This window comes from Salmo trutta, chromosome 6, assembly GCF_901001165.1.
Source record: "Salmo trutta chromosome 6, fSalTru1.1, whole genome shotgun sequence".
Lineage (NCBI taxonomy): Eukaryota > Metazoa > Chordata > Actinopteri > Salmoniformes > Salmonidae > Salmo > Salmo trutta.
Window position 1 is genome coordinate 45,128,192 of NC_042962.1, and position 288,358 is coordinate 45,416,549.

At 43.1% G+C, this 288,358-nt stretch overlaps 8 protein-coding genes, 3 long non-coding RNA genes and 1 pseudogene across 17 annotated transcripts in view; 5 read left to right on the forward strand and 7 right to left on the reverse strand.

Annotated features, from left to right (window-relative positions):
- Positions 1 to 47,258: 47,258 nt before the first annotated feature.
- Positions 47,259 to 50,893, forward strand: pnpla4 (patatin-like phospholipase domain containing 4). Its single transcript, XM_029756434.1, has 7 exons — positions 47,259 to 47,392; positions 47,726 to 47,913; positions 48,033 to 48,127; positions 48,853 to 48,988; positions 49,250 to 49,315; positions 49,437 to 49,589; positions 49,772 to 50,893. Exons 2-7 carry the CDS (start codon positions 47,728 to 47,730, stop codon positions 49,901 to 49,903), a joined length of 768 nt encoding a protein of 255 aa, XP_029612294.1. The 5' UTR covers positions 47,259 to 47,392; positions 47,726 to 47,727; the 3' UTR covers positions 49,904 to 50,893.
- On the reverse strand, positions 50,472 to 52,055 carry LOC115196005 (uncharacterized). The gene is made up of 2 exons (XR_003878791.1): positions 51,004 to 52,055; positions 50,472 to 50,547 (listed from the first exon to the last, which is right to left on the reverse strand). It is a non-coding gene; the product is annotated as an uncharacterized LOC115196005 (long non-coding RNA).
- Positions 52,056 to 52,586: 531 nt separating this feature from the next.
- LOC115195129 (steryl-sulfatase-like) lies at positions 52,587 to 56,989 on the reverse strand (annotated as a pseudogene).
- Positions 56,990 to 57,285: 296 nt separating this feature from the next.
- On the reverse strand, positions 57,286 to 60,983 carry LOC115196004 (uncharacterized). The gene is made up of 3 exons (XR_003878790.1): positions 60,924 to 60,983; positions 57,658 to 57,817; positions 57,286 to 57,383 (listed from the first exon to the last, which is right to left on the reverse strand). It is a non-coding gene; the product is annotated as an uncharacterized LOC115196004 (long non-coding RNA).
- A 21,492-nt stretch (positions 60,984 to 82,475) lies between these two features.
- LOC115196006 (anosmin-1) lies at positions 82,476 to 111,499 on the reverse strand. Of its 3 annotated transcripts, none has more exons than XM_029756437.1 (15): positions 111,229 to 111,499; positions 108,780 to 108,827; positions 103,671 to 103,730; positions 103,120 to 103,342; positions 102,633 to 102,817; positions 102,312 to 102,441; positions 101,543 to 101,754; positions 100,707 to 100,839; positions 96,708 to 96,839; positions 95,907 to 95,995; positions 95,605 to 95,773; positions 95,125 to 95,348; positions 94,557 to 94,698; positions 93,632 to 93,671; positions 82,476 to 83,070 (listed from the first exon to the last, which is right to left on the reverse strand). In XM_029756437.1, the coding sequence occupies exons 1-15, from the start codon at positions 111,424 to 111,426 to the stop codon at positions 83,064 to 83,066; spliced, it is 1,992 nt and encodes a 663-aa protein (XP_029612297.1). In that variant the 5' UTR covers positions 111,427 to 111,499; the 3' UTR covers positions 82,476 to 83,063. The 3 variants fall into 3 exon arrangements, 2 of the variants coding, with proteins under 2 accessions (XP_029612297.1, XP_029612295.1); XR_003878792.1 differs by having other exon boundaries at positions 82,477 to 83,116; positions 92,691 to 93,671; positions 111,229 to 111,498; XM_029756435.1 differs by lacking the exon at positions 82,476 to 83,070 and having other exon boundaries at positions 92,425 to 93,671; positions 111,229 to 111,498.
- Positions 111,500 to 118,675: 7,176 nt separating this feature from the next.
- On the reverse strand, positions 118,676 to 120,176 carry LOC115196007 (phospholipase A2 inhibitor 31 kDa subunit). The gene is made up of 4 exons (XM_029756438.1): positions 120,068 to 120,176; positions 119,767 to 119,851; positions 119,448 to 119,558; positions 118,676 to 119,204 (listed from the first exon to the last, which is right to left on the reverse strand). Exons 2-4 carry the CDS (start codon positions 119,816 to 119,818, stop codon positions 119,101 to 119,103), a joined length of 267 nt encoding a protein of 88 aa, XP_029612298.1. The 5' UTR covers positions 119,819 to 119,851; positions 120,068 to 120,176; the 3' UTR covers positions 118,676 to 119,100.
- A 10,845-nt stretch (positions 120,177 to 131,021) lies between these two features.
- LOC115196008 (tyrosine-protein phosphatase non-receptor type 4-like) lies at positions 131,022 to 173,743 on the forward strand. 4 transcript variants are annotated; one of them, XM_029756440.1, is made up of 26 exons: positions 131,022 to 131,110; positions 142,694 to 142,848; positions 153,298 to 153,405; positions 154,067 to 154,109; positions 154,206 to 154,284; positions 154,424 to 154,468; positions 154,580 to 154,632; positions 155,947 to 156,067; positions 156,378 to 156,465; positions 156,610 to 156,698; positions 157,589 to 157,652; positions 158,533 to 158,705; positions 159,840 to 159,908; positions 160,146 to 160,292; positions 160,528 to 160,689; positions 162,290 to 162,446; positions 162,544 to 162,684; positions 162,811 to 162,970; positions 164,420 to 164,622; positions 166,129 to 166,219; positions 166,363 to 166,427; positions 166,723 to 166,869; positions 167,057 to 167,185; positions 167,591 to 167,739; positions 168,094 to 168,229; positions 170,260 to 173,743. In XM_029756440.1, exons 2-26 carry the CDS (start codon positions 142,711 to 142,713, stop codon positions 170,872 to 170,874), a joined length of 3,372 nt encoding a protein of 1,123 aa, XP_029612300.1. In that variant the 5' UTR covers positions 131,022 to 131,110; positions 142,694 to 142,710; the 3' UTR covers positions 170,875 to 173,743. The 4 variants fall into 4 exon arrangements, with proteins under 4 accessions (XP_029612300.1, XP_029612299.1, XP_029612301.1 ...); XM_029756439.1 differs by lacking the exon at positions 131,022 to 131,110 and adding an exon at positions 138,295 to 138,421; XM_029756441.1 differs by lacking the exon at positions 131,022 to 131,110 and adding an exon at positions 138,295 to 138,421 and having other exon boundaries at positions 160,531 to 160,689.
- LOC115196009 (ras-related protein M-Ras) lies at positions 132,695 to 138,204 on the reverse strand. 2 transcript variants are annotated; one of them, XM_029756445.1, is made up of 6 exons: positions 138,157 to 138,204; positions 135,193 to 135,404; positions 134,743 to 134,896; positions 134,499 to 134,598; positions 134,333 to 134,412; positions 132,695 to 134,226 (listed from the first exon to the last, which is right to left on the reverse strand). In XM_029756445.1, exons 2-6 carry the CDS (start codon positions 135,383 to 135,385, stop codon positions 134,127 to 134,129), a joined length of 627 nt encoding a protein of 208 aa, XP_029612305.1. In that variant the 5' UTR covers positions 135,386 to 135,404; positions 138,157 to 138,204; the 3' UTR covers positions 132,695 to 134,126. The 2 variants fall into 2 exon arrangements, with proteins under 2 accessions (XP_029612305.1, XP_029612303.1); XM_029756443.1 differs by lacking the exon at positions 138,157 to 138,204 and adding an exon at positions 137,015 to 137,216.
- Positions 173,744 to 177,201: 3,458 nt separating the features above from the next.
- LOC115196011 (ras-related protein ralB-B) lies at positions 177,202 to 181,315 on the reverse strand. The gene is made up of 5 exons (XM_029756446.1): positions 181,185 to 181,315; positions 179,655 to 179,836; positions 179,258 to 179,466; positions 177,740 to 177,917; positions 177,202 to 177,488 (listed from the first exon to the last, which is right to left on the reverse strand). Exons 2-5 carry the CDS (start codon positions 179,766 to 179,768, stop codon positions 177,378 to 177,380), a joined length of 612 nt encoding a protein of 203 aa, XP_029612306.1. The 5' UTR covers positions 179,769 to 179,836; positions 181,185 to 181,315; the 3' UTR covers positions 177,202 to 177,377.
- An 8,754-nt stretch (positions 181,316 to 190,069) lies between these two features.
- Positions 190,070 to 201,166, forward strand: LOC115196012 (inhibin beta B chain). The gene is made up of 2 exons (XM_029756447.1): positions 190,070 to 191,321; positions 198,766 to 201,166. Exons 1-2 carry the CDS (start codon positions 190,907 to 190,909, stop codon positions 199,539 to 199,541), a joined length of 1,191 nt encoding a protein of 396 aa, XP_029612307.1. The 5' UTR covers positions 190,070 to 190,906; the 3' UTR covers positions 199,542 to 201,166.
- Positions 201,167 to 272,780: 71,614 nt separating this feature from the next.
- On the forward strand, positions 272,781 to 276,449 carry LOC115196013 (uncharacterized). Its single transcript, XR_003878793.1, has 2 exons — positions 272,781 to 272,936; positions 275,108 to 276,449. It is a non-coding gene; the product is annotated as an uncharacterized LOC115196013 (long non-coding RNA).
- Positions 276,450 to 281,722: 5,273 nt separating this feature from the next.
- Positions 281,723 to 288,358, forward strand: part of LOC115196014 (zinc finger protein GLI2) — an 86,005-nt gene continuing 79,369 nt past the window's right edge. Inside the window, exon 1 of the mRNA XM_029756449.1 lies at positions 281,723 to 282,355. The gene's annotated coding sequence lies outside the window, so the exon portion shown is untranslated. The remainder of the gene's footprint in view (positions 282,356 to 288,358) is intronic.

Consider the following 288,358-nt stretch of genomic DNA (forward strand, 5'->3'; position numbering starts at 1 on the left):
TTCAGGTGCGCTTAATAGTCCGGAAATTACGGTATTTACAAATCCCCCCTTCCACCACCAATGTATACCCACCTGGGTATTACGGATGTAGGATCTTCATTTGACCAGTTTCTTACAGCAGAAAAATAATCCTGCAACAAGAGTAAATGTGAATAATTATGTGAATTATAATTAATGGACATTTTTGTGGGGGTTGGTATATTTAGTATGGGCAAATCAAGTCTGAAATGTTAAAGTGGAAATTGCAAACTTTAGAAGCCTTTTAAAACCTTGAATACACCAAAAGTTTGCATTTCATGCTGTGCAGGAAATTTCCTTTAACAACAGGGTGAACAAATTAAGATCCTACTAGCCATTTTGTGCTGGAACACTCACTATATTTTATGGTCATGAAGAAAATAAAAAGAGAAAAAGAGAGAACTGCAAAAGCTACGTGGGTATTATCTCTACATTGTGCAACTGGGTGATACATGGTAGCCATTGTGTGCCAGAACACTGCTGCATCCGTCAGTGAGAGGTAAGTACTGAGATATAGCAACCTAACAACCTCTGGTGTGTGTGTGTGTGTGTGTGTGTGTGTGTGTGTGTGTGTGTGTGTCTCTAGGGTCTGGAGTGTACAGCTAGTTGCACTCTAATGAGCCGTGGTGAGCGTGTGATGGGCTTGTAATGTTCTGTGACGCTCTCTCCACCACACAGCACCACCAGCACACACTTCACAATATACATAATGGGAATTATGGAGCGAGCCAAAGCACAGACAACACAGCATGAAGGCTACCACCATGGATTGAGTACCTATAAAGCATAGAAGATACTGTTAGGTTTTCTCTCTCTCTCACTCACTTTCAAGTAAACAGCAGTTCATTCACCTGGGTGTGCTTTTTTTGTTGTCCAAATGTTACCATATATAATGTGGACATATTGTTTGAACAGATGATAGCAGGTGTGATCTGAAACATCGGTGTGAATCCCAACTATTTGATGCTGTTCCATACACTTTCCTGTTAACTGTAACATTGTGACACACGAGTTAACCACCATCGCCATCTACAGTAAGCATAGACATGCTAATTATACAACATTGCCAAAGGGGCTTTTTTGCTCTTTCTATGGATATCTCAAAGAGAAGGTATTACGTAGCACTAATACGACAACCGGTTAATCTATGGGTAACATATACCAGCCATCTCGGTGTCCCTTGGCGTGTTTTGTTTAATCCGGTAACACACATGTACTGTTATTTGATTGTATATTAATACATGATGGATGATTTCTCTTTCTGTACACACACACACACACACACACACACACACACACACACACACACACACACACACACACACACACACACACACACACACACACACACACACCACATACACAAAAAATGCCGTAGTTCCAGTACAGTAGTGTCAGGCCCCTGTCTTTAGCCTTTGAGAGGAGCACATGACAGTGTCTCTTGATGTGGCGCGAGCTACAGTAGCACCCTGGTGTGATGCCATCACACAGGAGGTAGACACAGTTAGACCCATGGCACACTGCCGCCTCAGAGATTACAGGAAGACGTCACGGGGTGGAAAGCGGTGATTTCTGAGGGTGCCTTGAACTAGATGTTATTTAGTTTACATTCTGATGGGGTCAACAATGTAGGGAGGGAGTTGGATTGTAGGATATGCTGTACCACACATATATAGTAGGTGGGTGAGTGAGGGGAAAAATACATACAATTTATACACATGCAGTAATAAATGACATTTTGAGTATATATATATATTTTTTTTTTATTTTACGTTTATTTAACTAGGCAAGTCGGTTAAGAACATATTCTTATTTACAATGACGGCCTAGGAACAGTGGGGTAACTGCCTTATTCAGGGGCAGAACAACAGATTTTTACCTTGTCAGCTCAGGGAATTGATCTAGCAACCTTTTAGTTACTGGCCCAATGCTCTAACCACTAGATCTGCCTAGAAAGCCAGTAACCAATAAACAAACCACCACTTATGATTTGCCACAAAATGATTATTCCTTTAGCCAGCTACCCAATCAGAATCCCCCAACCCACCCCCCCAAAAAAATGTAAGTTCCGTGAAAAGAGAGGGGGGGGGTGTAACTCTTTACCAGGACCTCCATGTTTTCCAGCTATGCCTCACCACTTCCTAATGATAAACAGCCATGTATGCACTGCTTGAATCCCTTCAATCTATGCGTTCCAGAATGTTACAACTTTCTCTCAGAATATTATAGTTCTATATATATACAAATATAAATATATATATATATATACTCTCTCTCTCTGAGAAGTCAGAGGCGATTGAATAAACCCCCACTTCATTCAATTCTGCTAGCAAACATGCAATCTTTGGACAATAAAATGGATGAGCTACTGGGAAGATTAAACTACCAACGGGACATTAAAAAATGTAACATCTTATGCTTCACGAAGTCGTGGCTGAATGACGACATACAGCTGGCTGGTTATACGATGTATACGATTTTTGTAAACAACAGCTGGTGCACGATATCTAAGAAAGTCTCGAGCTATTGCTCGCCTGAGTTAGAGTTTCTCATGATAAGCTGCAGACCACACTACCTACTGAGAGAGTTTTCATCTACATTCTTTGTAGCTGTTTACGTTCCACCACAGTCAGAGGCTGGCACTAAGATAGCATTGAATGAGCTGTATTCTGCAATAAGCAAACAAGAAAACGCTTGCCCAGAGGTGGGACTTTAATGCAGGGAAACTTAAATCAGTTTGACCAAATTTCTATCAGCATGTTAAATGTGCAACCAGAGGGAAAATAACTCTGGATCACATATTCTCCGCACACAGAGATGCATACAAAGCTCTCCCTCGCCCTCCATTTGGCATAATTCCATCCTCCTGATTCCTGCTTACAAGCAAAAACGAAATCAGGAAACAGCAGTGACTAGATCAATTAGAAAGTGGTCAGATGATGCAGATGCTAAGCTACAGGACTGTTTTGCTAGCACAGACTGGAATATGTTCTGGGATTCCTCCAATGGCATTGAGGAGTACACCACATGTCATTGGCTTCATCAATAAGTGCATTGATGACGTCGTCCCCACAGACCGTACGTACATACTCCCACCAGAAGCCATGGATTACAGGCAGCATCTGCACTGAGCTAAAGGCTAGAGCTGCTACTTTCAAGAAGCGGGACTCTAACCCGGAAACTTATAAGATATCCCGCTATGCCCTCCGACGAACCATCAAACAGGCAAAGCATCAATACAGGACAAAGATCGAGTCGTATTACACCGGCTCTGACGCTCGTCGGATGTGGCAGGGCCTGCAAACCCTTACAGACTACAAAGGGAAGCATAGCCAAGAGCTGCCCAGTGACAAGAGCATACCGGACAAGCTAAACTACTTCTATGCTCACTTCAAGGCAAATAACACTGAAAAATGCATGAGAGCACCAGCTGTACCAGAAGACTGTGTGATCACGCTCTCCGCAGCCAATGTGAGTAAGACCTTTAGACAGGTCAACATTCACAAGGCCCAGACAGATTACCAGGACGTGTACTGCGAGCATGCGCTGACCAACTAGCAAATATCTTCACTGACATTTTCAACCTCTCCCTGTCCGAGTCTGTAATACCAACATGTTTTAAGCAGACCACCATAGTGCCTGTGCCCAAGAACACTAAGGTAACCTGCCTAAATGACTACTGACCCGTAGCACTCACGTCTGTAGCCATTAAATGCTTTGAAAGGCTGGTTATGGCTCACATTAACACCATCCCAGAAACCCTAGACCCACTCCAATTTGCATACCGCCCCAACAGATCCACAGATGATGCAGTCTCTGTTGCACTCCACACTTCCCTTTCCCACCTGGACAAAAGGAACACCTATGTGAGAATGCTATTCATTGAGTACAGCTCAGCGTTCAACACCATAGTGCCCTCAAAGCTCATCAATAACCTAAAGACCCTGAGACTAAACACCTCCCTCTGTAACTGGATCCTGGACTTCCTGACGGGCCGCCCCCAGGTGGTAAGAGTAGGTAACAACACATCCGCCACGCTGATCCTCAACATAGGGGTACCTCAGGGGTGGGTGCTCAGTCCCCTCCTGTACTCCCTGTGCACTCATGACTGCATGGCCAGGCACGACTCCAACACCATCCTTAAATTTGCAGATGACACAACAGTGGTAGGCCTGATCACCGACAACAACGAGACAGCCTATAGGGAGGAGGTCAGAGACCTGGCCATGTGGTGCCAGGACAACAACCTCTCCCTCAACGTGATCAAGACAAAGGAGATGATTGTGGACTACAGGAAAAAGAGGACCGAGCACGCCCCCATTCTCATCGACGGGGCTGCAGTGGAGCAGGTTGAGAGCTTCAAGTTCCTTGGTGTCCACATCACCAACAAACTAATATGTTTCAAGCACACCAAGACAGTCGTGAAGCGGGCATGACAAAACCTATTCCCCTCAGGAGACTGAAAAGATTTGGCATGGGTCCTCAGAAGGTTCTACAGCTGCACCATCAAGAGCATCCTGACGGGTTGCATCACCGCCTGGAATGGCAACTGCACGGCCTCCGACTGCAAGGCACTACAGAGGGTAGTGTGAACGGCCCATTACATTACTGGAGCCAAGCTTCCTGCCATTGACTCTGTACTGGCCAAGCTTCCTGCACATTGACTCTGTACTGGCACCCCCCTGTATATATTGTTATTTTTTACTGCTGCTCTTTAATTACTTGTTACTTTTATATCTTAATCTTATCCATATCTTTTGAACTGCACTGTTGGTTAGGGGCTCGTAAGTAAGCATTTTATTATAAGGTCTACGCCTGTTGTATTTTGCGCATGTGACTAATACAATTTGATTTGATTTGTAATATTGTGACTCAACCATTTACTGACTGGGCCCTGCTGTTTTTAACCTGTTAGAAATCTCAAATGAAAGCTCTGGTGAGTTTTGCACCCCAAATTAAGCCTTCCACAATCTTCTTTGTTTTTTACATTTAGCAGACGCTCTTATCCAGAGTGACTTACAGGAGCAATAAGGGTTAAGTGCCTGTCTCAAGAGCACATCAACAAATGTTTTACGTAGTCGGCACGGGGATTCAAACCACAGACTTTTCGGTTACTGGCTCAACGCTCATGACCGCTAGGTTTCTCTTCATTTTGATCAAAATGTAATGAATTGAAGGTTATTTGTTGATGTAAGGTTGTGTCATTACATTTGGGGTGGGGTCGTGAGACATTTTTGCATCAAAACAGTTTGAATACCACTGCTCTACAGCCTGGTCCTAGATCTTTTTGTGCATTTGCCTGATCTATTGTTGTCATTGTCAAGCCAAACATGAGTGATGAGTGAAAATTAGTTTGCATTATAGCACAAACAGACTGTCACTAGATCCTCTAATCTTTGGTTGCTATGGAAAAAAGTGACAGTGAAATGTGTAGCATTTCAAATTTACAGTAGTATTCATGGAACAAAGTGCTGTGTCACATAAATAGGCTAAACTGTGAACATCCGACAACAGTGGAGTTAACATTACAAATCTGACACCATCACAATGGGGTTCAAAATGACACCATCACAATAGGGTTCAAATCGACACTGTCGGCCCCTCCACTGAACGGCATTATTCTAGACCTGTATGTTTCTCTGCACCTGTTACAACTACCATTAATCCATAACACTACACCCCCCACCCCTCTCTACTCATCTATAATTCAACCCAGAGTGTATGTACCATTCCTTGACACAGCTCAATGAATTAGTCTTTTTGTTCATTAAAGGCCTTGCTTTTAAAAGACCATCATGTTTTATTTTTGCTTGAATTACTTTTTTGGCGTTTTGGCAGCTTTTTCTATTCTGCAGAATGTATTGAAGGGATTGAAGGTGAGGCAGCTCCTGCTTAGCTTCCAATTAGACTGAGATATGTTCATTAATTCAAATAGAGGAGAGAAATATAAACAACCATGTTTTTGAAAAGCAAGGAAGTTTGTCTCAGTAAACGACTAAGATATTTATACTTTCTTTCGTCTTTTTTGTATTTTTTTCATTTTAATGAGCTTGACATCAATATCATCAATATCTTAATTGGCAGATCCTGTAACTAATTTAGCATTCTGTGCTTTCACGGTTGTGAGCGAAAACACAATGCATCATAGAGTTTGATAGCACCAAGTGTTTAAACAATATACTGTGCATGGGGAGCATTGTAGAACAATATGGATTCCGATGTCACCTTCATAAACCTGGCCAAAATATATATATATATATATACATTACCAGTCAAAAGTTTGGACACACCTACTGCACTCATTCAAGGGTATTTCTTTATTTTTACTTTTTTCTACATTGTAGAATAATAGTGAAGACATCAAAACGATGAAATAACACATATAGAATCATGTAGTAACCAAAAAAGTGTTAAATCAATATATATTTTAAATTGTAGATTCTTCAAAGTAGCCACCCTTTGCCTTGATGACAGCTTTGCACACTCTTGGCATTCTCTCAACCAGCTCCGTGAGGTAGTCACCTGGAATGCTTTTCCAGGTAGGTTAGGGTGTGACAGGGGGTGTTTTGTGTTTTTCTATGTTTTGTATTTCTGTTTAAGTTCTAGTTTTTCTATTTCTATGTTGTTGTTTTTTTGGGTTGATCTCCAATTGGAGGCAGCTGGTCCTCGTTGTCTCTAATTGGAGATCATATTTAAGTAGGGGGTTTTCTTCCTGGGTTTTGTGCGTTATTATATTTTGAGTAGTGTTTGTTTCTCTCTGCGTCACGGTTTGTTGTTTTTTTCATATTCAGTTATTTGTGTATTGCAAAGTTTCACGGATTAAATAAAAATGTGGAACTACAACCACGCTGCACTTTGGTCCGCTCCTTTCGACAGCCATGACAACATCATCAATAGCCAAGGTTAAGTGGGAGAGAACACGAACGGTTATGTAAAGTAGTGTATTGAAAGAAATCACTAGAATGTGGATATTTGATGGCAAACTTGAGGCCCTGTTCATCATTAATAGCCAAGGTTAACACAAATAGTTATAAGCAAGAGACTTGTATTGAAAGAAAAAATCTTTGTGAATTTGATGGCCCTGGTTGATCATCATGCAAATAACAAGATCTAGCTTTTGCTTTTTCATCCCTAAACAGACAGGGGAGCCAAGTCGAAGCCTCCTCGCTCCAGCGAGGCGAGGTGAGGGAGACAGAGAGGTAGATCAAAGCATCAACCACCAATAGCTTGCCGTTTGAAGCGCAAAGACGAAACGGATGCAATTAAAACGTAGCTCAAGTTTTGGCTTTTATCGTTGTTTACGCACTAATTTCTGCAAAGCATGTGTTCTTTCTGTTTTTTACTCTCTTTCTCACTCTCTCTCTTTCCTTTTCGATGAGGGAAATGTGCCTCAGATTGGGTAGTCATGGGTTGAGAGATGTGGCATCGCTCACTGAGGAGGATGTAAAGAAAGATGAAAGAAGCAGACACATCTGGTCAACTGCAAAGTTTCATCTCCCGACGGAGTAGGCCGGTCTACGAAGTGTCCATACAGTACATTCTGGGTTTTAATTAGATAGATAGTGAGAGGTTCATTTGCCACCCGACAACCAAATAGTTGAAAAATTGTTTGATCCCTGATTGGCTTTCAGGTACAAATACAACTCCCAATGCCAATCAGATACCAAATTAAAAGAAGTGCCTGTCTGTAAAGTTTGACTGCATGGGGTTTTAAAACAATCCTTCTGGAGGAGTGAGGATTCTCATTTAAAAGCATGAGTCATCATTGTAGCATTTGTGGAATATAAATCATGGACTGTCTCACCTGATGTGTATTCAAAAAAAAATCACCTGATGCTATAACTTTCCGACCTACAAGGGTCAGGTTAAAGTTCATCAAGTTGTGCATTTTCTCATGGTGTCTTGTACAAGGTCAACCATGATATGACTCATATGATTCCATCATCTTACCTTCGAATTCACTTCCTGCTGAGAAGTGCCATTTCACAGGGTGACATTGGACTGTTCATTCAATGTAACGACCTTGTCTTGCAGTGACACAGTCACACCTGAGGTCACTCTATCAGAGACAAACCGTTTGATCATTTAGCCAGACAAGCCTTCAGGGGACAGGTTAGGATGGTGGTAACCATCGTTTTCTCCTTTCCATGAGACATAGACAGATAGATGCTGCACACTCTGACGCATGGTGTGTCAGTGCCCGGCTGTCATGTATGTGTGTTGAAAATGTCAAGCCAGTAACTTAGAAACAGAAGCAAATAGCTAATTAACTTGCCTACACATTGTCTCCGTGTACCTGACTGCGTCCAATCAATCAATGTTGTCTGACAAAGACTTAAGATCTTTGTCCTCCTGCTACAGCAGTTTATCACTAATCTGCTGGAACTGGGTCTGGGGGCTATTGCATTAGGATGAAACTGGTGCAAATTGAATGTAGCGGCAGAACAATGTCCTCCACTCTGAGGCGAGATTGCTTCTCAACTGTCCCTCATTAGTGGACAGGCAGGCAATAGGATTCTGTTAAGACTTCTGGACTCAATGGAAACGAGTGGGGAGACATTGATCGACTGCACCAACACATTATGGGTCGACAGTTAAAGGTTACTACAAGCTTCACTCCGTTGATCTACAGTGAGGGAAAAAAAGTATTTGATCCCCTGCTGATTTTGTACGTTTGCCCACTGACAAAGAAATGATCAGTCTATAACTTTAATGGTAGGTTTATTTGAACAGTGAGAGACAGAATAACAACAACAAAAATCCAGAAAAACGCATGTCAAAAATGTTATAAATTGATTTCCATTTTAATGAGGGAAATAAGTATTTGACCCCCTCTCAATCAGAAAGATTTCTGGCTCCCAGGTGTCTTTTATACAGGTAACGAGCTGAGATTAGTAGCACACTCTTAAAGGGAGTGCTCCTAATCTCAGTTTGTTACTTGTATAAAAGACACCTGTCCACAGAAGCAATCAATCAGATTCCAAACTCTCCACCATGGCCAAGACCAAAGAGCTCTCCAAGGATGTCAGGGACAAGATTGTAGACCTACACAAGGCTGGAATGGGCTACAAGACCATCGCCAAGCAGCTTGGTGAGAAGGTGACAACAGTTGGTGCGATTATTCGCAAATGGAAGAAACACAAAACAACTGTCAATCTCCCTCGGCCTGGGGCTCCATGCAAGATCTCACCTCGTGGAGTTGCAATGATCATGAGAACGGTGAGGAATCATCCCAGAACTACACGGGAGGATCTTGTCAATGATCTCAAGGCAGCTGGGACCATAGTCACCAAGAAAACAATTGGTAACACACTACGCCGTGAAGGACTGAAATCCTGCAGCGCCCGCAAGGTCCCCCTGCTCAAGAAAGCACATATACATGCCCGTCTGAAGTTTGCCAATGAACATCTGAATGATTCAGAGGACAACTGGTGAAAGTGTTGTGGTCAGATGAGACCAAAGTGGAGCTCTTTGACATCAACTCAACTCGCCGTGTTTGGAGGAGGAGGAATGCTGCCTATGACCCCAAGAACACCATCCCCACCGTCAAACATGGACATGGAAACATTATGCTTTGGGGGTGTTTTTCTGCTAAGGGGACAGGACAACTTCACCGCATCAAAGGGACAATGGACGGGGCATGTACCGTCAAATCTTGGGTGAGAACCTCCTTCCCTCAGCCAGGGCATTGAAAATGGGTCGTAGATGGGTATTCCAGCATGACAATGACCCAAAACACACAGCCAAGGCAACAAAGGAGTGGCTCAAGAAGAAGCACATTAAGGTCCTGGAGTGGCCTAGCCAGTCTCCAGACCTTAATCCCATAGAAAATCTGTGGAGGGAGCTGAAGGTTTGAGTTGCCAAACGTCAGCCTCGAAACCTTAATGACTTGGAGAAGATCTGCAAAGAGGAGTGGGAAAAAATCCCTCCTGAGATGTATGCAAACCTGGTGGCCAACTACAAGAAACGTCTGACCTCTGTGATTGCCAACAAGGGTTTTGCCACTAAGTACTAAGTCATGTTTTGCAGAGGGGTCAAATACTTATTGCCCTCATTAAAATGCAAATCATTTTATAATATTTTTGGCATGTGTTTTTCTGGATTTTTTTGTTGTTATTCTGTCTCTCACTGTTCAAATAAACCTACCATTAAAATTATAGACTGATCATTTCTTTGTCAGTGTGCAAACGTACAAAATCAGCAGGGGATCAAATACTTTTTTCCCTCACTGTACGTGAATACGTGATCGTGGGTGGAGTTGGATTTTTGGAACAGCGGACACCTTTTGGTTACATGGTATCCTCACTGGCCCCATGCCTGCTTACAAGCTGGCAGCCTGGCTAGCTGGCTTTAGCCTGGCTAAAAACATAGCAAGCTAGCTAGCCTTTTTAGCTTTCCACATCTCCATGTGAAATAATCAGATTATTATAAAAAAATGTAATCTATAAAATTCTATAAAAAATAAATGATAAGTCACTTCTCAATATTCAGGTAGTACACAAGTACATTGAATGGCGGAGCGTTTTAGCCGCCCCTTTTGTAACGAAAAACGACATTACAACACAGCGCTACGCTCCGTCTCTTCGGTCTCGGTAGTGTGTGAATTTAACTTAAGACAGTTATCAATGGGCAGTCATCAAGTTGTCCAGCTTGGTACTATAGTTAGCTAACAACTGAGAGAAACTAGTGTAGAAACTAGAAACTACACCAACACACATTATGGCTTGACACTTATCACTGACTTGAATGGGTCTGCAAGTTGCGCTGCTTGCTAGGTAGGTAACTAGAGTAGAAATGAGAAGCTACACACAGAAATCAACTCATTACTGATCGTCAGTTTTCACTGGGTCTGCAAGTTGGAGTTGGTAGTTAACAAAATCAAAAACTAGTGTAGACTCTACTGGTGTGTACTGATAAGTGTGTTTACACATCTGTATATTCAAGAGGAACCATAGGGAGGGTCATCAACAAGTTATTGCTTTGAGGAACATTTCTGTTCCAAAATATCAAATGTCAAGTTGTTTAAGAATCATATTTTTTCAGTTTGATCTGATGATCCGAAGATTAAAAAGGCATTTTACATCAAAGCAAAGTGTTTCTAGATCTTGGAATAAGTAATTTATAACATTGGTATTTGATGTAGGGATTCATAAACCTCTGTAAATGATTTAAGAGCTACTCTCAAGACTCATTTAAGGTCCATGACATGGTCATTTAGATTGCATGCATTGTTCCGGTTTCAATGTTGGTAGGTAGTAGGCCTATATCAAGTCAGCACTTGGAATACAAATGAAAGGAAATAGGGGAAGGCACAGCAGGAACCTTCTTTGAATGACGATGATGTTTGGCAAGGACTGAGGATTTTGGAAAGGCTTTGTTCACCTTTCACACCTCTTCTCTCGAGGCATGATTTTAGGACAAAGTTGAGGAAGTTCTTGGGGAAGGAAAGTGGGGCAGGTAGACTTACAAAGGCCCTGTCACTTTCTTTATATAGTACAGAAGCTTTCCAGAATATAGCTCAGGTTGCCAACTGGGTGGTGCCAGCTGTGCTGCTCTCTCTGTCCTTGGGAGAGTAAGATGGAGAGAGAGAGAGATGCAGGGTATCCTTTCCATAGACGCAGGCAGACTTTTGGGATACTTGGTCCAGACTGCAGTATTAGTAGGCTATCTATAGGTGCTTCTGAAATCACAAGCCAGGAAGAATGAAACTGAATAGTACTAAGTGAATAGATACAGTACTCAAAATATAACCAAGGTCTTTGGAATTTTATCTGGTTACTGAGTAAGGGTCACCTCTTTTTCTTGTTCTCTCCCTAGTATCGCTGAATGACACCAATGTGTTTGTGATGTTCAGCTCTCAAGGTTTGCCTATTTAATTGAAATCGAATGATTTGTCAGTAATAAAAACAAATAGTAGTTGACTGATGTCTTGAGAGACTTGTGAGATACACATCAGATACACATCAGATACACAGGCGACGGACCAACTCCCTTTTTCACAAAAAGGTGATTCCATATCGAATAATGCCCAGGGTGAATGGGACTCAAGCATGCGCTTAAACAGTGAACTATTACCCACCAAAACATCTTTCAAATTCACCTCTGCATATGAATCAAGTTGACTAACAGTCACCTAACTCTGAGGTGTTCCTATTCTACTACTGCTTCCTCGCAGAGGGACAGGCTCGCTCAGTTTAGTTCAATGCTGATTGGCTATTATTGTATATTTATTTTATCAAGGGAGGCCAAACGCTCGCTTGCTTCCCTTGCATTCAATGCTACGGCCGGCAACAATGTCATATTCCTTCTGACCAGACAGCCTCAGATAGATACGCTACACATACTGAGACAGAGCGGCGCTGTTTCGTTTGCTCTGATGCTTTAACCGGTGAGATACATTTGGCCTCTTGCGAAAAAAAGTACAATTATTTTGTAGGTGTTTTCTTTTTTTCTTGGTCAATTTCTTGGGGATGCCTGGCTTCCCATAGCATCCATGAATACACGCACATACTGCTACTACTTTCTCAAAGAGGAACAAGTTCACTATAACTCAGGGCAGCGATAATGAGAGAGGAGATCCCATACTACCCCACTGAAGTCTCAGAGGTCATGTGATAAAGATGCACCTGTATTATCTCCATGTTAAAATCCCTTGCCTAGTTAACATGTTAAATGATGGATCGTCTTCCTAGAGCAGAGGAGCATCCATTTCCCCATTGATACCTGGAAATCCCAGTGCCCAGGAGTCTGATGATAGATTCTTCTGGCCTTATCTCACACCACTAATTATTCCTGTATCATAAAGTCTGGGCTCGGCTGGGCTGGTCTGCGGGTACTAGGCTCCTACTTGTAATGTTGAGTAAAATAGCTTGATTATGCATGTTATTGGTCGTTCGTTATCAGTCTGGATTCTTATCACTTTGTTTTATGCAAGCCGCCTTGTTGTGATGCACAAATAAGGGTGTTAGAAAGGGAGGGACAAAGTTTACATCAGAGGGGGGAGAATTAGTTAGCTCAATTAAGCTTAAGCCTCAGCCTGGAACCCCTAATAAGTCTCTGCTGGCAGATATAATCATATTAAACTGTTACATATATGTGGAATATATTTAAGGGATTACATTGAATAAAGGAACAAAAGAGATGGCTCTATTTTAACAAACCAAACTCAACGGTAAATCCTAGCACTGTTGGTAGCGCCATAGGTCAAGGGATGTGTCATAAATATTGTTGCTATTTTCACAATGGGAATTATGGGTGCACCAGCTGGCGTTAGCATAAAGAGGCAGGCTTTCTATGAATTAATTAGTTGGAGGTGTGATGAGGGCTTGACCACTCACTGGCCAATAAAAACCTGCGCCGAAGCTAGTTATGCAGTTGCTTAAATTTGTGTATTTATTGTGTCTGATGTTTAGTTGTCATAAACTCCAATTCTGCAGGAGGGCATGGATATTTATCCTTAAATAATAGCCTACTGTCACGCCCTGACCTGAGAGATCCTTTTTATGTCTCTATTTAGGTTTGGTCAGGGTGTGATTTGGGTGGGCGTTCTATGTCTGTTTTTCTATGTTTGGGATTGCTTTGTTTCGGCCGGGTATGGCTCCCAATCAGGAACAGCTGTACATCGTTGTTGCTGATTGGGAGTCATACTTAGGCAGCCTGTTTTTCCTTTGGGTTTTGTGGGTGCATGTTTTCTGTTTAGTTTTGTAACCTGACAGAACTGTTGCTGGTCGTTTTTTGGTTTATTTTGTAAGTGTTCATTCGGTCCATTAAAATCTTTCAAGATGAACACATCCTCCGCTGCACCTTGGTCTCATTTTGACGACGGCCGTTACACCTACACAGTCCCCCTGTAATATTCCTAGTTATAACAAACATGTAGCCTATCCTGTTGTTTACATGAAAAAAGTAATTGGCTTCAACATGGAATTAGCCCATTGCATTCGCATTTCGAAATGGCATTGCATGTCCGAGCCATGTATATTTTCTATCAAACGTTATAAAAGGATTAGCCTACCTCGCCGTTGATAAGACCATGTAGTGACTTTGCCACGTGAGGAATTGTTGAAGTAAACAAACAAACAGCGGATTCCGCACTGGATAATGGGGAAAATGGGCGACACCGGAAGGGGGGTGGAGACAAGCACAAAGACAGGTGAAACAGATCAGGGTGTGACAGTAAAGTAACAAAATGTGGAAAAGTCAAGGGATCTGAATACCTTCCTTAGGTACAATATAATGTATATACAGGAAGTTTACAGATGGAGATGGAGATGGAGATGGAGGGAGAGAGGGAGAGGGAGAGAGAGGGAGAGAGAGGGAGAGAGAGAGAGGGAGAGAGAGGGAGAGAGAGGGAGAGAGAGAGGGAGAGAGAGAGAGAGGAGAGAGAGGGAGAGAGAGAGAGGAGAGGAGGGAGAGAGGGAGAGAGAGAGAGGGAGAGAGGGAAGAGAGAGAGAGAGAGAGAGAGGAGAGAGAGAGAGAGAGAGAGAGAGAGAGAGAGAGAGAGAGAGAGAGAGGAGAGAGAGAGAGAGAGAGAGAGAGAGAGAGAGAGAGGAGAGAGAGAGAGAGAGAGAGAGAGAGAGAGAGAGAGAGAGAGAGAGAGAGAGAGAGAGAGAGAGAGAGAGAGAGAGAGGAGAGAGAGAGAGAGGAGAGAGAGAGGAGAGAGAGAGAGGAGAGAGAGAGAGAGAGAGAGAGAGAGATAGATTAAATACAGTGACCCCCTCTCATATCATTACCAAGCCCTGCAATGCCAAGAGCTGAACAAAGAAAAGAGTCCCCTCATCCAGCTGGTCCTGGGGCTGAGTTCACAAACCTGTTCTACTAACACACTGAAGCCTCAGGACCAGAACATCCAATCAATCAGAATAAACCAAATTACAACACAGTCAAAACAAAACTACATTGCTTATTGGGAAACACAAGCACAAACACAAAGAAAAATGCAGTGCTATCGGGCCCTAAATCGACAGTACACCGTGGCTAAATATTTGACCATGGTTACTGATCAAACCTTAGAAAAACCTCAGTGAGCACAGCCTTGCCATTGAGAAGGGTAGACACAGGAAAACCTGGCTCCCTGTAGAGGAAAGGCTGTGCAACCACTGCACAACAGCAGAACCTGAGACGGAGCTGCATTTCCTGACAAAATGTAAAAAATATAAAACAATTAGAGAGTGTCATTTTCCCAAATTTGAAACCCTTATTCAAGGTTTCAAAGACCTCTCTGATGAGGATAGGCTACCCGTCCTGTTGGGGGAGGACGCAGAGAGCTGTTGGTTGGCAGCGCACTACATTGCTGCCTGCCATAAGTTGAGGGACAGTGTCTGACAGACCAATCAACCTGCACATGTACTCTACTGTATGCTTATTGTTATTGTTGAATGTATGGTTATTTTGACCCTTGGTTATTGTTGTTACTGTTGACTGTCCCATTGACAATTTTGATTCTCATTTTATTTCTTTTTTATATTGTAAATATCCAAAATAAGCTTTGGCAATATGTATACATCGTTACGTCATGCCAATAAAGCGAATTGAGAGAGAGAGAGATGGACAGAGAGAGAGAGAGATGGAGAGAGAGAGAGAGAGAGAGAGAGAGAGATGGAGAGAGAGAGAGAGAGAGAGAGAGATGGAGGGAGAGAGAGAGAGAGGGAGAGAGAGAGAGAGAGAGAGAGAGAGATGGAGAGAGAGAGAGAGGTATATATATATATGGAGGGAGAATGGTGATATATTCAAGGCAACATAACAGAGTAAAAAAAATCCACCCAATTATTCATGGTGTTTTTTTGGTCTCCAGATCCACAAATACAATTCTATGTGGACTCCAAAATAGTTACTAAACGAACACAGACCCATGACACATTGGTGAGATGAGAAATGCAACTTCAGGAATCAATATTCCCAACTGTGCATGCCATGTAGCCGAGATTGATATCCTGCTGATGTACTGTACATGAAATATGCATGCCTTTTCTAAATCTAATATTTCTGTGAAACCCATGCATCGTTCATTCCCAGCGCTACCTAATTTCTAGATTTGATTTTAGTAGCTAGGAATATACATGCCTTCAGCTAGGCTAAAATCTCAATTTCTAGCAGAGATCAGTATCCTCGGCTAGAAACAAGCAAATATGAAAAGTGTAATGCATATCATTTCATCAAATCACCCTATGTCTTTCAGAAGCTTTCAAAGAGGAACACATCCCTTCCCAACTTTTCATGCAACATTTGTTGAGGAATATATGTTGTGATTAAATGTTCAGTATATTCCTGGATTTAAAGGGCTGGTTTTAAAAGTATAATCAAAAGATACATTTAAATAGAAGCCTGTTCATGTTTTTCCCAGGGGAGCCTATCCAAATATAGATGAAAAGATTGTGCATAACCCTCGTGCTATCTGTTTGTGTAACGGAGATAATGATGAGTGCTGTATGGAGTACAAACCCAGTCAGTCCAATTAACAGCATTGACACAGATGCACTACAAAACATTACATAACAGGACTATCCATTCACTGTATACACTCAAGACATTCACTACGTGTATATTATGTGTCTCTCTCTCTCTCTACACACACATAAACACGCACACACACACGCGCACACACGCACGCACGCACACACACACACACACACACACACACACACACACACACACACACACACACACACACTACACGACCAGAAGTATGTGGACACCTGATCGTCGAACATCTCATTCCAAAATCATGGGCATTAACATGGAGTTGGTCCCCCGCTTTGCTGCTTTAATAGCCTCCACTCTTCTGGGAAAGCTTTCCACTAGATGTTGGAACATTTCTGAGGGGACCTGCTTCTATTTAGCCATGAGCATTAGTGAGGTTGGGCACTGATGTTGGGCGGTCAGGCCTGGCTCGCAGTTGGCGTTCCAATTCATCATAAAGGTGTTCGATGGGGATGAGGTAAGATCTCTGTGCAGGCCAGTCAAGTTCTTCTACACCAATCTCGACAAACCATTTCTGTATGGACCTCGCTTTGTACACGGGGGCATTATCATGCTGAAACAGAAAAGGGCCTTCCCCAAACTGTTGCCACAAATTTGGAAGCTATGCACTGGGGCAGGTAGCGTTCTTATGGCATCCGCCAAACCCAGATTCGTCCGTCGGACTGCCAGATGGTGAAGCGTGATTCATCACTCCAGAGAACGCATTTCCATTGCTCCAGAGTCCAATGGCGTCGAGCTTTACACCACTCCAGACGATGCTTGACATTGCACATGGTGATCTTAGGCTTGTGTGCGGCTCCTCCACCATGGAAACCCATTTCATGAACCTTCTGATGAACAGTTATTGTGCTGACGTTGCTTCAGAGGCAGTTTGGAACTTGGTAGTGAGTGTTGCGACCTGAGGACAGACGATTTTTACGCATTATGCGCTTCAGCACTCAGCGGTCCCATTCTGTGAGCATTTTGCGTCTGAGCCGTTGTTGCTCCTAAACATTTCCTCTTCACAATAACAGCACTTACAGTTGACCGGGGCAGCTCTAGCAGGGCAGAAATTTGACAATCTGACTTGTTGGAAAGGTGGCATCCTATGACAGTGCCACGTTGAAAGTCACTGACCTCTTCAGTAAGGCCATTCTACTGTCAATGTTTGTCTATGGAGATTGCATGGCTGTGTGCTCGATTTTATACACCTGTCAGCAACGGGTGTGGCTGAAATAGCCGAATCCACTCATTTGAAGGGGTGTCCACATACTTTGGTATATATTGCATAGTGTATCACTTTACCTGCAGGCTGCATTACAGGCTGCACTTTCCTTGCAGCCTGTTAGGCTTCCACTGTTGTCAAGTTGTTCTCTTCTAATGAAGATGAATAAACCCTAAAGTACAGCGATAAAAAGTGAGTGAGATTGAGGGAGAGAGAGTGTGACAGAAAGAGAGAGAGAGAGAGAGAGAGAGAGAGAGAGAGAGAGAGTGAGAGATACAGAGAGAGCTTATTGAGACTGCAGCTCCTGCTACAAGATATCACGACACTATCACAGCCATGTGTAAATATGTCTTCCCTACAGTCTCTCACTTTTGCTTTACAAAGAATGTTATGCAGTCCTAACAACAACCATCTAAATAATTGAAATAATTACAACTGATTCACTCTCAAGTTGAACTCAACTGTTGGTAGAGTCAGCAGATGTACATACACTCTTTAAATAAAAGGGGCAAGTTGGAACCGAATAGGTCCTTGAGAGCGATGCCACATGGGAAACTATTTTAGGGCCTCTGAAGAACCATATATGTGATGGTTCTTTGAAAAACCAGACAAACATTGTAAACCAGAAATGTTTTGGCCATCCAGGAACGGAATTGTATATACCTGCTGTAGGGTTTTAAACCTTATTTGCGTATTTCCCAGGATGCCTTTGAAATGAATTTTAGAGTTGGGTTGGCGCCCCTGAGTCTGGGTTGGCGCCCCCCCCTTGGGTTGTGCCGTGGCGGAGATCTTTGTGGGCTATACTCGGCCTTGTCTTCGGACGGTAAGTTGGTGGTTGTAGATATCCCTCTAGTGGTGTGGGGGCTGTGCTTTGGCAGAGTGGGTGGGGTTATATCCTGCCTGTTTGGCCCTGTCCGGGGGTATCATCGGATGGGGCCACAGTGTCTTCTGATCCCTCCTGTCTCAGCCTCCAGTATTTATGCTGCAGTAGTTTATGTGTCAGGGGGCTAGGGTCAGTCTGTTACATCCGGAGTATTCTCTTGTCTTATCCGGTGTCCTGTGTGAATGTAAATATGCTCTCTCTAATTCTCTCTTTCTCTCTTTCTTTCTTTCTCTCGGAGGACCTGAGCCCTATGACCATGCCTCAGGACTACCTGGCATGATGACTCCTTGCTGTCCCCAGTCCACCTGGCCATGCTGCTGCTCCAGTTTCAACTGTTCTGCCTGCGGCTACGGAACCCTGACCTGTTCACCGGACGTGCTTGTTGCACCCTCGACAATTACTATGAATATTATTATTTGACCATGCTGGTCATTTACGAACATTTTAACATCTTGACCATGTTCTGTTATAATATCCACCCGGCACAGCCAGAAGAGGACTGGCCACCCCTCATAGCCTGGTTCCTCTCTAGGTTTCTTCCTAGGTTTTTGGCCTTTCTCAGGAGTTTTTCCTAGGGAGTTTTTCCCAGCCACCGTGCTTCTTTCACATGCATTGCTTGCTGTTTGGGGTTTTAGGCTGGGTTTCTGTACAGCACTTTGAGATTTCAGCTGATGTACGAAGGGCTATATAAATAAATTTGATTTGATTTTGATTTGAGTTACCAGTACCACCCATGATTGTGTTTGATAATGACAGAGACCTGGTTGCAGCATTCATTTATTTTCCATCCTGTGGCTTTCAGCAAGTGAGATTCCAAGTGAGTGTGTTGTCATTCAATTCTTTAAAACAATGCATATTTCATAAGGCCTTTTCTTGAGGGCCTAATTTTACCCTACGCGCATAGTTTACATGCCGCATCAGGCCTGCAGGAAGAAGGTCTGTTGAGACAAAGCACGTTCCTTTGGTGAATTTGGAGAGGGAGGCCTGCATCTTCTCCCTTGATTTATGACAAGATGTGAGTTGTTAATCCCCACTAGTTCTTTCCTTCCCCTGATTGAAGTTATCCATTTCATATCTGATCTAACCTATTTGGATTCTCGTGGACAGTCATGACAATGGCTACCACAGAATTCTGCAGCCATACGCCATCCAATCTGGTTTGCACTCAGCGGGACTATAATTTGTTTTTCAACAGGACAATGACACAACACACCTCCAGGCAGTGTAAGGGCTATATGACCAAGAAGGAGAGTGATGGAGTGCTGCATCAGATGACCTCACCCGACCTCAACCAAATTGAGATGGTTTAGCATAAGTTGGACCGCTGAGTGAAGGAAAAGCAGCCAACAAGTGCTCAGCATATGTGGGAACTCCTTCAAGACTGTTGAGAGAATGCAAAGAGTGTGCAAAGCTGTCATTAAGGCAAAAGGTGGCTACTTTAAAGAATCTAACATATAAAATATATATATTTGTTTAACACTTTTTTGGTTACCACATGATTTCATATGTGTTATTTCATAGTATTGATGTCTTCACTATTATTCTAAAATGTAGAAAATAGTATAAATAAATAATACCCTTGAAAGAGTAGGTGTGTCCAAACGTTTGACTGGTATTGTATATATATATATATATATATATATATATATATATATATATATATATATACACAGTTGAAGTCGGAAGTTTACATACACCTTAGCCAAATACATTTAAACTCAGTTTTTCACAATTGCTGACATTTAATCCTAGTAAAAAGTCCCTGTCTTAGGTCAGTTAGGATCACCACTTTATTTAAAAAATGTGAAATCTCAGAATAAAAGTAAAGAGAATGATTTATTTCAGCTTTTATTTCTTTCATCACATTCCCAGTGGGTCAGAAGTTTACATACACTCAATTAGTATTTGGTAGCATTGCTTTTAAACTGTTTAACTTGGGTCAAACGTTTCTGGTAGCTTTCCACAAGCTTCCCACAACAAGTTGGGTGAATTATGGCCCATTCCTCCTGACAGAGCTGGTGTAACTGAGTCAGGTTTGCAGGCCTCCTTGCTCGCACATGCTTTTTCAGTTCTGCCCACAAATTTTCTATAGGATTGAGGTCAGGGCATCGTGATGGCCACTCCACTACCATGACTTTGTTGTCCTTAAGCCATTTTGCCACAACTTTGGAAGTATGATTGAGGTCATTGTCCATTTGGAAGACCCATTTGCAACCAAGCTTTAACTTCCAGACTGATGTCTTGAGATGTTGCTTCAATATATCCACGTAATTTTCCATTCTCATGATGCCATCTATTTTGTGAAGTGCACCAGTCCCTCCTGCAGCAAAGCACCCCCATAACACAATGCTGCAACCCCCATGCTTCACAGTTGGGATGGCGTTCTTTGGCTTGCAATTCTCCCCCTTTTTCCTCCAAACATAACGATTGTCATTTTGGCCAAACAGTTCAATTTTTGTTTCAGCAGACCAGAGGACATTTCTCCAAAAAGTACAATCTTTGTCCCCATGTGCAGTTGCAAACTGTAGTCTGGCTTTTTTATGGCGGTTTTGGAGCAGTGGCTTCTTCCTTGCTGCGCGGCCTTTCAGGTTATGTCAATATAGGACTCGTTTTACTGTGGATATAGATACTTTCATACCTGTTTCCTCCAGCATCTTCACAAGGTCATTTGCTGTTGTTCTGGGATTGATTTTCACTTTTCACACCAAAGTACGTTCATCTCTAGGAGACAGAACGTGTCTCCTTCCTGAGTGGTATGACGGCTGCGTGGTCCCATGGTGTTTATACTTGCATATTATTGTTTGCAGAGATGAACATGGTACCTTCAGGCGTTTGAAAATTGCTCCCAAGGATGAACCAGATTTGTGGAGGTCTACAGTTTTTTTCTGAGGTCTTAGCTGATTTCTTTTGATTTTCCCATGATGTCTAGCAAAGAGACACTAAGTTTGAAGGTAGGCCTTGAAATACAACCACAGGTACACGTCCAATTGACTCAAATTATGTCAATTAGCCTATCAGAAGCTTCTAAAGCCATGACATCATTTTCTGGAATTTTCCAAGCTGTTTAAAAGCACAGTCAACTTAGTGAACGTAAACTTCTGACCCACTGGAATTGTGATACAGTGAATTATAAGTGAAATAATCTGTCTGTAAACAATTGTTGGAAAATGACTTGTGTCATGCACAAAGTAGATGTCCTAACCGACTTGCCAAAACTATAGTTTGTTAACAAGACATTTTTGGAGTGGTTGAAAAACAAGTTTGAATGACTCCAAGTGTATGTAAACTTCCGACTTCAACAGTAGATGTGATAGGTAAAGTTTACGTCGGGAGATGGTAACACTTTAAAGAACCGCTCTCGTTGTGCCCCAGATCCTAATGAGTTTATTGTTACATGATTAATTTAATCAGGTAACAATTAAACATACTTAGTTAATTCAGATTAACGTTAAAGCCCAGTCAAGACACCATGCCGGTTAAGTGTGCCTTGATTTCTAAATAAATCACTGATAGTGTGACCAGCAAAGCACCTCCACACCATCACACCTCTTCCTCCATGCTTCACGGTGGGAACCACACATGCGGAGATCATCCGTTCACCTACTCTGCATCTCACAAAGACACGGCGGTTGGAACCAAAAAGCGCAAATTTGGAGTCATCAGACCAAAGGACATATTTCTACCGATCTAACCTCCATTGCTCGTGTTTCTTGGCCTAAGTAAGTCTCTTCTTCTTATTGATGTCCTTTAGTAGTGGTTTCTTTGCAGCAATTCAACCATGAGGGCATGATTCACGTAGTCTCCTCTGAACAGCTGATGTTGAGATGTGTCTGGTACTTGAACTCTGTGAAGCATTTATTTGGGCTGCAGTCTGAGTCTAGTAACTCTAATGAACTTGTCCTCTGCAGCAGATGTAACTATGGGTCTTCCTTTCCTGTTTGCAGTCCTCATGAGAACCAGTTTCATCATAGCATTTGAGGGTTTTTGCGACTGCACTTTCAAAGTTCTTGAAATTTTTCGGATTGACTGACCTTCATGTCTTAAAGTAATGATGGACTGTCGTTTCTCTTTGCTTATATGAGATGTTCTTGCCATAATATGTGACTCACCACCTGGATTCGGTCTTATGTAGCAACATTTTAAATTCTGTTTTTTACATTGGATAAAAGTAGAGATTCAGATCTACAAAATGGTATATCATACACTGCATTTGAGGAGACAATGGGAAAGTAATTCTGCTTTGAAAGTTGATCAACTTGCAAACTCACTTTTGAGAAAACCGTCTTTAAATGTGTTGGTACTACTATTGGAGAGCTTTTCTTTGTCTACACCCATTCAGCATTGTTCACACCCTCTTAAGCCTTAGCCCCACCCATCTCTTTAAGGGTTGATCCAACAGTTCTGTACTAACTTGCCAGATACTTCCAGACATCTAAGAGAGAGAGAACATCTCACTGAACATTACTTGCACTAGCAGAGCTTGTTAGCTAGCTAACAGTACACTTGAAATGAAACCACTTTCTGTCAAAATTATAAACGTGTGATATCTGAAAATGTAGCTAGCTAGACTATCTTACCAGTATACATCATGGTTGGACGCGTCTCCTGTCTGATTCCAGACTTGTGTTTTCTCCATCTCCTTAGCTATCATACTCGAATTCCATTGATTTGAAAACTCAGTCCTTCAGAAAGTGGACAGCAAACACATAACGTTAGCTAGCGAGCCAGCCAGCTAACATTAGCTAGCTAACAGTACACTTTAACTTGACATTAGGTTTATGCAGTTTTACTACACAATACATTTTTTAAAAAGCTGCATTTGACACAATTACCTAGACATACTGACTCATACATCCAATAGACAGATGCATCCTATATGGCAGACCAATCCAAACTCATCTCTTGGCATGTCTCATTATCTCAGCCAATCATGGCTAGCAGGAAGGTTGCTCACTTTTTCTGTGGCTAAACAAACTAGGCTCATAATTGAACAATTTTATTCATATTTATAGATGGCATACAAGTTTGATATTAAGGCACATGAAAGTTCACATGTTCGAGAAGGCATTTTGATAAAAAAAAATATTTTCGTGACTTGCGACATACGCCTAGTTTCCTGAATCGGGTCACATATGGACTTGGTCTTTTACCAAATAGGGCTATCTTCTGTATACCACCCCTACCTTGTCACAACACATCTGATTTCCAGAAAGGTACTTTTAACAAGGCACATCTGTTAATTGAAATGCATTCCAGGTGACTACCTCATGAAGCTGGTTGAGAGAATGCCAAGATTGTGCAAAGCTGTCATCAGGGCAAAGGGTGGCTACTTTGAAGAATCTCAAATATAAAATACATTTGTTTAACACTTTTTTGGTTACTACACGATTCCATATGTGTTATTTCATATTTTTGATGTCTTCACTATTATTCTACAATGTAGAACATTTTTTAAATAAAGAAAAACCCTGGAATGAGTAGGTGTGTCCAAACTTTTGACTGGTACTGTATATACAGTGTGTCCTTGAAATCGAGTGCCCTGAGTATATCATTCTCAAGAGCCATTAGAGTCAAATGGTTCAGTCTTTCCTGTCCCATTGTTGATCTCAGTCTGTGTTTGACAAGAGCCAGCTTTGAAAAGGACCATTTCCCTGATGCATTGGTAACAGTTAAGTCAAGAATATTTACAAGGCAATATCAACATTAGGAAACACTGCTTGTAGATTCCTGTCTCAACATGTGAATCAATGCCCTGGCAGATGTGTTTTTCACACTTCTTTAAACTGGACGATTTGTATGACTCATACCTTCTTTTCAACTTGGCAAAAAGCCAATCACAACAGTGAACATACCGATGGCAGATTTCTGCTGACCTTCCAATGATATACGACAGTCAGGCTCTGCCTCTGACGACTCAACGCTTGGTGACATGCCCTTTGCTTTTGTCTCATAGCTATCAAACTGAACCCGGAGCCCAGCCATAAAATCTTTCAAGGAGGCCACCAAACAAACAGCGTTAGACAGGTCCAGTTGGACTGCCTGAAGTGCTTCCATTCTGAAAAAGTATTGTGTTCCAGAAGTTACAGAGAAAAGCAATCTCAAGTTTATCCATTTGGGTATAGAGTGTTGGAGCCTCATTACGATTGGCCAGAGTTTGATTTTCATCCTCAGATATGTCCTTGAGCGTGAAAATAGAAGAGACTGACTAACATTGGCATAACTGAGGCATAATGCTCAGAGATTTGAGGGTTTCAATTCATTTGTTTTAATTTGGTTGTAAACCCGATGATCTGCCATCACCAAGTGTATTTGGAGCAAAAGTTAAATGCTGACTGCACAAACGTGAAAAACGAATTTGTCCTGAGGCGACAGTTCACAGTTTTTACCCCAACCAAATTCAGAATATACGCAGCACAAGGCATCCACTCTACCAATGGGTTGATCTCTCGTATGCGCGATAGCAGGCCTTTAGTTGTCCTTGTACTTTGTATCTTTGTGTTGCGCATAAAAATAACCAGTCAGTTTGGGTAAATAACCTGTCAGTTATTTTTCGTTTAAATTCTTGCTCCTGCTGTTATTTTATTTGAAGTAATTTTATTTTCTGGGCCCCACTCAGGACACTTTCACTGTTTCCCACCGTTTTCAGTAGGCAGGCTGGCCAGCAATATTTCTGTAACCATGTTACACCCCGTACATGTTATATGCCATATTTGGTGACAGCTTTCTGATTGGATTATAAATGACACATGACTCACACAATTGACCAGTCGCATTTATTTATTGTGCAGTTTATTTAAATTGTTGTATTAATCGGTTATCCAATCAAGGCAGGGGCCCCAAGTTACCAACGTGGTCCCCCTATCTCCTCTCCTCCCCCCATCTGATGATTAGCAGAGTGGCAACAGCAGGCTGTCTACGCTCATTGAGTTCGAGCTCCTGAGCCTTCCAGTGGTTGTCTCCTAGGCCCCCTTTTGCCCTCAGAACAGCCTCAATTTGTCGGGGCATGGACTCTACAAGGTGTCAAAAGTGTTCCACAGGGATGCTTGCCCATGTTGACTCCAGTGCTTCCCACAGATCTGTCAAGTTGTCTTGATGTCCTTTGGTTGGCGGACCATTCTTTATACACACGGGAAACTGTTGAGCGTGAAAAACCCAGCAGCATTGCCGTTCTTGACACACTAACCAGTGCACCCGGCACCTACTACTACTATACCCTGTTCAAAGGCACTTAAATATTTTTTCTTGCCCATTCACCCTCTGAATGGCACACATACACAATCCATGTCTCAATTGTCTGAAGGTTTAAACCTGTCTCCTCCCCTTCTACACTGATTTACGTGGATTTAAGTGTAATCAATAAGGGATCATGGCATTCACCTGGATTCAACTGGTCAATCTATGTAATGGAAATAGCAGGTAATTCTAATGTTTTGTTTTGTATACTGTATATATTTCCTTTTTCTTTTTTTGCTGTCTCTTAGGCCCCCCACGGGCCTGGGCCCAGGGGCTTCAGCCCCGGTAAGCCCCTGCATTAATCAGGCCCTGCCTGCAAGTCACATTATGCTGGCTTGCAAAGTGATATGTAATTCGTTTTGGAATCCAGCCAGAGTGGGGATATCCAACATTTGGAGAGAAAGAATCACCCGCAACCTGCGTTTCGAATGACTGCCAGGGTTGGGAAGACAAATATATGAGAGTACCTGAAACATCTAAACATCAACCTGCTATAGAGTATGCTGGGAAATATGATAATGATGGGAGTGGTTTTGGTTCAACACTGGTTATTAACACCAACACTGGGGTTCTTTAACACCACTGATTGTTAATTTATTTCTTTACAGAGTTAATTTAACTCCTGAATCAATACTAGAAATGTTACACTGGAAAATCAACACTGGCCAATTTGCTGTGTGCTATGAAAGGTACACATCACATCACAAGCATCCATATATTACAAGAACCTTTTAGAATTCTTAAGAACCGTAGATGCCACATCAAGAATCATACACTTAACTCAAAGGTTCTTTATCGGGCATGAGTTCTCCAAGGAACCTTAAGGAACCCACAGGACCATGTAAGAACCTTTATTTATGTAAGATGCTTCCCAAATGGCACCATATTCCCTAAGGAGCCATACGAGCCGTGGTCAAAGGTAGTGCACTATATAGGGAATAGGGCACCATTTGGGACATTGAAAATAATTGGTTTGCATGAATCAGGTTCATTAATACAGGGCTTACACTCACAGCCAGTGAATAAAACATCCAACTTTACATTACCATTGTGATTAGTAGCCTATACATGATCTATGAAGCATAGAGTTCTTTTTTTTACTGTGCAGAACAGTGATATGGGGTAGTGAGGTGGTGTGTTGGTGGGGGGAAGGCGCAAATATAATGTGAAAGGCCATTGGATGTTATTGCCACATCATGCTGTCATCATGGGAAGCAGTGGGGGCATAAGCAGGGTGGTCTGAATACAGCTGCCTGGAATGAAGGACTACATGCATCCAAAGCCTCTCATGACATTTTGATTTATTTTGCCGCCAAGGGAAACTGATATCTTGAACATTATTCCATGTTTTGTTGGGCTGTGTCAAAAAAAAAACCCTGCCCTGAAAGCCAGCAGAGTTTAAAGAAGACTAAAGTATGAGAGCAATTCTGATATTCTCTAAACATATAAAGCAGTTTTTTTTTGTTTAGGCTCAAAATGTCCAAAAACACCACTGTATGCATGAGGGATATTACAACCTATGAAAGAAAGATGGACACATTACCAGCACACTGTTGAATGCTCCCGCAGTTTTATTGAAGGCAATGCTTTGACCCGAAGGTAAAACCTACCAATACACCTACCCGGTTTTGTCCTTCAGTAGGAGTTCAACATTCATCACTCATCTGTGTCCCAAATAGCACCCTATTCCCTACATAGTGCACTACTTATGACCAGGGCCCTGGTCAAAAGTAGTGCTCTATATAGTGAATATGGTGTTATTTGAGACTCATCCCAAAGTGTTGCCATGTTTAGCAGCTGCGTTCACTACAAACCAAACCCACTTCCTCTTTTCAGCAACACGGACAGTTCAGCTCAGTGCCTCTGTTCATTTACATTCTGACAGTCAATTCGGGCCACAGGCAAATAGAGAGGAGTGATAACAAAACGAGAAATTAACTCCAAATAAATTGGTTGTTTATATCTTGAATGAAATAGAGCTAATAAACCATCCGAAAGGAACTCAAATCAGTCAGTCAAGGTTAGTCTGGGTACCTGTTCGCTGCTCTGGCACCCCAATGGTGGAACAAGCTCCCTCACGACGCCAGGACAGCGGAGTCAATCACCACCTTCCGGAGACACCTGAAACCCCACCTCTTTAAGGAATACCTGGGATAGGATAAAGTAATCCTTCTACCTCCCCCCCAAAAAAGATTTAGATGCACTATTGTAAAGTGGTTTTTCCACTGGATATCTTAAGGTGAATGCACCAATTTGTAAGTCGCTCTGGATAAGAGCGTCTGCTAAATGACTTAAATGTTAAATGTTAAATGTTACCTCTAAAGTCCATGCTATCATTCATTTGTCTGTCTGTGGACGAAAGGTGTAGCAGACTCTTTGTACGTCCCAAATGGCACCCTTTTCACTATAAAGTGAAATACTTTTGACCAGAGCTCTATGAGCCTTGGTCAAAAGTAATGCACTGCACTATGGAGGAAATATGCTGCCATTTGAATTCCATGTGAACGCTTCTTTTTTCCACCTGAAGGCTTCCCTGCAGAAGAGGTGGAACAGCATAACAGCCCCAACCACAGGCTGATGACTGATCAAATATTTACCTGAGAGAGAGCGAGAGAGAGAGTGAGAGAGAGGTGATAAGGTGTTCTCCAGTTCTGAGAGACACCTAGATAAGGTGTTCTCCAGTTCTGCCAATCGGATACAGAAGAATCAATGGGATGAAGTTCATCTATTGTTACTTCTTTCATGGTCTGACTTGGAGTTCTCCAGTTCTCAACCCAAGGCCATGCCATCTCTTAGTGCAAAACTCCAAAGTCCATTTTTCTCTCCTTCTTCTTCCTTCACTCTGTTAACACATAGCTGTAGGCAGCTGTCGGATGCAATCGCCCTCCGTGACGGGAAGTATGTGTCCATGGTTTAACAGAGGAATCCCTCCCTGCCTACCTTCCCACCTACCTCCCATCCAAACATACACACTGTTATGAGAGAACTTTAACCCACACACGTATGCAAGTACATGCAAACACATATTCACACACACATACATTATGCAGGTACACACAAACGCACACATGCACACATACACACACACATATATGGAGGTACACTTAAACAAACCCACACACACACACACATATTCAGGTTTGCACAAACACACACACAAACATTGCCCTGGGGTGGCTGATGGAGCGTGCGTGTAGCTTTGGTTGGTGGGCAGCGGGCAGTGCCACTGTGTTCACTTCATCGGTCAGGGGAGAGGAGCTCTAGTCCTTAGGGACGCTGCGTGAGTTAATGTCTCACATCCAGCAGATTAAGCTCCACACTACACTACACTACACTACACTACACTACACTACACTACACTACACTGGCAGGCCCAGGCAGAGTCCCAAATGTAGGTAGTGCACTGTGAAGGAGATAGGGCTCCATGTGTGGGATGTAGCCCCAGACATCAAGACTACCAGTCCACAAAGACATAAGGGAGAGGAAGGGGTAATGACTCAGAGAAATTACTTTTGGTTGGAAAGAGGAGGTGGAAAGACAATCAACCGAACCGCCAGCCATCTCAAAGACAGAGCCTTTTAACTGTCCATTCCTTCATTAGAGCTGCAGAGCTGTTTTATATCATGGTGGTTCACACTTCCTCCCTATAGGCCAGACCAATCTAAAGGAAATGAAAATCAGCATGGGGAGAGGAGGTGAGAGAGAAAGAGATAGAGGGGGAGAGAGAGAGAGAGAGAGAGAGAGAGAGGGGGGGGGAGAGAGGGGGAGAGAGAGAGAGAGGAGAGAGAGAGAAGAGAGGGGGAGAGAGAGGGGGAGAGAGAGAGAGAGAGAGAGAGAGAGAGAGAGGGAGGACGAGAGAGAGGGGGGGGGGGGGGGGAGAGCGTGTGTGACAATACTGGAGATTTGATATACAGGAGCCTGATGCGGCATTGGCAAAGCTGTTGATACAAAATCATTGATTAAGCTCCAGAGTCCAATAGAATCCCATGATGTTTGTTATTAAATTCCTGTAGTTACAGTAACTCAGGAAAAAAAGATTGTTGTAATGGGCTGTTGGTAGAAAGAGTATCAGTAGGGTTGGCCTACGACTCACTTATTAAGGATATGGAGAAGGATAAGGATATTGTATGTTTAATGACTATCTTCTATTTTGTTCCAACACAGACAGTTCTTCCTCCAAGATAGTATCACAAGGTGCTATTTTTGTTATTCTGTTAGGTATTTGATGTCTCTGAAACGAATCAATCTGCAACAGGAAATATATATCTTATTTATGTGTAGTTAGAAGTGTAGCGTACAGGCTTACAGTGACAAGATTGGAAGTGGTCTTTCACCATCCCCATCCACTCATGGTAAATAATCATTAAGAAAAAAACATGAATTCCCTTTGTCATGGCAAGAGCCCTTTGGTCGCTGGTCAAAAGTAGTGCACTATATAGCGAATAAGGGGCCGTTTGGCACGCTGCCTGAGACACATCACTGCAGCTTTTCCTTTTCATGATCAAGATGTGATCAATGATTAAAAAATGTGAGAGAGCATGAGGGCTGCCTGGGGCTAAACACTCCAAGGATTTGACCTTTTCTTCTCACACACACCAGTGTGTGTGAGTGGGCACACACACCCACTCACACACACTGGTGGGACCCATTCGCCATGACACACACACACACACATTGGCGGGTCTCACTCGCCACATACAACCATGTACACACACACTGGTGGGGTTCTCTAGACAGACAGGGAGACAGACAGAAAGTGCATTTTAAGAGTTCAGGCAGATGAAAAGGGAGATAGGGCAAAGCAGCATACAGGGACGGGAGATGCATTGTGAAAGCGCTAACAATGTTTTCTAACTATGACCGTCAGCCGATACACACCAATCAACTCTGTAGACATTGGTTGCCTCTCAAATGGTGTCCTATTCCCTTGATAGTGCACTGCTTTTGACCAGGGCCCATATGAGGATCTGGCCAAAAGTAGTGCACTTCATTGGGAAAAGGCTGCCATTTGGGACGCATACATGGATCAGGCCTATGAGGATAAAATGTGACCGTAGAATTGGAAGATAAATTATTTTGAGGAAAGATCATTTTCAACCATAGAACTTAGACACGTTTAAAACCCTGGGTTGAGTTACCATTGTTGGTGTTATGTTAGATTGTAGAGAGCTGTCTATTTGTCAAATGTATCCAGTCTCTAATTACTGTAGGTTTTGTAAATCAAGTGATGTTTTAATCACCATACACAGATGTAATTATATTCTAAAGGAAGCGGGATAGATTGAGATCAAAACTTCTTGGTCAAATATTAATCTGATGCAAATGCACCAGATCTTTCCACAAGAACATTAAACATTCAAATGATTGTTTATTTTCCATTCTATTTATCAGGATTAGAAATGTTTATTTCTAAAACAAATTCCTCATGCAGCCCTCACAAGTGTGTGTGTGTGTGTGTTTGTTTGTTTGTGCATGGGTGCGTGTGAGAGAGAGAGAGAGAGAGAGAGAGAGAGCGAGAGAGACAGACAGACAGAGAGAGACACAGAGAGAGACACAGAGGGAGACACAGAGAGAAAAAGGTAGCATGAAATCATTAGATAAGGTGTTCTCCAAAACTGAGGAAACTAATGAAGTACACTGTACCACTGTACAGCATAATACTATAAGATGCCTGAAGGTCCTGTGGTACTATAGTCTGTTCCCCAGTCCCCCATTTGCAGCCATGCACGTAGAGAGGACGAGGCCACTGCAGAGGTAGAGAGGCTGAATATTTATAGCTGCCTGCCTCATTTAAACGACCCTATCCTGCTACTGAGAAGCTGACACTTATGAGAACAAACGTTCAATCAAGATGCATCTAACAGGGGCGTGATCACAACGAGGAAGTGAAGGTAGGAGAGCACATAGACTCCTCTTCACTAAACACAGGTTTTAGCATTAAGACCACAACAAAAGATAAAGATAGTACAGTATGGGGTAGAATGACAAGCTAGATATACACTAACCTTTCTCTGCTCGCCATAGACTCTTCTTCTTCTCCATCTAAACAAGGGATATACAGTAACCTTACTTTGCTTGCGATAGACTCCTCTTCTTCTCTATCTAAACAAGGGATTTACAGTGACCTTTCTCTGCTTGCCAAAGATGGTTCAACAGAGAGGGCTGCCTCGCTTCTAGTTCTTTGGAAACTTTGCAGTATTTTGTTTTTTTTATGTATTATTTCTTACATTGTTAGCCCAGAAAATGATATGTGTAATTACGTACAGCCGGGAAGAACTGTTGGATATCAGAGCGACGGTAACTCACCAGCATAACCAGCATTACGACCAGGAAGATGTTGTACCCTAACCAGATACCGTGGATAGATGGCAGCATTTGTGCAAAACTGAAAGCGCGAACCACCACATTTAACCATGGCAAAGGTGACTGGGAATATGTCAGAATACAAACAGAGTAGTCATTCTCTCCGCAAGGCAATCAAACAGGCAAAACGTCAGTATAAAGACAAAGTGGAGTCGCAATTCAACGGCTCAGACACAAGACAGTATGTGGCAGGGTCTACAGACAATCAAGGACAACAAAAGGAAAACCAGCCACGTCGCGGACACCGACGTCTTTCTTCCGGACAAGTTAAACACATTTTTTGGCCCGCTTTGAGGATAACATAGTGCCACAGACGCGGCCAACTTCCAAGGACTGCCTTGCGACTTGAGTCGCAAGGCTGCTGGCCCAGACGGCATCCCTAGCCGCGTCCTCAGAGCATGCGCAGACCAGCTGGCTGGTGTGTTTACAGACATATTCAATCTCTCCCTATCCCAGTCTGCTGTCTCCACATGCTTCAAGATGGCCACCATTGTTCCTATACACAAGAATAGAAAAGTAACTGAACTAAATGACTATCGCCCCATAGCAATCCATTCTCTCATCATGAAGTGCTTTGAGAGGCTAGTCAAGGATCATATCGACTCCACCTTACCTGTCACCCTAGACCCAATTCAATTTGCTTACCGCCCCAATAGGTCCACAGACGATGCAATCACCATCATACTGCACACTGCCCTATCCCAACTGGACAAGAGGAATACCTCTGTAAGAATGCTGTTCATTGACTATAGCTCAGCATTCAACACCATAGTACCCTCCAAGCTCATCATTAAGCTCGAGGCCCTGGGTCTGAACACTGCCCTGTGCAATTGGGTCCTGGACTTCCTGACGGGCCGCCCCAAGGTGGTGAAAGTAGGAAACAACATCTCCACTTCGCTGATCCTCATAACTGGGGCCCCACAAGGGTGCGTGCTCAGCCCCCTCCAGTACTCCCTGTTCACCCATGACAACATGGCCATGCACGCCAACTCAATCATCAAGTTTGCAGACGACACAACAGTAGTAGGCTTGATTACCAACAATGACGAGACAGCCTACAGGGAGGAGGTGAGGGCTCTGGAAGTGTGGTGTCAGGAAAATAACCTCTCACTCAATGTCAACAAAACAAAGGAGATGATTGTGGACTTCAGGAAACAGCAGATGGAGCACCCCCCTATCCACATCGATGGGACAGCAGTGGAGAAGGTGGAACGTTTTAAGTTCCCCGGTGTATATATCACTGACAAACTGAAATGGTCCACCCACACAGACAGTGTAGTGAAGAAGGCGCAACAGCGCCTCTTCAACCTCAGGAGACTGGAGAAATTTGACTTGTCACCTAAAACACTCACAAACTTTTACAGATGCACAATTGAGAGCATCCTGACAACGCACCACCGGGGCAAACTACCTGCCCTCCAGGACACCTACAGCACCCAATGTCACACGATGGCCAAAAAGATCATCAAGGACAACAACCACCCGAGCCACTGTCTGTTCACCCCGCTATCATCCAGAAGGCAAGGTCAGTACAGGTGCATCAAAGCTGGGACAGAGAGACTGAAAAACAGCTTCTATCTCAAAGCCATCAGACTGTTAAACAGCCATCACTAACATAGAGAGGCTGCTGCCTACATACAGACTTGAAATTATTGGCCACTAATAAATGGAACACTAGTCACTTTAATAATGTCAGATTAATAATATTTACATATCTTGCATTACTCATTTCATATATATATACTGTATTCTATACTATCTACTGTATCTTTGTTTATGCCGCTCTGACATTGCTCATCCATATATTTATATATTCTTAATTCCATTCCTTTACTTAGATTTGTGAAATTGTTAGATATTACTTGTTAGATATTGCTGCACTGTCGGAACTAGAAGCACAAGCATTTCACTACACCCGAAATAACATCTGCTATACACGTGTATGTGACCAATAAAATAACATTTGATTTGATTTAGACTCTTCTTCTCCATCTAAACAAGGGATACACATTAGAGTGTATCATAGACCACAACAGGAGAAAGATACAGTGTGTAGGATATTGTAGAACCAAATTCTGATACAGTAAACCTCTCTCTCTCTCCCTCCCAAACACACACATCCACCCTTGTAGCATGCAGTTTGCCTTTCGCTAAACCACTTAACTCCAATTGACCAGTGGCATATTACAATCGCTCTCTGTCCGGTGGAGAACGGGACAACTCCTCTGCGCTGTGCATTAGCATAGATAAAATCCCATGACACTTTGTCTGTGTCCCAAATGACACACTATCCTCTATATAGTGCACTTATGTATGGCCCTGGTCAAAAGTAGTGCATTATATAGGGAATAAGGTGCCATTTGGGACGTAAACTTTGTCACTGGCAATTCGCTGGGAAAAACAAATTACGCTGAAACTTTAACACTAAAATGATCGGTCACAGAGATGGCTTCCTCATAACTGACAATATTAGATAGTATCAGTCAAGGTCTAAAACCTGGTGACTTTACGAACCATTTCCCCTTTTATAAAACACTAGCAAGATATTATGTCATGGAGAGATAGATCAATAACTGAGATTTGCGAATGTTTTACGCTTACTGCAAAATCACCCTAAGAGCTGAGATGGATATCTGTAGCATCTCTCACGTAAGTGATTATATTACACCAGTTGAAGGGAGCAAAGCACATCTATTTCAGAGCAGTCCAAGGTTCTTTGGGTTATATATTGTAGGGGCGCTGCATATTAAAAAATGCACCAATGCCAAAGCACACACACAGTATTGCGGACAGAGCTACTGCTCCCCCACTTGTTAGAGATGGGTACTGACTCTGTCCACACTTCCATCTCAGCAGCCTCTTTGGAATCAACTGGAGGATATATCACAGGAAACACACACACACACAGATGTGAGAACACACACACACACGTACACACATTGCACACACAGAAGCCAAACACACACTCACACGCATACAAACACTTCTTTGCAGAGAGGAGGTAAGAGCTCCATTTGACAAAATGCCTCTTTTTAGAATTTCTGCTGTAGTAGACTCATGGTCAGAGAAAATCTTGAAAAGCCAAATGGTATTCCTTAAAAAAGACTGTTACACAGACCAATTAAACATGGCCATGACTTAATAACACATTTGACCAATAGTCAAGTTGCTGACTGTTGTGCTTTTATGTTAGAATGGGTTGGCAGAGAGGCAGCATCCCAAATGGCACCCTATTCCCTATATAGTGCACTACTTTTGACCAGGACCCATAGGGTTACCAGCTCAATTGCCATTTGGGACACATACAGTGATTTCCCTCTGCTCTGTTGACGAGTCTCGGATAAAAGCCTTATTAACATGCTGCTTAAAAATGACCTTGAGTTGAAGACAAGTGTAAATGCTGCTGCCCCAACCTTTCTACGCCATTAATGCCTCACTGCCAGAAATCTTTCAATAAAATATGCTCTCTGCCTAAGCTGTTTTATACTAATAACAGAGTTCAATCCCATTGGCAGAGCCATAAATTTTTTTAACAAATAATCTAATTAAGAACGCTTTGCCTTTGTCATAAGATTGTCAACACAGTCAAAATGCAAAACTCCTGAGCCTCAATCAGTTTCCATTATTTCAGACAATGCAAAGCAGGAAAAGTTCTAAACTGGATATGAACTTTAAATGATAATGCTATTTCAGATGAGGCATCGCCAGAGGATGTAGCCAGAGGGATGTAGCCGGAGGGATGTAGCTACAGCACAATGGGATATCTGATTAGTGCCGCTCTTCTGTTTATGACTTGATACTAAAATACTGTTCTCTGAACACAACCTAAACTGAAGGACAAAGATGTTTAGCGGTGAAATACTTATATACGTTTCACCAAAGGTGCTTCTTGTTCACCTTCGTGTCGTGTTCTTGCCTTCTTTTAAACAGATGAAATGGATGAATATGGTCACTTGATCAGATTCCGATCTAAGGAAGTCATCTTAAACCTATTTTGGGAGCATGTCCCCATACAGAGACTTATCCTGTATTGCAGAAATAGGAAAAGTGAGCAGAAGCTAAGACACACACATACCAATTGGATTACAAGCTATTCTACAGCGAGGACCCAAGGAGGATAAGCCTGTCTCTAATGTGCCGGTGCATAAAGGTATAAATAGAAAGACATCAAAAGACAAAAAAATGAGGCAGCTGTGTAATTGACAGAATAATAAAGCAGTTGTTTATTTTAAAATGGTAAATATGCCTAAGCACTTTAAATCAAACCTCTTAGTGTGTCCTTTGTTGAACCACCCTGTATGCAGTCAGTGTAAGTTAGGTTCAAAGTGCTAGAAGTCTAAACCGGTGTCGTCCTCTTGTGTACTAGGATATAACTAGGGTTCCGATTGTATTTCCTAGTGAGGTCACATGGTCAGGGAAAACACATGGTCCTATGTCATATCAGAATGAGGAATGAATGTAGCTACTGACTTCACTTAAGATGGAGCACAATATTTCAATTATGCGTATCCGTGTAATGTTGTTGAGCCTAAGCTACTAAGATATTTAGACAACAAACTGTTCCAACATATTTTTGTCCCAGGACTTGAGATGCCAAACTTTATATCTTCTGAATTTTGTAATGGATCCTGTTTTATTTTTGGAACAAAATATTAATATTTGATTAGGCCAAATACCACAGTGAGGACAGATACTTGCAAAAAGACTTGCGGTTTAAGTTATGCATAATTTAGTGGCATTTCTATTTGATGTTCATGAGTTCATCTTCAAAAGGCTAAGCCTGAAAAACACATTCTGAAAAACCTGTTAAATCAATCATAGGCTAAATTATGTATTTAAAGTATTGCTTTTCATTTTGTTTATAATATGAGTAAAGGGGTTTATAGACAGACCAGAATTGGCATCTAATGATTGAAGTAAAAATCTGAGTTACTGAACTGCCTACTGAAAATTTTAGCTGGTTGTAAGAACTCCTCAATATCACGTCAGATACTGAAAGCCTTTCATTGAGCAATGTGTTTTGTATAGAAACGGTCGACCTACAAAGATAAGGTCAAAATGTGGGTGAATTGCACATGATTCGACTGTGAACGGCAGTATACTTTAACAGCCAGTGTGTGACAGAAAAGCAAAATAAAAAATCAATCACAAAACACTAAGTTGACCACAGGTTAACGCCAACATGGTGCAGCTACAGCATTAGGAACAAAATAAAGTGTGTGTCTGTCTGTGTGTGTGTGGGCGTGTGTGTGAGCGTGTATGTGTGCATGAAAAACTGAACCTTATGATAGTGTTCAGTACTGTATGTTTATGAACATGTTTATCAATTTCAATCTACTGAATGTATCTGTGTTTTTGATGGAATGTCAAAGCAAAACACTAATTAGAGCACAAGAAATGAAAAGTATTTATCTTTTTTACAATGTCACATATTTCATATTTGTTCACAGGTCTGCACAAAAATGACGACAGTACACTTGATTCAGCACACAAACTTTTTATCCCCTTTTCTCCTTCCTTTCTTTCTTTGAAACTTATCCCGTTCCAGAGAGTGATTGAGTTTCAACTTGGCCCCGGCTTAAATGTGATATGGAACACTTTCTCCCAGACCGAGCTTCCGTTCTCGGAATCACAACTACTGTTAATTCCCCCTCTCCTTTCTGAGGGATATCCAATTTTTTTCACCTTTAAATAGTTTGTCATAATTTTATCTTGGTAAGGAACACAGTGAGTAGTCAGAAATTGTCTGAGATTTGTAACTGTTAGGCCTCTGTATCTGTCTTATTGTTGTCAATAGGGCTGTACTGTTGAAGTCTGAAGTTTACATACACTTAGGTTGGAGTCATTAAAACTCGTTTTTCAATCACTCCATACATTTCTTGTTAACAAACTATAGTTTTGGCAAGTCGGGTAAGACATCCACTTTGTGCATGACACAAGTAATTTCCAACAGTTGTTTACAGACAGATTATTTCACTTATAATTCACTGTATCACAATTCCAGTGGGTCAGAAGTTTACATACACTAAGTTGACTGTGCCTAAAATCATGTCATGGCTTTAGAAGCTTCTGATAGGCTAATTGACATCATTTGAGTCAATTAGAGTTGTACCTGTGGATGTATTTCAAGGCCGACCTTCAAACTCAGTGCCTCTTTGCTTGACATCATGGGAAAATCAAAAGAAATCAGCCAAGACCTCAGGAAAAAAACTGTAGACCTCCACAAGTCTGGTTCATCCTTGGGAGCAATTTCCAAACACCTGAAGGTACCACGTTCATCTGTACAAACAATAGTACGCAAGTATAAACACCATGGGAGCACGCAGCTGTCATACCACTCAGGAAGGAGACGTGTTCTGTCTCCTAGAGATGAACGTACTTTGGTGCGAAAAGTGCAAATCAATCCCAGAACAACAGCAAAGGACCTTGTGAAGATGCTGGAGGAAACAGGAACAAATGTATCTATATCCACAGTAAACCAAGTCCAATATCGACATAACCTGAAAGGCTGCACATGGGGACAAATATTGTACTTTTTGTCCTCTGGTCTGATGAAACAAAAATAGAACTGTTTGGCCATAATGACCATCATTATGTTTGGAGGAAAAAGGGGGAGGCTTGCAAGCCAAAGAACACCATCCCAACCGTGAAACACCGGGGTGGCAGCATCATGTTGTGGGGGTGCTTTGCTGCAGGGGGGACTGGTGCACTTCACAAAATACATGGCATCATGAGGATGGAAAATTACGTGGATATATTGAAGCAACATCTCAAGACATCAGTCAGGAAGTTAAAGCTTGGTCGCAAATGGGTCTTCCAAATGGACAATGACCCCAAGCATACTTCCAAAGTTGTGGAAAAATGGCTTAAGGACAACAAAGTCAAGGTATTGGAGTGGCCATCACAAAGCCCTGACCTCAATCCTATAGAAAATTTGTGGGCAGAACTGAAAAAGCGTGTCCGAGCAAGGAGGCCTACAAACCTGATCTAGTTACACCAGCTCTGTCAGGAGGAATGGGCCAAAATTCACCTAATTTATTGTGGGAAGCTTGTGGAAGGCTACTCGAAATGTTTGACCTAAGTTGAACAATTCAAAGGCAATGCTACCAAATACTAATTGAGTATATGTAAACTTCTGACTCACTGGGAATGTGATGAAAGAAATAAAAGCTGAAATAAATCTTTCTCTCTACTATTATTCTGACACTTCACATTCTTAAAATAAAGTGGTGATCCTAACTGACCTAAGACAGGACATTTTTACTAGGATTAAATGTCAGGAATTGAGAAAAACTGATTTTAAATGTATTTTGCTAAGGTGTATGTAAACTTCTGACTTCAACTGTATATAATGGCATATCTAAACACAACAAGCTCTCACAGTCTCACGTCAGAATTAGACATTCATCCATGTTTCTCAAATGTCAAATTTCGAAGTTGTTCCAAATGTCAAATTTCAAAGTGTTTGAGGTTAAGTTCAGGTAATAACTCAGACTTTTGAAGGTTAGGGTTAAGTTTAGCCATTAACTCTGAAATCTTAGGCTTGGGCATTAAGTCTGAATGGTTAAGGTAAGGGTTAAGGTTTGGGATAGGCTTCAAACAAAAATCTTAAAAACAACTTTATATTTCTGGATTTGGATATGCAACCTTTTGCATTAGAAGCAGATGCTTACACACATTTACCACTGCCAAAGCCCTAGCAAAATTCAAACCTTCCTGAAGGTAACAGCACTCACTGCTGCCCCTAGTGGCTAATACTGACTTGTATCACAGGTGACCTGTCTGTCTAAACAATATTGAGACAGGCCCTCTCTGTGCTATGTCTAATATAAGCCTAGCTTTCTGACGTCATGATGCCCTTCACAGTTCCACCCATAGCTTTGTTCTTACCTTCAGTCTTGGTTGATTTAAAGGCTATATTTGTCAGCTATTTTTACCTACACGCAGCTCTAATTGGGTCTGATGACGTTTACATTTGTGCTGTGGGTTGTGAGCAAAGGCAAATGCCCGTTCTCTGCAAGTTAATGAAAATATTAAGTATTCTTATTGTTCTTCTACAGTGTACAGTATTGTCGTTCATCTGATATATCGTTCAGTTCTACATGCTGAACAATCAAATCACTTCCATGTAAAATGAAATACATAAATAAGTGATGCAGCAGTCTTATTATGACAAAGCGATTTTAGCAAGTTGAATACCCACTCGTGTCCTCTCTTCCTCCATGTGCAGACAGAGTTCTATTGATAGTGATATCATTAAAATATTCATATACTTTTTATACAGTGCAGATAGCTAATAACGGCCTGTCTGAAAGGCACATCACCTTTACCCCTTCATCTGTCTCATCTAATGGTCTTTTCTATAGGTCTGCCTGTTGTCCTTCCATCCCTCTATCCATCCCTGCACCCTGCCCTCCACTCCTCGTCCAATCCCCCTCTTTGATTTCTCTTTCCATCCCCCCAGCTCATGAATTGCATTTCCCCTTCAATCTACAGGAAGTATTTGATCTTTTAGCAGATTTATTTTATCAACATGACCTTGCTCTGTCTTTGCAGTGGCAGTTACACTCATGAGCAGCGGCCGGACGGGGAGAGAGAAATAATGCCTCCTCCCTTTCTCCCTCCATCTATCCCTCCCTACTGCCTCCCTCTCTCCCTCGTTCTTTCCCTCCATCTATCCCTCCCTACTGCCTCCCTCTCTCCCTCCCTCTTTCCCTCCATCTATCTCTCCCTACTGCCTCCCTCTCTCCCTCCCTCCTTCTATCCCTCTCTACTGCTTCCCTCTCTCCCTCCCTCTTTCCCTCCATCTATCCCTCCCTACTGCCTCCCTCCCTCTCTCCCTCCCTCCCTCCATCTATCCCTCTCTACTGCTTCTCTCTCTCCCTCCCTCTTTCCCTCCATCTATCCCTCCCTACTGCCTCCCTCACACCAAACAAAAAGCTCCTGGCTTTATCGGTAAGCACTAGCCCTGAGAACTCAAATTACCTCTGGATTGCGTCCTAATGGCAACCTATCCCCTATGTAGTACACAACTTTTGAACAGAGCCCTATTGGGCTTGGTCAAAAGCAGGGCGCCATCTAGACAATAGGGTGCCATTTGGGACAAAGTCCTGGTTTCAGTCTCAGCACCATTCAGCCATCATTCCATTTCACAGGACAGAGGAAGAGGATGCTCTTACAGCTTTTCTTTCCTCCACATAATTCTTTTGTCGAGTAGTTTCTTGTCTTAATTATAATTATGTCCTCGTTCCATAAGCTTTATATCTGAAATTGGACTACTTAATTTCGCTCGTTTTGTCCTTGAGAAAGATATTGCAATAATTTTACTGTAGGGGGTGATGAGACATGGGAGGAAAAATGAATACCACAATTGCACCATCTCAAATCAAATCACATTTTATTGGTCACATACACATATTTAGTAGATGTTATTGCGGGTGTAGCGAAATGCTTGTGTTCCTAGCTCCAACAGTGCAGCAATATCTAACAATTCACAACAATACACACAAATCTAAAAGTAAAAGAATGTAATTAAGAAATATATAAATATTAGGACGAGCAATGTCGGAGTGGCATTGACTAAAATACTGTGATGGCCTTGAGATAGAAGCTGTTTTTCAGTCTCTCAGTCGCAGCTTTGATGCACCTGTACCGACCTTGTGCTCTGGATGAAAGCGGGATGAACAGGCCGTGGCTCGGGCGGTTGATGTCCTTGATGATCTTTTTGGCCTTCTTGTGACATCGGGTGCAGTAGGTGTACTGGAGGGCAGGCAGTGTGCCCCCGGTGATGCGTTGGGCAGACCGCACAACCCTCTGGAGAGCCATGCGGTTGCGGGGCGGTGCAGTTGCCGTACCAGGCGGTGATACAGCAAGCCAGGATGCCCTCAATTTTGTGAGGGTCTTAGGGGCCAAGTCAAATTTCTTCAGTCTCCTGAGGTTAAAGAGGCGCTAATGCGCCTTCTTCACCACACTGTCTGTGTGGGTGGACCACTTCAGATTATCAGTGATGGGTACATCGAGGAACTTGAGGTTTTTTCACTTTCTTACTCTTACATTAGAACTTCTTGTGATGTGTTGTAAGTGGGTACACAGAGGCTATAATGCTTGAGGGGTTCATATGATTCAGATGTGATGCAATTTACACTCATAGCTATATTGGTCTCATTGAATCTCCATGTAATCAAGAGTTATCATATTGTACATTGTCATGGGCAGTTATTGGTACCAGGATGCTAACATCTACCTTAAGATCATACAGTGGGCCGTATGGAATAAGGGTATTTTTTTTTAAGTTGCATGTAGTCTCATAAGGAGAGTGTGTCTTGGAGCATTGATTTAATGAGACACAACAACATTGGTTGGGCTTTCAAAGACATGGTGGTGCTATTGAGTCAGTCAGACCTGATTCTGTCTCTTCTGTGTTTAAGCCATGAAGAGAAATGTTTACCCGCCTCACTCGTGTTATTACCGACATCTCCACATTTCACCCACCGCTAATACATTATCTCCACTTCGTGATTTAAACAGTCCATCACACACACACACACACACACACACACACACACACACACACACACACACACACACACACACACACACACACACACACACACACACACACACACACACACACACACACACACACACACACACACACACACACACCTACTTCTGAACGACACGATAGAGCCAATGTTTTTCTCTAGAGAGCGTAACCCGCCTAATGCACATTATATATAACCATAAGCAAGACTAAAGGAGCAGGGAATTTGTGCTGACAAGCCAGTAAGGAGGAGTATGTGTGAGACTAGGGAGAATTCCTATTGTTCTGGTATTCTGGGGCCTTGGGAAATAAGTGCTGACTGTTTGAAGTGAAAGGAAGAATTGAACTCTGGGGACCGTGCTTAAAGCGTAGAGAGATATAGACAGAGGCTATCTAGCTCTAGCTAATAATATAAGCGTATATACACAACAAGTTTATTATTAAAGTCACAACATGATAAGGTTATGTGCGTGGATGGACCCTTAGGGGGGATAAACTGGGCTCTCTATTAGAATTCATTAACTGGTTGAAAATACTGCTGTAAATTAGGATGTAGACATTATTAAAATAACTAATTGAAATAATTTTCTGCTTCAGACAAGAAAATATGCAATTAATCTGAAATAATTAAAACATACATTTTTGTAATTTCAGAGGACAATAGTCTTCATGTGGTCCCCTGTGCTGTTTTAACTCAGTCCCAACAGAGTCCTCCATCCTACTACCTTACCTTGCAGGAGGCTCCACACATGGGAATCATTGGCAGGGCAGCAGACAAGACAGACGATTAATCGGTCCAATGTGTTCTCCTTCTCCAGGATCCTGTCTGGCACGTTTAGGATGTTGAGCCATCAAACTGCAATCTAGTCAGGCCACAACAATTAAACCACACATGCCCCATTCATCTAAATGGGGGACACTGGCTTCATTCTTTATAAATCAAAATGACTTGTCACAGCAGAGAGAAGAGCCATGGCTGAAGAAGAATAATAACACAGGTGTTCATCTCTAAGGGTTTGGAGGCTTATCATTACAATTAGTGAGAGTGTGTATAATATACAGTATACTGAACAAAAATATAAATGCAACATGTAAAGTGTTGGTTACACTTTATTATTTCTCTCAAATGTTGTGCACAACTTTGTTTACATCCCTGTTTACATCCCCACCCATGGCTGCCCACCCAGGCCCACTCCTGCCCACTCCTGCCCACCCAGGCCCACTCCTGCCCAGTCATGTGAAATCCATAGATTAGGGCCTACTGAATTTATTTCAATTAACTGATTTCTATATATGAACTGTAACTCAGTAAAATCTTAGAAATTGTTGCATGTTGCGTTTATATTTGTTTTCGGTATAGTTGGGTCAGTCAGTCCAATAATACAAAGGGGACTAGGTCTCCCTCAGCCTGTCGGCCCCCCCACTCTCAGCGACTGACACACATGACCCGAACCCACATCCAGCAAAGAGAGTTCCTCCAGTCAGTGGCGGACTTACCATTAGACAAATATATATTATTAATACTTTTTTTAAATGTGGGAACTCAGTTGGGGTCTCAACTTACTGTTGCGATTTAGAATAGTAGAATACACAATGTTGCAATTTCGGGGAAAAAATGTATACTGCATCAGAAGTTTTCCTCTTATTATGTCAGTCACTGACAGTCACTCAATTGGCCAATTTCAGCTACCATTTTATAGATTGCTAGGTAAATTCGTTTGGTAGGTAAACCAGCTTTCTAAACCTTGTCGTGATCATTGCTGAATTACTGACCGGGCACGAAGGGCACCTCCAGGGGACCCCCCTAAACATTTTGGGGGGGCCCTGACCTCCAGGAGGCCACCATTGATTTTGTTAGTCAACCAGATACCATATGAACATACTGTACATTAAAAACGCAGTATCATATGATGCAAAATGCATCCTACAGGAATGATTTATGTATTTTGAAAGTTACATATCTTGAAAATGTGACTGCTGACAAGCAAAACATTTTGGGACTATGTCAACAATGGGCTAATGAAACAATTACTAAAATATAAACTCAGCAAAAAAAGAAACGTCCTCTCACTGTCAACTGCGTTTATTTTCATCAAACTTAACATGTGTAAACATTTGTATGAACATGACAAGATTCAACAACTGAGACATGAACTGAACAAGTTCCACAGACATGTGACTAACAGAAAGGGAATAATGTGTCTCTGAACAAAGGGGGGGTCAAAATCAAAAGTAACAGTCAGTATCTGGTGTGGCCACCAGCTGCATTAAGTACTGCAGTGCATCTCCTCCACATGGACTGCACCAGATTTGCCAGTTCTTGCTGTGAGGTTATCTCACTCTTCCACCAAGGCATCTGCAAGTTCCCGGACATTTCTGGGGGGGATTCACCCTCCGACAGGTCCCAGGTCCTCCGACAGGTCCCAGACGTGCTCAATGGGATTGAGATCCGGGCTCTTCGCTGGCCATGGCAGAACACTGACATTCCTGTCTTGCAGAAAATCATGCACAGAACGAGGAGTATGGCTGGTGGCATTGTCATGCTGGAGGGTCATGTCAGGATGAGCCTGCAGGAAGGGTACCACATGAGGGAGGAGGATGACTTACCTGTAACGCACAGCGTTGAGATTGACTGTAATGACAACAAGCTTGGTCCGATGATGCTGTGACACACCGCCCCAGACATGATGGACCCTCCACCTCCAAATCGATCCCGCTCCAGAGTACAGGCCTCGGTGTAACGCTCATTCCTTCGACGATAAACGTGAATCCGACCATCACCCCTGGTGAGACAAAACCGCAACTCGTCAGTGAAGAGCACTTTTTGCCAGTCCTGTCTGGTCCAGCGACGGTGGGTTTGTGCCCATAGGTGACGTTGTCGCCGGTGATGTCTGGTGAGGACCTGCCTTACAACAGGCCTACAAGCCCTCAGTCCAGCCTCTCTCAGCCTATTGGGAACAGTCTGAGCACTGATGGAGTGATTGTGCGTTCCTGGTGCAACTCGGGCAGTTGTTGTTGCCATCCTGTACCTGTTCCCCAGTTGTGATGTTCGGATGTACCGATCCTGTGCAGGTGTTGTTACACGTGGTCTGCCACTGCGAGGACGATCAGCTGTCCGTCCTGTCTCCCTGTAGCGCTGTCTTAAGCATCTCACAGTACGGAAATTGAAATTTATTGCCCTGGCCACATCTGCAGTCCTCTTGCTTCCTTGCCTAAGGCACGTTCATGCAGATGACCAGGGACCCTGGGCATCTTTCTTTTGGTGTTTTTCAGAGTCAGTAGAAAGACTTCTTTAGTGTCCTAAGTTTTCATAACTGTGACCTTAATTGCCTACCGTCTGTAAGCTGTTAGTGTCTTAACAACCATTCCACAGGTGCATGTTCATTAATTGTTCATGGTTCATTGAACAAGCATGGGAAATAGTGTTTAAATCCTTTACAATGAAGATCTGTGAAGTTATTTGGATTTTTATGAATTATCTTTGAAAGACAGGGTCCTGAAAAAAGGGCCGTTTCTTTTTTTGCTGAGTTTAGTTTTTGGGTGGAGTTAATCCTTTAAGTTTTATTGTGTATGGCTCAACCTGTGGAAATGCTGTGATTCACAGACACACGATGACCGCAATTTGAATGCTGCAACTGAGACAGAATGATGTCGAACGATTCGCTGAGATCCCGAGTATGACTGGACAGGTAGGAAAAAAATTGCCTAGTTTTCATGGCACATTGTAAATATCAGACTGCTACTAGGATAGTATTCTGTACAAGACACATGACCAAATGTGTCACATGAGGTTGGTGCAACTTTAATTTGGGAGGAAGGGCTCGTGGTAATGGCTGGAGCATAATTAGTGGAATGGTATCAAATACATCAAACACATGGTCTGTCACTGCCCATTCCATTTGCTCATTCCGGCCATTATTATGAGCCGTCCTCCCCTCAGCAGCCTCCACTGAAATGCATGTGCCGGATGTGCAGGAGCTTGGAGGGATTTGTAGTCTTGCATGTCTACTTTGATGCTAATAGCATTTTCGAGTCTGAGAGTAAATTGAGCCGAATATATTGATAAAAGTCACCTTATCAGAGAGAGTTTTACAGAGTTATCAAAACGTCACGTCAGGGAAAGCCTACATGAACACATACCTTGTTTGAAGTGTTTCTAAAATCCCCTATGGGAAAAATCCGTTTTTTCTAGGTTTTATGGGTATTATGACTTGTCCACTGTAGGGCTAGAGTTTTAAGAGTGTTTCACTTTTTAAAGCCATAAAATGTAAATGCGTGGCTCGCAACGGGCCCAAGACCGCAGCGTGTTTGACTGAAGCCGGAACACATGCGCTGGAAGATACTGGGACATCTCCGAAAAATATGCATTATTATAGCTCAGCTGCTGCTATAGATGTCAAAGTATAATTTGTTCAGTAGACATTTCACGTATTATTTCACTAACACAAACCAGACCATGTATCCCAATGTTTTCTTACAGGTTTAGTCAATATCACCGTATTTCAACGGATAGTTTTGTAAATCGTTGTAGTCTTTTATTTTGAAACACCGCGGAAACCCCGGAAGTAAAGCACTTATTTACATTGTCATCAATATTTGCAAAGCAGTGCAGAACAAGCAGTTTTAGTTTACTACAATTGTTTCTAAAACCGCAATGCCACCATATACGGTAAGGAAGCTTTTTTTGTATGTGTGTGTAGATCAACCTTGAACGCTACATTTGTTATTAACGAGCAGGGACTTGTTGTAGTTTACAGTATTAGTTCGACTGCCTCTGTAATGAGTGAATAAGCCTACTAGGTATGTTGTTTAGCCTAGCCTACATCAGATTTACTAGTGCTGACTGCCACATGCAGTTATCAAGCTACAAAATTCCACTGTGCTAATATGGATTTGATTAGGTTTTTACACGATATTTCACTGGTGAAGTTACAGTAACTATGTTGGTCAATTAACCTCATAGTTTATTCAACGAATAATGCTATCTATGTTCTCTTTATAGAGATGACAGTACCAGTGGTGAACCTTTCTTTTGCTGCGTGTGGATTCCTGGGTATCTACCAACTGGGCGCGTGTGGAGCCATCCTGAGACATGGAGGCAAGCTGGTGAGCTCTCTCAGGGCATGTGCCGGGGCATCCGCTGGAGCTCTGGTGGCTGCAGTGATGGTCACTGCTCCAGACAAACTAGAGGTAAGATAGTAAGGTCTTCATCATCACCAGCATGCTATTCTTCTTTCTTCTATTCCTTGTACATTTTTGTTGTGTTTAGGCCTACTGCTGGTTTGATACATTTGGTCTTTTTCCAATAGAGTGTCAAAGAATTTACCTTCAGATTTGCGAAAGATGTCAGAAGCCAGAGGCTTGGAGCTGTGACTCCTGGATATAACTTCATGCTTACACTCAGGTAGTCACTTACTAACTCTGAGAGAGCTATACACTGAATATACCAAGATTAGGAACACCATAATATTGAGTTGCACCCCCCCTCTACAAGTTGTCGAAAGCATAGCCCATGTTGACTGCGTAGTGCTTCTCACAGTTGTGTCAAGTTGGCTTGATGTCCTTTAGGTGAAACAAATCCATCTTTATCCGGTCTCCTCCCCTTCATCTACACTGATTGAAGTGGATTTAATAAGTGACATCAATAAGGGATCATAGCTTTCACCTGGATTCACCTGGTCAGTCTTATGTCATGGAAAGAGCAGGTGTTCTTAATGTGTTGTATACTCAGTGTATAGAACAGTCATATTCAGATGCATATGCGCACATAGTTAGACAGGCAGAAACACAGAGAGCCAGTTGGTTGGGTTGAATGGGAATAAGTGCTCTTTATGTTTTGTACACTGTGTATTTCTATGCGTTAAAGCCACGTCTAGATAACTGGGTATGTCAATCTTTTTTCATTTGTAACACCTTTATAATAAATGGAGCTATTCATGTGTGAGGAGTAAATTCAATCTAAGGCTATAGAACTGAACAATGGTTGCATTTGTATCTTCATTAAGTGCACGCATTACACAGCCAACAGATCGTGTAATAAGTGCATGTTTTATTATAGAGCCGTACAGTGTTGTTAAATTCATTATTAAAAACATGACAAAAAAGCATCTGTCCCTTTGTTCTCCCCAGGGAGGGCATCGAAGAGTTTCTGCCTGGCGATGCCCACAGTAAAGCAGGCAATCGCCTTCACATCTCTATAACACATTCAAAAAGTGGCAAGAACACCATCGTGTCCAGCTTTGCCTCCAGGGAGGACCTCATAAAGGTAGCCTGCCACAAGCATGAGCAGATTATATTACTGTACCTTGGCTTTAACACAAAATGTTGTCGTAAATGTTTGAGGAGCATGGCCATTGTTTTCCCCTGATACACTGCATTGTTGGGTCAGTTCTGTGTTTTAGCCAGTCAAGTGACAGAGCAATGCATATCTAACAATATGTGTGGGTCAAGGAACATTTACAAATTTCTTTCACTACATACTTTAGGATTAGGTCTGAGCTAATTCCTTTGCCTCTTTTAATTTAAGGCACTCTTGGCCAGTAGTTTTGTGCCTTTCTATGCTGGAATCAAACCGGTGGAATGGCAAGGACAGGTAATAACTTTAACTGCATCTCAAACTCAACCAATGGATGTTATCCATTAAGAGCTTATTGTTACTTTTTGTTTGTTTATAACTGAAAATCTATAAACTAACTGTAACACATATCCTTCAGAAATGGATTGACGGGGGATTCACGGATAGTCTCCCCATCCTGCCAGAGGGACGTACTATCACAGTTTCCCCCTTCGCAGGTCCCCAAGACATCTGCCCAAAACACAGAGGGCTCATGAACCTCCACCTCAAACTGGCCAACATGGACGTAATGGTGAGGATGATCCCTGTTTGATTACATGTTCACAGGGATACAGCCAGTACACATCTTCAACAAGTGTGTATTGCATTCATTGTATGGTTTTGCACATCATTTTGCCTGGACAGTTCTTTTGCAGTATTTAAATTGGTTCGATTTTGTAGATGTTGATGTTTTGTGCTGTTTTTATCCCTCAGTTTTCCAAGGAGAACATCATCAGGTTAAACCAGTCCTTATTCCCTCCATTAGAGGAAAGGATGAACCAGTATTGTAAAGAGGGTCATGACGATGCAGTGAGGTTTCTGAAGAACGAAAACTGGATCCAGTAGTGTTGTATTTCAATTGAGTATTTTTATTTTTATTATAGTGTTTTTACTTTTAAATATGGTGGAATCACATGATTTATTTTAGATTTTAAAGTGTGTAAAATAAAGAAAATACAATCATAAGTAAAATGTATAATTTGCTCTTTGCAAATCCACTGTAGCCCATAAAATCAACAGTAATAGCTACTCTATAATCTGAGGAGACGTTGGAATATCAGCCAACTGCATGTAACTATATCTCTCATGTGAGGTAACTAGGTGAAAATCAGTCTTTGAACACGCCTCGCCATCAATTTCCAGCAGCGATCCATTACCCCTGAGCCAGTAGTGGCAGGCGGTGGGGAAATCAGTAGGGCACTTCACGGAAGTACATAATATAACGGGCAGTGGCGTCACGCTAACCTAGCGGAGGTCCTTCAGCTCCTCCAGGACAAGAATGGAGTACCCCTTTGATGTTACCATAGAAATGGTTGTTTGAACTCAGCACGTTCTTCTCTCCACCTGAGGAACCATTTAACTTCCTCCGGTCCTCGGGTATCGACGTGCACTGTGTTCAAGAGATCATTTTTTCCCCCGGTGGTTGAACTCACACACACTCACTACACACACCTCCCTCCGGATCTTCTGAGGACACTTCTTCTTCATGCCTGGATAGAAACCAAGGCAAAATGTGCTCTGTTTAAATGACTCACGGTCTTCAAATCCAGTAGCAATTGCTGAAATAGTCTAACCCCAAAACATCAAAGTACCATATCTGCATCTATTAACACGACAAGGCTGAATTATCATAACTACTTAGCAAATGTGACTGATAAAAGCATAATTGTCCAAAAAGACTTGGATGAATTGAAATAAATAACGTTTAGCACTGTACACTCATCAGCATGAGGGCAAAGAGCTGATCTGTACACTAAAGCTGAGATTTAGCTTGATCAGAAACCACATAATGACTGTAAACATTTTTGTGCAATCATAAAAATATCTGTTATGTCACAATCAGTGTTTCAATGAATTGTACATCACCAACTAGGCCATACAGTCCTGTAAGTAAACAGGATTTACCATCCACACACTAAAGTGAAGTAACCATGGTGTTTTCTTACCGCTATCCAGCCTCCCTGCTGTTGCTAATAATGAGCCGAATTTTTGTCCACGGTTGTAATTAACACCTGGGGACATAGATTCCCTGGCATATGGTTTAATATTGCTTAGGTTTTCTCCTCTCTCTGAGGAAAACTCTGCTGCGCTCCACTTCTCTGGCGTCCGGGTGCAGAGAGGCTGGGCTGGATGTGACGGACCAGTGGCCAAGCCGACACACGGGGCTGCGTCCCAAATGGCACTCTAAATAGTGCACCACTTTTGACCAGAGCCCTGGCCACTGGTCAAAAGTGGTGCACAATGTAGGGAATAGGGTGCCATTTGGGACGCAGACCCGAGTCAAAGACGAGATAAACAGCTGGCTTCTATCACTGCCAAACTCTGTTGTGGATGGATCCAATAATGATCAGCCACTGTGATTACAGGGCCATGGATGGAGGAAAATAATTAGATTTATACACAATGTCAGAATATCAGTCAAGTAGAATATCAATCACAGTTCTAGTGATAGTGGCAGTCGTTCTGTAATTGGTGCTGGTAGTTATTGGTAGCGTCAGTAGTGCTGTTGTAGCTGGTACCCCACCCAAATCAGACCATTAATCATTTACATTTAGAAAAATGTGTTGAAACAAATGAACACATGGTAATAACATGTATGGGTGTGTGGGAATGCGCAAAAATAAATCAGAATTCAGCATCCATCATATAAATGACTAAACAGGGGAGAGAGCACTCCTTAATATGCTGAGATTTGCTAATGGTAGTTGGTGACAAATAGAATGCTGGATATAGAGTTAAACGGAGACTGAGACACATGAACTAAACGTCACTGAAATCTGAGATCAAATGAAGAGCTAAGCTTAAAGCCAGTCTGGGTGATGAAGATTTGCTGCTGGTTGTGACCACAGGGGGATGAGCCATGTGTGACTCAGGGACTCTGGCTGACTCTGTACTGACTGCTGGCATTAGACAGGGCAGCTCTACTGAACATCTTAATACAGCTCTATTTGTTAATACAGCCATGTCTTTCCCAGTGGCGGTTCTAGACCATTTCAACGGGGGGGGGGGGGGGGGCAAGCTGGGGCCAGTTGTAGTGTTAGAGGGGCCAGTTACATTAGACGTTATTGTTGTCATATCGTTTTCTTCACTGCATTGCAGGCATTAGCAGGCAAAAGACCATGTTCATAATCATTAGTGTTCCGCGTTGCCACTGTCTAATAACGGATGTAAAAAAAGAACGATAGCAAAAATTAGTTATGTAAAAATGATTTCATACTCCACATTTAGGGGGGTCCAAAATTGTTGTCACGGGGCACTGCCCCCCCCCCCCCCCAGAACCGCCCCTGGTCTTTTCATGTCGGTTGTCCACTCAGTTTGATTGCTTCTTGGATGTGCAGATGCCTTTTACAGAGACCCTGTAGTGTCTAAATGATGAACAGTGATTAAATGATCATCGGTAACCTACAAGGGTAACACAGGGTTATTGTAGCACCCCGGAGAATAAAACTAGAAATTCTCCAACTTGAGTTGGACCTTGCGCTAATCAGTGCACTGAGTTGCTGGCCTCAACAATCACATTTGATTCATATTGCGCTTTTTTCTTTCTTTTTTTTTTTTTTTACAAATACATTTATCACAAAGTGCTTTAAAATGGCATTTTAGTCCAAATAGCAGCATCTGCATAAACCCCTCAGGGAGCAAGCGTAGGTGACACAATTTACGGTATATTTTACTGGAGGTGTTCCTGAGAGGACAAATACTAAAAAGTCTGTTATTACGGATTACCCAGTGAGGTCACACACACGTAAAGTAGATCCAGGTTAGTTCTACCAACAAGTCCAGTTAAAATGGGGGTATTTCCCCTGCCATTTGTCTCTCTCAGATTTTGTTTACATACATACTAAAAGATGGGTTCCTACGTTACCCTCCCCGCAGTGTTAAGCAATGTGCCGGTCCTGTGGAGAGTCTGCCGCTGCAGTGCTCCGGTGGCCGTCTCTCCCACCATCTCTCTCATACCTGCAGAGCTGGGAAAGGGAGGAGCAGCAGGGCTGCAGCCAGGGCTTCCGTAGGAGGTGTCCCGGGGCGAGCTGGTCCTGAACGGGGGTGATGGACTCCTTATGGAGGGCCACTGCAGCCCGGATCACCTCCACGACCGAGTGGAAGGCGGGTTCCGTGTCTGGGGTAAGGAGCGTGGTCTCCAAGGGGGCCGCGGGAGAGGTCAAAGCACAAAGGGGGGTCATGGGAGGTCACGTAGGATGCGATGCAGAAACAGGCATGGGTATGCATGCAGGCTGTCCCGTTCTCGGGGTAGAAGTCCGGAGTGAAAAAGAACACCTTCCATTTTGAATAACCTTAAAGATTTACAATGAATTACAACCACCATAGTAGTTTACGTTTCACGTTAACTTGCTTACAAAAAACATTGGAATTCTTAATCATAATTAGCAGCACTATTACAGTAATTCAATTGCATTCTTAAAACTATTACATTGGAAATGTGGACTTACTGTTGGGAGGCTGCCACCTGACAGCGTTGAGGTAGGCATTACAGTAATGGAAGAGAAACTCGTGCTTTGATCTCTCAACTTTCCCCTGCAGCAGGGGCATGAGGCCATGACCGTCTATCACTCTAGGAAGAGAAGACACAAACACACACACAGACACACACAATAAATTATCGCTGAGACACAGAAGTGGAGCACGCTGTAGGAATGATCCTTTGCGTAGGCAGAGAGACCTCAAAGGCCCTTGAAAACCTTTGATCAAAGGTTTAGATCAGCCTGATCCGTTTTTTCATTAGCTGAGATTTTTTTCTAGTAGGTCCCTTTTGACACCTATTGTGAATATAATGTCTCTAGTTAGGGGGTGATTCAGAGCACTGAGAGTGCATATCATTTCTATGGTGACCTAGATTCCAAACGCTGTAGTTTTGACTGATAGACGAGGCTACTAGAAAACCCTTCTAGTGCTTTGGACTTAACCATAGGAACAGAAGTACTTGAACAAACAATGCCCCTCAGACCTCAGCAATTTCACAGCACTCACCTGTCCCCCGGTGCCGTCCCTCCGGCTAACTTCACCACAGTAGGGAAGATGTCCATGTTACTGGTGGGTTCATCAATGTCTTTCCATGCAGGTAACATCCCAGTCCAACGGAGCAGTCCTGGAACTCGGATCACCCCTCCTAGTTGGTGGATTTCCCTACTGCTCAGAGACAGATCGAAGCACTTTCTGAGGACTGAGAATATGGGAAGTCCTTTATCACTCGACTGAAATATAAGGCTTACCAGAACCTTTCACGGAAACGTCTCGTCTCTTATGCATGAGGACATTTAGATAATCTGAGCAATTTATCTAGTAATCTATTATTCTATTCTATACATTGACTGGTTCTGACTTCCCATAAACATTCCTATTAATATACTCTACTAAACCACTGCAGATGCAAACTAAAGCCTCTCTGCACCTGCACTTCTAGGTTGAGTATTTTTACTCCTATTAACAAAAAAAATTGTTTTAAAAATTAGACATCTGGCTGTTCGGCCTCTGTTGACCTGTTCTTCTGAAGCTGTTACAGACTGTACCTTTCTATATGCCATTCCATCCTCTGTGCACGTCCCCCCGGACTGAGATCTCCTCAAGGTGCGCCCCCTGGTCTGAGGTCAGGTAAACCAGTGTGTTCTCCCTCAGGTTCAACCGGTTCAGAGTCTGCATGAGGTGACCTACGAACAGATGTTATGAAACAGGACATAATAGGTAAAATCCAATCAAATCTTTCAACCTTTCAAATATAATTAGTGTGGACATTTCAAATCTTCCAACCTTATAACTTATTGGACATAAAAAAAGAAAGCCATACAGCAATATAGAGTAAATATCAAGTCTAACCTACACTCCAGTCTATTTCCTGGACGGCGTTTCCATAGATACCGTGCTGACTGGTCCCCTGGAAGGCTGGCGATGCAAACATGGCCGTGTGCACTTGGATGAAGGAGAAGAACAACAGGAAGGGTAGTGCAGAATTCCTGTCAAAATAGTCAACACACACACAGTGTAAATGGAAGAAAATAATTGTATGACAACAACGGAAACTACCGTGTACAGTATGCTTTCATTTTACAGACACAGTCACCTAGGTCACCAACCCTTTACACACACTTTCCTTACATGCCCGTTAGAGTTTCTTCCCACACACAAGACACAAATAAACAATAATCAAACACACTCACACGCGCACACACAAACACTTGATTTGGCTTCTATTCTGTCTCAATCTATCATGTAGTAGGGGAAATATAAATAAAAAAAACTCAACACACACCTTTCTCAAAAGTCCACTGCTTCATCTGTCATTCTCTGGGTCAGGTTCTCTTGAGACATACGGCTGCTCCACCACCTCCCGGCTCCTCATCAGAAAGCAGCTGAAGTCGGGGGACGTGGCAACAAACGTACCAAAGATGGCCGCCGCGGCGCCCACCAACGCCACCACACTCAGCACCAGCTTCCTCCGCCCTGTGACCACGCCCCGCGCATGCAGGAGGGTCACGGTAGCCACACCCACTCCCAGGGTCTTGTAGGGTAGAGTTGAGAATCTTTACTATCCTATATCCCTGAGGGACAATTTTCTTTATTAGCTAAAAGGTCAAACAAACTACATACAACAAACAACATTAAAACTAGTCTGATTACCAGTCTGTTTATGCCATCATGCAAACTCCTTATCACTTTGTTTGGCTTGACAATGACAGCAATGGAGTTGGCAAGAGCATAAACCGATCCGGAACCACATGTTACACCAGGACACATAAATAAAAGTAAAAATACTCAATGCAACACTGTAGTAAAAAGCATGAGCTGAAGCACACCCCAAAATGGCTGTAGAGGTGCTGACTAATGGAGAGTAAACTGTAGACAAATCTAATGTATTTAGAAAGCCCTTTTAACATCAGCAGATGTCACAAAGTGCTATTACAGAAACCCGGCTTATAACCCCAAACAGCAAGCAATGCAGATGGAGAAGACACTCTATACACGCTCCCAACAATTTAAAAGGTTAAACCAAAATAGTGTGCATCATCAACATGTATTGTATAGTGTACATCACCTTGAAGGGTATGTGTGCTTGGACATTGGCAAAGATGGCGCCGTGGCCGGGCTGACAGTCACGTAAGTTGGTCAGGGTTATACCGCAGAAGTGGTCGAAGCCGTGAGCACTGGGGTGGTGACAGTAGTCGTAGTTCCTCTCACAGTTAAGACCAAGGTGCCATTTTCCTACAGTGGAGAGAAGGGGCAGGTGATGGACCCTTAAACTGGCAACTTAAGGCATCTTCAAAGAACAACGACCTTGAAAGACAACACACAAAGTGTTTTCAACAGTGGAGAAAGAAGGCAGATGATGAAAATTATTACAATTAATAATATGTCAACATGGGTTACTGAAAAGCCTGTGAGGCATGTTGCATATCAAAGAACAAGACCTTGAATGTCAACTCACATGTAAATGTACTTTGTCTGTTCAACCATAGAGAAGCCAATAATGAGTATGAAAAGCTATTATACAGTTTAAATCAATCAATCATCATATACAGTCAGAATTGGAAAAACCCTTCAAACAACAAAACGGACACATCGCTGCAGCCAATCACATTAACTGTCACTGCTTCTGCGTGTTCCCTATTCCCAAAGTGTATTGATACCCACGACGATAATAAATGGGTTATACGTAGAGTTTTTCATGGACCTAAAGACGCTTTACATAGTAACAAAGGAGAGAACTTTGGCTCACCTATGAGAGCAGTCTCGTAGCCCTGTCGTTTGGTGACCTTGGCAAAGGTGACTTCTTCTTTGGGAAGACTGCCAGATGCAGCAGAGATGATATACACCCCCTAACTGTCCAAGACAAAAATAGGATCAAAAACTGATATGAAATCACAAAGTGGGGAGAGTAACAAAGTATAAAATTATACAGTGGAATGATGATGTACTATTCATCCTGCTGCATTGTGGTCATCACACTATTTATTCTGTTTTATGAACTATTCTCTCCACATAGCCTAACTAATGCATCCCTAACACCACATAATACTAGCTAGTGATCTGTTCAGTGATCAAATTATAGTACTAGGCAAAGCTTTGTGTCAAACCCCAGGAGGATAGGCTACACACTGAGCTCTTGTTGTTGTTGTGTTGTATATTGTATTGCTATTGTGTTACTATTTTTAACTATTTCACAGTAAAGTCTACGCCCGTTCGGCGCATGTGACTTATAACATTTGATTTTATGTTTATGACTCGCCTCACCAGATCGTATCGGATATCGGCCCATCAGGAAGGCTGCCCTGCTGGGCGTACAGAGGGGGGGGGGGGCGGCAGCGATGTGGGGGTCCTGCAGACACAACACAACACATTACCACCCAGCTGGGCTCATCATCTGGAAGGATACGTTTTAGCCGTGTTTTAAAAGGTGAGCACAGAGCACAGCAAGAATTAGAAGTCACAATAAAAAGAAAAGAATAGAATGTTGTCTTGCGAAGGATGTACATTTTTGTTAGGAATCACAACTACAAATGAGAAGTATATGTCATGCAGGAAAGCCATGCTTAGAAACATGGGAAAGAACATAAAAAAAGCCTGTTGCAGTTTATATCACTGTAACTTACCGCAAGGTTGTGTTCCCGTTGTCTCCGATCGCCAAGTCATCGACCATTATCAGGACAAAATGCGGCCTTTTGTCATCATTCAAGGCATAGCGCACGTCAAACAACAACAGTAGACCTAGACAGCATGGGATCCATGGGGACTTCATTTTTCAAGGTAACACTGGAGAAGCAAAGACAGAGGCAATACGAGATGATTGGATAGGGTCAAATGCTTCAAGTTCCTCGACATGTACATCACTAAGGACCTGAAATGGTCTCGGCACACCGACATCGTGGTGGCATGGCCCCTAAGACCCTGACAAACTTCTACAGATGCACCATTGAGAGCATTCTGTTGGGCTGCATCACCACCTGGTAGGGTAACTGCTCTGCCCTCAACTGCATTATGGCTCTCAAGAAGGTAGTGCGGGCAGTCCAATGCATTACCAGGGACACACTGCTTGCCCTCCAGGACATCTAAGGCACCCGGTGTCAAAGTAAAGGCCATTAAGATCATTAAGGACCGTAGCCACCCGAGCCACGGACCGTTCACTCGGCTACCGTCCAACAGACATGACAGACAGGGGCATCAAAGCTAAGACAGAGACTCTAAAAAACTGCTTCTATTACCAGCCATCACTAGCCGTCTACCAGGTGATGCGCACACACACGCACACACGCACACACGCGCACACACACACACACACACACACACACACACACACACACACACACACACACACAGAACACTGGTCACTTCCCATTTCACACTGTCTATTTAAATACTTTATCACCGACGTAGCACATCATAATATTCATTTCTCCTACTGTACATTGTATTTCAGTTGCACTGTTTATACACAGCGCATATTTATTTATACACTGGATTCTTGACAGAGCTTATACATTGCATTCAGAAAGTATTCAGACCCCTTATTCTAAAATTGGTAAAATATTTTTTTTCCTGATCAATCTACACACAATACCCCATAATGCACATACGTTTTTTTTTTTTTTTTTTTTGTTTTACAAATGTATAAAAAATTAAATACAAAAAATATCACATAATTATTCAGACCCTTTACTCAGTACTTTGTTGAAGCACCTTTGTCAGCGATTACAGCCCCGAGTCTTCTTGGGTATGATGCTACAAGCTTGGCACACCTGTATTTACGGAGTTTCTCCCATTCTTCTCTGCAGATCCTCTCAACCTCTGTCAAGTTGGATGGGGAGCGTCCCTGCTCAGCTATTTTCAGGTCTCTCCAGAGATGTTCGATCAGGTTCAAGTCCGGGCTCTGGCTGGGCCACTCAAGGACATTCAAGACTTGTCCTGAAGCCACTCCTGCATTGTCTTGGCTACGTGCTTAGGGTCGCTGTCCTTTCGGAAGGTGAGTAGGTTTTCATCAAGGATCTCTCTGTACTTTGCTCCGTTAAGCTTTCCCTCAATCCTGACTAGACTCTCAGTCCCTGCTGCTGAAAAACATCCCCACAGCATGATGCTGTCACCACCATGCTTCACCATAGGGATGGTGCCAGGTTTCCTTGTTTCTCATGTTCTGATAGTCTTTAGGTGCCTTTTGGAAAACTCCAAGCTGGCTGTCATGTGCCTTTTACTGAGGAGTGGCTTCCATCTGGCCAATCTACCATAAAGGCCTGATTGGTGGAGTGCTGCAGAAATGGTTGTCCTTCTGGGAGATTCTTCCATCTCCACAGAGGAACTCCGGAGCTCTGTTAGTGACAATCGGGTTCTTGGTCACCTCCCTGAACAAGGCCCTTCTCCCCCGATTGCTCAGTTTGGTCGGGCGGCCAGCTTTAGGAAGAGTCTTGGTGGTTCCAAACTTCTTCCATTTAAGAATGATGGAGGCCACTGTGTTCTTGGGGACCTTCAATACTGCAGACATTTTTTGGTACCTTTCCCCAGAATTGTGCCTCGACACAATCCTGTCTTGGAGCTCTATGGCCTATTACTTCGACCTCATGGCTTGTTTTTTTCTCTGACATGCATTGTCAACTGTGGGACCTTACAGTTGTGTGCCTTTCCAAATCATGTCCAATCAATTGAATTTTCCAAAGATGGATTCCAATCAAGTTGTAGAAACATCTCAAGGAAGATCAATGGAAACAGGATGCACCTGAGCTACATTTCGAGTCTCATAGCAAAGGGTCTGAATACTTATGTAAATAAGGTATCTGTTTTTTTATTTTTAACAAATTTGCTAAAATTTCTAAAAACCTGTTTTCCCTTTGTCATTATGGGGTATTGTGTGTAGATTGACAAGGAAAACAATTAATTTAATCAATTTTAGAAGATGGCTGTAATGTAACAAAATGTTCAAAAAGTCAAGGGGTCTGAATACTTTCGAATGCACTTTATAAGTTAAGTGGTATACCTAGTCAGTGGTACAACTGAATGCCTTCAACTGAAATGTGTCTTCCGCATTTAACCCCACCCCTCTGAATCAGAGGTGCGGGGGGCTGCAAATACTGCTATAGATATCAGCTGACCTGTAAATCAGGTGTACATAGGTATAGATATCATTTGATTACTGCTACAAGACTATTTGGCTTGCTAATCAGATTCGTTCTTGTCTTTTTTTTGTCTCCTTACATTTTAATTGTTTGAACATTTTAATGCATTTTTAAGAGCTAGCAACATAAGCATTTCGCTGCACCCGCTAATCTGTGTACGCGACTAATAAAACGTGCTTTGAAGAGAGCTAGAGCAAATGTTACTAAGGTTTCAGACCCAAATGGCACCCTATACCCTATATAGTGTACTACTTTTGAACAGGACAAACAGCCATTTTAGAGCCCTACTGGAGTGTGTAGAGCGTCTGCGAAACCATAGATCGCTAACGTTACAGTTTAGGCCAGGGTTCTCCAACTGGCGGAACGCGGGTGATGTTATTTGGACATAAAATACTTTTTTTTTTTTTACATTTTAATTTAGGAAATCTTCTCCGAAGTACAGTATTCCCACCCATAACAGAGATATTTATGTGATTGTATACAATTGTAAGCCAGGTTTGAAAGTATTATGTTTTAGACAAATGTTATATCTGTTTGGGCTTCTTGCTGTCAATGTACAGTATACAAATGATCAACTAGCAAGCAAGTCGCAGCAATGAAGAACGCGAAGGGGGAGGGAATTCTGACAGGGGGGAGATTTTCGGCACAACACCGGCAACCTGACCATCCACTCAAGAAAAAAAAAATCGTCCCGCGGCTGAATCTAGTTTATTATCCCTGGTGAAGGCTATATTGTTGCCAAGTCGTTCAAATCCTACCTGTGTGGATATGCATGTCTCGAAATGTTTTCGCTCCAAACAAGAAGTACGTTTTTTTGTCAACTGTCATGTGACTAAGAATGACGCAGTCTCATTGGATTATGGTTTATCCAAATATTTTAGGTGACCTGTGTGCTGCCTAAATGTAGTGCAATCAAGACTAAAATACTGTAGATTTCAACTCTCTATAGTGCAATCCTACAATCCATTGTGCAGCCTTAATCCCTGCCAATATTTATTTAACATGTTTAGATACCCCTTGTGTCAGGAACATAAGGAACCCCACACTAGTGGATCATATTAATAAGGTAAGACAATATTCTTCAAAAAATCTATAATTCTATTTCACTAGTTAAAATTACAAATTCACAGGCTGGCTAAACACCTTTACAATTTTTTGGAAATGTAATTTACTCTGGCATAGGCCTACAGTAGAACCCTGCCAACAAGAGGTTCCATCATATCTCTATTAGTAGGCCTACAATTTGTGTATTTAACTAGGCAAGTCAGTTAAGATCAAATTCTTATTTACAATGATATCCTACCCCAGCTGACGCTGGGCTAATTGTGCACCACCCTATGGGACTCAAAATCACAGCCAGATGTGATACAGCCTGGATTTGAACCAGGGATTGTGACACCACTTGCACAGAGATGCAGTGCCTTAGACCACTGCACCACCCAGGAGACCTACAATCGCAATATTCACTTTTCACTTTCTGACCAATGCTATTGTCTCTGCCTTGAACGCAAAGTTCCCGGCCATACGTTCTTGATGCTCTTGACTTGACCCTCTCTACCCCTCTAAGCAGAATAGGACATGACTGTTTCATACATCAATCGGAGGCACAGAGTAGGAATGCCCTAGATGTGCTGTAGAACCAGATGATGTTATCCTTGTCTGTGGTTGGATGAACTGAACTGGTCTACAGGCATTGACCAGTTATCTTTTAGATACTGTCGGAAAAAGGAAACGGTGACGGTACAGCAGGTCAAGTCTGGTTCACACACTGGTCAGAGGATTGACCATAGAATAAGAATTTGTAAATTCTATTACATCTAGAATGACTTCCCATTCTAGTTTTACGTGGTCGACTCTCAGAACAGACTCTTTGATCACACTGTGATATGAGTCATGATGAATATTCACACTTGTGCTGTTTTTTGTCTGTCAAATATGAATTTTTCACACTGTAAATCCCTCAGCAGAGTGGTTAACTAGTATGTATGGTTGCAGATGAGTGTCCCTGAAGTTGAAATACTCATGACAAAATGTAGAGCTTTCGGGTGAGATTTTTGTGTTGATGCTGGCAAGCTGATTAGTCTTTTGATGTCGAGCTGCGTTCCACAGGAGAAGCACACGACTGACTGAAAAGAGAGAGGGGTGAAATCCTACAAAACACATCAATTGCTTTTCATGGAAATATTCCAACCATGTGAAATTGGCAATTGAGGAAATGGTAATACAATATTTCCATTGAATACATACCGTTATAAAAAGCTAGCTGAGATTTAGATGATGGGGACGGTGGGGGGGGGGGGGGGTTTGTTACATGGCTTTCCATTTCTTACAGCCGTTTGTAATACAAATCTGTTAAGGGATTTTCCATTTATCCCTTCATTTTCTCTGTATTTCTGCAACCTATTCCTAGGAGAGATCTGTCTCTGTTTCGCCTCTCTCCCAGGTCTGGTCTCATATGGATAAACACTGTCATCTGTTGTCTAAGCCATATATTGCAGAACAGGGGGCCGTGTTGGGTTTATATGCGTGATGGGCACTTTTACACTAGGTGAAGTTTGAAACTATTACCTGATCATTTAATAGGCCTGTCCTACCCACTGCCCAGTAAAACCCTACATTTTCCTGCCCACTTAGCTATTGAACAGCAACAGACCTGTTCTTTAGTCCATGAGGTCAAACTTCTGTGTGAAGGTTGTTGGATTCTCATCTTTCAACTACTTTTTTCAACTCATCTTTCTCATCTTTCAACTACTTTTCCTATAAATATTCAAGTGCAACGCATTTCCACCAATGTTAGATGTATAAATTACAAGGCGTGTGTGGCGTGTCATTAATCACTCTGTATGCCATGCATACGTGAACTAGGCCCTGACAGGTTTGAGAGAGAGAGAGAGAGAGAGAGAGAGAGAGAGAGAGAGAGTAAGTCTCTTCTGAATGTGCGTCCATTGTACGTTGTTCACAGAATGTGCATCCCATAGAGATGAAACCAGTTCTATCTATGGTGTATCCATTGTACTGTAATTGACAGAATCACAGGCCTGATGGTGACAGGACAGCACCACGAGTTCCAGCCCAGAAAAAAGTGGCTGTAATTAGGCTGATTATACATTAGCTGTCTGACAACACGGTAAATCAGGAGAGTGATGAACCTGAACAGTCATTCCACGTTCACTACAACATCACTTTGATGCTGCGCTAATTAGTGATTGGAGCATTTGTATTGTTTCTTATTGTGTTTGTGTAAACAACAGTAATATTGATGATATTATTTTTTTTTTTAAATGGTGGTTATTAAAAAATGCACATTGTGCGTTTTGCACTGACGTCTTTTATTTTGATATTCAGCGTGGTATGGATATGTCTCCAGCAGGGAGCAGCATTGCACAGCAGATCTTCCAGTTCAAGACATCTTACAATGAGAGCTGTGTAAAAACAACTTCCCCACAGTATGCAGTGATTTATTTAGTGTTTGCCGTTGAGTCAGCTTATGTCTTCTAATGGAGCTCTGTCGGCTTCACCAGCCTCTTTCAAAGACAAACTCTCCTCTACATGCTTCTACACCTGCATTGCTTGCTGTTTGGGGTTTTAGGCTGCGTTTCTGTATAGCACTTTGTTACATCTGCTGAAAAGTGACATCTGGTGAAAAAGGGCTTTATAAATAAATGTGATTGATTGATACTCAAAGACAAACTCTTCATAATGTGGCTTGTAGACATTCCCCTCCCCCCCAAGATCCCCCCCAATATGCAGCTCAATTTCTTTGGGTCTGGGACACATTCCCTCATCACCCTGTGAGGTCCAGGGCTTCCCCAGGCCTCCCCCTATCAGCCTGGACCAGCTTTCGTTTGATATGTGATATGTGAATGGTTCATGACTGGTTCTCAGTGACAACAGATGACCTGTAAGAGTGTCCATAGCCCCTGAGGGCCTCTCCTCCTGGCTCTGGGGTCCTTCCTGCCCACCCAGAGGGATAACGGACTAAGGGTATGGTTAGGGTCATGCATCTCTCTCTTGTTCTCGTTTTTTTCTCTCACTCTCTCTCTCTCTCTGTGTGTGTCTCTCTCTCTATGTAGTCTCTCTCTATGTAGTCTCTGTGTGTGTGTCTCTCTCTCTATGTAGTCTCTCTCTCTCTCTCTCTCTCTCTCTCTGTGTGTCTCTCTCTCTCTCTCTCTCTCTCTCTCTCTCTCTCTCTCTCTCTCTCTCTCTCTCTCTACCCCCATCGAGATCTTATCATACTGGTCATTGACAGCACACCTGGATAGGGACAGCGCAGGCATCCCTCACTCATGGTGGTGACAGACCGAGAGGTGAGGTAGAGTGTTTGTGGTCATCTCTTACGGTACACCTCCATTACGGTACACATTTGCAGGAATCCTCGTTGTTGGCATCCTCACATGTTGCCATATTGAAAACATACGATCTTGTCATGCGTGCTCTCTCTTTGATCACAAATAGAGAAAGCAGGAGCAATATGCAGAGATCTCTTTCAAATTGTCCCTCGCGTCAGGAGAGGAAAAATAACTAATAGGGTGGAGTAATTTATAAAAACTAAATTCAATGATTTATATCTGATTCTATTTCTATAATGATCCTTCATTTATGTCGCCTGCAATTCCACTGACTATACTGTTCCACTGACAGTAATTTCCATACTTCTGTGGCATACTGGGGCATTCATACTGGAGCTATCAAAATAAATTGGGTATCCGATGCTCTTAAGTTTCTCTGCCTTTGGTTGACCCTGAAGCAATAACAAGACTATAATGTTTTTGAGGGTTTATCATACATTTTCCAAAATGGATTGCAACTGAAAACAATTGTCTTTCTGTTTACATGTACATGACTATAAGAATAAAAGTCAGAGACAAACTGTTCAAGTGGTTTAACAGTGCAGTCAAAAGGGTCTGTTTCACTTGATGTTCAAGCCAGCGAAAAGCTTTTGACTTGATGCATTCATTTGTCTGCAGCCCTCCGGTCATGCCGCAACCACAACAGATGGTTAGAGTGTTTGATTTTGTTCACAGTTATGCCGTATTTGAACTGGAATCAGACAGCCTCAATAAAATCTAATTGGAATTATGAGTACTTACATCACTATAAAGAACAAAAGCATAAAATAATAAAAAAGAATGATTGGGTGCGGGCAGATAAAAAATGCCAGATATGTGGACAGCAAACAACTATCGATGTGCCATTTGAAGCCATTTATTTTGGAGAGTTGTTTTTTGTGCTGTCCAGTCAAATATCTGAGGGTGTTTTGTGGTTTTCCCAGTGGGGTGGCTAAACCTCATCGCTCACAAGCAGGGTTTAGGTCGAAGCCGGGAAAGACACACAAGGCCTTAAGCTGTTTGTCAGAGCTGTGTGTGTGTTTGTGTGTGATAGACTGTCAACAAAATTAGCACTGAAGCACAGACCAGGCTTGTGCATGAGGATCACAGCAGTACTACACACACACACACACACACACACACACACACACACACACACACACACACACACACACACACACACACACACGCAATGCATGCACAACTGTTAAATATTGAACATTGTAACAGTTTGGTGGTTTAACATTAAGTACCTCAACAACAAAGTTAACAAAATACTCCCTTGATTGGCAGCAGTTAGAACGTTGGACCGTTGGACCAGTAAACAAAAGGTTTCGATTTTTAATCTCCGAAATGACAAGTTGTAAAAAATCAGTCGATCGCGGTCAATAATGGCTGATCCCTGGCAATGACCCCACTCTCCGAGGGTGTCTCAGGGGAAGTTGGGATATGCAAAAATACACATTTCCATTTCACACCTCACACTCGTACAGGTTACCCGCTTGCATATGCAGTGAAGCAGGACAAAGATAAGCACACCCTATTTGACCTTTGGCACACAGAGCCTGAACTAACTACTGAACCCGAGGACTGATTTTCCAGTCTTACTTCCATTTGAAAACAAGTAGTTTGATTTCCATCTCCAATACCTCAACAGCCTGCACACTGTAAAAATGTTTTTTTAATTCCCACAAATCTAATTGTTTCAACTAAGTATTATTAAGTAACTGGTTCCACAGCCTTTTTTTTGGTTTACTCAAATTCTTCAGTCCAAGTGTTACCTGAAGAAAAAAAAGGTCGGCCCAAACTTATAGTGCCTTCAGAAAGTATTCACACCCCTTTTTCCACATTTTGTTGTGTTACAAAGTGGGATTAAAATGGATTTAATTGTCATTTTTTGGTCAACGATCTACATAAAATACTCTGTAATGTCAAAGTGGAAGAAAAAATCTCATGTCTGTTGGAAAGCAGAATGAACCAGGTTTTCTTCTAGGACTTTGCCTGTGCTTAGCTCTATTTCATGTATTTTATTAAAAAAAACTCCCTAGTCATTTCCGATGACAAGCATACCCATAACATGATGCAGACACCACCACGCTTGAAAACATGAAGAGTATGATACTCAGTGATGTGTTGTCTTGGATTTTCTCCAAACATAATGCTTTGTATTGAGGATTTCTTTGCCAAATGTTTTGCACTTTCACTTTAGTGCCTTGTTGCAATCAGGATGCATGTTTTGGAGTATTTTAGTTATTTTGTACAGGTTTCCTTCTTGTCATTTAGGTTAGTATTGTGGAGTAACTACAAAGTTGTTGATCCATCCTCAGTTTTCTCCTATCACAGCCATTTAACTCTGTAACTGGTTTAAAATCACCATTGGCCTCATGCTGTAATCCCTGAGCGGTTTCCTTCCTCTCTGTCAACTGAGTTAGGAAGGACGCCTGTATATTTGTAGTGACTGGGTGTATTGATACCCCATCCAAAGTGTAATTAATTAATAACTTCACCATGCTCTAAGGGATATTCAATGTATGCTTTAAAAATGTTTTAACTGTCTACCAATAGGTGCCCTTATTTGCGAGGCGTTGGAAAACCTCCCTGGTCTTTGTTGTTGAACCTATACTTGAAATTCACTGCTTGACTGAGGAACCTTACAGATAATTGCATGTGTGGTGTACAGAGATGGAGTAGTCATTTAAAAATCATGTTAAACACCATTATTGCACACAGAGTGAGTCCATGCAACTTATTATCTGACTTGTTAAGCAAATCTTTACTCCCGAAGTTATTTAGGCTTGCCATAACAACAGGGTTGAATACTTATTGACTAAAGACATTAAGAAGGCAACTTCATCAGCACCCAGTTGTTGTTGAAGGTTAACAACCTTGCTCAAGGACATGATAGCAGGTTTTTACAACTTAGCAGCTCAGGGATTTGAACCAGCAATCTTTTGGTTACTGGCTCCAATGTTCCTAACCTGCTGCCCATAAATGGGCTATTGTGTGCAGATCACTGACACAAAATCTAAATGTTGTAACACAACAAAACATGGAAATAGCCAAGAGGTGTGAATACTTTTTGAAAGCACTGTAGCTCTCCTTAATCACTATGATGAATAAAATAGTTTTTCTTGAGTGTACTTTTAACAAAACTGATATTTACTTAGCCTTCCCTGTAGCTCAGTTGGTAGAGCATGGTGTTTGCAACACCAGGGTTGTGGGTTCAATTCCCACGGGGGGCCAGCACAGAAAAAAATGTACGAAATTGTATGAAATGTATGCATTCACTACTGTAAGTCGCTCTGGATAAGAGTGTCTGCTAAATGACTAAAATGTAAAAATGTACTTTGAAGTGCAAAGTGTAGCAATACAGGGGAAATCAGTTATTGACACAGACATGGTGGCATTGCAGGAAGCTTGATGTGCTGTGAAACAAGAGGGTGTGAGTTCAAATCCCAGCTGAGGACATGTTGAATATAAATTACTCTAAATGAATGTGCCCCAGGTAATCATGAGTGTCAAATATTTAAGTTGGAAAAATTGTTATTACCACTGTTGTGTGTAACTAATTCCACAGCCTTTTTTTCTGGTAAGATGCCCAAATAATAATTTCTAGTTGAATTAACATATGAGACAATTTGAGCAAACACATAATTTTAAGTTTTTGCCTATAGTTTTCTCATGTTGGAGCTAAGTTTGCGCCAACTAAAAATGTTACGTTCGGGTAACACTTTGACTGAAAAGTTGCGTAAACAAAAAAAGGCTGTGGAACCAAGTTACTTAATAATATTTCGTTGAAACAACTAGATTATTTTTACAGTGTGGTCTGCAGTCCCAGTACTTAAATCTCACACAAATGCAGGACTTTACTAAAACAGCAGGCAGACACATTTCTGACTTTCCTCTCCATCTAGAACAATCTGTTTGACACATCTAGTCACACTGTGGAATCCTGAAACAGTGTTCTCATGTTATAGTATATTCTCAAAATGCACCACCTTTGTCTGAAAGATCCTGTGGGCTGCCCACTTTCCTAGATTAACCAATATAAATGTTTATTAGACCACTGCATACTGAACTAAAACTAACAGCAGCACTCTACTGTTAGTAGGTTAATAATTAATTATAACTGTGACTAACTATGACTTTGTGATCCATTCGTCATTTACTGAGCTGGCCAGGCTTCAGATGCCTGACAGCACATCATGTAGAAATCAATGAACACACACGCCTCCGGTGCTGACGTATAGCCAGTGGTGCTTGACATATCTATCAATAACTCATAATTAACTGTATTTAGGGCCGTCTAACAACAGTGACATTATTACTGTAAAACAAAGCTTTTGAGCAGTGACAAAGTGAACAATTAGAAAAATAGACAAAAAATAAATACAGCTGTCAAATCTAGCTAACATGTAGTTCTCGGCAGGTATGTAGTTCTCGGCATATATGTACTGTAGGATACATTTTATTTTTGGCAGTGAAACGAGGCTACTCAGGCGAGGGAAAAAAACTCACCCGAATGTATAGCCCAGTTGGAAAATATAAATTGACTGTTTGGAAAAAAAAAAAAATAATGTAAAACACATTTTTTAAATGTGAATCACATTTTTATTTGGCGTACCCCCGACGGCATTGGTATGCGTACCCCAGTTTGGGAATACCTGATCTAGAGTAAAGTACAGTGGCTTGCGAAAGTATTCACCCCCCTTGGCATTTTTCCTATTTTATTGCCTTACAACCTGGAATTAAAATATATTTTTGGGGGTTTGTATCATTTGATTTATAGAACATGCCTACCATTTTGAAGATCCAAAATATTTTTTATTGTGAAATAAGACCACAAAACTGATAACTTCAGCGTGCGCAACTATTCATCCCCCCCTTCCCAAAGTAAATACTTTGTAGAGCCACCTTTTGCAGCAATTACAGCTGCAAGTCTCTTGTGGTATGTCTCTATAAGCTTGGTACATCTAGCCACTGGGATTTTTGCCCATTCTTCAAGGCAAAACTTCTCCAGCTCCTTCAAGTTTTATGGGTTCCACTGGTGTACAGCAATCTTTAAGTCATACCACAGATTCTCAATTGGATTGAGGTCTGGGCTTTGACTAGGCCATTCCAAGACATTTAAATGTTCCCCTTAAACCACTCAAGTGTTGCTTTAGCAGTATGCTTAGGGTCATTGTCCTGCTGGAAGGTGAACCTCTGTCCCAGTCTCAAATCTCTGTAAGACTGAAACAAGTTTCCCTCAAGAATTTCCCTGTATTTAGCGCCATCCATCATACCTTCAATTCTGACCATTTTCCCAGTCCCTACCGATGAAAAACAACCCCACAGCATGATGCTGCCACCACCATGCTTCTCAGGGTGATGAGAGGTGTTGGGTTTGTGCCAGACATAGCGTTTTCCTTGATGGCCAAAAAGCTCAATTTTAGTCTCATCTGACCAGAGTACTTTTTCCATATGTTTGGGGAGTCTCCCACATGCCTTTTGGCAAACACCAAACGTGTTTTCTTATTTTTTTCTTTAAGCAATGGCTCTTTCTGGCCACTCTTCAGTAAAGCCCAGCTCTGTGGAGTGAACGGCTTAAAGTGGTCCTATGGACAGATGCTCCAATCTCCACTGTGGAGCTTTGCAGCTCCTTCAGGGTTATCTTTGGTCTCTTTGTTGCCTCTCTGATTAATGCCCTCTTTGCCTGGTCCGTGAGTTTTGGTGGGCGGCCCTCTCTTGGCAGGTTTGTTGTGGTGCCATATTCTTTCCATTTTTTTATAATGGATTTAATGGTGCTCCATGGGATGTTCAAAGTTTCAGATATTTTTTTATAACTCAACCCTGATCTGTACTTCTCCACAACTTTGTCCCTGACCTGTTTGGAGAGCTCCTTGGTCTTCATGATGCCGCTTACTTAGTGGTGCCCCTTGCTTCATGGTGTTGCAGACTCTGGGGCCATTCAGAACAGGTGTGTATATACTGAGATCATGTGACAGATCATGTGACACTTAGGTTTCACACAGGTGGACTTTATTTAACTAATTATGTGACTTCTGAAGGTAATTGGTTGCACCAGATCTTATTTAGGGGCGTCATAGCAAAGCGGGTGAATACATATGCACACACCACTTTTCCGTTTGTTTTGTTTTTTAAATTTTTTGAAACATAATATTTTTTTAATTTCACTTCACCAATTTGGACTATTTTGTATATGTCCATTACATGAAATCCAAATAAAAATCCATTTAAATGACAGGTTGTAATGCAACAAAATAGGAAAAATGCCAACGGGGATGAATACTTTTGCAAGGCACTGTAGCCAAGTGTTTAATGAGGTAACTGGCAGTGGATCACAAGCCTTGTACAAATCTGATGTGTATGACCACATCATTAGCATTATAGGAAGGAGAGGGGAGAGAAACAAGGCACCCAGCTCTTTCATCATTCATCTCTACTGAGGACAGCTCTGACTCTATTCTACTACGCTTGCAAAGAACTCCATTTGTTTCCTTATTGATGTGAATGCTGGTTGTGGCACGTAAACAACGACCATTGAGGCCATGGCAGAGACTCAAGTTTGTCATTATATTGTCAATACCGTAACAGGTCCTGGTTTGTTTGTATGAACTAATGAATGATTCTCTGAAGATGCCATCAGATAGGAGGCAGAGGGAGTTGGATTCATAATTCATAACAATCAGCAACTAATTCAGTGATTATTACACATGTAAAGTGTCTCTGCCAATTTTGTTTCAATACCTACCGTATTATAAGTACCTAAACATTGATAGGTGTAATGGAAATGCAGAGGAGAGGCCAGAGATCATGCAATACTATGCGATATTAAAGTCTATCAATATCTGTGGGTCAGGCTGCACTTTCTTCGGGAAACCTACTCTTCTGAGGCTCCATCCCAAATGGCACCATATTCCCTATTAGAGTGCAGTACTCTTAACCAGGAGTGCATTTTGGGAGCCATCTTGAATCTATCAGCGTTAGAAGCAGCTCTTCCAATGGGAATATCCTCTGCTAGGCCTCTTCCTTACTGTTGGAAGCGTCCAAGTTATAGATCCCTGAAGATCACATGCAGTCGATCTGCCATGAAGCACAAATCAGAATTATGAAACCGCCAAATTCTCTTTTCAAAGAGACTGTGGTTATTCTGAGGGGAATTGTCGCACGCAATCGTGTATGTGTGTGAGGGGGTGAGGGTTAAAGTGTGTGTGTGTGTGTGTGTGTGTGTGTGTGACGGGGTGAGAGCCTGTATGCGTGCAAGTGTGTCTGAACTTTGATATCACTTCAACACTCAAGCTGATGTTTTCTCAGTCCTACTGCTATAGCACTTTTAATAGTTCACTAATGAGGAAGGTGGAAAATACGGTATAGAATGTCATGCTCTTTGATTCATCTCCTCCTTGGTTAGGGTACAGTAACAGGGTCTGTGTTGATGGAAACCCTAAGTCAGGTCATACTTTCATTCTCAAGTATTAATTTTCCACATCAAATACTCTGTCATCTCCTCAGAAATGCAGTCACAGGCTCACAGCCACAGAATTATTCAAATTTCTATGGTCTATTCTCTAATTCTACAGTCACAGTGAGTACGCTTTAAACATACTGTGCTGACACTTTACTCAAAGACACGTTCATCTCCATAAACGTGACAATTGGAGCTCAGATACCCCTTACGTGCAACAGACCCTATCAATCAATATCCATGTTTATTTAATGAGTTGGGGAGTTAGAACATTGATGTGCAGCGTTGTTGGCTTGTTGCTAAGTGAATAGAAATGCGGATCAATGCGGCCAAGGTTGTGTGGTTGGACCCCAGCACTGTAGACTTCTGTTGTGGTGACCTAACTCTAACTATCACCGTCACAAGGACATTCATGACTGGCTTAATACACATAGCAGACCAAAGAGAATGAGGAAATTTGGTTTAAGCTAGTCTCACAATGCCATCCTTCCAAGTCTCATTGTTGATGAAGCCTGGGAATCAAGGCTAGGTTGAATCGTGCAGAGGATACATACTTCTACATACATATTGTATTTTTTAGTTGTTTGGCATCTTGCATTGTAAGATGAACCATCCCTATGTGATATTGATTTATTGTTCCAATTTACTTTTCTCTATTTTTGCATGCATTTTTCCCTCTCTTACACACCTGTGTTAAACCCTGCTTTTGGCATAACAGCTTGGAAGAACGTCCATTTGTAATGTATTACCTTGATTCCTCAGCACTTCTAACTGCTGCTGCCAGCCCCTCTGGTTTCGATTAAGTGTCAATGCGTGCTTTATCAACCTATCAGAGCTGCCATCACCCCCCCTCTTGCTCTCTCTCTCTCTCTCTCTCTCTCTCTCTCTCTCTGTCTCTTTCTCTCTCGCTTTCTATCTCTCTCTCTCTCAAGCCATCTTTCTCTATTCCTCTCTCTTTCTCTCTCTCTTTCTCTCTCTCTTTCCCTCTCTCTATCACTATCTCTCTACATCTTCTCTCTCTCTCTCTATCTCTCTTTCTGAGGTAATTCATCTCTCTAATTCTCTCTCTTTTGGCTGATCGCAGTGCCCATTGTTCGAAAAGAAGAAAACCCTGTCAGGATGGAAGATACAGCACAAGTGAGTTGAGTGAGTTGATGACCTTCAACACAGCGTTTCAAAACAATGGGAGACAGAGAATGCCTCGAGGTGAAGTCTGCTGTTTCATTGTCTTGTAGGTCCAATGAAGAATGAAGGTGAATTATTTTACTCCCAGCCCACTTAATCAACCCAACCAGGGCTTACAGAAAGCACAGCATCTCCAACACCAACAACTGTTATACAGGGTGTTGCCATTGCCCTGTAGTTCCTAACCGCATACATATTCCATAACAACACGGTACATAAACTTCTTCAAGCTACTATTCATTCTACAGGTAATAAATGCAGTTACCATGCTGAGCTTGTAAAAATGTGATCATAGAAAATGGTTTAAACCCTATACGCTATGCATGAGTGCACACCAGTACTTTAAAAGTGTTTCTCCTACATGTACACTAAATCTTTGTTGCCCTATTGCTGAGTTTAAAAACAATTAGCTATAAACCATGCCATAAATTACACACAATGCATTTCTCATCCTTAACCACCTCCCTGACATAGCCCACAGTATCATCTCTGCTTTTATTAGAGGGATATTCTGTCTGGACCTTGGACTGTCCCCCTTACTGACAGGCTGTGTCTCTAGATTAGAATTTCCAGCATCTCAATATTGTGCACACATCACAACAGATCATGCATGTCCCCTAAGAGAGAGGGAGAGAGCAAGAAAGAGGAGAGCGAGAGAGAAGGGGGGTGAAGAGAGAGGGGGGAGAGAAACAGAGAGAGAAAGGGAGAGACAGAGAGAGAGGTCCCCCTTTACAATCCAGAGCACATCATATTAGGTTACATTGGAAATCACACTTCCATTTCAAGGACTTTTTATTCATTAGAATAAACAGGACATTCCTAATTAAATCTGCTAGTCCTGCTTGACCTTGTACATTTTGCTGCTCACTACTCAACAAGCAAGGCAATCACTCACTCACTCACTCACTCACTCACTCACAAACCACTTGGATAGCATACTTGCTGTCTATATGTATTGTGCGATCAATATTGCACACTATATGATTTGTAGTTACATGAAAGGTTCTAGTGTATAGTGTATTGGATAAAATATAACCAATATACACACTACAGCAAGTATACAAACAAAAACAGGAAGTACCAGTGACTCGCTCAATACAGAAGTGGTCAGATGACGCAGATGTTAAGGTACAGGACTGTTTTTCTATCACAGACTGGAATATGTTCCGCGATTCTTCCGATGGCATTGAGGCGTACACCACATCAGTCACTGGCTTCAATCAATAAGTGCATCGATGACGTCGTCCCCACAGTGACCGTACGTACATACCCCAACCAGAAGCCGCTTTCATTTCAAAGAGCAGGACTCTTTATGAATCTTTATTTAACTAGGCAAGTCAGTTAAGAACAAATTCTTATTTACAATGACAGCCTACCCCGGCCAGCCCTAACCAGGACAACGCTGGACCAATTGTGCACCACCCTATGGGACTCACAATCATGGCCGTTTGTGATACAGCCTGGAATTGACCCAGGGTCTGTAGTGACACCTCTAGCACTGAGATGCAGTGCCTTAAATCGCTGCACCACTCACTCTAATCCGGATGCTTATAAGAAATCCCGCTGTGCCCTCCGACGAACCATCAAACAGGCAAAGCGTCAATACAGGACTAAGATTGAACCCTTCTGCACCAGCTCCGATGCTCGTCGGATGTGGCAGGGCTTGTAAACTATTACGGACTATAAAGGGAAGCACAGTTGCAAGCTGTCCAGTGGCACAAGCATACCAGACGAGCTAAATAACTTCTATGCACGCCTTGAAGCAAGCAACACTGAAGCATGCATGAGAGCATCAGCTGTTCCCGGATGACCGTGTGATCACGAGTAAGATCTAAGGTGAACATTCACAAGGCCGCAGGGCCAGACGGATTACCAGGACGTGTACTCCGAGCATACGCTGACCAATTGGCAAGTGCCTTCACTGACATTTTCAACCTGTCCCTGACCAAGTCTGTAATACCAACATGTTTCAAGCAGACCACCATAGTCCCTGTGTACAAAAACACCAAGGTAACCTGCCTAAATGACTACCGACCCATCTGTAGCCATGAAGTGCTTTGAAATGCTGGTCATGGCTCACATCAACACCATTATCCCAGAAACCCTAGACCCACTCCAATTTGCATACCGCCTCAACAGATCCACAGATGGCGCGATCTCTATTGCGCTCCACACTGCCCTTACCACCTGGACAAAAGGAACACCTACGTGAGAATGTTATTCATTGACTACAGCTCAGCGTTCAACACCATAAGCTAAGCTACGGACCCTGGGACTAAACACCTCCCACCTCCCAATTTAGCTGTTTAAACAAGTTTTGTTTAGCTAAAAAAATGGAAACATTCATTCTAACTATTTTTTGGTACCTTGTTAACATTACAACACAAAATCCATGTGTAAACGTGTAATCTGCTTGACACATTAAAGTTACTTAAATTACAGATCACGAAGTCAGCTAATTTCCACTCCATTCATGTGCAAATCCGTTTGAGTCATACACTGGCTTGTCTGGCTGTCATGTTTTCATTGTATCCCTTATCTACACTGAAATAATATCATTTCAGTTGTCCTCTATTATGATTATTTTTTTCTATCTCGCATAGCTCATTGTGGTTGAATATATATGTATCTATTGTAGGTCCTAGGATACAACAATGAATAATGTGGAACAAATACATACCATCAAAGGAAACCTTACAACTTACAGTAATGAACACCTTATGAAACAGTTGTGAAAACCATCTTGAAAAAATGTAAGATTTTAATACATAAACTTTGATCGTTTTTTGGTACAGTTGTGTCATTTAATTTATTTTCACAGGTCATTTTTTTGTACACTCACATTGCAATCAGACTGAAATACTTAATTCAGGTGTGTGGAATAAAGAGGTGGGTGCTGTGTGGTTGGGAGGTTCTGCCTGTCACTTGTTCTCAACTGGCAGTCATGGAACGGGGACTTGATGAGGGAGACTGCGAAGTCCAAGCACTGCTGCTCTCTTTGTTCTGAGTGTTTGCAGTGCTGGTGGTTTTCCGTCCATCTGTGTATCTAACATATTATATGCCTAGTGTGATACGGCTAGCAAACTTTATTAGCAGATAATGACAACATGACAATAACAGTAGCTTTAGACGATATAATGAGATGGAGGAGGGGATGGGATGAGTGGGCAGATTGTTGGGCAATCAGACGTCACTAGATACAGAATTTCGTCTGGAGGGAGAGGAGAGAAAGAGTTAAAGGATGAGGAGAGAGGAAAGAGGCAGAATCAAGAGATGCTCGATCAGGTGCTGTGGCCAGTTCTTCCTGTCACTTGTTCTCAACAGGCAGCCAGTCTCAGGGGTTCAGGGGTTCAATAACATGGGCCTGGTTTAGTTGGAAGCCCTCTCACCACATCAAGGTACAGGCCAAGAGAAGGATTTTGTTTTTAATTAAGACATTTAACCCCCTACTCTATCATTGTAGTGTTTGACCTGATGGGGCTTGGATAGGTGTAGCAATATGGTGATGACTCAACCCTGCTGTGTAATGGACTCCGGGAGACTTCTGCCATATTACATACACAAATTTAGAACCTCCGGATATGCAAACACTAACTAGAAACCAATGTCCAATTCCATGCAAACCCTGGCCTAAAACTTGATTTGGAATTGGACACAAAAGATGAATAGTTAGGGAGAAGGGGTTAAGGACCAGTAAGGAACTAGGCAACTGAGCTGTCAATTGTGAGAGAAACTCTGGGGTGGTGTTATGACCACTGGAGTCATACACCTTAACAGTACCTACCTGGCAGCGAAGGTTACCGTGACCCAGTAGTTAGCCTTGAGATTGACTATCTGGACAAACCCCTGGGCCAGTGTTGATACTGCTGACAGCATGGCGATGCCGCCCACCGCGAGGAGGACTCCTACTTCTGGATGCTGCACCTGCAGAAGAGCTTGAGCACGATCAATTGTAAAATTGTGACGGAATAGTTGGAAGTGTCCAATTGCTCCAACTGGAGAAGATTGTTGGCGTCCACCGAGGTAACCATTTATGAAGACATAAAGAGAACAATGGCAGCGTTAGGAAAATTAAAACTAGCTTCAGGTTATTTTGTGTGCAAATTGAAATAGTTATTATCTGAGATTTTTTTCTATTTACCTAACCCTAACGGATGATGACCCCAGCTAGGAGCGAAAGAGGAGCAAGGTTTCCCAGGTCTCGCCTTCCTTTCCTTTCATAGTAACCGCAAAACACCATTCTCAACATCAACAGTGATAAGGTGACTTCTAGGCAGAGTTGCAAAGAAAAAGCCATATCTCAGACTGGCCAATGAAAAGAAAAAATTAAGATGGGCAAAAGAATACAGACACAGGGCAGAGGAACTCTGCCTAGAAGGCCAGCATCTTGGAGTCGCCTCTTTGCTGTTGACGTTGAGACTGGTGTTTTGCGGGTGCTATTTAATGAAACTGCCAGTTGAGGACTTGTGAGGCGTCTGTTTCTCAAACTAGACACTAATGTACTTGTCCTCTTGCTCAGTTGTGCACCGGGGCCTCCCACTCCTCTTTCTATTCTGGTTAGAGACAGTTTGCGCTGTTCTGTGAAGGGAGTTTTACACAGCGTTGTACCAGATCTTCAGTTTCTTGGCAATTTCTCACATGGAATAGCCTTCATTTCTCAGAACAAGAATAGACTGACGAGTTTCAGAAGAAAGGTCTTTGTTTCTGGACATTTTGAGCCTGTAATCGAACCCACAAATGCTGATGCTCCAGATACTCAACTATTCTAAAAAAAAAAGCCAGTTTTATTGCTTCTTTAATCAGGACAACAGTTTTCAGCTGTGCTAACATAATTGATCAATTAGCCTTTTAAAATTATAAACTTGGAATAGCTAACACAACGTGCCATTGGAACACAGGAGTGATGGTTGCTGATAATGGGCCTCTGTACGCCTATGTAGATATTCCATTAAAAATCATCAGTTTCCAGCTACAATAGTCATTTACAACATTAACAATGTCTACACTGTATTTTTGATCAATTTGATGTTATTTTAATGGACAAAAATTGTGCTTTTCATTAAAAAACAAGGACATTTCTAAGTGACCCCAAACTTTTGAACGGTAGCGTACATATTATCTCAATTACCTCAACTAACCTGTGCCCCCGCACACTGACTTTGTACCGGTAGCCCCTGTATATACTGTAGCCTTGTTACTGTTATTTTATTGTCGCTCTTTAATTAGTAGTTATTTTTCTATTTTCTTATTTTTTTCTTTTTTACATCAGTTTATTTAGGCTTGTAAGTAAGCATTTCACTGTAAGGTCTACACCTCTTGTATTCGGCACGTGTGACAAATAAAATTTGATTCAATTTTTTTTATACTGTTGTCAACTGTATTGTGCCACAATCAATCTGCCACAATGAATTAATTTGTAAACCCTTATGTTATGCTATGTTGTGTTATGTTATGTTACCCCATAATATAATGTTATCCAAACCAGCCAACATATCCAATGGTAGAGGACCATGCTGATGCCCTGAACAAGGGAGGAGAGAGGCAGCATCTGTCCTCCTCCTCCTCTCACACTTCAGGCCTAGTGAGTCCCTAACAGATGTTGCGTTCTCTCAAAAGAGCAATTTTTTATAATGAAAGGAATGAATGACTCTCTCTGTAACAAACATAACGGGAACATAAAGCATTCCTCTCCGGGCACCATGCTGCTTTCAGCCAACGCTAATCCCACAGCTCAGTATGGTGTCAGATCATTAATTTATACATACATTTCACATGGGCCATTTAAAAAAAGACATACAAGAGCTGCTTTGAAGGTGGCTCTGAGGAGTTGGTTTGAATAAATTCCGCTAAACCACACAAGATTTTGTGTTTGGGAAAACAGCCTCCGTTAACACGTTAATATACATGTAACTGCCAAAATAAAGGAAACACCTACATAAAGCGTCTTCAAGGGCTTTGGGCCACCACAAGCCAGTATAGCTTCCCTGCACCTTGGTATAGATTCTACAATTGTCTGGAACTCTATGAGGGATGCGACACCATTCTTCCACACAAAATTCCATCATTTGGTATTTTCTTGATGGGTTGTAAAATGCTGTCTAAGGCGCCGCTCCAGAATAGCCCATAAGTGTTCAATTGGGTTGAGATCTGGTGACTTAGACAGCCATGGCATTTGGTTTACATTGCTTACATGCTCATCAAACCATTTAGTGACCATTCGTGCCCTGTGGATGGGGGCATTGCCAACCTATGGGGGCGTAGCCATGGTACCCAAAATAATTGCAAAAATAATGGCCTGCCCAGCATTTTTGTACATGACCCTAAGAATGATGGCATGTTAATTGCTTAATTAACTCAGGAACTACAACTGTGTGGAAGCATCTGCTTTCAATAGGCTTTGTATCCCTCGTTTACTCATGTTTCCATTATTTTGGCAGTTACCAGTATAACATTGACATACACAGTAACATAAGCTTGACATATCAACATTGGATATTTCCTCAGTCACAAAGATGACCTTGTAGAATGATTTAGAATTATTTTTTCCCCAATGAGGATACAGGTTTGTGTCATGGTGGTAAAAACAGAGGACAAAGGTGAAGGTATCAGGTGAAGGATAAGGCCAATGTTAAAAATATATATTTTGAAGTTAGTTGCTCGGTTATCATTTTGAAGTTAGTTGCTAGGTGCTAAAATAGTTAAAGACATATGTGAAATATCTTTTAATATTTTAACCATGCTGTCTAAACTTTCATATACAGTTGAAGTCGGAAGTTTACATACACTTAGGTTGGAGTCATTAAAACTCGTTTTTCAACCACTCCACAAATTTCTTGTTAACAAACTATAGTTGGTTAGGACATCTACTTTGTGCATGACACAAGTAATTTTTCCAACAATTGTTTACAGACAGATTATATCACTTATAATTCATTGTATCACAATTCCAGTGGGTCAGAAGTAGACTGTGCTGTACATTAAGTTGACTGAGCCTTTAAACAGCTTGGAAAATTCCAGAAAATGATGTCATAGCTTTAGAAGCTTCTGATAGGCTAATTGATATAATTTGAGTCAATTGGAGGTGTACCTGTGGATGTATTTCAAGGCCTACTGTCACATCCTGACCATAGAAAGCGTGACAGGGGCGTGACAGGGGGGTTTTCTAGTTTAGTTTTTCTATGTTGTTATGTTCTAGTTTTGTATTTCTATGTTGGGTTTTGTTTGGGATGATCTCCAATTAGAGGCAGCTGGTCCTCCTTGTCTCTAATTGGAGATCATACTTAAGTAGGTGTTTTTTCCACCTGGGTTTGTGGGAGATTGTCTTTGAGTTATTGTATGTTTCACCTCTGCGTCACGGTTTGTTGTTTTGTTATTCAGTTTATTTATATGTATTGCATAGTTTCACAGTTCAATAAAAATGTGGAATGATAATCACGCTGCACTTTGGTCCGCTCCTTCCTATGACAACCGTGACACCTACCTTCAAACTCAGTGCCTCTTTGCTGGACATCATGGGAAAATCAAAAGAAAAATTGTAGACCTCCACAAGTCTGGTTTATCCTTGGGAGCAATTTCCAAACGCCTGAAGGTACCACGTTCATCTGTACAAACAATAGTACGCAAGTATAAACACCATGGGGCCGTCACACCGCTCAGGAAGGAGACGCGTTCTGTCTCGTAGAGATGAACGTACTTTGGTGCAAAAGTGCAAATCAATCCCAGAACAACAGCAAATGACCTTGTGACGATCTTGGAGGAAACAGGTACAAAGTATCTATATCCACAGTAAAACGAGTCCTATATCGACATAACCTGAAAGGCCGCTCAGCAAGGAAGAAGCCTCTGCTCCAAAACCACCATAAAGCCAGACTACGGTTTGCAACTGCACATGGGGACAAAGATCGTACTTTTTGGAGAAATGTCCTCTGGTCTGATGAAACAAAAATAGAACTGTTTGGCCATAATGACCATCGTTATGTTTGGAGGAAAAAGGGGGAGGCTTGCAAGCCGAAGAACACCATCCCAACCGTGAAGCACGGGGGTGGAAGCATCATGTTGTGGGGGTGCTTTGCTGCAGGAGGGACTGGTGCACTTCACAAAATAGATGGCATCATGAGGATGGAAAATTATGTTGATATATTGAAGCAACATCTCAAGACATCAGTCAGGAAGTTAAAGCTTGGTCGCAAATGGGTCTTCCAAATGGACAATGACCCCAAGCATACTTCCAAAGTTGTGGCAAAATGGCTTAAGGATAATAAAGTGAAGGTATTGGAGTGGCCATCACAAAGCCCTGACCTCAATCCTATGGAATATTTGTGGGCAGAACTGAAAAAGAATGCGTGAGCAAGGAGGCCTACAAACCTGACTCAGTTACACCAATTCTGTTAGGAGGAATGGGCCAAGTGGGAAGCTTCTGGAATTTTTACTAGGATTAAATGTCAGGAATTGTGAAAAACTGATTTTAAATGTATTTGGCTAAGGTGTATGTAAACATCCGACTTCAACTGTACATCCCATGTTTTCCCTTTTTCCTTCCTTCCTTCCTTCCTTCCTTCCTTCCTTCCTTCCTTCCTTCCTCCTCTCTTTTGCCATCTCTCCCTCTATGTTTCTGCCTTATCTCTCTTGCTCTCACTCTGTCTCTCTAGGGAAGGTCATAAATGTGTTTAGGGCATAGAGGGACCACGGTCTTAAAACACAGTCATTAATTCTGAACCAGGATGGAGCTGGATAGAGTTGGTTATGTTCACAGCAAGGCCATTCATTCCTTATACTAAATAGACTCCCAGTACAGTGTTTACCAGAGCATTCAGCTGTTTACTTTTCATACAAGTGTTTTATACCGTTACATGCCATAGACAGCAAATTATATCTGCATTAGCATAAAGAGCTGCAAGGATGGCTTTCTTCAATGTGTGAACCAACAACTCCCTCATAGGATAAAAATAAAAAGGTAAAGGACCCCAAAGACGTAAAATAGAGAGGGATAGAGCGAGAGAGACCATAGCAGAGTCATATTCAGATGCATGTGCACACATTCTGTATTTAGACAGGCAGAAACACAGAGAGCAGTTGGCTGGGTTGAATGGGAATAAGTGTGACGCCATGCACCATGGGTATAGAACGCTGACAGACTGCGTTGCCGGGTGGTGTGTGTGTTTGTATTTCCACACGTCCTCAGGAGACCGATGTTTCACTAGCTAACCTTTTGTTTGCACACCATACAAGCTATCATGTCAATTGAAACACAATGGTCGTTCATTTTCTCTGGTTTATAACTATGGACTTTTGAACCATACAGTGTAAGATACATTATGCACAGACAGGACGCTTTTTGACATGGAATTTATTTTTACTTAAAACATCTCTATACAGAGTATGTCAGTTTTCTGAAGGGTGAATTGGAACGAACAAACACAGTAATACATGCAAATAAACCACTATAGACATAAATTGTTGACAAAATGCATGTACAGCATTTACAGTACATGAGAGTTGGGACACAATATCTTCAGCCTATTAAAACGTAAAATAATATCACTTTTTTATTTAAATGTTTTATTAATTAACACTTACAAGTCATTGTCTATTTGTCGGAGAAAGGGAGATAGTAATACAAATCATTTCATGCCAGAAACACTAGGATTTTACATGCAAAGCCAAGGTCTCTAAGGAATCTTAATCTACTGTATAATGACTGACATAAACATGCGAAGCATTCCTTCATTGAAGGGTTGGGTGAACTGTTTATCGGTGGGCTACTTGTTAGTAATTTCTTTGATTGGTAGAGTGTGGATACAGCAGTAGAGGCATGACTGAGTAACGTCTGAAAGAGGACCCTTCTCTCTTCTGTTGGTGGCTGTTCTCCAGTGTCCTGAGTCTGGGAGGTTAGTTCTGTGCAGTCTGGTCAGCTCTGGTCAGTGCCTCTCCATGTTGGGCTGGTGCTGGTGATGGTTCCGGAGTCTAGGTCCTGAATGGTCACATTGAGATAGGCCAAACAAGTCAACGGTAAGGTCAGGGTTAGTATTGCAAACCTACTAGTAATTTACCAAAATTACGGCATCTTAGGTAATAATGGTAATTACCAGGTAATCTATGGCAATGTGTGGTAACATTGGTCATTTATACTTAAAAAAAAATATTCATATATAAAGTATATATTTTTTTATATTTGTATCCATATTGTCAATGAATTTCTAGTAGATAGATCAAATAGTTCCAAGCGAAAATAGCCTAATTCGTGAAAAAAGGATCTAATCAACAATGGTATTATTTTCAATTAACTCTGTTACTCTTCCAACTAATGACTTTTTCACCAGTTTGGTGGCAAAACATTTACAATATAGACATATTGACATATTCAAATAAATTAAAGTGTGTAAAAAAAAATATATATAAAGGATATTTCATGCTGAAACCTTCATTTTAAACCCCAATCAGTGGAGGTCTGTGCCATTTAAGATGAGGGAGGAACTAGATACTTTTTCTAACCTCTCTGGATTAAATCCAAAAAATGTGTACTATATTAAGTATTTAATCACAAAAAAATACAACTTTTACATTACAATGTAGTTTACCAATAAAATGGTCTGACGGGTGGACATACTGTGGACATACTCGGTATACATATCCCAAAAGAAAGAAATGATCTTGCTACTATGGAAAGGAAAATACCTGTCTATTTGTGGAAAAATCATTCTGAATAACTCCTTAGTTATATTCCAGTTTACCTATCTGCTTATGGTCTTGCCTACACCTAGCGAACTGTTTTTTAAATTATATAAGCAAAAGATATTCCATTTGACTTGGAACGGCAAGCCAGACAAAATTAAAAGGGCCTATTTATATAATGAATATGAATTCAGATGGCAGAAATGATAAAATATTTAAGCATTAGACCTCTCACTAAAGGCATCAGTCAAACAAAAGTAATATTAATATCCAAACTGGTTCGCTAGCAAATTAGTAAAAATGTCTCACACCATGTTCAAGAATGGCTTTTTCCCCTTTATTCAGATTGCAACCTCTCACTTTCAGTTATTTGAAAACAAAATAATCTCCAAAATATCACTACTTTTAAAACAAGCCATAGAAAGTTGGTTGCAATTTCAGTTTAATCCACCAGAAACGACAGAACAAATAATACAATAAATACTGTGGTTAAACTCAAATATACTAATTGTAAAAAAAAACATAATTTTTCTGTACATAAAAAAAAAAAAGTATACTCTGTAAATTTGACCATAAATAGGACTGGTGGAGTTATGTCACACATGCAGCTAACAAAAATATATGAAAATGTCTGCTCTACCCAAAATTACAACCAACTAATTGCAGCGTTACCGCAAAAATGGAAGAGGCAAGTGGAAGGGGGAAAAGTAAGGAACTTGTCTGTCAGCCCTGCATTAAAGACCAAAATTGGTTTAAATAAAAATATATACCAGTTTCATTTAAGGACCAAAAAAATGACAGCTGTGCCCTATAGATTGCAAAGTCGTTGGGATGAGATTTTCGATGTAATGATTCCATGGCACATGGTTTGTGAATTGATATGCAAAACAATGTCAGATTCAAAACTTAGAATTTCCCAATTTAAATTATTATACAAAATTCTTTCAACCAATAGAATGTTATATACAGTGCCTTCGTAAAGTATTCAGACCCATTGACTTTTTCCACATTTGTTACATTACAGCCGTATTATAAATGCATTGAATGTAACCAAAAAAAATCATCAGCAAAGTACACACAATACCCAATAATGACAAAGCTAAAACAGTTTTTTTGAATTTTGAATTTACATAAGTAATCAGATCCTTTGCTATGAGACTCCTGTTTCCATTGATCATTTTTATGGAATAGTCTGCCTACCCATGTGAGAGACGCAGACTCAGTCTCAACCTTTAAGTCTTTACTGAAGACACATCTCTTCAGTAGGTCCTATGATTAAGTGTAGTCTGGCCCAGGGGTGTGAAGGTGAACGGAAAGGCTGGAGCAACGAACCGCCCTTGCTGTCTCTGCCTAGCCGGTTTCCCCTCTTTCCACTGGGATTCTCTGCCTCTACCCCTATTACGGGGGCTGAGTCACTGGCTTACTGGTGTTCTTCCATGCCACCCCTGGGAGGGGTTCGTCACTTGAGTGGGTTGAGTCACTGACGTGGTCTTCCTGTCTGAGTTGGCGCCCCCCCTTGGGCTGTGCCGTGGCGGAGATCTTTGTGGGCTATACTCGGCCTTGTCCCGGGATGGTATGTTGGTGGTTGGAGATATCCCTCCAGTGGTGTGGAGGCTGTGCTTTGGCAAAGTGGGTGGGGTTATATCCTACCTGTTTGGCCCTGTCCGGGGGTTTCATCGGATGGGGCCACAGTGTCTCCTGACCCCTCCTGTCTCAGCCTCCAGTACTTATGCTGCAGTAGTTTATGTGTCGGGGGGCTAGGGTCAGTCTGTCACATCTGGAGTATTTCTCTTGTCTTTTCCGGTGTCCTGTGTGAATTTAAATATGCTCTCTCTAATTCTCTCTTTCTCTTTCTTTTTTTCTCTCTCTCGGAGGACCTGAGCCCTAGGACCATGCCTTAGGACTACCTGGCTTGATGACTCCTTGCTGTCCCCAGTTCACCTGGCCGTGCTGCTGCTCCAGTTCCAACTGTTCTGCCTGCAGCTATGGAACCCTGACCTGTTCACCGGACGTGCTACCTGTCCCAGACCTGCTGTCCCAGACCTGCTGGAACCCTGACCTATTCACCGGACGTGCTACCTGTCCCAGACCTGCTGTTTTCAACTCTCTAGAGACAGCAGGAGCGGTAGAGATACTCTCAAAGATCGGCTATGAAAAAGCCAACTGACACTTACTCTTGTGTTACTGACTTGTTGCACCCTCGACAACTACTATGATTATTATTATTTGACCATGCTGGTCATTTATGAACATTTGAACATCTAGGCCATGTGCTTTTATAATCTCCACCCGGCACAGCCAGAAGAGGACTGGCCACCCCTCATAGCCTGGTTCCTCTCTAGGTTTCTTCCTAGGTTTTGGCCTTTCTAGGGAGTTTTTCCTAGCCACCGTGCTTCTACACCTACATTGCTTGCTGTTTTGGGTTTTAGGCTGGGTTTCTGTACAGCACTTTGAGATATCAGCTGATGTAAGAAGGGCTATATAAATACATTTGATTTGATTTGATCATCCTTGAGATGTTTATACAACTTGATTGGAGTCCACCTGTGGTAAATTCAATTGATTGGACATGATTTGGAAAGGCACCCAGCTGTCTGTATAAGGACCCACAGTTGACAGTGCATGTCAGAGAAAAAAAGCCATGAGGTCGAAGTAATTGTCTGTAGAGCTCCGAGATAGGATTGTGTCGTGGCACAGATCTAGAAAAGGGTAGCAAAAAATGTCTGCAGCATTGAAGGTCCCCAAGACACAGTGGCCTCCATCATTCTTAAATGGAAGAAGTTTGGAACCACCAAAACTCTTCCTAGAGCTGGCCGCCCGGCCAAACTAAGCAATTGGGGGAGAAGGGCCTTGCTCAGGGAGGTGACCAAGAACCCGATGGTCACTCTGACAGAGCTCTAGAGTTCCGCTGTGGAAATGGGAGAAACTTCCAGAGGGACAACCATCTCTGCAGCACTCCACCAATCAGGACTTTATGGTAGAGTGGCATGACGGACGCCACATGACAGCTCAAATTACACCTAAAGACTCTCAGACCATGAGAAACAAGATTCTCTGGTCTGATGAAACTCTTTGGCCTGAATGCCAAGCATCATCTCTGGAGGAAACCTGGCACCATCCCTACAGTGAAGCATGGTGGTGGCAGCAGCATGCTGTGGAGGTGTTTTTCAGCGGCAGGGACTGGGAGACTAGTCAGGATCAAGGCAAAGATGAACAGAGCAAAGTACAAAGAGATCCTTGATGAAAACATGCTCCAGAGGGCTCAGGGCCTCAGACAGGGACGAAGGTTCACCTTCCAACAGGACAACGACCCTAAGCACACAGCCAAGACAATGCAGGTGTGGCTTCGGGACAAGTCTCTGAAGGTCCTTGAGTGGCCCAGCCAGAACCCGGATTTGAACCCGATCGAACATCTCTGGAGAGACCTGAAAATAGCTGTGCAGCAACACTCCCGATCCAACATGACAGAGCTTGAGAGGATCTGCAGAGAAGAATGGGAGACTCTCTCCAAATACTGTTGTGCCAAGCTTGTAGCGTCATACCCAAGAAGATTCAAGGCTGTAATTGCTGCCAAAGGTGATTCAACAAAATACTGAGTAGAGGGTCTGAGTACTTATATAAATGTGATATTTCTGTTTTTTATTATCAATAATTTAGCAGAATGTATTTTTTAAACAGTTTTTGCATTGTCATTATGGGGTATTGTGTGTAGATTGATGATGGAAAAAAAACAATTTTATCAATTTTAGAATAAGGCTGTAACCTAACAAAATGTGGGAAAAAATCAAGGGGTGTGAATACCTTCTGAAGGCACTGTATTATGGGGGATACAACCTTAATCATTCAATTTGGTACTGTCCATATGTAGCTTGTTTTTGGTCACAGGTCAAGGAATGGCGGAAGAATTGCAACATTTACCTGGAGCTAATGCCGCAGATAGCAAAACTGGGTGGTTTGAAAAGTCATAGTCAATCGATCAATAATATAATAATACTTTTAGAAAAAAAACAAATATTTAATTTAATTTCTGTAGAAACTATAAGAATAAAAATGTTCAGAACTTTTGTGAAGAATCACAGCACAGTAAAAAATATATATGGAAAATAGAAATCCAATATGGATAGTGCTAAGAGATAGTTGGGAGGGGTTGAGGGTAGCGGAAGGACAGGACTAAAAACAAACAAAATGTAACTATTGTAAAATAGATTGTGTCCGTAAAACGTACAGTACCCGTCAAAAGTTTGGACACATCTACTCATTCCAGGGTTTTTCTTTATTTTTACTATTTTCGACATTGTAGAATAGTAGTGAAGACATCAAAACTATGAAATAACACACATGGAATCGTGTAGTAACCAAAAAAGTGTTAAACAAATCAAAATATATTTTATTTTTGAGATTCTTCAAAGTAGCTACTCTTTCACTTGATGACAGCTTTGCACAATCTTGGCATTCTCTCAACCAGCTTTCATGAGGTAGTCACCTGGAATGCATTTCAATTAACAGGTGTGCCTTGTTAAAAGTTCATTTGTCGGAATATCTTTCATTCTTAATGCGTTTGTGTCACGAGAATTTTCATCCCAATGTTGTGAACTCAACTATCACTTAAGCTTTGAATAATTCCCAGGGGTTGTAAATCCCCGGTTAATGAAGAATTAGACAAAGTCCCAGTCTGCAATAGGTCAGAAATTTATTCAGAGAACGTTCTGAAAATCATACTATGCACATAGCCTTTTATACCTCACATTTGGTCATACCATACCCCTTATAAATGCCCCTCCTCTTCTCTAACACTGTCAATGCTATTTACAAGAATTTTCCAACAAATACATTGCTTCAATATGTTTCATAATCTACTGCAAGCCTAAAGGTTTCTCCCCTCCCTGGGTGGGGAGACCTTCTTCCTGTTATCAGTTTCACAGTTGCCTGTCACAAGTTGTCTGTCTAAAGTTCCTCTTCTCCTTACATGTCTCACTTACATTGATAAATAGTAAAGTCTTAACTTGTCCTATGCACACACATAAGAGAATTACAGTCTTATAATTCTAATTCATCATACGTTTCAGGGTGGAATACTTTAGTCATTATAAATCATATAAATTCCTATATCAGTTTGAGGCAATCAGTTGTGTTGTGACAAGGTAGGGTTGGTATATAGAACTTAACACTATTTGATAAAAAATCAAGTCCGTATTATGGCAACAACAGCTCAAATAAGCAAAGAGAAACGACAGTCCATCAATACTTTAAGACATGAAGGTCAGTCAATGCGGAAAATTTCAAGAACTTTGAAAGTTTCTTCAAGTGCAGTCGCAAAAACCATCAAGCGCTATGATGAACCTGGCTCTCATGAGGACGGCCACAGGAAAGAAAGTTACCTCTGCCGTAGAGGATACATTCATTAGAGTTACCAGCCTCAGAAATTGCAGCCCAAATAAATGCTTCCCAGAGTTCAAGTAACAGACTCATCTCAACATCAGCTGTTCAGAGGAGACTGCGTCTATCAGGCCTTCATGGTTGAATTGCTTCAAAGAAACCCCTACTAAAGGACACCAATAAGAAGAAAAGACTTGCTTGGGCCACTAAACACGAGCAACAGACATTAGACTGGTGAAAATCTGTCCTTTGGTCTGATGAGTCCAAATTTGAGATGTTTGGTTCCAACCGCCGTGTCTTTGTGAAATGCATAGTAGGTGAACGGATGATCTCCGCATGTGTGGTTCCCAACATGAAGCATGGAGGAGGAGGTGTGATGGTGTGGGGGTTGCTTTGCTGGTGACACTGTCTGTGATTTATTTAGAATTCAAGGCACACTTAACCAGCATGGCTACCACAGCATTCTGCAGCAATACGCCATCCCATCTGGTTTGCGCTTAGTGGGACTATCATTTGTTTTTCAACAGGACAATGACCCAAAACACACCTCCAGGCTGTGTAAGGGCTATTTGACCAAGAAGGAGAGAGATGGAGTGCTGCATCAGATGACCTGGCCTCCACAATCACCTGACCTCAACCCAATTGAGATGGTTTGGGATGAGTAGGACCGCAGAGTGAAGAAAAATCAGCCAACAAGTGCTCAGCATATGTGGGAACTCCTTCTTGACTATTAGAAATGCATTCCTCATGAAGCTGGTTGAGAGAACGCCAAGAGTGTGCAAAGCTGTCATCAAGGGAAAGGTTGGCTACTTTGAAGAATATAAAATCTAAAATATATTTTGATTTGTTTAACATGTTTTTGGTTACTACATGATTCCATATGTATTATTTCATAGTTTTGATGTCTTCCCTATTATTCTACACTGTAGAAAATAGTAAAAAAGAAAGAAAAACCCTTGAATGAGTAGGTGTGTACAAACTTTTGACTGGTACTGTATATTTTGAAGTTAATTAGTTGCTAGGATATTGACGTTTGTTGCTAGGTGCTAAAACAGTCAATTAAATATGTGAAATATATTTATATACTTGAACCATGCCTTCTAAACTGTTTTGATATATATCCCATGTGTTCTCCCTTTTTCCTTCATCCTCCTTCCTCTATCTCTATTTGTCTACCTCCTTTCTCTCTCTCTCTCTCTCTCTCTCTTCCTCTCTCCCTAGGGAAGGTCATAAACGTGAGGGACCATACTCATCAAACAGTCATAAATCCCGAACCAGGATGGAGCTGGATAGATGTGGTTATGTTCGCAGCAAGGCCTTTCAGGACTCCCAGTACAGTGTACACTAGAGCATTCAGCCGTTTACTGTTCAAGTGTTTTACAGCATTACCTGCCATCAGTGGCGGTCAGTGCCGCTTACGATGACGGAGGCCTTGTTTCTATTACAGCATATTGGATGACTGTCATTCATATTCCATTCACCCAGTTCAATGTAACATCAATAGGTTTAGGCTACTACATGATACTAAAATATTGCTTCTCGCATCTATGCACTCTCCTCCTCTCACCTTTTCCCTTTGTTTGTGGACTTCAATGCAGAACACATCAGCTGTGTGACCATGCAAAAAAACATCTCCAACCAAATCATATCAAAACCGCTGCACACAGCCTACATCTTTGTCCCCATATTAGCTAAAGTAACGTCCTAGTCAACATAACTAACAGAACTAATGTGTTAGTAAACCCGCTACAATCAGGCAGTGTACAGTCAGTAAGCAGTTTAGCAGTTACACCAGCGGGCCCCATGGCAATAAATTAATAAAACTAAAAGCTTACCTTCACTTGGAAGAATTCCAGTGTTGTGTTGAATAGTCATAGCCAGCTAGCTAACATAGTATCCCTCTGTTTGAGCCGGTTGTTTGAGTAAGCTTAACTAGCCATGTGCATTTGCTAGCTAAGTGAAACTGAAAGTGAAAAAATAATGATTAAATCTCTCTCCCACTCTCTCTCTCTCTTGCTTCTCCTTTATTGAATTTGTTGAAAACTGTTAAACTATTGTCTTTCTCTCTCTTTGAGTCAACTACTCACCAAATGTTATGCACTGCAGTGCTAGCTAGCTGTAGCTTATGCTTTCACTACTAGATTCATTCTCTGATCCTTTGATAGGGTGGACAACATGTCAGTTCATGCTCCAAGAGCTTTGATGGGTTGGAGGACATCCCCCGGAAGTTGTCATAATTACTGTGTAAGTCTATGGAAGGGGGTGAGGACCAAGAGCCTCCTAGGTTTTGTATTGAAGTCAATGTACCAAGAGGAGGACGGAAGCTAGCTTTCCTCTGGCTACACAATGGTGCTACCCTACAGTGTTGTTTAGGCTACTGTAGACCTTCATTGCAAAACAGTATGTTTTAGTCAATTATTTGGGGACGTGAATATATTTAGTATAGTTTTATTGAAAAATTATAACTAATGTTTTTACATTTTTATATTTATTTATTCACCAAGGAGGATGGTCCTCCCCTTCCTTCTCTGAGGAGCCTCCACTGCCTGCCATAAACTAGGTTCACATTCAATTGGAGACAGATTTTAATATGAATATTCTCAGATCTGCATAAAGAAAATATGCGCATTTTCCCACAAGTTGTTTCCATCAAACTGACTTGTTGCAGATACAAAAAAACAGTGCGTGATGACATAGTGCACACAAATATACTTTTTAGCTGAAGTTTTCATGTACCAAATATAAATCTAGTGTTCAATGTGTTTCCATTGCATTTCAACTCTATGGATAGTTTTTATCACTGACATTGTAAATAGCAAATGTGCCTACTCTGGTTTTAGCACGTGCAATGTAGCCAACAGCTCGCAGATAGAGTGCGGGTAGGCTAGTCTACATGAAGAGATTATGGATAAGAGCGAGAATGTTTTTATTTGTCAAAACGGTTGTCAAGCGTCGATCACCACGTCACCAGAATAAGACCCTCGACATTTATTGGAAAGGAGCATCAAGCTCATACAATGCATTTTCACCACCCTGTGAAGTTCATCATTATTTAATCTTTAGCCCAAGTTAAACTGCCAGGTTTCCTGAATTGTAGTGGCAGGACCACAAGTTTACTTCCATATGATGGCTATTATATCAATAATTCCGTATTAAAGGCATTTCCACCACCATTTGTCGTATAATACATTTGACCGAAACAAAAAGATTCCACCATGTCGAACGAATAAATGATCTGTTGGCATTTATGTAAATTTATAAAATTTTACAGAAAATTCCTGCTTCCATCACAGCTGTCATGACTTTACTCGCATAAAAATTGTGGATGATAGCAAATTAAAGATAGAATTAAAATTATAGATAGCAAATTAAATCAGCATTAACAGAGCAGTAAGGATGGCTTCAATGCTTGAACCAACAACTCCCTCATAGGCTAAAACTAAATAGTTAAAGGACCCCAAAGATGCAAAATGTATATAAATAAGAGAGATAGATACCATAGCAGAGTCATATTCAGACGCATGTGCACACATACAGTAGTTAGACAGGCAGAAACACAGCGACCCGGTTGAATGGGAATAAGTGTGACGCCATGCACCATGGGTATAGAACACTGACAGACTGCGTTGCCGGGTGGTGTGTTTGTATTTCCACACGTCCTCAGGAGACCGATGTTTCACTAGCTAACCTTTTGTTTGCACACCAAACAAGCTATCATGTCAATAGAAACACAATGGTCGTTCATTTTCTCTGGTTTATAACTATGGACTTTTGAACCATACAGTATAAAATATGCACAGACACGACACTTTTGACATGGAATTTACTTATACATCTCTATACAGGGTATGTCAGTTTACAAAAGGGTGAACTGGAAAGAACATACACAGTCAAAAGTAACACAAAGACAACTGTGTACAGTAATACATACAAATAAACCACTGTAGACATAAATAAATTATAGACACTAACTGTATGTACAGCATTTACAGTACATGAGTTGGGGCACAAAATGACATCTTCAGCCTATTAAAACGTAAAATAATATCACTTTTATATTTAAAAAAAGTATTAATTAACAGTGACAAGTCATTGTCTATTTGTCGGAGAGAGGGAGGTAGTACAATAATTTCATGCCAGAAACACTAGGATTTTACATGCAAAGCCAAGGTCTCTAAGGAATCTTAATCTACTGTATAACGACTCACATCCACATGCAAAATTCAGAAGCATTCCCTCATTGAAGGGTTGGGTGAACTGTTTATCAGTGGGCTACTTGTTAGCAATTTCTTTGATTGGTAGAGTGTGGATACAGCAGTAGAGGCATGACTGAGTAACGTCTGAAAGAGGACCCTTCTCTCTTCTGTTGGTGGCTGTTCTCCAGTGTCCTGAGTCTGGGAGGTTAGTTCTGTGCAGTCTGGTCAGCTCTGGTCAGTGCCTCTCTATGTTGGGCTGGTGCTGGGTCCGGAGTCTAGGTCCTGAGATAGGCCAAACAAGTCAACGATACGGTCAGAGTTAGGGTTGCAAAGCTACCGGTAATTATTTACCAGATTCTTCAGTAATAATGGTAATTAACAGGTATGGCAACTTTGGTGATTTATACTTGAATAACAAACATTTTTATTCATATATAAAGTATACATTTATTATATCTGTGTCCATATTGTCCATGAGTTTCTAGTGGATAGGCCACATGGTTCAAGAGAAAATAGCATCATTATTGAAAAAAAAAAGCATCTAATCAACAATGACATTATTTTAAATTAACTCAGGAACTCTTCCAACTATTGTCTTTTTTCACAACTACAACCAGTTTGTACTCAAAACATTTACAACAAAAACATATTGATATAGTCAATTAAATAAGTGTGTAAAAAATATAAAGGATATTTCATGCTGAAATCCTCATATTAAACACATACATTTACTAAGTTGGTTTATATTTATAATGTTTTATAACTTTGTCTTTATATTTTAAAATCATCTTATTGGATTTTTTGTAATATATTTTACACGAGGCCACACAGAGGGCCAGAGATAATTACAGACACCTGTGATAGTCGGCGGCACCCAAAAAGGCATCTAGATGTCATCTTGTAAAATTCCATACGTTCCTTGAAAGTTACCAAAATTATGGTAGTTTACCGGTAGACTTCGAAAGTTTCCAGTAATATGCTCTCCCTTTGCAACCGTAGTCAGACTGCAACATCACCCATTTTTTTTACATGACATTTTCTATCACCTATCAAACTGGCCATATTTAAGAGAACATCAGTTATCAGTGGTTATGCATGTGCGTATTCTCATTGTAAATCTCTTTTAACATCTGGAAAAGAGCAAGATAATCCAATCAATGATCTTACTGTGCTGCTGGACTGGTGAGGTGGTGGGAGTGCAAAAAGTCTTGATGGTGGCAGGACCCTCTCCTCCTGCTCCAATCACCTGGATCTCCAGCCTGTAGGGGGTGGCTAGCTGCAGACCTGACACTACCAGGACATTACGCTCCTGAGAGAAGAGGGAAGACAGCAAGACAGGGGCTCATTAACTGTGAAAAGGGGGAGCTGGTTGGCTTTTTCCTATATGGATGTTTTGGTCACCTTACTCTACATCCACCCTTTGCCGTGACGCTACTTATTTAAACCGCAACAAATCATGGGAATTTGTGAAAATTAAGATGGATTACTTTGACATTTGTTGGTTATTGCAGGGATTTTGATTTACTGAGACAAATGGTCAGATGTTGCATAAAGGTGGGCTAATTCCTTGAGTTGATATGGGTTTCCAGTTATGGTGGCACCCCACTGGGGAGACACTGGTAGAATCGACGTTGTTTCCAAGTCATTTCAATGAAATTATTATGTGGCAAAGACGCTGAATTTACATCTGTGCCCAGTGGGACAGCACTATTTGGGTTTATACTGATGGACTTACTGGTGGTAGTATCTGGGACTGTGAGATTAGGCTGTTGGGAAGGTTGTTATGGCGACTGGCTGAGGTCACTTCCGCCCATGTGACCTGGAACCCGTGGAGCTGTTGGGGTGGGAGTGGCGTAGACACCTCCCATGTAAACACAGCTGTGACGTTACCCTTGTGGGCCATGAAGGAGGCGGTCAGGTTCTCTGCCTTGGACAGCACCTTGGGAGAAGGAGGAGCTCCTATGGGACAAACATACAGAGTGTTTGAGGGGATCAGTTTGAGAAAAGAGACGCGCAGAATTTCAAATCTTGATCACATACTGACTAGTTATTTAGGATGCAAGGTGATATGTAGATCAGTGATTCTGCACAGTCCGACTTCAATGTAGTTGATCTCAAACATAGAGAGGTACACCAATGGACATGTGAATTGAAGGGTCAATAGGTCAACGACAAAATGATTAAAGTCCTCTTTGGGTGATCAGTGGTGTCTCACCTTCCTGGCCGGGACAGGCTATGTGTTTGGGGCTCTTGGCCCTGATGGTGGCACATGAGGGGGTGAAGAAGGTGGTTTCTGCCTGGGCACGTCCCTTGGTGCCCAGTGGCTGGAGGTTCACTCTGTACTTACAGGAGAAGAGCAGGCCGTGGAGGCTGGCAAAGCCCTCCTATAAGAGGTTAAAGACAGTGGACACAGATATGAAGAGAGCAGCCTATACTGTAACTCCAATAGAGATAGCTACCCTTTGTCTTACTTGAAGTTGCACCATAAATCAGTTGTATGACAATGAAACTGGTTACCCGTGTGATGATCTTGTCCACTCCTTTGGTCTGGTTGTGTCCACAGTACTCTGGTACCCACTGGACACGATACCGAACTACAGTGGGATCTGAGAGAGATGGAAAGTAGTGTCAATCAATAATCATTCATCAATCAATCGCATAACATTGGTGACAAAGCACACATTGGCCTTTCAAAATTAGAGTCAATAGTTCACTTCTATACAGCTCAACTTGTTCAGACAGAACAGATTATTTGACGCAAAATGTAAGAGAAGCCGTTCCTCAGTTGGCTCTTTGCGTAGCCCAGTGTGTGCGCCGTGGGGAGCCCAGTGTGTGCGCCGTGGGGAGCCCAGTGTGTGCGCCGTGGGGAGCCCAGTGTGTGCGCCGTGGGGAGCCCAGTGTGTGCGCCGTGGGGAGCCCTTGGTAGCGATGCTAGCTTACTGTGCTCATGTTCCTGCATGAACAGGATTCAGGATGTACTTCTGTGCATCTTATCAGCTTGTAAGAAAACAGCCTTTTGTTTTGTGTTTAATTACCAGCAAGCAGCCTGTACATTTACGATAATCTCTGTTTACACAACGATAGGGAGGTGGTGGTTAGAGGATTATTTCCTCAGCAACACTGCTATTCTTGTCGAAGGCCAAATCAAATGTGTGTGTGTGTGTGTGTGGATGTGTGTGTGTGCGCAATGGTGCGTGCATGCACACATGCGTGCCTTTGTGTGTGTGTGCATGCAACCAGTCTTGTGTGTGTGTGTGTGCTCCTATGTGTGCGTTCATTCATGCGTGTGTGGCTGTGTCTGGGTTTCCCCCTGCATACCTGTGCTCCTCTGCCAGTAGACACGGACCTGCAGCTGGCCGTCCTGGTAGAAGGGGGTGCCCACATCCAACACATCAGGGATAAGGCCCTCGGGGACGGGGACCGAGTGGGCGCCAGACGTCTGCTCCTGCCCTGATTGTGGAACAATGAAAATGGGAACAAAGCGATGTTAGACCAGATGCAAACATACACTACATTTCCCTTTTTTACACAGATCAGCCCTGTATACACATCAATACACGAAAAGCAAAACACAATTACAGGAAACAAACACATTCTTCAGTAAAAAAAGATCCTCAATCAGCCTTTTCTGTCAATCCAGATAATTATAAGCAGGGACATGAACAGAGGGCAATGTACATACACTATATATACACAAAAGTATGTGGACACCCATTCAAATTAGTGGATTTGGCTATTTCAGCCACACCCATTGTTGACAGATGTATACAATCGATCACATAGCCATGCAATCTCCATAGACAAACATTGGCAGTAGAATGGCCTTACTGAAGAGCTCAGTGACTTTCAACGTGGCACCATCATAAGATGCCACCTTTCCAACAAGTCAGTTCGTAAAATGTCCACCCTGCTAGAGCTGCCCCGGTCAACTGTAAGTGCTGTTATTGTGAAGTGGAAACGTCTAGGAGAAACAATGGCTCAGCCGCAAAGTTGTAGGCCATACAAGCTCACAGAACGGAACTGCAGAGTGCTGAAGAGTGTAAAAAATCGCCTGTCCTCGGTTGCAACACTGACTACCGAGTTCCAAACTGCTTCTGGAAGCAACGTCAGCACAATAACTATTAGTCGGGAACTTCATGAAATGGGTTTCCATGGCCGAGCAGCCGCATACAAGCCTAAGATCACCATGCACAATGCCAAGCTGGAGTGGTGTAAAGCTCACCACCATTGGACTCTGGAGCAGTGGAAATACGTTTTATAGAGTGATGAATCACCATCTGGCAGTCCGACTGACGAATCTGGGTTTGGCCGATGCCGGGAGAATGCGACCTGCCCCAATGCATAGTGCCAACTGTAAAGTTTGGTGGACGAGGAATAATGGTCTGTGGCTATTTTTCATGGTTCAGGCTAGGCCCATTAGTTCCAGTGAAGGGAAATCTTAACGCTACAGCATACAATGACATTCTAGACAATTATGTGCGTTATTGTGGCAACAGTTTGGGGAAGACCTTTTCCTGTTTCAGCATGACAATGCCCCCGTGCACAAAGCGAGGTCCATACAGAAAGGGTTTGTTGGCCTCCCGAGTGGCGCAGTAGTCTAAGGCACTGCATTGCAGTGCTAGCTGTGCCACTAGAGATTCTGGATTTGAATACAGGGTCAGCCGGCCGCGACCGGGAGACCCATGGGACGGCACACATTTGGCCCAGCTTTGTCCGGGTTAGGGGAGGGGTTGGCCGGCAGTACACGCAGACAGTGTTTCCTCCGACACTTTGGTGCGGCTGGCTTCCGGGTTAAGTGGGCATTATGTCAAGAAGCAGTGCAGCTTGGTTGGGTTGTGTTTCAGAGGACACACGGCTCTCGAACTTCGCCTCTCCCGAGTCTGTACGGAAGTTGCAGCGATGAGACAAGACTGACTACCAATTGGATACCACAAAACTGGGGAGAAAAAGGGGTAAGAAAAAAGGAAAAAATAAATGATTTGTCAAGATTGGTGTGGAAGAACTTGACTGGCCTGCACAGAGCCCTGACCGCAACTCCATCGAACACCTTTGGGATGAATTGGAACCCCAACTGTGAACCAGGCCCGATCGCCCAACATCAGTGCCTGACCTCACTAATGCTCTTGCGGCTGAATGGAAGCAAGTCCCCGCAGCAATGTTCCAACATCTAGTGGAAAGCCTTCCCAGAAGAGTGGAGGCTGTTATAGCAGCGAAGGGGGGACCAACTACTTATTTCTCAACTGTGGCAATCATGAAATTTTGTCAGCCAGTGATTGTCAAGCAAATAACTGCTGGTCTCACAGTAATTGACCGATAATTAACATAAACACATTTAGCATCTCCTGGCTTCCACGAATAGCCTACAAGCCACCGATTCAGACCTTTGGAACATTACATTTTAAAAAGTCCGCTAAATCCATGTAATATAGTCTACACCATCACAATAAATCCATTATTTATTTTATACAGGTCTAAAAAAACTGTAGTCTATTTCAGAAGAACAGAATAGCATACTCTGAGTTGTCCTTATGTTAGGCCCTGATCTGGCTATGCCATATTTGTATTTATTACGGCTCCTCATTAGCTGCTGCCGAAGCAGCAGCTACTCTTCCTGGGGTCCTGCAAAATTAAGGCAGTTTATACAATTTTAAAACATTACAATACATTCACAGATTTCACAACGCACTGTGTGCCCTCGGGCCCCTACTCCACCACTACCACATATCTACAGTACTAAATCCATGTGTATGTATAGTGAGTGAGTGAGTGAGTGAGTGAGTGAGTGAGTGAGTGAGTGAGTGTGTGTGTGTGTGTCATATGGCTGTGGGCTACAGTACACTCGTTCATTTAGCAGACAAGATTTCCTTAGAATTCCGTGACATTATTTTTTATTATTTAATAGTATGAAGAATACAATTGAACATAGCTGAATAAAATAGACAGGATATTTTCTCCAAATGATTTGAGGGAGAGCGCACATGCGGCTATTCTGTGCTGAGCGGTTAACAACAAAACAGGTCCTCTTATGCTTCATTTAGAGTTACTTTAGTTGTGATACAGACGTTGGGCTATAAGTTTTGATTTTTAATACATTCTAAGGCTGCACGATGAGACTAATGATTTATTTATTTTTTTAAGTTGTGTGAAAGGTTGAGCTCTGCTTGGTTTTTTTGCGCAGGCTGTACACACAGTCTCTGATTCAGAATTTGACGAGCACTTGATAATGCCTCAAATTTCCCGACGACATCCCCTTCGCGTGGCAATGATCTTCCGCCAAACTTGAAAGTCACACGCTGCTTATGTACAGTATGCCAGTTAGGCTCTACACCCCTTGTAAAACAGATTAATGTGCTTCATTTTAAGAAGTTATTTGGCCACTTTAGTTGTGATACAAACCTTATCAAAACAGGCCTTTGGGCTAGGCTACATGAGGTGTGTGACTATGATTAGGAAAAGTCTCAAAAAAAGGCATTGTTTCTTGTGCTGGGCATCATTGTACAATTCACAAGTGATAGGCTAATATTGTCACCCATCAGACTATTCTTGATTTAATGATTTTGTCTTTACATATACTAAATAATATGTGTTAAATTTGTTTTGACTTAAAATGGACCATTATCATGCACCCGTCTCGAAAACAGGGGCAGTGGAAAAGAATACGTCATCTATGCACTTAAATAGCGAATGGAGGACGCTTTTCCCCGTGGTTAATTTTCATGCCAGCCAGGTAGGCTATACTCCTGTTGTAAAGAGAAGCAATGTGCTTAAAATTAGTTGAGAAATAAATATAGTAGGCCTAGCCTATAAAAAGCTGATGGGATCCACCTCTTTTTAGTAGAGGCCATCACTGTTTTCTCACACAATTGCATAGCCTATTGAAATGTTGCGCAATATGAGCTCATTGGCTCTCATGAAGTGTTTGATTAGATTTTCGATTACAATTGCATTGATGCTGAGTACCAGGCAGTTAGCAAATTTGGTAGGCTATTAATGACCATCAGCAGCATCAGAGCTTGGAGAAGCCTAATTACTGTGATAAACGGCCTTGTGGAATTTGACTGCCGTCATGACTCGTGACCGGCGGTGTTGCGGTAATACGGTCACCGTAACAGCCCTAGCAACTTTGGAATAAGATGTTCGACAAGTAGACTTTTGGTCATGTAGTGTATCACGCTTCCAACCTCAATATACTGGGTAAATATTTAATAGGAGTTGCTAAATTCTGTAAATCCTCCAACTGGGATTTCTAGAAAAACCTGGGATCTTTGAGAATGTTCCCAGAATTTGGGAGCTGATAAGCATTGTCTGTTGACGTACTGTGTCGTGTGTTGAAGTGCAGGGTGGCTTTGGGACTTTTCAGTGGGGTCTGTCCCCAATAGGACACAGCCTGTAGCTCCACACTGTAACTTCTGTTAGCTCGCAGACTCTCCAGCTCCACATAGCTCTGCCCCTGGATACGTACAAAGGACAGAGGGGTTATGGGGTCAGGAAGACCGTTCTGTGTCCTCTGCATCCACACAACAGAGGTACAAAGTAGGTCCAATAACCACAGCATAACTTGTCGGAAATGTTCATTTTCCAAAACATACATGAGCTAATGCAGATTTTGGCTATTTAATAGCATCGATTTGCGATTCATTTGCCAGAGGCGACAACTATACAATTGCTTGGTTTGGTGTGTAAGCACTAAGCACCATCCGATTGGAGAGTTTATGGCATCAAAGCCACACACTGCCATTGTTTATCCTTCCATTACATTTGTGGCTTGAGGAAAGAAAGAACAGGCTTCCACTGTACATTGTCCCAGGGAATGTCCCATGTTAATGAGTGCCTACATGTCAGGGTAGAAAAAGAGTTCCAAAAGGGTTCTACGGCTGTCCCCATAGGAGAACCCTTTTTGGTTCCATGTAGAACCCACTGTGGAAAGGGTTCTACCTGGAACCAAAAAGGGTTATCCTATGGGGAAAGCCGAAGAACCCTTTTAGTTTCTAAATAGCACTTTTTCCCCCTAAGAGTGTAGAGGCTATGACCATAGAAATAGAATGACTAGACTGCCAAAGCCCCTCAGAGCAAGTCATTCCATTTCTATTGGTATGACTGACCTACCCCATGGGCCCAAAATGTCAGGGTAGGGGACTTACTCTATGACTTACCCCATTGACCATCTTCCTCCTCTTGGTCTTAAGTGGTGCTGTGGCCCCGGTGCTGCCTGTGGCCCAGCTCCAGGACACCTTGTAGTGGTGTACAGGGACATCTAAGTCTGAGGGGATGGACCAGCGCAGCCGGACCGACACCGCCCTGCCGCCGGGGCCAAAGGTCATGTTGGACATCCTCAGCTCAGATGGGGCAGGGGGGCTGGAGGGGTCTGGGGAAGACATCGTTAATCAATCAGGTGTCATTGGTCTGACGTAGACATCAGTAGTGTTTCCGGTGTTTCTATGTCAAAGCGTTTTGTTATATTTCAGTCTTCTGTGATGTATATAAAGTGTAATATTGGGATGCAAACTCAAAATGTAATACATTTCAAGTCTATATCTGACATGGTTGATTCTTTTTTTAAGCCCATAACCATGTGTGTGAGGTGTATACTTGTGTTTCAAAGATGGTTTGTTTAAGACTACTAAGAATCTGTGTGACCCTGATTTGGCCCACTGCAGTGAAAATGTTAATGACATTACAGCTGCCAAATACATGAAGCTTTAGTAACTGTCTATTAAAGATATTCATATATTGACTGGAAGGTATTACAGCTCTAAGGGACTAAAGCACAATACAGCACTTCAGAAATGGCCAGAAGCCAATGTAATTAGTCTGTATTCATCTTCATTACAGTCAGTGCAATATCACCCCAGGGTGATTAAGCCAGCCTCACACACATACACACGCAAGCAGACACACACAAACACAGACACTCTGCCTGACCTTTCTTGGTGTGGATGTGGCGACTGGGAGTGGTGAACCCTCTGGTCCCGTGGACGTTCACTGCTGCCACTCTGAACTGGTACCACCGGCCTGCCCGGATATCAGCCAGCCGCGCTTTCACCTCCGTGGTCTAGAGAGAGAGCGCAAGAGAGCGTGAGAGAGAGAGAGAAGGCATAAAACAGAGACGGAGCGTTGTTTAACTTCATGAACAATCAAAACATTGCCACACTTTGAATTCTAAGTAGATTACATTCATTTGTCCCTTTATAATCAACTAAATACAGTAGCAATAAGTAAGCATCCCCAAAAAGGCTGACTAACCTGAGCTACCACCTCCCACTGTGTAGCAGCGTCCTCGCTGGGTTGGATCCCGTAGTTCCACCTCCTCTGGAGCACGTAGATGACCGGCTCGGCCGACACGTTGAATCGGGTGGACCAGCTCACCTCCATCTGACCAGACCTCAGCTCCTCAAAACTCAGCTCCTTCCTGGGCTTCAGAGGGGCTCCTGGAAGGGTGAGGTGGATCATTTCAACGTCACGTGTGATCATTCGATTTTAGTCACTTAGCAGACGTTCTTATCCAGAGCAATTAGGGTTAAGTGCCTTGCTCAAGGGCACAGACAGATTTTTCACATAGTTAGATTCAAACCTTACATGACATCAGTAAATTATCTATGCAAAAGTTCAATTTTTTTTCTCATCTTTGAATTGGCCCACAAATTGGTTGCAGATAATATATTGGTTGTAACCAACCAACAAAAAATGGACATACTGTAGTTTCTACTGTGTGTACTGGAGGTTGCTGTACCTTTGTAAAGGTTCTTGGGAGGTTGGCAGGTGTGCCCACAGCCGTTGGAACAGCACTTCTTCTGGGCAGAGCACTCTCCGTCCTTCTCGCAGCCCTCCACGCACGCCGCCGCGAATCCGCTGGCCTTTTCAGGGGCAGGGCAGTCACCCTGCTTGACTGCCACCACCGAGCGCAGGAACTCACAACTCGTCACACACTCCCAGTGCTTCTTGGGAAATGAGCGCTGGGGTGGAGGATTGAGATAGAGAAGAGTGTTAGAAAGCACAGATGCTTTTACTACTAAAATAACATGACCAAAAAAAACTTTAGGAAAAACTGTGAAGAAACTGTAGGAAAAAGATCAGTTTCTGATTACGTTTGACTGAGTAAGGAAATTGAGGAAGCACGGAGGTAGAAGATGTCTGTGTCTGATTACGTTTGATGAAAAAAATCCTATGGAGGAGAATCTGAACCGAACTCTACTAATTTAGCCTCTCAACATGAGGCCTCTCCTCAGCGCGTTCCTCCCCCCTAACTTAACGAAATGGGAGGCTGTCAAAAAGTCATCATACCTCACAAAGCTCCCGGCACTGGCTCTTCAGGTCCCAGGAGGCCTTGCAGGGTTCCAGGCACTTTGAAGGTGAGAGAAACAGAGATGGAGGTAAGGGCTTGTTACACCTTCCATGCCACCACAGGGGATTTCTGAAGCAGCTTATTACAGTAAAAACGTGTCACCATGGTTGCCACTAACTTTAAGCAGTTTGAGGTTTATTGGGATGAATCTTTGTATGTATCTGACATCTGTGGCCTTGGTGTTCCTGACTCTCGAGGAGAGAACAGCTAAAAGAACTTGACAGCCGGTTGCTGGACCTACATTTAATTTGGGGAACATCATTATAAGAGAAATAAATAGGATGTTTGAAAATCAAAGAAAACCACTCTTCCAAAGTGTGTTTGTTAACTATGTGCTTCCTGTAGCAGCTTGTAGATCTGTACTGCTGTCCTTGTCCCCTGAGAGACACTCTTCCTGCATGAGTAAACCAGGCTAGACTGCCCAGGGGAATATTCACATTTCCAATTTCATGCTGCAATGAAACACAGTGGTTGGTAGCTATGGAGGAAAGGCAGTGGGGAATGTTGCATCTAGGGGTAATTTGAAAGTTACCATATTACAGTAACAATATCCATTTGATGTCACTCTTTTTCTAGGTGCAACTATGCTGAACCAAAATATAAATGCAACATGCAACAATTTCAATGATTTTACTGAGTTACAGTTCATATAAGGCAATCAGTCAATTTAAATAAATAAATTAGGCCCTAATCTATAGACTTCACATGACTGGGCAGGGGCACAGCCATGTGTGGGCCTGGCAGGGCATAGGCCCACCCACTTGGGAGCCAGGCCTAGCCAATAAGAACGAGTTTCTGCCCACAAAAAGGGCTTTATCACAGACATGAAACTGAGGAGTATTTCTCAGCTGTCCGGGGGGCTGGTCTCAGACGATCCCGAAACAGGATGTGGAGGTTCTGGGCTGGCGTTGTTACAAGTGGTCTGCGGTTGTGAGGCCGGTTGGACGTACTTCCAAAATCTCTAAAAAGATGTTGGATGCGGCTTATGGTAGAGAAATGAACATTCGATTCTCTGGCAACAGCTCTGGTGGACATTCCTGCAGTCAGCATGCCAATTGCAGACTCCCGCAACTTGAGACATCTGTGGCATTGTGTTGTGTGACAAAACTGCACATTTTAGAGTGGCCTTTTATTGTCCCCAGCACAAAGTGTACTTTTGTAATTATGCTGTTTAATCAGCTTATTGATATGCCACGTCAGGTGGATGGATTGTCTTGGTAATCTCTGGGGTCTTTTATTTCAGCTCATGAAGCATGGGACCAACACTGCGTTTACATTTGTGTTCAGTATATAAACTCGGTATGCTTATGGTTATTATTTTTTACTTACTTATGCCTTGACACAAGTATAACAGCATGTCCAATACACTCCTACAACCTTCTAGAGAAAACCTCAGCCATGTAATGCGTTGTTGAAAGTTTTCAAGGCGTGAAGATTGGAGTTATCCAGGGGCAACGTTTTGGTCGGAATTAGAGTGGGAAACACATTTATCTTCAGTTGCTGTGAAAACATGAACAAGTGTGTGTGTGTGAGCGTGTGTGTGTGTGTGTGTGTGGGGTGGAAAGTGTTGGTAGTTGTCGGAAACTCTGAATAATGTGAAGGAAGGAGGCACACGTTTAAATGCAGCTGAGGTGCCCACTTTATGGAGGGGGAAATGCGGAGACCCTGCCGAGCTCGCCCCAGGCCCCACTGCTACTTCTATAGAAGGAACATCCTGAAACTGCTAAAGCCTGACGTTGTACCCTTTCCCATTCAGTAACACATACTCATACATTCAGCTAGCTCTCTCTTACCCCTCTACTCTCCTGTAGTACCCTGTCCTTGCTTTCCTCTCTCCTACAGTCCCTCCATACTACAACGTAATGCATGTCTAAAGCTCTCCCATAGCGTCTAGATCCTCGGCTCCCTGCCATAGCCGAGTGCCATGCTGTACTCTGAGAGTCCCTGTCCTGTCATCTCTTATCGCCCTTCTCTGGTCTCCAACTTGAGATTCTTCCTCTAATCCCAACTGACGCTCAGACTCCCGTCTCCTCGTTCTTATTGTGCCTCGGCTACGCTCCATTTTCTGCCCCATTTCAAACTCAAACCAAGCATTCCTTTCCACTTGCAACCGAACGCAAATAAAGCAGAGTTCTAGGACTCTGATAGAATGTCTAGGAATTTACAGAACACCTAAGGACTCTCTTCCACTGATGGCAAAAGACAACGGAGTGTTACCCCTTGATGGCATAAATCTGATATACATTTCAAAGTCAATAATGCTTACTCTTAATTTTGAACACAGGAAAACCTGCTCTGTTTTACAAAGGAACCCGGGAAAACAGGAAAAGCACATGGCCATTTCAGGATGTAGTAGGACAGGAGTGAACCGTTTCCTTTGTGAACAACGGTAAATAATGGCCTCAGTGACTTCTCTGCTGACCGAGCATAACGCTGCTATTCTGTTGGGTTGGGGGAGACTGAGCCCGCTTCCCAAACGGTAGCCTGTTCTCTATATAGTGCACTCCTTTTGACCAGCGCCATATGGGCCCTGGTCAAAATAAATGCACTACTTAGGGAAAAGCGTGCCATTTTGGGATGCGCCCTGGCTGTACTGTAGCACACAACAGTGTTTGATTCAGTGCCCAGACGACACCCTCCCTGGAGGAAAGCATTTGTCTCTCCCTTCCTGTTTCTACAAATTGAACAGGCTTTGAGGGGGTTCCAAAGTCTTTCTCAAGAGGACAAGCCACCTCTCTGTAGTACTAACACTGTGCATTATTTAACATGGTCATGTCTGTGGTGGAAGATGCATTCATGTGGTGTGCATTCAAAAGTAGTGCACTATATATGGAATAGGGTGCCATTTCAGCCTTATTTTTAGTCCTTAGGGCCACATCATCCCAACTGCTAGACCAGTAAGTGTTAGTTAGTACACTAATGACTCCCAAGTGCCTCCTAAACGCCAATCCGAAGGAGCCGAGGCTTGTCGTGAGGTGATAAAAAAAAAATAATGACTTGAACTAAGCATTCATATCTGCAGAGCTGAGAGGCTGACAGGCAGCCCGGTGTAATGGCATGGCAATTATGACCGTCCACGGCTCTCCTAAACGAGGCACTGAAGCGATCCTGTCATCCCCTGCTAAGCCTTTAAATGAAGATGTGACCGGACTCTATTTTGTCAGGCTATGGTAATCATCTATAGTGGCCCTAATTGACTGCCTGCCTCGAAGAGATAGTGACAGGCGGATTAACAGTCGCCCATCGTTACCAGGGAGGTCCATAGAGACAACGTGATGCTGAGTGTGCACGGGCAAAGTACAGGATGATCGGACTATTGTGACCAAACATTATCATAGCTCTGCCGGATGTAATCATTGAGGGCTTTAAAAAATTTGTAAAAAAATAAAAATGGCAGCACTGTTGTTGTCTCCGATAAGTTGCGGGTGGACTTTTAGTGTAGCCGTAAGCACTGCTGCAATCAATAACCAAATGCAGACATCCGATGGCTTATGCAGCGAAAACAAATCTCCTGTAATCAAATACTGCAAAACATGAGGGTCTGACTTCCAATTTTGTGGTTGAGCTGGAACTACAGTACAGCTTTCATAGTAGGCAGTGACATTTCAGGAACACCTTAAATCAGACTGGAATCCTTGGGCAGCCTATCAAATCTAATGTTGAGTTCTAGTGATATACAGAACCGTTGGTGGCACATAACTGAACTGAAAGCAAAGCAAGTTTACTTTTAAAGTGAGACCCGCAGAGACATTAAGATCTCCTTAGTGATAATGAATTGATTCTTGATCTCTACTTCAGAGCCTCTAATTTGGCAATTAGCTGCCGTGTAATAAACATTCCACAAGGAAGAGAATTCTAATTGGCTGTGTTCTTTCTTAACGAGATATAGAATATCATTATTACTTTCTTTGTGTGAATAAAATAGCATTGTCACTGTTCAAGAAAACATGGAGAGCGCTGACATTTTATTATCTGTAGCTTGGTATCCAAACTGATATGCTCAGTTTCACCGTTAAACAGAGCATATTGGTTTTGGGTTCCAGGCTATATTACATGGACCTAGTGTGGAGGATGCTATCATGCTGCAGGGATTGACCTGGTTTAAAGTTTGAGTGAAAACTCTCTGGAGTTCTGGAGAAATCTGCTGAGCAGTTGGCCAAATGTTTTCACGGACCCACCAAGAGGGGTCAGAGCCTGGCTGACTATGTTTCTGCTGCGAGCCTACCCTGGGGTGTGTCTGTCTGTCCCAGAGAGAGACGCGTGTTGTTGTGCTTCTCTCCCATATGGTGACACAAAACACACAACTAGCCAGAGTGTTATACTGTAGTAAACAAAGCAACAAAACAATCACAAAAGACAATTCTAAACTGATTAGGAATCTGGCTTCAGAATAAATAGCTACGAGTGTGAACGTGTTATTGAAAAAAACATTATTCAATTTATCAAAAACATATGAGATAATATTGTTCATAATGGTATTTGACTGTTGTTTTCATTATGAGAGATGATAACTGTGCAAGCATTCTATTTCCGTATACTACAGTATAGCCTGTGGAATAAGCACAAAAGCAACATGTCAGCTTCACTTCTGTACACTGCGGGGATAGTATACCGAAGGGCTGTTAGAGAACGTTACTGTCCTCTACCAAAAATGAGTGGAACCTCATTACCCAAAGACAATTATGACTTCCAGAGAGGGATGTGGAGAAATGTATTTGATGAAAACACAAAGTGGAGAGACTAAGAGCTTAACAGCCAAGCATCCATCTAAAGCACCTGTCGCTATACATTGCAATCATATATTTAATGTAGGCTCTGTGACCGATAGATGAACAGTACATAGCTAGCTGCAGTATATTTGCTGGCACAGTGATGTATGGTATTGCATGGTAAATAGAGTACTGTGTAAGAACCACTATGACAATGATGTATCATGATATTTGCTCAGCTGCTGACTTTCCCTGAGAGTTTTTCCTCTGAAAATAGATAATTCAGTTTGTGTGATTGTCATGTTAGGTATGGTGCGCATGTAAACATCTGTACGTTACCTTGGCACACTGTTTATGATTTTGACACCAGCCCAGGTATCCATTGTTCTGTAGGGGGAGAAGAGAGTAGAGGACAGTCAGTAGTGTAATTACTAGGGAGAGAAGAGAGTAGAGGACAGTCAGTAGTGTAATTACTAGGCAGAGAAGAGAGTAGAGGACAGTCAGTAGTGTAATTACTAGGGAGAGAAGAGAGTAGAGGACAGTCAGTAGTGTAATTACTAGGGAGAGTAGAGAGTAGAGGACAGTCAGTAGTGTAATTACTAGGCAGAGACGAGAGTAGAGGACAGTCAGTAGTGTAATTACTAGGGAGAGTAGAGAGTAGAGGACAGTCAGTAGTGTAATTACTAGGGAGAGTAGAGAGTAGAGGACAGTCAGTAGTGTAATTACTAGGGAGAGACGAGAGTAGAGGACAGTCAGTAGTATAATTACTAGGCAGAGAAGAGAGTAGAGGACAGTCAGTACTGTAAAAGTTAGTCTTAACTACTGTCCTAACTACCATGTAACAAAAGTCGAAAGTGTACAAACACAATTTTTACCCATTCATGTTGGCAACACAGCTTTTGAAGTGGCAAAGAAAGTGACCTAAAGTGAAAGTGACTTTAAGTGAGCTAATGTCTTGATGAGACCGAGCAGGCCAGTCACAGGCACCCTGGCCTTCGTCTGTCCAGTGCAGCCACAAGGGTCTGGAAGGGGTGGTTGTGGGCAAAAACTACCGCTGTGTCCTGTGCCGGCAAGGCTAAAGACAGAGTCATCTGACTTCTCTGTCATTATCAGGTCAATGAATGCCTGCATCCCAAATGGCGTATAGTGCGCTGGTCAAAAGTAGTGCACTATGAAGGGAATAGGGTACCATTGGGGACTCACTCAATTCATCATACCCATGTTATGAAGGCTACTATGGCAGCCCAAGGAACATGAAAGTCAAGACAGATAAGGGGATTTTGTTATGTCACTTTGACTCAATGAATGGAGCACAATATGACCTCTGACGCAAATCAGAACTAGTCTCACAAGTCAGACAATTGTTTCCGAAATACTACATGTGAAAAACTGGAAATCAAGGGTACGGCTACATCCCAAATGGCACCCTATTCCTTATATAGTGCACTACTAATCCTGATTGATGGTGGCATTAACGTGATTTGAAGTCACTGTCCGGGGTAGATTATGTCATGTTAAAAAGTCTCCATCAAATCTCAGAAAGGGACTTTCCAATATGGAAAGTTACGATAGATTCAACGATCTGTACCAATATGTATTTCCGTGGCTGCTTCGGCACATTGCCAACAGAGACCTTTCAAACAATATGCTTCATTCTAGTCACGTTCATCTGTCCATTACTATGTGTCGAATTGATGAAAACGTATAGCTGAAGCGTACTGTAGCTATATACCCAAGTCTGGCAATAAGAATTAGCCATTTTATAGGCTGACATGACATAGTATCCTATCCACTCCTACAATGGGTAGATTTGATCTATGACAGGAATTCCATCACAGAGGGAATAGATGGGCTGCCCTTGCAATCTAACATTGACCCTGCTACATGATCCGTGGGAAGTAGTGATTAAACAGGTTAAAGGTCATATCCTGACCCTTAGAGAGGTCGCGAGTGCTTGACAGTGTGGCTAATGATCTGATGTCAGTGCAGTTCCAGTCCTATGATAATAAACCATAGCTAATAGCCATGTGTCTCACTAGTTCCCCATTCCATATTCCCTATGGATCAATTCATTCAGTAAACTATATAGGCCTACTATGTGGGAGTATACTAGTGGGTATTCTCACGGGGCCATCCTTCCAAAATCCTGAGGCTGAATAGTGAGTAACTGGGCATGTTCACTGCTAAGGCTAAGTTATCTCCATGTACTGTATGTTATCCAAGGAGGACGTGAACTTGATCATGTGACCTGGGTGGCTCAGTCAGTGTGGTAGGCTTGGGACTGGAGGGGCAGTGAAGGGCTTGGTATGGACGTAATTAGGATAACAAGCCTCTATCTCTCTCCATCAGCCAGTAGGTTGCTCCACTTCTCAATGCAGAGTCAGATTTAAAAATGGGACATGGTAAAGAGAACTTTCTAATGAGGAGTACAGTGTATAGTCTGTTTCTTGTCAGAACATGGTACTGAATTGTCTTCATATATTGTGTCTAGGTTGCTTGCAAACTTAACAAATCTAAAGCAGTTATTGTGAGGTCAAAAACTAAACTTCAGTTCAGTCAATAGTCAACTAAATAAACAAATCAAATATAAACAATAAAAACAAACATGTTCTCATTAATGGGGTGGTCTATTTCAAGCACATTCTTGTTTATTAATTCATTTACGCATAAAAAAGTAAATGGAATATTATATAATGCAGTAGAAAAATTCTGATTGCCTGCGTTTGATCCAACTTTGACTTTATTCCATGAAGACAGCGGCATGCTCGCGGGCTTGTTTTGGCCTTACCTCCACCTGAGATTGTTTGGAGAGCGTCGCTATACGAGTGCTGTGCAAGCTGAGGCACCGAGACGCACATCTCCCTCGGTAGATGTCGTTCATCGACCGGGTCTCGTCTTTCTTCCGCGTCTTCGCATTGACACTCAAGAACAAGATAGTCCACAAACAAAGACTCGCAAATACACCTCGACTTTTGAATAACGACATTGTCGGGGACTTCTCTCTTGCGCGTTTCGCCTCGTCGCGACGGGACGGGTTTATGACAGTTTGTGGATGCAGCCCGGGAAACTGATGAAACTTCCATGTCGAAGGGAGGAGCCAGGATCAGAGCTCAGCCTGCCATTGGAAGACATTTACCATAAACGGCAAATGATCTCAGGTACGATGCGTGTGATGAGTTTGGACCGATGCCATCTAATTGTTTAATTGCTGACGTATTTTAAATTGTGATCGCCAAATAGCCTCCAAAAGTACAATCTAAATGTAAAGGCTCATTTACCTCACGTTATAAATCTAGGTCTAGTATTATCTTTAATGATAATGTCCTGCTTCAAATGAAGAATGCATTTTGATAAAGGGTAATTATACATGAACAAAATCGACAGAATCCACTCCTCAGCACTCCTGTAACTCACTACACCTGTTTGTGGTCTTGCCCAATGCATTTTCTGGAGCCTCAAAAAAACATAGAACTGCAACAATCACTTCATAATCTCTTAAATGTTATCCTTGACTGTACTGGAAAACCCATGTTCTACATATTCATTATGTCTTATTTGGGATTCATGCCTTCATTTTCATTAATTCATTAAGTATTTCGTTAATTCATCCATTCATTCATTCATTGAAACTTACCTAACTAACAAGTTTGTTGCTTCATGGAAACCTATCGTGGGGGCGGGAAGTTACACAGCTTCCAGGGATCCCCATCATTTTCACCGGTAGCAGAGAACAACATTTTTATGGGCAAAACTATAAAAACTAACCACTACCATATCTCACAAAATATCTCTCCACGTTTTGGCATCGTTTTCTGGCCCACGGAAAGGAGAGAATATGACGTGTAGGAAATATTGAAGAAATCCTCCCGTAGTTGGTATTTTTTGCTCATGCTCGTTGAAAAAGAGTCTCTGCTTGGTGCGTTAGCCTCCTGGGGTGATAATGACTGGCCCATACCTCTTCGATGTTAGGTTTTATAGAGTGGTGCTGTGCTGAGCTGTGTGGAATCACAGCAGCTGTGCCGTCTACTAACTACAGTGTCATAATTAGTCTACAGGTGAGGAGCGTTTCTGACACTGGCTGCAGTTCAGAACCAGAGTCAGGTTCAATCTGTCCATTTACAGTAGCTTTAGTTTACACGGAGTGAGATTGCGGAGAGTGAATGGTGAAGAGTTTGGTAACTCAGTCTGTCTTCTGTCATTTGGACCGCAATTGCATGTTTAAATGCAATCATGTATTTAGTAGAAATGGCATGGGGCCCCTCTCAAGTCCTTGGTCATGCAATGCTGAGTGACAGTGTGTGACTATATCTTAAAGGGGCAATCCACAGATGCTACATACATTTTTGGCCTTATAAAATAAGAAGAATATAACTTTTATAAATGCCTCATTTATAATGCCTCAGAACCAAAAATATAAGCTTGTTTTATACCATTTGTGTGCAAACATTGTACATGTAAACAAACACTATATAGCCCCAAAATAAACTTCAAACTATATATTTTTTCTGTCCTTGCATCAAGAGCTCTGTATTTTTACCAAAACAGAGGCAGGGTAGCCACTTTGTTATTGTTTCAACTACAGATGACCCTTTTAAACTCTAAGGCTATATATCAGGCAATGCCAGAGTTACTCAATAAATGACGCATGTACATTTTATTCACCTGGTGGTCCAACCACACTGCAACTTTCAAGAGGAGGAATACCCCCTGCTCCTTTAAAAAACATTTTTTAAAGAATATGTACTTATATGCATGCGTGTGTGCAGAGAGGGGATCCTTGCAAGTACGTGGTGGAAGAAGTAGCTAGTTGGTGTGGGGTCCTGCAGTCTCCTGCAGGCTGCTGAATGGTATTTTCCACAACCCTGGTGGTTTCCTTTCCTGACTGGGGGAAGCCGCTGCCAATGGGGTGTCCCCTACAACATGGGTCATAAAACCAGGGTCAGGAAACCCCTGTGTCTATGCGGGAAGGGGGGAATGGGCGTGATACGAGTTGCCTACTTCAGCCATCAACGTTTGTATGTGTGTGTGATTGTGTGTGTTTACGCATGTGTGTGTGTGTGTGTGTGTGTGTGTGTGTGTGTGTGTGTGTGTGTGTGTGTGTGTGTGTGTGTGTGTGTGTGTGAGTGGGGGGGATTTTCGCTGGCAACCTTAGTTTACAAATACAAATATTCCCTTGACTGTGTTAGTATTTAGAAAACAACAATCACATTTGGAGCGTGATCATACAATTCCCTAGGAGGTGTAACGATCGGTTATTGGAGTGTAATGAAATAAATCAATAACTATTGACACCGACGGAGCTTGTCTCTCAGCATGGGTGTTTGAGTCAATACACTACCACACAGAGTCTCATGACACTAGGGCTGAGTCCCAAATGGCACCATATTCCCTACATTTCACCTTATGGGCCCTGGTCAGAGTAGTGCACGAGCCCTATGGGTCCTGGTCAAAATGAGTGCACTATATAGGGAAAAGGTGCCATTTGGGACACAGGCAAATAATCATTATCTGTATAGAGTTTGAATTATTAATACATTTTAGTTTTGTTAATCTCAAATGCGTGATCATAATATATTGTAGGAAACTGATAAATGTAGTTTGATTCAGCGTTTTAATAATGCATGTCTGTCACGATGGAGTGATCTTTATGCTGTGCCCAGCTGAACCATAAGTTATTTTTATTGGACTATGCTGTAATTTGGAGCTCTGTTGACATCTAGTGGAAGAATTATGTATCAGTTTATTTTCACTGTTGACAAATCGGCCCTGAGCTCATGTTGTAATTATGTTGTAATATTTTCTGAGTTGAAGTGTGAAACTGCAACCTAAAAAACACATCTGTAACCTAAGACTATAACCTAAAAAAGATCCACGAACGGTGTAAACATGCAGATATTTAATTCCGTTTATTTTTGTGTGTGATATAACAAATGGAAGACTAGAGAAGGCATTTTAAATGCACTCTCTTTAGTGGTTACAGAGGTCATATTTGCAGCAGTAGGTGTGGAGGAGTCCTCCCTTGATGCCCTGGAGATGTTCACACTCTTTGCTGCTGATGAATCCTCGGAAGCATGACACCATTACAAGGAGAGAGAGGTGGACAATGGGACACAAAACAGATGCAATCACAACATCAACAAACGTACACAAACAATATAAAAACAAGATTTCACTGATCGTAATGTTGTAGATGATGAGATATTGGGGAAGAGGAGGAATTAGAGTGAGTGGAACCTTTATTTGTGGCTTTCTCACATTTGATCTGAAATAATTCATTCCAATAACCAAGTGATACATGAGACGTCTCCACACACATCTTCATTAGTGTGTCTGGGCGACACCGGTAACACTGGAGGGCCTCTCCTACATCTAGACAATACAATACCACAAACTCAGTTAAAACATTTTTGTTGTAAACTTTAATATTGTGTTTTTATTTGTCAGTGTATTGTATATTCACTGAATCAATTAGGTTGTTAATACAGTTCACAAACACTATACAGCATGTTATTATCATGAACACAGAGTGGAAGAGTTTCAGTGTTGTTTTGAAGGTATTTCCAGAACATTCTATTCACTGACATACCACAAATAGAACTCATCAGAAGAGGGAAAGATATAGCCAATACTCTCATCTTCACTGCTTAACCAAACACAGGATAGTCCGAGATATTTTCTTTACAGGTATTTTAGAATGGTTATGTAAATGTCACCTACAGAATGTAATAATCTCACCTGAGTTCTTGTGCTTCACAGGTGTCTGTGAAACTCTAGTGTAAACACAGTGCTGTCCTCATATAAACTGCCTTTTCACTGTTACATAAATACAACTTTATCACTGAAGTTCCTGATAAAGATGGTGTAGTGTTCTGGGAATTGTGACACGGCAGGCTGCCATGGGAAGTATTCTAGGAATGCCACCTGGATCTTTCCCACTTGGTCACTATAGTAACGGCAGAGAAGCTCAAGCCTTGGGGGGTGGCATATAGTGCTGCTCGGTGCTCATGTTTATGCCATCAACTTACCTGACCAATCACATGCTAAAGAGTCAGATGATATCTGTATAGGCCCATCTATTTTATCCAACTGAATCATGCATTCAAGTTAAAGCTGACATCAATAAGCAAATGCAAATTGTTGGGGAATGAAGCAACTTTAATTTTGTAACTGCTTCACAACAACAGTAATAGATGGTAAATGGACTACATATGTGGTACTCTTGCGGTGCCAGACATCACACCAAATTAAAGAATCAACTATGGTAGTCAACGGTTGTCTCAGTTGCATAGGTCAGAGGGACAGCACCAGACATGAATGTTCTCACTCTCGTCTCCAAACATCTGGCATTCTGACATCTGCATGCATCTCTTAAATGTTTAGGGAGCTGTGGAGAGAGGATTGAAAATACCAGATACCTAAGAGACATAACCTGGGCCTGTATTTATAAAGCATCTCAGAGTTCGGATCCAGGAATAGGTCTTCCGTGTCCATATAATCTTATTCATTATGATCTAAAAGGATAAACTGATCCAGGATCAGCACTCCTACTCCAAAATGTGTGTGTTTTACTGATCATTTAACCTTGGTAGGTCGCACCGATGAAGCACAAGGTAAAGTGGCCAAGTGAAGGAGGGAGCTAAATACGAAGTGAGTGTTTGAACGTGATTCTCGCGCAGACCTTTTTATTTTTTTTCGCTTTGGCAGGTCTCCACTCTGTCTCGGCTGTGGTCTCCACTGTCAAGACATTTGTTGCACCTTAGGCCCTCTCCTGGACATACAGTAGACCAGCATTATCTCTGGTGTAGTTTAGTAGCTTGGTTAAACCTGACTGAATGCTTCACGTTAAACAATGGTGAAAACAATTGTTTAGTAGCTAGGTTAAACCTGATTGAACGCTCCATGTTAAACAATAGTGTAAACATTTGTTTAGTAGCTTGGTTAAACCTGACTGAACGCTCCACTTTAAACAATGGTGAAAACATTGTTTAGTAGCTTGGTTAAACCTGACTGAACGCTCCATGTTAAACAATGCTGAAAAAATGATTTCACAATGGTTCAGTCTGGTTAATAACCAAGCAAGTATTCAGTGAGACAGTTTATCATACCTAGTAAAACCTAGAGAACTCTTTTTGGGGCAGACTCATCATAGCTTAAAGACAGCAGCAGGAGAAGGAGAGAAACACACACCACTTTCATCATTCCTTCTCTTCAGGTGTCTTTTGAGCTGTCATTTTAACGATAGAACATATGTCATCAAAGAGTGCTTAGTGTGACAGACGTATACAGTTGGTCTTGTCCCGGTGCTTCACATGTAGGCTTGTGTATAATGACAGACACGGTGAAACCCAAGTAGCACAATTTAATTGAGACAAATATTTGTGACACTTTACAACTTTTTAAGCATTTTAGTGTTTGTGTTTGTTCTCTTGGCGATTTCTAAGCTTTGTTATAGTGCGTTGTTATGAGCAGTAAATAGTGAAGTAGTTGCAGGTAAGTTACAACTCAAACAGAATCTCTGACTTGGTTAAGTTTCCTTCCGATGTGTGTGGAGCTGTTCTTTCTTAGCACAGCATTTCCTAGATGTCCTCTTGTCTGGATCTGAATATCGGAATGGGAATTCCTGGTTTTCAGAAGAGATTACGCAAGACAAGAAAGTTTACAGCGATCAGTGCCACATAACAGTGACTGTTCCAGACCTGGGCCAAAAATCATTATATTTTGTAGTTTATTTGAGAATACAAATAGTTTTAAAAAGTAGTCATTTTTGGGATCTGTATTCAAATCGTTGTAGGCACCTCCAAAGTAACTATTTGCTCCCCCGGATAAATAGTTACTTTCCACAATGCAGAGTTATCCAAGGTCTGCTCTGTTCCACATTGGGACATTCAACATCGGGACAGAGTGTGTAATGACAAATTTAATGGAGTCTATATTTTATGTTGTGTTACTGGGTAACACATCATATAGCCTATAAACTAGTCCTGTATATATCAGCTATAAACTAAACTTGCTAATCACAGGTTAATTATGTCAAACATAAATAATAATTAAATGCAAACTGTTTGGAACAAAGACGCAAAAGTACAACTTTATTTCTGTAACTTCTTGACAGTTTCAATCATGTGCATTGATTAGTGATATTCAGCTTAGTACAATAAATGGACTGTATAGTGTACAGTATGGTAGACAGAGGATGTGTCTCTCAGTTGCATTGGTTGGTGGTGCAGCAATAGGCATCAATGTCCTTGTTGCTTCCCAGCAACATGCATTCTGACATCTTCATGCATCTCTTGAAGTATGAGATAGCTGTGGAGAGAGAGAAGCGAGACAGGGTAAAACACCAGATATAGAAGACACAAACCAGCACATTTTCTTGATTTCTTGATTTTTCCTTAGATGTCAATCAAAAGGATCAGGTATTTAGTGTTTTACCGATTGGTTACTGATCCTCGGGTTACACACATTGTAAAGTGCCTAGTGAAGGGATATATACAGATGAAACTCAGGGTATACTGCCTAGTAAAGGGGATAATGCATACAGTACGTACGAAGTGGGTACTTGAATATGACCGTGGCGCAGGTGTCATGGTCAATACGGCAGGACTCCAATACAACGGTTGCATCTCAGGCCCTCTCCTGGAGAAACCGAAGAACAGCATCATCTCTGTTGTATTGTAATGACTCTGCTGATTTATTGTGTAAAATGAGAGAACGGAGATGAGAATAATCAATCTATCTTTAATCTGGTCCATGTGTTTTATTTGGCATGGTCCCTGTAAAAACTAGATGGTAATTGTACATGAAGTTTAATTGGTGGGAGTCCAGTGAATGTAACATAACAATCAACAGTGAAAAGAAGGAAGCCTGTACAGAATAAAAAATATTCCAAATCATGCATCCTGTTAGCAATAAGACACTCAATTAAACCTGCAAAAAATGTAGCAAAGAAATGAACTTTATGTCCTGAATACGAAGCATTATGTTTGGGGCAAATCCAACATAACACATCACTGAATACCATTCTTCATATTTTCAAGAATGGTGGTGGCTGCACCATGTTATAGGTATGCTTGTCTTTGGCAAGGACTAGGGAGTTTTTAAGTGTAAAAATAAATGGAATAGAGCTAAGCACAGGCAAATTCCTAGAGGAAAACCTGATTCAGTTTGCTTTCCAACAGACCCTGGGAGACAAATTCACCTTTCAGCAGGACAATAAACTAAAACACAAGGCCAAATATACACTGGAGTTGTTTACCAAGACGACATTGAATGTTCCTGAGTGGCCTAGTTACATTTTTAACTGAAATTGGCTTCAGAATCTATGGCAAGACTTGAAAATGGCTGTCTAGCAATGATCAACAACCAACCTGACATAGCTTGTACATTTTGTTAAAGAATAATGTGCAAATATTGTACAATCCAGGTATATAGGCTATAAACTAGTTCTGTATATGACTTATGTATAAACTGAACTTGCTTAGTGCAGTGCTCATGTTCCAGGCCATCACCTGGCTAATCACATGTTAATTATGTCAAACATAAATAATAAATGCAAACTGTTTGACAGTTTCAATCATGTGCATTGATTAGTACAATTAATGGACTGTATACAATTAATGGACTGTATAGTATACAGTATGGTAGACAGAGGATGTGTCTCTCAATTGCATTGGTTGGAGGTGCAACAATAGGCATCAATGTCCTTGTTGCTTCCCAGCAACATGCATTCTGACATCTTCATGCATCTCTTGAAGTATGAGATAGCTGTGGAGAGAGAGAAGCGAGACAGGGTAAAACACCAGATATAGAAGACACAAACCAGCACATTTTCTTGATTGGATAAAGCAAACGTTTCCTTAGATGTCAATCAGAAGGATCGGTTATTTTGTGTTTTATCGATTGGTTACTGATCCTCGGGTTACACACATAGTAAAGTGCCTAGTGAAGGGATATATACAGATGAAACTCAGGGTATACTGCCTAGTGAAGGGGATAATAGATACGTACGGAGTGGGGGCTTGAATATGACCGTGCCGCATGTGTCATGGTCAATACGGCAGGTCTCCACCGTGTTTCTGCAGCCTTTGCCAACACAACGGTTGCATTTCAGGCCCTCTCCTGGAGAAAACAGAAGAACAGCATTATCTCTGTTGTACTGGAGGGAGTCTGGTTATCCATTGTGTAAACTGGGAGACTGGAGATTAAAGAATGGAAATAAGAATACGCAGGCAAGCTTTAATCTGGGTCAGATGAATCTGTTTATTTGGCATTGTCCCTGTCAAATAAAGACATGAAATAAGATGAAGACCTTGATGGGCAGACTCACCGAAGCTACATGCCAGCAGCAGGAGTAGGAGAGAAAAACATATAGCTTTCATCTTTCCTTTGTCTTTCTTCAGGAGTCTGTTGATCTGTCGTTCCAACAATAGAAAAAAGGCATCACCAAAGACTCCCTCTATGCGGTGGGATTATGCGATGTTCAACAATTGCTACATGTAGGTTCATGTAAGTCTGATTTATTTGAAATGTGCAGAAACATTCTGAAACCAACCATTTGACAACCCCAGTAGCACAATATCATGAGACAAAGTCATTAAGGAGCTGTAGATAGTAGAGTAGTTGCTCACCTGATTGTATTTCCTTTAGGTGTATTGAGCTTCCTTTACTCTCCTCTCCTTCTTCTCCTTTTATACAGCATAGTATGCTAATAAAGCTGCTATCTATGAGTCACTTGTGTGAGATATTGGGCAATGTATTTACTCAGGTTTAGCACAAGTAGTACCCTATGTCTCTCTGTAAAGGACTGGAAATTCCCGGATTTCTCAAGACAAAGGTTTGTAGTGTCGTGTTCCACACTGGGACATTCCACATTGGGACAGGGTGTTTAGAGAATTTTGAAATATCAAAGCTCAACAAAACAACTGACTGGTGTGCATAGCTTATGTAAGAGGCGGTGTTGGATGATGAATCCTTCATATCATATGTAAACAAGTTCTTCTTATGACATTTAGACATATGTTGAAATCAGGAACAAAAGATAAAAAATACAATTTTGCAATACTGAATGTATTTCATTGCCATTTGAACTGGGCTCCAGCCACATTCATACCAATGATAAAGAAGGTGAGTATGGGTCATAGGTCTTATAGGTTGCAGTTGTCCCAGCTGCAGCAGGTGACTCTCAGATCCTTGGTTACACCAAGCTTCGAGCACTCCATCATCTTGAAGCAGGACTTGTGGAAGGTGTTCTCTGGAGAAATAGAGAGAGAAAGATAGAGGGGGGGAGAGATGATGATGACGATACCCACTGGGCACAGACGTCAGTTCAACATCTAGTTTTGATTTACATTTGGTTGAGTTGTCAACTAACGTGAATTCAACTTGAAATCAACAAGAAATGTCACCATGTCATTGGATTTAGGTTAAAAGCTGGGTGAAAAAAAATAGGAAATTCCCTTACATTGATTAACTTTTGCAAATCCAATCAGTCATCACATAGATTTTTGGGGGGGTTAAAATGACGTGGAAACAACGTTGATTCAACCAGTTTTTGTCCAGTGGGTAATGACTGACGACTGAGTGATAATCTTGTAGGCCTACCTAGTAAATAGATTTGTGTTGTGTGTGTGTGTGCGTCTGATTGATTTCTGGTCGGATTAATAAGGGACTGTGGCGTCTCTGCAGTGATTGTGGCTATATGCCATGCCGACTGAATGGTGCTGGGACTCACCATAAGGGGAAGGGTAGGTCACTTTGGCACAGGCGTCCAGCTCAGGAGGACAGGTCTCCACAGTCTCCACACAATCACCACTGCCTGGCGTGGCCTGGACACAGTTATGGCACTGCAGGGCCTCACCTGAGAGAGGGGAGAGAGAAAGAGAGAGAGAGAAATAGAGAAACATGAACGAAAACACGACTAAACCTTGAAAGTCACTGGCCATAGGCCATAGTCATCGTGTGTAGTCTAGTGCACACTATTGACCTACTATCAAGGTTTTTTTTATCTGAACTTTTGAAAATAAAAACATTAGGATGGTTCAACATGAAGAGATGATATTTACCATAGAGACCAAAAGCAAAGACTTTCATGTTTGGATGTGGTTCTAGGAGAGAAATACACTTTTAAACAGTGTAACCTATATAGACACTACAGTTAACATATTGTTCAATGCCTGAAAGTCTTTGTGTCCTAGGCTCAGACAGACGTTTCAAACAGGTTCAAAAAGTGTGAAGTCAGTGCCCTTTTGCCCATCTTAACATACTGGACCTCTGCAGGTTTCAGTGTAACTCTCCTTCCTCCAGCCCCTCCTTTTATACAGCAATATGAGACTGAAAGACAGTGCTGTGGGAAAAGAACCAGATAAAAAAAAACATGTTATTTTTAAAGCAAGGACACAGGTGCAAAGTCAGAGGATCACTGGGTTTAATATCCTGAACTGGCATCAGCTGTAATTGTGATGTAGCTATGTGATTGTGCTATATAGCAGTTACAGGAGCTAAACACACTTTTACATCTTCCAACTATTTTTCATTAAAAAAAGGGTTGAAAAAGGAGGTGGGGAAATAAGAAAATAAGATCAACTATTTGAAATGAACTTGTAAATTACAATAAAAACAATGAAAAGAAAAAAGGGGGAAATATAAATAGTTGAAATGTTAGGCCTTCCTAAAGGATGAGGAGGCTGTGCAGCCCGCGCTGTGAACCTACCTGATGCTGCAGGTCAGAGTGGGTCCCATTACGCCTGGCAAAAAAAATAAACACTGCATTCCACAGTAAGAACCTTAAACCAACGGTCAAGCATGGTGGTTGTCGTGTTATGGTTTGGGAATGCTTTGCTGCCTCAGGACCTGGACGACTTGCCTTAATAGAAGGAACCATGAATTCTGCTCTGTATCAGAGAATTCTATAGGAGAATGTCAGGCCATCCATCTGTAAGCTGAAGCGAAGGTGGGTCATGCAGCAAGACAATGATCCAAAACACACAATGAAGTCTACATGAAAATGGCTAAAAATAAAGAAATTTGAAGTTTTGGAATGACCTAGTTAAAGTCCAGACCTAATCCCAACTGAGATGTTGTGGCAGGACTTGAAAACCCACAAATGTTGATGAGTTACAGCAGTCCTGATTGGAAAGGTGGAACAAAATTCCTCCACATTGACGTGAGAGACTGATCAACGACTACAGGAAACGTTTGGTTGGAGTCATTGCAACTAAATGTGGCACAACCAGTTATTGAGTGTAAGGGGTTATTTACTTTTTCACACAGGGGCATTGAGTGTTGCATAACTTTGTTTATGAAATAAATAAAATAAGTATGTCATTGTTGTGTTATTTGTTCACTCAGGTTCCCTTTATCTAATATTAGGTTTTGGTTGAAGATCTGATAACTTTCAGTATCAAAAATATGTAAAAATAGAGAAGATTAGAAATGGGACAAATACTTTTTTTACAGCACTGTACTGACAATATGCCAAATAAAATGGGAGTATACTGTACGTTTAAAACAGGTTAAAACAATAATGTTCTCACTTTATTCGCTTCCAGAAAACTAGAATATAGAATATAATAAAATACATATAGAATAAAATGGATATATAACCCTAGCAAGCAAATATGAAAAATCTGATATATTCTCCAGAACTCCTTCACATTATGTTGGCCTATTGAAATAAGCATGTTAATTCTCTATGCTGCTGTTGATCTTTGTATTGTATGTCTGTCACAGGGGTCATTGAATGGAGACCAAGGCACAGCGTGTATAGTGCTCATTTTTAAACTTTTAATGAAAACACTTCAACCTCAAAATAAAACGACCAACAACAGTCCCGTCAGGTAATCTAAACCCAAAACACATAGACAAAACACCCCCCTGTCACGCCCTGACCAATCTACTAGGGAAAAAGGACCTCATACCAGGGTCAGGACGTGACAGTACCCCCCCCCCAAAGGTGCAAAAAAAAAAAAACAACAACAACAACCCCAAACACAAAGGGAGGGCAGGGAGGGTGACAACAGTCTATGGCGGCTCATGTGCTCCACCCAGAACCTTCCTCTTCTCCCGATCCTCCAGCAACGGAGGTGGCTCTGGCTCAAGGTGTAACCTCCATTCCACCCTCAGATCCCTCCACTTCTGTAACATAGGCCTGTGGATCATTATTGGAGGAATCGGACTGTAGATCCTTACCGGAATCACTGTGCTGTAGACCACTGCTGGAGGTTCCGACCTCCAAGCCGCCGCTGGAGGATCTAGGCTGCAGGCCGCCGCTGAAGGCTCTGGGCTGTAAACCTCCGCTGAAGGCTCTGGGCTGCAAACCTCCGCTGAAGGCTCTGGGCTGCAAACCTCCGCTGAAGGCTCTGGGTTGCAGACCTCCGCTGAAGGCTCTGGGCTGCAGACCTCCGCTGAAGGCCCCGGACTGGAAGGCGTAGCTGGAGGCCCCGGACTGGGTGGCGTCGCTGGAGACCCCGGGCTGAGGAGCGTCGCTGGAGGCCCCGGGCTGAGGAGCGTTGTTGCAGGCTCCGGGCTGAGGGGCGTCGCTGGAGGCTCCAGGCTGAGAGGCATCGCTGGAGGCCCCGGGCTGAGAGGCGTCGCTGGAGGCTCCGGGCTGAGGAGCGTCGCTGGAGGCTCCGGGCTGAGGAGCGTCACTGGAGGCGCCGGGCTGCCTGGGGTAGTGGGGCGCACTGGAGGAAGAGTGCGCGGAGCAGGCACCGGACGTACTGGGCCATGGAGGTTTACTGGAGGTCTGGCGCTTACGGCTATTACAACCCATCCTGGCTCGATGCTGACTCTAGCCCGGGAAGGGTGGAGCGCTGGCACAGGATGAACTGGGCTGTGCTGGGGAATGCGGGGTACCGTGCGTGGAGCAGGCGTAGGATATACTGGGCCATGGAGGCTCACTGGAGGTCTGGCGCTTACGGCTAGCACAACCCGTCCTGGCTCGATGCTGACTCTAGCCCGGCAAGGGCGGAGCGCTGGCACAGGACGAACTGGGCTGTGCTGGGGAATGCGGGGTACCATGCGTGGAGCAGGCGTAGGATATCCTGGGCCGAAGAGCCACGCTGGAGGCCAGATACGTTGAGCCGCGCACTTTTCCCTGGCTGCCGGCCAACTCTCGCACGGCAACGTTGAGGAGCTTGTATTGACCGTACCGGACTGTGAGTGCGTATGGGCGACATAGTGCGCATCACTCCATACTGCATTGCTCGCCCCTCTGCGCGCCTGCTCTGCCGTGCCCTTTCCGCCAGTACCTCTCTCCGGAATCTAGCATCGTGCTCCATGCTTGATTCCCCAACTGGCTCTGGTTTACTCCATGGCTCTCTCCAAAATGCCCGGGAAGTTAGATCAGGGCTCCCTCCTGACCTCGCCAAACTCCCCGTATGCCCCCCCCAAAGAAATGTTGGGGCTGTCTCTTCGCCTCCCCTATTGGAGGATACAGCGTCTCATAATACCGTCGCTTCCTCTTGGCTTCTTCCAATTCCTCTTTCGATACTCCCCAGCCTGGCTCCAGGGTCCCTTCCCATCCAGGAGTTCTTCCCACGTCCACGACTCCAGGTACCTCCTCTCACGCTGCTTGGTCCTTTTACGGTGGGTGGTTCTGTCACAGGGGTCATTGAATGGAGACCAAGGCACAGCGTGTATAGTGCTCATTTTTAGTCTTTAATGAATACACTTTCACAACAAAACAATAAAACGACCAACAACAGTCCCGTCAGGTACTCTAGACTAAACGGAAACAACCACCCACAAAACCCCATGAAAAAACAGGCTGCCTAAGTATTGCTTCCAATCAGAGACAACGATAGACAGCTGCCTCTGATTGGAAACCATACCTGGCCACAACATAGAAAATGACAACATAGAATGACACTCTAGACAACCCACATAGAAAACAGAAAACAGAAAACCCAAAACACAGACAAAACACCCCCCGTCACGCCCTGACCAATCATTTTAGGGAAAAATGACCTCATAGCAGGGTCAGGACGTGACAGTACCCCCCCCCCCGCCCAAAGGTGCAGACTCCAACTGCACCCAAACCCCAAAAAAAACAACAACAACAACCCCAAACACAAAGGGAGGGCAGGGAGGGTGACAACAGTCTATGGCGGCTCATGTGCTCTACCCAGAACCTTCCTCTTCTCCCGATCCTCCAGCAATGGAGGTGGCTCTGGCTCAAGGTGTAACCTCCATTCCGCCCTCAGATCCCTCCACTTCTGTAACATAGGCCTGTGGATCATTATTGGAGGAATCAGACTGTAGATCCTTACCGGAATCACTGTGCTGTAGACCACTGCTGGAGGTTCCGACCTCTAAGCCGCCGCTGGAGGATCTAGGCTGCAGGCCGCAGCTGAAGGCTCTGGGCTGTAAACCTCCGCTGAAGGCTCTGGGCTGCAAACCTCCGCTGAAGGCTCTGGGCTGCAAACCTCCGCTGAAGGCTCTGGGCTGCAAACCTCCGCTGAAGGCTCTGGGTTGCAAACCTCCGCTGAAGGCTCTGGGTTGCAAACCTCCGCTGAAGGCTCTGGGCTGCAAACCTCCGCTGAAGGCTCTGGGTTGCAGACCTCCGCTGAAGGCTCTGGGCTGCAGACCTCCGCTGAAGGCCCCGGACTGGAAGGCGTAGCTGGAGGCCCCGGACTGGGTGGCGTCGCTGGAGACCCCGGGCTGTGGAGCGTCGCTGGAGGCCCCGGGCTGAGGAGCGTTGTTGGAGGCTCCGGGCTGAGGGGCGTCGCTGGAGGCTCCAGGCTGAGAGGCATCGCTGGAGGCCCCGGGCTGAGAGGCGTCGCTGGAGGCTCCGGGCTGAGGAGCGTCGCTGGAGGCTCCGGGCTGAGCAGCGTCACTGGAGGCTCCGGGCTGCCTGGGGTAGTGGGGCGCACTGGAGGAAGAGTGCGCGGAGCAGGCACCGGACGTACTGGGCCATGGAGGTTTACTGGAGGTCTGGCGCTTACGGCTAGCACAACCCATCCTGGCTCGATGCTGACTCTAGCCCGGGAAGGGTGGAGAACTGGCACAGGATGAACTGGGCTGTGCTGGGGAATGCGGGGTACCGTGCGTGGAGCAGGCGTAGGATATACTGGGCCATGGAGGCTCACTGGAGGTCTGGCGCTTACGGCTAGCACAACCCGTCCTGGCTCGATGCTGACTCTAGCCCGGCAAGGGCGGAGCGCTGGCACAGGACGAACTGGGCTGTGCTGGGGAATGCGGGGTACCATGCGTGGAGCAGGCGTAGGATATCCTGGGCCGAAGAGCCACGCTGGAGGCCAGATACGTTGAGCCGGCGCACTTTTCCCTGGCTGCCGGCCAACTCTCGCACGGCAACGTTGAGGAGCTTGTATTGACCGTACCGGACTGTGAGTGCGTATGGGCGACATAGTGCGCATCACTCCATACTGCATTGCTCGCCCCTCTGCGCGCCTGCTCTGCCGTGCCCTTTCCGCCAGTACCTCTGTCCGGAATCTAGCATCGTGCTCCATGCTTGATTCCCCGACTGGCTCTGGTTTACTCCATGGCTCTCTCCGAAATGCCCGGGAAGTTAGATCAGGGCTCCCTCCTGACCTCGCCAAACTCCCCGTATGCCCCCCCCAAAGAAATGTTGGGGCTGTCTCTTCGCCTCCCCTATTGGAGGATACAGCGCCTCATAATACCGTCGCTTCCTCTTGGCTTCTTCCAATTCCTCTTTCGATACTCCCCAGCCTGGCTCCAGGGTCCCTTCCCATCCAGGAGTTCTTCCCACGTCCACGACTCCAGGTACCTCCTCTCACGCTGCTTGGTCCTTTTACGGTGGGTGGTTCTGTCACAGGGGTCATTGAATGGAGACCAAGGCACAGCGTGTATAGTGCTCATTTTTAGTCTTTAATGAATACACTTTCACAACAAAACAATAAAACGACCAACAACAGTCCCGTCAGGTACTCTAGACTAAACGGAAACAACCACCCACAAAACCCCATGAAAAAACAGGCTGCCTAAGTATTGCTTCCAATCAGAGACAACGATAGACAGCTGCCTCTGATTGGAAACCATACCTGGCCACAACATAGAAAATGACAACATAGAATGACACTCTAGACAACCCACATAGAAAACAGAAAACAGAAAACCCAAAACACATAGACAAAACACCCCCCTGTCACGCCCTGACCAATCTACTAGGGGAAAATGACCTCATACCAGGGTCAGGACGTGACAATGTCGTGCTCTGCGTGATCCATTGTACTACTCTCTGAGCTAGACCATTTCCCCTATGTTACACTTTTAGAGGTTGATCACAAAGGATTGCATTATTCATCATCAACCCTCTTCACTACGAAGTACACTTAGTCACAAGCCTAAATTGGATTATCATGAAATGAACATCACTGGCTAAATGCTGCATCCTTTGAAAAAGGGCAACATAAATCTGAGAATCTAAGAAACAAGAAATTGATTCATTACATAAACTAGATTTGGTTATTTCAGTGCTTAGTTTTCTGTGGGATACATTGCTTTCAGAAAGTATTCATACCCCTTGAAAATTGAAAATGGTTTAAATCTTTTTTTTTTATTACCCATCTACACACAATTCCCCATCACTGTTGGCAACAATTGCAGCTGTGAGTCTTTCTGGGTAAGTCTCTAAGAGCTTTGCACACCTTGATTGTACAATATCTGCACATTATTCTTTAAAAAATTATTCAAGCATAGATTTTCAAGCTGATTTAAGTCAAAAATGTAACTAGGCCACTCAGCAACATTCAATGTTGTCTTGGTAAGCAACTGCAGTGTATTTTTGGCCTTGTGTTTTAGGTTATTGTCCTGCTGAAAGGTGAATTTGTCTCCCCATGGTCTGTTGGAAAGCAGACTCAACCAGGTTTTCCTCTAGGATTTTGCCTGTGCTTAGCTCTATTCTGTTTATTTGTACACTTAAAAACTCCCTAGTCCTTGCCAAAGACAAACATACCTATAACATTGTGCAGCCACCAACATGCTTAAAAATAGTGGTATTCACTGATGTGTTGTGTTGGATTTGCCCCAAACATAATGCTTTGTATTCAGGACATAAAGTTAACTTCTTTGCCACATTTTTTGCAGGTTTAATTTAGTGTCTTATTGCAAACAGGATGCATGTTTTGGAATATTTTTATTCTGAACAGACTTTCATCTATTCACTCTGTAATTTAGGTTAGTATCGTGTTAGGAAGGACACCTGTCTTTGTAGTGACCAGGGCTGGATCTAGCTTTTTTGAGCCCTAAGCGAGATTTGGTTGAGGGGCCCCGTCACCAAGAGGGAAAAATGTTTTAGTAGCTCCCCTCTTGACAGCAGAGAGAAAAATGTACGTTTTAAAGTTAATTTGCAATTCTACAAGGCGTACAGAAAATGTTGCAGTTTTAAAGCAAGTTTCATGCAGTTCTACACATTTTGTCATGGGTGGAGAGAAAATGTAGCAATTATATAACACATTTCAAACAATTCTGCTAATTTTGCCATTTGTCAGAGAGACATTTTGCATTTTTAAAGCACATTTCCTTCAATTCTACCCATTTTGCCATGGGGTGGAGAGTTTTAAAGGGAAATTAACCTTGTATTCATCCTGTTCAGCACCAAACCAGTGTCTACTACATACAGTGAATTCAGAAAGTATTCAGAGCCCTTGACTTTTCCCACATTTTGTTAAGTTACAGCCTTATTCTAAAATGGATTTTAAAAAATTCTTAGCAATCTACACACAATACCCCATAATGACAAAGCAAAAACAGTTTTTTAGAAATTTTTGCAAATGTATTAAAAATAAAAAAACAGAAATACCTTATTTAGATGTTTCTACAACTTGATTCGAGTCCACCTGTGGTAAATTCAATTTATTGGACATGATTTGGAAAGGCACACAACTGTCTGTATAAGTTCCCACAGCTGACAGTGCATGTCAGAGCAAAAACCAAGCCATGACATAGAAGGAATGTCCGTAGAGTCCGTAGAGCTTTGGGACAGGATTTTGTCGAGGCACAGATCTGGGGAAGTGTACCAAAAAATGTCTGCAGCATTGAAGGTCCCCAAGAACACAGTGGCCTCCATCATTCTTAAATTGAAGAAGTTTGGAACCACCAAAACTCTTCCTAGAGCTGGCCGCCCGACCAAACTGAGCAATTGGGGGAGAAGGGTCTCGGTCAGGGAGGTGACCAAGAACATGATGGCCACTCTGATAGAGCTCTAGAGTTCCTCTGTGGAGATAGTTGTCCTTCTGGAAGGTTCTCCTATCTCTGCAGCACTGCACCAATCAGGCCTTTATGGTGACCAGACGGAAGCCACTCCTCAGTAAAAGGAGTTTGTTGGCACATGACAGCCGACTTGGATTTTGCCAAAAGGGACCTAAAGACTCTCAGACCATGAGAAACAAGATTCTTTGGTCTGATGAAACCAAGATTGAACTCTTTGGCCTCAATGCCATTCGTCACGTCTGGAGGAAAACTGGCACCATCCCTATGGTAAAGCATGGTGGTGGCAGCATCATGCTGTGGGGATGTTTTTCAGCGGCAGGGACTGGGAGACTAGTCAGGATCAAGGCAAAGATGAACAGAGCAAAGTACAAAGAGATCCTTGATGAAAACATGCTCCAGAGGGCTCAGGGCCTTAGACAGGGACGAAGGTTCACCTTCCAACAGGACAACGACCCTAAGCACACAGCCAAGACAATGCAGGTGTGGCTTCGGGACAAGTCTCTGAATGTCCTTGAGTGGCCCAGCAAGAGCCCGGATATGAACCCGATCAAACATCCCTGGAGAGACCTGAAAATAGCTGTGCAGCAACGCTCCCCATCCAACCTGACATAGGTTGAGAGGATCTGCAGAGAAGAATGGGAGAAAATCCCCAAATACAGGTGTGCCAGCTTGTAGCATCATACCCAAGAAGAATCAAGGCTGTAATCACTGTCCAATGTGCTTCAACAAAGTACTGAGTAAAGTGTCTGAATACCTATGTAAATATATATTTTATTTTTTTATTTTTAAGAAATTAGCAAAAAATTCTGAAAACCTGTTTTCGCTTTATCTTTATGTGGTATTGTGTGTAGATTAATGAGGGGAAAAAAACTATTTAATCCGTTTTAGAATAAGGTTGTAACCTAACAAAATGTGGAAAAGTCAAGGGGTCTGAATAAAGGCACTGAATGTGAAAACAGCGTGCTTCGATGATCTGTGGTTAAAAAGATAATGTCCTAAAAAAATGCTTCTCTGTGACATCACATGGTAGGATTAGAAGTACAAAACAGGGATTTTCAAAACCTGGATGTCACGTTGGTATGAAGAGATTCGGGAGACAGGCGCAGGAATGTTTAATAGGGTTTTTTATTCATCCCAAATGACGGAGTGGCGTGTAAGGGCACGGGGACGAAGACCAAATAAACACGTAACAAAAACACAGGGTTGAAACCCAAATAAAAGAGAGAGGAGTGCCTCGAATAAATACACACGCGCACAATGATTAACCCACGGGACTCGTAATCGTCTGCGCAATCCACAATGGCATGAAAGCCAAAACACACAGCACAGTTACTCCAACGGACATAGTAACAATAATCGACAAGACCATGGAAACCAAAGGGCACATATATACAAATACTAATCAGTGGAAATAGGGGACAGGTGTGCGTGATTAAAGTTCTGGAGGGATCCGTGACACTGGAACGAGTTTCTAGCACAAGGTAGGGTCTTTTCTTGCTCCCCACATCACCTTGAATCTCATATTGTTTGAAAATCACTGTTTTTAAAAATGTTTTACCTTTTGATGATGTCATCGGGTAGAACATTTCAACTTTATATTTAATTCTACGAAACTTACAAATTAGCCATTTTCACATATGTTGACACTGGTATTGTGCTGGAGATAATGCAAATGAGGTTGAAAAGTTGCGGTTTAAAGCAAATTACCTGCAATTCTACTAATTTTGCCATGGGGCAGAGATAAAAAAAAAAATCACATTTTATTTGCTGGAGCACCCACCCGTAGCACGCGCTCCAGCAGGTATATTTCACTGGTCACCCCCAAAGCCAATTCCTCCTTCGGTCGCCTTTCCTTCCAGTTCTCTGCTGCCAATGACTGGAACGAACTGCAAAAATCACTGAAGCTGGAGACTCATATCTCCCTCACTAGCTTTAAGCACCAGCTGTCAGAGCAGCTCACAGATCACTGCACCTGTACATAGCTCATCTGTAAATAGCCCATCCAACTACCCCATCCTCATACTGTTATTTATTTTGCTCCTTTGCACCCCAGTATCTACTTGCACACTCATCTTCTGTACACCTATCACTCCAGTGATTAATTGCTATATTGTAATCATTTTGCCACTAAGGTCTATTTATTGCCTTACCTCCCTTATCCTACCTCATTTGCACACAACTGTATATAGACTTTTTCTATTGTCTTATTGACTGTATGTTTGTTTATTCCATGTGTAACTCTGTGTGGTTGTTTGTGTCGCACTGCTTTGCTTTATCTTGGCCAGGTCGCAGTTGTAAATGAGAACTTGTTCTCAACTAGCCTACCTGGTTAAATAAAGGTGAAATAAAAATATATATTTAAAAAATAGAATTGTACACATTTGCCATGGGGCACAGAGACATGTTTGCCGTTTTAAAGAAAGTTTTCTGCAGTTCTACACTTTTGCCATGCAGTGGAGAGAACATGTTGAAATTCTATAACACATTCTATGCAATTCTACTCATTTTGCCATGTGGCAGACAGAATTCTTTGCAGTTTTAAAGCTAATTTCCTGCATTTCTACAAACAGGCCCCAAGTTTGGATAACTGGCCAGACAAATTTAGCAATCAAAAAATTGTTAGCTGACATGGCTAATTGAGTGACTGTCAGTGACTGACAAAACAAGATTTTGAACTTGCACCTTGTGTATTCTACTATTCTAACTCAACAGTAAGTTCAGACCCCGACTGAGTTCCAAAAAACCCCACACATAAAATCATTTAAATCATTTGTAAACATTTCGAAAAACGTCATTCCATTTTGACATTATGGGGTCTTGTGTGTAGGCCAGGGACACAACATCTCAATTGAATCACTTTTAAAGTCAGACTGCATCACAACAAAATGTGGAAAAAGTCAAGGGTTGTGAATATTTTCTGAATGCACTGTATATTCCCAAGAGCAAAGGGCCAAATGTACAACCATGCTAAATGTTGTTCCATTCTTGCAATTACATTTATATCCACTGGAGGGTACCATCAACACACTAATATTCACTGAGAATGACAGAGACAGACAGTCTTCTGTGTCATAATTATGGTTTTATCCAGACAAACCATTTTACCCAAGATGTGTACACATATAATAGAACACAAAATGTATTAACACACATTTATTACTTTGCTTACAAATGTTTTGTTCCTTCAATTTCTTAGTTAAGCTCTGTGCTTTGTGCCTCTCTGGAGTAGCCTTCTACTAATGATAACACAGCTATAAATGACTTATATAAAATAAATAATGAAATAGTAGCAAAGCAAACTAATATTCAGGTGTGAAAATAAGATTTCATCGTCTAGGCCACAACATATCCGGGGCACTCACTCACGCACGCACACACAAACACACACACCACAATAGTGTGTTTGAAGCATTTTGAGAAGTACACAAGTACATCCAGTGAGCACGGATAAGTCAAAATGGTAATGGTTCATAAATGTACATTCAAATAAGACATTTGGTGCATTCAATAAACTTCAATGCAGTTATATAACAGTCTTGTTCGGAGGTTATAAAGACATTCTCCCTGTATAAGTTATGGGGCTACACATTGGCTGGCTCCCAAGCTTTGACACAATGTCTGGAGTCCCTTTGCCAGCTGCTATGCATTTGGAATCTCTCTTTCTCTCTCTGTATCTCTTTCCTCACTTTCCCTTCTTCTCTCTGTTGTCTGACAGGCCCACTGATTCCAAAACAAACAGACACATCCTCTCCCCTCCTCTCACTCCCCTCTCTACTATACTCCCCCTTGCTGGGGAAAGCTCTCTGTTTCCTCCCTCCTTCCAGTGCTTTACTCAATGGCCTCCATCTTAATGAAAACATGGACCAAGTTTTAAAGGCCTACTTCTTAGTAAAACGATGTTTAAACTTCTACCTCTTGGTAAAACGGTGTTTAAAGGCCTACCTCTTAGTAAAACGAACAGTATGTCTAATTATTTACAGATTATCTTTGTGAGCCCATATGTCCAGTTTCTCAGTCAAAGAGCTTCATTGGTAGATAAAAGCAGTCATGCTAAAGTGATGCCACTTTGCGGCGGCAGCGTAGCCTAGTAGTTAGAGCATTGGACCAGTAACCGAAAGGTTGCAAGTTTGAATCCCCGAGCTGACAAGGTACAAATCTGTTGTTCTGCCCCTGAACAAGGCAATTAACCCACTGTTCCTAGGCCGTCATTGAAAATAAGAATTTATTCTTAACTGACTTGCCTAGTTAAATAAATAAAATATCTCCATGTTGTTGAATAAGTTAGTGCACATCCCCAGAAGAGCTGTAAATTATTCCACTGGTCCTTTTAGGGCGAGTCAGTCACATCCCATGTCTGGGCGACTCCCTACTACCTAACTCATGTGCCAGGGTACAGGGTACAAACTGCCTCCTGGCATTCTGGGTAGAGAGTAAACACTCCTAAATTTAATCATCTTCCCGCTGTCCTGTAGGGAGCAGCTGTACAAGTAAAAGCCATCATAGGACAACACAATGCAGTCTGTGGGACACAGTGGACCTGTCGGCCCGCCACTTGGCTTTCCTCTTCTTCTTCTGGCTCCTCTCTGGAATCTGTTGCCTGGGTGAGAGAGAGAGAGAGAGGGAGAGAGAGCGAGAGAGAGACTCTCATAGCATTTGTATCAAACAGACAAACCTACTCTAAATAATCTGTGGCGGTAACATACCTGATTACCCTAACTAACTCGTGGAACGCCTTGTCAACATTCATGGCTGGGTCCTTAGCACTTGTTTCAATGTAAGCTATCTGTAAATTAAAAAGCTCCGAATTTAGTATGGAGATCAAACAATATCTGTTGATGATATATATGTCAAGTTCACACATTCACTCACACTGTGTTTACTAGCCATCTCCCTCCCCTGATCACTGGGTATTTTACGTAAATGCAGCAGGTCCACTTTGTTGGCCACAAGAACCATAGGAAAGGATTCCCTAAAAAATAAGAAAAATAAGAATGAATGAATGAACGAACGAATGGACGGACTAATAAATGCATGAACGCATGAATAACTGAATGAATGAATGACTGTTGTCCTGGCCACGGCCACCAGTGGGAAGTTAAGTAGTAAATCCCACCGGTCCTTCACCCTGAGGATGAGTTGATGGAAGCGGTCCACATGTTCAAAGCTGGCCTTGTCTGTGACAGAGAACACGATGAGGAACCCGTCCCCAGTCCTCATGTACTGTTCCCTCATAGCACTGAACTCCTCTTGGCCTGCTGTATCCAGAACTGCAGAGACAGACACATGCACGATCAGGCAGGTCACACATATAACATCTACACTGAGAACAGTATTACGAATGATCCTGGTTATTCATGAATATTTGTAACTGTGTGCTGATCCCTCAGATTTCACAATGGCTGCACAATAACGTTGTCCTTTTTTCTCCTTATAACAGAACATTCAATCGTGTTCTTCAGTACATTGGGAAGATTATTTCGGGGGAAACGACATAGTACTTTGGCCAGGTTAACAGGTCGGGCTTTTTATTTGTAATGTATCTGCTATCTATAAATCCATTTACCGTCCAATATGGCCCACTGGGCATCAATCTCAGTGTGTTTGAGGTAGGAGTCCTCGATGGTGGGGTCGTAATCGGGGACAAAGATCTTCTGAAAGAACTGAATGGTGAGAGCACTCTTCCCCACTCCCCCATCCCCCACCACGACCAGCTTATACGTGGGGAGATTGTCGCTGGGAACAGCGCTCGTTGCCATAGTGACAGCTATGCTATACCTGGAACACAGAGGGAAGACAGAAGATGGTGTATGTCTGACTGATGCCATTTAGAATGGGCGTTTTGCCCCTCTCTTGCTCTGGACAAAAATACCTGACAAAAATCACATATGAAATGCCACAGGTAATAGCGTGGTAATAGAATACATCTTAAATGAATATTATAAAAGCAGAGAACCTTCTTTTTCACTGCAATGCATAGAAAACATGGTAATCATAATGTTTAGCTTCCATTCCTTATATAGTCGCTTACTCACTCGGCCAAAACAGTATCATTCTTATGTTGGAATACCCACACCTTTTCACTGAAAACATCAAACACTCAAACAAGGCTGAGGTCTGTACTGTAGCTGTCTATTCCTTGTCTGCTGGATCTTCACTGATGTACTTAAGTCAGGGAATCACCCACCCACACACACACGCCATGAGTAAGCAAACCCAGCCTGCAGCTCCATACAATGGCACTGGTCTAACATGATGACGTCACAAAGAGAGCTCTTCCTTCCTGCGGTCAACAATGGCGGGACGTGGAGGGTTTCCTTTCTCAGTGGATACTGTAGCCTGTGTCCCTGAACAAAGCAGGAAAGGGACCCAGATGCCTGTGGAACTTACAGGCCCTCCAGAACAATGTTGTAGCCAGAGAATGGGCCAAGGGCCGACCAACTCAAACAATTCTCAGTCAAACCTGGGGGCTGGGGAGACCCTATTCTGAGGGTTCCAAGGGGTATCATATTCTCTAGGGCAGGGTTCCCCAACTGGGGAATTTGTCCCCCAAAGTTTCAGAGAACAACAAAAACACGTTTTTTTTACATAAAAGACAGTAAAAACACCAGGAAATCAGCTCCAAGTTATTTTAATTTAAGAAATGTGTTAAAGTATTCCCACGCATAATAGAGAGACACGTGATCTCATTCAAATGTTAGCAAGGTTTTAAATAATTGTTGTAGATATTATATCTATTTGGGCTTCTTGTGGACAATTTGATGTCTACAAATTATGTGTAATTATGTTCCAGCCCCCCTCAAGAAAAATCGGCCCATGGCTGAATCTAGTTGATGATCCCTGCTCTAGGGTCATTATGAAAAATACTGTTGTTGTTTCTTTTTTCAAAGTATTCAAGATAAGCCTTTAAGTTATTTTTCAGTTATATGTCATCAAAGGCTGTTCTAATCGCATATTATGTAGGCCTACCTGCAGAGCACAACCTGTTGATCAAGAGGACTACTTCATGTAGTCTGACGTGGGTGATTCCTTATTTCTCAGACACATTTCGCGCACACATTCACCTCATTTGTGATCAGTCAGATCTGTGACTCATAAATCCCCATTCATCTGTGATTCACAAATCCCATATCCCCACTGAACACTTTCGTTTTTATTGTGCCATATTCGACCCAATAACAAAGTTGAACAATTATTTGCTTAGGCATAACCAGATAAAGTGGGATTCCGTATTGTAAAATGCCTCGCCATTCCATATTATTCCATGGTATAATTTGACTTTCACACACATTTCAGTAGGATACAGCTAGGCGTGACTTTACATCTGAAAACACCAGACATCCCAAAGCAACGCAATCTGTAGTAGCCGATTAAATAAAAAAGCTTACCCCAATATATATACTGTAAAGTCGCCTGAATGAAGTCACATTTCTTGCCTTCTCGTGTTGTAAAGCTGACTTCATTCAGATCTGTACATTTATATCCAATCAATTTCATATCACAGCTGCTGGAAAAGCCAGCATCTGCCACAAAAATGTAACAGTTACTTTGCGCTGCAACAGCTGATACGATAGGTTTGCTTCAAGCGGGAGAAGGGGGGTCAACATTTATTATTTTTGAGCAAATAAGCCATTATTTTAATGATTATAGGTCACATTTAGAGTTTGTCGGGCTTAATTTAAGTGCTTAAGTATTGACTTTCAATGTGTTATGTTTTTAGCCTGCCATTTTTGGAGGGTAAGTAAAACAATATTTGATCATGAGCCCCCTGATGTAGAAATGGAGCATTCCATAATGGCTCAAGTCCAGATGTGATCATATAAAAAATAATGTAAGTAATTTTCAACCAATGTATAGCCTATTGCTTATTTACAAAGTATCTATAAACTATCTACAAAAACGAATAAAGAACCATTTATTAACAACTTCCAAACTCTCCATGAATAATTTTAAGTAGGCAATACCTTAATGTTACTTACATGTTACCTACAAGTGGGCAGTTCTAGATGCGGATGTACAATATCAGAGTTTCTTCATTTAATTTTGAAACTATATACAATATACCAGTTATTACCATTAATCTCAAAATAGAAGTGGCATGAACATAGAATTGGCCACAAGATGGGAGTATAGGATATTTATTTGCAAAGGTAGATAAATGTTTAATAAGCGTTTAATATATCACACACAAACTACCTTTATGGAAAAAGATTTGAAGTTACGTACAATCTAATAATAATAATAACAGTATTAACGTTTAATATTTTTCCCATTTCTCACAATATAGGCTGCGCGCGTGCGTGTTGTGAAATCTGCGCCTCGAATGCCACGCCTACTAGTTTGACAGACATCACCCCCGTTCAACAAAAAAAATGTGTTGTGGAGTTTACGCCATATTTCGTTGCTGCCCAATGGTTTATGCTGCATATAAATGATCAACATCTTCAAACGAGGTTGTCTTTGAATTGAACTAGAGTTTGGGGACCGCGGAAAGGAAGCTCTGTTTTGTTGTTGTTGTAATCATACCTACCTGCTCGTGCTTGCCTTGCTCGCATTACAATGGTTGCGTCCTGTATTGACGTTTGCCTGGGTCCATCATCGCTGTGGTGCTGAAGAGAAACGAACCTGTGCGGCCGAAACGAACCTGTGCGGCCGTAGCGAGTGTATGCTGCTGCGAACGATGAGGAGGTTTCTGTGGATCTGCAGCGGTTGAATTTCACCACCTCGCCCACTTATTGCTGTGTTCTTGATTTTATCCCTCAAAAACCTGGACTCTACCGGCGCAGTTTATGAAGGTAACGTTAAGCAGCCTGCATAATAATAACGTCATGCCATGGTTAGCTTGCTAGCTTGCATAGCACAGCTGTTGTAGCAATTTAGCCAACTAGCTGTTAATCTATCCAGAGACAGTATAGCTACACCTCTACGTTAGCTGATACTAGTCCTAGTGACAGTGACAACTATTTGATGGCCTGGTGGTTGGCTTTCTAGCTAGCTAACATCAATGTGTTGTTCTTTTTTCCCTGTCAAATGCCAGTTGGCATGCATATAGGCTACAGTTAACTAGAATAGAACAGAACAGAATAGAGTGTGCACTTCTGGTTTTGGGAGTGTAGGCCAGGGGAGAAGGTAAAGGTTAAATATATGTCTGGGTCAATAGATGGATAAACCTGTTTCTTGAATCAGTACACAGAGAAACCCCACTGATTCTGATTACATGTAGGCTAAACACTGGTTTAGCTGGTTGACATAATAAACTCCACTCAGTTTTCATACAAGTCCTGTTTGCCTGTAATAATGCAGTTATATATGGAAGCTCTAGTCTAGTGCACTGACTGACTTCGTAGAAACACTAGGCTTCTAATCTACCTGCTGCTACAAAGAAAGACTGAGGGAATAGAGCTTCACAGAAATGGCTTTGTCCCTGGAATCTATAGAATCCCCAGTGATGTCATCATGACATTTCCTTCTCTGCCTGCTTTGCTGACCATAGTGGAATATAGAGCTAGAGGAGCAGCCATTTGCTATCACACAATCGCAACTGTCTCTCTCTCTCTCTCTCTCTCTCTCTCTCTCTGATGAAGAGCTGCAGGGCTATAGTGGAAAATCAAGAGAAAGAGTAGAAAGAAGAGGATGCTTGTATCCTCCACCTCTCCATCTCTCTCCGTCTGTCTAAAGCAGCCTCACACTTTTAGAGACTGGGTCAGTTATTGTCAAAGTGCAAGGCTTTTGACAGTGCAGTGAATGAGAGTGATGGAGTACATGGGATTTGATGGGGGAGAAGGGGGGTGTGTGCTGAAACGGATGAAACCGAGCAACGTAGCGTGTGCTGCAGACAACGGAAAAGTGTGTGGCAAATGACATAAAACACATATGTGCTCATGAAGCTCTAAAACAGGATGAGTCACTAGGGGGTCTACACTGTAGTGTCCCCACCTCCACAGTATGGGGGTGGTGAGTAAGTAACTACACTGCAGCTGGGGCTAAATATCTGAATGAATGAGATCGATAGCAACAAACACCTCTGGAGCTTTAAGAACGGGAGGGGGAGGCGGAATGGCCGCAAATGGGGTTTTATCAATGGCAACGTTCTCTAACCTCTAGCTCACGGCAATCGACAACGTAATTGTGTTTGTTAGGTTGTTCATCATTATGCACAATTCTGTGTGGACATAATTGATAGCCTATGTTGCACAGGAGTGCAGGTGATTTTCATTTGCGACCCAGAAGCCTTTTCAGAGTAAATCTCTTATGTCGTGAACAATGTTGTTTAGATTTGTGCCCAGGGCTTGTTAGCTACTGTTGGCTTTAGCCTCACAAAGCTGAGAAGGCTTGCTAGACCACGCACGGGGAAAAAAACTGAGAATAGTGGAAAGAGAGAGAAAAAAAGAGCGCATACGCTCTCTAGTGTCACGCATGAGTGTGTGATCTGTGATGCATGTGTGGCGCTCCACAGTTGATCTAATGATGGCAGCCCTCCAAATGGCATCCTATTCCCTACATAGTGCACTACTTTTGACCAGAGCCCTATGGTGAATAGGGTGCCATTTGGGACGCACTTGTGGTGACTGAGGTCTGCAGAGTGGAAGAGCTGAGAGTAAGGGGAACTCCCTTTGTGTGTGGAACATAACCTATCTGGGTTGTGTTCAGTAGGCCACACTGTAGCAAAATGTGTTAAAACGAAAATGCGTGATGTTTATTGGACAAGTCCAAGTAGTCCCTCCTTGTTTTAGTCCATTTTCTTCCGTTTCATGCCTAATGAACATGACCCTGGTTGTTTGTACTGTAGTCTCTTGGGGGAGAGATGTGTCTGAACTGTACACAAAGCATGTTAATCCAGTGCTGGAGTGGGTGGGAGTGTTTCAGGAGCCAAGGTTTAATAAAACGATTATGTCCCTTAGCTGTCATCGCAGTTTATTGTACACAGATGCTTTGAAGAATGAATGTAGCCTTAGTACATTAAGGGATTTCTGTTTTATAACCCATAGTGATTACTGTATCAGATAGGTAATGCTGTCCTGTTGTACATGGTGTGAAAATACTAAGACAACGGCAGGCCAATATATCACCTGATGGATCTGTAAAGCAATGTGTAGCCTACTTTATTCAGGAGTGAGGTTACTAACTTCGGTCTAGGGCCTAGGAGTTGCATTAGGATTCAAGGTAGGCTATGCATTTGGAATGGTGTCTGTCTGGTCTCTCCACCCAGCTCCAGTAATCCAGAGCTCTGGCTCTATTACTGAAAGGTCACTCAGCCCCATAGATGATTTGGACTCTGTTATGGTGGGGGGTGGTGTTGGCAGGCGAGCCAGGTTGGAAGCGGGTTACACTGACACTGTCACACAGTCTATCTGCTCCCATCCCTCAAGTTCATGGGTATTGGATGGACCCACCCTCCACTCAAGGCTAGCTGCCATGGCTATTCACTGCCAGCTTTGTGTGATTGTCCTGGAGGCTAAAGTGACAGAAAGTGCAGTAAACGAACACAGTGACAGACAGTAAAGGTCAAAGTAGGTATTTATGGATCAGTATGTTCATTAGGATTCTACTGTGACTGTTCCATGTGTTGACATCTGCACACTGTAGGTGATATTTTTGGACTGCAACTTTGTTCAAAGGAGGGCCGACGTTGTAAATAACCTTAGTCTTAACCTGAGACTCGTTGGGACATTTGTCTTTTTTCTGTTGGTAAGCGATAGTAACCAAAAACGGTCATTTCCTGAATAGACTTGAATAGATAATAAGGTATGGGTCAAGCCAGGACAGCCACTCCCTAGACATTGTTTAGGCCTAGTTTGACCATTTCATTCAAGAATTCAGAACATGGAAAACATAGACAAAGTGCATGTGAACTGTTAAAAACATGTTTAAATAATGGGAATGATTAACATGATAGAATAATAGCTAGTAGGTTTTGAAGCGTCTGATCCCTGATCCCCCTGCTTTAACCTCTCTCTAACTGTTGAGAAGTTGAGACCCGTGACAGGGTATTGACCCATGTGGGTGTTCTAGAGATGGGGGCCAGTGTGACAACACAGTACAGCGCCTCAGCGTGTCTTTGTGTGTTGCACTATGACATTCACAGGAACACCATTGTCACTGACAAAAGCCCTGCTGCTGGTGTGGCCATGGTTTATTTCGGGACCTTTCTGTGTGCAGTCAGTGGATGATGTCATGCAGGAAAAAGGTCAAAGGTGATATAGCCTATCCTAGTTGTTTTAAAACTCTTTCTATGTTTCTGCAGTCACTTTTCTCCCTAATATTTGATATGATTGTGAAATATGATTTGAATAAGTATTTATCACCCTTCCCCCTATTATTACAACTTTATAACTCAGAATTAGGCCTAACAGCATCCATCCGAGCGTGTGTGTGTGTGTGTGTGTGTGTGTGTGTGTGTGTGTGTGTGTGTGTGTGTGTGTGTGTGTGTGTGTGCGCGCTCTGGTAGGGACGTGAAGACTGCTCTCCCTCCTGGGGAAGTCCTCTGTAGTGTGTGTAGCTGTCTTCCTCCCAGCGGTAGTGAACTGGGTCATGCCTCACTGAATCCTTTCATCGTACTGCAGCCTGACTGTGAGAGCATAGACCATAGAGGATCAAGGGCCTTGGATCTGCTAGGGATCTCTTTCTAGAAAGTACTAGAATGAAGTATGACATCCTCAGCATCAGTCACAGATTTAAGGAGGGGTGCGTTGTCTTTATTATTTTTACTTGACTCAAATATGCCGTTGCCGACTGTTTAAATAAAAAGGGGTATACTGGTGTTGAAGACGAGGCTAACCATTCGCCATTGCAGAATATTTACTTTTATTTAACTAGGCAAGTCAGTTAAGAACAAATTCCTACCTCGTCCAAACTCTCCCCTAACCCGGACGATGCTGGGCCAATTGTGCGCCGCCCTATGGGACTCCCGATCACGGCCGGGTTGTGATACAGCCCAGGATCGAACCAGGGGCTGTAGTGATATGCTGTGCTTTAGACCGCTGCACCACTCCGGAGCAATGTCATGTATTTAAATGCAGTATAATAAAAGGTCCCTCACCCTGCTGTTTTCTTTCTCTGTGTTGCAGACCCAGTGTGGACAGTAATGACCTCACCCTCCCAGTTGCCAGCTGGCAGTAACTACAATGACCGAGCATCAGAGCTGGCACAAGACAGGCAGCACACAGAGGTGGTCTGTAATGTTCTTCTGCTGGATAACACAGTTCAAGCCTTCAAAGTTAACGTAAGTACTGTACTATACTACCCCCGGCATCTACACTGACTGTACAGCCCTACATATCACCATAGAGAATGACTGGGTCAGGGCCTTCTCTCTCTTCTCTCAAGACCAGTTGTCTATCAATAGGCAACACAGTAACCAAGTAGGCCTATAAAGATAAATTAGACTTTGTTTAACCTGTTGAGGACAGATGTTCCGCTAGCGGAACCCCGTTCCGCCTGCGGAACCCCTAGCCAACAGCCAATGGCAACGCACGGCGCGAAATACAAAACCAACTAAAATACCAAAATTCAATTTTCTCAAACAATCAACTATTTTACACCATTTTAAAGATAAGACTCTCGTTAATCTAACCACATTGTCCGATTTCAAAAAGGCTTTACAGCGAAAGCAAAACATTAGATTATGTTAGGAGAGTACATAGACACAAATAATCACACAGACATTTTCCATGCAAGCATATATGTCACATAAACCCAAATGACAGCTAAATGCAGCACTAACCTTTGATGATCTTCATCAGATGACACTCCTAGGACATTATGTTATACAATACATGCATGTTTTGTTCAATCAAGTTCATATTTATATCAAAAAACAGCTTTTTACATTAGCATGTGATGTTCAGAACTAGCATACCCACCGAAAACTTCCAGTGAATTTACTAAATTACTCATGATAAACATTGACAAAATACATAACAATTATTTTAAGAATTATAGATACAGAACTCCTTTATGCAATCGCTATGTCCGATTTTAAAATAGCTTTTCGGCGAAAGCACATTTTGCAATATTCTGAGTACATAGCTCGGCCATCACGGCTAGCTATTTTGACATCCGCCAACTTCGGGGTCACCTAAACTCAGAATTACTATTAGAAAAATTGGATTACCTTTGCTGTTCTTCGTCAGAATGCACTCCCAGGACAGCAGACACCCCATTCCACTTTCTGGCGGCTTTAGAGAGCCAATGGAAGCCTTAGAAAGTGTCACGTTACAGCACAGATGCTGTAATTTCGATAGAGATGTAGCAGAAGGACAACAAATTGTCAGACAGGGCACTTCCTGCATGGAATCTTCTCAGGTTTTGGCCTGCCATATGAGTTCTGTTATACTCACAGACACCATTCAAACAGCTTTAGAAACTTTAGAGTGTTTTCTATCCAAATCTACTAATTATATGCATATTCTAGTTTCTGGGCAGGAGTAGTAACCAGATTAAATCGGGTACGTTTTTTATCCGGCCGTGAAAATACTGCCCCCTATCCCAAAGAAGTTAAAGGGTAATTCTGCCGCTTTTCAACCTCATGTTCATTACCTCCAGCACCATACCAGTGTCTACGTATGTGAAAACGGCACGATTCTATGATCTGTGGTTAAAAATATATTTTTTAAATGCTTCTCCGTGACATCTCAGGGTAGGATTAAAACTAAGAAAAATTGTGAATTTCAAAACTTGCAATGAGTTTCTAGCCAGAGGGAGGGTATTTTCTTGCTCCCCACAAATATTATAGTGCTTAAAAATGTCATCGGGTAGACATTTTTAACTTTATATTTTTCTACAAAATGTAGAAAAGCACAATTTTCACACAGTGCATTCAGAAAGTATTCAGACCACTTTGACTTTTTCCACATTTTGTTACGTTACAGCCTTATTCTAAAATGGATTAAATCGTTTTTTTCCTGTAATCAATCTACACACAATACCCAATAATGACAAAGAAAAAACAGGTCTTTAGTATTTTTGCATATAAAAAATTATGAAATATTGCATTTGCATAACTATTCTGACACTTTACTCAGTACTTTGTTGAAGCACCTTTGGCAGAGATTACAGCCTCAATTCTTCTTCGGTATGACGCTACAGGCTTGGCACACCTGTATTTGGGGAGTTTCTCCCATTCTTCTCTGCAGAACTTCTCAAGCTCTGTCAGGTTGGATGGGGAGCGTTGCTGCACAGCTATTTTCAGGTCTCTCCAGAGATGTTCGATCGGGTTCAAGTCCGGGCTCTTGCTGGGCCACTCAAGAACATTCAGAGACTTGTCCCAAAGCCACTCCTGTGTTGTCTTGGCTGTGTGCTTAGGGTCATTGTCCTGTTGGAAGGTGAACCTTTGCCTCAGTCTGAGATTATGAGCGCTCTGGAGCAGGTTTTCATCAAGGATCTCTCTGTACCTTGGTGGTTCCAAACAACTTCCATTTAAGAATGATGGAGGACACTGTGCTCTTTGGTACCATTTCCCAAATCTGTGCCTTGACACAATCCTGTCTCGGAGCTCTACGGACAATTCCTTTGACCTCATGGCTTGGATTTTGCTCTGACATTCACTGTCAACTGTGGGACCTTTTATAGACAGGTGTGTGCCTTTCCAAATCATGTCCAATCAATTGAATTTACCAAAGGTTGACTCCAATCAAGTTGTAGAAACAGGATGCACCTGAGCTCAATTTCGAGTCTCATAGCAAAGAGTCTGAATACTTATGTAAATAAGGTATTTCTGTTCTTTATTTTTATTAAATGTGACTCACCACCTGGATTTTGTCTTATGTAGCAACATTTGAATTTCATTTTTTTTTTTTACATTGGATAAAAATAGAGACTCAGAGCTACAAAATGCTATATCATACACAGCATTTTTGAGGAACAATGGGAAAGTAATTCTACTTTGAAAGTTTATACACTTGTAAACTCACTTTTGAGAAAAGGGCCTTTGAATGTTTTGGTACCTACTAGAGAGCTCTCCTTTGTCTACACCCATTCAGCATTATTCACACCCTCTTAAGCCAGCCCCACCCATCTCTTTAAGGATTCACTTGAGGTCATGTGCTAAAGACTAAAAGTGGTAGTATCCTACAACAAGGAAACATTCCAGGTTAACAGAAAGTGTCCAGATAAAAATATTTTATAAATATTAGATGACGCTTACCCAGATACACTTGTCTAAATTGATGGGTCATGTGAAAGAAATGTTATAACCCCCAGCCACATCCAGTGGTGGGAAAAGTACTACATTGTCATACTTGCGTAAAAGTGTAAATCATTTAAAATTCCATATATTAAACCAGACGGCACAAATGTATTTTAAAAAATAAATAATTTGACGGATAGTCAGGGGCACAATGTACGTAAGTATCAAATGTAAAAGTAAAAATATTTCATTTCGACTTCCTTATATTAAGAAAACCAGACAGCACAGTTTTATTATTTTTTGATGGATAGCCAGGGGGCACACTTCAACACTCAGACATAATTTACAAATGAAGCACTTGTGTTTAGTGAGTCTGCCAGATCAGAGGCAGTATGATGACCAGGGATGTTCTCTTGATGAGTGTTTGAAATTGACAATTTTCCTGTCAAAATGTAAAGAGTACTTTTGGGTGTCAAGGAAAATGTATGGAGTAAAAAGTACATTATTTTCTTTACGAATGTAGTGAAGTAAAAGTTGGCAAAACTATTAATAGTAAAATAATGTAAAGTAAACTACTTAAGTAGTACTTTAATGTATTTTTACTTAAGGACTTTACATCACTGCCCAAATGCCTTCACACCAGTACATTAGCATACTTTAAATACTGTTACACATGCACTTATCACATAGTATTCGATTCATAAGTTAAGGCCATGCAACCTGAGTTAACCTGAGTGAGGTGCACATGTACAGTACATAAACAGATGCATGCGCCATATATTTAAGTGGTGGACACTTAATACGGTCACATGATATTGTTGTGGTATGTCACAAAATCATGTTACGACCACACATATCAACAATATCAGCCACGGATGGCGTGTGTGTTAGGAGAGAGTCATGTGAGTAGAGGCACTGCAGATAGTGCTGATGAACTGGTCTGCCGAACCACGCATTAACAAGGGAATCTATAGTCGGAGAGCCTGTTTCTGTCCTGCCCTTGACTTTGGTGCAGGGCATGTGATGTCCATAGCCTCTTCGTCGCAAAACTCCCTGATCTTGTCAAAAAGATAGTTTGTCTAGCTGTGTCCGGTCCAGGTGGTGCTTTTACAGGCAGACCATCTATGGGAGGAAGGATGTCAGCGTTGCGCTTCAGCTGAAACCTGGTCACGACAGTCCGAACGCCCCTTGGCGACAACACCAGGCTCCAGAGTATCTAAGGTGTAAAACAGCGAATAACAAAAAAATCTGAATACATTTACAACCCTGCACAACATCAATTCACCTCCCAAGTTTAGATAAGAATAACCTCATACAAAGATTATTATTTTTTTACCTGAGTGCTGATCTGTGGCAGTGGCACTGAAGTACGGAGTCAGGTGTTGTTGCCAGCCATAGCTTTCCACAAGCACCGTACCGTCCTCCAGGCCAAACAGCTGTGGGATGTTGACCCCTGTCACTGTGCTGTCCTTCACAACACCAGCAATCTCAGACAAAGTCTTCACTCTGGTCTTTCTGAAGCGCTGCTTGATGAGGCCGAAGCACAAGTCAGGGGCAAACTTGGTGTGGCCTGCGATCAGGAAGTGAAGGTCCAAATTGTGGTGGAGCTTGTGCATGGTCCACCAGGCACAATACAAGAGCACAAACTTGTTCTTGTTTTGGCCACTGCAGTTATCACAATTCAGGTCCACACGTGTTTTCCCAACTCCGTAGTTGGTGAAGAAATGGTGCATGTAGTTGATGACTGCGCTGCTGCCTTAGCTTGCTTGGGCCAGCTCTCTTTTTGATGACTGTATGACTGGTGTGTTCTACTGATTAATGCTGAAAGACAAATTCCAGATACAAATATTTTAGCATTATTATACAATAGATGCGAAATGGCATTCTGCGATATCACTACACACAGTTCATACAGGTAATGTTAGCTACTGTAGCTAACCAGCCATCTAACATCAGCTGGCTAGCTAACAGCAAGCTTTAACTAGCAATACAAACTGATTGTCATAGCTAGCTAAAGTTAACCAATAAGTTCAATGTTAGCTAGCTGACATTAGGCTATAACTAGCAATGCGAAATGGAATTCTGAGAAAACATCACTAATGTTACACACACTTCATACACGTACAGCTGAAGTCGTAAGTTTACATACAACTTAGCCAAGTACATTTAAACTCAGTTTTTCACAATTCCTAACATTTAATCCTAGTAAAAAATTAGGTCAGTTAGGATCACCAATTTATTTTAAGAATGTGAAATGTCAGAATAATAGTAGAGAGAATGATTTATTTCAGCTTTTATTTCTTTCATCATATTCCCAGTGGGTAAGAAGTTTATATACACTCAATTAGTATTTGGTAGCATTGCCTTTAAATTGTTTAACTTGGGTCAAACATTTCGGGTAGCCTTCCACAAGCTTCCCACAATAAGTTAGGTGAATCTTGTCCCATTCCTCCTGACAGAGCTGGTGTAACTGAGTCAGGTTTGTAGGCCTCCTTGCTCGCACACGCTTTTTCAGTTCTGCCCACAAATGTTCTATGGGATTGAGGTCAGGGCTTTGTGATGGCCACTCCAATACCTTGACTTTGTTGTCCTTAAGCCATTTTGCCACACCTTTGGAAGTATGCTTGGGGTCATTGTCCATTTGGAAGACCCATTTGTGACCAAGCTTTAACTTCCTGACTGATGTCTTGAGATGTTGCTTCAATATATCCACGTAATTTTCCTACCTCATGATGCCATCTATTTTGTGAAACGCACCAGTCCCTTCTGCAGCAAAGCACCCCCACACACATGATGTTGCCAACCCCGTGCTTCACGGTTGGGATGGTGTGGTTTTGGAGTAGTGGCTTCTTCCTTGATGAGCGGCCTATCAGGTTATGTCGATATAGGACTCATTTTACTGTGGATATAGATACTTTTGTACCTGTTTTCTCCAGCATCTTCACAAGGTCCTTTGCTGTTGTTCTGGGATTGATTTGCACTTTTCACACCAAAGTACGTTCATCTCTAGGAGACAGAATGCGTCTCCTTCCTGAGCGGTATGACGGCTGCGTGGTCCCATGGTGTTTATACTTGCGTACTAATGTTTGTACAGATGAACGTGGTACCTTCAGGCGTTTGGAAATTGCTCCCAACAATGAACCAGACTTGTAGAGGTCTACAATTTTTTTTCTGAGGTCTTGGCTGATTTCCCCATGATATCAAACAAAGAGGCACTGAGTTTGAAGGTAGGCCTTGAAATACATCCACAGGTACACCTCCATTTGACTCAAATTATGTCAATTAGCCTATCAGAAGCTTCTAAAGCCATGACATAATTTTCTGGAATTTTCCAAGCTGTTTAAAGGCACAGTCAACTTAATGTATGTAAACTTCTAACCCACTGGAATTGTGATACAGTGAATTATAAGTGAAATAATCTGTCTGTAAACAATTGTTGCACCAAGTAGATGTCCTATCCGACTTGCCAAAACTATAGTTTGTTAACAAGAAATTTGTGGAGTGGTTGAAAAACGAGTTTTAATGACTCCAACTTAAATGTATGTAAACTTCCGACTTCAACTCTAAGTTAATGTTAGCTAGCAAGCCAGCCACCTAACCTCAGCTAATGTTAGCTAGGTAACAGCAAGCTGTAACTTGGGATCTTTTGTTTAGGCATGTCACATTAACGTTAGCTAGCTAAAAATCGTACTATTATCCCAATCCATAGAGTAACGTTACTAGCAATACAAACCGATTGTCATAGCAAGCTAAAGTTAACCAAATTACATTAGATTCATTGTTAGTTAGCAAGCCAGCCATCAAACTCTAGTTGGCTAGCTAACAGCAAGCTTTAGCTTGCAATGAAAACAACTTTTGGACAAAATTAGACATGTATAATATCTGAATCTGTAGCTAGATTCTTACCTGTTTACATGAATGAAAGCTTAGTTTGCAGAGCTTGTTTGGCCCATTGTGTTTCACTGATTTCAAAATGTGTTATGAAATGAGAGAGTCAGCATTGCATGGCACGATCGTCGTCCAGAAAGTAGTCCATCACAACTTTTTCCCACTGACCTTTGTTGATAGCGCCTGATAAATCCAGGGCAGCAATGTTATTGAGAGCAGTAGCAACATAATATGTTTAGAAAAAAAACTGCAGTAGAAACGATTATTTACACATTACGAGCAGCTCATTTTTATAGACCCAAGATGCAAAACCGACTAACACAAACTCATCTCTCGGCATGTCCAGCCCACTCATTATCTCAGCCAATCAAGGCTAGCGGGAAGGTTGCTCACTTTTTCTGTGGCTAAACCAACTAGGCTCATAATTTAACAATTCTATTCATATTTACAGATGACATACCCGTTTGATATTAAGGCACATGAAAGTTCACATATTCGAGAAGGCATTTCTACCCAAAAACACATTTTGATAAAATAAATATTTTTTTACTTTTAAAAGGATCTCCTGGGAAGTCGTGACTTGCGACATATGCCTAGTTTCCTGAATCGGGTCACAAATGTGCAAACATTTCTAAAAACCTGTTTTCACTTTGTCATTATCGGGTATTGTGTTTAGATGATGAGGAAAAACATTTAATTTAATCAATTTTAGAATAAGGCTGTAACGTAACAAAATATGGAAAAAGTCAAGGCGTCTGAATACTTTCCGAATGCACAGTATATAGACACTGGTATTGTGCTGGAGATAATGAAGATGTGGCTGAAAAGTGATGGAATTGCACTTTAAAATACAGATGCATTGTAGTAGTAGGGACCAAAGGAGCCTGGGTCATTTTAGATATCTGTCATTAATAGCAGCATAGCAGAGACATCGCAGAATGTCTGGCATTCTGGTTTAAAAAGACAGTCCAGGGGTTACTAGCCAATGGCGTAAACACTTACACCAGGACTGAACTGCACACATCACAATGGCTTTTCCGAGCCAAGCATGGGGGATATCTGGCCCGTGTGGTGCGCTGTGGGGAACAGGGGCAGAGAGGCACAATGTTAATGCATTCCCCTCTGTGAGGTACTCTAATTACAACACACACACATAGCACCTCAGTCTAACCCCCGACCATCTCTGTTGCCCCGATACTCTTTGTTCTGTTCTGGGTCAAATAAATCTGCTCAGCTGCTGACCACTAATCCCCTGGTCATGAATTAAGATGAGTTCATTTCAGGGACTACAGAGCTGTCATTATGGAGTCCTTTGTCTTTACTAGTGCCATGCTGGGCTGAACCAGGTCAAGGCTTCACTGCCAGTCAGGATTAGGTGAATACAGGCCCTCATGTTTGTGTGCGTATGTGTTTCATACACTTTGTTGGCGTTGATGTGGTTTCTATCCTCTGGGAACCATCCAGTGTGCACAGACACACATCATGTTTACACAGGTGAAGTCAGTACTGAATGACAACTGACAGCTCCATTATCATGTCCTCTGGCATTCTACCGCCATGCGTGCGCCACCTCCAATACTTGCACTGCACAGGGAATCTACAAGAAGGCTTCTAACAGGCATCTGTTTAACTTCTAGAGCTGGAGAGCTTCAGTGTTTCAGTAAAGCCCCTTGTTAGCTGGTAGTTTGGTTCCCAACGTGGCTGCTGTGCATTAGCCTAGTGGCTGGACAGAGTATGACCTGATAGCTGCTGAACGCTATGGGTAGAGCTCATCTCCAGGTTGACGCACAGCACTCTGATTTCACTCGTTGGCGCCACATAGACTTGTGTGGGGTGTTTAGGGCTGTTGCGGTTACCGTGTAACCGCCACACAGGCAGTCATGAGTCACGACCGTAGTAAAATTCCACGTGACTCGTAATCTCCTCTCTGGGGCAGCAGCGTAGCCTAGTGGTTAGAGTGTTGGACTAGTAACCGAAAGGTTGCAAGTTTGAATCCCCGAGCTGACAAGGTACAAATCTGTCATTCTGCCCCTGAATAAGGCAGTTAACCCACTGTTCCTAGGCTGTCATTGAAAATAAGAATTTGTTCTTAACTGACTTGTCTAGTTAAATAAAGGTAAAATAAAAATGATGCACTCTGGACATGCTGTGGTAGTACCTAACTTGCTAATGGCCTAGTACTCAGGGCTCTGTTGTCCCTCTTAACCACTCTGACAGCAATGCAAATGCAGTCGAAAATCAAAACAGCATGTGCTTTTAAAACTCGCCTCACTGCGGTGATCAATTTGAAGAAAGGAGTTCAGCATCAGGTTGAAACTGAAACTACATGGTCGTTCTGGATGTTGTTTCAAAGCCTAACACAATGAAATGGACAACACTTTCTAAGGCGATGATTCATTCAAAACACCCATCTGCATATTAGAGCTTATGAATCAAAATGATAATTGTGCCGTTATACAATATAGCCTTCCGCATATTACGCATGGCAAAAAAAAAACGAAACAGATTGAAGATGTCTTTGGTCGATAATCGGTCTAGCCTAAACTCCAAAATTAAACACATTCGAGTCATCGCCTTTGAGTGTATCATTATGCATACTGGGTGGTCTGGTTACCTTATGCTACGCTCCAAAATGTCTATCCACGAGTCTGGGAGAGAACTTATAGCCCTAGGCGATGCTGTTGGTTCATTGATTGTGCTAACAGTTAGCCTACAATTGTAGTGAATTTTGATTTTGAATGGCCTAGTAATAGGGCTTTTTAAAATGTATTATTGATTGGGTGACATAATGACCTTTTAGCTCACCTTTTATCTCACCACCGTGCGTTTCCATCTCCTCCTCTCTCTCCTTTATTGCTTTCTGCAGCGTGCAGAGGGGCTGTCAACAGTTTAGTGAAATATGTTTCATATTGATGTTCCTGAACAGATTTCACTTAGTGTAAATGAGAACTTGTTCTCAACTAGCCTACCTGGTTAATTGTTTTTAGTAAAAAAATGTAATACCTTTATTTAACAAATTCTTATTTTCAATGACAGCTTAGGAACAGTGTGTTAACTGCCTTGTTCAGGGGCAGAACAACAGATTTTTACCTTGTCAGCTCGGGGATTCGATCTTGAAACCTTTCGGTTACAAGTCCAACGCTCTAACCACTAGGCTACCTGCCGCCCCAATAAATAAATAAATAAAGGTGAAATAAAAAAATTACAAAAATAGTAGCCTGGTGGGTAGCCTATATGACATGGGCCAATCAAATCAGGCAATGAGAAGTCACTGTGTGTAGTATAATTTGTGTTCCTTCCTTCTCCCAGCTCTCTGTAAATAATACATGGTCTGGTTCTGTGTTCCGGAAGACTGTGGCTGCACATTGCCCTGACACTTCTAGAAAGCAGGCTGTGAGGCCTTGTTGTGAAACGCTTACAATGCTCAACCTCCAGTTAGAAACCCAGTAGGGTAAGCATTACACATACTTGTGTGATAGATTTGCAATAACCCTCTATCAATTAAGTATTTTTAGGCTACACTGTATTGGAGGTTTCAATCGCTTTATGGCCAACACACTTCCCAGTCCTATGTCGCTTCAGTCGTCTGTATCATGAGATAGTCATATATCTGTACCACAGACTTTTGACGGTCTTGTCTGGTTTCTCTCCCTGCAGAAGCACGATCAAGGACAGGTCCTGCTGGATGTAGTGTTCAAACACCTGGAGCTGACGGAGAGAGACTACTTCGGCCTACAGCTGGCCGACGACTCCTCAGACAGTCAGGTGAGGCCTCTTATCGGAACCCAGAACCAAATCTTGCGTAAGCTAGGTAACTAGCTAGCTGCTCGATTGACTCGTTTATTTCGACAGGCTGTCGCAAGAGATTAGGTGAGGCCGTGAGGTTGTGCGCGTCGGACCACATTGCAGTCGGACGGCGCAGAATCACTGATCTGCAAATCAACTGGCTTCCTAAATGACTAATTATTATGTGATCAGGATTAGCGGATCTACGCAGAGCCCTGCTCTGGCTGATCCCCTCAAATACTCTGATTGGCAGCATAGCAGCATCTCATGAATAGGCTTTCTCCAGCCCTGTCAGCAAACTGTGGCGTTTCTGCAGCAAACAGATTGAGATACTAAGAAGATTATGGGTCATGACCTGCAAACAATGGACTTGAAACAGCGGCTAGAATAGTGTGAAGGGGCTACAGATTGTGTTTCTGAAAGTTCACAAAATAACAATGCAAATATTAATTTGTGACAGCAGAAATTCAGACTTTTGTACATATGTATATTTTTGATGATGCTGTCTCACAGAACAGTTCGATTTCTATTCTGAACTTGCTCTAATGTTTTGAGTAAAAATGTATCTTCATTTTTTTATGGCCTATTTTCCCTCTTGTCCCGTACTGTGTCTGAGGTTGTCTTCATCCATATTTTACAGAGGTGGCTGGATCCGACCAAACCCATCAGAAAGCAATTAAAAAGTATGTTTGATACATTTGGAATATTCTCTAGTATTTTCATTATTATATTTATTGCTAGTTTTAGTTCCATTAATCTGGTTGTTTGTTTTTCTTCAGGGGGGTCTCCACACAGTTTAAATTTTAGGGTTAAATTCTTTGTAACCGACCCCAATAAACTTCAGGAGGAGTATACAAGGTAAGTGCTTAATGGGTGGCACTGTGACAGAAATAGGCAGTACACTATAGGCCTTCCTCTATGCTTATTCTCTATACAGTTTGATTATAAGGGGACTTAAAAGCTCTGTATTGATCTTGCTGTATTGGGTCCCCTTTAGGTACCAGTACTTTTTGCAGATTAAACAGGACATACTTAGTGGAAGGTGAGTGTGGATTTGATAAACACGCAGCTCTGTATGTGGTTGGTTTATTCAAACATTTTTAATAATCTTCATGTGGTGAATTTGAGTTATAACTGAATCCTCGGCTCGCAGACTGCCGTGTCCATACATCACAGCCGCTCTTCTTGCTTCGTACGCTGTTCAATGTAAGTACTTCAATTATTCCTCTTAGCTATTCAACTAGAACTATACTACTGACTTATGGTCGCATAAATTCTGCCTGAAACCTTGTAACTAACTGGACTAATGATAGAAAATGTTAAATAGTGTATTATCCCTATCACCCTCCTAATATCCACCATGTGATTTCAAGCATTGAGAGTATGGGGGGGATCAGACTATTACAGTAGCTTGGAAACCCCAGACCGAAACACAACTGTAATACTACTTCATACTGTACTTGGCTTGTAATGATGCAGCTTCCTTGTAGCCTGGCTGCTGCGGGTCTTTGTTTACACATTGACCCCAATACGCCGCTGAGGGGGGAGGAGTAACAGCACAATCACCACAACCAGGCTGGCAGCAGGGCAGAAGAACACTGCTCATTGGTTGTTAGCTTAATAGGCTGGCTGACTGCCTGGCTTGCTGGCTGGCTGACTGGATGGCTGGGATAACTGGCTGACTGGCTGACTCCCTCGTGGGGTTGTAGTAAACGTATCATGCTATGTGGGAGGTATAGAGGTCACAGGAGGAAATGGAAAGTTGCCATGGTGGTCTCACCGCAATTACTGTAATAACAACAATAGAATGGAGGACATTTCACAAGTGCCAGTCTGTCTGTCAGTCACAATTCTGACCAGGATAGTTAGTGTATACTGGGCTATTACTGTTCATTTTTCCCACTGTTTTCACATACTGATGTAGTTTCTATTAAAATGAAAGAGCGAGGCTCTTTATTAATTGATTCACATTATTGTGCTACATACTTTTCTTAAAGTGCTTTGGAAATAGAGGCACTTAACCCCCAACTTTCTCATGTCTGCTCCCTTTTCATTATGGAAGACAGGCTGTGTCCCAAATGGCACCCTGTTCCGTATATAGTGCACTATTTTTGACCAGAACCCTATGAGCCCTGGTCGAAAGTAGTGCACTGTATAGGGAATAGGGTACGATTTGGGACGAAGGCAGACTGTTTATACAGTATGGAAACACTGAGGCACTCAGCAGGAGGACTCGTCTCTGTCTCTCTTTTCTAAACATTGACAAAAAAGTGTTTGGCTCCTCTCAAGCTGCAAAAGTCCTGCTTCTTTCCGTTTGCACACAAAGGAGAAGTTTGACCAGAAAATTAGTGAATGAATGGGAGCTGTGCAGGAGGGAGAGAAGGAGAGGATTAAAGGCCTCATTGTGCTCTATGTCACACACACACACACACACACACACACACACACACACACACACACACACACACGCACACTTGCACTTACACGCTCACACACTGTGTGCTTTGTGTTGTGTTGCAGCTGAGCTAGGGGACTACAGTCAGGACGAGAACTTGCCCGGCTACCTCTCCGAATACTCTTTCATCCCCAACGCACCACAAGACTTTGAGAAAGAGATTGCCAAACAGCATCAGCAACACAAGTAAGAAGTAATCTCTCAACTGATATTGTGTGAGTGTGTGGATACATTGGTGTAAAACGGGAAATGCACAGAAAATATCAAATAACTTGTAGATTAAACAGGGATGGACTCTGCTCATTCGCTGAAGCTGAGGCTGAGGCGGCTCAGACTTTGTGCCCAGGTCAGAACAAGGGCTGTCATTGTTTATCCTCTCACGTAGATGGTAGGTTGGCCTACTCTCCGCTCTCTGAATGGCCTGTGTGGAGCCAACTAAAGTGTCTCTCTCTCGCTCTCTCTCCCTATCTCGCACTCTCACTCTTTTTCCTTTCAGGGGACTGCCTCCTGCCCAGTCAGAGTTCAATTATCTAAACACAGCACGGACACTAGAGCTCTATGGAGTCGAATTGCACTATGCGAGGGTAAGGGTTCAGGTGTGAAATGGAGTGATGGGTGCATACTATGCTCCCCAATCAACCTCTGTTAAGTAGAATCCATTCATAGGAAGTCAGAAAGCTGGGTACCTTGCAATCCTCCTTGTCCCTTTTTCCCCTCCTCCATTACAGGATCAAAGCAACACTGACATTTTAATCGGAGTGATGTCAACTGGGATTGTCACCTATAAGAACAGGGTACGAATCAACTGCTTTCCATGGTGAGTCAAGTCAGTTGAGTATGTTTCCACATTCAGCCACATTCTCCATATAGGGGAGCCATTGGATGGGACACTCAGAACCTAAAGAGTATTATAAATTGGGTGGTTCGAGCCCTGAATGCTGATTGGCTGACAGCTGTGGTATATCAGACCGTATACCATGGGTATGACAAAACATTTATTTTTACTGCTCTAATTACATTGGTAACCAGTTTATAATAGCCATAAGACACCTCGGGGTTTGTGGTATATGGCCAATATACCACGGCTAAGGGCTGTTTTCAAGCACCCCGCGTTGCATCGTGACTAAGAACAGCCCTTAGCCGTGGTATATTGGCCATATACCACACCTCTTCGGGCCTTATTGCTTAAAAGTAACAAACAGCAGTAGCAAACATTGGATGAATAGCGTTTATGATGCTGTACTTCTTTGGCCCAGATTCAGCCATAACTTACTCCAGCTCTACTGTAAAGTGACAACATGAGCCCTCTCCCCACTGTTTGATCTTGCCCTACTCCCTTTGATGGTACAGTACAGTGAGAGTTTATCTTCATGAAAAGAGACTTCTGCAGAAATGAGTAATAGTGTAATTGTGTCAGGTTGCGACAGTGCGGTCTATATTTAGATTCTCTCTCTGAGTCATGCTTTAAGGAACCAGGGAAATAGGCCAGCAGGCACAATGGAACTTTAGAACACCTGAAAATGATTTGTTTCTGATTGAAGAAACGGAGGGGATTCTTATGGATGATAACATGGGTGGCAAAGGGGACTATGTATTCTGTAAGCTTATCCAGTGGCTTCAGAATACTGGATAAGGTCTCTGTTATGGAGGAAATAAAGGAGAGATTCCTTCCTATGGGTGGTAAAAGCTTCTTTTTCTTTCTTTCAGGCTACAGATTGTAAAGATCTCGTTTAAATGTAGACAGTTTTTTATTCAACTCCGAAGAGAATTGGTAAGTATGTCCTGGTTTCAACTGTGATTGCATCCCTACTATTCTGCTCCTACCAAGAAAAAAGGCAGTAACTGCTCATTTGGTTGAAAATGAGTTAATGTCATTTTTGCTACATTAAATACATGCTTAATCATGTGGACAAGTATCCTGCCTCTATTGTACTGTGTTTTGGAGAAAATGGGGGTCATGTTAGCAGTAACTGCATAACGTTACTGTGAAACCAAGGTAAATAAAAGCAATTTTTCTCAGTTCCACGCGATGAGCAGCTACTGCCTTTTTGCTTGGTAGGGCAGTATTGTGCAAGCTCCAATTCTCTCTCATCATTATTCATATTGGAGAATGCATAATGCACGGTGTGTGTGTGCTAGGCTGGTCAAAGGAAACTAAATCTAAAAGGATTTGATCCCAACAAGGACATCTAGTAGTGGAAGACACACAAAAACACCTGGTTGAATAATGCAAGCCAAGGAGACCTTTGAAAGCAGTTGTACAGTACTTGATATCTAGATGAAATGATGTCATGCGCTATAATTCATGTATCCGAGTAGAGATGTACTACAGAGCACACCATAGTGTCTGGCCTAGAAGAAGCTATCTCATATGGACAGCAATGCAAGTCGAAGGGTGATTTCGTCCTCTGCATCCATGTTCTTTTAGCTAGATCTGTGTGACATCAGTTGATCGTGTGTGATAATCACACACACCTGCTGTACTGTACGCCTAAATGTGCTGAGCCCACCACTGACCTCTCGCTCTCTCATCCTCTCTTTCTCTCTCTCTCGCCCTCTCTCTCTTTCCCCCTCGCTCGCTTGCTCGCTCTCTCGCCCTCACCCTCTCTTTCTCTCTCTCGCCCTCCCTCTGTCTCTCCCTCCCTCTCCAGAATGAGAGCCGTGAGGCGCTGTTAGCCTTTAACATGGTGAACTACCGAGCCTGTAAGAACCTATGGAAGGCCTGTGTAGAGCACCACACCTTCTTCAGACTGGACCGACCCTTACCACCACAGAAGAACTTCTTTGCACATGTCTTCCAACTGGGCTCCAAGTACCGCTACTGGTGAGTGAGCCTGGGGAATGTGTCACTGTGTCCCAAATGGCACCCTATTCCTTATAAAGTGCACTACTTTAGACCAGGCCCTGGTCAAACGGAGTGTACTATGTAGGGAATATGGTGCCATTTTGAAGTGTATAGTCTCTGGTGACGTTAGCCTTTAGCCGATTTGGTCCATGGCGCTGAGGTAGCATATTAAAATGTGTTTTGAAAGAGAGTCAGTGATCAAGTTGAGATCCCAGCAGGCAGAACTGGCTGTAATGATGGCGTTTCAACCAGCTTTTCCCGCTAAGATTGTGTTTGTTTGTCAATGTTTACATGAGTCCTGTGAACGATAGTGTGTGTAACTGTATAGCTGCTGTCTGAAGGTGTCTAAACCTCACCAGAGAAAACAGTACACTCTTTAGAAAAAGGGTTCTGCAGTTGTCCCCATTGAAGAACCCTTTTTGGTTCCAGGTAGAATGCTTTTTGGTTCCATGTAGAACCCTCTGTGGAAAGAGTTCTACATGAAACCCCCAAAAGGTTCTACCTAGAACCAAAAGGGGTTCTTCAAAGGGTTCTCCTATGGGGAAAGCCGAAAAACCCTTTTTGGTTCTAGGTAGCACCTTCTTTTTCTGAGTGTAGGCTACACATGACCTAATCCTTACTCACTCAGTTCAGATCCAGTCCTCCCTAATTCGTGTTGCCCTCAGGATAACACCATCGTAATTTTGCTGACGCATATTTACATTTTTGTACCAATCACGACGGTGCCATTTGACCCATTGTGCCGCGTATCACAGAAATCGTGTGGGCTGGTTTGCATAACACAGGAATATGTTTACTGTGCCTCCTACAACTGCCAGTAGAGACCCAAAGCTCCAGTCCTCTCAGCTTTCCCAATGCCATGTCACGACGTATGAGTGACTGACAAATAATGTGACAGAGTAAAGAGAGCTGTGGTTTCACACACTGGGGCGTGTCCCTCTCAATACGTCCTGCTGGCTCACCACACACATTTATAAAATGTCTAAAAAGGAGATAGTGCAACACTGGTTTGGTCCCATCTTATTCCAGGAAATGAAAGTGTGAGGGCAGAGGTTGCTGGTGAGTGTTTTCCGTTAAATGTTAAAAAAGATAATGTTTCTGTGTTATATGCAGTGGTAGGACAGAGGTGCAGTCTGTCCAGTACGGCAAGGAGAAGGGCATCAAGGACAGGGTGTTCGCCAGGTAAGACACATCCTGAAGCCCAAATGAAGTGACACTATTGCTTACTGATACTAAGAGAATGACGTCAGAAATGTGAGAACATGAAGAGACGGGGATGGAGGAATCGTACACTGAATAAGGAGCAAAAGTCTAATGAGTCGTAAACCGTTCTCCTGCTAAATTGAAATCTGATGAACATGTTACGTGCTGCAATCCAATCTATCAATAACAATGACCTCCATATCATCAACCCATCAGGTCTCCCAGTAAGCCCTTGGTGAGGAGGCCGATGGGTGGAAGGATGGACTGGGAGTCAGTCAGCCGGAACTCCAGAGCCTCTCTGTCTGACGACCGCCTGGAGACCCAGAGCCTGCCCACACGCTCCCCACCAGGCACCCCCAACCAGTGAGTAGCCCTAACCCGTAGTGTAAGCAAACAGTACATTCCTTAGTTTCAAATCCATGAGCGGGACTGAACAAGTGCACACTTCGGGGAGACGGAGGGTAAAGGAAATTGGGCTATAGATGTAACCTACTGTTGAGGAGGAGGAGCGATGTCAAATAACTCTAAATAACCTTGGATGACAGTACACTCGGGTACCTTACATGGCCCTCCCTCCTTCTCTCTCCTCTTGTCTCAGCAGGAACTCCAAGTTTGCACAAGAGCGCCTGCGGCCGTCCTCCGTGGGACACCTGCTGGACCATGTGATCTACCACGACCATGCCTCGCCCTGCCCGACCTTTACTAATCACAAGTCAGCCTCCTCAACCCAGGCCAACTCCATCAGCCTAGATTCTACCCCGTAAGTCTGTCTGCCACACACGCCCACGCACACACAGCCCTGAGTCATTTCAAACCAAAACATCAGACAAAAGAAGAAACATGGACACCGCTCTTGATAGTATCACTGCTCTTTAATAAGCTTTAGGTATCGGCCTCAAGGCCTCCGTCAGAGCGTTGAGGCCGATGCCTAAAGCTTATTAAAGAGCAGTGATACTATCAAGAGTGGTGTCCATGTTTCTTCTTTTTTCTCATCTTATTCAACTGTTACCATGCACCTGCAACAAAGATCAGCTCAGATGTGCCTTTTGAATTTTCAAACCAAAAGACCAGGCCATGAGCGTCTCTTTCATCGAGACTTGATCGGGTTGAATGTCCTCATACCGTAAACACACACACACACACACACACACACACACACACACACCGCCCTCTGATTTCTATGTCTTTACAAACCATTTGTTTTTATTATGTAAATACCCCGGGGCTGTAGCACCAAGCTCCGGCTGCCTGTCGACTACAAAATAGGCCTCTTTCATGGCTGTCATTTAAGCGTCCATAATGAGGTTGGTGCTTGGCAGGCAGGCCGAAGCCAAAGAGCTGCAGCAGTAGGTTGGGGCTGCAGGCACATCACAATGGCGAATGCTTGTTATGTTAATAACACAGACAGAGTGGGCTGAACCATTGCAAATCTTCTCATAACATCAAGGAAATATGCCATTACCCCGTTTCTCTTTCACTCTTGTGAAGGATGGTGACACACAGACAGTATTCTCTGAAAGAGCAGATTTCTTTGAAGTGGTTTGACGTGTTTGTTTTCGACTTGGATCGTTTTTTCTCTCTCTTCTCTCTCTCTCTTCTCTCTCGCTCGCTCGCTGTTTCCCTCTTTCTTTGGATAGGCACTTCCTCAGTGTACATGTGCATGTCGTTTTTTGACCTTATCGCTCTCTGTGATCCTCTGTGTATCTCTGTGTAAACTCCTTTTGAGGAGCCCATAGCGCTAGACGCTGTTTGTTTTGGTGAGTGCTGTCCCAACCGGTTAACCTCCACCAGGGTCTGCTCAGGGCTGCTCCGAGGCAGACAGCAGGCTAGACAACATGGAGGCTCTCTGACTGGGGGAAGTACATGAACACATCAAGCTGAGGGTAATATGCTGGTTGGACACACAGCGCCTTTCCAAGGGGCTAGTAAGCCGTTCTAGTCCACAGGTTGAGGCTATAGCACTGAGCAATGTTAGGAAATAGGGGGAAGAGTTCCTATGAACTGAGAAACCCCTCTGCTCTGACTGAGCCCTGTAATGATTCAGTGTACACAGAAGATGATCATTACCTTCTGAGAAATGGGGTCAGGTGAAAGGTCCATATTCCATTGAGAGGTTAAGCTCTGGAACATCACAGTTTCCACTGTGTAGTTAATGTTGAGTCAGAGAGCTCTCGACTAAGTGTGTGCGTTTCCAGGTTCATATATAAACCCTCAAAAGGGGGAAAGCACACGCAATAACACGCTTAATTTATGCATTTATTGACTTGTTCTCAATAAAGCCAGCACTGGGTTGAGGTTTGGATATATATACTGTATTCGGATTTTGCCGCGAGGACTCATTTGGATTTGTCTGTGTCCAGGTCACCAGACTCGACCGTCGACGGCCAGCCGCCAGCTCTTCCCCCTAAGCAGGCCAGGAGGCCTCTGTGCAGTCAGTCCCAGTCCCACTCTCAGCAGGAGTTGGACAACCACGTCAATGAGCTGTACGACACGCCTCTGTCAGAAGACAAGACTATGGTAGGAGAGAGACCTACGGACGCACACTCACACGTTGTGGTTTCGTTTGACTAAAACATGGTTTTGTGCATTGTGTTTCTTCTTCTCACTCTCCCAGCCCAATGGAGTGCTTCCTCATGACAATCTGGTGTTCATTAAAATGTGCCCCGACGAACAAGGACGATTTGGATTCAATGTGAAGGGTGGGCTGGACCAGAAGATGCCTGTGATCGTGTCCCGAGTGGCCCCGGGAACAGCGGTACGTGTCCTACTACCTGGGCTACCGTCACTGCCAAACCCCTGAACTTCTCAAATGACCTTCACAGGTAATGAATAATGAAAAACCACACTGTTCTCTTCTATTCTGTTTTAATGCCCTCCCCAGGCTGACCTGTGTGTTCCCCGGCTGAACGAGGGAGACCAGGTGGTTCTGATTAACGGTCAGGACATCTCAGAGCACACCCACGACCAGGTGGTCATGTTCATCAAGGCCAGCTGTGAGGAGAGCGACTCAGGAGAGCTGAACCTGCTGGTCAGACCCAACGGTGAGGAGAGAACAGAACAGCCCTCTTAACAGGCCTTGTGGTCCTTTACGGTCATTTATGATCCTTTGCGGTCCTCTGTAGCTCAGTTGGTAGAGCATGGCAACGACAGGATAGTGGGTTTAATTCCCAGGACGACCCATACATTAAAAACAAATGTCACTTTGGATAAAATCTTCTGCTAAATGGCATGTATTATTATTCGATTTTTTTACAGCAGGGTTTGTAAAACCATCGCTTGCCTGTCCCTGAAACAAGAGGGAGTGAGTGAGGGACCATAGCTAGCCTGTCCCTGAAACAAGAGGGAGTAAGTGAGGGACCATAGCTTGCCTGTCCCTGAAACAAGAGGGAGTGAGTGAGGGACCATAGCTTGCCTGTCCCTGAAACAAGAGGGAGTGAGTGAGGGACCATAGCTTGCCTGTCCCTGAAACAAGAGGGAGTGAGTGAGGGACCATAGCTTGCCTGTTCCTGAAACAAGAGGGAGTGAGTGAGGGACCGTAGCTTGCCTGTCCCTGAAACAAGAGGGAGTGAGTGAGGGACCATAGCTTGCCTGTCCCTGAAACAAGAGGGAGTGAGGGACCATAGCTTGCCTGTCCCTGAAACAAGAGGGAGTGAGTGAGGGACCATAGCTTGCCTGTCCCTGAAACAAGAGGGAGTGAGGGACCATAGCTTGCCTGTCCCTGAAACAAGAGGGAGTGAGGGACCATAGCTTGCCTGTCCCTGAAACAAGAGGGAGTGAGTGAGGGACCATAGTTTGCCTGTCCCTGAAACAAGAGGGAGTGAGTAAGGGACCATAGCTTGCCTGTCCCTGAAACAAGAGGGAGTGAGTGAGGGACCATAGCTTGCCTGTCCCTGAAACAAGAGGGAGTGAGTGAGGGACCATAGCTTGCCTGTCCCTGAAACAAGAGAGAGTGAGGGACCATAGCTTGCCTGTCCCTGAAACAAGAGGGAGTGAGTGAGGGACCATAGCTTGCCTGTCCTGTATTGGGTCAATACAGATCCACTATACTATGATTAAAGCTGGAATCCTTTGCGGTGAAACGGCCACATCCGTGTGGGATATTACAACAACAAAGACATTACTTCAAACAACAAGCCCTGTTTCATTCCCTCAGACATGGTTGCACGCGCGATAGAGCAGCAGTGTGTTCTACGATTTATTTTTATTACGTTTCTCGATGCTCATCTCCTTTTCAAAACCAAAACAACAACAAATGCGCCTGGGGCAGCCAGTGGCACTGTCTCGCCTTATGCGGATCTCAGCTTTAAGGCAGAGCATCATTCTGACAGTGTAATGACTTAGGAGGGACGTTTTTAATTTGGCTGCTACCTTTTTGTCGTTCCCTTTTCTCTGTTTTGCTGTCGTTGTTGCTTAGTTTGTCTGAGTGCCTGTCACCTGCAATGGATGTGCAATGTTCAATCACGCTGTCATCCTTCCTGTCATTCCTCCAGCCATGTATGACCTGGTAGAGGAGGAGAAGCTGGAGGATGGAGATACGGAGTCTAACTACCAGTACTCCCCAGAGAGGGCTCCCCAGGACCAGGACCAGCACCAGGACCAGTCCCAGCCAGACCACCACCCATCCTGCTGGAGAGACTCCATACTACAGCTGAAAGAAGGCTTGAGCACTGGGGCCGTACAGCAACAGTTTGATGTTAGTCCACATATACTACAAAATATAGTTTATGTTTAGCTGAAGGAGGGCTTGAGTATTTGGAAGGTTGATGTTTATTGGGATGAATCTTGTCCTGGAGGCAGAGCTGAGCGATTTCTGCTAGATGGTGCAGTTGCAGTCAGAATTGGCTATATTGTAAAAAAATATATAAAAAAATTGGTCTTAATGTAAGGTTAGGGTTAGGCATAAGGTTAGCAGTGTGGCATTATTAGATATATTTTTGTGGTTAACGTTAGGGTTAGGTTTAAAATCAGATTTTATGACTTTGTCGGTGACTTCCCCGCATACCTGCCTCCAATACATGAGTCATCCCAATAAGAGATTTAATTAATGAGGGTTGCAGTGGTTAGAGCGACAAAGTGAAAAATCTGTCGATGTGCCAATGAACAAGGCACTTAACCCTAATTGCTCCAGGGTCGCCGTTGACAATGACAGACCTGGGTCGTGACCTCACTCTCCGAGGGGTGTCTCAGGGAGTTGGGATTTGCAAGAAAACACATCAAATAGGACAAATATAAGCACCCACCAAATTATATTATAATTAAATGCCAACCTGCGAGTACTGGGTCCATACAGGCACAGTTTGATCAAAGATTTTTATAACTAACCCAAGATACAGCACAGCCTGTTTCCATTGGGAGCAAATTAAGCATAGTAGGTAGAACAAGCAAGGAGGTGGGCAAAGCCAAGCGCGAGATAGTGAGATCCTATTGGTGTATTTTAGCATGTATTTGCATAATTCCATTGGGGAACGCCTACTCTGTGAAGTGCTCATGTGCAATAACTAAATTCGCCTTTGCACTCCTAAACAATGCCATTTTTGGAAACGTTGGGAAAGGGTAAAGTTCACAAACTTAGTCCAGTCTTTCCGTAAACAGATTCTTGTTTTGGGAACAGAAAACTGTATGGAGATCAAATGCTTCTTCGATGAGAAAATCTACAGAATGGCGGGGAGTGGAAATGTCAACTGGATGCTTCAGATTTATACATCCAGTGTAACAACTGGCTCCTTGCTCTATCTGTGGTGTGATGTTAGTCCTCTCATACTAACTATAGTAATATGCTTGTTGTTCACATGGGCCAAATAACTAGCGCTACCTCTGTGGCCCCTGTGACTCTAAACTGCTCCAAGTCCACTTTGATATTATTAAATGCAGTTGGTTATTCAAAGTTTCCACTGGTTCTAGAAAGTATTTCACATTGCACATGGCTAAGACTGATCAGATAGCATCTAAGTAATTTACCGGAAAGAGAGAGATGGAAGAGAGTCAAATAGAGAGATGAAAGGAAATATTGAAAGTCTATTGCTTCCTGTTATTGTTCCACACTGTCTTAAACGTTTCCTGTTCGTGTTCCACTGATGGGGTATCAGTGAGAATGTGGTTTAGTGTAACGTAGAAACCAAGCTCATGTCACGGCCTGGTCTGAACTTCAGTTAACTTGTGACAAATGTTAACCATTGTTTTTTGTTGCGATGTTTCTCAGCAACTCTACCGGAAAAGGCCTGGATTGACAATGTCATGTGCCAAATTACCTCAGAACATTTCCAAAAATCGATATCGAGACATTTCACCATGTGAGTATACTGAACCATCAGAACTGACATCTTCTGTCGCATATGCTGTACTTCCTCATACAATGATGTAAGTAATGCCCTCTGTCTCACCTGCCACCCCTTTCTCTCTCATCCTCTCTCTTCCTGTATCTGTTGTCTCACAGATGATGCAACCAGGGTTATTCTGAAGGGCGAGGATGGGGACTATATCAATGCAAATTACATCAATGTGAGGGCCTTCTCCCTTCTTCTTTTCTTGATACTCAACACTCTTTGATATATACGCCACAATCTTTGATTTTATTACCAAGACCGGACACCTTCCTTCGACCTAGGTAATGAATATCTCACACAGCCAAAAATACCACCCGGAAAGAGACCGACTGACTTTGCTTGATAGATACTCACTTCTTAAAAGTGTGTGTACATAGACTGAAACATGGATTATGCTTACATACATTTACCACTATGCAGCTATACATATGTGTATATTTGCCAACACATGCCATTCTCCTGACCCATAGATGGTGATCGCAGCATCCAGTGCTGTAAACCGCTACATCGCGTGCCAGGGCCCGCTGCCCGCCACCTGCTCTGACTTCTGGAGGATGACTTGGGAACAGGGCTCCAACATGGTGGTCATGCTCACCACGCAGGTGGAGAGAGGACGGGTATGTCACGTCCCCAACCAGGGTCCGCTCTCTCCATTTCAGCCCCTTCCCAATACTTTTGGTCTCGTTTTGGAATTTCTTGTGGTAACATATGAGGTGAAAATGAAAGATGTTTCCAATCCCCAAAAAGAAAATAGACAAACTATTCTTCCTCTTATCTCCAATGATCTTTTTGTTTCATTCCCAGGTGAAGTGTCATCAGTATTGGCCCAACTCTGGTGCCATCGCTACCCATGGGGACTTCCAGGTGTCCTGTGTGACAGAAGAAGGGAAATCAGCATTTCTGGTCAGAGAGATAACTCTCACACACCTGGAGGTAAGGACCATTTCTTGTATCATCTCTCGTTGACAGACTACGTACATTTTTTTGTATTTTTTTTAACGTTTATTTAACTAGGCAAGTCAGTTAAGAACAAATTCTTATTTTCAATGACGGCCTAGGAACAGTGGGTTAACTGCCTTGTTCAGGGGCAGAACGACTGATTTTTACCTTGTCAGCTCGGGGATTCGATCTTGCAACCTTTCGGTTACAACTCCAACGCTCTAACCACTAGGCTACCTGCCGCCCCAAAACATTGAGCATCTGACCAAAATGACTTGAGATTTTATTTCTGGGTTAACCCGAGATTACTTCTTGCACTTGGTGAAAACTGTATGAAAAAAAAGTATAAAAACATAATCATACATTTGATTGATTTATTGATTGATTGATTATATTCAGAGTGGGGAGAGCAGGCCGCTGACTCAGATCCAGTACATGGCCTGGCCTGACCACGGTGTCCCAGACGACTACACTGACTTCCTGGACTTTGTCAGTCTGGTCCGCAGGAAGAGGGAGGGCAAGGAGGAGCCGGTGATAGTACACTGCAGGTAAGGTCTAGTTCTTACACAAAACACTGCATACACTAACAAGTAAGCTCTTATCCCCTCAACTAACATCTGTAAGCCATATCGCTGTTGAAACAGCTTTGAAGTAGGTCTAAGGCCTTTTACGCAACATCTTTGAAGAATATAAGCCTTTGTACATCTGCCTCATAACCTGACTTCAAGAAAAACGGGTTCCCTTTTTCTTCGAATCAGAAGTTAAGACACTTTGCATGTTGTTGTAACAACAGTGGTTGATTGACAGTGTAAGTCAAGGGAACGAGGATTTGAATCCTCTTCTGTCATTGCTGCCATCTTCAGCCTCATCTCACTCACCTCGTCCTCTGTGTCTCTGTGCAGCGCTGGGATTGGTCGGACTGGGGTGCTCATCACCATGGAAACAGCCATGTGTTTGATTGAGTGCAATCAGCCCGTGTATCCGTTGGATATCGTGAGGACAATGAGAGACCAGAGGGCCATGATGATCCAGACCCCGGTAATCTGATCTGTGATGCATAGAAATGAGACTAAGAGAACAGCGGAGGCTCTTACCTCAATTGACGGGTTGGTTGTTTAGCAACAAAGCCGACACGTGCGCATTTATGGGGCAAAACAGACGGGGTTGGCTTAGACCAGGGGTCTCCAAACTTTTCTAGCATGAGAGCTACTTTTAAAAGAATTGACATGATGCGAGCTACAAATTTTTTATTTTATAGCTTTCGAATCGGCACATTCTTCTCTACCATGCAACTCTTCCCCGGGTCCTTGGTGTACAAGATAAACTCAGCAAAAAAAGAAACGTCCCTTTTTCAGGACCCTGTCTTTCAAAGATAATTCGTAAAAATCCAAATAAATTCACAGATCTTCATTGTAAAGGGTTTTAACACTGTTTCCCATGCTTGTTCAATGAACCATAAACAATTAATGAACATGCACCTGTGGAACGGTCGTTAAGACACTAACAGCTTACATACGGTAGGCAATTAAGGTCACAGTTATGAAAACTTAGGACACTGAAGAGGCCTTTCTACTGCGTGAACGTGCCTTAGGCATGCTATAAGGAGGCAAGAGGACTGCAGATGTGGCCAGGGCAATAAATTGCAATGTCCGTACTGTGAGACGCATTAAGACGGCGCTACAGGGAGACAGGAGGGACAGCTGATCGTCCTCGCAGTGGCAGACCACGTGTAACAACACCTGCACAGGATCGGTACATCCGAACATCACACATGCGGGACAGGTACAGGATGGCAACAACAACTGCCTGAGTTACACCAGGAACGCACAATCCCTCCATCAGTGCTCAGACTGTCCGCAATAGGCTGAGAGAGGCTGGACAGAGGGCTTGTAGGCCTGTTGTAAGGCAGGTCCTCACCAGACATCACCGGCAACAACGTCGCCTATGGGCACAAACCCGTCGCTGGACCAGACAGGATTGGCAAAAACTGCTCTTCACTGACGAGTCGCGGTTTTGTCTCACCAGGGGTGATGGTCGGATTTGCGTTCATCGTTGAAGGAATGAGCGTTACACCGAGGCCTGTACTCTGGAGCGAGATCGATTTGGAGGTGGAGGGTCCATCATGTCTGGGGCGGTGTGTCACAGCATCATCGGACTGAGCTTGTTGTCATTGCAAGCAATCTCACCGCTGTGCGTTACAGGGAAGACATCCTCCTCCCTCATGTGGTACCCTTCCTGCAAGCTCATCCTGACATGACCCTCCAGCATGACAATGCCTCCAGCTATACTGCTTGTTTTGTGTGTGATTTCCTGCAAGACAGGAATGTCAATGTTCTGCCATGGCCAGCGAAGAGCCCGGATCTCAATCCCATTGAGCACGTCTGGGACCTGTTGGATCGGAGGGTGAGGGCTAGGGCTATTTCCCCAGAAATGTCAGGGAACTTGCAGGTGCCTTGGTGGAAGAGTGGGGTAACATCTCACAGCAAGAACTGGCAAATCTGGTGCAGTCCATGAGGAGGAGATGCACTGCAGTACTTAATGCAGCTGGTGGCCACACCAGATACTGACTGTTACTTTTGATTTTGACCCCCCCCCTCACATGTCTGTGGAACTTGTTCAGTTTATGTCTCAGTTGTTGAATCTTATATCATACAAATATTTACACGTTAAGTTTGCTGAAAATAAACTCAGTTGACAGTGAGAGGACATTTCTTTTTTTGCTGAGTTAATGGATTATCTACGGGATCTGAATTTTGTTTTCTCCGTGAATTCTTTTCTTCAGTTTTTAACTTTCAATATTACAATTATTCATAGACAAACAACAGAAAATGATGTTCTGAGTCCATGTCAATGCCTAAATCACACCCGAAGACAATTTGAGGTCCGGAAAGAAATTCTAACAAATTTGGATTTTTGTGTGTAATTCTAGCGCATCTATCAAGAGAGGAATGTGTTGGCCTAAGCTATGTTTCTGCTGTTAGGCTGAATCTAGTTACTCTATAACCTTGGTGTCATCAGTACTGTTCACTCTTATATAACCTCGGTCTCTTTGCTCTGTTTGCTTCCAGAGCCAGTACAGGTTTGTCTGTGAGGCGATCCTCAAGGTGTACAAGGAGGAGCTGGTCAAACCCCTGACACCCACAAAGCCCCTGACACCCGTAGAGTCTCTGACGCCCACAAAGCCCCTGACACCCGTAGAGTCTCTGACGCCCACAAAGCCCCTGACACCCGTAGAGTCTCTGACACCCACAAAGCCCCTGACACCCGTAGAGTCTCTGACGCCTACAAAGCCCCTGACACCCGTAGAGTCTCTGACGCCCACAAAGCCCCTGACACCCGTAGAGTCTCTGACGCCCACAAAGCCCCTGACACCCGTAGAGTCTCTGACGCCCACAAAGCCCCTGACACCTGTAGAGTCTCTGATGCCCACAAAGCCCCTGACACCCGTAGAGTCTCTGACGCCCACAAAGCCCCTGACACCCGTAGAGTCTCTGACGCCCACAAAGCCCCTGACACCCGTAGAGTCTCTGACGCCCACAAAGCCCCTGACACCCGTAGAGTCTCTGACGCCCACAAAGCCCTTGACGACCTTAGAGCCCCTGACACCCACAAAGCCAGAGGTAGAGACAGAGACAGAGTCGGCTTTAGACCTGCTGGGACGGACTGATGGACTGACTGACTGACTGACTGACTGACTGACTGACACAGGGCTGCATGGGCCTAAGCACCACCCTCTTCTTCCACAGCCTGTCTGTCTGTCTCCCTATGTCTCAGTTACAATAGTTTCTTCCCACATCTTGAGTCTGGTAAGAGAGACTAGTCACAACCATGGAGACGACTACCGACAACCACTCAAACTGGCCTGGGAGGGGAAACAAAGCACCGTTGCACTTTATGACGACAAAACGCGATACTTTGGAGAATTAACGAAAGAAGAAAAAAAGAAAAGAAGTTACGATGATCAACTGGAATTTGGGATGTTAGCAAGTGTCCCGGATCAAGAGACAAGTGAGAAACAGAACAGTAGCTGGGTTGGATTATATCGCTGTAGTGTCATTACTTTCAGACAAACCTTCATAATGAACAGGACAACTCAATGGAACGTGGACTGACTTTTGTTTTCAACCCATCAGTGCATCATCATCAGGTGTCACATCAGTGGTTTCTTCACAGACTAGTCGTTCTGTCTTTGATTACTCCATAGACTTAAGAGTCCATTTTCTTTTTTAAATCGAAAACTATTCATCGTCAACTAAATATCCGTTCAGAAACGGGTTGACCCTCTATGTGAGGTCCTAGTAAAGCGCTCTGACTTCTACTCTATGGTACTCCTCATCTTATCATCTCGTTATTTCTCTCATTGAGGCTATACGTTGTCCGATTGTTTCGATCAGATGGGTACTTTTTGAGCTTTTATATTTATTAGTCTGCGGATTGGAATCATATCCAGTGGAAGTTCTTACAGCTCCAAGTCCTTTGTGAAGGTTTTCCAAACCAGGGTAAAGGCAGGGTAGGTTAGGAGCAATGGAGGCTGCTGAGGGGAGGACGGCTCATAATAATGGCTGGAGTGCAGTCGTTGGCATGGCATCAACCACATGGAAAACCACGTGTTTGACGCCATTGACTCTATTCCAGCCATTGTTATGAGCCGTCCTCCACTCAGCTACCTCCGCTGGTTAGGAGAGGCATCCCTCCCCCTTTACCATCTCATTAGCTGATTACCTGTCATTGAGCTCGGCACTACGTGGTGGTGTTGTCGCTGTTATTTTCGAGGCAGCTATTCTAATTTGATTCGAGACGGCTCGTCATGTGATGTTACATCGGTTTCTCGAAGATACTAAACGACCAGGCCAAAACTGGGTAGTATTTCTATGCAGGTTTTGTTATTGCTAGTAACATAGAATGATCTTGCCGTGCAGGATTGGGTTGGTACAGTACATACATAGGTGGTTTATCAAGTGTCATTGCATCAGATTTTGAAATTGAATATGAGGTATTCAGAGCTCTCTGAATAAGAGTGTTGGGTTTTTTTTGTTACCATGGTACTGTACATCAGGATTTTAGGCAGTTGGTGTACAGTGCATACAGACGGTACATACATTACATTAAAAAGACTGAGCTTTCAGGACCAATAGGTTTTTAGCCTTGTGAGTAAAAGAAAATGTTTTCAAATTAACCATGTGTTGAAAAGCTGTAAGGCTCAAGCTATAGATTTGCTTCTGATATTTTTAAAAGAAACCCTTTTTGCTTCTTGGGAATGGACAGCACTTTTCAACTGAACGTGTAGCATATTTGCTGCTATGTATGATTAGACCCCCAAAAATAATTTTGGAATTGTATATAATTTTATCCATTTTTGTTGGATATAGACACCACTATAGGAAATTTAAGCTATATGGTGTCATCTAGATTTGTGTGATGTAACTAGTGTACATTTACTATGTTATAAATTAAGGCATAATTAAAATAATGTGAGACAAAGTTATTTTTATAAGAACAGAAAGGTTCAAAACTTTTCCACTTGTGTAAAGTCCTGCTGGAATTAGAAATTATTGTTATGGGAAAGCATTGCAATAGATGTATGCTGTGTAAAAGTGCTCTCCATAAGTCCAGTGGCAGTGGAAAGAATTGGGACGGGCAACATGAAGCTCTGTACACTGACAAATTCCCATGATTTCTGGTTGAATCAATAGATGTGATTGTGCTTTTGAAATCAGAAAGCTGGCTTGGTTGGCTTGGTCAAACTTAATGTTGCTGATACTTCTACAGTGGGTTTATGCAGTACCTCGCTGACAATGTTTACAATGGTTTGTGAGTTAGTTCTGTGATTTAAAAAGGATGTGTATCTACTGAAAGTCGGTGTGTTTACAAAAGCTGTTGTGCGATGGGGAACTTTGGCCCAATCAGATCACTCACCTCCCTGCGTCCCAAATGGCACCCTATTCCCTATGTAGTGAAATGCCTTTGACCGAGCTCTGGCCAAAAGTTGTGCACTAGATAGGGAGCCATTTGGGACTTAGGCGGCGTCTACCACTTCACCATGGAATAGACTGAGGCACTGGAATGTTTATTTTACCAGGTTGTCCCATTTAAGGTCAAACGCCTCTTTTTCAAGAGAAACCTGGGTGCTATGTTTTGTTTTTATTGCGCGATGCTTTTCTACCTTATCATCATCATCATCACTTAGTAATAGTACAACATTCTGCACAACTCTGATGTAAATATAAGCTTAATCTGTGAACTAGTGAAATATATTTAAAGATCAATCAGGATGATGTACAAATGTAATGTTTGTGGTGAAGCTGTACAGAAATTGAATGTATCCATCTCAATCTTTTAGTTGCTCGAAAACTTAAGGGATGTACAATGACTTTTGAGGGGAAATATTTTTCATACTACTGTACTTGTAAATGCAGGTAAATATCAGATTCTCCATTGTCTCAATGGGCTCTGCCTGGTCTGCGACATGCTCTGTGTTTTTGTTGTAAATAGGAGCCATATCATGTCAGTGAAGTGCCAATGTTCTGTAAGTAAAGTCTAATTACTGCTGTATTCTTTTGTTGACATGGTCCTTTCTTTCTATGCCTCGACTGTGAATATGTACACAGCACCAACACTGCCTCGTTTGCCTTTCCACATTCACCATTCTAGATACAACACTGCAGCAACAACCACCATAGAATCAACAACCATTGAATTAGAATTCTGCCCATTCTATTTCTACTGTATAGTCTTTTCTATGATGTGACAATACAGTATGTATACAGTAACACAGGTTAGGGCAGTCAGCTGGAAGGAGTGGAGTCAGGCTGTATAAGTCACATGCTCAGCACCTCCCTCTCTACTGGTGAGTCAGGCCTAGTTGTCCATGTTCAGCAGAAGGAAACAAAAATTATTCTTGCCTTTCTATCAAGATTCTCTGCTTCCACCTAGTGTTCAATTTCAGACTGCTGTGGCTGATGATCCTGAGACAAACTCAACTAGGCTACAGCAAAGATGTTGTATTATATTTCTCTCTGACCGCAGGACATATTGCAAAATCCTGACATCTACAGAGAGGCTACAGGTCTGATGAAGATGTGGCTTGACTCTTATTCTGTGTTTAGTGACTGAATGACTTGAGTCAGAGGGCTCTCTTGCCAAGCTAGAAGGGTCTTCAGAACTAGCTGAGGTTTCTCAGGCCATAGGTGTTGTAGTGTCAGTGAGATAGGATGTACTTGGGGCGTGGGAAGAGGTTAGCCAGCCGTCAATGGGACATGCCATCTGTGTGCTACTGGATCTAAGGCTGACCTGGATCCTATTCATTAAGCACCAAACAGAAGAAAACAGGCTAAAACAGGGTGGAACTACCCGGACTTGTCCAATAAGAGACACTTTAGTTTGGTTTAGTTTTATGCAGCAAAAATGGTTTGCTACAATGTGCATTAATGGATATGACCCTGTCCTGCTGCTTTGCAACAGAGTGTTAACAGACTGAAGGCCACAAGGCCTCTGTCATCCATTTAGTCAGTCAAGTTGAACAGCACTGGAATGGTGTTTTATGACACTCATAAACATAAAACCTTTTGGTGCTCTGCTGCCCTCAAAACACAAAGGCACTAGTCAAACCACACCAGCAACAAATAGTCCAGCACATCTGACAAGGCCGCAACTCCTTACCGCACTCTTTTCAAGCACATTTTGAACAGCACCTTTGACCTTGAATGACTGGCAACTGATAAGACAGACACTCAAGAGATGACAGACCCAGAAGTTGGACAGCAGGGTTGGGGTCAATTCCACTTAAATTTAGGATGTACAGGGGCTACTTTTAAATACTGAGCTGCACTGCAAATTCATTACAAAAGAGAACAACTTTATTTGGCAACACAAAAACAGTTTGTATATAACCCATAATAAGTGTGCATACAAACAGTAATTTAGTTTAATGCTTCAGTTTCAAGTGTAGAATTAGAAAGGCAACACTGAAACGTTGACATTTGTGGAGAAAAAGTGCAGTCGACAAAATGTGTTAACAAAAAAAAACAAATACCAGTCAAAAGTTGACACCTACTCATTTCAGGGTTTCTTTATTTTTACTACATTGTAGAATAATAGTGAAGACATCAAAATTATGAAATAACAGTAACCAAAAAAAAAAGCTGCATGGGGTAGTCACCTAGAATGCATTTCAATTAACAAGTGTGCCTTGTTTAAAGTTAATTTGTGGAATTTCCTTCCTTCTTAATGCATTTGAGCCAATCAGTTGTGTTGTGACAAGATAGGGGCGGTATACAGAAGATAGCCCTATTTGGTAAAAAACCAAGTCCATATTATGGCAAGAACAGCTCAAATAAGCAAAGAGAAACAACAGTCCATCATTACTTTAAGACATGAAGGTCAGTCAATGTGGAAAATTAAGAACTTTGAAAGTTTCTTCAAGTGCAGTCGCAAAAACAATCAAGCGCTATGATGAAACTGGCTCTCATGAGGACCGCCACAGGAAAGGAAGACTCAGAGTTACCTCTGCTGCAGAGGAGAAGTTCATTAGAGTTACCAGACTCAGATTGCAGCCCAAATAAATTCTTCACAGAGTTCAAGTAACAGACATCTCAACATCAGCTGTTCAGAGGAGACTGCGTGAATCAGGCCTTCATGGTCAAATTGCTGCAAAGAAACCACTACTAAAAAGGACACCAATAAGAAGAAGAGATTTGCTTGGGCCAAGAAACACGAGCAATGGACATTAGACCGGTGGAAATCTGTCCTTTGAGATTTGAGGTTCCAACCGCCGTGTCTTTGTGAGACGCAGAGTAGGTGAACGGATGATCTCCACATATGTGGTTCCCACCGTGAAGCATGGAGGAGGTCGTGTGATGGTGAAACTGTCTGTGATTTATTTAGAATTCAAGACACACTTACCCAGCATGGCTACCACAGAATTCTGCAGCGATACACCATCCCATCTGGTTTGCGCTTAGTGGGACTATCATTTGTTTTTCAACAGGACAATGACCCAACACACCTCCAGGCTGTGTAATAACTATTAGACCAAGAAGGAGAGTGATGAGTGCTGCATTAGATGACCTGGCCTCCATAATCCCCCGACCTCAACTCAATTGAGATGGTTTGGGATAAGTTGGACTGCAGAGTGAAGTAAAAGCAGCCAACAAGTGCTCAGCATGTGGAAACTCCTTCAAGACTGTTGGAAAAGCATTCCAGGTGAAGATGGTTGAGAGAATGCCTAGAGTGTGCAAAGCTGTCATCAAGGCAAAGGGTGGCTACTTTGAAGAATCTAAAATATATTTGGATTTGTTTAACACTTTTTTGGTTACTACATGATTGAATGTGTCATTTCATAGTTTGTCTTCACTATTATTCTACAATGTAGAAAATAGTAAAAATAAAGATAAACCCTTGAATGAGTAGATGTGTCCAAACTTTTGACTGGTACTATATATGATGTGGATATAGTACATGTTGGATTTTACATGTGGATAATATGTTGGATTATGAATACGGTGACTTCATTATCTGACCGATTTTCATGCAGTGGACCATAAATAAAAAAAAAAGTTAAAAAAAATAGTGTAGTAGTGGAAGTAGGAATATAAAATTGATTGCAGTGCAAACAGTAAGACATCAAACAGCATAGCCAATTTCTCTTGGTGATGAGGCTACTTATTCCTACAAGTGAGTATTAAACCAAGGCCATATTTAAGTAGTGTGCGAGTGAGTGATTGTCTGCGATCATAACCTATATATTCACGATCAATGTTGAGGCACTTCATCGAAACAGTCCCCTCTGGACCCGTCCCCAACAGTGGCACAACGGATGGTTTGCATAACTAACATAGGTTAGTGATAAGGCCACCCCTCTGACTGCCACAATGTGAGAGGTATTGTATATGGATTTGATATGCGTGTGTTAAAGGCAGAAGGCTCAGTTCAGTGGGAAGGATCTGTAGATCTGGGTTGTGTTCAGTAGGCAAGAAACTGAAGAAAATGCTCCAAAAGGGAGACGTAATATATTGTCCAATAAGAAACGCAATCTTTTTTTTTTTTCTTTTTTTTTTTCATTGCAAAAGGTTTCGAAACATTTTGCTACAGTATGTCCTAATGAACATGTCCCTGTCTAATGCCACTGTGCTGCAGAGGCTCTGGTCTGGTTTGGCTCTGTGTGTCTGACTGAAAGGTCTGGCCTAGATCAAAGCAGACAACATTTGAAAGCCTTCTTGATCTTGCCTTCTTTTCCACCCTTGTCCTTGCTCTCTGACATTTTCTTTTTTCGCACCTCCCTCATGAGATCAAAGAATACCTGAAAAGAATGGACAGTTATTATTTCAACCATATAGTTACATTGAAAGTTGATTTACTGTTAAGGTTATTTTTAAAATCATGCTTGCTTGTCGTTTCTGGTATCCCATGTGTTGAAACACATTTCTATAACCTAATCCCCCCCCCCCCATCTAAAAATGTAGAACTCCTAAGTAAGAAATTACATGAAGGTGTATTGTTCCTAGTCCTACTGTAGCGAAGTGCACAGTATGTTTAAGTTTGGTTACATACCTTGTCAACGTTGGCTCGTGTCTTGGCTGAGGTCTCCACGTACTGCACCCCCCACTCCTCTGCCTTGGCCCTGACCTCATCCAATGACACCTGCCTACGGTCCTCCAGATCCGACTTGTTCCCCACCACCAACAGAGGGATGGTATCGTTCTCTGCTTTCACCCGCATAATCTGCTCCCTAGGAAGACACATACAATACATTAGTCCTGATGAAGACCCAGTTGGATCTAATCACTGTCCTACATTTTTTTTTAAATAAATGTAAAAAAATTAGCACTGGGGTGTAATTAGCAGTGTGGAGCTGTATTTTGTTCTAGGCATTTACATCTAAAAAGGACTCATGAGCACCAACATGAAGTACATAGGAGCAGATCAAATTAGGTGTCAAATAAAAGCTTAGGATATACTTTTTTTATGGCATAAGTAAAGGCTTTGATTTCTGGATAAACAGATGGGGAAAGTATCAGAACTACATCAAAACACAATGTTGACATAAAGACCCCTGCCAACTAATATTAACACATTTATTGCCTTGTGATTACGTTCCAAAAACACATGTCTTTAAGGTATTCACACCACTTAACTTACAGCCTGAATTGAACATTTATTAAATTGAGATTTAATGTCACTGGCCTACACACAATACCCCCTAAATATCAAAGTGGAATTGTTTTCAGAAATTAACAAATTAATTAAAAATGAAAAGCTGAAAAGTCTTGAATACTTATTGACTCAACCCCTTTGTTATGGCATCTCTAAATAAGTTCAGGAGTAGAAATGTGCTTAACAAGTCCCAAAAGAATTTGCATGGACTCACTGTGTGCAATAGTGTTTAACAGGATTTTTGAATGACTACCTCATCTCTATACCCCACACATACAATTATCTGTAAGGTCCCTAAGTCAAGCAGTGAATTTCAAACACTGAATCAACCACAAAGGCCAGGGTGAATAGAAGGAAGCCTGTACAAAATACAAATATTCCAAAACATGCATTCTGCAAAAAATGTGACAAAGCAATTCCCTTTTTGTTCTGAAAACAAAGTGTCATATTTGGGGCAAATCCAATACAACACATTACTGAGTACCATTTTCAAGCATTGTGGTGGCTGCATCATGTTATGGGTATGCTTGTAACGTTAAGGGGTTTTTCAGGATAAAAAAAAAATACATGGAATGGAGCTATGCACAGGCAAAAGCCTAGAGGAAAACCTGGTTCAGTCTGCTTTCCACCAAACACTGGGAGATGAATTCCCCTTTTAGCAGGACAATAACTTAAAACAAGGCCAAATCTACACTGGAGTTGTTATCAAGAAGACAGTGAATGTTCCTGAAGGGCTTAAAGTTTATATAAAGCACTAAATGTTTCTAACTAAATACATGTATATAGCCAGAATATTTCCAGGTTAGGTCATGTGGTCCTGGCCCTATATTGTACATGGGTAAGGCATAGCCTGTCATTGGTCAGTTGATCATGTGTTTGATGTACTATAAAATCGGCCTATCAGAGTGGACGTACCGGAACTCTGAGGTGGCGGTGAACGACTCATGTTCGGTGATGGAGAAGACTAGCAGGAAGCCCTCTCCGCTCCGGAAGTAGTTGTCTCTGATGGCAGCATAGTCCTCCTGTCCAGCTGTGTCCAGGATGTCAATCTGGACCTCCTCTCCATCCAGCACCACCTTCTTCCTGTAGCTGTCTGCCTTGGTGGGCTCGTAATCCTCCACAAACTAGGAGGAAGGAAGGAGTGAGGGAATTATTTTATTTACAGAATCGTAAACTCTTTTCAATGGAAAAGCAGTATTGGAGGTTTGAGTGGTAGCTTGCCCAAGTCTTTCTTTAGCCTGGGCGTCCAGACCACATTCTACAAAGGGAGCAATGTACTGAGTCTGGTAAGGACTAGACTTATCGCTCTTACCTCGTCATACATGAACTGCAGAGTGAGGGCTGACTTCCCGACACCTCCACTTCCCACCATGATCACCTTGTGCAGCACCAGAGAGCTCTGGTTCTTACTCTTTCCGGTAGACATCTTTGGATTTGGACACTGTTTGCAGCTACTACACTAACGGAAACCGCCTCCACCAACACCAGAACTTCCTAAAGTTGGACACAAACATGTAAATTAGCCTACAAAACTAAAACATTTTTTTTTTTCAAGTTGCAAAAGTGTCCAGAGAAAGAAGGCAGGGTTTTGTATACGTATGTACATATAATGTCAAAACAGATCCACATGGACCTAAAAGGTTGACAAAACAGCCAATCTCAAAATGGCAGCTGACTGAAACATAGGCTGACCCCTATAATTTCATTAATGAGGGCAGCAGTGGTGTGGCAGCTTTCTAGGGCAAAATTATGCAGGCCTAGCCTACTGCACTTTCAGTACACACCTTCACAGCCAATAGGTTGGGAAGCAAAGCAAACATGTGCCTAGCCAAGTACCTCCTCCACGGAGTTGAGTGCGGACAGCAGTTTTTAAATGAACCTCCGACTCGCTATGCAGTCGCTACGTAAAAAAGTGTGTTTGTCCTCTGTTGAAGCGCGTCTTTCTTTGTTTTCTGAACCCCCCCCCCCCCCCCCAACATTTAACATTTTTATGGAGTAGAGACATCCCAAGGACCCCAGATAGCAAGGACCATAGTCAAAATAATCTGAAGGAATGATATCAGTAGATCATGAAATGGATGTATAAATCAAGCATACCACAAGAAGCAGAAGAAAAAAAAGTGTGTGTGAGAACCTCGTGTCATCAACTGAATGAAGGCATCATGTCTAGTGTAGCTGCTGCAAAAGCTAACGAGGATCCAAATATGAATTATAAAAAAATTATATAAACAATGTATTGCTACAAGACCAGAGAAAACATTCCCAATGTAATAGGCCTTATTGTCAGTTCCAAAACAGAAACTAAAAGCATAATAAAACATTATTCTCAGGAACTATAAGACCATAAGTTCCCCATAGCCAAAAGTATTTTTAAAATAATGCAGCTAAACGCATGTCCCTTTTAAGTGCCCTAACTACTGCCCCAAAATCCAGGGACACAACTTTGGTTTGGGGGGGGGACATTACACCGTTGCCGTGTTTTGTATCACATTCCAAAGATAAAACTGGGGGGACATGTCTCCCGTCTCCCCTAGTGAAAGTCGCACCCCTACCAAAATCCAAATAGATTTTTTTTTAAATTGATTTGAGACTTCTGATACTTTCTTCCTGCTACTTTTCTAGACCCGACACTTTCTCTCAAGGAGCAGCTCTCGATTGGATATATACAAATTAGAAAGCTGTGGTCAACCGAATATTGGATGAGAATCTGTCAATCAAAAGACGTTAGCGCAAACTTTGCTATGTTTGACCAAGATAAGATATAAATCAAAACCCGCTTCTGATATCGATTTCCACTTGTACATACTTCTACAAAAGTGCATAGAGATAGCAAACGTCTCACCTCGTAATGAGTTTGGTGTTTTTCTTGGCTGTTATCCGGTATACACCATGGGAACGCTAACGTAGAGGACAAATTTCACTTACCAGCCGCAAATGCGGATATTTTGACCACTCCCGGACGTCGTGTGAAAAAACGTTCTATGAACAGGATGTGATGTCATTTGGAATTGTGCCATCAAAGACAATACAATATGAACAAGATGGGCGAAGACTGCTTCTCCGATCACACTTGTAGGCGATGTCATGGCGACGTTGAATAACTGATGCCGAGATAAACACCAAATTATGGTGTCGGTGATCTTCACGTCGGAAAGTCGGAGCTCTAGAAAGAGGCCCGAGTTCCCGAGTTGGAAATCCGAGTAGGATGACTGTTCGAAAGGCATGCTGCATTTTTTTTAAAGACTGCATGTAAAAAAATATTAATATTTAGAAACTTGGCGCACACAATACATATGCATTTTTCCCTTTATAAATCAAACCGGCCCCGAAACTGTGCGCAGGTGAACTAGCATTAAAACTGCCTGAAAAACGCCCATCATTCAACTTTTATGTTGGCAATAATGCCTTTGTTTGCTGCATGCTTTTAATGTATGGAGGAGGGGAGACGGGGTGGTAGTAACAATTTTCAGCTTTTCGTCAGTTTCTCAGAGATTGTTTATGGTAGTGTATTCGAAACTTGACACAAACAACCTACAGCTGTCCTTTACAAATTGGTGTGGTTATTATATATGTAAATCAAATTGCAAATGCATGGTGTTGTCTTAAATACTAGTAGTGAAGTGTTACAATTTACCCAATGGTCTAGGTTAGTAACAGTGCTTGGGGTGAATTGTAACAAAATAAAAAGTGCATAAATCATGACATGCGACTAATTATTAAACACCTTTATTGAGAACATGAGAGCAACATTGCCATGTTTAACATTTTGTAAGGCAGAAATAATAAACTTAAATAATAAAATGTATTATTTTACCCTCTAAATGGTATTTCTCAACCAGACAACAACTAGGCTAAACTAAACACCTACACCTGAATGTTTGTGGTGTGTGTCTGAGACTTTTTATGCTCTTCTTCCAGTGCCTGCTTGACGGTTGTATCCGTCAAAATCACAGTTTTTCTCCTCTTCCTACCCCTTGTAATTTTCCTGGGCCCTGCTTTTGGGAAGGGGCGTACATCAACTGGATTGAAATCAGAAGGGTAACAAGGTGTTTCCCAGCCACAGCCTGATACATGTGGGGAGTTGCCCTGTGGGGTGACTGGAGAGGTGGCCTGCAAGGCAGCTGGAGAGGTGGCCTGGAAGGCAGCTGGAGAGGTGGCCTGGAAGGCAGCTGGAGAAGTGGCCTGGATAGCTGTGGGCACAGTGGGCAAATTGGCCTGAGGGGTGTCTGAAGAGCTGACCTGGGAGGCAGCTGGCAAGACCAGTGTGTCAGCTGGAGCAGGACGATCAGTGACAAGTGAGGGTGCAAAGTCACATTCCTGAAATATATCAGGGTTGTATGGCCAAATGCCAGTGCACCTGAACCCAGCCAGTACATTGGTGGGTGTTGTGGCACCTGTTTTGACAAGGCCTGGAATGTCATATATGGTCAGTTGGAGAGCTGGCCTGGAAAGCAGTTGGAGAGATGAACTGGAAGGCAGCTGGAGAGGTGGCCTGGATAGCTGTGGGCACAGTGGGCAAATTGGCCTGAGGGGTATCTGAAGAGCTGACCTGGGAGGCAGCTGGCAAAACCAGTGTATCAGCTGGAGCAGGACGATCAGTGACAAGTGAGGGTGCAAAGTCACATTCCTGAAATAGTCACATTCCTGAAATATATCAGGGTTGTATGGCCAAATTCCAGTGCATCTGAACCCAGCCAGTACATTGGTGGTTGTTGTGGCACCTGTTTTGACAAGGCCTGGAATGTCACATATAGTCAGTAGGAGAGCTGGCCTGGAAAGCAGTTGGAGAGATGAACTGGAAGGCAGTTGGAAAGGTGGCCTGGGAGGCAGCTGGAGAGGTGGCCTGGGAGGCAGCTGGAGAGGTGGCCTGGAAGGCAGTTGGAGAGATGAGCTGGAAGGCAGTTGGAGAGATGGCCTGGATAGCTGTGGGCACAGGGGCAAATTGGCCTGAGTGGTGTCTGAAGAGGTCACCTGGGAGGCAGCTGGCAAAACCAGTGTGTCAGCTGGAGCAGGACGATCAGTGATAAGGGAGGGTGCAAAGTCACATTCCTGAAATAGTCACATTCCAGAAATATATCAGGGTTGTATGGCCAAATGCCAGTGCACCTGAACCCAGCCAGTACATTGGTGGGTGTAGTGGTGGCACCTGTTTTGACAAGGCCTGGAATGTCACATATGGTCAGTAGGAGAGTGGGCCTGGAAGGTAGTTCGAGAGGTGGCCTGGAAGACAGTTGGAGAGATGGCCTGCAAGGCAGCTGGGGAGGTGGCCTGGAAGGCAGCTGGAGAAGTGGCTTTGGAGGCAGCTGGGGAGGTGGCCTGGGAGGCAGCTGGAGAGGTGGCCTGGAAGGCAGCTGGAGAGGTGGCCTGGAAGGAAGTTGGAGAGGTGGCCTGGAAGGAAGTTGGAGAGGTGGCCTGGAAGGCAGCTGGAGAAGTGGCTTTGGAGGCAGCTGGGGAGGTGGCCTGGGAGGCAGCTGGAGAGGTGGCCTGGAAGGCAGCTGGAGAGGTGCCCTGGGAGGCAGTTGGAGAGGTGCCCTGGGAGGCAGTTGGAGAGGTGGCCTGGAAGGCAGCTGGAGTGATGGTCTTGATAGCTGTGGGCACAATGGCCTGAGCGGTGTCTGTAGAGGTGACCTGGGAGGCAGCTGACAAGACCAGTGTGTCAGCTGGAGCAGGGGTCATGGTCTTTCCGGGCTTCATTCTCAAACAGTCATCACTGGCTGAGTTCACCATTTTCTTCAATGGCCCGTACACGCTCCTGTCCAGTAGCTTCCTTCTCTCTTTGCAGCATCTGTACAGAGTGACATGACATATGCCGTACAACTTTGATCTGATTGACTTCCCCTGCTCTGCTACATGATCTGCTACATCCTTTTTCAAACTGTGGAGAGGTACTCCACTGTCTGTCTTTCTTTTTCATGACCTTGTCATGGTGAAAGTATAAGAAAACATGTACCAAAAACATTATGTTTTACTCAGGGTTCGGTGTAAGATTTTCTCACAAGTTGTTACAACTAGGGCCTCCCAAGTGGCACCACTACAGATCCGGGTTCGATCCCGGGCTGTGTCGCAGTCGGCCACGACCGGGAGACCCATGAAGTGACGCACAATTGGCCCAGCGTTGTCCGGGTTACGGAAGGGTTTGGCTGGCCGGGATGTCCCTGTCCCATCGCACTCTAGTGACTCCTGTGGCGGGCCGGGCGCATGCACGCTGACATGGTCGCCAATTGTAAGGTGTTTCCTCTGACACATTGGTGTGGCTTGGCAGGGTCGACGCATGGCTCTCAACCTTCGCCTCTCCCGAGTCTCTATGGGAGTTGCAGTGATGGGACAAGACTGTAACTACCAATTGGATATCACGAAATTGGGGAGAAAAAGGGAGAAAAACAATCTAAAATAAAATCCTGACCCATGCATACATTAGCTAGCTTCCATTGCTAACATGCATTAAATATCTCTACACAGACTGCTTATAAACCAGATATAAGTTTGGTGAATAAAACTACAAAGCAGTTGATGCCATCAGAAAAAACAAATGTGTCAAAATAATTACTTTCTTTCCTCAAAATCATATTTCTGTCGATGGAATCTAAAGAATTTATCACAGGGACTTGCTTTTTCACATGAGGGTTCAGGACTAAACTGAGCATGTACATAGGGAATCAGATGATTCTACCTTGCTCCTGATTGGAGTTTCCAGTGTTACACTTTCCAGTGTTACAACCATCCCCTGTCTTCCCTACCACAGTATGAGTCATAATACCCATAAAATCTAGCGGTCAAACAGGGAAATGGTTCCAATAGTTTTTCCAATGTTAATTTTTCCCATAGGGGATTTTAGATATAGTTCAAATAAGGGCTGTGTTTTGTGTAGGCTTACCCTGGCATGATATTTTGATAACAAATCTCTCTTGGACAAGGACTTTTATCAATATTTTTGCCTGTATTTACCCACCAAAAATGAAATGTTAATTAGCTGCTAATGTGGCTACCATAAAGAACTACAAATGCCATGATGATCTGGACGAGACTACCGAATCGAGGCAAAGGTAAGAATCTCTGGATTAACAATCTAATGTAGTTAGCTAAATGTAGTAATTAATAAATTGGCTAAATCTCTTTAAATTGACAATTCTGTGAACTGTCTTGTGCAAGTTTTAAATTGACACAATACCTGTTAGCAAAGGTGTCAGCTAGAGATAACGTGCAGGACCTTGCAGGGATTTGTAGTCTTGCATGTCTACGTTGATGCTAATTAGCATTTTCGAATCTGAGAGTAAATAGAGACTAATATATTGATAAAAGTCACCTTATCCGAGAGAGAGTTACATGGTTATCAAAACGTCACGCCAGGATAAGCCTACACGAAACACAGCCCTTATTTTAAATGTTTCTAAAATCCCCTATGGGAAAAATGAATGGTGGAAAAACGATTGGAATAATTTCCCTCTTGACCACTAGGTTTTATGGGTATTATGACACCTCCACTGTGGGGCTCTATAGAGCTTGCCAGCTTGTAGTCCTAAAACCCAGAAATTAGTTAACTCTGGGATTTGTTCAGCCATCCCTGGGGAAAGATGAATGAGGAAAGAACAGGGTTTTGGAATAAATTATGAAAATAGGGTCTGATGTTAACCTCTATGTTATTGGTGTACCCCCCCCCCCCCCCCCCCCCCACGGGATGGTTGAGCTAATGTGTGCTAATGTGATTAGCATGACATTGTAAGTAACAGTGAAAGAATACCATGCTATTGTTTGAGGAGAATGCACAGTTATGTTCTTGAAAATGTATCAATAAACCAATTAGGCACATTTGTGGCAGACTTGATACAACATTTTGAACAGTAATGCAATGGTTCATTGGATCAGTATAAAACTTTGCACATACACTACTGCCATCTAGTGGCCAAAATCTAAATTGCGCCTAAACTACAATAATACATTGTGGCCTTTCTCTGGCATTTCAAAATATTGTTTTAAAAACTAACAAAAAAATTTTTTTTTTCTTTGTATTATCTTTTACCAAATCTAATGTGTTATATTCTCCTACAGTACTTTCACATTTCCACAAACTTCAGTGTTTCCTTTTAAATGGTATCAAGAATAGGCGTATCCTTGCTTCAGGTCCTGAGCTACAGGCAGTTAGATTTGGGTATGTCATTTTAGGCGAAAATTGGAAAAAAGGGTCCGATCCTTAACACAAATTTAGGAGATCTTACTCGTTTTGTTCTATGAGATAATAGCGGTTAACATGACCATTATGAATTATGAAGCCTTTATGTGCTTAATGTGCTTTTTTTATAACATCAATTCTTCAAAAAGTGAAGTTAGCTGATGGAGATTATTTCATAGAACAAAACGTATTAGATCTCATAAGCCTGTGTCCGCCACAGACCTTGTTTTCGGGGTTTATCCAAAAACCCTACGAAGACACCATTCATTTTCCTCATAGGTTTTGTCCAACAAACCATGGCAGAGTTAGTGACTACAAAAGGACTCCATTAGGCTACTATTTCTCTCTATTGCAATCAGGCCAGGGCAGTCTGTAAAGGAAATAGCAATGGCGAACGTGATCAAATGTCTCTGGAGGTGTTGGCAGAATGTTTTACACTTTTACAGTGACATTTGCTGTATCTGACCGTTTCAGATATCTGACCGTTGTGTCTGACCGTTGTGGACCTGTAAACAAATCGTTTGAATTCAAACAAGTTTTGCATTTGCTTTTTCCCCAAACCTAAATATGCTGCACTGCCTGCAAATTCTGAAACGTTGTCTAGCAGCTCGACAAAATGTAAAACCTAGTAGGCCTACTTACAGTGGTATCCTACACTCTTCAAAACAAAAGACCAACTGTCTGTTCATCTGTTGAATTCTACTGTAGGCTATATTATAAACCACGCTCCCTTTTGAATGCATAGAGCAAAATACTTGAAATAATAGCCTACCTAATAGGCCCAATTAAATGAGAGATGTGCATTGTAATTTGTTGTAGGTTAAAAAGTATTCTGTAAAATGAACCTATCATGACCAGGAAAGGTGGGGAGGAATTTATTCTGCATGACAATATGTATTATGTTTTATATTTATAAATGAAATGTTATTTACTTGAGGCATTTAAAATTACAGTAGGGTATTCACATATACAGTAGCCTAGCCTAAAAACACGTAAATGGAAAAGGTGAACCGCCTGTTCTACCATTAAACTGCGCTTCCGAATCGGATCGCATGGAGTAAAATTGGAAATCGAATTACTACGATAAAGTGGGTCCACGTTGTAGGCGAAGGGGGAACGTCCCTCCCACATTCTGAAATTGCATTTTTGTCCACCCGGTTTTATCATTGGAATGTAATATCAAATGAGGTTAGTGTGCTTTAGGACCATGCGGATGCCTCAGAGGGGTCGGTAGGCTGTTTGGAGTGTTAATCAGACAGCCTATGGGGTACTTTTATTTTTATTTTATTTATTTCACCTTTATTTAACCAGGTAGGCAAGTTGAGAACAAGTTCTCATTTACAACTGCGACCTGGCCAAGATAAAGGAAAGCAGTTCAACACATATAACAACACATGGAGTAAAACAAACATACAGTCAATAATACAGTAGAAAAATAAGTCTATATACAATGTGAGCAAATGAGGTGAGATAAGGGAGGTAAAGGCAATAAATAGGCCATGGTGCGAAGTAAATACAATATAGCAAGTAAAACACTGGAATGGTAGATTTGACAGTAGATGAGTGTGCAAAGTAGAAATACTTGTGTGCAAAGGAGCAAAATAAATAAATAAATACAGTAGGGGAAGGGGTAGTTGTTTGGGCTATTTATAGATGGGCTATATACAGGTGCAGTGATCTGTGAGCTGCTCTGACAGCTGGTGCTTAAAGTTAGTGAGGGAGATAAGTGTTTCCAGTTTCAGAGATTTTTGTAGTTCGTTCCAGTCATTGGCAGCAGAGAACTGGAAGGAAAGGCGGCCAAAGGAGGAATTGGCTTTGGGGGTGACAAGTGAGATATACCTGCTGGAACGCGTGCTACAGGTGGGTGCAGCTATGGTGACCAGCGAGCAGAATACTTCGTGACTATGAAACCATCACAGTCAGAAAAGTTGAGGAACTTATTCTGCAATCAAAATGGATCTTCACTCTTCTCACTAACAGCAAATAACTGAATCATATATATTATATTCTCGTTTTTTTTGTTATGAAGAAGCACGTCATCATATCCCCCATTTGCTCGAAATACTCCGCTGCTTGCGTGCTTGCAATGCAATACTTCATCCAACCACTAGAAACTGTGCGTACGCATGGTCTAACTTTGCGAAAGCTAAGAACATTCGCAGGTAAAGTTCAGTTTTTTTTAAATGGCGCACGCATGTTTTTGGGTAGCCTAAATATATGGTATGTTGGTCTACGCAACGTCTATAAATGAGGCCTCATGGGTAATTGCAATTAACTACAGGTAGAAACAGAATCCAAAAGTGTTTCTGCCCTCCAGGACTGGAATTGCACAGAGTTGCATTTGACACATACATCGCTATAGGTCTATAGGCCTATGACAATTAGAAACGGTGAAAGCGTTTTAATTTATCACACCTTATTATCTAAAGTAGACTACACAGTCATTGTGCATTGTTTTCCCTCAATATTATCCAGTATATTTCATGATTTATGCTGTAAATTCGTGTTTTATTGTTCAACTGTTAGATAGATATGCCTATATAGGCTATATGGCTCAGGCCTATCGGTTTATTGCCTGGCTGCAGATTGTAAAAAAATGTGTACGATTCATGCAATGTGTAGTTGCAATATTTAGAAGATGGGTGGCAGCATTTAACAACTTTCAACTTGATCTGTTTGTTATAGTATTGGGAGAGCGCACATAAAATAAATGCGTTAAAATATGTTGGGCATTCACAAATTACTGTGTTGCCAATGTTAGGTAAAATGTATTGTGTGATATATGTATTACGCTTATATTTCACTCATATTTTAGTGACGACAAAACAGAGCTCTGACTTGAATTGGTCAATGTTTTTGTATCACTTCAAATAATAAAAGTGGTGCCTTGGCAGTGTCACCTTTGGCGCTTAAATCTGTATTACCTTGGTGTTGTTTCCAATTCATCCAGTATTGTTTGGGAGATGCTTATGGTCGCCATGCTGTCATGCTTGAGCCACAACAAGAAAGGCCCGTCAAAAATCTGTCGGTACCATTTTTTATTTTTTTTCTTCATTTGGAGCATCTATAGGGGACACGTTTTCTGTTTGTTTGTGCATGAAAAGGGAAAAAAAACAGTACATTTGGATAGCATGTGCTGATGGAAATGTTTTATATTAAAACATGGCGTTGTCTAGGTTATTAGACCTACAGGCTTCATAAGGAACATATCAAATGTTAATTCATTATATAATTGACGTTTATTGATGTAATCCTCGTTCTTATTTCTAAAGTAGATCGTTTACACTGTAAAGATAGCCTATGCTAGTGATTCTATATATTGTGCGCAAATCAATGCATTATGCACAAGCCATCAGGCAGTCTGGTAAACAATTGGTTACTTCAATTCTTAAGTAATTTTTTTTATAATCTCTCCTAATTCGTTTTCCATAGGCCATAAGCATTTTCTCTGGACAGGAGAGCTAAGGAGGATAGTTTACCTTAAGCCTATGCATAATCTCCTACCAAATACTAGGAGTCTGTTTAGTTGGTGGGACGTCCCACGTGGTTTCAACTCCTTGTATAAAAACTTTCAGTCTATGGAGGGCTCCTAAATCGACATAGCAAGAGAAAGGTTCGTCCGATCATTAGGCCTCTTTGTGCTCAAGTATATCAGGGCAATTTCATATCGGGAATTCAAATCCAATTAAGGTGCATTTTAATAAGGATACACAGGAACAAAAACTGAAGGAATAAGTCCAAAGCAAATGACAAACTGGATGCTACAATATGCGATAAGTTATTATTTGACCGACCCTTCAGCTTTTTCCATTTATGGAATATCCTGATTTGTGTTTATCAACCAATGGGTGATTTTATTTTCGTTTAGTTTGTCCTCTTCTAATCGTTTCTAAATGATGATTATTGCGGATTGCAGTTCAATTAAACCATGGCATGATACGTCAGGCATTGAACTGAAACTCAATTGACGGATAATGGTAGCCTATTGGTTTTTAAATTGTGTTACCTTGAAAGGGTGAAGCAAAGTCATTGAGACAAGCAGAACGGACTTGACTCCCAATGTGCCCCTGAAGTGAAGTCAACTGAGTGACAGACATCGGGAATGAAAACAGACACGAAATAAGGGGAATATTTCAAGTTACGGTGAATGTGGAATAGTTAATTCCATCAAAATGCGTCTGAATTGAGTGAATATTTATTATTGCTTGGACTCCTTGCAAATGTATACGGACTAACGGGATTCTGCAACTTTATCTTTCTTTTCATTCGAAATCGTATTTTTTTTAAAACGCCAAGTGAATAGTCTGCATTTGACAGAAATATTCTGCATACCTTTTTATAGTAGAAAACGAATTATTGCACTTCAAATATCACGACTTTTCTTCTTCATAAAGAAAATGATTAACTGTATAATCAAAGTGGCATTATTTGTGGCTTGCGTGTTGTCTGTCCGCTGCAAAGAAGCGGCGCCGGGATCCTTGAACCCTTTGCCGGGAATAGAGACGCAAACCGTAGCTCAGGAAACTTGCTCTTCGTGTGGCATCGGTCAGCCCGAAGAATCGGGACAGGTGGACATTGACTTTCTGGAGGCGGTGAAAAGGCATATCTTGAGCAGGTTACAGATGAGGGTAAGACCCAACATCACCCATCCTATCCCGAAGGCGGCGATGGTGACTGCGCTTCGGAAACTCCACGCGGGTAAAGTGCGCGAGGATGGGAGAGTAGAAATCCCGAATCTGGATGGACACGCGACCAGCAATGCCAACGAGGTGCTGGAGGAAAGCTCGGAGATAATCAGTTTCGCAGAGACAGGTGTGTAATTATTGTATATTACAGGCAAGCTACCGTTTACTCTATTGTATTAGGAAAAAAACTAACAAATAAAACCACTTTTACGCAGACCAAGCTGGGTATGGTGCGTAAGGTTTGGACTAAACATTTGATCAAGGTGATGTCGCGCATCATCCCCGGCCGCGCAAAGTGCAGAAAGGGTCTGTGATTTGAAAACAATACATTCACAAATTCCTTACAGTGGGCACAGTAGTAGCCTACTTTCTAAACATTAGGTAGGGAGCATGAAACCAGAAATCAACTGATGCGGGTTCCATGCATACAGGAAAAGGCAGTCAAATAGCTTGAAATATAAAACTAAAACAAAATCAAATGTTGCTTCTGTTTATAATTTATAGGTGTTTTAAATTATTATTTTCCCCAAGCTATTCTGCAAACACTTTGGGTTATTTGGTAACCCAGCGCTGGTTAACTAGTGGACATAACACATGTTTGGTTATTTTCACCCAGCCAGTTGGGTTGGGTGAATAACCCAACATGTTGGTTTGTTGGGATTACCCAAACATGGGTTAATTTAACCATCAGTTGGGTATTTTTTTACTCTCATGCTGGGTGGAACGAGCAGCTTGGCCTTTTTGAATGTAATCCTTAGGTTATTTTCAGGAGGCGTGTCTTATTAGGGGCGTGGCTTTCAGCTATATCTTATTGGCCACCCATGAGTTTAGTTTATTAGGATCCCCATTAGCTATGGTCATGGCTAGAAGGATCCAGGTTTTGTCAAATTAACAGTTGACATTTTTTGGAAACCACGTGTTTGTTGTATTTGATACTATCCCACCTATGCCGCTCCAGCCATTACCACGAGGGCATCCTCCCCGATTATGGTGCCACCAACCTCCTGTGGTCCACATAGAAACCTACAAATACATGACAAAGTACAGAACAGTAATAGACAAGAACAACATAAATATTACATTAAATTCTAAATAAAAATAGTTTTATATATAGGAAAGACACCAAGATTCAACAAAAACACTTAAAACACTATTCAGATATACATATCAATATTCTTATACAGTACAGTTAAATTAGATCTTTAGAAATAGGAGAAGCGTTGTGATACAATGTTTTTTAAATCTGTTTTTAAAGTTAGACTTGCTGTTTGCCTGAGTAACCTCTGGTGGAAGAGCATTCCATGATGACATGGCTCTATACATACTGTAACTGAGCGACGCATTCAATCTGTTTTTGGTTTGGGTACCGTAAGAGACCAATAGTTGCATGTCTGGTGCGGAACAGTTGAAGTGGGAAGTTTACATACACCTTAGCCAAATACAGTTAAACTCAGTTTTTCACAATTCCTGACATTTAATCCTAGTAAAAATTCCCTGTCTTAAGGTCAGTTAGAATCACCATTTTATTTTAAGAATGTGAAATGTCAGAATAATAGTAGAGAGAATGATTTATTTCAGCTTAAAAATTTTTCATCACATTCCCAGTGGGTCAGAAGTTTACATACACTCAATTAGTATTTGGTATCATTGCCTTTAAATTGTTTAACTTGGGTCAAACTTTTTGGGTAGCCTTCTACAAGCTTCCCACAATAAGTTGGGTGAATTTTGGCCCATTCCTCCTGACAGAGCTGGTGTAACTGAGTCAGGTTTGTAGGCCTCCTTGCTCGCAAACGCTTTTTCAGTTTTGCCCACAAATTTTCTATGGGATTGAGGTCAGGGCTTTGTGATGGCCACTCCAATACCTTGACTTTGTTGTCCTTAAGCCATTTTGCCACAAATGTGGAAGTATACTTGGGGTCATTGTCCATTTGGAAGACCCATTTGTGACCAAGCTTTAACTTCCTGAATGATGTCTTGAGATGTTGCTTCAATATATCCACATCATTTTCCATCCTTGTGATGCCATCTATTTTGTGAAGTGCACCAGTCCCTCCTGCAGCAAAGCACCCCCACAACATGATGCTTCCACCCCCGTGCTTCACAGTTGGGATGGTGTTTTTCGGCTTGCAACCCTCCCCCTTTTTTCTCCAAACATAACGATGGTCATTATGGCCAAACAGTTCTGTTTTTGTTTCATCAGACCAGAGGACATTTCTCCAAAAAGTTCAGCTTCTTCAACTTGTTGAATGGTCAAACTCTTTATGCACAACTCCAGTTGAGGTTTAGGTCTAAGAGAATACTTTGAACCAAATAAAATGCTTTTGGTTTTAGATGTATTTAAGACCAGTTTGTTGTTTATTACCCATTATAGCACTGACTGTAACTCCTTGATAAGAGTCTCAGTGAGCTCACTGGCTGTAGGTGCTGATGTGTACAGTGTGCAATTATCAGCATACATAGTCATTTTAGCTACTTGTAAGACAAGTAGAAAATAATTTGTAAAAATAGAGAAGATTAACAGCCCAAGGCAACTGCCCTGAGGGATACCACACTGTACATATCTGATGTTAGAGAAGCCTCTATTGAAAAACTCTCCAACCACGTAATGGCAGGTTATGTAAAGCCATAACAAGTGAGTTTTTTCATAACAAATTATGATCAATAACATCAACGGCTGCACAGAAATCTAATAATACAGCTCCAACTATCATATTATTATCCATTTATTTTATTAAATCATCAGTCATCTGAGTCAGTCCAGCACAAGTTGAGTGCCCTACCCTATATGCATTTTGAAAGTCAGTAGTTTACTTGTTCATTAAAATATAGCATTGTATTTGTTCAAACACAATTCTCTCCATCATTTTACTAAGAACAGGCAGCAAACTGATTGGGCGGCTGTTAGAACCAGCAAATGGTGCTTTACTATTTTTAGGTAGTGGAATTACTTTAGCTTCCTTCCACGCATGTGGACACACTCCTTTAGGCTTGGGTTAAAGACATGGCAAATAGGGGCGGCAATACAGTCTGCTACCATTCTCAATAGTTTCCCATCTAGGTTGTCTGTACTTGGTGGCTTATCATTATTGATGGATAACAACCGCTTTTCAACCTCTTCCACGCAAACTTGACCAAATTTAACATTGCAATCGATTCTCTAACATTATTAGATCTTCAATACACAAATATGATGGTTCACTGTTCAATGTTGTCATTTCACTTCTCAATTTGTCTACTAATAGCCATTGAAATCAATGGCTGTATCAAACGGTTTCGTTAAAAATGACCCATCAACTTCAATGTAAAGTTTGGTCACAAAATGTCTCAATTTACAGTATGTCAACCAATCAGCTTTTTGCATCATTTTGCATAATTGCTTTGAACCATAAAATTCATCATTGATCCAGGGGGCTCTAACAGTTCTCACAGTTAGTTTCTTAATAACGGGTGCACGTTTGTCAACAATTGGCAAGAATAATACTCCACGCGCTGCATCTGCATTCTCCTCCTTTATTAGGGACCGACCATGCATTTTTTACTTCTTCAACAAAAGACTCCTCGGAAAACATTTTGTAGGATCTCTCGGTAGTTTGGCTTTCCTTGTTATTGCCACAATGTTATGGTCACTACAGCCAATGGGGACGTATATTGCTTTGGAGCAAAGCTCTGCGGCATTAGTGAATGTATGATCAATACAAGTGGATGTCACAGATCCAACACTATTGGGAAACACTCTAGTTGGTTGAGTGATAACCTGAGTCATGCTACAGGCATATAGTCACAGTACGATGCTTCGTCTTGAGAGGACAACTGTTAGTATCAGAGACCTTATCTAACATCATAAATGTCATTCCTGTTCATCATCCTGAATTTTTTGTATTTTTTTTATTACATATTATAATAAGGTATACCACCTTATTGTATCCCAACAATGGGACGTACAGAGGCTTTTAGGGAACTCATACACTTCTATAAGCATCATTAAAGCTACAAAGAAGTCCGTGGTTAACCATAGCATGTGATAGCTATTCAACAGAACAGATGAACAGGAATGACATTTGCTCAGGTGGCTAAAAATAACTATCTGAATGCCACGCCCCCTACGAAACTATGCCTCCAGTCTTCTGATCCTCATGGGTCGTATCTCAATTACCCAGCAGTTTTTAAAGAAAACAAAACCAACTAAGTGACCCAACACCTGCAGCCCAGCAGTTAGGTCAACCAAACTACCAAGCATTTGTTAGTGTGAGCACAGAATAAAATGTGTCCTCAGGCTTAGGTTCACGCCCCCAGAGACTCATAAAAAAATGTCACTATAACAGCCTCATAGCACTCATCTTCAAAACAACAGAATAGATTAAGGGTAGGTATAATATCACATTCAAAGGAAAGGAATGATATGGACAATCCCAAAAAGATTTGAAAAGCCCCATAATGTTTTCACATTATTCACAAAAGCTCTGTAACTTTGTACTGTACATTTGTGTAGATTCAGCTGGGTTGCCTTCCTTGTGCCTCTTTGCCCTCCTTGCCAGTTGGCAGTATTACACAGGGTGGTAGCTGCTGCCAGCTGGTCGTGGCACTGAGAAGAGCTCACAGAACAATTTGCTTAGAGATGATGAAGGGGGACTGGAAATGATCAATGATGCCACCTGCTTGAGCCCACGTGTATTCAAATCAAACGTCTTATTGCCTCTTATTCTTATAGCAGTTTAAGTCACACCAGATTTTCTCGAACCGGCTGCGCATCTCTCCAACACAATGAGTGTCAGTGATTTGGTTAGCTGATCAGAGATATGTTCAAAACCAACCCTGTTTGGTGCTTCTCAAATACACGTAGAAAAAAATAGTGCTATCTAGAACCTAAAAGGGTTATTCGGCTGTCCCCATAGGAGAACCGTTTTTGGTTCCAGGTAGAACCCTTTTGGGTTCCAGGTAGAACTCTTTTCACAGAGGGTTCTATATGGAACCCAAAAGGGTTCTTCTACCTGGAACCAAAAAGGGTTGTCCTATGGGGACAGCCGAATAACCCTTTTTGGAAGCCTTTTCTCTAAGAGTGTACAGTCAATCTAAGACACCTGATAAAAACCTAATGTTCACCCATGCTGAGCGTTTCATCTGAATGCCACCCATATAATATAATTATACTGTGATCTCCTGGTACCAGCTATAAGCTGACCTGAAAGAAGAGCTGCTTTAGATTGGCTGTACATCTACATAAGGTCAACGCTTTGTGCCAGGACCATGCATGCTGAATGTAGAGTGAACTGGAATGGTGAACTCACTGCCACGACTGTTCCGTATTAGAATGCATGGTGTGAGGGACCATCTCCCTTATATAGTCCTAGAGTGGGACTTGGTTCCTGCCTGCACAGTACTCATTGACTTCATCATGCTTATATGTTAGACCTTGTATTTGCCGTTGTTGTGTATCGTTACTACAGCAGTCGCCTGACAAAGATGCAACAGTGTCAGCTATAGTGATAGCATCTGAAGATGCTTTCTCTGCAACTCTGTTTCTGTCCCTGAGAAGGATAAAGAAAGAATGCTGTATACTGCATTGGCGCTCTCATAAGATCACCTGACAAATCACTTTCAGATTAGATGTGCCTTTTTGGGGAGTATTCCGTTCTTGAGTATCCTGTTCCATCTGAGATAATTTCCCTCTTTACTCTCAGAGTGAAAAATGGACCCCTTAGGTTTGTTTCACAAAGCCCCCCTTTTCCCGCCTCCCCTGATGAAAGAAGAAATAACCGATACAGTGATATATCAAAGTCATCCATTGGTAAACAGAAGATAAATAGAACATCCATTTCAAATCAGGAGACACTAGATCTTAGCTTTTTGCTTATTGTTGGTCACGTCTTGACAGCTGTGCTGCCACCCATGGCCTGGTGCTAGTACAGTCAGAGTGTGGTCTATAGCTGTCTGTTGACTAAGTCTTTGAGTTGAGTAATAACAAGGAGATTACCTGTCTTGTGTTGTGTGAGGCAGTGCAGATGGAGACTGGCTGGGCAGGACAGGGCAGCCTCCATTATAGCTATGCCTGATGATGGGGCCCAGGCCCGCCCAGGTCGGGTCCCCTCGCTTTGGGCGGCAAGCAAACAGGCAGGCAGCACAGCTCAGTGTTCAGGCTGGAGAGGTGACCCTTGACATGTGTGCGTTTTCCAACTTTCCTTCACCTGACAGCTGCATGTTGCTCAGTCAGTCACAGAGTATCCATGTAGCGTGTTGCTGATGGTCTCTCAGGTTAGAAGGTTTCACTCTCACTGGAGGACTGGGGAGAAACCATCTATTTCAGTTGCTACCTTAGCTACTGAAGATGTTACTGTCTCTTGGGTTTCTTTAGGTAGTTCAAGGTTCAGGTCTTCTCTTGATCAACTGCATGGTGGTGCAGGAAGCCTGACCAGGCAAAGTCAGTGTGGAAGAGTAGGAGTTGTTTTGGTCATGTGACAAGTGCAAGTTAGATTTGAATTTGACTTTGGACCCTGACCCTACCCTAACCCGAACCTGAACCTACCCACACATGAAAACAATATGGCACAAACCTAAAACAACATTGGCACGCACTGTTCAGCCAGAAAAGGTTTCTGTGGTGGTAGTTGGGAAGGCCAGCTAGTTTCATGTAAATTCCTTTTTTCCTTCATCATTAATCCACAGTGAAGCTGTGCTCCTCTTCACTCAATGTGCCTGGCTTTACCATGCCTTTACATCACATTACTGTGCATTGTGTAAGCAGTTAGGCTCAGTAAGCTCTCGTTTTTCTGCAGTATTCACAGCAAAGCCTTTGAGCCTTTGTACTTGGCTCTGATAAGCCCTCTTCTCCATACCCAGCCTGACTCAGGGCCAGGGGCAACTTCAAGTGGGCCTGATCCCAGATCTGTACTGTCATTGTCACTGTCAAGGCTCCCTATAAGCAAGGGCCAGCTGGAACTGATTCCAGACGTGCTGATGCTGTCGTTGCAGACCTCATGTAGACCTACGTGACAAGACCAGGGCCTGTATTCATAAAGCGTCTCAGAGTAGGAGTGCTGATCTAGGAACAGGTCCCACCTATTTTTCATGACGATCTAAAATACAAAACTGATCCTGGATCAGCACCCTGAGACACTTTCTGAATACGGGCCCAGAGCTCAGAGCTGACACTCAGAGCTGAGTGTCTCTGTTAGAGCTGTCTCCCAGTGTACACCCATCCACCAAATCCCTTTAGTACCATTCCTAACTCTGTTTACATCCCAGGCCAGATAAAGATGACATTAAGACAGGCTATAACCAGGGAGACCATAGTAACCGTCTATCTCAATTTAATCCCAAACTGTTGAACTGTTCCCAATGTGCCCAGTTCTTGTCTAGCTATTCATCCAACAATCCAAGCTTGGGACCACCCAGTGTGGTAGTATCTTCTTGACGCTTTGTCCAATAGCAGTAAGGTTTTTGAAAGATGTTTGTTTACACCATATAGCCAATGAATCTGTGTGTTTGTCTCCTTTTTTAGCATTGCCACACTGACCTTTAAAGGTTTAAACTGACTTTTAACGGACCTTTTCCTATTCTGTTCCTGTCTTTCCCAGATGAGCTGGTATCATCCAAATCTAGCCTGTTCTTCCTGATCTCCAACGAGGGAAACCAGCACCTGTACGTGACCCAGGCCACCCTCTGGCTGTACTTAAGGCTGCTTCCTAACACCCTGGACAAGGGCCAGCGGAGGAAGGTCACAGTCAAGGTGTACTACCAGGAGCCTGGCCTGGGCAGCAAGTGGAACCTGGTGGAAAAGCGTGTTGAGCTGAAGAGGAGCGGCTGGCACACCTTCCCCCTGACCAACGCTATCCAGATGGTGTTCGAGAAGGGCGGCCGGCGGCAGAACCTGGACGTGCGCTGTGAGGGCTGCGAGGACCTGGCGGTCTTACCGATCCTCGTGAACCAGAACGACGAGTCCCACAGGCCGTTTCTAGTCATACAGGCCCGGCAAGCGGACAACAAGCACCGCATCAGAAAGAGGGGGCTGGAGTGTGACGGGAGCAGTAGCCTGTGCTGCAGACAGCAGTTCTACATAGACTTCCGCCTCATCGGCTGGAACGACTGGATCATTGCGCCGTCGGGGTACTTTGGGAACTACTGCGAGGGCAACTGTCCACCGTACATGGCGGGAGTGCCAGGGTCGGCGTCGTCCTTCCACACTGCAGTGGTCAATCAGTATCGGATGAGAGGCATGAGCCCCGGGTCCATGAACTCCTGTTGCATCCCCACCAAGCTCAGCACCATGTCAATGCTCTACTTCGACGATGAATACAACATCGTCAAGAGAGACGTACCCAATATGATCGTGGAGGAGTGTGGATGCGCTTGAGTTGAGACCGCACGTGCTTCAAGTGGACTTTTATGAACATTTGTAAACAAGAAAAGGATATTCCAAAATGAATTATACAAATCAAAGTGATATTTATGGACAATTATAAGGCATACACACATGCACACACAGCTTCATTCATTCACACATATCCTACACACTCATTCTCACATATGCCTGAACAAACACTTGTATATATATTTATGTTTGTTAATAATATTCTCTGGTAGAAGCCTTTTTTCTTTTGCCAACATATGAACATATGATTCAACCCCATTTTTTGTGAACATGTGTTTGCAAATTCATGTAAGTGTCATTATCAGAGGGATTGGAACTAAATGGTACTTATCACATTATATATTTTCCAAGATTGCCATTTCTATTCTGAAAATGGAGAGTTCTATTTCGATACTCTGACGAAGGTGGAAAAGAGCCTGAGATTATGAAGGAGGTGCACTTGCTGATAGACAATTCCAAACCACGCCTCTTTCAAGAAAGTATGACTGCAAAATGTATAGTGAAAGCCCTGACAACTCACCTCTTGTACAACTTCAGCACTTCTAACAAGAAATACATCTTGTTGATGTGTCACAAGATTCCATTTTACATAAAAACTTTTTCATTTTGCGGCCAGCATCCGGAAATCAAAATGGCTTCCATGTCAGAAGAGTGAGCAGAACATAAAAATACATTCCAACACACCATGCTGAAGCTGTCATGACAACCTGGGAGTTTAGGCTGTGATATGAAACAGTGACAATAGGGAAGAAACATTGACCTTTCCGTTACTTCCTTCTGAATCCTTTCTACTTTCGTTCACACTTTTAACAGGAAGAGTCACATTTCTTCGACAGCTGAAGCACAACCTCTCATTTCAGTCAGCCAATCAAAAGCGAAGAGTTGCCATATTGTTTGGTTAAAGTCCTGGTGCAGCATAGCACTTCCTAATGCACATTAAATAGCACTTGCAGATTGAAATGCCTTTAAAGAGTACAATGTGGTACACCGACCCTTGCTCACAATCCTTTTAAATATAAGTGCCACATGAGCTATGCAATGTATAGTATTGACCCACAGACACCAGACAAACTGAACTTTTAGTTATAGTTATTAACTATTACCAGTACTTGAAATGTAATCTTTCGCTTCCTCTTCAAAGTGAATGATAGTTACAATATTTGCACTGAAAAGTTGCGTGATTAGTTAAAAACAGAAAGAAACTGCCATTGGAAAAAAAAATGTTTTTATAGAAAGCAAATCGAGTTCTGTTCAAATGTATTATACCTAATCATGGAACCAAAGAGGCCAAGATTTCTTTTTTGCTATTATAAGAGGCCATGGTAATATTTTATAAAATACTTTGTGACCAGTTAAGAGGCCTAAACACTACATCAGGGTACAATATTATGGATTCCATTTTCAGTTCCATGTCTTTTTTTCTATTTTGTATAGACAAATATTTTTTCATCGACTTAAATACTCGTAGGTTTTCTAGTTCAGTTCTTGTTCCAGAATCATTTAGAAAAAACACGTCATCTCTGTACAGCTGATGTAAGATATAAATATGATTTAAAAATATTTTGTTCTTTGTAATTGTTGAAAAATAAATGTCTTATTCTGAATTAGGTTGGAACTCTCTTGAGTCTTTTTGGGGACTACTTCAATTTTTATTTAACTAGGCAAGTCAGTTAAGAACAAATTCTTATTTTTAATGACGGCCTAGGCCTTGTTCAGGGTTGGAACGACAGATTTTTACCTTGGGGATTTGATCTTGCAACCTTTTGGTTACTAGTCCAATGCTCTAACCGCTAGGCTACCGGCCACCCTAATATGTAAGATATGTCAGGAGTGATCAACTCTAATCTAACCGTTAAACGTGTGACCACTCAAACTCGAACACACACACACACACACACACACACACACACACACAATAATTAGTGCAGAGTGAATCTGGGCAAGGCTCCAGGGCTCAAGTGGTTGGCCCTAGGTCACACTCTCAGTGATTGGTAAACAGAAGCAATCAACAGCATTAGCTGATAGCATCAGATCTGGTTACTTATAGGCTCCCGTTTGTTTTGCAGTAGTGTTTTTAAAGAACGCAACTCAGTGTCAACCTGAGGGTGAACAAAATACCTCACACGTCAGAATCAGTGAGAGAGACAGACAGGGCAGGACTGCACACGCACAAACATGCGCGCACACACGCACACACACACACACACACCAATGCCAGGAGACCACACATGACAGCCCAGGCCTCTTGAAAACACTGCTGTGTCTCTCACGTCCATCCGCAAGATAATCACTTTAAATGTATCTATCACTGTCTGCCAAGGGAATGAAGTGTTTTTGTCAGCTCGGTGAATTAATATGTTTCAGATAAAAACAGACCGTCTCTCAATCTGGCAGTGAAGGGATGAGTCAGTGTTATAATCTGGTGTTGTGAGAGAGAGAGAGAGAGAGAGAGAGAGAGAGAGAGAGAGAGAGAGAGATACAGAGACAGAGAGCGCGAAGGAGAGTAAGAGGAGTGGGAAATAACGAAGAGAGATGTTTCCTAAATTACAGAGAGGGAGAGACAGAGAGACAGAGAGAGAAATGGAGAGCGAAACAGAGAGAGAGATGGTGAGAGAGCGACAGAGAGACCGAGAGGGGAGGACAGAGAGAGAGAGAGAGAGAGAGAGAGAAAGAGAGACAGGCAGAGAGAATAGGCAGGCTGAGAATAGGCAGGCTGAGCTAGGCAGGCTGAGCTAAGCAGGCTGAGAATAGGCCAGCTCTGTGTTTTGACGCTAACTGACAGCATGATCCGATTAGAATCACATGGCATGAACACAGCTAAAGCCAAGTGTATGTTGCTACAGGTATATTAATTTATGGTATGGTGATTCGCTAATCTCATTTTTAGACCAAAAATTCATACGAGCATAAATCCCTATGACAGCGTATGCACCAGCTCATACCAGTCAATAAAACCTTCTCTTAAGACATTTATTGTTTAAGTCAGGTGGTTCCATTTTCCAAGAACCTTTGAAGATATTTCAGTTAGAAGTTATTAGCCATAACTTATGCAATTGATCTGTGGGCTATATACAAGACTTATCACTCTGTGAGTTGGTTATAGGTTCAGCTGTGGTTGAACATGTACCTGCAGGTTTTCATTTAGCTGAACCCATCAAACCGTATACCAGTCATGTAAGTGCCCATCAACCCTGGAAAGGTTGTCCTGAATAAAGGTGTGAACGTCTCCCTCACTGTTAGATCGAACTGTTCGGTTTATTGGTTTTTGACTGTCAAAATGCCAAATTGAAAAACATACCTACTAAAGACAAATATGTGATTTTCACACAGAAAAACCTTGCATGCCCTAAGACCCTTCTGCCCTTCAGTACTATAAACCACTCCAATATCCACAAATATGTCACACATGGCCTCCTCTGTACAGTAGGAATGCTCTTCGGTTTCATGGAATTGACTCAGCTCCCCTCTCAAGGGGCTTTATAGCTAAAGAGAGAGACAACAAAGAAACATCTGAAGAGCCATAACACGTTGTCATCGACCCCTAGTGACTTGACCCAACTCCAACCTCATCCCTCCTCTACCCCTTCTCATTCCTCCTAACTCCAACCTCATCCCTCCTCTACCCCTTCTCATTCCTCCTAACTCCAACCTCATCCCTCCTCTACCCCTTCTCATTCCTCCTAACTCCAACCTCATCCCTCCACTACCCCTTCTCATCCCTCCTAACTCCAACCTCATCCCTCCTCTACCCCTTCTCATTCCTCCTAACTCCAACCTCATCCCTCCTCTACCCCTTCTCATTCCTCCTAACTCCAACCTCATCCCTCCTCTACCCCTTCTCATTCCTCCTAACTCCAACCTCATCCCTCCACTACCCCTTCTCATCCCTCCTAACTCCAACCTCATCCCTCCTCTACCCCTTCTCATTCCTCCTAACTCCGAACTCACCCTCCTCACTACCCCTTCTCATTCCTCCTAACTCCGAACTCACCCTCCTCACTACCCCTTCTCATTCCTCCTAACTCCGAACTCACCCTCCTCACTACCCCTTCTCATTCCTCCTAACTCCGAACTCACCCTCCTCACTACCCCTTCTCATTCCTCCTAACTCCAAACTCACCCTCCTCACTACCCCTTCTCATCCCTCCTAACTCCGAACTCACCCTCCTCACTACCCCTTCTCATCCCTCCTAACTCCGCACTCACCCTCCTCACTACCCCTTCTCATCCCTCCTAACTCCGAACTCACCCTCCTCACTACCCCTTCTCATTCCTCCTAACTCCAAACTCACCCTCCTCACTACCCCTTCTCATCCCTCCTAACTCCGAACTCACCCTCCTCACTACCCCTTCTCATTCCTCCTAACTCCGAACTCACCCTCCTCACTACCCCTTCTCATCCCTCCTAACTCCGCACTCACCCTCCTCACTACCCCTTCTCATTCCTCCTAACTCCGAACTCACCCTCCTCACTACCCCTTCTCATTCCTCCTAACTCCGCACTCACCCTCCTCACTACCCCTTCTCATCCCTCCTAACTCCGCACTCACCCTCCTCACTACCCCTTCTCATTCCTCCTAACTCCAAACTCACCCTCCTCACTACCCCTTCTCATCCCTCCTAACTCCGCACTCACCCTCCTCACTACCCCTTCTCATTCCTCCTAACTCCGCACTCACCCTCCTCACTACCCCTTCTCATTCCTCCTAACTCCGAACTCACCCTCCTCATTACCCCTTCTCATTCCTCCTAACTCCCCCTCCTCACTACCCCTTCTCATCCCTCCTAACTCCGCACTCACCCTCCTCACTACCCCTTCTCATCCCTCCTAACTCCGCACTCACCCTCCTCACTACCCCTTCTCATTCCTCCTAACTCCGAACTCACCCTCCTCACTACCCCTTCTCATTCCTCCTAACTCCGCACTCACCCTCCTCACTACCCCTTCTCATTCCTCCTAACTCCGAACTCACCCTCCTCACTCCAACCTAACCCCTCCTCACTACCCCTTCTCATTCCTCCTAACTCCGAACTCACCCTCCTCACTCCAACCTAACCCCTCCTCACTACCCCTTCTCATTCCTCCTAACTCCGAACTCACCCTCCTCACTCCAACCTAACCCCTCCTCTCCCCCTTCCTAACTCCAACCTCCCCCTCCTAACTCCAACGTCACCCCTCCTCACTGCAACCTCAATGAGATGGCTGGGTGTGGCCTTGACAGGATGAAAGGACAAGTCAATGTTGTTCTCGCCAGACAGCCAAAGTTCACAACAAGTTCTCAACAAAACACTTGATTGATCTATACACAACAGACACATTCCTGTAAACGTCAGGGAGATGCTTGCGGTATTGAAAATCCCTGAGTGTATGCTTGAATGAGCCTTATACGCTCTATGAGTGCACTTCAATGGAATGCGGTAACGTAAAACATGTCTTTAACTCCTGTTTCAAAGACAGAACACAGGAACAAAAGAGGATTCTATACTATTATTATGAGCGAGATAACGTTGTCTTCGACAACTTTAAAGTGAATTATGGACTATGATTATGGACTCTAGACTCCCTCCTTCCCTTGTAGTTCTCTTCTTTTTCTGTCTTTCTTCTTCTTGTTAAGTGGGGACTTTTCTCTGTTCTGAAAAATCATCGAAACGGTGACTGAATTACGAGGCTTGGCCTGAGAGTCCCCTTCTTGGATAGGAATGTAAGAATGAAAACACCATTCCATGTGAAATGAATTAAATTGAGATTTTTGGTCACTGGCCTACACACGATACCCCATAATTATGTTTTTCAAAATGTTTATAAATGAATTAAAAATGAAAGCTGAAATGTCTTGAGTCAATAAGTATTCAACCCCTTTGTTATGGAAAGCCTAAATAAGCTCAGGAGTAAAAATTTGCTTAAAAAGTCACATAACGTTGCACACTCTGTGTGCAATAATAGAGTTGAACATGATTTTTGAATAACTACCTCGTCTCTGTACACCACACATACAATTATCTGTAAGGTCCCATTGTCGAGCAGTGAATTTCAAACACAGAATCAACCACAAAGGCCAGGGATGTTTGCAATTCTCTGCAAAGAAGGGTACCTATTTGCAGATGGTTAAAAATAAAAAAGCAGACATTAAATATCCCTTGATGGTGTATCAATACACTCAGTCGCTACAAAAACACAGGCATCCTTCCTAACTCAGTTGCCGAAGAGGAAGGAAACCGCTCAGGGATTTCACCATGAGGACAATGGTGACTTTAAAACAGTTACAGAGTTTAATGGCTGTGATAGGAGAAAACTGAAGATGGAACAACAACATTGTAGTTACTCCACAATACTAACCTAACTGACAGAGTGAAAATAAGGAAGCTTTTACACAATAAAATTTTTCCAAATGCATCATCTTTGCAACAAGGCACTAAAGTCATACTGCAAAACATGTGGCAAAGTAATTAGCTTTTTGGCCTGAACACAAAGGGTTATGTTTGGGAAATCCAATTCAACACATTACTGAGTACCACACTCCATATTTTCAAGCATAGTGGTGCTGCATCATGTTATGGGTATGCTTGTAATCATAAAGGACTGGGGAGTTTTTCAGGATGAAAAGGAAATGGAATGGAGCATGAAAAATCCTATTGGAAAACCTGGTTCAGTGTGCTTTCCACCAGGCACTGGGAGATTAAGTCACCTTCCAGCAGGACATTACATAAAACACAACGCCAAATCTACATTGGAGTTGCTTACCAAGAAGACAGTGAATGTTCCTGAGTGGCCGAGTTACAGTTTTGACTTAAATCTACTTGAAAATCTATGGCAAGACCTAAAAATGGTTGTCTAGCAATGATCAACAACCAATTTGACAGAGCTTGAAGAATTTTGAAAAACATATTGGGCAACTGTTGCACAATCCAGGTGTGGAAAGCTCTTACAGGCTTACCCAGAAAGACTCACGGCTGTAATCGCTGCCAAACGAGCTTCTACAGTGCTGACTCAGGGATGTGAATACTTACGTAAATGAGATATTTCTGTATTTCATTTTCAATACATGGAAACATTTCTAAAAACATGTTTTCACTTTCTCATTATGAGGTATTGTGAGTAGATGGTTGAGGAAAAAAAGATTTAATCCATTTTGAATTCAGGCTGTAACAAGTCAACCAGATATGAATACTTTCTGAAGGCATAAACATAATTCCTAGTTAGGGAAAAGGATTTAACAAGATGGGACATTCATGCCAGCCCATTATCAGCCTCAAAATATAATCCTGTCACATTTTTGCAAAATATTTGGTGTTAACCAATTGATGCTTATGTCAATTGGCCATGCTCCCATCAGGTTTTGCGGTGCCAATGGGAAAAGATGAGCGTCAACCAATTGATGCTTATACAGTGGCTTGCGAAAGTATTCAACCCCCTTGGCATTTTTCCTATTTTGTTGCCTTACAACCTGGAATTAAAATAGATTTTTTGGGGGTTTGGATCATTTGATTTACACAACATGCCTACCACTTTGAAGATGCAAAATAAGACAAAACAGAAAACTTGAGCGTGCATAACTACACCCCCCCCCACCCCCCAAAAGTCCTATATCCATTTAAATTACAGGTTGTAGTGCAACAAAATAGGAAAAACGCCAAGGGAGGTGAATACTTTTGCAAGGCACTGTATCAATACTTTGCAGTTAATGTGAAATTGGTTGACACTGTCAATTGGTTGATACGGTCTACCAATTGATGCTTACATCAATACATTCCAGTCAATGGGAAAGATGAAAAGATGACACTCACAGTCTTTTTTTCTTTCCCCGTCTCTCTCTTCTCTCTCTCTCTCTCTCTCTCCCTCCTCTCTCTCCCTCCCTCCCACCTTCTCTCTCCTTCTCTTTGCCTCCTTCAGTCTCTATCTCTCTACGTCCTCTTTATCCCCCTCCACTTCTTTTACTCCCTCCACCTCTCCCCCTCTCTCTCTCCTCCATCCCCCTCCTCTCATCTCTCTCTCTCACCTTTGTCTGTCTGTTGACTCTCTCTCTCCGCAATGTACTGACGTAAACGTCAACCTTTTGACACTCATCTTTTCCCGCTGAATGCAATGTATTGACATAAGCGTCAATTTGGTTGGCAATCATCTTTCCCCATTGACTGAAAATGTATTGACATTGGCGTCAAACCTATGACACTCATTAATTTATTGACATAAGCATCAATTTGTTGACAGATCTTTTCCCATTGACATGAGCGTCAAGTGGTTGAAGCTTATCTTTTCCCATTGGCACCGCAAAGCTTGCTGGGAGCATGACCAATTGACAGAAGCTTGAATTGGTTAGCGCATAACTTTTGGCAAGAACATGACAAGATTATGTTTTCCTATGATATCATCTTGCACATGACCAAAAATACTAGCAAACTCCATTGACATACTGTATCTCAAAGAGACAGAGTGAAGCTAGCTATAGGCAGAAGTAAAGTGTCTTGTTTAAAATGACGTCACCACTTTTCTGGCTCTCGTTCTCATGAGTTTAAAGGGAATGACTGGAATGTTCCAGTTCAGTTATCAAAATAAGTACATCTCTAGATTGTTCTACCCAAGGCATCAACACACAACAATTCATAGTTCTTACATTTAAAGTATTCCCTCTTCCTTGAGTTTCATTAGGCAGATTTCTCTTTGCCTGACCTCTGTAGCCCAGTGATGTTTTCAGACAAAATGTTTAACTTGTGAACGGTCTGTTAAAGAGACTCAGACAGGCCAGTCAGGCCACACAAGATGAAGAGTGCTGTAATGACTGTGTTTTTACAGACTCATTAAAGCAACACAAGAACTACAATCCATTAAAACCTGACACACACATGTTCCTCCACACACACCCACTGAATTCACACACAATGGTCAAGCTCTTAGTCAAAGCTTCTTTCCTGCAGCCATCCATCCCCACGCAGCATCAGTGCCCTGCATACTTAACCTCTCCAGTCAGGCTCCAGGCATTCAGCCCAACCCAGGTCTCAAGATGAGGGATAAGTCAGATGCTCAGCCACCCCGTCCCAAACACTTGGCTGTACGTGGGATAACGTTGGGAGAAGGTTGCTAGTTGGTACGATAAGAACAGAATGATCTCAAAGAAATAGCTAATGTCTTCACCTCTGAAAATAACCTGTAGGTCTGTCAGGGCTTTTGGAAGGATCGGACCAATACGCAGCGTGATCGTAGTTCCACATCTTTTATTCAGTCGTGAAACTAATGCAATAAACCATACACTTGAAATACAAAAAAACAAGAAAGCCGTGACGCAGAGCAGGCATGCACTACTCACAAAATAATAACCCACAAACCACAATGAGAAAAACCCCTACTTAAATATGATCTCTAATCAGAGGCAATGAGGATCAGCTGCCTCCAATTAGAGATCAACCCCAAACAATCCCAACATAGAAAGAGACAAACTAGAACCTAAACATAGAAAAAGAAAACATAGATTAACCAAAAACACCCCCTGCCCTACTCTACTATAGAAAATGACATCTTACTAGGGTCAGGACGTGACAGTACCCCCACCCAAAAGGTGCAGACTCCGAATGCAAATAAAAACCCAACAAAACAACAACCACAAAAACACAAAGTGAGGGTAGGGTGGGTGACTAATGTCTATGGCGGCGGCTCTGGTTCCGGGCGTAGTACCCCCACCGCCCGCTGATCCCCCCGCTTCTGTATGTCCAGAGGAACCAGACCATGGATCATCGCCGGAGGCTTCGGACCGCCAACCGCCACTGAAGACTCTGGGCTAAAGGCCGCTGCTGAAGACACTGGGCTAAAGGCCACCGCTGGAGGCTCCGGGTTGCGGACCACCGCTGGAGGCTCCGGGCTGAGGAGCGTCGCTGGAGGCTCCGGGCTGAGGAGCGTCGCTGGAGGCGCCGCGCTGAAGAGCGTCTCTGTAGGTTCCGGACTGGGGACCTTCGCTACAGGCTCCATGCCATGGGTCATCACTACTGGTTCCGCGTCATGGATAATCACTGGAGGCTTTGTACCATGGATCATCACTGGAGGCTCCGGGCCATGGGTTATCACTGGAGGCTTCGTGCCATGGATCATCCCTGCAAGCTCCGGGCCATGGATCATCACTGGAGGCTTCGTGCCTTGGATCATCCCTACGAGCTCCGGGCCATGGATCATCACTGGAGGCTTCGTGCCATGGATTAACACTACAGGCTCCGGGCCATGGATCATCACTGGAGGCTTCATGCCATGGATTATCGCTGGAGACGTCTGACCATTGACCATCATTAGAGGCTTCCTTCAGGGCACTGGAACTGGTCTCACCGGACTGGGGAGAGGTACTTTGGACCGCGTGCTCACAACAGGAACAGGACGTACTGGGCTCTGGTGATGCACTGGAGGTCTGCTACGTGGGACTGGTATAGGAGGTGCCAGGCTAGTACCACATACCTTCGAGCTAGTGCGAGGAGCAGGAACAGGGCGTACTGGGCTATGGTGGCGCACTTGAGGTAGAGTGCGCGGAGCAGGCACAGGGTACACTGGGTCTTGGAGGCGCACTGGAGGTCTGGAGCGCATGGCCTGCACAACCTGTCCTGGCTGGATGGTCACTGTAGCCCGGCACGGGTGGAGCGCTGGCACAGGGCGAACTGGGCTGTGCTGGGGAATGAGGGCTGCCCTGCGTAGAGCAGACGCAGGATAAACTGGGCCGAGGAGACACACTGGCAGCCAGATGCGCTGAGCAGGCACACTCCTTCCTGGCTGAGTGCCAACTCTAGCATGGCAACGCTGCGGAGCCCGTATCGACCGCACCGGACTGTGCGTGCGGATGGGCGATACAGTGCGCATTCCGGCATAGCTCGGTGCTTTCCTCGTCACCCGCTCCCCACGGTAAGCACGGGGAGTTGGCTCAGGTCTCCATCCTGACTTAACAAACCTCCCCGTGTGCCCCCCCCCAAAAAAAATTGGGGGCTGCCTCTCGCACTTGCCTTTCGGTGCATATAACGCCTCGTAGTATCATCGCTCTGCCTTCGCTGCCTCAAGTTCCTTCTGCGGTCGGCGATACTCCCCAGCCTGACTCCAGGGTCCTTCCCCGTCCAAAATGTCCTCCCAAGTCCATCTCTCCTGCTGCTCCTTTCCACGCTGCTTGGTCCTTTGTTGGTGGGTTATTCTGTCACGGTTGTTTGAAGGAACGGACCAAGATGCAGCGTTTTCGTAGTTCCACATATTATTTAAACGTGAAACTTAATGCAATACATAAATAACTGTCACGGTTGTCGTCGGTGAAGGAGGACCAAAACGCAGCAGGTACGTGTATGCTCATCTTGATTTTTTATTACTCTCAAAAATGAACATACAAAAATAACAAAGAAACGAACGAACGGACAACTACAAACAGTCTGGCCAAGCAAAGCTCAACACAGCACAATCACCCACAAATCACAAACACAAACACACCCTCATATATGGGACTCTCAATCAAAGGCAGATAGACAACACCTGCCTTCAACTGAGAGTCCCAACCCCAATTAACCAGACATAGAAACAGACATACTAGACTAGACATAGAATAACTGAAAACCAAACAGTGCCCAAAAACCCCGGACTACTTAAACCAAATGACCCTTCACCAAAACACACCACCCCGAACCACATAAAACGAATACCCTCTGCCACGCCCTGACCAAACTACAAAAACAATTAACCTTATACTGGCCAGGACGTGATAGTACCCCCCCTTAAAGGTGCTACCCCGGAAGCACCTTAACAAAAAATAACCCCAAGCAACACCCAAAAGAAAAATTCCCCCTTACTAAAAGGGAGGGAAGGGAGGGTGGCTGCCGTCAACGACGGCACTGTGCTACACCCCCCCTCCCCAACCCACCTATTTCTGGAGGTGGCTCCGGCTCAGGCCGTTCCAGGCTGTCTGGGCAGTCTGGCAGCTCGGGACAGTCTGGGCAGTCTGGCAGCTCGAGACAGTCTGGGCAGTCTGGCAGCTCGGGACAGTCTGGGCAGTCTGGCAGCTCGGGACAGTCTGGGCAGTCTGGCAACTCGGGACAGTCTGGCAACTCGGGACAGTCTGGGCAGTCTGGCAACTCGGGACAGTCTGGGCAGTCTGGCAACTCGGGACAGTCTGGGCAGTCTGGCAACTCGGGACAGTCTGGGCAGTCTGGCCACTCCGGCAGTTCAGGGCAGTCTGGCCACTCCGGCAGTTCAGGGCAGTCTGGCCACTCCGGCAGTTCAGGGCAGTCTGGCCACTCCGGCAGTTCAGGGCAGTCTGGCCACTCCGGCAGTTCAGGGCAGTCTGGCCACTCCGGCAGTTCAGCGCAGTCTGGCCACTCCGGCAGTTCAGCGCAGTCTGACCACTCCGGCGACTGTTGACTGGCGGGCAGCTCCGACGACTGTTGACTGGCGGGCAGCTCCGACGACTGTTGACTGGCGGGCAGCTCCGACGACTGTTGACTGGCGGGCAGCTCTGACGACTGTTGACTGGCGAGGCTGGGTTTACGCACTTGCAGGCTAGTGCGGGGAGCGGGAACAGGACGAGTCGGACTGGGTTGACGCACTTCCGGGTCCGCACGAGAGACAGGAGCTGGAAACCCAGGGCTATGGAGGCGCACAGTCGGTCTTGATCTTACCTCCTGCACAACCCGTCTTGGCTGGATGGAACTAGTAGCCCTGTACGAGCGGAGTGCTCGTACAGGGCAGACTGGGCTGTGCAGGGGCCTGATGGTAGCCATGCGTAGAGCGGGAGTTGGGTAGCCTGGTCCTCGGAGGCGTACCTGCGACCAGATGCGCTGTGCAGGCATCCTCCTACCAGGCTGGATGCCCGCTCTAGCACGGCACCTGCGAGGGGCTGGAATAACTCGCACCGGACTGTGCGTGCGTATGGGTGAGATAGTGCGCTTCTCAGCGAAACATGGCGCTCCCCACCTCATACGCTCCTCCATATAACAACGGGTAGCTGGCTTCCGGCTCTTCCTAGGCCTAGCCAAACTACCCGTGTGCCCCCCCCAAAAAAATTATTGGGGGTGCCTCTCGTGCTTCAACGCCAGTCTTGTCCCTCGGAAACGTTCCCGGTCCATACCAGCCTTACTCCTTTCCTCTCTCTCGTGTACCACCTGTTTCCAAGGAAGGCGATCTTTCCCTGCTTGGATCTCCTCCCAAGTGTAGGAGCCTTCTCCCTCCAAGATCTCCTCCCAAGTCCATCTCTCTCGTTTGTCCACTTCGAATTTCCTCCGCTCCTTCCTCTGCTGCTTGGTCCTTGAGTGGTGGGTGATTCTGTCACGGTTGTCGTCGGTGAAGGAGGACCAAAACGCAGCAGGTACGTGTATGCTCATCTTGATTTTTTATTACTCTCAAAAATGAACATACAAAAATAACAAAGAAACAAACGAACGAACAACTACAAACAGTCTGGCCAAGCAAAGCTCAACACAGCACAATCACCCACAAATCACAAACACAAACACACCCTCATATATGGGACTCTCAATCAAAGGCAGATTGACAACACCTGCCTTCAACTGAGAGTCCCAACCCCAATTAACCAGACATAGAAACAGACATACTAGACTAGACATAGAATAACTGAAAACCAAACAGTGCCCAAAAACCCCGGACTACTTAAACCAAATGACCCTTCACCAAAACACACCACCCCGAACCACATAAAACGAATACCCTCTGCCACGCCCTGACCAAACTACAATACTAATTAACCCTTATACTGGCCAGGACGTGACAATAACTTGAAAATAGAAAAACAACAAACCGTGACGCAGAGAGGAAAACACACTACTCAAAAGATAATAACCCACAAACCACAATGAGAAAAACCCCTACTTAAATATGATCTCTAATCAGAGGCAATGAGGATCAGCTGCCTCCAATTAGAGATCAACCCCAAACAATCCCAACATAGAAATAGACAAACTAGAACCTAAACATAGAAATAGAAAACATAGATTAACCAAAAACACCCCCTGTCCCGCCCTGCCCTACACTACTATAGAAAATAACATCTTACTAGGGTCAGGACGTGACAAGGTCATTACCCCTTACAATCCTAGTGGCATGTGGTCGGTAACGTGATGGGTGCACTAGTCTGTTCAGAGCACATGGGCTGTGCTGATGATGAACCAATAGATGACCTTCACCGATAACATTGTTAATGAACCACAGCCTTGACGAAGAGGGCATCTAAGAAGAGAGAAAACGCCATTGCATAGGAATGAATGACAACAGGCTAACATTTACCACTATTCTGCAGGTTTGATCAATTATTCAATTAACATGGATGACGAATAGAGAAAGAACACCAAGTGATTGACCTAGACAGTGCAGATCTAGACTGTATCCTAACAGGTGATATGGCGGCTAGGACAGCTAGCCAGTCATGTAATGTTTTCTAGTAAAAGCATGGGCAGAGAAACGTGGTCCACTCTGGAGGCTTGTAGCATGTCCTTTTACTTTTGAGACCTAGCAGAGTAGCCACAACATTGTTCTGCTAAATGCTCAGATGGTGTTTTGCTTTTACTGTGGGACCACTGAGCATAATTGTCTCCCCGCAACAAACATGCGCACACACACGTGCATGAACGCACACACACACACGTACGCACACACGGCCTGGGTGCCGTTGGAAACACGGAGCAGCATCGCAGCATCTTTCCCTCATGAATATTGATGCAAGACGTTTGTTGCTTGTTGGGAGTGAAGACAGTCCCCCTCCCCTCCCCAGCCTCATTAGAATATTCATATTGCTCAGAGCTCATGAGAATGACGTCTGCCTGTCCTGCTCATAAATATTAATGCGAACGGTCCTGTGAAGATTTAGATAATGCAGTACGTTACGCCGTGACACATCTCTCACAGTAGATCAGTAACCTTAAATAATGAGAGTAATTCATAAAAACACTGTGAAGTAGCGGATATTTTTCTCCCTGATGAAGGCAAAAACTCATCCTCTTTTCTAGGTCACAGAGAAGAGAGACGAGGCATACTAAGAACTTTTCTTTTTGAAAGGATTGGACTGATGACTTGCATTTAATTGGTTAGTAAAGACAAATACATTCACTTATACTTTAGTTTTACTAGAAGATCTTTAATATTTCTTTTTTATACTGTTTATACGGAGATCTAGGTCAGCGCACATAGTATGTTGAGTACATAACAGTGGGCCTTAATTGCCCTTTCCAGTATCTTCTGGTCAGGTATTGTAGGACTACCATTTTAGTAATCGACCAAAGAGGTGTCAAAAGCACCCTAAAACCTATAACTCTATCAAATTAGGTCACAGCAGACGTCTTCACCCTGACATCCATATTATTTAATAATACATACGTACAGTATCAGTGTGGCATCTCTAGAAGCTCTAGAATCCCTCAGAACCATTTGCAGTGTTCCGTTGGCAGAATGATTTACAGTGTTCCGTTGGCAGAAGGAAGAACACTGATTGGCTGAGAGGGCCTATAGGAGAAACAGATCTGTACTGTTCTATGTATACACAGGCTTCTACCCAGGCAGGTTCCAGCACGCTCCTGGAGTCCCGGGGTAGCTAGGTGGGGCATGAGGGGTTAATATTTCCAACGAGTGAATTTCTGGGTGATTTTCTATTTTTCTATAGGGTGTTGCCTGCCTGCCTCCAGGTCCCCGTATTTTTGCTTAGCTAGCTGCATCTCTTTAGGGCACATACTTCTGGGCCACATATTCACAGTCATTAGTTCCAGAGATTTGGGGGCCTCCAGAGTGCTCCTCCTGTGTTGAGTAGTGCAGTTCCCATTGCACTACGTAGTAACGCTGGGGCCTGATTGAGTTGCTGATTGCCTCAACGTTTAGAGGGAGCAATTACTGTGTCTTGCGGAGTCTGTCTGGCTGATGTATGTAAGGGGCTATAGGGAATAGGAGCGCACACACACACACACACACACACACACACACACATACACACACACACACACACACACAGGGTCGTTGTTGTGTACCGGTCCGGGGCCCAGGGACCTACGAAGACCTATCAGTGTGAAAGAGTAATGGAATTTGGCTCTACCACCTGATGATTCATTAACTCCACATTCCTAATTATTGGTAATCGTATGCTTCCGTGAAAGACATAAAGACGCGTTGTGTGCATCGAGGTTGCATGGCCTCTATAGAAATCCATACACACGCTGGACAGTAAAGCAGCTCAACCAATAGGCCAATCTGATGCATGTTTATTATGGGTCAGCTGCAGACCAGCCATGCTATTTTAGGGTCACAGCCTCACAAGCAATCCACTAATCTGCTGGTATTAGTGACTTCACCAGTTAAGAACGCAGTCGCCAAAAAGATTGTACAACACACATGATTAACGGGGCTTAAAGAAACTTGTGTGGGAATACCAAAGTGCTATTATGGTCTTAGGTGGATTTCATGTTGGAATGTTTGCTTTAAAGCCACACTTTTCGTTCCTAAAGAAAGAGGACTTACTATGCCATATTTCTTTAAGCTGAGTCACTAAGTTGTTTACTACGATGACTTAAAGCTGCATTTTGGGCAGACCCGATCAAATTCATATAGAAATGCATGTTATAGATCTGTAATTCTCATTGAAAGCAAGTCTAAGAAGCGATAGATCTGTTCTCTGTGCGCTATTTCTATGCTTCCCGTTCTTAAGTTAAGTTTTTTTGTGTTTTACTTTAGGTTTTGTACACCAGCTTCAAACAGCTGAAAATACAATATTTAGGATTATGGTAAAGATATTTCACAGTGGTTTACATGATACAATGATTCTTTACATCCCCTTCAGAACAGCCTCAATTAATGGACTCCAATGCTTCCCACAGTTGTGTCAAGTTGGCTGGATGTCCTTTGAGTGGTGGACCATTCTTGATACACACAGGAAACTGTTGAGCGTGAAAAACCCAGCAGCGTTGCAGTTCTTGACACAAACCGGTGCGCCTGGCATCTACTAGCATACCCTGTTCAAAGGCACTTAAATATTTTGTATTGCCTATTCACCCTCTGAATGGCACACATACACATTCCATGTCTCAATAAAAAAATAAAAATCCTTCTTTAAGGTGTCTCCTCCCCTTCAGCTACACTGATTTAACAATTGACATCAATAAGGGATCATAGCTTTCATCTGGATTCACCTGGTCTGTCATGGAAAGAGCATGTTTTATACGTTCAGTGTAAATCAGGCAGTTTAACCATATAAAGCATCAAAGATGTACAGGTATATTCTTGACTTTCAGTAGTTATTTGTACAGAAACTACAGAGAACACTTGACAGAAACAGACCATTTTGGAAATATTTTGAAAATTACTCAATGCTTGCCATTAAAAACAGTACCTGTCTTGTGATCAAAAGAAATGTGTACATACTGTAGGTGACTAGATTTAAAGACAATGTACACAATGAACCACTGTGTTCTTCGCTTATATTGCTTTTGCAATAAATCTAACCCGATACTGGCACATAGCTGATTTATTCTATATCTATTTTGCATAACTCATCGCTCACAATGGTGGTTTTGACTCCCAAAACAGTTCAGCCAACATCTCATGGACTCATTAACCTTCCTTGTTTCCAGCCTGACTGACTGCTGACTGACCTGGTAAGTGCACGTGCTAACAAGTGTAGAATAAAGAGCGCTCGGCTCCACACACCATTCCCCAGGAGAGATGGCAACCGTTCAAGAAGCCTGCTATGGAGCTAGGGAGCTAGGGAGTTGCTGCCTGCAACTAATCTGTTCCCATTCACAATTCATTACTGGGATTCAAACCCCGGGTCCCCCGCTCAATGAATGACATCACTCGCAGCTTGTGTTCATACAAAATTCAGCCGGGCTGAGATCTCAGTTGAGGGAACATGAACAAATATTGGCAAGGAGCCTCTAGGAACTAAGGGTGGACACGTCTCCTGTGCTCGCAAGCAGGGCTTTGCTTTCCAGCACCTACTTCTCCTAATCACACTTCTCGTTTTAGATATTGGATGGATGCCCCATTAAGATGTGATCACCATAGTCAAATCTATGGTGAATGTATGGTGAATGTATGGTGAACGCATGGCGAGTGTATGGTGAGTGTATGGTGAATGTAATACATGGATGGTGGTTTAATGTGGGGGTGTGTTATTCGGGAGAGAGGCCTGATAACAATCATGTGGGGCCTGTGTATGTATGTGTGTGTGTGAGTGCGTGTGTGTCTGTTGTGTGTATGTTGAGGAGCACAATTGAGAGATTTGTTAGGGGCTTAGAGCTCTGTAACCCCCCATGGGGCCAGAACAGAGTGTCTGCAGTCTGTGTGCTCCGAGGGCAGAGCCCAGTACACTGAGCCACTGTCCCCCACTATGACCCTGTCTATCATTTAGTACGGTAGCACCACAAGTGGAGTCAAACACTGTCTATCAAACTAACGCTAGTGTAGCCAAATAATGTCCATTACACTACCACCAGCCCAGCATGGAAGAAGCCCGGAGAGAAAGAACAGCGTTGAAAGTACAACTGAGAGAGGTTGGTTGGTAAGGGTACAGAGATGACTGACGAAAGACGTAAGAAAAAACACTTTGGACAGATGTCATGTTAAGAAAATAAATCACCATCAGTCTGGATCTCTCTCTCTCTCTCTCTCTCTCTCTCTCGCTCTCATACCTTCTAATCAAGCCAGGAGAGTACAGAAACCAGCTGGACTGCTGATATGAAAGGGATCGTTTCATGAGAAAACAGGTGAGAGGCCTCTCTCAAGTCTTTGATGATTTAGGGTGACTTCTAAACAAAATAGAAATGGTTTTAGTATTTTCCTGTCCTATGTACCTACTGCAGCCCTCATCCTCCACATACAATACCCGTTCTGCCAGTCACATTCTGTTAAAGGTCCCCAAAGCACACACCTCCCTGGGTCGCTCCTCTTTTCATTTCGCTGCAGCTAGCGACTGGAACGAGCTGCAACAAACACTCAAACTGGACAGTTTTATCTCAATCTCTTCAGTCAAAGACTCAATCATGGACACTCTTACTGACAGTTGTGGCTGCTTTGTGTGATGTATTGTTGTCTCTTCCTTCTTGCCCTTTGTGCTGTTGTCTGTGCCCAATAATGTTTGTACCATGTTTTGTGCTGCTACCATGTTGTGTTGCTACCATGTTGTTGTTATGTTGTGTTGCTACCATGCTGTGTTGTCATGTGCTGCTGCCTTGCTATGTTGCTGTCTTAGGTCTCTCTTTAAATAGTGTTGTGTTGTCTCTCTTGTTGTGATGTGTGTTTTGTCCTATATTTATATTGTATTTATTTTTTATTTTTAATCCCAGGCCCCCGTCCCCGCAGGAGGCCTTTTGTCTTTTGGTAGGCCATCATTGAAAATAAGAATTTGTTCTTAACTGACTTGCCGAGTTAAATAAAGGTTACATTTTTTTTTTTTTTTTAATGACAGTGGATCAAATATTACATAGCGCGGCCCATAATTCAAGTGTTTTAGGAGAAGTATGAATCAGTTGCTGCTGCAACACCCGAATGAGGGGACTTTCTGGTTTCGTGTTGGGGTGGAGTGGACTTGCAGTATACACAGGGACAACAGTTGAAATAATATAAGGAAATAAGTTACACAGCCATAACTCAAAATAACTAAAACAAGCTGTACTCCTCTCGTGATGATGTACATGATAGTCCAAAGGAATGGGCTGGGGAGGAGGAAGGAGGAGGAACGGCGTACAACCACAGACCAAGATTGAGTTGGAAAGCTCAGTGAGAGAACCAGAGGCACTAGGCTGGATTCCTAATGCACTGACTATCCTCCTCCAGGCCGAAGTTTGGAACGGTCGGCCTGTGCTGGGAATACCAAGCGCCTGGCTCTCTGCTCTGGGAACAATGGGAGAATGGGTGTGCTGCTGCTGCGCCAGTTCAACTTTTAAAGAGCGTGAAGCAGAGAGCAGGGAAATCACTACTGCCTATCTCTACAGCCTTCTGACTGGCATCTCTAAAGTGTACACAGAAAGAGATACTGTGATGGAAATTGTTATGTTGGCACAATATTAACAGTGATTTTCCATTATTCGAAGACTATACTGGGATTCGAAGGACAACGATTTTTAGGAAGTTAGTGTTTAATGTGAATTTGTTTAAGATAAGAGAGAGATAAAGTATGTCTCCACACCAAATGATGCATTGGTTCCAATGTGGTTATTTAGGTCATCAACATGACTGGAATTAGAGGCTACAGTGCCATCCATACATGTCAAGGTCTGGAGTAACGTACGCAATCTTTTTCAGTAAATCTCAGTCATTTCTCCAATCCTTTATGAACTTCATATGACGCAATCACTTTCCCAGGGTGTAGTTATGCTTTACATACCCGTTTAAATGATGTAGAAGCATATAGTCTGGAGCATCATATTATATACAGTACATGCTTCAATATGATTACATATAGAATCCAATTTATGGGATCTCTCTGCATGCTTCTGCATTCTATCAAGTTGGTGACTTGAAAACCAAACTAAAACATCTGAACCCAGAAAGAGCACTGCAGCCCGCGGTGGAGGGAAGGGAAGGTGGGACGTGTCTTCTTGAAGATAGCTCATATTGACAGCTTTGAGTTTTGTGTTTCATCCTCTGGCCTCGGCCAGTCAGCCTGCCAGTCAGCCAGTCAGTCAGTCAGCTAGTCAGCTAGTCAGTCAGCCAGCCAGTCAGTCAGCTAATCAGTCCGCCAATCAGCCAACCAGTAAGTCAGTCAGCTAGTCAGTCAACCAATCAGTCTGTCAGCCAGTCAGACAGACAGACAATCAGTCTATCCGTACGTCCGTCAGTGAGATAGTAAGTCAGTCAGTGAACAAGTCAACCAACCAGCCAGTCAGCCAGGTGGTCAGTCAGTCAGTTACTCGGTCCGTCAACCAGCCAGCCAGTCAGTTAGTCCGTCTGTCAGTCAGTCAGTCAGTCAGTCAGTCAGTCAGTCAGTCAGTCAGTCAGTCAGTCAGTCAGTCAGTCAGTCAGTCAGTCAGTCAGTCAGTCCACGTGTCCTCTGTGATGATTCATCTGCCAGTAATTAGCCCTATACAGCCGCTGAAACCTGATCTCCTCACAATCACAGCAGCACCGCTCATGGGTGTCACGCACCCTGAAAATCTGAGGGGGCACAAAGTACATGAGGATGGCTGGGGGATCGAAGTTGTAGAATTTTGCATTTTTCAAACACCTGAAACAGCTTTTTCCTGCAATCTAGAACCATAACCATTATGCTTGATTCTATGTCAAAAATATGTTTATTCTTTTGCGTATCCTCCCCACGGGTGGTTAACGTAAACTCACTCATTTTCGTACATCGCCATGGTCCGTACAATTGACCTTATTTTAGCGCCCCAAAACCGTAATAATTCCAGATCAACTGTAATGTCAATACCATTGTATAGCACAATTTCTCCCCTTTCCAACAAAATAAATGACATGACCTCCACGCTGCCCGTTTCTGCATGATTCAAGAAGGCAATGAGCTCCGTCGGGTCTTTTTAAAAATGGCGGGTGGGGAAGCGAAACTAATGCGTGATAGTGAGAAGGAGAGATCTCGTGTGGGAAAACGGCTTTTTTTCACTCGATCTGTCCAATTTATCACCTTATCGCCTCTAAAATGTAAATAAAACACTATAAAGAGTTTATATAATGTGTCATTACATTGGGAACCTATCTGGACTAGCTAAAGCCAACGTCATAAAACTGCTAACCGGCTAGTAATATTACACAGAAACAACAACAAACATTTGTACATTTTATGTAATATTATATATAGTTGAAGTTGGAAGTTTACATACACCTTAGCCAAATATATTTAAACTCAGTTTTTCACAATTCCTGACATTTAATCCAAGTAAAGATTCCCTGTCTTAGGTCAGTTAGGATCACCACTTTATTTTAAGAATGTGAAATGTCAGAATAATAGTAGAAAGAATGATTTATTTCAGCTTTTATTTCTTTCATCACATTCCCAGTGGGTCAGAAGTTTACATACACTCAATTAGTATTTGGTAGCATTGCCTTTAAATTGTTTCACTTGGGTCAAACGTTTCGGGTAGCCTTCCACAAGCTTCCCACAATAAGTTGGGTAAATTTTGGCCCATTCCTCCTGACAGAGCTGGTGTAACTGAGTCAGGTTTGTAGGCCTCCTTGCTCACACACGCTTTTTCAGTTCTGCCCACAAATTTTCTATGGGATTGAGGTCAGGGCTTTGTGATGGCCACTTTGTTGTCCTTAAGCCATTTTACCACAACTTTGGAAGTAAGTCCCTCCTGCAGCAAAGCACCCAAACAACATGAAGCTGTCACCCCCGTGTTTCACAGTTGGGATGGTGTTCTTCGGCTTGCAAGCCTCCCCCTTTTTCCTCCAAACATAATGATGGTCATTATGGCCAAACAGTTCTATTTTTGTTTCATCAGACCAGAGGACATTTCTCCAAAAAGTATGATCTTTGTCCCCATGTGTAGTTGCAAACCGTAGTCTGGCTATTTGTGGCAGTTTTTGAGCAGTGGCTTCTTCCTTGCTGAGCGGCCTTTCAGGTTATGTCGATATAGGACTCGTTTTACTGTGGATATAGATACTTTTGTACCTGTTTCCTCCAGCATCTTCACAAGGTCCTTTGCTGTTGATCTGGGATTGATTTGCACTTTTTGTACCAAAGTACGTTCATCTCTAGGAGACAGAACGCGTCTCCTTCCTGAACGGTATGACGGTTGCGTGGTCCCGTGGTGTTTATACTTGTGTACTATTGTTTGTACAGATGAACGTGGTACATTCAGGCATTTGGAAATTGCTCCCAAGGATGAACCAGACTTGTGGAGGTCCACCATTTTTTTCTGAGGTCTTGACTGATTTCTTTTGATTTTCCCATGATGTCAAGCAAAGAGGCACTGAGTTTGAAGGTAGGCCTTGAAATACATCCACAGGTACACTTCCAATTGACTCAGATGATGTCAATTAGCCTATCAGAAGCTTCTAAAGCCATGACATCATATTCTGGAATTTTCCAAGCTGTTTAAAGGCACAGTCAACTTAGTGTATGTAAACTTCTGACCAACTGGAATTGTGATACAGTGAATTATAAGTGAAATAATCTGTCTGTAAACAATTGTGTCATACACAAAGTAGATGTCCTAACCGACTTGCCAAAACCATAGTTTATTACCAAGACATTTGTGGAGTGGTTGAAAAACGAGTTTTAATGACTCCAACCTAAGTGTATCTAAACTTCCAACTTCAACTGGAAATATATATGTATATATACATATAAAAAGGACAAATTTGAGGGGAACGTGTTGCTTTTGCCCCCAATGGGCTGGATGCCTCTGGCACTGCTCACTTTTTTGTTTCAGCGCCCAAAGCTGAATTAGAGGGAGAATTAGCATACTAAACACAGGGCACAGTCCCTGTCTGGAATGTTGGAGATAATGTCAGTCCTTTTCATAGCCTACATCATTCAGGAATCACACAACATTCTGGAATCCTCCCTCTATGAATACATGCTGTTAGCACTTTACATTACTTAAATATGTGCTCTATCCCACAAACCCCAACCTTTTGAGGACCACAAGGACTCAACTAACCCCATTCCAGAAGTATTCAGGCAAGAAAGGGATAACTTGTTTCTAGTTATCTCAACAAGGGAGTACTTTTGGAGGATGTTATTCCGCAATGGTTATGTTGGGATGTGAGTTGCCAGCCTGCTGCGTAGACACCAGGAAACTTGTGGATCCTAAAATAATCATAAATTATTGAAACTTTTTTTTAAATTCAACAGTAGTTTTCTGTGTGACATTTCTGCAAGTTTGTCCCTAAATGACATTCACTTAACACAAGATGGAGCGAGAGAGAGAAAGAGGGAGAGAAAGAGACAGAGAGAGAGAAAGAGACAGAGACAAAGAGAGTACAATCTAGCCTACGCCCACTATTTGAATACAAATTAATACATAACTAAATACACTAATAATTAATCAGATATATGAATGAATACACAATTAGCATAACCACATAGATAAATCCCTTTGCCCCCAAAAGGCAGGCAATGGTTCATTTCCATGAGAAGTGCTGCTCACACCAAAAGCCATTTTACAGCCCTTTGTTTCAGCTAAGCAGCTGTCAATTGCCTAACATTATGCATTTTGCATTCTTCTATGCTAATTATTTTGAGGGACAATTTTTCTACAATAAGCACTCGGGCCACTAACAGAAAGCCTTTTTATGGCACAAACCCCAGGGAGCTATAAGCTGTTGCCAAGTCCAACAATGGCTTACTGCTCGCTCCGAGGCCGTCGGGCCCGGCTCTTAATATGGCATGACGTTCACAGCACACTATATCCCCGAGCTCCACACACTCAGCACCTGGTCCGACGCCGCCTGGCAATTAATGAAGATATCAATCAATATTGACAAAAATATATAGGGGCGAAATCACTTAGGGAGGGAACGTGGAATAGTTGTAACGTAGTATTCAAGTGGATTTTTAGATTTTCTTCCAGTTTATGAATCAATAAAGTGAATCACGTCACGTGTAAAAGGGAACCCCTAACATTTTTTTTTTCACGCAACTTTTATGAATAACATGTTTGTTCATGACATTTGAGGGGAAATTACACAATATAATTACTATACACACATCAAGCGTCTGAACATTCTCACTCGTTTGAGAATGTTTCTTTCATTTCATAAATACTAGTTGATCGGTGAAGGAATGTGTTTACAATCGGCTGTGAGCGAGGAATGAATATGTTTCTCATCACTCTGTTTTCGCTAATTGCCCTGTTTAATGCAATTAACGCACCATTTGGTCTGATAATCAGGAGTCAGCAGGGAGCTGGTTTAATTCATTTCCATTTCATCCGTGTTCTCTGATTCATAGTCAACAAAGACGCTTGTCCGTAAGTGAAGAATGACTCATGCATTGCCAAGGCTCAAGTTGAATAATTCAACTGAACAGTAAAGTGTAGTACAGATGCTCAACTACACTTTACTATTCCGTTTAATTATTCAAACTTCACAGAAAATATTCATTTAAGATAAGAGTTTTCATAATAACGAATATTATGAAACTGTATTGACATAGACAAAATTCAACGAGAGAATGTAGTTTCCAGGTAGAGCGAAGTAGAGTAGAGATATACTCCATATTGATCATCAACTACTGTAGATGTGATTGCAATGCAGCCCCTAAAATAAACCGAATTAGCTCACTCAAGCATTGCACGTGAGTGTGTGCATTTGTGTGTGTGTGTGTGTGTGTACGCGTACATGTGCGTGTTTGTGTGTGTGTGTGTGCATGGATGTGCGCACGCTCGTGTGTGATGTGCGCTCTATCTTTGACTTCATTGTGTTCCTTGAATTATCCCATTCCATAACCCCAGGCCACCTCTCTCCCTGGACAAGCAAAGTCAACTCAAATTGGGTTATTGGACACCTCAGGCTGAACAGGCAGGCAGGAGGGTCACCAGGAGTCCAGAATAAAGCAGCTTCACTACTCTCCAAAATAGTTTCCTATTATAACCATCAACTCAGAATCAGGTTAAACCATGGAAACCTCTCGCTATGACTAAGTGGGTTAAATGTTAAATCTAGGCTTCTTTATTGAGCTATGCAGCTATTCTGTTCTGACCCTATAGATATGGGTACTTTTCATAGTAAAAGCCCAACTCAAACAAATAAGGCCGGACAATAATTTAAAGGTCATCGCTAAGACCCCGAGGGGGAAATCAATTCCAATTCATTGTGAATGGTACAAGGAGATTACTTTCAACTATCTGAGCTCTGTGAGGACATAGACAGGGAAAGTACCAGAAACAAATTCAACCCTTTATTACCGCGGCACAATCCGAACCATGCAGACAATGGGAGGGTCATCACATTAAGGACAAATGATAGTGTAGCCTACACTCTTAGAACCAAAAAAATACTATCTAGAACCTAAAAGGGTTCTTCGGCTGTCCCCACAGGAGAACCCTTTGAATAACCTTTCTTGGTTCCAGGTAGAACCCTTTTGGGTTCAATGTAGAACCCTTTCCACAGAAGGTTCTACATGGAACCCAAAAGGGTTCGACCTGGAATCAAAAAGGGTTCAACCTGGAACCAAAAAGGGTTCTCCTATGGGGACACCTGAAGAGCCGTTTTGGAACTCTTTTTTCTAAGAGTGTACACTCATATCGGAACACTGAACACATTCATTGTGTAACAAGACCACAGTGAATGCTGCAAGTTTCAAACCACAGTATTATGTAAAGGGTATCCCTTTACACAGTCCCCACTGATGCAGTGGTGACGCAAATTGTAAACTTAAACACTTACCAATCAGGCATTAATGTGCTACAGTGCATGTGCCGTAGGAATCACGATACGTTTCCTAAAGACCCCACGTTAACAAGGTGTTTCAGAAAGCACAGCATGGGCTTGTCCCAGCCGGCATCTCTCTCTTTACTGCGTCTCTGGCAGTAGGATAAGACGGACCTGCTATCGAGACAAAAGAAGGACTCTACTTAAACAAATGAAAAGATACCACCCAGCTACCCCTCTCAACTTCTTCAAAGAAAATGTGCAATTTGTTTCATTTTTGCCATTTGTTTCATTTGTACACTATAGTAAAGAGTAGACGTAAGTGTAAGATGTTTACAGGTAGAGGTGGTCTAATCAAAAGGTAATACATCATTCTGGTGGAAAAATCAACAGACAGAGAATTGATGCATACCAGCCAGGCCCGTGCATACACTGACAAGTAGTGAATGAGAAGACCTGCACTGCTGTCCACCTCTTGTCCCAATCTAAGCTTGAATGGGGCTTGATAAAGATTTATGACCCTTCTGCTTCCCACACTGCAGCAGTGCAAGGCAATGAAGAGCATAGAATTTGAATTAATTTGCTAAATAGTTCTAGAACATTCCTCTATAGTGGAGAGTGATGGGACACGACTAGGACCCCAGGGTGACAGAAGGATAGGGGTGGAGGGTGTGTGTGCATGTGTGCATTTGTATCTGTGCCTGTATGTGTGTGTGTGTGTGTGTGTGTGTGTGTGTGTGTGTGTGTGTGTGTGTGTGTGTGTGTGTGTGTGTGTGTGTGTGTGTGTGTGTGTGTGTGTGTGTGTGTGCATTATCTGTGCCTGTACGTGTGTGTGTGTGTGTGTGTGTGTGTGTGTGTGTGTGTGTGTGTGTGTGTGTGTGTGTGTGTGTGTGTGTGTGTGTGTGTGTGTGCACAGCAAGAGAGGTTTGGGCAGGGTGACAGGCAGGCCCTGAAAGATCTTTACACACATCGCCTCATGGTGCCTGTCCCTGGCTCTGCCCTCAGATTAAGGGGAGCTGCCCAGGGGCCAGTGGTGTGGCGAGCCTCGCCACGGGCTCCTGCCATGTCAAGTCAATCTGTGTCAGTCCCACTCCATCCCACTAACCACAACTGGACTGATGGGCAGAGAGGAAAAAGACTGGATGTGACTGGACACATCAGATGCATTCTCCACGCCTGTTAGCTAATGCTTCCGTTCCCGAAAACGCTCATCTGCTGCGGTACCCAAACACACATACACATTCTGGGTTTGGCTAGCTGTTCACGTTAACTGCTCTACTGCCAGACGTAAGACATTCTGTCTGGCTGACACATTTCTAGCCTCGAAATGAGGGGGGAATTCACCCCCATGGAGGTTGATATTCTCTGGGATTTCTGACAGCAAAGTCTGCATTGGTACAAATCATTAGATGATGTGGTGTCAATTCCTATTCCTTGTATTGCAGATTTTTTTTTAAACTGGTTCCATATATCATTTCTGTAATAGGTAGACAAGGTTACAAAGTCTCCTTTGGTTCCTTTAAACTGACAAACATGAGCGCTCCCCACAGTGCTGTATTTGGAAGTGCCTTTATATCCTTGTATTATCCCTGGGTGGGTTCATACAGTAGCCCCCCCCTAAACCCTCCGAAACGACCCACCCCGACACACGCCCCTCCCCACTGCATCCCACTCTACCCTCCCAATGTTTTTGCCTTTCTGGTCCAGTTCCCATTTATAAGCCCTAGGGTGTTGACAAGACCATATTTGAGCATTGGGGTTCACATGCATGACATGCCCAGCACAGCTCACCTCATAGAAGGGCAGAAGAAGGGAAGGGAAGGCCCTCACACTCCACTGAATGCACTCTATTCCCTATATAGTGCACTACTTTTGCCCAGAGCCCTATGAGCCCTGGTCAAAGGTAGTGCACTATTGTAAATAGAGTGCCATTTGGGATGCAATACTTTTATTACACAGGTGACCATGCAATAATACAGTCCTTAGCTTAGTGCAGGAAGTCAAGAATGTCTTTGATCCTGTCTTTCCATTGATTTGGTACACTGCAGAGTTTCTTTCATTCCTCATATTTACGATTAAAAGGCTTATCTTCTCAGTGGCTGAATGAGTGGATCTTCTGACCTTATGAGGAGATGGGCAAAAGGAATAGATTTTTCTAAGCTGTTCATTTACACATTTTGTGTGTGAACATCGATGTGACTTGGTACAATAAAGTCAATGTGAGTTTAAAAGTGGTGGTCCCAGAAAAAAATAGGGGTTCCATCCATGCCTCAAATTAATATTTTTTTAAATGGTGAAATAAAACTCAAGCAAAGCGACCATTGTGAAATGACCTTGGGGTGGGAGCTCTTAGAGAAATTATCTTGGGGTGGGAGCTCTTAGTGAAATGATCTTGGGTGGGAGCTCTTAGTGAAATGATCTTGGGGTGGGAGCTCTTAGTGAAATGATCTTGGGGTGGGAGCTCTTAGTGAAATGTGTCACGTCCTGGCCAGTATATAAGGTTAATTGTTTGTAGTTTGGTCAGGGCGTGACAGAGGGTATTTGTTTTATGTGGTTCAGGGTGGTGTGTTTGGTTTAAGGGTGTTTGTTTTAGTAATTCCGGGTGTTGGTTTATGTTTAGGTATTTCTATGTGGAGTCTAGTATGTCTGTTTCTATGTCTGGTGAATTGGTGTTGGGACTCTCAGTTGAAGGCAGGTGTTGTCTATCTGCCTTTGATTGAGAGTCTCATAAATGAGGGTGTGTTTGTGTTTTGTGGGTAATTGTTCTGTGTTCAGCCCTAGGCTTTGCCAGACTGTTTAGTTGTTCGTTCGTTTTCGTGGTTTGTTGTTTTGGAGTGCTCTTTTGGATAATTTAAATAAAAGTCAAAATGAGCATACGTACCTGCTGCGTATTGGTCTACATTTTCAGACGACGATTTCGTTATATCGTCGGAAGACGAAGACGATGTCCGTGACAGAATCACCCACCACCAAGGGACCAAGCAGCGGAAGAGGGAGGTCCGGTCAATGGAGGAGACGCCGGCCAGCAGACGGGGTCGCTGGCGTCGGTCGAGGAAGCCCGGAAGACACCCCCAAGAAAATTTTGGGGGGGGGCTAATGGGGTGGTCCGGAAGGGCAGAGGAGGAGCCCAGACCACTGCTCTCGTGGGGGATGACGGCGGAGGAAGAGAGGAAGATGATGAGGCAGTTGATTGAGGACCTGCAGAGGGATGATCTGGAGGAGCCTTGGTATGCGGAGTTGCGCGCTGTGTCGCCAGTGCGTCTGCACAGCCCGGTGCGTCCGGTGGACATGCCCAGCACATGCCGTGCTAGGAAGGGCATCCAGCCAGGACGAGTGGCAAAACCGGCTCCACGCTTCAGTTCACCAGTGCGTGTTCACAGTCCTGTCTGGCCCGTCCCTGCTCCCCGCACCAAGCCCAAGGTGCGTGTCCACAGTCCTGTCCGGCCCGTCCCTGCTCCCCGCACCAAGCCCAAGGTGCGTGTCCCCAGCCCTGCCAGTCAGCAGTCGTCAGAGCTGCCCGCCAGTCAACAGTCGTCAGAGCTGCCCGCCAGTCAACAGTCGTCAGAGCTGCCCGCCAGTCAACCATCACCAGAGCTGCCCGCCAGTCAACAGTCGTCAGAGCTGCCCGCCAGTCAACCATCACCAGACCTGCCCGCCAGTCAACAGTCGTCAGAGCTGCCCGCCAGTCAACAGTCGTCAGAGCTGCCCGCCAGTCAACAGTCGTCAGAGCTACCCGCCAGTCAACAGTCGTCAGAGCTGCCCGTCAGTCAACAGTCGTCGGAGCTGCCCGCCAGTCAACAGTCGCCGGAGTGGTCAGACTGCGCTGAACTGCCGGAGTGGCCAGACTGCGCTGAACTGCCGGAGTGGCCAGACTGCGCTGAACTGCCGGAGTGGCCAGACTGCGCTGAACTGCCGGAGTGGCCAGACTGCGCTGAACTGCCGGAGTGGCCAGACTGCGCTGACCTGCCGGAGTGGCCAGACTGCGCTGACCTGCCGGAGTGGCCAGACTGCCCTGACCTGCCGGAGTGGCCAGACTGCCCTGACCTGCCGGAGTGGCCAGACTGCCCTGACCTGCCGGAGTGGCCAGACTGCCCTGACCTGCCGGAGCGGCCAGACTGCCCTGACCTGCCGGAGTGGCCAGACTGCCCTGACCTGCCGGAGTGGCCAGACTGCCCTGACCTGCCGGAGTGGCCAGACTGCCCTGACCTGCCGGAGTGGCCAGACTGCCCTGACCTGCCGGAGTGGCCAGACTGCCCTGACCTGCCGGAGTGGCCAGACTGCCCAGACTGTCCCGAGTTCCCAGACTGCCCAGACTGCCCCGAGTTGCCAGACTGCCCCGACTGCCCCGAGCTGCCAGACTGCCCCGACTGCCCCGAGCTACCAGACTGCCCCGAGCTACCAGACTGCCCAGACTGCCTGGAACGGCCAGAACCTGAGCCGCCTCCAATATAGGTGGGTTGGGGAGGGGGGGTGTAGCACAGTGCCGTCGTTGACGGCAGCCACCCTCCCTTCCCTCCCTTTAGTAAGGGGGAATTTTTCTTTTAGGTATTGTTTGGGAGTATTTTTTTTTTTTTTTTTTTAAGGTGCTTCTGGGGTAGCACCTTTAAGGGGGGGGTACTGTCACGTCCTGGCCAGTATATAAGGTTAATTGTTTGTAGTTTGGTCAGGGCGTGACAGAGGGTATTTGTTTTATGTGGTTCAGGGTGGTGTGTTTGGTTTAAGGGTGTTTGTTTTAGTAATTCCGGGTGTTGGTTTATGTTTAGGTATTTCTATGTGGAGTCTAGTATGTCTGTTTCTATGTCTGGTGAATTGGTGTTGGGACTCTCAGTTGAAGGCAGGTGTTGTCTATCTGCCTTTGATTGAGAGTCTCATAAATGAGGGTGTGTTTGTGTTTGTGTTTTGTGGGTGATTGTTCTGTGTTCAGCCCTAGGCTTTGCCAGACTGTTTAGTTGTTCGTTCGTTTTCGTGGTTTGTTGTTTTGGAGTGCTCTTTTGGATAATTTAAATAAAAGTCAAAATGAGCATACACGTACCTGCTGCGTATTGGTCTACATTTTCAGACGATTTCGTTATATCGTCGGAAGACGAAGACGATGTCCGTGACAAAATGATCTTGGGGTGGGAGCTCTTAGTGAAATGATCTTGGGGTGGGAGCTCTGAGTGAAATGATCTTGGGTGGGAGCTCTTAGTGAAATGTTTTACTTTTGATGGTTGGAAAAGTTAAGGTCAACAGGGTGGGGGGGAGTAAGTTACCGTAAATTTGCAGCCCTAATGGTGAGATTTCTTTATCAGATTACTCAATAATGAGTCAATTTCATTCAAGTAAAATGAATCAAGAATGGCTGGGAAATAACAGTGATACTGTAGTTACTCATGATTTCTATCAAGGAATGAGTCAAATTCCACTGAGTTCTGAATTCCATTTGGGGTTTCCCAAGGAAATAGAAGGCCCTCGTCATTGATGTGCCCCTTTCTATGAAATCCAATCAAAAATCATAAACTAACAGGCGATAGTTAAAACATAGCGGACTGTAATTTAAACAAGCTCTCTCCAACCCTGTTCCTGGAGAGCTACCACCCTGTATGTTTTTCACTCCAACCCTAATCTAACGCACCTGATTCTAATAATTAGCCAGTTCATAAGCTGAACAGGTTAGTTACAACTGGGGTTATAGCAAAAACCTACAGGAGGGTAGTTCTCCAGGAACAGGGTTGGAGTTAAAACCTACAAGAGGGTAGCTCTCCAGGAACAGGGTTGGAGTTAAAACCTACAGGAGGGTAGCTCTCCAGGAACAGGATTGGAGTTAAAACCTACAGGAGGGTAGCTCTCCAGGAACAGGGTTGGAGTTAAAACCTACAAGAGGGTAGCTCTCCAGGAACAGGGTTGGAGTTAAAACCTACAAGAGGGTAGCTCTCCAGGAACAGGGTTGGAGTTAAAACCTACAAGAGGGTAGCTCTCCAGGAACAGGGTTGGGATTAAAACCTACAGGAGGGTAGCTCTCCGGGAACAGGGTTGGAGTTAAAACCTACAAGAGGGTAGCTCTCCAGGAACAGGGTTGGGGATAAAACCTACAGGAGGGTAGCTCTCCAGGAACAGGGTTGGGATTAAAACCTACAGGAGGGTAGCTCTCCAGGAACAGGGTTGGAGTTAAAACCTACAGGAGGGTAGCTCTCCAGGAACAGGGTTGGGGTTAAAACCTACAAGAGGGTAGCTCTCGAGGAACAGGGTTGGAGTTAAAACCTACAAGAGGGTAGCTCTCCAGGAACAGGGTTGGGGTTAAAACCTACAGGAGTGTAGCTCTCCAGGAACAGGGTTGGAGTTAAAACCTACAAGAGGGTAGCTCTCCAGGAACAAGGTTGGAGTTAAAACCTACAGGAGGGTAGCTCTCCAGGAACAGGGTTGGAGTTAAAACCTACAGGAGGGTAGCTCTCCAGGAACAGGTTGGAGTTAAAACCTACAGGAGGGTAGCTCTCCAGGAACAGGTTGGAGTTAAAACCTACAGGAGGGTAGCTCTCCAGGAACAGGGTTGGAGACCCCTGATCTAAACAGGGAAGAAATTAACCCTAAGAAAAAATTGATTCCTTGAAGTGTTAGTTTTCACACAACTTTGAGAATGTGCTTGATAAAGAAGGCAGAACTAATCTGAAATGGTGAAAATATGTAAATAATGATAATACGAAAGCTGTTAGTCATAACAAAAAACACTGCAAAGACTTTCTCTGTTTTCTTGGTAATTGAACACTGGCTTTGAAGCTTGATCTAGCCTCACTCTGTAAAACCCCCCCCCCAAAAAACAGTAACAACAATCCAATGAAACTTAAACCTACTGTCATAGCCCCATGCATAGCACAGCCATTAGCAGTTACAAGTAAACTTGGGTTCAATTCAGGGAAACGTGTGGAACAAAGGTGATCTCTGTCCAAGAAAGTGTCTAACCGGTCTAAAATGAAAATGATTCCCTGTAATTTTGTTATAACTACTTATAGTGTAAAATCCAAATCACTGACATTCGGTTTTAGCTAATTACCGTCAATGCAAATATTTTGATTGTTTACTTTCCTAGTGCTTTGTTCTATTGGGACAACCATCCTCTCTGTTCCATTTTTAGACCAGCCAAGTCTGTAACTGACTGTTGCCACGTTATTGTGTATTCGCTTTCACCTCCTAACAAGAACATCAATACGGGAATCAATTAACTAGTCATTTAATTAAACTTCTAGGAATTCCCTCACTCCCAAGGGAGAGGAGGCCCAGATTAGTCCATTACAACCTCATAGGTTGGTACAGGATCTGTAAGAGGTGCTATATCTACAATGGCGGCAATTCTTCCCAGAATGAGGTGAAACTTAGTGGACAGAGAGACGAGAGAGGCCCTGCTTGTAGAAGACCGCTCCCTCTCTGATTGGTAGAAGAGAAGCCCAGGAACATAAGCCCCTCGGAACTGAACAAAGATCACAACTCACAGGACACCCTTCAGCTCCTCGCCCCCTCGCCCCCTTTCAATCCCCTTTTTCGTTTTTGGTACTTACTGATCCAAAATCCTCTCTCTTTAGCGATTGTAGGGAACCACAAGATGGCCTGGTGCTTTGTTGTGTTGGGGTTGTGTGTGTAGTGGGGGGGGTGGGGGGGGCTGAGGCCTCACCCCAGTATGTGTTGGGCCCCGGGCCCTGGCATCTCCGCAGTAGTCTGGTCCTCATTAACCCATGGATCTACTGCCATATCTGTCTGGCCTGCCAAACTACCAGCCAGCAGGAACAATACAATACAACACTGATCAAGGAGAGAACAAAAATGGCCGCTTTGGCTTTATTCTCCATTACACATAAATCCAAAATGTCCATGAATATCAACACAACTATAGACAGTTTTATGTAGTGGTTGGAGGAAAACAAGTTTTATGTTCAAAGAATGATGTCAAGAATTGAGTCCATAAACAGATAAATTATCATGTAATATGCGGTACCATAAAGCCTATATGAACATTTATGTATGGTGCTCATGGTTTTCATCTAAAACCCTTAGGCGGAGTCAATAGAGATCTGGGTGCTTCGTTTCTCACAGATTCCTCTGAATGAGGGGAACAATACGTATTTAAGGCAATAGACATATTTACATAATTTATGCATTTCCAAGGCTTTTAAAATTCCTTTTGCTGTTCGAGTTAGTGACCTTACTATCCCTCTTCACAATGGGCCTAACAAACATTATTAATTAGGTCCCAGGACCTATAGAACAAACAGTCCCCTCCGTCCCAGGCCTCTGCCTTAAGACTACAGAGGAGAAAGGATCTGCAGTACAGGAGGCTTGGGAATGGACTCGGTAGATATACAGTTTCATCAATCATAGTCAAGGAGGTACTAGATCTTGGTCATGCCTCGAGTTGTATCCTGTAGAGAGATGTCTCACAGTGATGACGTAATGTCCATTATTGTTTGGGTGGTTCACATCACACTGATTATCTATGCTTCTAGATGATTGACGACCTATCGTCTTTCTAAACAACGACGATAAGATTTTAAATCTAATCAATTCTAATCCCACCACACATTAGGGAAACGACTGTACTTCTCAAGGCAGCTTTGTGTGTACTGTGGCGCTGTTTAAAGTTGACGACGGGTTTTACAACAGAATTTCACTCTCCCTGAACTCCCTGAAAGCCTATGCAAATCACGACGTCAACAAATATACATCGTCTGAAGAAAGCCGTCAGCCTTTTGGATGAGACTTTTTGAAAATGATTCACTCAATTTAAATCCCAAAGTGGATTTTTACAGTAGCAAGTGATCCCAAAAATTCTTCTTTGTGTGACAGGTGAAATATTTCTCCTAGAAGAGAGAGCAGAGGATTCAAAGGCAGGCAACCTCTCTTGTTTGAATCCCGACTAACACAAAGGCCATTGAAAAGCGGACAAGCTCATGCATGAAGGGCTCAGCATGGTGAGAGGGGAGGCAGTTGTATGCAATTGAAGCGGAGACAAGAGAGAATAAAAGGATGCGTATTCTTCCTACGCTACTCTACTGTAATCTCGGCTGTTAAAAGCCATCTCCAGTCAGGCTGTGTGGATTCTCTCTCACAGGGACGAAACAGAGACCATGGACAGGGAGGCTTTTGAAATAACTTCACTTCTCTTCAGCCATGGTGGCTGACCTCAAGAATCTGATAGCCTCTCTCTCCTTTTACGGAAGGTTCTACACAAAAACCTTTTATCGAAGTGCTGAATGGAGCTTTTAAGAACAAGGACTGTTTCTCAACTCTATCAATTCATCTCCTACAGCCATTTACTCTTACCAAATTCAGCCTCCTTGCAAACTGCCCTTATTGTGTAATCGGTGTTACCATGCAGGTGCCAGGGTTGACCCGAGTGACTAATCGCTTGACCTCAAACCCATTTAGTGGACCGTTAAAGAACATATAAAGGATGTCTGTCCCCATTGGCTCTGGACCCCAATTGGGGACGGCCTTGTGGGTAAGGGGAGAGGGTGGGAGGTACAGAATGGAGAGAGAGAGGTGGGGGTAGGTGAACAGGCCGACAAGGTCAATTTACGATGTTAAAATATCATCTAAAGCCTTTTGTTAGGCCTTAATTCTGTGTTGTGTGCGTTTGTCCCAAAGAATTGCATTCAATGGGATTGCCAATCAATTCGGAGGCGAAGGAAACATTATGTCAAGTTCAAAGTAGACAATGTTTAAGATATTTTCTTGCACGTTTGTTGAACCAGTAACTAGGAGCCTGTTGATTTGGGCATATTTGCAGATCTTTTCTGGCTCTTGGCTCCCAGTTTGTTCACTATTTAAAAGGTCCAATAAAGTCCAGAAGATCCTCAGAAGATATAGACCTGGTTAAACACAGTAAATGACTGGAGTTGGACTCTTTCAAAGTAGATTATCAGGTCAGGTCCATTTGACCTTGAATTATCCTTGACATATGTTTGGCCATTCTGTTGGCGCTCCAGAGGTAAAATGTATAAAGGGCCGCTGGTTGAGAGGTCAAACAGGGTTGCGACCCCCGACCTTTGCATTTCAAGCACTCTTCCAACCATTTGTCAAGAAATATTGACCCTAGCACTAAGACGTTAGGCCTTCAGCTTAACCCTTGGATCTTAATGGGGTCCAAAACCATTACAGACTGGAAATCTACCCATGCTCAAGAAAGCTTATACAGAACCATATCTGTGACTTGTGGCAATGGGCTCAATGTATACATGCAATCTTCCAGACACATTGGGATTTGCTCTTGTTGTTCTGCTATGTGAGGTTCACGCTTGTTACAGTATGTTTTGGACCAGGCTGTCTTAGAGCGAGAATTATTTGTACTCACTTCAAAGATGATAAAAGGAATAAAGGGGGTTCTTATAAAACAAAGTTCTCATCCACATCCTCAGCAATTATCTAGACTTGGGGATGATTTACAAAACATTTACCAAGTATTCTACACATCGGAGTAGCTTTGATGTCTCCTCACTGAACACTTATAGTGCAAATACTGCTCCTCTTTCCACAGTGGAAAAGCATCCCACTGAGTACTCACACTTTCATAGCTCTATCTCGTTGGAGGAGCTGGGAATAATTGCATATGAGCAATACTGTCGCCACTGACTCTCACACACGTCAATCGACAGGAGCCCATTTAAAGTGCTCTTTCCCATGGGAATAAACTCACATCATATCTTCAGACCGATATACAATGCAGCACAATTTTCAGGGAAAAGGTTGTGACGGGGTTAACAAAGATATGTGACTCTAGAATTGCAGTGACGGTCCATGATCGTGGCTGTTTTGTGGTATAAAATGTGTTGTTTGTGCCGCTCTGAAAAACGCTAATATTCAGAGCATGAGAAAAAGACAGAAAGACAAAGCACATTTGCAGATGGACAACTGAATCTCTTGAGGTTACATACAGATATCTCTGAACTGTAGTCGCAACGTCAACCTAAAAACAACGTCATCTGTTCTCTTGTCCAAACTGGAATACGCCATGTGTGATCCCACTAAAGTGAATTGCATGAAAATCAACATTTTTAAAAAAATAGACGATTTAAATCTAAACAACCTTTGCATTTCCTGCTATAAAACAGACATGCACTATTGCATTTACGAGAGCGTTGGACAAGAACACCTCCGTGTTTAAATGTAGCGCAGAAACCAATGATCTGGAAACAGAACATCAAACATTAATTGTCGGGGGTTCTGGAACTACAATGAGTCATGTTGATGACTCTGCTTTCATGTGGCCCATCAAACACCAGACACATAGAGGAGCGTTGAATAGATCATCCATCTCTCTTCTACAGGACCCTCGTCCGACAACACCTGTTCTCCGAGGCACTCAGAGGACGTTTATGGGCTGGGTTGAACTTGTGTGAAATTCATCATGCTTTATACCTAACTTCTAACCGACTAATATGTAGTCTCTTATGAACGTGCCTGACATTCATATAAATGTACTGGTTAGCTGTAGAGTTGGTTAAGGCTTGCGATACTCACTGAAAGCTTAACCTCAATATGGCCTGAGTAAGTTCCCTCCGAACACACGCAAACACACAAACACACACGCACGACCCTAAAGATGAGCTAGAGGTTTGTTTTTGTGTTGAGGGGTGTCTATTGTGGCCTGTTGAATCCCACCCCTTATAGAGGGCCAGGGTCTACACAATGTGGCATAGGGAGGGTTAATCAGCACTATCCCACTAATTGGCAAGACTGTGCTTTTCCCACGACCTCGCTATTTAACACATTATTAGCTGTATTTTTCTGTCCATTCAGCATTACCTCATCATTATCATATACTATGGATACAGATGTAGGATCTTCATTTAAGCCAGTTTGCTACAGCAGGAAAATAATCCTGCAGCAACAGGAATGTGAATTATTATGTGCATTACAATTAATGGACTTTTTTTGTGGGGGTGATATATTTTTCGTTAGAGCAAATCAAGTCTGACATTTTAAACTGGAAATTTCAAACTTTGAAGCCTTTTTAAACCTCGAATACACTACAAGAAAATTCTCAGCAACAAAAGAGTGATCAAATTAAGATCCTACATCTGTACTTCACACACACAGATCAAGTGTGACTATAAATCATATAAATCTGTCGTAAATAGATGAAATGCTATGTGCAACAAACTCATTGACCCAAACCTCTGGCCTTGAACCTACTAGAACAAATAGCAACATACTACCTATGTAGTCAAAACCATGCATACTACAACTCTGATTTTAAAAAATCTGAGTAAAATATAGGACAAGTCTTGGACTAGGATTAATCTGTGTCAAGGAAACCAGAACTGTGTGTTTTATCGTGACAGTGCACCGAGGTTATAGGTTGCCCCAAGAAGGGCACAAGGCCTTATTGCCAACTGACCAGCTACCTATTTACTTTCTATTTCCACTGTATATTCACCCGTCCAGGTCTACAGCTCAGCCAGCTCTATATCCAAACTTCTCCTTCTCCTCTAACCCCAAAGTAAGTCACAATTGTGTTTAACAGAGCTTTTCTTGAAGGACATCTCTCTGTCACGTTCTCTCTGGTTTTTGGGAAGCAGGCAGCTCAGAGAGAGAGAAGAGTAGAATTGACAAAGCTTGAAAATGTGAACAAAAAAGCATCTGTGGAGGAGCAATAAAACAAAGTGCGCATGCATGTTGTCCCTGCGTGGCACACCCCCCCTTAGCCACGGCAACTGAAAAGCATGCATAGCTTACGCTTGGGATTTTGTGCAGTCTTTTGTCTGGCACACAGGCTCTGCGAGAGGCCTTGATTACAGAGTTTGGCATCATACCCAATCATTATTTTTTTTTGCTAATGGGCCGTTGTACATCACTGACATGCGTAATACGAAATGTATTCTTCAGCCTCACCGGCTAAAATCATTTGAAACACTTTACCCCCGACAAAACAATGGCCACTGGACATGCCTATTATATGCCAATTTATTACAGAGAATTGTCAGGCCTCGGCTCGGGGGTGACAGTTCTGTGAGAGTGAGAAAGAGGGAGGTTTGGCAGGAGGGTTGATCCGACCATGCCGAGAGAGAGAGAGAGAGAGAGAGAGAGAGAGAGAGAGACCAGATGTGTTTAAAGCTCCAATGGGCTCACTTCTTCTTTCAACATCATCTAAAGAGAGCAACTTTACTTTTCAGATAAAAGAGAAAAGGCCATCACCATGCACCTCTCACGATTCAAATACATTTTTAAGACGATGATGATAAAGAGATACGAAGCCAGCTCAACAAAAAAAAAAGCTTAATGTAAGCTACATGGTTTTTTTTTACAGAGTAAAAAAGATACTTCCAGTCAGAAAACCATTCCTGTGACAAAGCAGTCCTACTGTCTGAGTGGCCGTGAGTAAATTCATGGATGATGTGGTGAAGTGATGCCAGAGAGGATGTGGGATGGGATGAAACGACCAACTGCTGTGCTTACTGAGCAGTTACTGAACACTCTGAGTCTAGAGAGCAGAGAGCAGAGAGCCCAGAATCGAGGCCATCTGAGGACACTTACCTCAAACAACCTCTCTAAGCACCTTTATCTATGGTGTGGATGGAGAAGAAAAGCAACCAGGAAGAATGTGTCTACACAGACACACATTTACATGACATGCATATGTACTGTTACATGTACTGTACACACTTTTCCAAACAATCCCACTGAGCACAGACGTCATTTCAACGTCTAGTTTTGCTTTGCGTTTGTTTCAGTTGTCAACTGACGTGAAATCAACGACAAATATCAGCATCGTTGGATTACGGTTAGAAGTTGGGTGAAAACAAAGATGAAATTCCCTTACGTTGATGACCTTTGCAAATGATTCAACGTCATCAGGTAGATTTATTTTGTTTCGAAATGACGTGGAGACAACGTTGATTCAACCCGTTTTTGCCCAGCCGCATAGCACTACAGCGATGTGTGGAGAGCTGTGTAGTGTACACACCAAGACCATCCCATTGCACCCCATACCGCACTCCACTCCACTCTGACTGAAATACTGAAGATACTGTATATAGAATGATGTGAGAGGGAGAGCATTGCATGACCAGAGCGATATTCCTGGGAGCAGAGTGAATGCGCTGCGTAGCCCGCTGATTGTGTGTGTGTGTCCTTTAGGTCATCATTTTAATGCACTCCTGCAGCACTGAGGCACAGTTGCCCAACAAACACACGTCATTGGAGTGGTCCCCTGCTGGGGTCCTATTACTGTCAGCAGTGAACAACTTGACGCACTCAAGCAGCAGTAAACCCCAAATCTCATCTCCTTGACCCTTTATGGACAATAAACAGCGTCTGATTACGGCACACAGGCAGAGACAGGCTCTCACAGCACAGCACAACACAGCACTCCTCCCCTTCCTTTGGCCTGTAGTCAAATTCAAAATACGTGCCAAAGGTTGTGCCAAACGGTAAGGTTTTTTTGACAGACTTTGCCTTTCAGAGAATTGTGGCACTTAGGGTCGTAGCTTAGTGTGGCGCTCCGCTCCGCTCACACAAAAGGTCATGCTTAAGTCGTGCTGCTGCTGCTTCCTTCTGCGTAGGGAGGGGATATAAAATTGCTTCTCTGCGGACGTGGCATCCTGCTGAGCACAACATGTTGCCTCATATTCAAGCAGGGCTTTAGGAAAACTGTAACACATCCTCAGCACGCTGGCGAGATATTCACCAGAGCTTCTCCCTCCCTCCCCGACCATCTGTAGCCCCTCTCACAAGACATTGTGTAAAAATGTCAATATCGTTTGTATTCCTTTATGGCCACCTATCCCTTCCTTCCTCTGGCCCTGAAAGAGATGTGGTCAGGGCGATTTTGGGGTGCAAACAGAGAGCTGCGCTTCGGAGCCTCACAGCCACTGACAGCAGCTTTTATTAATGATGGGCTCCCCCGCCCTGCTTTCAATAAGTGGGCTGTGGTAACAATGGCTGTTGTTGGGGCATTGGGAGGACGTTGAGAAGGATAGAAGGTTCCTTTTGAAAAAGTCGGCCTGCTGACAGGTGTCGGTGAAAATAGCGGGTAGGGTGTCGCTGCCCATGTGCCCTCACAGGTGTGGGGAATTAGGGAGCTCAGAACACCTGCAGTCTTCTTCATGTCTTCTTCTTCACGCTGACGATTTCACTGTATGTATCGCTTTGGCTTTTCATATGGCCGGACGCACGCACTATATCGGTGAAAACAAGATCAGGATAGAAGATGACAACACTGGCCAGGCTTTGGCCACTCACTGTTGACAGTTAGTGTAGCTATGTTCGGCAAGCCTGGTCTCAAAGACTAGACGTAACATAGTAAACGTACTTGTTAAAACAAGATCCCATGAGGGAGATTTGATTCATTCATGTCAATGGGGAAAAATGCTGTTGTGAAAGCTTGTGATAATGAACTGTAGGTTGTGGTGGGGAAACTCACAGTCTAACATGACAAGGAAGTGATGATTAATAAACAACAATACGTCTTGCATGAGTAGCTAAAATCTATTGCTACTCATAGTGAAATCATTGGCTACTGAGGGAGGGGGGATCCCATTGTGCGTCAGTTTATCAATGCAGAACTAACACACTGACAAAATAAAATACTAGAGTAGACGATGAGTAAATTACAGTTTTTTTGTCTCTCTCTCTTACTAAATCTTTTCAGTCACATAAATATGTATCCTGTGACCTAGAAAACCACACAATGGCAACTTTTGCCTCTCGGAGTCTGAGTAAGAACAATGATGGCATTCATAGTGGGTCCGTTTGAGTGGCACGGCAGGGCTGATGTCGTCAGTGAACCCTGTCATTAGCAACACAACCTGGTGTGTCTCCTTAATCACAAGCCATTAAGGCTGCTCACGGCAACAACACCGCCATTATTCTCTCTGTGAGCCCAGCGAGCCACATGCAGGCAGCACACACCACAGAGATGCCTGTCATCCTCAGTCTGATGTTGGTCCTGGGTTAGTGCTGCCTTAGTGGGCAGCAACACTAAGGTCGATCACCTTTTACACTGGCTGAACGTACATCTGCATTTTAGAATCTTAAGTTGGGTTAAGGGTTACGGTTATAGAGCTTGGGTTAGCGGATATTGAATTAAACAATGAGTTGTAAGTTGAACATCTATAAAGCATCTGTAAGAGGACTCTCCAAATAAAGTGTTACCAAATGTGGCAGCACTAGCTCATCACTTTCTCAAGAGCGCAATACAAACCATAGGACATAGCGTAGGGTTGATAGAACCCCTCCTCCATATGAAGAAAACAGGAATGTCCGCTGGGAATTTGGGCATACACAGACAGGTTCCACGGAGCCAAGGCTTTTACATTATCATAATTGGAGACAAAGGGAAATGTTGGCTGGCTGGAATCTGTCCCACTGTGATATCATGGCCTCTGACTGCAGGAACAATGGCCATCATGATCGGGGTGGACCATGCTCTTTTCAGTTGTCAAGAGAACACATGGATAACTAAAAAAAACAAGACACAAACCTGTCACAAATGTCATTTTACAGTGTGAGCTTTGTTTTGGACAGTGTGGGTTTCTCATAGGGAGTTTTCATACATGCTTTTCAGAAATTAAATAATTTCATGGCATTGAGTGAGTGTAAGAGAACGTACAGTAAGAACTGACTTGATAGTTTTAAGATATTAACTTATGTTCTTCTCAGCATAATCACAATAAGTTGCATTCTTTGGTTGAGGAAGATGCTTGAAGAGATTAAAACAGCTATTACAAATCTAAGTATGATTGTTTGTATTGGTTGTCGGTTATGAACAAATACATGGCAGGCAGAACCACAGTCAGAAAGAGATGTGGAAAAACATATCTGAGAACACATTTTCAAGCCCGGAGGAAACCAGGGGATTTGAGGAACCATCTGTTGGCCAAAGCCTTTGGGAAGAACACTAAGATGGACTTAGGACATTATGCTCCCCTCTCCACAGGTGGGAATGGTAGGGGCTTGGTAGGGGCTTCACGGGCCCGGGACCTTCTGGGGGAGCAGTTGGGAGGAAAGGGAGGTAAACTGTTGGGCAGCTTAGGAAACCAAAGGGTTGTAAAGATGCTTAATTGCTGAGCCGCTGTATAACCTCATTTTAATTCATATCTTAAAGGCATTAGGTGGAGGGAAAAATCTACGAAAATCAAATGAGGGGACATAGGGTATGTTATGTCAGTGTTATCGTGACTAAGAGCCTAGATCTGTGGAATTGATTTGTTCTTTAATTCAGCTTTCAAGTTTTGTCATCTTTTTTGAAAGATGAATAAAGTCAGCAAAGGTCAACAATTTTTTGTTACGCAGGAATTTTGCTCTTCAAATGCAGGATAATTACAGAAATCGAAATTTGCTTTATTTGAAATTCCACCACTTTAGGGTGGGAGACAAAATACAGTGGGAATTGATTAGCCTACATTGTGAGGCCAGAGTGAGAGCAGTTGGCCATTACAGTGGACATCTTGTTCTGGCTTATAAGGTTATTGCCTACAGTACTTGTTTGTTTGGCGTGTGAGACAAGCTGGAAGTTAGAGGCTTTCACTATGTATCAATGGGACTCAGAGCAAGAACACATCCGTTCTACCTAGAAAACTTCACCTGACTTCACCCAACCTGTTCATGGTCATTCTGTGTCCTCATGCACTCTGGATGCACCCTGTGACATCATCAGGACTGGACACCTGGCTGCACACAAGGTGGAGATATGATGGGCAGAAATATCCAAATCACATCAAACAGAGCCAAATATTAAACTTTCAAAACGTTTGTTTTGTCAAGTCGACAGTCAGCAAGCTAGCTAGTTAACTAGCTAGTAGCTAGATGTTTTAGCTTGCTAGCACACTCACTAACTGAACTCATTTGTAAACAAATTAGCTAGCTAACAAGATAGTTAGCAGATGATCTAGTCAAAGCTTAGCCTCCTCTTTTCAACAGTAAATCTGTCAGTATCATCATGTCAAATCTCTTTGGTGACTAAGTAGCCAGAGTCAAGGTAAATAGCTACAGTATATACTGGATCAATCATTGTACAGTAGCAAGCAAATTAGTCAACATAACTATTGTAATTTGTGACACCAAATTGGTAGAGGACTCAACCAAGGCATTTCTGATGTTTTAACAAGTTGTATATTGGGGTCCATGCAATTGAATTATGAGCAAGTCACATTATCTATCATAGATTGCATACCAATAAATCAACAGGTAACTAGGCCTAACTATAATGGAAATACTTTGACTTTGATTACTACATTATTCAAAGCTCCTTGTTGATGAATGTCACAGACAAGGGGTTCTAGGACTAGGACTTTTCCAGCTCCTAATTATCCCCCTACTGGTTCAATTCATCCTCTTCCTCCCCCTCCTCCTCGCTCTAGGTAATAAGTGATTTAAGTCGAGGAAAACAAATATTTGGGGAACAGATTGCTGCATGGTAGTTGACCTGTCAAAGCATACAGAAATGTGCCGAAGGATTGAGATACTAAATCGCTATTAGAGGCTTTTGTTGGGCCTGCTTGGACTCGTCTGCACGCATGCAAACCTTTATCTCCCTCCAAAAAGAGGGGGACAGCCGGGAAGGGTGCTTTTACCCCCCTGAGCCTTCCTCCTCTCAAGCCTTTAGACAGACACACAGACACAAACTGTAACATTTGTGCTGGGAGTCGGGAAGCAAGTTCAGGGAGTGAATCCTTGAAAAAAAATGAACAAAACATAATACTAAACAAGAAACACAAAAAACGCACAGACATGAAACATAAACAATGACGCCTGGGGAAGGATCCAAAGCAAAAAAGGAAACGTCCTCTCACTGTTAACTGCATTTATTTTCAGCAAACTTAACATGTGTAAATATTTGTATGAACATAAGATTCAACAACAGAAATAAACTGAACAAGTTCCACAGACATGTGACTAACAGAAATGGAATAATTTGTCCCTGAACAAAGGGGGGGGGGGTCAAAATCAAAAGTAACAGTCAGTATCTGGTGTGGCCACCAGCTGCATTAAGTACTGCCGTGCATCTCCTCCTAATGGACTGCACCAGATTTGGCAGTTCTTGCTGTGAGATGTTACCCCACTCTTCCACCAAGGCACCTGCAATCTCCCAGACATTTCTGGGAGAATGGCCCTAGCCCTCACCTTCCGATGCAACAGGTCCCAGACGTGCTCAATGGGATTGAGATCCAGGCTCTTCGCTGGCCATGGCAGAACACTGACATTCCTGTCTTGCAGGAAATCACGCACAGAACGAGCAGTATGGCTGGTGGCATTGTCATGCTGGAGGGTCATGTCAGGATGAGCCTGCAGGAAGGGTACCACATGAGGGAGGAGGATGTCTTCCCTGTAACGCACAGTGTTGAGATTGCCTGCAATGACAACAAGCTCAGTCCGATGATGCTTTCAAATCGATCCCGCTCCAGAGTACAGGCCTCGGTGTAACGCTCATTCCTTCAACAATAAACGCGAATCTGAACATCACCCCTGGTGAGACAAAACTGCGACTCATCAGTGAAGAGCACTTTTAGCCAGTCCTGTCTGGTCCAGCGACGGTGGGTTTGTGCCCATAGGCGACGTTGTTGCAGGTGATGTCTGGTGAGGACCTGCCTTACAACAGGCCTACAAGTCCTCAGTCCAGCCTCTCTAAGCCTATTGCGGACAGTCTGAGCACTGATGGAGGGATTGTGCATTCCTGGTGTAACTTGGGCACTTGTTGTTGTCATCCTGTACCTGTCCCGCAGGTGTGATGTTTGGATATACCAATCCTGTGCAGGTGTTGTTACACGTGGTCTGCCACTGCGAGGACGATCAGCTGTTCGTCCTGTCTCCCTGTAGCGCTGTCTTATGTGTCTCACAGTACGGACATTGCAATTTATTGCCCTGGCCACATCTGCAGTTCTCATGCCTCCTTGCAGCATGCCTAAGGCATGTTCACGCAGATGGGCAGGGACCCTGGGCTTCTTTCTTTTGGTGTTTTTCAGAGTCAGTAGAAAGGCCTCTTTAGTGTCCTAAGTTTTCCTAACTGTGACCTTTATTGCCTACCGTCTGTAAGCTGTTAGTGTCTTAGCGACCGTTCCACAGGTGCATGTTCATTAATTGTTTATGGTTCATTGAACATGCTTGGGAAACAGTGTCTAAACCCTTTACAATGAAGATCTGTGAAGTTATTTTGATTTTTATGAATTATCTTTGAAAGACAGGGTCCTGAAAAAGGGACATTACTTTTTTTGCTGAGTTTATATAGGGCAGGTAATCAAAGAGGTGATGGAGTCCAGGTGAGTGTCATTATGCGCACATGCGCGTAACGATGGTGACAGGTGTGCGCCATAACGAGAAGCCTGGTGACATAGAGGCCGGAGGGGGGGCACACGTGACAGTACCCTCTGCCCGACACGCGGCTCCAGCCGCAGGACACTGACCAAAATGACGATCCCGGAGTTCAGGAGCGAACCGGTCACCTTTGCTAAGGCACGGGCACCTGTCCATCCGGCTGAGGCGCGGAAGCATGGTAACCTAGAGCGCCGGAGAGAGAGCATACGTGACAGTACCCCCCTCCCCGGCGCGTGGCTCCAGCCGCAGGAACCCAACCACAGGGATAATCCCGGGGATCAGGAGCAGACCAGTCGCCTCCACTGAGGCATGGCAGCTTGTCGAGCCAGCTGAGGCATGGGAGCCTATCGATCCCACTGAGGTGTGGAAACTCGTCGAGCCAGCTGAGGCAGGGTAACCTGTCGAGGCATGGGAATCCGACAAATGGCTGAAGCCTCCCAGGTAGCTCCGGTTCTGACACCCAGACCCGACATAACCTCCAACACAAAAAATATATAAAAAACACTACCTGATGCTTCCCTTTGGTGAGGCGTCATTCTGTAACATGTGCTCTGGGAGTCGGGAAGCAAGTTCAGGGAGTGAATCATTTAATAAATAAATGAAAACCATACAATCCATGAACCAGAAACAATGACGCCTGGGGAAGGAACCAAAGGGAGTGACATATACAGGACAGGTAATCAAGGAGGTGATGGAGTCCAGGTGAGAGTCATTATGCGCAGATATGTGTAACGATGGTGATAGGTGTGCGCCATAACGAGCAGCCTGATGACCTTGAGGCCGGCTTGGGCCAGTGGCCGATAGGTCGCTGGTTTGGGTCCCTGACTTGACTTGGTGGGAGATCTGTTGACATGCCTTTGGGTGGGGCACTTGACCCTGGTTGCTCCTTCAAGTCGCTCTGGATGGGAGTCTGCTAGATGATTGATGTAATGTAAATGCTGAGTGGCTTCACTGCAGGTGAAAAAAATCTATAAAAAATGTCAACTAAATAAAAAATACATACAGTTGAAGTCAGAAGTTTACATACACCTCAGCCAAATACATTTAAACTCAGTTTTTCACAATTCCTGACATTTAATCCTAGTAAAAATTCCCTGTCTTGGGTCAATTAAGATCACCACTTTATTTTAAGAATGTGAAATGTCAGAATAATAGTAGAGAGAATGATTTATTTCGGCTTTTATTTCTTCTTTCTTCTTCTCACATTCCCAGTGGGTCAGAAGTTTACATACACTATGAGTATTTGGTAGCATTGCCTTTAAATTGTTTAACTCGGGTCAAATGTTTCAGGTAGCCTTCCACAAGCTTCCCACAACAAGTTGGGTGAATTTTGACCCATTCCTCCTGACAGAGCTGGTGTAACTGAGTCAGGTTTGTAGGCCTCCTTGCTCGCACATGCTTTTTCAGTTCTGCCCACAAATTTTCTATAGGATTGAGGTCAGAGCTTTGTGATGGCCACTCCAATACCTTGACTTTGTTGTCCTTAAGCCATTTTGCCACAACTTTGGAAGTATGCTTGGGGTCAGTGCCCATTTAGAAGACCCATGTGCGACCAAGCTTTAACTTTCTGACTGATGTCTTGAGATGTTGCTTCAATATATCAACATAAATTTTCTTCCTCATGATGCCATCTATTTTGTGAAGTGCACCAGTCCCTCCTGCAGCAAAGCATCCCCACAACATGAGTTTTAATGACTCCAACCTAAGTGTATGTAAACTTCCGATTTCAACTTTATATAAAAGTAGTAGTCAATGTCAATATCTATTCAATGTTAGGATCTACACATGGTGCTATGACTATATCTCAAAATACTGATATAACATCATCTAACCAAATCCAAATAAAATATTAAATTGAACTAGAATTTTTGTCAATATCTATATTTTCAGTAATTACCTTAACCCTTTGATATTATTACATAATTGCCTTGATTTTATGTATGAGCCCTAAAACCTAGTTATCATTTCATTGAGAAACTGTAGCATGTGGTTCTGTTACATGTGGTTTTGTAGCTAGTGTCTGTCTGTTTGTTTGTCTTAAGAATGATCCAATGGGATCATCGTTTAAACTAGACTCTCCCCTTTAATCCCTGACAGTAACGTCGTAGTTGACCTGTCCTTCATTCTATTTCTCATATCGCTCCTTTCGCCTCTCTCAGAGGTACATTACAGTACATATGAAGAATTGTTATTATGAGTCATTGTTTTTCTAATTGAAAGGCAGCATGTTTGACTGGCCTGTAGAACAAACACACTGAGGGATTAATTAAATAGATTCGGTCCCCAGCAGTGCAGCGGTCCCGCTGGTCAAATCAGCACAAAGACTCAGCAGCTTCTTAGAAGATTAATTGCTGGCAACATTAAGCCATTAAAATCTTATCTCAGAGTAATCATCTATCAAAGTCTCAGAATTCATTTATGTCCCATAAAGACTCAAGCGTAATCCTGATTAGCAGTCTTTGCCTCCGACCGTCAGATGAGGGTCCATTGTGGAAGAGAGGCTCTTAACCATTGTCAAAAACAATAACTGAATGTCATTGTCAATTGAAAAGATTATGTTGTCATACCAGCTGCGTGGCAGATCATTCATAGCGAACCTAAAAGCTAAATATAACTGGAGAACCACTACCTGATTTGCTTCATCAAGAAAAAGCAACAAGACCTCAATGTCGGGCATCACGCCCACCTACAGCCCAGAATAAACATCACATGTTGCTCTTCCCCTTACAACACACATGTATCATCTTACTTTGCAAGTCTTTGTCTCTGACAAAGGGATAAAAAGCCCTTATCTGTTTCATCTGCACATTTGGTTGTGTCACTCTCTGACGAACGAATGAGACGTGCTGTTATATCTACTGGTCTACTTCTCTAAGGTAAACGGATTCTTACATCGCCTTGCGCTCACAAAGCGTCTTTGTCATTTGAGCGTGCACATTAAAACCTTGTTATGTTACATCACTGTGGGAAGGGGGGAGAGGAGTGGGGGGGGGGGGGGAGTGGGGGGGGGGGGGAGTGGGGGGGGGGGGGTTGTAGGGCCGAGAAGCACACCTTAACAGTCCTACTGTACGGTCACTGATGTAGCATTGTGTTACCTCTATCTTGGCTTCCCTTTGATGCCAGATTGCTTTCACAGGCCATGGAGCGCATAATAAAAATATTCCACTGTACACCTATACAACATGTACAGTTCAACTGTAGAGAGCTTTGTTCACTGTCGAAGAAAGCCACAACAGGACACAATTGAACACTTTGTGAAGGAATGATGGGTACAAAGTAATTTGATCTTCATGGGCTATCATGATGGTTTTAACTTCCTTTAAAGAGGTGGCTCAAGTTCGAACAATAAACAATGAGGAGCTCTGTAGACGCAGGTTGACGTTGCCCTGGAGGCAGAACTCGGCGATTTCCCGCTAAATGGGCCAGCTGCAAAGTCAAAATTGTCTATGGCGTAAAAATTCACGAAAACTAAAATGTGCTTTGAATTTAAGGCTAGGGTTAGGCATTAGGATTAGCAGTGTGGTTAAGATTAGGGTTAGATTGTATGACTTTGTGGCTGTGCTAGCTAGCGAGTACTCTGCAGAGCTGCCTCCAAGTCAAGATTCATGACAATAAATGCCAACCTGCTCTGTAGAGCCCAGAGGTTGGATTCCACCTGAGACGTCCGGGTATCAGATCCTTATTGCCCTCACACTGTGGTTAGTGACTAACGTGAGGACAATGTTGCTTTCCTAGAGTCATTTGTAAATGTGAGGAGAAACAGTATTAAAAATGGAAACTATATTCTCCATGATCCCTATATGAAGTCAATGTTTTAATTGAATTTAATTGAATTGCTTGTATGTCCTTAAATGGCACTGTTGGCTGCCAAAAGTAACGCACTTACAAAGATTTAGATAATTTACCATTTGTGAGGTTATTGGACAGCGAATTCTTCCATTTTCTCTCCCATCTTCCCTTACTCCTAATCTTTTACAATAACTATTATCATAGGCTCAGTCAGCCAGGAATTCCTATATCCAGATATCTGATAGGTCAACATAGATAGACCCTAAAAGAGAAACATCCAGTGAATGTTTGTTTTCACAGTATTGTCTGTGGTACTCTGGGGGGCTCCTTTGACACTTGAGAAAAAGAGGAACCAACCAAGCATTAAATATTGAACAGCTTGAGCTGCTTGGGCTCTCCTGTCTTCTCAGTGTGTTCTGAGGCGTTCCCTAGACTCCTCCAGTCGAGGCTTTGCACCTTCCAGACAGCATGTTACCTCAGCGTCACTGTGCACCTCTATCTAGACCTCTGTCGCTAGACTCAAGGCTTGTTTTATGCAGCCAGGCACAGGGATCTAATCATTGCAGATAGTGGATTTTCTGCACTGTACTTTCAGACAACTTTGCTGAAAGTGAGCTATTTAGTCTATGTCTCTTAACTATACTCTTCCTTTTAACGTTGTGTGTGTTAGTGTCTGAGGAAGTGTGGCACACACACACACACACTCACGCACACGCACGCGCACACACACACACGCACGCGCACACGCACGCACACACACACACACACACACACACTGATAGCATACATGGTGTCTGTATCAGGTTAATGGGCCTGCGGTCCAATAGCTAATCGGCTTTATTAGTGCCACTAAAACCAATCTGTGCTGATCAGACACACCAGCTGTCTACAGCCTCATTGTCACAGGATCTCATCTCATCTCAATCACCAAACGGCGGGAATGATCATTCAATTGATCCGTTAACCTGTGTATCTGTGACAGTGACTGAGTTTAGCCAGCTGGATAGAGTTATTATATTACTGTACTCACGCTGCAGTAGGTAGGATACACTGCCCTCTCTGGAGGGGTATTGTGTTCACTCTGACCAATAACAGATATTCTGATACCGTTAATGTACGATTGAATGACAGTGGCTTGATAAACTGATAATGGCTTAAATGATTCATTCGCTGATTAAATAAATGATTTAAGTACACAAATAACGAATGCTTGGAATTGCAAAAGGAATGTTGATTTTGCTTTGATGGACATTGCATGGCCTATGAAGGCTCTTCCTGAAACATTTAATAATGAGTTGTCATTTGTTAGCTAGGCCTAATCTCAGTGGGATTGTGGCAGACATGACAACGTAGAGACCTGAACATGATACACTCTACCCATCTCTTTCAAAGCAAGATACACGACCCAAAGATATCCCAACTCACTTCTGCCAAATTACATAAACATGTCACCTCACATCCCATGCCTACGCACCGCTGGAACATCCGGGAGTTCAAGTGGGGTTCAAACCAACAACAACTTACCACATGTTTAACTATGATGACAAGCATGGTTCCCTCATCCAAACGCATCAACAGTCAACATATATCAAAACCAATGTGGCTTAGAACTAACTTGTGATCCCCCATTGGAGAAAAAAAATCCCTTGATCCGCATCTTCAAAGCTGTGGTCAATTTCCTGTGAACACTAGTATGTGGTGGGCACACACAGGGGAGACCCCTACCACACACACACACACACACACACACACACACACACACACACACACACACACACACACACACACACGCACACACACACACACACACACAGAGAGAGTACAAACAGTGATGGATGGGGTAAATCCAGATCCAAGTTGTCTTCAAGAGAACAGCTGTCCGGTTCTACAACTCTTAGAACAGGACAGACTTGTGAGCATCACAGCTGGATAGAGTTAGCTGTGCTCTCAAATGGCATTGTGGTTTCCAAAACAAAGGCAAAACCGTCACAAGTTGTTTTTTGCACTTTCATGGGGAATAAAATTGTGTTTTGTTCTGTCATAAACACTTTTTAATTCACAATTCATGTGACACACACACCCAATGACTCAAGATTTCAGAGAAGGGGTCAACATTGATAGGGTTCGACTTGCACATTAATGGAAGGGTACTTACCATGATGACATAAGATGTTCCTCAAGAAATGAAGCCTGTTTTGCCCCTGGCTCTGCAAAATCCACAGCAATGATCCATCCACGCAAATTGCACATTCATCTGCAGGACATGAAGCTTAGGGACGTCAGATGGACACTCATGGCATTCCTGGTCAGTGACTGCACCACACCACCGTCATGAACTGACTACCATCTACTATCCCAACATTACAGCAGACAACAGTTGGCTGCCGTGTTCATCTTAGTTTATCTTGAAACTGTGCGACTTCATCAAATCCCCATACAGTCTGGACTCTGATGACCTATAGAGCCAGTAGTGGGTAGACCCACTGTTTCAACACATTACCCTTCTGAACTTAGAATGGATTAACACTTAAAGTAACACATCATTTAACACTTGAACTAACACGCAAAATAGCCAAATACCACAAAGTGTGTACTATGCAAAAAAAAAAATGCCGTGGGGCTAATCTCAGAAACTTTTGGGGGAATGTTGATGTGATTTTGAAGTGAACAGAAAACGCTCTACTCTATGTGACCGAAACATTGATCTTAGATAAATATATATTTGCTATACAGATCCGATATCAGTAGGTAAAAGATATCCAGTTCTATGTGTGTTCTGACAGGCCGATGGACAGATATTTCCAATCAGAAGAGACAACAGCCCCCCCCCCGACACACACACACACACACACACACACACAGTATTAACCCCTTCTGCATCGTCGCATAAGGTCAGTTAGATAAGCCCTGTGGATTTCCACACACGCCATGGTTCTCGTGAACTTGACCTCTGTCAAATTCATTACCAAAATACCTTCTGCTGGGGGTGGGTGGGGGGGGGGGTTTGAAGGAGGGTGAGTGGCATGCGAACAAAATAAGCCCCTCACGCCCGCTTCTACTCCCTCCCTGTCGATTAGCCTAATGTACCCCATATGTCCAGTCCAGTTGAAAACTGATGGATGAGGAGTGGACTGAGGAGAGGAGGGGGTTCATGTTAATGCCAGGCGTTTTATTAGGCATGCTGTGTCGTGTCCACATCCAGTACGCCAACGTTGGCCAGGCCTCTCCGTGCTTTTTTGGCCCTGGCTAAGACTGGACAAGGGACTGGAGAGGGAAGAAGGTCCCCTTTTAATCAGAATACGGCCTTAGCTGGGACTCCCCTCTCGACTCCCCTCCTGGCCGGTAGTCAGCAGATGCTACTGACCACTAATCCTATGCGAGGAACTTAATTGTATCTTCTTTAAATAACAGTTTGTCCCTCCGTCCGGGCGAATCAAGCTCTGACGGCCACAGACGGTAGAGCTGTGATTAAGGACCTATTGCTGTTAATGGGGAAACCGCTTCATTCACTGGCCTAATAAAAGCTGGATAAGTATCCGTCGCCTATTGACTCACTGACTTGGCTCTCATCCGATGGAATTCCTTGATGCTACACAAGTGCTTTTTTGGGGGTGTTTGATTGAGGATAAGTATGAAGCTTGTGACTGGAAAAGTCTCAAAGGCCATTTTTCTCTTAATCACCCTCTGTGTGTTTGGTTGTATGACAGGAGGGATGATATTCAATGCACATGCTGTATCATGTGAATGTGCACTTCTTGGTGACACACAAAGTACCCAGAGTGTACAAAACATTAGGAACACCTGCTCTTTCCACGACATAGACTGACCAGATGAATCCAGGGGAAAGCTATGATCCCATATTGATGTCACCTGTTAAATCCACTTCAATCAATGTAGATGAAGGGGAGTAGACAGGTTAAAGAATGATTTTTAAGCATTGAAACAATTGAGACATGGATTGTGTATGTGTGTGATTCAGAGAGTGAATGGGCAAGACAAAATATTTAAGTGTCTTTGAACGGGGTATGGTAGTAGGTGCCAGGCGCACCGGTTTGAGTGTGTCAAGAACTGCAACGCTGCTGGGTTTTTCACGCCAAACAGTTTCCCATGTGTATCAAGAATTGTCCACCACCCAAAGGACATCCAGCCAACTTGACACAACTGTGGGAAGCATTGGAGTCAACAAGGGCCAGCATCCCTGTCGAACGCTTTCGACACGTTGTAGAGTCGAATTGAGACTGTTCTGAGGGCAGGGTGCAACTCAATATTAGGAAGGTGTCGCTAATGTTTTGTTCTCTCGGTGTAGGACTATGTTGTGTACATTTCTGAAGACTACACTATTTATGTCTCAATAAATAATCCTCTCATAACAAACAGACGTTGAGGATGAGTGCCTTACACATTCTGTATTCCACATTCTGTTGTTAAGAGTAAAGCCTGAATTCAAAATGGATTAAATTGATTTTTTTTCTCTCTCACCAATCTAAACATAAGGCCCCGTAATGAAAAAGTGAAAACATGTTTTTAGACATTTTTGCTAATGTATTTCAAGAAATATTACACAGAAATATCTCATTTACATAAGTATTCACACCCCTAAGTCGATACATGTTAAAATCACCTTTGGCAGCGATTAATGCCGTGAGTCTTTCTGGCTAAGTCTCTAAGAGCTTTGCACACCTGGATTGAATAATATTTGCATATTATTAGTTTAAAATTCTTCAAGCTCTGTCAAGTTTGTTGTTTATCATTGCTAGACAGCCATTTTCAAGTCTTGACGTAGACTTTCAAGACAATTTATGTCTAAACTGTAACTAGGCCACTCAATTCTATCTTGGTAAGCAGCTCCAGTGTATATTTGGCCTTGTGTTTTAGGTTATTGTCCTGCTGAAAGGTGAATTTGTCTCCCAGTGTCTGTTGGATAGCAGACTGAACCAGGTTTTCCTCTAGGATTTTGCCTTTGCTTAGCTCTATTCCGTTTATTTTATTTTATTTTTTAAATCCCTAGTCCTTACCGATGCCAGGCATACCCATAAAATGATGCAGCCACCACCATGCTTGAAAATATGAGGAGTGTTACTCAAAGCTTTGTATTCAGGACATAAAGTTAATTTCTTTGCCATTGTTTTGTTTTTGCAGTTTTACGTAATGCCTTGTTGCAAACAGGATACATGTGTGGAAATATTTTTATTATGTGAATACTTCCTTCTTTTCACTCTATAATTAAGATTAGTATTTTGGAGTAAGTACAGTTGTTGATCCATCCTAATTTTTCTCCTATCACAGACATTAAACTGTGTAACTGTTTAAAAGTCACCATTGGCCTCATGGTGAAATCCCTGAGCAGTTTCCTTCTTTCCAGGCAACTAAGTTAGGAAGGATACCTGTATCTTTGTAGTGATTGGGTGTATTGATATACCATCCAAAGGGTAATTAATAGCTTCACCATGCTCAAAGGGATATTCAATGTACCTTTTTTTTTTACCCATCTACCAATAGGTGCCCTTCTTTGCGAGGCATTGGAAAACCTCCCTGATCTTTGTGGTTGAATCTGTGTTTGAAATTCACTGCTCGACCGAGGGACCTTACAGATAATTTTATGTGTGGGGTGCAGAGATGAGGTAGTCATTCAAAAATCCTGTTAAACACTTATGCAACTTATTATGTGACTTGTTGAGCACATTTTTACTCCTGAACTTACTTAGGCTTGCCATAACAAAGGGGTTTAATACTTATTGACTCAAGACATTTCAGCTTTTCATTTTTTATGAATTTGTAAACATTTCTAAAAACATAATTCCACTGACATTATGGGGTATTGTGTGTAGGCCTGTGACCAAAAATCTCAATTTAATATATACTGAACAAAAATATAAACACAACATGCAACAATTTCAAAGATTTTACAGAGTTACAGTTCATATAAGGAAATCAGTCAATTGAAATAAATAAATTAGGCACTAATCTATGGATTTCACATGACTGGGAATACAGATATGCATCTGTTGGTCAGCGATACCTTAAAAAAAAGTAGGGGCGTGGAACAGAAAACCAGTCAGTATCTGGTGTGACAACCATTTGTCTCATGTAGTGCGACACATCTCCTTCGCATAGAGTTGATCAGGCTGTTGATTGCGCCTGTGGAATGTTGTCCTACTCGTCTTCAATGGCTGTGCGAAGTTGCTGGATATCGGCGGGAACATGAACATGTCTGGTGAGTATGCAGGAACTGGGACATTTTCAGCTTCCAGGAATTGTGTACAGAAACTTACGATATGGGGCAGTGCATTATCATGCTGAAACATGAGGTGATGGCGGAGGATGAATGGCACGACAATGGGCCTCAGGATCCCGTCATGGTATCTCTGTGCATTCATATTGCCATTGATAAAATGCCATTTCTCTTCGTTGTCCGTAGCTCATGCCTGCCCATACCATAACAAAACACGACGCCATACACATGCTCTGCAATTTCTTTAAAATTATGTTGGAGGCAGATTATGGTAGAGAAATTAATGTTAAATGATCTGGCAACAGCTCTGGTGGACATTCCTCCAGTCAGCATGCCAATTGCACGCGCCCTCAATACATCTGTGATATTGTTTTGTGTGATAAAATTGCACATTTTAGAGTGGCCTTTTATTGTCCCCCAGCAAAAGGTGCACCTGTGTAATAATCATGCTGTTTAATCAGCTTATTGATATGCCATCTACCTGTTGGGTGGATGGATTATCTTGGAAAAGGAGAAATGCTCACTAACAGGGACGTAAACAAATTTATGCACACATAAGCTTTTTGTGCATATGAAACATTTCTGGGATATTTTAGTTCAGCTCAGCTCAGCTTAAATTCAGGCTGTAACACTAGAAAATGTTGAAAAAGTCAAGCGATGTGAATACTTTCTGAAGGCACTGTATCTGAATGTCTTTTGGCAAAGCCTGTTTCATATGAAACATCTGTTTGTAAAGCTTACCCTGCTCTAATATCCAACATGAAGTACAAACAATCAACTCATGCCAAAACATGAAATCATCTTTTTTTAAATATACATTTCAATGACCCAAAAATATGATACCGCACATGACTTTGTTTAACATATAGAGACAAACATATGCTTAGTAATACCTACTTACTTTGATATATGATCTGTAGTATACATTAATACAGTTTGGGACTCCCAGTTCAGCTGATGTTGTGCAGCTTAGGAAGATCTATGCTTCAGTGAGCTCTAACATTTTCAGAGGATTACGCTTTGTTTACTTGCTGGATGTGGCAGCATCCGCTATAGGGTAATAAACGCTCGTGCCTGAAGATCCCCCAGTCTAGACTCCGGTATTGCTTTAATGAGATTTCTACAGATTTACAGTTTGTTAAGCCTGTGGGCACAATAAGGGCAGCAAAATAGCTAGCTTTGTGGGACCTATAGTTATCCAACTGCATAGCCTCAGCCTGCAGCAGCCAAGTGATGCTGTGCTGTTATTTACGTGTCCTCTCTGGCCACTTGGCGTTGCAACTGTCTGCCCAGAGAACCGTTACACAGCTATCACGTGTTGAGCGTGACCAAGCACATCAACAAAAGTCCCAGACTGACTCATACATTATGACTTTCAGTACGGTGTCCATATTATGACATATTCACATGTCAATGGAAGTTGTTTCAGAGTCATTTAGAGGTATAAATGTACAGTTGAAGTCGGCAGTTTACATACACTTAGGTTTACATAAACTTGTTTTTCAACCACTCCACAACTGTCTTGTTAAACAAACCATAGTTTTGGCAAGTCGGTTAGGACATCTACTTTGTGTATGACACAAGTCATTTTTCCAACATTTGTATACAGACAGATTATTTCACTTATAATTCACTGTATCACAATTCCAGGTGGTCAGAAGTGTACATACACTAAGTTGACTGTGCCTTTAAACAGCTGGGAAATTCCAGAAAATGATGTCATGGCTTTGATAGGCAAATTTACATAATTTGAGTCAACTGTAGCTGTACTTGTGGTTGTATTTCAAGGTCTACCTTCAAACTCAGTGACTCTTTACATGACATCATGGGAAAATCAAAAGAAATCAGCCAAGACCTCCACAGAAAATTGTAGACCTCCACAAGTCTGGTTCATCCATGAGAGCAATTTCCAAACGCCTGAAGGTACCACGTTCATCTGTACAAACAATAGTACGCAAGTATAAACACCATGGGACCACGTAGCCGTCATACCGCTCAGGAAGGAGATGCGTTCTGTCTCCTAGAGATGAACGTACTTTGGTGCGAAAAGTGCAAATCAATCCCAGAACAACAGCAAAAGACCTTGTGAAGATGCTGGAGGAAACAGGTACAAAAGTATCTATATCCACAGTAAAATGAGTCCTGTATCAACATAACCTGAAAGGCCGCTCAGCAAGGAAGAAGCCACTGCTCCAAAACTGCCATAAAAAAGCCAGACTACGGTTTGCAACTGCACATGGGGACAAAGATCGTACTTTTTGGAGAAATGTCCTCTGGTCTGATGAAACAAAAATAGAACTGTTTGGCCATAATGACCATTGTTATGTTTGGAGGAAAAAGGGGAGGCTTGCAAGCCGAAGAACACCATCCCAACTGTGAAGGACTGGTGCACTTCACAAAATAGATGGCATCATGAGGAAAGAAAATTATGTGGATATATTGAAGCAACATCTCAAGACATCAGTCAGGAAGTTAAAGCTTGGTCACAAATGGGTCTTCCAAATGGACAATGACCGCAAGCATACTTCCAAAGTTGTGGCAAAATGGCTTAAGGACAACAAAGTCAAGGTATTGGAGTGGCCATCACAAAGCTCTGACCTCAATCCTATAGAAAATTTGTGGGCAGAACTGAAAAAGCGTGTGTGAGCAAGGAGGCCTACAAACCTGACTCAGTTACACCAGCTCTGTCAGAAGGAATGGGTCAAAATTCATTTATTTGGCTAAGGTGTATGCAAACTTCTGACTTCAACTGTACCAAGCATACTCATTTTTTAAGCTCTCCAAATAATATACAAATACGTGTTAGAAGTCTCCACAGTCTCTTTTCCACATCCACCGACTCCACAGGACACCTCTACAGTATAGCATTATCCTGATACGTCACATTGCTAGGAACATTACAATTTAACAAAGACCTAATCTGATCGGCCATTTTATTGTCCAGTTTAATTCCTGTTCTACTTCTGTAGGGTAATTAAAAATGATCCATGGTGTGCGTCCTGCTAGAAGCCTGTCCTGGGTATCTTTATAAAGTGCGTAGGCCTGGTTAAGTAGGGGTTGAGGCCCTGGCATGCTGCCCAGCTCCAGCCCCAGCTCCAGCCCCCTACAGCCTGTCCAGTTTAAAGAGGTGCTGGATGACACGCTGTAACGAGTGGAATGCCTGCAGCCTGCAGCTGGCGTGGCAGAGTCAGAGCAAAGAGAGGGAGAGAAAGCTCTACACACACTGTGGGACTACAGCCTCTCCTCTTCTGAACAGAGAGAGTTAGAGGCAGAGGGAGAGACAGAATAGAGTGAAAGGGGGCAGAGAGAGAGAGAGAGAGAGAGAGAGAGAGAGAGAGAAGAGAGAATCAGTGGTCAAAAGCAGCCTTAGTAAACCTGCACCCAGAAGGGCTCTCTCCAGGGTGTGTCCCCAGCCCCCAAGCCCCCATGGACCCCCAGGCCCCCGGGCACCAACCACCACGCCACAGCCTGCTGCTCACACCCACTCTGTTTACAGTGCAGGTTTATAACATCCACAGCCAAATACTCCACATTCTTATCTCACCCATTCATATCCTGAACTGGAGACGGGCTGAGTGCATCTGCATTTATGTATCACCTCTTCTTTTCTTAGGCCCAGACACATGTTTCCCTTTTAAAGTCACACCGGGGGAAACAATTTTCTAACTTAACATCAACATTTTGACATCTCCTTGGGAGGTTCTGACAGAACGCTTCTTCAAAAATTGGTCCAGTAGTATCAAGGAGGTTTCTATGAGGCGCCTGCTGCTCAGTAGAGAGGGAAAAAAGAGTTTGAGGAGGAAAGGTTTCCATTTCCCGAAAAAAGAGCCATAAAAATGTAATGGTATCCAAACAGTGGAGTATCTGGTGTCAAGGGCAGGTCAGAGGAAGGCTCAGTATCTAGAGCTGATAGAATCTGTAACCTACAATGTGTTGTCTCACAGAACAGCAGATACTCCTAAATACATCAGCGACAGCATTATGTCTTGCAAAGGCCCTGGACAACATCAAGCCCCCTCTCAACACACACATACACACACACACATGCATACACAGAGAACCCAAACCAAAGGCCATGGTCATTGAGTGCTCAGCAAACACACAAACAGTGGCACATGAGAGGGTCAGGGTCTGCCAGGGGTCAAGTAGAGTGGGCTGGAGAGGGGCCAGAGATGGACTGATAACCCCCAGAACTGCTTTGGAGAAGGCTTTACTTCCAGGCCTGATCTCCCTGTCGATATGGCCCGACGCCCAGGTCACTTCTCTCAGGTTACTCGCTGTGCGCCGTGTCCTGTTTGGTTCCCACTCCTATCATCCATCCCAACCCCCACATCTCACACCCTCCTAGCCATGGACATGGTCCTTGGACATGGACTTGAGAGTTGAGAGATGGACTTGGTCCAGGCACCAAGACAAAGGTTGACCGTGGGCAATCCGCTGGTGGTGGTGGTGGTGTGTTGGGAGCAGATAGAGGCTTTATCTGATAGAGGGGATCTGTTTTAGCAAGACGAGGCACAGAACAGAACAACATCTCGATCACAAGAATCGCTTATACATAGTTATTTGGGATACAAGGGGATTTGTAGATTTGAAATTCTGATGACGGTAGTCGATCTCAAACATGTGCATTGACTCTGCTGTGAGGCTAGTCAAGGCAGCTATTCCACAGCCTCTGAGAGAACAAAGTGTGCCTGGAAAAGTATGCTGCTCTTTCTTGTTTGCTGTTGTACTACTTTCCGAACAGACCTCTTTTAACAAAGCAATTCACTGAACTTTAGAGGCAAGCACTGAAGCACAAACGCTCAGTGTAGGCCTATTGTCCACATGTTCTTGCTCTTCAAAGACAATTCTACACAATATGCAAAGAACACAAACATTTCCATGACAGACTGACCAGGGGAACCCAGATGAAAGCTGTGGGGGATGCAACGAAGAAGAAAACAAAAGGGGGTGCAACTCAATATTAGGAAGGTGTCTTTACTGTGTTGTACACTCAGTGTATCCAGTGCATTCGGGAAAGTATTCAGACCGCTTGACTTTTTCCTCAATTTGTTCGGATACAGCCTTATTCTAAAATTGATTAAATATTTTTTTTTTCTCATCAATCTACACACAATATTCCATAATGACTTAGCAAAAATAGGTTTTTATTATTCCAAATGTATTACAAATAATAAAATGAAATATTACATTTACATAAGTATTCAGACACTTTACTCACTACTTTGTTAAAATACCTTTGGCAGTGATTACAGCCTTGAGTTTTCGTGGGTATGACGCTACAAGCTTGGCACACCTGTATTTGGGGAGTTTCTCCCACTCTGCAGATCCTCCCAAGCTCTGTCAGGTTGTATTGGGGAGCGTCACTGCACAGCTATTTTCAGGTCTCTCCAGAGATGTTCGATCGTGTTCTGGCTGGGCTACTCAAGGACATTCAGAGACTTGTACCGAAGCCACTCCTGCGTTGTCTTGGCTGTGTGTTTAGGGTCGTTGTCCTGTTGGAAGGTGAACCTTTGCCCCAGTCTGATGTCCTGAGCGCTCTGCAACAGGTTTTCATCAAGGATTTGTCTTTGCTTATTTGAGCTGTTCTTGCCATAATATGGACTTGGTCTTTTGCCAAATAGGGCTATCTTCTGTATACCCCCCCCCCCTACCTTGTCACAACACAACTGATTGGCTCAAACGCATTAAGACGGAAAGAAATTCCACAAATTAACTTTTGAACAAGGCACACCTGTTAATTGAAATGCATTCCAGGTGACTACCTCATGAAGCTTGTTGAGAGAATGCCAAGAGTGTGCAAAGCTGTCATCAAGGCAAAGGGTGGCTATTTGAAGAATCTCAAATATAAAATATATTTTGATTTGTTTAACACTTTTTTGGTTAATACATGACTCCATATGTGTTATTTCATAGTTTTGATGTCTTCACTATTATTGTACAATGTAGAAAATAGTAAAAATAAAGAAAAACCCAGGTGTTCTAAAACTTTTGACCGGTAGTGTCTATATATATAATGTATTCGGAAAGTACTCAGACCTCTTACATTTTTCCACATTTTGTTACATTACAGCCTTATTCTAAAATGGATTAAATTGTCGTCGTCCCCCCTCCCCCCATCAATCTACACACATTACCCCATAATGACAAAGCAACAAAAAAAATGTTTCTGTAAAAGTATAAAAAAAAAAAAAAATGAAATATCACATTTACATAAGTATCCAGACCCTTCCTAATATTGAGTTACACCCTCTTTTGCCCTCAGAACAGCCACAATTAATCGGGGTATGGACTCTACAAGGTGTCGAAAGCGTTCCACAGGGATGCTGGCCAATGTTGACTGCAATGCTTCCCACAGTTGTGTCAAGTTGGCTGGATGTCCTTTGGGTGGTGGACAATTCTTGATACACATGGGAAACTGTTTGGCGTGAAAAACCCAGCAACGTTGTAGTTCATGACACACTCAAACCGGTGCGCCTGGCACCTACTACCATACCCTGTTCAAAGACACTTAAATATTTTGTCTTGCCCATTCACTCTCTGAATCGCACACATACACAATCCATGTCTCAATTGTTTCAATGCTTAAAAATCCTTCTTTAACCTGTCTACTCCCCTTCATCTACACTGATTGAAGTGGATTTAACAGGTGACATCAATAAGGGATCATAGCTTTCACCTGGATTCACCTGGTCAGTCTATGTCATGGAAAGAGCAGGTGTTCTTAATGTTTTGTACACTCAGTTTATATAGTATGTGTACTGCAGACAACACTTTGCATTGACTAAATACACTTTGCATTGACTAAATACAAACGGAAACTTTGCAGACATCACCTTTGGCCTTTGAATGTTGACCTCTTGTGAATAATTTGCTGATCTATCTATGGTATGTTTCTCATTCCTAAAGTAACCCAGCCCGACAATCTCACATATTCCACCAGTCACTCCCTCATCTGATATCAGACAACATTGTCCAAAACTGTTGATGTGGAACCAAAACTTCTCATTGGCATCTTGAGAGCGGAGGAGGGGTGGGCAGCCTGAGCCTGTTTATTCGACCCACACTGGCTGCCTGGCCCGGGCCAGACTTTTATGACATGTCAGAGTAGTGTTATAAACACGGGGGTGCCTCTTGTCATCAAGGGCATCCGTCTGAGAAAGAGCTCGCCCGCCGCCTGTCATGAACTTCAAAGAGGTTCCAGAGGAGAGCCAGAGGAGGGCCGTGTGAGTCTGATTCTTCACCACTAACTTGCCGTGTGGGAAGAGAAGAAGAGAAAAAAACAAAAGGGACCCTGCTAACCTTTCCCTCCACTCCCTCCACCCCTCTGTCCCCAGTCCCCTCCACCTCCACTCCCTCCACCCCTCTGTCCCCAGTCCCCTCCACTCCCTCCACCCCTCTGTCCCCAGTCCCCTCCACTCCCTCCACCCCTCTGTCCCCAGTCCCCTCCACCTCCACTCCCTCCACCCCTCTGTCCCCAGTCCCGTCCACTCCCTCCACCCCTCTGTCCCCAGTCCCCTTCACCTCCACTCCCTCCACCCCTCTGTCCCCAGTCCCCTCCACTCCTCTGTCCCCTCCAGCTCCACTCCCTCCACCCCTCTGTCCCCAGTCCCCTCCATTCCCTCCACCCCTCTGTCCCCAGTCCCCTCCACTCCCTCCACCCCTCTGTCCCCAGTCCCCTCCACTCCCTCCACCCCTCTGTCCCCAGTCCCCTCCACTCCCTCCACCCCTCTGTCCCCAGTCCCCTCCACTCCCTCCACCCCTCTGTCCCCAGTCCCCTCCACCTCCACTCCCTCCACCCCTCTGTCCCCAGTCCCCTCCACTCCCTCCACCCCTCTGTCCCCAGTCCCCTCCACCTCCACTCCCTCCACCCCTCTGTCCCCAGTCCCCTCCACTCCCTCCACCCCTCTGTCCCCAGTCCCCTCCACTCCCTCCACCCCTCTGTCCCCAGTCCCCTCCACTCCCTCCACCCCTCTGTCCCCAGTCCCCTCCACTCCCTCCACCCCTCTGTCCCCAGTCCCCTCCACCTCCACTCCCTCCACCCCTCTGTCCCCAGTCCCCTCCACTCCCTCCACCCCTCTGTCCCCAGTCCCCTCCACCTCCACTCCCTCCACCCCTCTGTCCCCAGTCCCCTCCACCTCCACCACCTCCACCCCTAGAGATTGAGAGGCCAGACTGCAGATTCCTCCGAGCAAGTAGAGAAAAAGCTCTCTCTCCTCTCTCTTTCTCTCTCTCGCCTCAGCACAAAGTTCATTGCTGGCATTTGTTTTCTCTTTGTAACCCCTTTGTCTGTCTGCACCAGAAATTTGCCCGTTATTATCCCAAAACAAGAGATAGAAAGCAGGAATGTAAGAGCCTCGCGGCTCCCGGTGACGGTATGCATCCTTTTGTCAACTTCAAATACCACCGTCGCTTCATTTCCTTCGAAAATGAATTCTTACTGCAGAATAATTCCAGACGTGTGGTCGTACAGAGCTCCAGACAGACAGAGTAACCTTGCGGGTCTACTTTAATGCATACTACAGCAAAGAGCAACAGTGGATTTGCAACATCAAAGTTTAAGGAAAGTTGGGGGTGATGTAAATAATGTTGAAAGGAAATGCCTTGATCTAGCGAGTCTGTGGAGAATCACGGGAAGGACAAATATGTCTGGGGCCGCCGGCCACCGCCGCACAGAAAGTGACTTATTTTCCTGTCTGTGTTGTTGCTTTTACAGACATCCCGGTGGAGGATTAAGATGTTGGTATGCAGTCCACTTTATTCGATGACATTTCAGAGATGCTCCAGCAGTCTGGAATGCGGTACGAGGCCATCACATGAAGTTCAGCCTGTACCACACCTAATTCCACTGCCTGCGTTCCAAATGACACGCTATTCTCTATGTAGTGCACTATATAGGTAATACGGTGCCATTTGGACCACAAACACTAAATAAGACAAACACTGGCTGGCTAGGGCGGGTCAGACTCCGATAGTAACCTTTTTCTGGTATACGTGCAAAAGTGAGTGTGTTTCATCATCGTCAATATCATCTTTATCATCCCCATCAACTGTGACATCATCACTATCCTCATCATCCTAATCATCATCATCATTAGTGCCATCATCATCCTCCAATCTTTTCAATCAGCGATGCTGTCTCTTTCTCTGTGGTGTCAGGCATCAAACTGCAGGGTGTGAAAAGTGAGGCGTGCAAATCAGAGCCAGAGGTTAGACAGAGGTGAGGGAGTGATTAGTGCTGCGGTTTTATCTTCCCTCTGGTCCCTCTGGTCTCTGAGGCCTCCTCCATGGTGCTGGGCCTGGCTGTGGGGGGAGGAGCCATATTACGGGACGTCCCTCCGCTCTCACCTTTCCCTTCTCTTCTCACGTTCCTCCTCCGGCCTGTTCACAGAGCTAACAAAGAGCACCGCTGCCATTGATCTCCCAAGGCCACGAATGATGCCAAGTAAACAAAGGCTGATTGAAATATCAGCATCTGAGAGGACAGCAGGCATCCATTGTCCAGTCTGGGTGTGTATGTGTGTGTGTGTGTGTGTGAGAGAGTGAGTGAGTGAGTGAGTGAGTGAGTGAGTGAGTGAGTGAGTGAGTGAGTGAGTGAGTGAGTGAGTGAGGCAGTGAGTGAGTGAGTGAGTGAGTGAGTGAGTGAGTGAGTGAGTGAGTGAGTGAGTGAGTGAGTGAGTGAGTGAGTCAGTGAGTGAGTGAGTGAGGCAGTGAGTGAGTGAGTGAGTGAGTGAGTGAGTGAGTGAGTGAGTGAGTGAGTGAGTGAGTGAGTGAGTGAGGCAGTGAGTGAGTGAGTGAGTGAGTGAGTGAGTGAGTGAGTGAGTGAGTGAGGCAGTGAGTGAGTGAGTGAGTGAGTGAGTGAGTGAGTGAGTGAGTGAGTGAGTGAGTGAGGCAGTGAGTGAGGCAGTGAGTGAGTGAGGCAGTGAGTGAGTGAGTGAGTGAGTGAGTGAGGCAGTGAGTGAGTGAGTGAGTGAGTGAGTGAGTGAGTGAGTGAGTGAGTGAGTGAGTGAGTGAGTGAGGCAGTGAGTGAGTGAGTGAGTGAGTGAGTGAGTGAGTGAGTGAGTGAGTGAGTGAGTGAGTGAGTGAGTGAGTGAGGCAGTGAGTGAGTGAGAGAGGCAGTGAGTGAGAGAGGCAGTGAGTGAGAGAGGCAGTGAGAGAGGTAGGCAGTGAGAGAGGGAGGCAGTGAGAAAGGGAGGCAGTGAGAGAGAGAGAGAACATGAAAGAGGGAGGCAGTGAGAGAGAGAACATGAGAGAGGGAGGCAGTGAGAGAGAGAGAGAGAGAGAGCATGAGAGAGGGAGGCAGTGAGAGAGAGAACAGCCAAGAATGAGAAAGAGAGAGAAAAAGAGAGGAAGGGAGAAAGAAAGAGAGTGCCCTGGGCGCCTCAGTGATAATAGGTTGTGACAGCCAGGCCACGCTGCCGTTCCATTGTGACAGACAGAGATGAGCAGCACAGTGGGATGGGAGTGTGTGTGTAGGGGAGTGTGTGTATGTGTGAAGAGGAGTGTGTGTGTGAGTGTGTCAGGGAGGGAGGTCAGGGCTCCGCTGGCTGTCAATCCACTGTGCTGATGATACTATGGACAGGGGAGTGGGGGAGTGGGGGTACAGAGGGTGGGGCATGGGAGGCGCCCGTCAACACCCCCCCCCTTCCTACCCTCAGGGCTATGCTTCCCCTCACGTACACCGAAACACAGGGGGGTTATTAGCCTGTGGGGTGGGAGTCACTCATCACCCCAACCACAGTCCACTGGTTCACACCAAGACTGATTTGGTCAAAGAAAATGTAACATGAATGTACTGTTACATGTTATCAAGTGGCTCTCTGTTCTTACTATCAGGTGATTATCTCAGCTGTTCCTAATATATCTCCTTATCTTCTTCAACAAGTATTTACCAGTGATAATTAAAAACATGCTCTCTCTCTCTCTCTCTCTCTCTCTCTCTCTCTCTCTCTCTCTCTCTCTCCCTCCCCTCTCAGCCCCTGTGTCTCCCTCTGACAAACTGTGAGATGACACAGATGGGAAACATCCTTTCATTTTCAAATACTTCCTTGGTTAGTGACGTGGTTGGTTCATGCATGTCCTCTGCTGCCAATCCCAGCCTCCCTCCCTTGTATTTGGCCTGGAAGGAAGGCTGTCCTCCTCTTCTCCTCCTCTCCTTTCCTCCTCTCGCCTCTTCATCCGGCACAATGCGGGAGGTCAGGGAAGGGAGGGTGTAATTTAGTCTCAGAGTGCTGGGAAATAAATCAGGCGTCTTTAGACAAGGCTGGTTGGGGGCCCTGACCACCAAGGCCAGGGGCCAGGGGAGGGGACCCATACGAGAGTTAAAGGTCAAAGGTTAGACACTCTCATGTTGGAAAACCCTTCACAAAGAGGCCCAGAGAGCAGGCTGTAATGAGGAGGGTGGGGAGGGAACCCGGCTGTAATTAATACACCTGTCACAAGTAAATATGGGGGCGCTGGGGTCACAGAGCAATTTGTTTAGTCATAGGGGTCTCAAAAACATCACCCCAGAGGTGTACAATGATCCTATTTATGTCAGGGGGGTTCCCCTTGGTACACAGGTACCTTGGGAAACTGTTGAGACACATGACATTGTGCATTCATGCCCATTAATAACAAGGGGGAACTGTAGGGTTTCTTTCAGGACTGAAAGAGAAAATGCCATTCTCCGAAACAATAATGTTGTTGGATTTCAACCAGGGTGACCTCGAGAGATGAACTATCAAGTCTCTCAATAGGTACACCTGTTTTTTTCCCCCCTCTCTCACACAAATAGACACGTACACACTGAAAAGTTAGATCAATCAATTATGAAAAAGTTGTCATGAAGGATATTGTTTCCAAGTTAAAGCAATGCCCTTGCACAAGAGTGCTTTACGGGAGAGTGGGGCAAGTCAAGCGAAAGGGTTAATTGAGCCACCCCTTGTTTCTAGGAAACCATACACAAAATGAATCATGTGACCAAATATTTAGGACGAGGTCAGCATTTCATGGAGTCTGTGAAGGAAGAACCCACATGGAAAAAGTGGTAAGCAAGATAGGTAAAAAAAAAAAAACGGATTTTCACAAAGTCAAATAAATGTATTGTGTTATGGGTTTCATGATGCTTCCCACTGGGCACACACTGGTTGAATCAACGTTGTTTCCACGTTATTTCAATGAAATTACGTTGACCCAATGTAGAATAGATGTTAAATTGACGTCTTATCTAAACCAAAGTAGATAGTTAAAAGATTGTTTTATACATCAGTTGGGGTCTCTATAAGCTACAATATGAGGTCTTAAACCTCCAGTTGCATGAAAGTGCATCCTTGTAGCTGTGTGGGCTAATGTTGTCAAAATGTTTGCCTTTGGGTAAGTTGAGCCAATAACAATGAGGTAAATTGAGCCACTGGCCACCATACCCCATACCAAGGATGATTGCATTTTGTCCGTTTTATGCATAATATGCATATTATTTTAGCAATGTGTCATGCATATGAACTTAAGATAGTGTATTTGTATTGTCACAGAGCAGACATCATCATGTCCTGTGTATCCAAATGTCAACCCCTCCCCCTTGAGGTTCTTGAGAGAGCAGCCAAGGAAGTCTGAGAAGGGAAGAAGCACATAAGAGCAGCAGCAAGGGACGAGAAAATAGACTAAATGACACTGAAAAGGTACATTGATAAAAAGGAAAACGAACATGTAGCGGTGTGAAAGAGAGTAGCTTGCTAAACACATCAAGAATCTCGCAGACCTGCTTCATGGGCTTAGTAGCCTCACATGTGGAGAACTTGTCTATGAATTGGCACATCGAAACAACATCCCTGTCGCAGACTTAAAGGCTTCAAAATCCTTCTTTAACCTCCCCTTCATCTACACTGATTGAAGTGGATTTAACAAGTGACATCAAATAAGGGATCATAGCTTTCATCAGGATTCACCTGGTCAGTCTATGTCATGGAAAGAACAGGATTCACCTGGTCAGTCCGTCAAGGAAAGAGCAAGTGTTCTTAAAGTTTTGTATACTCAGTGTATGTCTGAATGTCTATATATTAAAGGCATACATTTAAGATATACAATATACCACTCCCCCATTCCATCAATTAAACTTTGACCTACCAGCACCATCCCCCACTCACACAGGACACCATCGCCCACTTACCCCACCATCGCCCACTTACCCCACCATCGCCCACTTACCGAGGGTAAGTTAATAATGAAAGAGACCACTTTTTTTGGACCAAATATGTTTTCAAAACTGTTATGTTTATATGAATTTGGATTATTTCCAGGAATAAACAACATCCTGAAATATATGTAGATATCTTTGTTAGGAAGAATAATATATTTCCCTTGACATAGTGATGCTGAATGTAAAAAATGGCTCAACAGTGCACATACGGTGTATTCGGAAAGTATTCAGAACCCTTGACTTTTATCACATTTTGTTACGTTACAGCCTTATTCTAAAATGGATTAAATGTTTTTTTCATCATCAATCTACACACAATACCCCATAATGACAAAGCAAAAACAGTTTTTTTTTAAAATGTTTGCTAATTTATAAAATAAAAACATAGAAATGTTACATTTACATAAGTATTCAGACCCTTTACTCGGTACTTTGTTGAAGCACCTTTTTTGGAAGCGATTACAGCCTCGAGTCTTCTTGGGTATGATGCTACAAGCTTGGCATACCTGTATTTGGGTTGTTTCTCCTATTCTTCTCTGCAGATCCTCTCAAGCTCTGTCAGGTTGGATGGGTAGTGTCGCTGCACAGCTATTTTCAGGTCTCTCCAGAGATGTCCGATCGGGTTCAAGTCCGGGCTCTTGCTGAGCCACTCAAGGACATTCAGAGACTTGTCCCGAAGCCACTCCTGAGTTGTCTTGGCTGTACGCTTAGCTTCATTGTCCTGTTGGAAGGTGAACCTTCGCATCAGTCTGAGGTCCAGAGCGCTCTGGAGCAGGGTTTCATCAAGGATCTCGCTGTACTTTGCTCTGTTCATCTTTCCCTTGATCCTGACTAGTCTCCCAGGCCCTGCCGCTGAAAAACATCCCCACAGCATGAGGCTGCCACCACCTTCCTTCCCCATAAGGATGGTGCCAGGTTTCCTCCAGACATGATGCTTGGCATTCAGGCCAAAGAGTTCAATCTTGGTTTCATCAGACCAGAGAATCTTGTTTCTCATGGTCTGAAAGTCCTTTAGGTGCCTTTTGGCAAACTCCAAGCGGGCTGTCATGTGCCTTGTATTGAGGAGTGCCTGGCCACTCTACCATAAAGGCCTGATTAGTGGAGTGCTGCAGAGATGGTTGTCCTTCTGGAAGGTTCTCCCATCTCCACAGAGGAACTCTGGAGCTCTGTCAGAGTGACCATCGGGTTCTTGATCACCTCCCTGACCATGGCCCTTCTCCCCTGATTGCTCAGTTTGGCTAGGCGGCCAGCTCTAGGAAGAGTCTTGGTGCTTCCAAACTGCTTCCATTTAAGATTGATGGAGGCCACTGTGTTCTTGGGGACCTTCAATGCTGCAGACATTTTTTGGTACCCTTCCCGAGGTCTGTGCCTCGTCACAATCATGTCTCAGAGCTCTACGGACAATTCCTTTGACCTCATGTCTTGGTTTTTGCTCTGACATGCACTGTCAGCTGTGGGACCTTACATAGACAGGTGTGTGCTTTTCTAAATCATTTCCAATCTATCGAATTGTTCAAGTTGTTGGAACATCTTAAGGATGATCAATAGAAACAGGATGCACCTGAGCTCAATTTCGAGTCTCATAGTAAAGGATCTGAATACTAATGTAAAATAAGGTATTTCTGTTTTGTATTTTCTATACATTTGCAAAAAATTCAAAAACCTGTTTTCGCTTTGTCATTATGGGGTAATGTGTGTAGATTGATAAGGATAATTTTTTTTAAATCAATTTTAGAATAAGGCTGTTACGTAACAAAATGTGGAAAAAGTCAAGGGGTCTGAATACTTTTCGAATGCACTGTATCCACTAATTTATTATAATTCTTTTCGATAACATTTCATAATGCTCCTGTAAATGGATATGAAAAACGTTTTCATGAAGATTCATGTTGTGTATCTAGAAATATCATAAATAAACTGTTTCTATCATCACAGAAGACATCAAGTTCAATGTCTTCTGGTTGCCAGTGTGCTATGGCTCGTTACTGCTCTCTAGTGGCAATAAAGTTGGCTCCAAACTGCATTTCTACACAGAGTATTTTTTTATTTATTTAACCAGGCAAGTCAATTAAGAACAAATTCTTATTTACAATGACAGCCAAACCCTAACGACGCTGGGCCAATTGCGCACCGCCCTACGGGACTGCCAATCACGGCCGGTTGTGATACAGCCTGGAATCAAACCAGGGTCTGTAGTGACGCCTCCAGCACTGAGATGCAGTGCCTTAGACCGCTGTGCCACTTGGGAGCAAACATACACTCAGGAGCAGAATACAAAACATTAAGAACAGATTCCATGACAGACTGACCAGGTGAATCCAAGTGAAAGCCATGACCCCTTATTGATGTCACTTGTTAAATCCACTTAAATCAGTGTAGATGAAGGGGAGGAAACAGGTTAAAGTAGGATTTTTAAGCCTTGAGACAATTGAGACATGCATTGTGTATGTGTGCCATTCAGAGGGTGAATAGGCAAGACAGAAAATATAAGTGCCTTTGAATGGTAGTAGGTGCCAGATGCTGCTGGGTTTTTCATGCTCAACAGTTTCCTGTGTGTCAAGAACTATCCACCACCCAAAGGACATCCAGCCAACTTCACACAACTGTGGGAAGCATTGGAGTCAACATTGGCCAGCATCCCTGTGGAACACTTGACACCTTGTAGAGTTCATGCCCCAATTAATTGAGGCTGTTCTGAGGGCAGAAGGGGGGGTCCTAATGTTTGATGTACTCAGTGTTTATGCCAATTATAGCCACATACTAAATTGTTTTGATGTATAGTAAGCCTCTCTATATTTCAATCCCGTAATCAACAAATGGTTTCTCTTTGTAAGTCCTTGCAGTTAAAGTTTCGGACTTACCTTGTGATAGCATCATTGGTGGTCATGCTATGATTGCTAGCTGTTGAATGGGCCTCAGAACTCAGACCATAACCAAAGCTAAAGCCAACTCAAATCTCCATAACTTCTCCTTAATAGAGTCAACAACGCATAACTATTAGACTATCCCTAAGGGTTGACAGATAGAAAGGCACTGACTGAAAAGATTCAATTAAATACTTTCAATGCAATGTATAGTTTGTAGTTTATTGTTAGGCCTACATGATGAAACAGTTTGCTTTATATAAGCACCAGTGTGATGAGCATTTTTTGTTAGTTTGATTCTTTACTTTAAATCGCTCAGTGTAAAATACTTGTACTACACTAAACTTATTGAGTTATGTCTCCCCCTACAGCTCAAAATATGCAATAACAGTGATACCTAGTGTGACGAGACAGGTGCCATTTGGGACATTCCTGCATTCCTGTATCTGCAGGAACCCCTCTTTATACTTCTATTGGTCCATTTTTAAGCTTGACTCCGGTACACAGGCGGGAGGCGGGGGCACTCCAGTACAGTAGGTGGCGGTAATGCACCATAGCGTTGGATGTCAACCGCCGATAAACCCCACAGAAGAAGAAGAGGCACTGACAGGCAGTTCTTTCCCGCAGTTCTGTTAACGACGGCATATGTTTGGCAGACGGAAGCAAAGAACAGTGTCCTTTGCTTCCGCCTGCCGAACACTTGGCATCGTTCACAGAACTGTGTTTGATCGCTAGGACTCCGGTAAACAGCAGGAGGGAGGCAGGGGCGACACCGGTAGGTAGCTAGGTAGCTAGCTAGCTAGCTAGGACACGGGTAGGCAGTGGCCTTTCGCTACCGAAAAACTCAGATAATACTTTGATTTTCCTTTTTGACCCACATTCTAATTGCATCGACAATCAGGGAAAATCCAGAAAATGGGGGGTGGGCGGCGTTCATGCAGGAACCAATGGGATGCAAGAACGCCCCGAATTGCGGGCCGCAATCACACACTATTGCGTGTGAAGATTTTTTTTTAAAACATTACAAGTTTGGACACGTTGCGGTGAAACTGCCACAGTTGTTTGTGATATTACAACAAAGAAATGACTTCAAACAACAAACACTGTCTTACTCCCTCGGACATCATTGCACACGCCACAGAACAGAAGAGTATGTACTACCCCTATTCAAAAACAATAACAAATGTGCCTGGCGTGACCAGTGGCAACGTTTCACCTTTCACAGATCCCAGCTTTAATTATGCAGTTCTACAAAACACTACACTGTTACATTACACTCAGAGCACCACCAAGAAGTGCCCTACCCAATACCCTGCAGTCAGAAAATGAGGTAGCCTAGTGGAGTCTGCAGCCAATCTCTAAGGGCTCACAGTGGAGTCTGACTGGATTTGGGGAGACTCATACTCACAGCAGTGTGTCTGTAGAGTGATGTCACAGGGTTAGCTCTGCCGCCGAAAGGATTCCTGATGCTGTAAGCCTCTCAGGACGTGCAACTCTCCTCTCGACAATGAGCAGCCGGAAGATCTCCCACTGCTGCGTGGAAGCCGTGTCCCCACGTCGGCCCGCACAATGACCAGAGACCTGTCTTTCTCTACAGGCTTTAATCCCCTTTCTCTCCCCCGGGTCGTTCCCTCGCTGTGGACTCGCCTCGCACCATTCAGGGCCTGGCCCCTCTGCCGCCACAGCCCACGATGCGGCTAGCTTCACACAATGGCGCTAATAACGCCAGCGAGTTTCCCATCCCTAAAACAAGTCTCTGTCAAATGGCCCGCGGTTCAAGTTCTGTGTCCTGTGCCTGCTCAACTGAAGAGCTGCTCATTGATATCAAAGAGAGAGAGAGAGAGAGAGTGGGCTTTTCTGAATTTATTCAATTGCCATTCCCCCTGAATGGCAATTGAATAAATGAAGACAAAATGAAACAATGAGGCGTTTATTGCTTTCCTGAATGTGACATATAAACACTTATTGAATTAGCAGCACACAGGCCTAAGCCTGGGACAGAATAGAGAGGAGGGAGTTCACTGGAAGCTCTGGGCAGGCAGGCCTTTTACTGAGTGTTTATGAGGGCAGGACAAGGACTGGAGCGTCTTAGTCCACTGAGATGTGACTGGACCAAAACAAAAGGACTCATCTGGATCACTTAAGTGTGACTTTCCCTTTTCCCTGGTCCAGCGTGGTGTCTCAGACTCTCAGTCAGGGTAACAACAGTGACATGGATTGTCTGGTGGTCGCTGGTTCTCACACTGAAACACGTGTATGCAGCGGGATGAGACAAGTGGTCCAACGTGCTGCCAATGCATGTGAATGAATAAACAGCCTTCTGGGGTATCACGGAGAAACAGACCCTCTGTAGTACTCGAAACAGACTCTGTCTGTAGTACCAGGAACAAAACAGCACATAAGAGGGGCTGGGTCCATCAAGAGGTCGGCAACAGGTGAACATGATGCCATCATCGATCTATGCGTGTGATCATGGTTCCTTTCTAGGTTTCTTCTTAGGTTCCTGCCTTTCTAGGGAGTTTTTCCGAGCCACTATACTTCTACATCTGTATTGCTTGCTGTTTGGGGTTTTAGACTGGGTTTCTGAATAGCACTTTGTGATATCTGCTGAGGTAAAAAAAAAAGTGCTTTATAAATACATTTGATTGATTGATCATTATAAAACTACTGGCTGAGAATGACATCATGACCATGGCATCATGGATATATGACAGCCACAATACTCTAAGACAGTCCACATCTCAAGCTATGGTGTTCAAGTATGTTTAAACAACAGAAATGCCACTGAAAATGCCTGGTGGTTACCGACACAGTACATACACAAGAACTAAAACGTTGTCCTACTTGGTGCTGGTCGAAGATACAGTATGAAGGACAAAGTGCCATCTCACGAGTACATCATAGAATACAACAGTTCATACAGTAGTCCCTATCTTGTCCCTGCAGACTGCAGCCTCAACCTGGTCTAGCAGGCTGAAAGAGAAGACAGAAGGAGAGGAGACAGAGCGTGTGTGACAGAGCCCAGGCCAGCCAGGCTGAGTCAGTCAGTCGGTGTGTCAGCGCCCATTGTCTCTGGTCTCACTGGGCCGGGCCTGCCGTCCCTTGTCCTCGTCCCTCAGAGTGGCAGCTCAGCCCGTCCTGGCGTGGCGCCAGCAGACACACTCAAGGGGGAAACAGAGAGTGCTCTCTGTGATCTGTGGGAACTGTAGGGATGGCAGGAAGCTGAATAGATGATGGCAGCGGAGGGCATACTCCTTTCACACCCCTGAGGACACCAATGCGTCATTTGTGTCTTTGTTGCGGAACGCCCTGATCCGGAGGTTTCGTAAGAATAAATCTGAATCCGAAGTTGAGATTTCTGTGCATAATGTGTATTAGTAGTCTGAGCGTCATGATCTAATACAAAATACATCATGAAAGTGTGCTAATTGCGTTCGACTTTACAAAAGAGGACAGAACAGAACAAAATAAACCAGACAGTGAATGATGCATTCATTCCTCGTGTCTTTGAACCACCTTAAAGAATGTACCCATTCAGCAGATTTCACTATTCTGTGTCTTGTTTTCACAGTGACGTAACGTCATCCCACCCTGGTGAAATGATACCACACAATGAAATGGTGCTGTGCTGTGGGTCTGCTGCATGGTGGATCAATCTCAATCCTGTACCAGCGTTAAGGTCAACAGTGTGGCTCACTCATAACAAACATGGCTGAGTCTGGGCTCTTAATCAATCACCATGGAAAACGTACAGGTCACCTGGGGTCAAGTAAGACAGGGTGTTATTCATGCAGCCAGGCAGCATATCTGATACAAAACACACTCAGCCAGGGCGTGCGTGCGTGCGTGTGTGCGTGTATGTGTGTGTCTTTTAGGGGCACAAAGAAACCTCTGCGGATATTAAAGGTCAGAGGTCATCTAGCATGTGTTCAGGATCTAAGGTTACTGAAGGCTAAACTCTACCCATCCATCAGGTAAATTAGCCAAGATTCATTACAGATTTACGTCTTTGATCACAGATCCACCTTTATTTCATTTAATTGCCATTTTTCTATGTGAATTGGAACATTTAGGTTACGTGTTTAAAGGACTGAAGTTATCTTCTGAATAGCCTTAGCTATCGAAGACCCACTTTAAAATGTCCAATTATGTCATTCAAATTGCAGCAACCGTACATTAACTTCACTGTACTGTACACCTATTGCCATTAGTGTCCTTTCTCTGTGTACTGTGAGTGATTGTAAATACCACTAGATGGAGACTTACTAAAGGATTTCATTTCATAGAACTTATAATAGTCTGTCTGGATTCCTGCTGCATTACTAAGATAGCTCATCTAACCCTTTCACCCTCTCACCATGGCTTCTAAAAACGATCACTCTAGGCTACCATAATGGACAGTGCCTTCGGAAAGTATTCAGACCCCTTGACTTGTTCCACATTTTGTTAGGTTATAGCCTTACTCTAAAATGGATTCAATAATTTTTTCCACTCATCAATCTACACACAATACCCCATAATGACAAAAGCAAAAACAGGTTTTTAAAGATTTTTGCTAATTTATTGAAAATAAAAAACAGAAACCTTTACTCAGTACTTTTTAGAAACAGCTTTGGCAGAAATTACAGCCTGGAGTCTTCTTGAGTATGACACTACCAGCTTGGCACACCTGTATTTGGGGAGTTTCTCCCATTCTTCTCTGCAGATCCTCTCAAGCTCTGTCAGGTTGGATGGGGAGCGTTGCTGCACAGCTATTTTCAGGTCTCTCCAGAGATGTTCGATCGGGTTCAAATCCGGGCTCTGGCTGGGCCACTCAAGGACATTCAGAGACTTGTCCCGAAACCATTCCTGCATTGTCTTGGCTGTGTGCTTAGGGTCGTTGTCCTGTTGGAAGGTGATCCTTCACCCCAGTCTGAGGTCCAGAGCGCTCTGGAGCAGGTTTTCATCAAGGATCTTTCTGTACTTTTAATCTTTGCCTGGATCCTGACTAGTCTCCCAGTCCCTGCCACTGGAAAACACCCCCACAGCATGATGATGCCACCACCATACTTCACCGTAGGGATTATGCCAGGTTTCCTCCAGACTGGACACTTGGCATCCAGGCCAAAGTGTTGAATCTTGGTTTCATCTGACCAGAGAATCTTGTTTCTCATGGTCTGAGAGTCTTTAGGTGCCTTTTATTGAGGAGGCTTCCGTCTGGCCACTCTACCATAAAGGCATGATTGGTGGAGTGCTGCAGAGATGGTTGTCCTTCTGGATGGTTCCAAACTTCTTCCATTTAAGAACGATGGAGGCCACTGTGTTCTTAGGGACCGTCAATGTTGCAGAAATGTTTTAGTAGCCTTTCCCAGATCTGTGCCTCGACACAATCCTGTCTCGGAGCTCTACGGACAATTCATTCGATCTCATGGCTTTCTTTTTGCTTTGACATGCACTGTCTTCATCCACTGTCAACTGTGGGACATGTGTGTTTTTTCCCAAATCATGTCCAATCAATTGAATTTATCACAGGTGGACTCCAATCAAGTTGTAGAAACATCTCAAGGATGCGCAATGGAAACAGGATGCACCTGAGCCCAATTTCGAGTCTCATAGCAAAGGGTCTGAATACTTATGTAAATTAGGTATTTATGTTATTTATTTTTTTATACATTGCATAATTTCTTAAAACCGTGTTTTAGCTTTGTATTGAGTGTAGATTGCTGAGGATTTGTTTTTATTTAATCCATTTTAAAATAAGGCTGTAACGTAACAAAATGTGGAAAAAGTCAAGGGGTCTGAATACTTTCCGAATGCACTGTATATTAATATACTGCTCAAAAAAATAAAGGGAACACTAAAATAACACATCCTAGATCTGAATGAATGAAATAATCTTATTAAATACTTTTTTCTTTACATAGTTGAATGTGCTGACAACAAAATCACACAAACATAATCAATGGAAATCCAATTTATCACCCCATGGAGGTCTGGATTTGGAGTCACACTCAAAATTAAAGTGGAAAACCACACTACAGGCTGATCCAACTTTGATGTAATGTCCTTAAAACAAGTCAAAATGAGGCTCAGTAGTGTGTGTGGCCTCCACGTGCCTGTATGACCTCCCTACAATGCCTGGGCATGCTCCTGATGAGGTGGCGGATGGTCTCCTGAGGGATCTCCTCCCAGACCTGGACTAAAGCATCCGCCAACTCCTGGACAGTCTGTGGTGCAACGTGGCGTTGGTGGATGGAGTGAGACATGATGTCCCAGATGTGCTCAATTGGATTCAGGTCTGGGGAACGGGCGGGCCAGTCCATAGCATCAATGCCTTCCTCTTGCAGGAACTGCTGACACACTCCAGCCACATGAGGTCTAGCATTGTCTTGCATTAGGAGGAACCCAGGGCCAACCGCACCAGCATATGGTCTCACAAGGGGTCTGAGGATCTCATCTCGGTACCTAATGGCAGTCAGGCTACCTCTGGCGAGCACATGGAGGGCTGTGCGGCCCCCCAAAGAAATGCCACCCCACACCATGACTGACCCACCGCCAAACCGGTCATGCTGGAGGATGTTGCAGGCAGCAGAACGTTCTCCGCGGCATCTCCAGACTCTGTCACGTCTGTCACATGTGCTCAGTGTGAACCTGCTTCATCTGTGAAGAGCACAGGGCGCCAGTGGCGAATTTGCCAATCTTGGTGTTCTCTGGCAAATGCCAAACGTCCTGCACGGTGTTGGGCTGTAAGCACAACCCCCACCTGTGGACGTCGGGCCCTCATACCACCCTCATGGAGTCTGTTTCTGACCGTTTGAGCAGGCACATGCACATTTGTGGCCTGCTGGAGGTCATTTTGCAGGGCTCTGGCAGTGCTCCTCCTGCTCCTCCTTGCACAAAGGCGGAGGTAGCGGTCCTGCTGCTGGGTTGTTGCCCTCCTACGGCCTCCTCCACGTCTCCTGATGTACTGGCCTGTCTCCTGGTAGCGCCTCCATGCTCTGGACACTACGCTGACAGACACAGCAAACCTTCTTGCCACAGCTCGCATTGATGTGCCATCCTGGATGAGCTGCACTACCTGAGCCACTTGTGTGGGTTGTAGACTCCGTCTCATGCTACCACTAGAGTGAAAGCACCGCCAGCATTCAAAAGTGACCAAAACATCAGCCAGGAAGCATAAGAACTGAGAAGTGGTCTGTGGTCACCACCTGCCGAACCACTCCTTTATTGGGGGTGTCTTGCTAATTGCCTGCTGTCTATTCCATTTGCACAACAGCATGTGAAATTTATTGTCAATCAGTGTTGCTTCCTAAGTGGACAGTTTGATTTCACAGAAGTGTGATGACTTGGAGTTACATTGTGTTGTTTAAGTGTTCCCTTTATTTTTTTGAGCAGTGTATATTCCATTTAGCAGACACTTTTATCCAAAGCGACTTACAGTAATGGGTGTATACATTTGAATTGCACCCACTACTGGTATTGCAAGCGCCATGCTCTTTCAATTGAGCTACAGAGGACCAGATACTGAAGCAGTAGTAACGCACTCAAAAACAGAAATATCGTTAAAGAATATCTCAGTAAGGGTCAACGTATCAACAACGGGAGACTCGCTGCCGCTATGTGGTGTAATATGGAATAACAAGGTGTACGGCTGGAAATTAGAAAGAAAACGGAACATTTTCCGATAAAAATACTTATTTCGTCATGTTTCATTCACAAGAAACAATAGTATTTAAATGTATCATGCAGTGCTAGAAACCCTTTTTGCTTACCATCCTCATTTTCATATTGTTTTCCAATACATGCTAAAAAAAAAAACACAAATGAACGGACTTTGAAAACCCACAGCTGCACGCAACAATGACTTCATTGGCTCATTGGGAATATGTGTGATCATACGGAAAAATCTCACAAGTATGATCTCACCATAACTTCACTGTGCAACCATCAACCACACCCCCAACTCTGACACCTCTTTGCCTCTTCCCTCCCAAGGCCTCTATCCCTCCTCTCTCTTGTTTTATTTTCTTCTGATGACAGGATGCCAAGATACTCATTCAAATTCCTGTCTTTACGATCTTCTGGCACGAGAACAAGGCGAAAGTCACTTTGTACTTGTGAACAAACCTTTAAAAACAGTCATGGACACACAGTGCACTGCTATGGCCTCTATGAGTTCTAAAGTATGCCCTGTGGGTTGTAGAATGCACCGATCTCCACCATGATGGATGGGGTTACTTAGAATACATTGCATTTGATTTGAAATGCTCTGCACTGTAAACTACGGATGCTCTAATTGCCTAAGGTAGACCTATTGACAGCTCTCTAAATGTCTTTGTCCATGCAAGTTATCCATCTCTCCACTAGATGTCATTATTTTATATGAAATGACCATATTCAGCCTTGCTAGTGGACGATTGGTTAAATATATTAATTGGTTAATATATTGGTTAATATATTTTTTAAAGAATGAGGTATGAAGGTAGCCAAGTGGGAGCCTAGCCTTGGGGTTAGAGCGTTCGGCCAGTAACCGAAAGGTTGCTGGATCGAATCCCCGAGCTGACAAGGTAAAAAAAAAAAAAGCAGTCGTTCTGCACCTGAACAAGGCAGTTAACCCACTGTTCCCCGCTAGGTCGTCATTGTAAATAAGAATTTGTTCTTAACTTACTTGCCTAGTTAAATAAAGCGACAGACCGTAGGCCTACCTTTATGCTTGTTTTGGAACACTGACAATTTTAGACTGGAACTAGTCTGAATGGTTAGAAAGGAAAAGTTCTGTGCTGTCTGCAGCAATCACGGCAATTACTGGAAGAGGGCTTCCAAAATGTGTCAATGACCACCAGGCCTGTACACAATAAATACAGTTCTGCCATGTAAATAAAACATTTCAATGGTCTAAGAAGCAATGGACATCATACAATTTGAGTTAGAATCAATTCTAGAAATTACATAAGCCTATATTCTCCAAATGTCCAATATCGTTAGTTCGATTGATTAATAACCGCTCAATAAAACACATAATCCAAACGCAGGTGCTCTAGAGAATTGGGCAAGACAACATGCCGTGGATGAATATGATTGTCCAAATGAATACATTATTAATAAATTATAGTAAGACTAAATACCTATGGCATACATTAGGGTAATTATCTTGTTATGGCAGATTTTGTTTCTTGGCTCCAATATTCCAATATAGGCATTAATGATCATATTAGTTATCATTTATGTAATTAATTGAATGAATCGTTAAATGGGGCTACACACATTTCAGTGTCTGCACTTCGAGGTAATAAGAAAGGCTGGATTTCGGGTGGTAAGGACGTTGGTTGTTTACTGTTGAGGATAAATGAATTGCATACATTTCAGCTTACAAAATGACTCAAGTTTATTCATTTATCTAAATGTAATGTTATTATTATGCAATTATTTTCGTATTTTTAAGTCCTATCTACACATAAAATATCCTACACATACAAACTAGTATAATATGTTTTAAATATATAAATATAAGTATATTTAAAACATGTCTATTTTAATTGGCTGAGACACTAACACCTTATGGGGAGCTTGGATGCAGGTCAAACTCCTAATATTAAACAATGGTGAAACTTTACACAACTTTTCCCGAAACCTTGAGCCTTAGTTGGTTTGGCTAGCCCGGCCCATCTGGTACAGCAAATGGAAATACTCACCCGAGAGCTAGCGAGGAGTGAGAGAAGAGAGAGAAGGGGGAGAGAGAGAATGAGAGGGACCAGATTGAAAACATATCAGCCTGGCGTCTCAATACCACATTTCTGACGAAGAACGAACCACCGTCAAACCTTTTAGACCTCTTTAGGCTACAAAGTTCGATATCGTGCAATGTTTTCTTAGTAAGGGAGGATCGATTTCAAAAACTTGTTTCGTTTATTCTCGGCGATGGATTGTAAAAAGTTGAGTCGACACACATAAACTCTTACGGTGAACTTTATGAGAAGTTGGGAAGAGGATTGTAGTTAGTCTTGATCGTGTTTAGGCTACTAGAATATAATTTATGGATTTCATTCTTGCATTGGAAGGAGTTTGTTACTTCTTGCTTTTTGACCGAGAAAGTTTGACCTAACGGTAATCTTCGATCGCGTTGCTGAAACTTGTACAGAACTAGTGGGCAAACAGAACCGAGGGAGACGCACCGGGTCAGACCATACCGACCCGACCACAGGCATCACCACTGAGGTAGGTGGACTGGACATGCATGTGATGATGAACTCTGGAAATCATATTTCTTATTAATTATTAGAATATTATTCTTATTATAAATAGGCTAGACAATAATTTGAAATATTCATTTTTGGGCAAATTTGAAATTGTTACTTTGAATTGCCTAAAGGGTATTTTAACGTAACCTATTAAAATAGCGTTTTCTTTGGAACGTTGACCATACAGAATAAATAAAAACTATGAATATTGTGAACATGAATCATATAGATATAGACAAAACTGCCCATTCGGAATGACTGGAAACATCTCCACTTTCAACTTAACTGACTTGACATTGGAATGTCACAAATTCCGCGCTGCAACTTGATCTATTTGTCAGTAGATGCGCTCAAAACTATGCAAGAGACATCATAGTTGCTTAGCGAGAATCCTTAGTTGCTACATACATTTTTTTACTTTAAAAAAGTATGATATACCCATTGATTTTTTGAAGAATATAAGTTTAGTTCAACTGTCGTACCCTATCATAACCCCAAATATAAGCTTGTTTTAGTCCAATATTTAGTCCCTATATTTGTAAACATTGTAAATGTAAACAAACGCTGTAAAACCTCAGAACATGGTTCAAACTCTAATGTTGATATCATGGATGGTCAGTCCTTGCATCCATAGCTATGTATATGAATTTGAGCGTGGTTACATTTCTCCAGGCCCATCCCTCAGCTTTTTACCAAAACAGAGTCTGGATGTTCGCTTTGTTATTGCTTCAATTAAGGATTCCAGGTTTAACTTGAGCTTTCGTGAGTTTAGCCTACTTGAATGAAAGATACCCTTCCTAAATCCCCTGAATCTGAAAGGTATCCAGCAAGCAGAAAATGTGTGTGTTTACTACTGAGAGTCATTAGCAGTCACACTCGATGCAGAAAATCTACATTGCTGTGCATTTCAATATTCATTGTTAATGTTTCCCTGGTGTGTTATTAATGTGTGAATAAATTACAATCAAAAACATGAAACAACATTTGAATATGCATTTGCTAATAGTCTTGTTTTTATTTGAGAGAGAATAAGCTAGGGGTGGTTTTTATTAATAGAGATAAGCATTATAATCAAAATGTACGAAGACGAGTAATATTAAAAAAGGTTCTAAATAAATCAATACCTTCCTCTAATATGTAACCACTCTCTGTTTCCAAACGGAGTTGGTTCTGGCCTGGGACGTGTGTTTTTATGTGAATGTCCTGTTGGTTGGTTTAGTTCATTTGCATTAGAAAAAAGTTTTAGTGCATTTGCTATTGTGCAGAATGAAGAGTTCCAGCAGTCAGGCAGCGAAGAGTTGAAAAGATTTCAAGAAATGATGGGCCTTTCACATTATTCAAAGGGGACTGAGGCTTGGGGCTGCGGTCATCAACCTACCCCCACTTTCATCTCAGCCTCTCAAATGGCATCCTATCCAGCCCAGATCAAAAGCAGTGCACTAGATAGGGAACATGGTGTCATTTGGGACGTAGGCACTCACCAAGCAGAGCCATTCTGCAGCCGTTTTCACACCGCTGGCCCACTCCACGAATGCCTTTATTGATTTTGCTGGCTTTTCTCTTCTCCAGAGAACACAGACAAAAAGAGAGGGACTTCCTGGTTTCTTAAGTGTTTGAAAAAGTGGAATAGAAGTTGAGTCTAATATTCAGGAGAGAGAGAGGAGCAGGGGAGATGCCTGAATGAAAAGTGAGTCAAACTCCCCACTGAGAGGATTGAAAAGTATCTTATCCCCATAAACAAGAACACAGCACCAATTAAGCTATCTGGCCTAGGAAGTCATTCAGGCAGGTGAAGGGAAATGCCACTTGCTAAACACTAGAAATAACATGTTGGTTAAGGCTTAAACCGTTGGCATTAACATGTAGTGAAATAAGCTTTCGAATTGGATGCTACCTTATTCTTATTTCTGCCTGTTTGAAAAGATGAGAAATTACTGTGAGATACCTACAGTATACACGGTTATCGTTAATTTTATTCAAATGTTAAATGTTATCTGATGTCCAACTGTTAAGTGGGAATTTACAATCAAACTACACTAAATCACATCACATGACTAACCCCTTCCCTCTCTCAAATCAAATCAAATGTTATTTGTCACATGCTTTGTAAACAACAGGTGTAGACTAACAGTGAAATGCTTACTTACTCTCCCCCTCCCCCCTCTCTCTCTCTCTATCTACCTATCTCAGAGGTTCCCTTCTTCCCACACAGCAAAGAGTAGTAATTGCTGCCATACCCTCCATAAAACTAATATTTTGGTTTGTTCACAGAGGCCCCTGACCACAGCAGTCTGCCCTGGAAGCGGTGTGTGTGTGTGTGTGTGTGTGTGTGTGTGTGTGTGTGTGTGTGTGTGTGTGTGTGTGTGTGTGTGTGTGTGTGTGTGTGTGTGTGTGTATGTGTGTGTGTGCATGTGCGCTATGGCTCTATCAACAAAGGCAGCATTAACTGTCTCTGTCCTAAGGGGACAACACTAGAACCACTAAAAAACAGTGGCTCACCTCACATATTTCTTATGGCACAGTCCTTATGGATTACATCATGTGAAGTGAGTCGATTTTGTCAGGTTGTGTAAACTATGCTTTCCTCTGATTCAGAGGAAAAACTCTGAACGCAAAGTTTGAAACTGTCAGTTTTAATAGCATGAATTTTCACCTTCGTGTAAATGGTATTATACAGTTATCCAGCTCGGCTGTTTCTACAGCTTTGGCTCAGACAAAGGGTGAACCTTGTTGTACTAATCCTCTCAACACCACATCACATCTGCCTCAGGTCAAACCAATTGCTATCTTTGGAGGGAATTTGAATATGAATCAAACTTTGTTTAATTCCATTGTTTAACTTAGCCTCCATCAACTATTTATCTGCTCGTTACACTGCCTTGTCTAATATAAGTTTTGTTTAATTTGCAAAAATGTTAACGAAAAAGAGGCCAATATCCCAGCCAGCACATAACATTCTGAGAACCATATGTTTGTTAGAGGTTGGTGAGAGCGTGGTGGTCCTATGGTTATTTTGCATACAACCTTCCCACAACTTTCTGGGAAAGGTGCAGGGTACCCAGCTAGTGCATAACATTCATGTTTCTTAGGTGTGAATTTCAGTACTTCAGCATAACTTTTCTTACACGTTTCCTTACGGTTCTATTTAAGTAATGTTCTCAAATTGTTCCGAGAACGTTCCTCTGTGGCAATTTTAGTAATTCAGCATAACATTTTCTATAGGCTTCGTCATGGTTCTATTTAAAGTCATGGTCTCAGAACATTTAGAAAACGTTCCATTAAAACCACAAGAAAACATTAGTATCATTCAAAGAACATTCTAAGAATATTATTTAAAAACATACTTTCCGTTCTCAGCGTAAACAAAGCTCTCTATCCTCTATTTTGTTAAATGTGTTCAGGAGTGTTGGCCACGCCCACTAATTGGCCACACTTGATCTTATAAGTGCTTGTTTCCTTTGAAATGAGGTCTGTTTGAATAGACAAAAATGACCAGCTCTGTATGAGTTAAAAAAAAACACATGGCATGCTAGCTGAAGATTATAGGTTCAAATCTCCCTGAAACCGTTCCACAATAAAAAATAAATGTGTTTGCATGATTAATACCTAAGCAAATTAACAGTTTTGAGCTCCGACAGAAATTAACTCAAGTTAGCAGTATTTTTAAGTCTTATTGAAACATTTTCTAAGTACGTTAAATGATTATCTTCAAATAACCAACAATATTCGTTCTCAGAACATGAATAAAACCTCCCAGGAAAACTTTCAGGGAACCACAGTAAAACGTTCTAAGAACTTCCCTGCAACCTAAAAATTAACTTTCCCAGAACAGGCCAAATTTTCACTTCTGTTCTCAGAACGTTTAAAAAACGTTCACTTTTACCAGTCAGGAAACTTATGGCTTCATTCCCAGAATCAATGGAAAACCAAAAACATACGTTACCACAACTTCCAAGGAATCAAATGTGCTAGCTGGGATGTATCTGCATTATAAGACCATCTTAACAACATATAAACATTTTAGCTTTTAAGAGTTTCAGCTCAACCACTGTGGATATCTACAGGTCATATTTATTTAATTTCTTTAGATCAAACAAACAGTGAGTTGTGTTTTCTCTCTCAGCACTCAACTCCAGAACCAGTTTGGTCTCACAGCTAGACAGCCCCTATTATCTTCTCTTTCTCTCTCTCTCTCTCTCTCTCTCTCTCTCTCTCTCTCTCTCTCTCTCTCTCTCTCTCTCTCTCTCTCTCTCTCTCTCTCTCTCTCTCTCTCTCTCTCTCTCTCTCTCTCTCTCTCTCTCTCTCTCTCTCTCTCTCTCTCTCTCTCTCTCTCTCTCTCTCTCTCTCTCTCTCTCTCTCTCTCTCTCTCTCTCTCTCTCTCTCTCTATCTCTCTATCGCTCTCTATCGCTCTCTCAATTTCAATTCAATTCAATTCAATTTGCTTTATTGGCATGACGTAACAATGTACATATTGCCAAAGCTTACCTTGGATATTTACAATATGAAAATAATAAGAATCAAAATTATCAACGGGACAACAGTAACAACAATAACCAAGGGTCAAAATAACCATACATTCAACAATAACAATAAGCATACAGTAGAGTACATGTGCAGGTTGATTGGTCTGTCAGACACTGTCCCTCATCTTATGGCAGGCAGCAATGTAGTGCGCTGCCAACCCACAGCTCTCTGCGTCCTCCCCCAACAGGATGGGTAGCCTATCCTCATCACAGAGGTCTTTGAAACCTTGAATTAGGGTTTCAAATTTGGGGAAATGACACTCTCTAATTGTTTTATATTTTTGACATTTTGTCAGGAAATGCAGCTGTCTCAGGTTCTGCTGTTGTGCAGTGGTTGCATAGCCTTTCCTCTACAGGGAGCCAGGTTTTCCTGTGTCTACCCTTCTCAATGGCAAGGCTGTGCTCACTGAGCCTCTCTCTCTCCGTATATATATATATATCTTACTCTATTTCTCTCTTTCTCTCTCTTTCTTTCTTTCTTTCTTTCTCTTTCTCTTACTTTATTTCTCTCTCTCTCGCTCTCTCTCACACATATCTTTGTTTTTGCAAATCTAGATTCTAATTGTTATTAATCAATCCCAACCAGTTGTGCCCCTCATACTAAGATACTATATCATATGCAGAAAATCTATTTTAACATAAATGCAATTATACATGATGAAAACAGAGCTCCGTTTCATGCAATGGCATCACAGATTACACACACACACATAACAAGACATTACACACAGACCAAGAGACATCACACACACGCACGCACGCACGCACACACACAGGAGAAATCAAAGGTCCGGACCAGAGGGCCACAGGGGACATGGGCCTCTCTCCTCCTCTGCTCCTCGTCCTCAGTACTGTTTTTAATGTAGTGTGACTCTTAGTTCCCATGGCTCTGCTTTGATTCACCAGTTAATTCATTCCTGAAGGGACGCTATAACCCTGATGATCTCTTCTGACTCCTTTTGACAGCAACAGGGAGTGTGTGTGTGTGTGTGTGTGTGTGTGTGTGTGTGTGTGTGTGTGTGTGTGTGTGTGTGTGTGTGTGTGTGTGTGTGTGTGTGTGTGTGTGTGTGTGTGTGTGTGTGAGATATCAGTAATCAAAATGTCCTCGTGCAGTGAAAAGAAGTAAGCAGAATCAACAACACCAGCCATTTCAAATGCAGCCTAAAACCAGTGACTGGTGCCAGGGAATCAGTGGACTTTGAATGGTGTCAGAGGGTAAGGGGTAGTTTTGATTTCGCATAAAGAAATGCATTCATGATTTGGCCATGGCAAAGGAAGAAACTTGAGATGTGATAACTTATTTGTCAGCGCTGAATAGCTTCAAAGCAGGCAACCCAAATCCTGCCTGTAGGGGTTCTGTATTAGATCAGGGCGACAAGTGATGAAATTGGAAAAGAGCTGAAACGCTGCCAAGCCACAGACTCCTTACTGACAGACTAGAGAACCCAGGACAGGG

Bases quoted from the DNA above. Each gene is read 5' to 3' on its own strand.
- LOC115196006 (XM_029756437.1), bottom strand. From the start codon at position 111,426: ATGTCGTTATTCAAAAGTCGAGGTGTATTTGCGAGTCTTTGTTTGTGG. The intron at 102,818-103,119 runs GTACAGCAACCT...TCACCCTTCCAG, and splicing joins TCCCAAGAACCTTTACAAAG to GAGCCCCTCTGAAGCCCAGG. The intron at 96,840-100,706 runs GTACGTCAACAG...TTCCACAATCAG, and splicing joins GCACTTCAACACACGACACA to GGCAGGAGCAGACGTCTGGC.
- LOC115196012 (XM_029756447.1), top strand. From the start codon at position 190,907: ATGATTAACTGTATAATCAAAGTGGCATTATTTGTGGCTTGCGTGTTG. The intron at 191,322-198,765 runs GTGTGTAATTAT...TGTCTTTCCCAG, and splicing joins AATCAGTTTCGCAGAGACAG to ATGAGCTGGTATCATCCAAA.
- LOC115196008 (XM_029756440.1), top strand. From the start codon at position 142,711: ATGACCTCACCCTCCCAGTTGCCAGCTGGCAGTAACTACAATGACCGA. The intron at 159,909-160,145 runs GTAAGACACATC...TCAACCCATCAG, and splicing joins AAGGACAGGGTGTTCGCCAG to GTCTCCCAGTAAGCCCTTGG. The intron at 166,220-166,362 runs GTGAGTATACTG...GTTGTCTCACAG, and splicing joins ATATCGAGACATTTCACCAT to ATGATGCAACCAGGGTTATT.
- LOC115196007 (XM_029756438.1), bottom strand. From the start codon at position 119,818: ATGAAAGCTATATGTTTTTCTCTCCTACTCCTGCTGCTGGCATGTAGC. The intron at 119,559-119,766 runs GTGAGTCTGCCC...TGTTTTCTCCAG, and splicing joins GCTGCTGGCATGTAGCTTCG to GAGAGGGCCTGAAATGCAAC. The intron at 119,205-119,447 runs GTACGTATCTAT...CTCTCTCCACAG, and splicing joins CATATTCAAGCCCCCACTCC to CTATCTCATACTTCAAGAGA.
- pnpla4 (XM_029756434.1), top strand. From the start codon at position 47,728: ATGACAGTACCAGTGGTGAACCTTTCTTTTGCTGCGTGTGGATTCCTG. The intron at 48,128-48,852 runs GTAGTCACTTAC...TGTTCTCCCCAG, and splicing joins AACTTCATGCTTACACTCAG to GGAGGGCATCGAAGAGTTTC. The intron at 49,590-49,771 runs GTGAGGATGATC...TTTATCCCTCAG, and splicing joins TGGCCAACATGGACGTAATG to TTTTCCAAGGAGAACATCAT.
- LOC115196011 (XM_029756446.1), bottom strand. From the start codon at position 179,768: ATGTCTACCGGAAAGAGTAAGAACCAGAGCTCTCTGGTGCTGCACAAG. The intron at 177,918-179,257 runs GTACGTCCACTC...GTGTCTTCCTAG, and splicing joins ACCGCCACCTCAGAGTTCCG to GGAGCAGATTATGCGGGTGA. The intron at 177,489-177,739 runs GTATGTAACCAA...CATTCTTTTCAG, and splicing joins CACGAGCCAACGTTGACAAG to GTATTCTTTGATCTCATGAG.
- LOC115196009 (XM_029756445.1), bottom strand. From the start codon at position 135,385: ATGGCAACGAGCGCTGTTCCCAGCGACAATCTCCCCACGTATAAGCTG. The intron at 134,599-134,742 runs GTGGGATTTACT...CTTATTTTTTAG, and splicing joins ATCCTCAGGGTGAAGGACCG to GGAATCCTTTCCTATGGTTC. The intron at 134,227-134,332 runs GTATGTTACCGC...TCTCTCACCCAG, and splicing joins GAGTTAGTTAGGGTAATCAG to GCAACAGATTCCAGAGAGGA.